General features: G+C 39.8%; 14 protein-coding genes, 1 long non-coding RNA gene and 1 pseudogene across 35 annotated transcripts; 7 read left to right on the top strand and 9 right to left on the bottom strand.

Annotated features, from left to right (window-relative positions):
- Positions 1-9,182: 9,182 nt before the first annotated feature.
- nsun3 (NOP2/Sun RNA methyltransferase family member 3) lies at positions 9,183-13,922 on the bottom strand. 2 transcript variants are annotated; one of them, XM_020713201.2, is made up of 6 exons: positions 13,495-13,922; positions 12,487-12,590; positions 11,970-12,409; positions 10,837-10,967; positions 10,218-10,339; positions 9,183-10,010 (listed from the first exon to the last, which is right to left on the bottom strand). In XM_020713201.2, exons 1-6 carry the CDS (start codon positions 13,630-13,632, stop codon positions 9,677-9,679), a joined length of 1,269 nt encoding a protein of 422 aa, XP_020568860.1. In that variant the 5' UTR covers positions 13,633-13,922; the 3' UTR covers positions 9,183-9,676. The 2 variants fall into 2 exon arrangements, with proteins under 2 accessions (XP_020568860.1, XP_004067186.1); XM_004067138.4 differs by having other exon boundaries at positions 10,837-10,991; positions 13,495-13,911.
- A 2,133-nt stretch (positions 13,923-16,055) lies between these two features.
- Positions 16,056-19,015, bottom strand: LOC101173375 (ATP synthase F(0) complex subunit C2, mitochondrial). 2 transcript variants are annotated; one of them, XM_004067060.4, is made up of 5 exons: positions 18,910-19,015; positions 18,530-18,622; positions 17,919-17,990; positions 16,751-16,950; positions 16,056-16,395 (listed from the first exon to the last, which is right to left on the bottom strand). In XM_004067060.4, exons 2-5 carry the CDS (start codon positions 18,566-18,568, stop codon positions 16,281-16,283), a joined length of 426 nt encoding a protein of 141 aa, XP_004067108.1. In that variant the 5' UTR covers positions 18,569-18,622; positions 18,910-19,015; the 3' UTR covers positions 16,056-16,280. The 2 variants fall into 2 exon arrangements, with proteins under 2 accessions (XP_004067108.1, XP_023809178.1); XM_023953410.1 differs by lacking the exon at positions 18,910-19,015 and adding an exon at positions 18,687-18,835.
- A 1,080-nt stretch (positions 19,016-20,095) lies between these two features.
- Positions 20,096-22,808, top strand: rrad (RRAD, Ras related glycolysis inhibitor and calcium channel regulator). Its single transcript, XM_004067059.3, has 5 exons — positions 20,096-20,225; positions 20,412-20,802; positions 21,229-21,302; positions 21,426-21,630; positions 21,855-22,808. Exons 2-5 carry the CDS (start codon positions 20,430-20,432, stop codon positions 22,130-22,132), a joined length of 930 nt encoding a protein of 309 aa, XP_004067107.1. The 5' UTR covers positions 20,096-20,225; positions 20,412-20,429; the 3' UTR covers positions 22,133-22,808.
- A 121-nt stretch (positions 22,809-22,929) lies between these two features.
- cdh16 (cadherin 16) lies at positions 22,930-54,448 on the top strand. 2 transcript variants are annotated; one of them, XM_020713206.1, is made up of 18 exons: positions 22,930-23,086; positions 23,519-23,570; positions 23,690-23,788; positions 25,821-25,955; positions 26,210-26,366; positions 26,671-26,829; positions 28,267-28,463; positions 34,154-34,279; positions 35,404-35,554; positions 36,881-37,093; positions 37,893-37,969; positions 40,590-40,781; positions 47,690-47,931; positions 48,007-48,137; positions 48,247-48,486; positions 52,746-52,862; positions 53,155-53,271; positions 53,389-54,448. In XM_020713206.1, the coding sequence occupies exons 2-18, from the start codon at positions 23,526-23,528 to the stop codon at positions 53,481-53,483; spliced, it is 2,493 nt and encodes an 830-aa protein (XP_020568865.1). In that variant the 5' UTR covers positions 22,930-23,086; positions 23,519-23,525; the 3' UTR covers positions 53,484-54,448. The 2 variants fall into 2 exon arrangements, with proteins under 2 accessions (XP_020568865.1, XP_020568864.1); XM_020713205.1 differs by having other exon boundaries at positions 22,930-23,570.
- Positions 54,449-74,344: 19,896 nt separating this feature from the next.
- On the bottom strand, positions 74,345-74,854 carry LOC110017420 (annotated as a pseudogene).
- A 1,201-nt stretch (positions 74,855-76,055) lies between these two features.
- ca7 (carbonic anhydrase 7) lies at positions 76,056-82,055 on the bottom strand. Its single transcript, XM_023953412.1, has 7 exons — positions 81,926-82,055; positions 81,325-81,522; positions 79,757-79,875; positions 79,375-79,470; positions 79,080-79,142; positions 78,839-78,994; positions 76,056-77,006 (listed from the first exon to the last, which is right to left on the bottom strand). The coding sequence occupies exons 1-7, from the start codon at positions 81,960-81,962 to the stop codon at positions 76,887-76,889; spliced, it is 789 nt and encodes a 262-aa protein (XP_023809180.1). The 5' UTR covers positions 81,963-82,055; the 3' UTR covers positions 76,056-76,886.
- Positions 82,056-82,517: 462 nt separating this feature from the next.
- nae1 (NEDD8 activating enzyme E1 subunit 1) lies at positions 82,518-87,834 on the top strand. Its single transcript, XM_023953411.1, has 20 exons — positions 82,518-82,642; positions 82,974-83,077; positions 83,166-83,226; positions 83,917-83,947; positions 84,164-84,235; positions 84,427-84,506; positions 84,612-84,721; positions 84,817-84,926; positions 85,011-85,073; positions 85,192-85,255; positions 85,332-85,423; positions 85,528-85,587; positions 85,676-85,809; positions 85,929-86,004; positions 86,166-86,205; positions 86,359-86,445; positions 86,567-86,659; positions 86,973-87,087; positions 87,177-87,226; positions 87,351-87,834. Exons 1-20 carry the CDS (start codon positions 82,593-82,595, stop codon positions 87,458-87,460), a joined length of 1,602 nt encoding a protein of 533 aa, XP_023809179.1. The 5' UTR covers positions 82,518-82,592; the 3' UTR covers positions 87,461-87,834.
- A 19,328-nt stretch (positions 87,835-107,162) lies between these two features.
- LOC101170081 (fibrous sheath CABYR-binding protein-like) lies at positions 107,163-111,974 on the bottom strand. Its single transcript, XM_004067134.4, has 2 exons — positions 111,810-111,974; positions 107,163-109,389 (listed from the first exon to the last, which is right to left on the bottom strand). The coding sequence occupies exon 2, from the start codon at positions 109,379-109,381 to the stop codon at positions 107,696-107,698; it is 1,686 nt and encodes a 561-aa protein (XP_004067182.1). The 5' UTR covers positions 109,382-109,389; positions 111,810-111,974; the 3' UTR covers positions 107,163-107,695.
- Positions 111,975-115,672: 3,698 nt separating this feature from the next.
- On the top strand, positions 115,673-130,519 carry dync1li2 (dynein cytoplasmic 1 light intermediate chain 2). 3 transcript variants are annotated; one of them, XM_023953413.1, is made up of 13 exons: positions 115,673-116,039; positions 116,760-116,833; positions 117,904-118,020; positions 118,142-118,372; positions 123,335-123,495; positions 125,057-125,150; positions 125,269-125,404; positions 125,490-125,601; positions 125,730-125,789; positions 125,912-125,956; positions 126,035-126,149; positions 126,584-126,712; positions 127,713-130,519. In XM_023953413.1, the coding sequence occupies exons 1-13, from the start codon at positions 115,954-115,956 to the stop codon at positions 127,820-127,822; spliced, it is 1,470 nt and encodes a 489-aa protein (XP_023809181.1). In that variant the 5' UTR covers positions 115,673-115,953; the 3' UTR covers positions 127,823-130,519. The 3 variants fall into 3 exon arrangements, with proteins under 3 accessions (XP_023809181.1, XP_023809182.1, XP_023809183.1); XM_023953414.1 differs by having other exon boundaries at positions 127,718-130,519; XM_023953415.1 differs by lacking the exon at positions 115,673-116,039 and adding an exon at positions 116,137-116,236.
- Positions 130,520-132,068: 1,549 nt separating this feature from the next.
- cmtm4 (CKLF like MARVEL transmembrane domain containing 4) lies at positions 132,069-145,716 on the top strand. Of its 2 annotated transcripts, XM_011490132.3 has the most exons (5): positions 132,069-132,255; positions 132,370-132,814; positions 138,528-138,704; positions 143,022-143,120; positions 143,216-145,716. In XM_011490132.3, the coding sequence occupies exons 2-5, from the start codon at positions 132,629-132,631 to the stop codon at positions 143,378-143,380; spliced, it is 627 nt and encodes a 208-aa protein (XP_011488434.1). In that variant the 5' UTR covers positions 132,069-132,255; positions 132,370-132,628; the 3' UTR covers positions 143,381-145,716. The 2 variants fall into 2 exon arrangements, with proteins under 2 accessions (XP_011488434.1, XP_023809184.1); XM_023953416.1 differs by having other exon boundaries at positions 132,069-132,814.
- Positions 145,717-145,800: 84 nt separating this feature from the next.
- LOC101172145 (CKLF-like MARVEL transmembrane domain-containing protein 3) lies at positions 145,801-153,213 on the bottom strand. Its single transcript, XM_004067056.4, has 5 exons — positions 152,691-153,213; positions 148,651-148,806; positions 148,470-148,565; positions 148,270-148,387; positions 145,801-147,037 (listed from the first exon to the last, which is right to left on the bottom strand). Exons 1-5 carry the CDS (start codon positions 152,805-152,807, stop codon positions 147,009-147,011), a joined length of 516 nt encoding a protein of 171 aa, XP_004067104.1. The 5' UTR covers positions 152,808-153,213; the 3' UTR covers positions 145,801-147,008.
- A 1,702-nt stretch (positions 153,214-154,915) lies between these two features.
- On the bottom strand, positions 154,916-175,684 carry galns (galactosamine (N-acetyl)-6-sulfatase). Its single transcript, XM_004067054.3, has 14 exons — positions 175,131-175,684; positions 174,676-174,799; positions 173,187-173,261; positions 173,007-173,109; positions 171,885-172,028; positions 171,076-171,142; positions 169,953-170,080; positions 169,716-169,855; positions 169,518-169,621; positions 166,110-166,252; positions 164,508-164,610; positions 159,674-159,795; positions 155,665-155,782; positions 154,916-155,402 (listed from the first exon to the last, which is right to left on the bottom strand). The coding sequence occupies exons 1-14, from the start codon at positions 175,248-175,250 to the stop codon at positions 155,316-155,318; spliced, it is 1,578 nt and encodes a 525-aa protein (XP_004067102.1). The 5' UTR covers positions 175,251-175,684; the 3' UTR covers positions 154,916-155,315.
- Positions 175,685-175,713: 29 nt separating this feature from the next.
- On the top strand, positions 175,714-177,767 carry trappc2l (trafficking protein particle complex 2 like). The gene is made up of 5 exons (XM_004067053.4): positions 175,714-175,803; positions 176,060-176,232; positions 176,523-176,610; positions 177,466-177,545; positions 177,614-177,767. The coding sequence occupies exons 1-5, from the start codon at positions 175,771-175,773 to the stop codon at positions 177,657-177,659; spliced, it is 420 nt and encodes a 139-aa protein (XP_004067101.1). The 5' UTR covers positions 175,714-175,770; the 3' UTR covers positions 177,660-177,767.
- On the bottom strand, positions 177,763-181,664 carry pabpn1l (poly(A) binding protein nuclear 1 like, cytoplasmic). 2 transcript variants are annotated; one of them, XM_004067052.3, is made up of 7 exons: positions 181,551-181,664; positions 181,333-181,426; positions 180,415-180,529; positions 179,927-179,994; positions 179,742-179,848; positions 179,563-179,650; positions 177,763-178,378 (listed from the first exon to the last, which is right to left on the bottom strand). In XM_004067052.3, exons 2-7 carry the CDS (start codon positions 181,402-181,404, stop codon positions 178,049-178,051), a joined length of 780 nt encoding a protein of 259 aa, XP_004067100.1. In that variant the 5' UTR covers positions 181,405-181,426; positions 181,551-181,664; the 3' UTR covers positions 177,763-178,048. The 2 variants fall into 2 exon arrangements, with proteins under 2 accessions (XP_004067100.1, XP_011488406.1); XM_011490104.2 differs by having other exon boundaries at positions 181,333-181,630.
- A 2,999-nt stretch (positions 181,665-184,663) lies between these two features.
- On the bottom strand, positions 184,664-225,320 carry cbfa2t3 (CBFA2/RUNX1 translocation partner 3). 14 transcript variants are annotated; one of them, XM_020713270.2, is made up of 12 exons: positions 223,983-225,320; positions 202,239-202,385; positions 199,320-199,561; positions 199,012-199,101; positions 197,601-197,782; positions 194,955-195,238; positions 194,260-194,342; positions 192,983-193,271; positions 192,455-192,523; positions 191,768-191,821; positions 190,315-190,505; positions 184,664-189,801 (listed from the first exon to the last, which is right to left on the bottom strand). In XM_020713270.2, the coding sequence occupies exons 1-12, from the start codon at positions 224,185-224,187 to the stop codon at positions 189,400-189,402; spliced, it is 2,238 nt and encodes a 745-aa protein (XP_020568929.1). In that variant the 5' UTR covers positions 224,188-225,320; the 3' UTR covers positions 184,664-189,399. The 14 variants fall into 14 exon arrangements, with proteins under 14 accessions (XP_020568929.1, XP_020568925.1, XP_011488355.1 ...); XM_020713266.2 differs by having other exon boundaries at positions 194,260-194,345; positions 223,983-225,319; XM_011490053.3 differs by having other exon boundaries at positions 202,230-202,385; positions 223,983-225,318.
- LOC110017447 lies at positions 210,435-213,307 on the top strand. The gene is made up of 2 exons (XR_002292853.1): positions 210,435-211,779; positions 213,113-213,307. It is a non-coding gene; the product is annotated as an uncharacterized LOC110017447 (long non-coding RNA).
- Positions 225,321-286,605: the final 61,285 nt, after the last annotated feature.

The raw sequence follows: 286,605 nt of genomic DNA on the forward strand, positions 1-286,605 counted from the left end.
TTACATAAAAAAAAAAAGATTTAATGCATTTACTACTAAAAAACTGATCATTTCAAGTTAAAAAATCATGCCAGTGGGAGCTACACTTCCTATCATTGGACGACTGATGTAATCCCACATTATTTGCATGTATTTGCATCTAATCTGAGAAGCTTGACAATGAAAAAAGTTGTTTCAAAGTGCTGTGCAAGTTACTTTTGAAGTTCAAACTAATCCTTTACCTTGCAACTTTAGAATTACACAATTGTAGTGCAATACATGACTTCTAGATTCATTTTAATTGACTTTCCATAGATAGATAGATAGATAGATAGATAGATAGATAGATAGATAGATAGATAGATAGATAGATAGATAGATAGATAGATAGATAGATTGATTGATTGATTGATTGATTGATTGATTGATTGATTGATTGATTGATTGATTGATTGATTGATTGATTGATTGATTGATTGATTGATTGATTGATAGATAGATAGATAGATAGATAGATAGATAGATAGATAGATAGATAGATAGATAGATAGATAGATAGATAGATAGATAGATAGATAGATAGATAGATAGATAGATAGATAGATAGATAGATAGATAGATTGATTGATTGATTGATTGATTGATTGATTGATTGATTGATTGATTGATTGATTGATTGATTGATTGATTGATTGATTGATTGATTGATTGATTGATTGATTGATTGATTGATTGATTGATTGATTGATTGATTGATTGATTGATTGATTGATTGATTGATTGATTGATTGATTGATTGATTGATAGATAGATAGATAGATAGATAGATAGATAGATAGATAGATAGATAGATAGATAGATAGATAGATAGATAGATAGATAGATAGATAGATAGATAGATAGATAGATAGATAGATAGATAGATAGATAGATAGATAGATAGATAGATATCAGATGCAGCTCAGGCGGACACAATGGTGGAGTCAGGGAGTGGCAGAATCAGAGTCTTTAATATAAGTTCAGGAGGCCATCCAAAAGAGGACTGAATCAGGAACAAATTGCTCTATGAACTCTGGAGAGATTAAGGCTGGATTGCTCACAGGGAAAGAAAGACAATCTGGCACTGGCTTGAGAAAAGAGCACTGCTTATATAGGGAAGACAATGAGGCACAGGTGGAGCACATTAGGGAGGAAGCAGATCACACAGCAGGAACTGGAAATGAAGACAGAAAAGACAGCCTTCAAAATAAAACAGGAAGTGACAGCCAGAGGGCTAACTAATCCTGACAATAGATAGATAGATAGATAGATAGATAGATAGATAGATAGATAGATAGATAGATAGATAGATAGATAGATAGATAGATAGATAGATAGATAGATAGATAGATAGATAGATAGATAGATAGATAGATAGATAGATAGATAGATAGATAGATAGATAGATAGATAGATAGATAGATAGATAGATAGATAGATAGATAGATAGATAGATAGATAGATAGATGACTTTATTAATCCCACAATGGGGAAATTTCATTTATCTGTGGCAGCAACACGAGATTCAGAAATAATCTATATAATATAACATCAATAAAGGACATCACAAATTACATTTATATTAGATAATTAAAAATATTACTAAAATTATTATGAAAAATTATTATCAAAAATGAGATTCTTATTAAATAAAGAAATAAATATTAAATAAATACAGTTGCAAAAGTGTAAAAAAACATGCGGTCTGCAAAAACATGTAAACTGTAAAAAAACATTACAAATTTTTTCAAAATACAGAAATAACTAATGACGTTCACACCAAAAACAAAAACAAACAACTGTTCAGGAACAAAAAACAATTTAAAATTGAAAAACAACAACTACAACAAAAGTAAATGAATCAATGACTAAACAGAAAAACACCCCTGGGACCGTGGAGTGTCACTTTGACACGGTGTTGTACAATCTGATGGCTGTGGGGAGGAATGACCTGCGGTAGCATTCCTTCTTACACTGAGGGTGCAACAGTCTTGTGCTGAAGGAGCTGGTCAGCGCCTCTACAGTTTTGTGCAGGGGGTGGGAGGGGTTATCCATGATGGATGTCAGCTTAGCTAACATCCTCCTGTCCGCCACCTAATCAATGGACTCAAGTGTGCAGCCCAGGACAGAGCCGGCCCTCCTAACCAGTTTGTTAAGCCTCTTCAAGTCTCTGCCTGCACTGCCCCCCGCCCAGCACACAACTCCATAAAGGACCACTGAGGCCACCACAGTGTCGTAAAAGGTCCTCAGCAGCTGTCTGCACACGCCAAAGGACCTCAGTCTCCTCAGCAGGTGAAGGCGACTCTGGCCCCTCTTGTACAGAGCATCCGTGTTGTTGGACCAGTCCAGTCTGTTGTTCAGGTGAACACCCAGATATTTAAATGTGTCCACGACCTCAATGTCTGAACCCTGGATGTTCACCGGTGACTGTGATGGTGAGGACCTCTTGAAGTCCAGTATCAGCTCCTTTGTCTTGCTGGTGTTAAGCAGCAGGTGGTTAACTTCACACCAGCTAACAAAGTCAGTGATGACCCCCCTGTACTCCTGCTCATCCCCCCCGATACACAGCCCACAATGGCACTGTCATCTGAGAACTTCTGCAGATGACAGTGGTGGGAGTCGTAGATGAAGTCTGATGTGTACAGGGTAAACAGGAATGGGGAGAGCACAGTCCCTTGAGGTGCCCCCGTGCTGCAGACCACCACATCAGACACACAGTCACGCAGCCTCACAAACTGTGGCCTGTCTGTGAGGTAGTTGATGGTCCAAGCAACCAGATGTTGGTCCACACCTGCAACCTCCAGCTTCCTCCTCAGCAGTGATGGCTGAATTGTGTTGAAAGCACTGGAGAAATCAAAAAACATGACTCTCACAGTGCTCCCAGGGGCCTCCAGGTGAGACAGGGCCCGATGCTGCAGGTAGATGATGGCGTCATCCACCCCGATGCCTGGTCAATATGCAAACTGCAGCGGGTCCAGTGCTGAGCTCACCTGAGTGCGGAGATGGCTGAGGATGATCCTCTCCATAGCCTTCATCAGGTGGGAAGTCAAGGCGACAGGTCTGAAGTGGTTCGGTTCCGTAGGACGAGGTACCTTTGGAACCGGAACCAGGCAGGAAGTCCTCCAGAGGACTGGTACCTTCTCCAGTCTGAGGCTCATATTAAATATGAACAGCATCACCACACAGAGCTGGTCTGCACACTCCCTGAGGAGCCTGGAGGTGATGCTGTCAGGGCCTTATACACCTGCAGAAGTAGAACATAACAACATAAAGTGATGAATGCACCCAATAGTATTTTACAATTAGATGACAGCATCATGGTGTGGTAATGACAAACAGCAGTCCATTTTTGGTCTTGTAAAAGCACCAAAGGCACAATTAAAAGACAATTCCTCAGTTTTAGTCTGTTTAGTCTAAAGCAGGTGAGCTCATTATGTCGATCAGGACATGTGGATAGATGGCAGGCCATAAAAGATAAATAAACCAAAAAATAAAAAAACACATTTTTTTAAAATCAGTTAGCGAACAATCATCATCACCATGAAGTAAGTCACACATTCTTTCTGTCGTCGGAAAGTCTCTGGCCTGGCCCTCCTGCACGCTGGGTCCCTGATGGAGGACCACTACAGAGTGTTTATTGAAGCCCAGGCCAACCCGCATGCCTCCTTGATCTGAAGCGAGACGGAGATGCTCCGCCTGAGCCAGCCATCCTGTCATAGCGCCTGCTGCCGGGTCCATGGCGAGGGATCTATAGGGAGCATTTACCGTAGATAGATAGATATAGGGAGAATATGCTGTAGATACATAGATAGACTGACAGACAGACAGACAGACAGACAGACAAACAGAGGTAGTCGACACAAAAATGCAAATGTAAGTGAAAGGGTCTATAAAGGCTAAAAGGAAATTGAAAAATTGAAGAAAAAGTTCCAGAGATTTTTAGCTCCAATAATAAATAGATTGTGTTATTTTTTTATCTTTTAAAGGTGTATGTTTTTGCATCTTCAAATATTGAATTTTATGTGGTCAGTTTGTTATAATGCAGAAATTACTAAGCATGTAATATAATATAAAGCCATCACAAATTAATAAATAATTTGTAATGCTTTCCACTGCTTTGTTTTACAAAAAAATAATATTTTAGAGTGAAATCATGTATAAAGAGTGCCAAAATTAGTCTCAAAGAATAACAATCTGGAAAAAAAATAGTAACACAATCTTTACATTGTACCTATATACGTTTTTTAAGCAATAGAAAAGCAATGAGTTCTTTGAGAGTCTGGAAGAGAGAATCAACACAGTCCCAGGTGAAGTAAATGTAACATTCACATTTCTGTATGTCAGTGCAGATCAAAAACGCAGCTGCTCATTCAACAACATGGAAGACAAGTTAAAGTTATAAACTTCTCAAAGTTTTTTTTTTTTATGTGTTCTTTTTCTTTCTCTGTTGGGAGATTTGAAAATCTGTTGGAATCAAATAGTGTTTTAGCAGTTAGTGGACTTTATTCACCCTAAAATGGCATAAATTCCAGTCTAGGATCATTGATCTGCCTTTTTTTCAATTTAATCTAATTTGAGGAGCGATAAGACAAAGCTTAAGTCTCAGAAGACCTGGTTGTATCCTTTTAAATCCCATTTTGCTGCAGTAGTGTCCAGGGCTTTGGGTTTATATCTCCGGATCAATTCTGTCTTTTCTTCAAAGGATAAATGAATGTCTGGGTCAAAGTAAAGTGTCCTGCCTGCACTCTGTTAAGCCTGCGCTTTGTCTTCAGGTGCAGAAGACTCCTTCCTTCAGGGCTGCACAGAAGTGCAACAACTCATCTCCTTTTGCATAGTATATTAGATGCAATGCTGCTCACAGACCTGATAGGCCTTTTTGTTTTACATCTCTAAAGAAGTTACAGTTGTAAGCATGTTAGCTGAGACATTCTGTGACCTTTTCATCTGGAACACTCATCATTTCTGGTTTATCCATTTTGGGCTAAATGTCCCACAAAGATTTTATGAGTAATAAAACAAAAAAGCTGATTTTTCTTTGAATGAATGGATTTGGTTTTTTGTCATCTTTTTCTTTTATTTGTTCTTTATTCATTTTTCTCAGGAGGTGCCAATCAGATACGCTTTCTTTCCAGGCAAAATAATAAGAAAAACAGCCATTTAAATCCATTAGGATCTTCTAGGAAAAGTCTGTACTGTTTTATGGTTATAAAGAAGTGATTGGCTAAGACATCTAGTCTTGACCAGTTGAAAATTTTATTGTATGTAAGATACTGTCCCGGTCCCCATCCCTAACAGTATATAGGGTTGTGTCAGGAAGTGCATTTGGCGTAAAAATCTCTGCCAATCCAAATGTGCAAATCAATGAAAGACGAATCACTGTGCGACCCCATAGGGGATGTGCCGAAAGGTGAATAACAACGACTTTAAAGTTAGTCCCATTTTGGATAAAATACTTGAATTTTTTTTTACATTGCAAATTATCCTGTTATTATTTGATTACATGTTGAACATAGCAAAGTCCAAAGTAAGCTTTAAAACATAGAAAAGAAGCCCTCACACCCTGTAAAAACAATGAAAAAATGTACAGAACGATGGCATGTGGTTCTGTTTGAAAGTGTGAAGTGGGTACATCTCCTACAAGTGGCAGAAGGAAGTTATCAGTAGGTGTCTTTAGACTGCTGAAGTGGGGGAGAATCTTTAAGTTAAAACCGCAAAGCCGCTGCATCAGGACACAGTGCCAGTAGGCAGTGGGGTTTCACTTTGCACAGTGAGTTGCATACAAAACGATGAACACCGCAGCTGACCCAAAAGTATAAGAAAAGTTAGCTCCAACCTACTCAAACTTAAAAATAGGCCGCAGGAGTTTTAGAATTCTATTCTGGAGATGGATGAAACAAAAGTGTAACTCTTTTGGATCAATGGGATGTCTGTAAAAGAAAGAGTGAAAAGCAAAGTGAAATGATAAGCTGCTTTGTTTCCCCGGCAAGACTGCAGCAAGCAGAGGACGAAAGAGACTATCGGGATTTAAATAAGTGTTTTGTTCAGTCGGTCAATTATTCTGTTATAACAATTCTAACAAAACAATTAATAGTTCTATACATTTTTTTTACATTTGCAAATAAAGTAAACACCAAACGTACAGTAGCTTGCAGTATAAACTGAAAGAGTCTGAAATACAAGAGATAAAGTTATGTTTCCTTAAAAAAAGCAAAGTATAATTCAGTGACTATACATGGAGGTTAAAAAAATAATTTACTGAAAAATTGGTAAAATATCAACTCATCAACAGTTTTCCATTGATTCCTATTAGCCCTCAATACAAAAACAATATTTATTTTTTTTTGTGATCAAATATATTTGGATAAATAAAGCGAAGTGACAGTTCTTTCAATAGTCTCCATGTTCCACAGCACTGTCACTTTGTTTGGAGCTGTCTGGGAAACATTTCCCATGGGAAAACAGAGAAATTGCAGGGTGACGTTACAAACCAGGGCCGGAACAGAGTGGAACTATTTAAGCGCCTCACTTTTGTCTTCTCACCATTTCATATTAATATCATTCATTCTCTGTAACGCTGAAGATGATAGCATAAAGCTGTTTTATCAAGAGGGCCGGGATTGGCTCGCTCCATCCCTTGGCAGTTATAAACAGGCATAAAGCCATGCTTTAAAAGACAGCTTTTACACCACCTTTCCTGCTGTATTTTGAGAAAATTGTGTCAACCTTAGGAGAAATGTTTACTTCCTATTTCAAATCTTATTTCCATGATGTGTTTCATCACTTTGTTAAGCAACTGAGCTGATGAAATACACAAAATACATTGCTAAAAAACTATGGATTAACTCCACCGAGATATGCAACGCAGAGTGACAGAGCATTACCAGAACCTGAAAATGCCTACCGAGCTCAGGATGGATTAGTCTGAGTTGCATTGTGTCTTCTGGCATTTAGGCCCACTCTGTGGTATGCGTTTATGTCCCCCTACTTCCTGTTCAACTGTTCCTCTTTTAATTTCCCCTCCTCCTCTTCCTTTATTGTCAAAGATCAGGGTATTAGTGATTACATCTGGCAGTGCCACAAATTAATTCCTGCCTCTATGGCAAAAAGCTGTTCTCCACCTGATTATGCAAAGCAGGCCTAGATTCGCTCCCTTTGAAGTGAAGGGGAAGCTGCTTAGAAATTCTCCCCTTGAGGAAACACTTCAATATGGAGGAACATCAACAAACCAGAGTTCACTGAGAGGTCAGCAATATAGTTAACCCTAATAAAGCTGCATTTTATTTCCACATCTTGGTACTTTTTAGGATTTTTGGTGTTCTGGTTACATTATGAAGTATTTGTATTAGACTGGAGCCATTTTTTTCGAACCGTTTGAAACCAGAGCAAAAGTAGGGCATTCCACAAAAATAGAAGTACAAGTGCACCAAATGATGCTTGTACCTATACGGCCAAAGTAGCTGGATGAGCAGAAGGCACTTGCAGCTTTCCTATTTCAGCAATCACGGCGCAGATCGTCTTAGGCTGTCTCATGGGTTCCCTGAGAAACAGCAACCTTTTATGATTTTGAAGAAGAGAAGAGTTTCCACGCAAAACGACCTCCGCAACACCTCCCCCTTTTTTTTTCTCCAGCAATGTTCAGACAAGAAAAATGTACGCCTTTCTGTGTATTATCACGAACATTTACTTTAAATACACCTGCACTTCTGACTGGAGCAATCACAGACTTTTATGACAGGCTGCAATATAGCGATGAAACAGAGTCTACCCGGCACATGCCCCACACAATAACAGTCATTCAAGGTAATGAGCCCCTACAAGACATGAAACAGCCATCTCAATCACACCAAACGAGGCAATATGTCATAAAGGGCTACACAGATTTAAGACTATTTTCACTCAGGTTCATACGCACTTGCCAATGAGACAAATATAACAGGATAGTAACCGCTGCAATAAAAATGTTTTCATTACTTATGTTTTTGCTGTTCTGGTATTTAGCTTGTATATGAAGGAGAAATACTTACGATCAATGAGTGTAAACATAAAAATGTATTGCACCTTTCATTTATAAAAAGTTGTATGGTGGGAAGCCACCATCCTGCCCAGGCATAAGTTTAGAAAATAAAGTAATGAAAGTAAAAAAAATAAAAGATTTTTGATTTTTTTTTTTTAATGAAATAGGCTAATTTAAGATAATAATAATAACAATAACAACAAGCTCATCCACATTAAGTGTAAGAAGGTTTTTCCCATGGACCCTCATTTGGAATAATTGACATACTTGGTCTGCAGAAGCAGCCCAGACCGTGAGGTTTTCCTCACTTCGGTTTTGGGCAGTAAAAGCACGCACAAGTCATTTTTATGACCAAAAAAAGACCATGTTACAGTAGAGGGATGGCAGGGGCATCCGTTTTCTTTTATTAGCTCTCCCCAGATTGGCTTGAGCGAGCGAAGCTCAAGAGGATCCATATGGACCCCTCAGGATTCTTGTCGACACTTCAAATTGTGCCCACATGATTTATCATACCTGAAGAAAGGAAAACTAGTGTATGAAAAGTCTAATCACTACAGGAAAACTAATCTAACTCGAATAATTAGCTTTAATTTAAAAAAGAAAAGAAAATGCTTTGATTTTGGCTTCCATTTAGCACTTTCTTAAAAAAAGGAGAGCAAATTTCTTTTTATACATAAGCACAATTCCTTTAGCCAAAAATAGAAGTTTTTAGAAGTTTAGAAACTTTATTTCAAATGTTTGATTATTACACGTTTTGAAGCATACTAACTAGAAGATTGTGTCGTCTTTGTTGTTGTTAGAAAGTCTTTTTCAAAAAACAAATACACATTTTCTCAAATGATGAAAGAAAATGACACTACAGATTCTTTAGCATTGCTCCATCAAACTGATGGACCTAAAACAAAAGCTGAGTGACAATATAACCAAACTGTAGTTTAAAAAGCAGGAAAACGTCTACAAAGTAGTTTTTAATCTATAACATTCCATTTAAAAAAAAGTTCCCAAAATTAGATGCAGAACCAAAAAAAGCAATTTATGCAGAAAATAGTGAACTCTTTTTATCTGGCCTTTTTTCAATATTTAAAACAAACTAAAAACATATTTTTTCTGATTTAAAAAGTAAAAAAAATTAAAATCACAGAGTCACTTGTCTCTTTTTGATAGTTGAGGGTTTTATTTTAAACTGCAAAACATGATCTAAAACTGGCTAAGCACTCATATCCCATAATTTCTATAATGTTTCTCTGGGATCATCACTAAATGAATCCTCCTTTTAACAATAATAATGATTGAGGTTAATAAAAATAATCTGAGCAATTAACTATTTTTGTTCCCTAAAATGTAAATCCTCTCAACTCACCTTCACAGCAACCAGCAGCTATAAAAAAATATTATAAAAAAACACACAGATGTGCAGAAGGTTAGAGCTGCAGCGTTAAAACAGCATCATTTATGATTTCCTGAAAGCTCTACTTGTTGACATGTTTACATTCACATATCAAAAGTGCCGTTTCCGCCCCCTCTGCATATTCCACGCTCTGACACTTTGTGTGCAGAATTATAAACAGTGCTCCATATAGAGGTAATATGCAAGTTTAGCAGCTCAGTTTCACATATTTTTCTTTAAGGAGACAGAAGAAGAGACTATTCTATTCTTCTTATTCGAGACACAAACATCGGCCCCCACATCTTGCCATGTTGAGGAACCACTAGTAAGCCAAGTCTGTGGTGACGAGTGGACACGGTGCTATCCAGTGTTAGTGGAGACTTCTTTAGATGTATATGGTTTTGACCAGGGGGAGGACTAAATGTGAAATAGTTTGATAGGGGAATGGCAATGTCCTCCCAGAGGTCTTCAGTTTCAGCCTGAGGAAAGTCTCTTAGGATCTTCTCAACAACGGCCCAGTTCTCGTAACTTGAGAGTGTGCAGGTTGAATAGACCACGACACCCCCTGGACGCACCGCAGATAGTGCAGACCTATGGGAGCAGGGCAGAAAAAATTAACTCCAGACTTTAGGACAATATTATAACAAAACTACACTTTGTGTAGATACATATAAACTATTTTGGAACAGTTAAATAGACAAAAATATTATTTTTTATTGTATGCTCTACTTTTTCTCACTTACCCTGCCCTCTCTGCATAATACAATACATTTCTCATTCTATACAAACTGTATTTACCGAAGAAGCTGAGCTTGTAACGAAGGCAGCTTTTCTCTGTTCTTCAGTCTCTGCGCCCCCTGCTGGTTGCTGCTGGAATACAACCAGCTCCGGTCATTGGAGCACGGAGCATCCACCAGAACCTGGCACAGGAGGAAAGAAAAATGCAACTGCCAGTTAAAGAGTGTGACGCGCACTTAGTGCAGCATCTTTGAAAACTTTAACACATCAGTTCAGTTTATTAAGCTTCCCAACCGAAGATGCTCAAAGTCACAAAACGCAAAAAAAACACCAACACTGATAAACTACAATTACCTTAACCTTCAATTTTTCTGTTTTTCTTGAAAGTTCAACCAGAGAGTTGACGCTGTATAATTCTCTGGACTAATAATCCTAATAATTAATCTTTTTATTATATACCATTCTTGCCAACATTTTTCCAACAGTCTCAGTTTATTACATTTCTATTTTGAGGTTTCTCCAACTTCTGCAGGGTTTATAAGCCCACACTAAAAGGATAGTTATCCTTATCCACTGGTGCCATGTTCTTTAACCTATCTGACATTTTAGACCCATTCTCTTGCAAGCAGTTGTAAACATAAATAGGCATCAACATAAATGACAGAGGTTTGTTGCCCACCTTGTCATAAAAACCAGCTTCGGTTTGTGCAATTAACCGTCCGTCCCGTCCAGTTACAGTAACTCTGCTGTTAAGGGAAGGAGGCAGGAAAGACTCCAAAGTTTTGGTCAGCCAGTCTCGTCTGTGAGGATCTGGTTCGTTGCAACAGAGAAATGCTGGATCAAAGCAGACATAAGCATAAGTAACACATTACAAAGAGGTTGATGGAGTGCAGGAGATGTTGCAGACAAAAGCCTTTCCTATGGATCCTTTACAGAGTTAAAGTGATAGTTTTATTAGTTGAAATTTACTTTTTTATACAGAAAACAACACTTTCCATATGAAACTTATTTTACACTGAAAAAATCTGCAAAATCATAAAAACAGTCAGCTTTATTTTGAAGTTACGCAATATAACATAAAACTGTTCATTTTTTCTTCAATAGTCAATGATTTAAAAATCAATTATGAATTTTTTTCACATACTTTCACAATAGTTACAACCTACATTATATTAATATTAGAGCCTTTTTTATTGCTGGGGCCACAAATGTTTCCAATGTTCAGGTGTGGAGAAAAAGGATGTATAGAACAGGGGGAACCCACCGTGAATGGTTCCTGAATGCCTCATGAAAGCCTCACTGATGTTTTGTTTTTTTATTCACCTATTGATGCCTTTTTTTGTTTGATTTTTTTAACTGAATAAGGAACTGATTGATGCCAGATTGAACACTGACTCCTTTTTTTGTTCACTTACAGCAGCTGTTATCTTTAGTACATAACAAAATATTTAGAATGATCTAAATCATCTGCCACTTTACCCAAAACCAACTTTTACCCTCTCATTTAAAGATTTCTATTTCTGCCACTGCTACATTCTCTTAAAAGATTTAATTTAAATGTACAAAAGAAAAAGACATAATAGATGTCAATAGATGCATCATGTAAAATATTGGCATAGACCTAGACTGTATGACTTGATACGTTTTTTTTCTTCTGTCAACTCAATTTTTTATTGTTTAAATGACTTCCTTGGATCTTCCTAGATTTTATTTCTACTTATTTTTGCTGTTTTTGCTTCTATGTTGTGCTTTTTACTCATATTGATTTTAACATGTTTAAAATAATTCTAAGAAAATACTTAGTTTGATTACCTGGAGTTGCACTCTGCATTATGGCTATGGCTTTGCCCCCAGGGGCAGAACAAAGATCCAAAACTCTGTCTTCATCTCTGACCTGCAGAGCCAGCACTGGAAGCAGAGAGGCAGCATTGAGGAGGTAGTACTGCTTCAACCGACCAGGCCTGTGAGCCTGAGAAGGGAATCGCAGTGAAAGGGGGTGGATGTAACACTGCAGTGAGGGATGTGACTGAGGGTGATGATGAAGTTCATGAGGAAGGAGGCAGTGAGGTATCAACATCGAGTCTTTTTCTTCTGTGGATGGACTGCTAGCACAAAGTGATGCTGAGCTGTTTGTTTGCGGAAGTAATGCAGAAAAGCCCTGAGACTGAAGCTTCTGTGTTATGTCAGTCAAAACGCTGAAGCGGTTGAGCATGACCCCATACTGCCAAGACCGAGGGTCCAGAAGCGCTGTCCTGCAGGAGAGAAAACAGAAAAATGGAAAAGAGAAATGATAGCAAAACTATAAACAGTAGTTTTAAGGATATGATACCTGGCAGACGTCCACAAGTCTCCGAGTTCCTCACCATATTGTCTGTCAAAGTGATCAAGGACTGCTGGACATGAAGGTCTCTTTCTTTTACATTTCTTTTTTATCTAGAAAAAACAAAGACACGGCTCATATAACCATGGGATAAAATAAAGAAAGGAAAGCAAAAGAAAAGAAACATGCAGAAATGCATTTTTGGAATCCGGACATCTGACAGACTACTAAAGTAATCCCAGAGGAAATTTTAAAAACTTCAATACATGCTAAAAAGAGACCAATTTCATTTAATTCAATGTAGCTTGATGCTAAGTTAGATATAGAAGTTCAATACAGCTAATTGTTGGCAAAGGCGGATAACTAGAAAACTATATGCTCAAATAGAAGATGGTGTCTGCTGTGGAACAGGTGGTTGAAAAAAAGATGACAAAAAACCTAAATGAACAATAGTAATCGGTGATACAAATACTGCATTATTTGCCAACACTGCAAAGATAAATGATGAATTATCAGGATTTTGTTGTTGTTTTCATTATTATATAAATATTGACAACATATTATCATCTGAAGGTTTTAGGTCATTCAAGGGATTTTTACACACGATTAAATTCTTTAAGGCATCTGGAGGCTAAAGAGGATATTTAAGAAAAAGCTGGAATGTTCTGATACCAAAATAATTAACATTACTAAAAGAAAAATGAGCAAAAAAAAAAAAACAAGATAAGCAAAAAACACTGCAGACAATCTCAAATGTATTAATTAATACACCTAAGCATTCACATAGACATTTTATGAAACAAAGAAACTAAATTATAGATTTTATGAGAAAATGCTTTTTTTTGTTTTAAACAGTAACCACTGGTGAGTAATGTTACTTTTAATGTTTAGTTGTTAGTGCGTTTGCCTTACTACACATAGTTTTGTCCAAAACGTTTGTAAATATAACAAGAAAAAAATAAAAACATGTTCCCCAATATCCAAAAGTCAACCTTACTATCATCGTTCTAAGTTCACCTTGTTTTGGGTTTCTGCTTCTCCCTCAGATTGCTGTACAGCAGCAGCATCATGATCAGAACCGGTGTGACACCTAAATGAGCAAAGGCGCCACACAGGTTTTGGCAACAGTGGTGGAAACCGGATTATTTGTCGCATATTTATTAACCAGGGACCGTGTAATAATCCAACACAACTCCCATGTCCATTCTATTATTCACTTTAACTAGGACAAATATTTAATAAATGATCGTCTGTGGCGGTCCGACACTAAAACCTTTCCCCCGGAAAAGGCCACCGTGTATTAGTTCCACTTGGGCCATGATTCCGCATCGGTAAAGAATGAAAACACTCATGCACTTCTGCTAATTCACAATAATACAATGATGTCTTATCATGTCATATGTTATATTTTTGTTTATTGGTAATGTTTATGCATTACTTTAACAATGAATGATAATTTTGAACCTAACTGAGCAGGGGAAGTTCTGGGAACAGTGAACAAAAGAGGGGCAATGGATCATTTCACCTTATTTATTTGTTTGTTTTCCTGCAATTCAAGAGTTGTAAAAAATCCAAATGATGGTAACATTTGTCTGCATGAGCACACAATTTGCAAAAACATTTGTGATATTAGGAAACTCATTGCATATTTGATAATAAAGCAGGTTCATTGAGCCAACTTGTGTAATGTGTAGGATGTTAGCTGTTGGACTGACAGCAGTAGTTTAAGCAGTAGAAAATCCCTGGTTGTTCATGCTTCAACTTTTTTCCAGAGAATAGAAGTTTCTAATTAATTGGTTTCACGTCATCTATTATAAGGGGCTTCTCTCGTTCTTTCTTGAATAAAATAATTCAGTCTGTGGTGTGAATCTCTAAGATACCAGCAGATGTGATATCATTTTTTAGATCAATAAGCAGCATCTGCTTGAGAAAGTTAAACTGCTGCACTGCCTTCTTGATTGTGTTAGAACAAATTACAACAAATACTGTCCGAGTTGACCTTTATTTAATGTTGTTTAGGTGTGTCGAATCACCAGATGCTGTCAAAGCTCTGCTGGGTCAAAGCAGTTAGAGTAGAAAACCTTCTGGTGTGCATTTATGAATGATCATAAAACACAACATGTAGACATTCTCTACATATTCACAAGGGTTCTGATAATGTAACAGTGGTTATTATATAGGTGTGTGGTAGAACTGTGCAGTTAAAACATTGCCAAGTGCTCCCATATCAACTCCTTAAATTAATAGAAGATACAGCCTGACTTTGAGAGTGTGAAAGTAATGGTAGTGAACAGTAATGGCTAGAAATGACTTTTGTCATGCCTCTATTAGACATGAAATGATGCAGACTGATCCAGATTTTCAAAAGCTACACATGCATTTCTTCTATAATAAAAGCTATCAATGCACTTTGCAATTTGTTTCCTTTATCACCTTTTCAACACGTTTACGTTAATGCTGCAATGTTATTTTTACTTATATCTATGATTTTTATTTTTATTTTAATTTTTACATCATTTGTTTCCAACTTTTTACCTTTTGACACCTTTCCAAGATTTCCTTCTCCTGGGAACTTTTCCACTTGAAACACGCCTTTGTGGCAGAGAAGAATTAAATCAATTGTCCTTTGTTATTTATTATTCTATAGTCAATAGATGCTGGGCTGAACTAGAAAGGGGTCTGAAAAGGAAAGAAACCATATTTACATTGCACTTATACATGATCACCTCAGTTATAAGAAAAGAGGGCTTTTTCTTAGTTTTTTTTTTTTTTATTTGTCAGAAGATCCCAAAAATAAAGAAAATATTTTGTTTTCAAAGCCAAGAGTGTGTTACTGTATTTACCATTTTAGGAACGGATTGTGTTTAAAGAAAAGCAGAAGACTACATAAGAAAAATGTCCTGGAGTTCCTCACAATTTTTTTTATTTTCCTTCATAAAATTAGTAATTTGCTTTATTTTTTTAACAAATTGTTGCATTTCCTGTAGTTTTAGTCAAGAATTCTACAAAATGTTGATAATTTCTATTTTAACTGTACATGTCTTGTGTCACTGAGTTAACAGGCATAAAAGCATAAAGCACACTTGACCTCTTTAAATTGACTAGATCATCTTTAGTTTTTGCTCCGACACATTGCAATTTCCCAGGGAAATAGTTTTTTCCCCCTAGTTTTTATTTATGATCATTAATTTATAGTTCTTTGTAGCTTTATAATTGACAAATTATATACATGAATAGATTGCCAAATGTGAAACTAAAGGATTTTCATGAAAATGCATGTGTTAAGCCAAGCTGATGCTTGAACTTGTCATGATTTGATTGGCTGTGTTGCTTGATGCACTTCCTGTGTCTTTTTCTGAGATATAAATGTAGGACTTTCAGATGATTGTGGGATCTGCAGAGATTTGATTGCAATTCTGCAAAACCAAATTAATGTTCTCAAGTCACATGTGACTTCCCAAATCATTTAAGTTTCTTTTTTTTTTTTAAATCAACACAATGCTAATTATCAACTCATAATAAGTAGTTTGTAATATTTGAAATTAGGAAGAAAAAAAAGAAAAACTAAAAAAGAAGTGTACAGATTTAAATGTTTTATTGTGGGACTGGTTGGATGTTAACAAAAATGTTTGATTAAATATACAATACTTCAGAGCCATTTTTCGTTAAAGTTTAGCAGAGATCTTTACACTGCACAAATCCCTTTCTTCAAAGAGACATTGAAAAGAATGAGCAACACCGAGCTGAAATCATCCAGCTGTTCAGCCTGCTAACCACTGCTGACATTGAGCTGCCAAACTGGTTTACATGGCAAAGAGAATAAGAAAAGCAACCATCAGACAGAAGAGACCCATAGCTTCGGACAGAGCAAAGCCTAAGATGGCATAAGAGAAAAGCTGCTGCTTCAGGGAAGGGTTCCTGTTGAGAGAAGAACAAACATTTCTGTGAGAAATCATAGCTCTGATAAAGTTCAGAGAAATGGCAGACACATCAAGCTTTGGAACAAACTCAAATTTTATGTTGAAAATAACAATTATTCATTTTAGACAGGGGGATCAGTCTATCTGGTACAAAAATGCTTTGAGTTACAGAAAGACAAGATTAGATTCCAGAAATCTCCTTTTAACAAAAAGTAATTATTAAAACACTACGGGATTTAGGAAAAAAAACACACACACATGAATAATAAAAAGTTATGTTGCGATGTGGTCAGCTGATGAAAAAAAAAATAATCAAAAGGAAGTAGCCGTCTCCCTAAAAACACAATTTTCACCTGGCATATCCGATGATGAGGCTGCCGAACACCGTTCCGATTCCAGCTCCAGACCCAGCTACTCCCACGGTGGCAGCTCCAGCTCCGATGAATTTAGCGGCTGTGTCAATGTCTCGGCTCACAGCGCTGGTCTGGAAAGCTCGCACCGCCACCTGCTGCTGGGAGGCTGTGATACTCAGGGGTGCCAGCAGTGGAGCAGTCTGAAACACAAAGACAAACCGGATTGGAAACCGGATTGGACCTGCTACTTTCAGGGTTTTAGGGGGCTGGGTTTGAAAATAAAGCAAAGTGATAAGGAGGTGAGAGGAGAATAAAAATTGTCAAAGGAAACATAAAAATAGCCATTCCCCTTGTTGTGAGCTACTTAGGTGTTGCCTTCTAATGTGAAGATTTTTACTGTGACTTTGGAAAAATAACAATTTATTAAAGACCAGTCCAGACAAACAGTTGAATCTTTATGCAAATTGTTATATTTAAAAAAATCCCTCCTGTTAAGCATATGTGACTTTCTATCCTGGGAATGACCTTAATTTCCTTCCTCGTTCCTCTAGAATGTCTGACCCTCCAAAGGAAGTGTGTCTGTGTCTGGCTATTATGAGACCAGTAATATTTCTCCAAAATGAGACTAATTTCAATCACAAAAGTCATTGTCATATTTTAGCAAGGCCTTTGAAGTAATAGATATGTTATAGTGATAATGAGGCGTTCCTTAGAAAATTCAGAGGAATGAGTTTCAAATTTGGATGAATCAAAATGCAAAATGGATTTAAACGTGGAACAATTTTCCTTTGAAGCCATATCTTGTATTTTAAGGGGGGGGGGGCTGCTTTTCTGGAAGATTTGATTTATTCATATATGTTAAAGTTTTGTCCAGTTTAAATCACTTGTTATATGAAAACTATTTTCCATAACTAAACAAATTTGTTTGTAAACTGGAAAAATAACTTGATAATGGCATTTATGGCTCATCGTTGACTGAATAACTTGTTTAGCAAAATGCAATTAATTCACCGTTTTTTCCTCTCAGCCATATGCAATCCTTCCGTACCGTTCGAGTTCAGCATTTGTTTGTCCTACCTGAAAACGCTGAAGACGACTAAAAAACGGTGACATTTTCAGACATTCCTGTGTGGAAAAATGCAAGCAGTTTGTTCAACAAGATGCTCACCTCTGCTCTCCAGGTGTCTGACAGGACTGATGCTGAAACTGGTCTGGAAAGTGCCCGAGATCCAGCACGGACCTGTCAGAAGACAAAGAAGCCCTTCAAATTCCAGTCATACCCTGATCCTTTGCTTCCAACATTCTAATCTGTAAATAAATACTGAATCAAATGTATTAAGCAACACAAATCACAAGAAACGAGTGTGTCCAGTATTTTTTTTTCAACCAAAAAACACACTGACATCATGTGGCTGAAATAATTAATTCAGCTACAGACCAGTTTTTGATCTGAGGGGACTGTGTTACACTATACATATTTCAATATGATGTTGAGTTCAAACAATAAAATGTAAAAAATAATAATATTTCCGGATCCCAGTGAACACCTCGATCTGACTAACTGTCCTTGCGGGAGTCAGTGAGCAGACTTTAGCAGAGGGTCAAGGCGGCTAAGTCTCACTGCTAGCTCACAGTTAGCAACCAGCCGTTGTTGCTGGTTTTTCTGTAAATCCACCTTATGACCGGCTGAACATACGTTATACTCCTTGCTCTGCTGTCGAACACGCACAGATTAAAAGCAGCCGGTTGACATTTGCTCAGTCATTCATTCAAACTTACCAGAGAGGGCGTGGAGACGAACTTAGCACAGGCATACATCACGAAGGAGCTCCTCGGTGGTCAGGTCAGCCGCCGCAGAAAACTTTAAAATAACTGCGTTTAAAAAAAATAATTAAATAAAAAAGAGTGACAACAATGCATCAATAGTGACTGTTACCAGAATAAGAAAGGAGGAAAACCGCCGAGTCGAGTAGTAAGGTCAGTTGCGACAATCACTCAATTTTACCAAACAAGCTAACAGCAAACTAGAAAGAAAAGGAAAAAAAAACTAAAACGTTGGTGTAAGTATGTGTAAAAAGATATAAGGTGATCAATAAAAACTTCACAGCCAAATGTCAAAACAAACGCGTTAGTTTTGAGAAGAAGAGGCTAGCTCTCACCAGGTCTGTTGTAGAGGTCGAACACTCCACAGACATGCGCATGCGCATTGGAAACGCACGGCGAGGATTTCCGGTTTTTTACGTGGAGGCACCTGTGAGGATATTCGCTTCCATTAAACACGATTTTTAAACCTCCTGCGACCGAACAAACTACTGAAGATAGATGTTTAAAACACATAAATCTTTTATTGTTTTCCAAATGAATAAAATAAGAGAAAAAAATGTGTTTTAATGTGTATTTTTTCTATGTGATAAAATCATTTTGCACCTGCTGACAGGAACAGTTTTAGCGTCCTTTCAGCAGTGGGTCAAAGTTCACAAGGTCTAAGTGTAATTCAAGAAAAATCCACAGGAGGGCAGCAACACGTCACGCACTGTCTTTTGCAGCCTGGACTCGTCATACACTGAAAGGGTGAGGGTGTCCTGCTGGAGGTCAGACGCTGCACGAAAATTTATTCGAAACACTGGCCTGCTGGAGCCAAAATTAGAAACACACACGCGCACGGATGCAGGCGGAGGAGGAAACCTGACATGGGCGGGTTTTCTTCTATTACACAGCCCAGACGTTTTAAAGAACGTTAATTCCGAGCATGGATCAGGAAGCCAATAATTCAGAGTAGTATCATGAGGTCAGACGTGTAACCTTAGAAATGGATTGTGTTTGCGCTTCGTTTTGGTAACGGGTGGTGCGCATTGGGATGAATGACAAACAGATGCTGCGTGTGCAGAAACAACAATGATGCGTTAAGCCTCATCAGGCACTTAGATCAAACAAATTGACTGTTAATGTCATTTAAATACGAAATTAATAAGTAGCATAAATGTCATAAAAAGATTAAATAATTCCCAAATTTGTTTAAATAAGGGCTCCATCCTTATTTGAATGAAATTTCAACAAAAAAATATTGTGTTGATGTTGTGCGCCCTCAGACATCTGGCTGTTATTCTTAATTGATCAAATTGTTAAATATTAGAGATTTATGTGGCATCACTGGGCTTTCCCTCCTCGAAGATTCTCGTCCAACCGCCCCCTCAACAGTGCGCTCCATTTGGCGATGCGGAAGGGAGATTCCTCTGCTCTTCCAGTCAAGTCCCCCCTCCCCTCCTCTATGATGTTACAGTTACGCACCACTGCAATAAACGGAGAGCTGACTCTCCGGGGCGAATCCCTGCCGACGTCACTCCGTCTCTTTATAAACAAAGGCTGAGCAGCGAGCCTGATCAGACTAAAGCAAACCTGCTTTTCCCGCTACAACCGTTCTGTACACCAAGGATTACTGGGTTGCCGTCGTTGGATTTATTCGCCAGCATCTACAGTAAGTGTTTTTTATAATGGGATCTCAAACTTGACTGTAACTTTCTGTTTTAAATTTGAGTTTATAGAAGTCAATAAATTATTATGTTAAAGCAATTTGGGTTATTTTCAGTTACTCTGCTAATGAAATGTTTGTATCTTTATGGATGTGATCTGAGACATTAACGCATGGCTCATCTATCCACAGATCGTCTGTTTTAGCACAATGACTCTGAATAAGGGTGACAAATTGCGGAATATGGACAAGAGAAGAGGGAGTGTCCCGTTTCCAGTCAACCTCCCCAACCTGCACAGGAGAAGCATGCCGGTGGACGACCGGGACCTGCGCGCAACGACACCGCAGACGGGACAAACGGACGAATTGTCCAACCTCCTGCGCTGCTCGTCCTACTCCCCCAGCGAGGAGCACAGAGGCAGCTGCGCCTCGGATTCCTCCGACTCTGTCATCTCCACCGGCAGCGAGGCGGAATCCCAAGTGTACAAAGTGGTTCTTCTCGGGGAGCACGGCGTCGGCAAATCCAGTCTGGCGCGCGTTTTTGGAGGAGTTGAGGATGTCGGTCACGACTACGATGAAGCAGGTAGGCTTACACGATGCTGCCGAAAATGAGTCATCAGACCAAACATCCCACACAGACAAATACTCACTTAAGTCTGTGCAATTTTGATGTAGGGAGTCATTTAGTCTGCGCATTTAAGGCGCAAACTTAAGTTATGTTATTCTACAATATTTTATTTCTATGATAATTTATTTTTAAATTCTGTTTTTTGAACATCAAGAACACATTTTTATAAAGAATACAAGTATACAATTTATTGTTTTGTTAAAGAGCAAAACAGCTCACAGACAACAGGAAAAAAAACAACAACAGATTTAAATATAAAACATCTATTATTGGCATCACTAGGTTTTTATCTAAAACATAAATAAAAATGTGCATGCTAATCATGCTTATATTAGTGTCAAATATCCGTTTGTAACACAGTATTTATGTATTCCTCCCCAGGAAACACGTATGACAGATCTCTTGTGGTGGATGAAGAAGAGGCTTCTATTCTGTTGTATGACATCTGGGAGCAGGTGAGAGCCATGCATTATTTACACAGTGACTTACGCATTGATGGATGTTACATTTACTTAAAATGCTTTGGGCCAATCATACATTTGGGATTTGTTCTTAAGTGTTTTCCTTATGTTTTAAAGGATAACAGCCAGTGGCTGAAGGACCAGTGCATGAGGATGGGTGACGCCTACATCATTGTGTACTCAGTGACAGATAAATCAAGCTTTGAGAAGGCATCAGAGCTTCGCATTCAGCTGCGACGCGCCAGGCAGTCAGAAAACATTCCCATAATCCTTGTCGGCAACAAGAGTGACCTTGTGCGTTCCAGAGAAGTTTCTGTGGATGGTAAGTTTGCAAAAAACATGAAAATCTCAAAAATGTATTTAACAAGTTGATCAAGTTCCTGTAGAAACTTTCAATAAACAGAAGCTTTCATAAATTTTACCAAAGCAGCATTTCTTAGTTTAGCTGCCACAAAGCCCAGAGATTAAGGAATTTACCTGTTAAATGATGTTCCTTGTAACTGTACACCTCTTCTAATCTTCTTTTTTCTTCTTGCTGCATTGCAGAGGGAAGCGCATGTGCAGTCGTGTTTGACTGCAAATTTATTGAGACGTCTGCTTCTCTTCACCACAACGTGCAGGATCTATTCGAGGGCATTGTCAGACAGATCCGCTTAAGGAAAGACAGCAAAGAGGAGAACGCACGACGCATGGCCAACTGCAGGCGCAGGGAGAGCATCAGCAAGAAGGCGAAACGGTTTCTGGGGCGCATGGTCGCACGCAAGAACAAGAAAATGGCTTTTAGGCAGAAGTCAAAGTCCTGCCATGACCTCACCGTTCTCTGAGCGACACACGGGACATAAAGACTTGTTTTTTTCATTTCCTTTTGGCCTCTGAAGACCTGATGCTGTGTGTGTTTAAACACTAATCCTAAAGGACTAATAGAGCTGTACAAAATATATTTTTTGTTTTTAGACATTCATTTAAAGTGAATACAAAAGGTGATGATACAGAATGGCTCATGTTTAAAAGTCATATCCTGATGATGGTGATAACCTGCATGAAACTTTGCAAACATGGTATTTGATTTAATAATCTGCCTTAAACATTTTGCAATGACAAGAAGAACCTTTGGTTTGACAAAGTCAAAATCTTATATCCAATGGGTTGCAAAGATTGCCTTGTTTTTGAACAGTCGTGATGTTTTGGTGGACAGGTTTGTGTAAATATGAGAGAAGCTGAAGGCAGCAAACATCTCACCACTCTCTGAGATTACATTACTAGGTTATCTGGAATCATATTTACTTGAAACATGGTGCGCAGGTTCGTACCTTGGCCAAGTTATCAAGAGCGAATCAAAAGTAAATCTCAGTTACTGTTTGTTGTTCAAATACACTGAATACAGGTTGTGAATGTATGAGTAAAGCAATAAGTTATATATTAGTCTTGTGAACCTTGAAATGAACAAAAATGTTTTGTTTACTTTGACTTTGTTTCTAAATAAACTCCAAAATAAAAATGTTCCTTTTCCTATGTCAACATTTCATCAGTAGAGTACAACAGACAGGTAGTTGTTTTTAAAGGGAACTCATGAATATTCGAGTCCACCGATGGAATGGAACCTCACTGGACATTTGTTTTTTAAGGAAGGAAAGAGGGTAGTTAAGGGTAGTTTTTTTTTTAATTATTTAAAGCGAGTTAACCATTAACCCACAAAAAGAGTACAAGAACTCAGTTTTTCCATCCGATTTGAAGTTCTCACAAACCTCTAGCAAGACAGGCAGACGCTTTCAGAAGGGGTAAGAAGAAGCATCTTTGTTTGGGAGCTGCTGTACAATTTGGATCTTTCGGCTGTCAGTATTATTGGTCTTTATTGCCAAAAGTCCATTTTTGTGAGTCAGAGTTTAGCTGTTATAGAGGCTTTGGTTGTGCCGGATGAAGCATTTGACACATTACTGTGATTATTATCATTATTGATGTCATCAAAATTACAGATAAGGTTTTTTTTTATTATTTGTCTCAATTGTAACATAAATATCTGAATCAAATTGATGGAATTGGTCATCTGGGTTCCTGACGGCACAGGAGGGTCAGACTTTGCTTTAAATAGACTTTGCAATGGTCATGCATGGAGAGTGTGAAATCATTGTGTATCAGTTGAATCCAAAAAGAGGGTTAACGAGTAACAGGACAGAATTTGTCTGAAATACTGTGACCATGACAATTTCCAGGGGCCACATGGCTGACAGTGGAGCTGCACCAATGCTCATCACAGCTCTCATTGTAAGATTTTTGTCATTATCATTGTATTTTAATATTTTCATGCTCACATGAGCATATTATTGCCTCTAAAACAATCATGACCAACACTAAAGCACCTTTGGTCTCCCTGGACTTTACAGTTGGCGATGCCGTACACAATTGCACCATGCTCTGGGGCAAATGTAAAAATTGGTGTTCCTGAAAATTATGATGGCATTTTTCCATGGTATCTTGCTAAGGTAAGCTCTTTCCTTTTAATGCAATACATGCATGCCTGTTATATACTTGAGTCTCATTCAGTGATGGTTGTGGAGTTTTATGGATAATAAACACAATTTTTAGAAACCTAAGACAGTGACTATCTTCACAAAATGTCAAAAACATTCATTTGAACTCATATTTGGTCTTTTCTAATAAGTGTTTTGCAAAGTAATTTTTTTCAAATGAAACAAAGTTGCCTTTTTTGAAATATGTGTCCCTCGCTTCATGGTCAAAACATGACGAAATTGCTCTATTGATAGAAAACATAAATGAGACATCAGAAGTGGCCTGCGTCTATTTTTCTTTTTACCTTTTTTCTGCACTCAAGGATAAAGCTGTTCGAACATGCTGTCGTCATCTCTAATCTATAATTGGCATGTTCGCAGCGCCTTTCTGGCATCAGACCCAGCCTCTGCTTTTAGTCCAGCTGGGTGGCAGGTGGGGTGTTGTCATTCATGACGCTATCACATCTCGTAACCTAGTCATATAGTCAGTCTTTTGTCTGACCGAGCGTCAGTAGGATGACATATCAATGGCTGGTTGTGATGATAATAACTCCTATTGGTGCTATAATATGATAGGTATGTCAAATTTGCCTCTGATTTGTTGAAGGTAAAATGTTTTCCATGCATTTCTGTTTGTCAGAGAAGAGCTGCTGTGATTTATCCTCTAGAAATTTCAAAAGGTTAGTTCTGTAAACATGGACACATTTGTAGTATTTTGGAGTTCAATGAGAATGAGCACCGCCGTTGTGGCACTTTCTTTTTCCCTTTGACTGGGCTGTCTGTCCACCCACTCTCTCTCCATCAATTCATTTCTCCCTCCCTGTTATTTGTACCTGCAATGTCCATCTCAGGGAGAATACAAAAACTGTGCAAGCTCACACAGATATCTTGTATATTTGGAGTGATGGAATTACCCGGCAAGCACGTCTAGACCTTAAGGGTGCTGGAATATGAACAGAATCCTGGCATAGTAGGGAAGCAAAGCCAGACCGGAAATACTGAAGCCAAAATACAAATTAGGACCTTTTTTTTTTTTTTTTTTTCTTGGAAGTGAGTCAAATCAAAGCTTTTCATAAACTGCTTTGGACTTTTTACTTTAATGATCACAATCATAGATTAGTGGCAGATTTAATAGCAAATCCTATAGTTTAAAATTTTTTAATTGTCAAATCTCTAAAGGTATTAATGTCATTACAGTATTTAATTCAGATTTTGAAAAACATTTGAAATACATTTAACTAAAATGCTACCTATTCATGTCAAGACATTTATTTACGTTAATCTATGCCTTGTCTTCCACTTGTTGTTGAGATTACGGAGACAGAACAGCCTCAATAAGGATGACCAGACTTCCTACTAATCAGCAACCTCCTCCAGCTTTTCCAGCATGAGACTGTGCCCAAGATATTGAATTCTTGTTGCCAGCTCTTGGAAAAAACAGTCCAAGGAGAATTAGAACTTTTAGAAAACACAATTTCTTAGTTATTGTTTGAGAAGGGGGACCGCCACACCAGTGTACCACTCTAAAAGTACCATGCGTATGAAGCTGTGACGCTACAGACATGTCAGCCAAGACTGTCCTTCAAAATCCATCATGACAAACATCTCATCCACACGTCAGCACTGCTCTTCTGGTCTTAGTATCCAGGGATTTTAAAGTGTTTCTACCAACGCAAGACAGCATTACCATTCAATGTCACTTGCACCATGCGGTGTTGGTGGAACACCACCTTTCTCACCTGATAGAATTTGTATTGAATTATAACTGAATCGATCAACGGAATGATCTAAAAAAGAATTTGAACCTCATTAGGTCAACAATGATGAATAGAAAGTAAAGAGCACTTACAGATAAAATAGAATAATAAATCTTACATTTGTTTTTAGAGCAAGGACATCAACACAAGCTGTATCGGTATAAAACACTGTAATGTTTTACTTCATTGTGTTGCTTTGTTTACAGTTAAAAAAGTGGTCAAATTTTCTGTATTTTTCCCTCATTTAGCTCACTAACCTTCCAAGTAATTACACTGACCTGGTGGTGTCTGGAGATGAGGATGGGATATTTGGAATTGATGGTCAGTTTCTGTATGCCACAAAACCTCTGGACAGAGAGAAACAGCCGTCTTACTCTCTGCAGGTACCACATTCATACACACTCAAGTCAGGGACATTATCAATGCCTAAAAACGAAACGGCATTCAAAAGGCAACACAAAAATCCCAAATTTAAAGGTGCAGGAAATTGTTTTTGTGTAGTACTAGAATCCGAAATGTGCCAGCATTCACTCTTGAATGAGTCTGTAGTTTATTATTTACGACACGACCCAGCCTGAAAGCTCATTCCAGCACACAATTCAAAGGTGTCTGAATAGTGTGTTTGTTTGCTCTGCAGGTGTCCTTTAGACCCTTACCTGTTCTTCAAAACATCCGGACGTCAATGCATCGTCAGAGCTTCACTATTGAAGTGTGTGTCATCGACAAAAATGACAATATGCCCACTTTCAAAAAGGAGACTATGAGAGGCAGCGTGCAACTCGGCCTTCTGAAAGGTGCGAGAACAGGAGTTCAAACTCTCAGCTTCCTTTCACTTACAATTCTCTCTCTTGATACATTAGCAACGTCATCGCACATTTGCAAATGGAGAAAAGTACTAAATCTGCTGCTGAAAATTGAAATAATTCTAATTAATAAGCTGTAATGAGTTGCAAACCAAATCAGAGCAACATAAAGAACAGTCAACAGGAACCTGCAACTGTCCTCTACTTTTTACTATTAGTATAATTTTAGTTTGATATCTATTTATTTAAACTTGTCAGACATATTTCACTTGACTATTTTCTCTGGGACTTTTAGGGATCCCATTCATGCAAGTGGAAGCCATGGATCGTGATGACCGGAGCACTGCTCACGCTGAGCTGCGGTTCAGCCTCATGGAACAAACTCCCAGAATTCCCTCCAGTCAAATGTTCTCCATGGACTCCATCACTGGAGAGGTCTCCCTCACTGAGGAAGGTTAGTGCCAAACAGAGGTCAAAATCCAGAAGATTTCTGTGCCTTTTAGTAAAGAATTGTCTTAAATGTTCTTAGTTTTTCTCAGAGGTCAGATTGGAAGAGAGTCACAAACATTTGGTTTTACTTTTATTCATTCTCTGTTGCTTTTATTGAACTGCAGTCAAAATTATTTACTTGATATAAGCTGATGGATCTAAACCCTTTTCAACATCAGCTCTTCCCAAACCAGCATCAGCTATCCTTAGAGTTTAGAAAAATTAAAACAAAAAAACTTTCTTTCTATGTCTATTATGCAACATGTGACAGTGAAAGATATTTCTTTGGTCTATTTGAAAAAACATAAAACATCAAATTACAGTACCCTGAAACTTTGAACAAACTTCAACTTTGTTGTAAACTTACATTACTGCTGAGTGAAAACATGTAGTTAAAATGTGGTCAATAACAACAAAAAATATATACTTTTTAATTGTAATTTTTTAACATATCAAAAAATCTGTTCCCCATGTAGTACCATCAAGTATTGCCAAGGCTACCTGTGCCCCTATAAACCATTGACAAGGTTTTTGAACTCTTATAAGAATTACTTCAACATAAACGTCTGCTGGCTTATCAAAGAGGAAAAAGGAGAAAGTAAATTGTGACACAGAGACATATTTCATACTCTAACAATACATTTCTGTGTGCTGCTGCTATTCCTGTTGCTCTGGTATTCCCCTTTTTTCCTTCAGTTTGACAGATGCTGGAAAATGTTCGCACTTCCTGGGTTCTGTCGGCCCACACTACATCAGATTCCCTCACAGTCATGGCTACGATTTTTTACCTCGAGCTAGACTGTTGTTGTCATTTCATGTGAGGAAAACATTGTGTATGTGCAAAAAGAGGAGGCACTTCAGCATGTTTGGTGTCACATTAATCAGAGAAAGAATAAAGGATTTGATTTTTATCTTATTGATTTATTTCATGCATTAAAAAAATTGAATACTGCAATAAAAAACGTACAAAACAATGTATCGAACCCACTTTAGACATCAATTTATACAATAAACAGATGTTAAAAGATGATGCCATCTTGTTGACTGTGTGCTTACTCCTAATCATAGACTTTTTTGCAGTAATGCAAAATGTACACACACATTTTACATTAGATTAATAAAATATAATGATTATCTATTACAGTGAGTGGGAAGGAAGAAGTAAATTTTATATATTCTCTAATTTCTCTAATATATTCTCTAATTTTATATATTCTCATCCCTATTGAGTTATTTCTTTTACATACTGTATACAGTATACCTTTGAATTGTTGACACAATCTGGTTCTTGTCAGATGTGCCGCATGTTCCATTTGTGTCCACAGGAATTATTTGGTGTTCACATGTCTGTTTGTTTCTTACCTGTTTGGATATAGTTACTTTCTGATCAACTGTTTCCCAGGATCCTCCACTCTGGATCCAGAGATGTGTGGTCGTTACAAGCTCCAAGTGATGGTGAAGGACATGGCTGGGAAGGCAAATGCTTTCTTCACCACTGGCACCGTTACTGTAGAGGTGACAGGAAACACCTGGGCTTCGCCCGACCCTGTGCGACTTCAGGAGAATCTGCCTGGCCCGTACCCGATTCCCATATCCCAGGTGAGACAGCAGATCCAGATCTGCTGAGAAAAAGCTTATTGCATTTGCAAGACTAGCCAGTTTACTTTGTGATTCCTGTCGTAAAACACTGAAAAAATGGTGCAATTTCCTTAACAAACTCATATCTTTGATATTTTCTGATAGCAAAAAAGAACACCATCTGTTGTGTGGTGTGAATGAAGTGGCATCCTTTTACTAGTGTCTGTTTTAAGCTCCTCTTAGCACCTTCTAACGGACCAAGTACTAAATTATGGATGCTTTTTAAAAGCTGCATATCCGTTTAGACTTTCTCCTCACTGAATCCTTGTAACTCATCCACTCCCCCTAGTAAATAGAATGTCTCAGTTTTAACATGTCAAATTTCATGTTAGTCTCTGGATTATTGTACATATTTTAGCTTCTAAAGTCCCACTCTGATCATCTTTTTATCTTTGTAAAAGCATTCCCAGTGGTCTTTTCATTAGGTTGGTGCCGTTTAGCCAAAAGAAAAAACCCTGTCATTTTCCAGGACATAATTTCTGCAGAGCTGTAGTAGTTCAATAAAATTTGCCTCCAAGTGGTGGGCGGGGTCGTTGAAGCAGGGCAACCCCGCCCCCCTTCCCCTCCCTTTGCTGAGAGAGGTATCTGTTTCCCCATTCTCCCATTAGCTTACTGCTCCTTACACCCCCAACTGAACATTACCGGTGCAACAAAAATGGTGAGCAATATTGGAGCTATCCAGCCGTACAGTTTTGAGCCAGATGCCAGTTCAGACGAGGAAAACAAAGACGTACATGGTCATCTACAAGCGGATGCATCAGAACGGAGTGAACGTAGCTTACATCACAGCTAAAAGCTTTTTCAAATGGCCTTTTTTTGTCTGCTCCTGATTCACAACGACTTGAATAAAGAAGAACTCAGAATTACAATAATTTTCTTAATATATGTCCTCTATCATCAGAAAAATGCCACATCAGCATGTTAAAACACCAAAGACACTATTTTCATCTGAGTGGGTTAACCACGATGGCTTGCTGATATACAGGAGTTTTTAGCCAGCTGTTCTGCTTTACTTCAAAATCAAGACTGTGTCATTTCCTATTTATCATGAAGCAAGATCTTTCCCTGGCTGACCTTGAAGCAAAAAACATTAAATTAGAATAAAACGTCAGAAGCTATGAAAAAGCATAAATCTGATTTTTTGATCTACCGGTTATTGAATCACAACAGTATTTCAAATAAATGATTGGATGATTACACTTGGGCTTTGCCTTCAAAAGCACATAAGTTATCAGCGCTGAAGATACCACACAAGTTTTATTGACAACTTTTAGAATTGGGAACATTTTTACACTTACACATTTTCAATGGCTTATTTAAATTGTTTTAATTTGAATTTGTACTTGTTTAAACCTGTTTATCAAAGCTGAGCTGTGTTCAAGTCAGACGAAAAGGTTCCCTACGGATTACTTCAATCTATGTGTAAAAGGTTTAAGGTTAGCAGCGTTTTTTTGTAAATCTTTGCTCCCATCTCACTTTTTTCTTGAGACACCATTAGTCATACAAGCTGCTTGTCTATAAATAACTTTGTTTTATAAGACATGAAAAAAAAATCCTGCTTACGGCAGTAGTTATAATTGTTAAAGATATAAATCCTGAAATTGAATCATGTGTGAATAGAAATTAAAAAAAATCTTTCATTCAGTGCTAAAAATAGTGCAAACAAAAAAAATAAAAAGGGGCTGTGAGGATGATTCAGTCACTGAATCAAATGCATTGTACAAATTCTCATGGTCGCTTTGGCCACAAGGTACAACACACAGCCTCCCCCTCCTCTTGTTTTCTCCAACCTCCCCCACACTCGGCCTCCGCCTCTTATCTCACAAACGTCCTCTACCACCCACTGAAAATGTGTGCTTTTGCTGTGAAGCACACATAGAATATCGCCTGCGTTCTTTTCAAATCTACAAAATACAATTACTGTTATTTGTAAGGTTATAATGATACAATATGATATGAAACTGTTTTGTTTTGAACAAATGCTTTAAAGGAAAAAGCAGGACAAGATTTAAAAAATAATGTAAAAATTTTTTTAAAAAAATGTCTGAAAGGAGAAGGAAAAGCTTTGTGCCCCCCACGCCCTTGACCAAACTTATTACCGCTCCCAGTGCACCCACTACCTGTTACATCCCTGTTCCCTCTCTAATACACTTTCAGTTTGTCCAGATTTTGTATTCTTGAATTACTTCTTCCTTTTTTAGAGCATTTCTTGCCAACTGACCTAATTTACGCTCATGTAGACCACCAGAAAATACTTTAAAAATGACAAATCCTTTTGTGCAAAAATTTAACCTCTCAATGAACAGACTTGGAAGAAAAAACTTCTCTTCAATTCTGCTGCTCATCTACCTAAAAGCTTTTTCTTGGTTACATTTTTCAGACATCAAGACTCTAAATCCCAGGGAAAAAAAGCCAAATTCAGTTGGCATCACACTTACTTGGGGGAAGCCTCATTTCACCCACGTAGAGTTAAGTGATGATGTTCTCAGTGGGTGACTAACTGCTGTTATTACACACAGAAGACAGTCAGGCTCAAACGCCCACTCTGTGCATCCCACCTCCCATGCTGTACATCAGAAATGGCACAGTTGTCTCCACACATCTACTCAGCTGTGACAGATGCTGCATTTTGCACGGCAACACTAACCAACGAGCGGCAGAAGCTGAAATCAGTCTGCTGCTTGGCATACTTTTTTGCACTTCTGTCACCATGTTTCTCTCCAAACACGAAACTGTTATCAACCGAGTCCAGATAAATATCCCATCAGTTTGCTCGACTCTGTACAGGAGGCCGTCTCCAACAAGTGTTGATGAATGAGTGAATGCTGCAACAAATTGCAGCTTTTCACACTTCACATCTTCATAATGCGACATTACAAATTATTCTTGGGACAGCATACTTCAGCTACTCTTAGTCACCAGGTGGGATTTTACATTGTTACAGGGGAAACCACACATATTGTCTTTGTAATGGCACTAACCCAAAAACTATGATGTAAAGAGTTACATTTGCTTGGACGTTAGGTTTTGTTCAAGGATACTATTTTCTCATTCCTTGATTACATTTAAAGATCCACTCCAGTGAAAACTGTGTTTTGGGAGTTTTTAACATGTTGATGTGGCATTTTTCTGTTGATGGAGGGCACATATAAAGAAATTATTGAGTATTAACATTTTTGTTAATTAGGCACAGACAATAAATGCAGTTGTAAAAAGCTTGTAAAGGTAGGTGCCACAGATGGCGGGCCACAAGCTCCATGCTCCGCTCCATTCCGATGCATCCACTTGCAAACAAATAGATCCATGAATATCTTCATTTTCCTCAACTAAGCTGGCATCTGGCTCAAAACTGCATCATTCTTGTTGTACCGATAATGTTAGCTTAGGGTTGTGAGGGTCTGTAAGCTAGTGGGATGATGTGATGATGGGGAATGGGCGCAGGATTACTCCCTGTCAACAGTTCCGCACAACAAAGGCACATTGGTGAAGAACTACTGGTGCTCTGCAAATCCATGTCGAAGAAAACAGCAGGTTTTGTCATTTTTCCTGAAAACATTATCATGATTACATGATTAAAAGATCACTAGGAACACTTTTACAACAGATCAAATGATGATCACAGTGGGAATTTAATACAATTAAATTTATACCCTGCATATGTGATACAAGCAAACGAGTTTGCATCGATCATTTTTTTTTTTTCATTTCAGTGATCAGGAAGGGAATTGGGTATAAAATTTCTCAGAAATTTCCATATAATTCACTCTGCTGTTGTCATGAACAGGAGTCAAAAGAAACAAACAACAAAACACTGTTTGACTCTTGTGCAGGATTAGCTAGACTAAACAAGTTGTAAGAGCTTGGAGTTCACAATGGAAACTTTGTGATGAGTTTGTCTTGACTGCAAATCCTTGATAACGATGAAACACAGAAAATCTAAAAGGGTGACGAGGGAATACAAGCAAAAGAAAACAACGATGGAAAGAGTGGAAACGTTGGGGAAGCAATGTATGAGAAAAGCAAACTTTAACACATTTTAGGAGACAGAAAGACATTTTATGAACCTCTGTTGTCATACAAGCCCCCAGTTCAGCTTGTCCTGGTACACAGTGAACAAAAATGTGGACGACTTCCAGGACATCATCCCCAAGAGATAAAAAACAACGGCCACAATGCTAATGTAGACCACATCATTCAGTGCTGATGACACTGCTGACTGCTATATGCATGAAACCACTATGGATGGAGGAACATTCTAAAGACAAATAATTTCATAGAGCCAACTTTTTCTATTGTAATTGAAGGCTAAATAACCAGAACAGTGACAAAAAATGTATCCTTACAAACTTCTCATGGAAGTTCAAAACATTAGTGTAGTCTGGTGTTGACAAAGATTAAAATAGAGTTTAGTTTAATAAAGAACTTAATTACACAGCGCTTTTTCCCCCCAAGACAATGTAAAACATTAAAACTCAAAACACATTTTCTGGAAAGGGCCTGTGTAGAAGCACTGTGTTAAATCACTGTACTGCTCGCTTTTGTTGGCTTGGCCAAAAGTCAGGCTAAGAATTTTTTTTTTTACCAGATGAAGCATATTAAGAAAAAAAATACAAACAAAGCAATGACTGACAGAATTTAAGCTGCATGCCGAAAGGTTTTTATGTGACAGAACATTTTTAAAAGATGGTTTATGAAACCATTTAAGGTTTCCAAACAAATCTGTACCAAGAAAATGACACTAATATCATATTTCTAACCATACGTATTCAAAATGTTTTGGCTCTGTCACTTAAAACCAAACCACTCAAACTTTTATGTCCCACTTTTGTCGCTGATTACTCTCACCAAAGTTTAACTTAAACCAAAAAAAGAACTACCTGCTCAAGTGAATGTGGTGTTATGTTAGCTTTATTTTAGAGAGCAGCATTTCTGCTTTAAAATTCTGTCTTCAAATTGTGTTGATTCTGTAATTCAAATTTTGATTTTTTATATTGTTAACAAGATCACGCACAGACACAGTTTGTAGCTGAAGTTAAAACTACAATAAGGTGAAACAGAATGCCCCACAAAGGCCATCCCTGAAAAAGAGAAGGCAGGGTTTTTTATGGATTTTTCCGACTTGATTAGAAAAAAAAGGTGAATGAACAACAAGCTCTAATATCAGGAAAGCACAGGAAACTTGATGAGCTGTACCTTTGCATTGGACGTGCTGCGGTGGAGACTGGAACATTGTCAACACATGCCTGAGGGGAGCTTCAGCTGTGTTACAGCTGAACTCCTGTCCTTGTTGGGTGCCGCTTGATGGCTTTTAGGGTCTTTTCAGACAATATGCAGCATTCTGGCAAAGGGTTGTAAAGCAGAGTGGAAAATCCCCTTAAGCCTGCATTGTTAGTTTTGGCTGCCGGTTCTGTTCTCCATCATTGTCACTGACTTTAGCTGGCTCCTTATCACATAAACAGCTTAGCATTGCAGTTGGGTTACCAATTCTCTTCAATGCAAAGGGTCAGTCTATGATCAACTGCTAATTAATTACTGCTAATTTTCTTTCAGGTACAGGCAAAAAAAAAAAACTTTAGATTGTCAGTTTTTCTTCTCTTGCTAAACCTAGTTAATGACAGACCAAACACATTAAAGTCTTATTGCTGAATCAGGTGAAGTGGAGCGGAAGCCAGGCCGAGTACAGTCTGGAGGGGGAGTTTCCAGAGATGCTCTTCACCATCAGCAGAGAAGGAGTCATTTATCTCAATGCTCCTTTGGACAGAGAGACCCAAGACCAGGTGTGTACTGTAACTGCAATCCAAACATTCACATCAGCTCACAATAAATCCTAAACTGGAAGAGTCGGCTCCATGGAGATGTGCAAGAATGCTTGAAAAACAACCACTTTAAACACATTAATCCAACCTTGTTCCGATAAGTTTCAGATAAGTTGATAATTTTCAGTTTTTTAATCACTTTTTGAAACCAGGTTACATTAAGCCCTGTCTTCTCACATGGCATTATCTCTAATATCTCTAATATATAAAACATTACTGTAACACAGCACAGATATTGTAAAGTGAAAGGGGTTAAGAGCTCACTCAGCAGAGATGATTGTGTGTTTTGGGATTAAATATGAAAGCCTGTTTTTTTTTTTCTTTGCATTGTGCTCCTTTTACACAATTTAAGCTCTCAAAAGCTTTAAATGGTTCTGGGAGTGGGACATCAAGTGGCCAAAAGAGTAACACTCACAGACAGCTTAATCTGAATCCCTGCAGTATAAAAACACACACTCAACACTTTCATTCCTTGTCACCAAAGACATGTTTTTAATGTAAAATGTTTAGTCAACCTGATGTCTTCAGGTTTAAGTTTAGTCTGTTTTTGACAGGAGGAGAGCTGCGCCCCAGAACACTTTGATACACTAACATAAATTAGGAGGTTTTTTTTTTTTAAATTACTGGACAAAAAGGGGAAATGCATTTTAAAAATGTTTTTGTGACAGACAATGCTAAATAATGTAGATAGACACAATTTATTTTTAAAGATAAATCAGAATAAAGAGCAAAAATCAGAAAAAGACCACAAGAAGTGCTTGCACAGTCTAAAAAGCAATAGTTGGTTTTTAACAGTGTGTCATCTGTTTTTTGACACTTGCCAACAGTATTTTTGTAAGCTGTGGGTTTTCCTCAACCAAACATAAAAGAATAAATGCTCATTCATTCAATAACCCTGCTCTTTTACTAGCTGCCGGAAAAAAACAACTGAACTTCACAGGATTCTACACTCACTACAATATCATTAATAATTTTGTAGAGCTGATGTGAGAGCACTAAAATGTCAGACTAGTTGTCCATGTCTTTATTTTATATTTAAACTTAAAACCAAAATATTGTTATAAGTTCTTCTTTAAATCCCTCAGTTTCTCATCAGTATTGTGGTTGAGCGTCCTGATGGCAGAGAGATCGCCAAACCTGTGGAGTTGAGAGTAATGGTGGGTGACGCCAACGATAACAGACCCACCTTCCCGCAGGCGCAGTACCATGCCGTGGTCAAGGAACTAGCTGCTCGAGGTAACTGACACCCTACAACTCATTCTAAACTCAAAAAGTCAAATTGGTAGTATGTCGTTTTTGTCTTTTTTTTAAATGTGGTGGATCATAATGCATAACCTAAGAAAACACTTTAAATAAACAAAAGTTTACTTATGTAAAACATTCATTCCCAGACACTTTAAATAAAACGATAAACAAAAAGAATTTAAAGTCTATTTGAGCTCCAAGGTGGCGCAGTGGCTAGGGCTCTTGCCTCACAGCAAGAAGGGCCTGGAACAGATCACCAATGGGGGTCCTTTCAGTGTGGAGTTTGCATGTTCTCTGCATGTATTCTTCCCACCATTCAAAAACATGCTTCATAGGTTAATTGGTCACTCTAAATTGTCCCTTGGTGTGTGTATGGTTGTGTGATTGTGGCCCTGGGGCAGACTAGCAGCCTTTCCCAAGTGTCCCCTGCCCTCACCTAGGAGTGGCCTGGTTAGGCTCTGGCAGCCCCTGACCCCGGAAGGGACAAAAACAGGTTTAGAAAAAGAAACCTACCTACAAGTTGAAAACTGCATTCTTTTTCTTTTACACAGTTTCCTCTTTCAAATAAGATGGGTATCCAATAAATACAGTGTATGTAATATGTAATGTGTACTATATGTAATATCATTTATATAAAAAATAATTAAAATAATTATTAAAATGGCAACACACAACAGATTCAGTTTTAAAAATGAGACTACAATTTTAAAAGAATCTGAATGAGGACGAGGCTGAAAGTGCAGCTACAATCACTGAGGGTGCCAGATGCCTTTTGTGAAAGCATTTTGGGATTTTTGCCAGGATGCGGGGAAAGCACCTCCATCCTCCCCTTGCTCATAAAAGGCACACGGTCTGTTGTGCATACAAGGTCTCTGCATAAAAGCCTTTGTGTTGATGCTTTTAGAACAGATTGTTTTCTGGGAAATGAACTATGGGGTACAATCTGTTAAATGGAATCATTGAGTGAGGATTAAATGAGAAGACCACTGCTATCCTCCTTTCCCTGCTCTCTTAGCATGCAGAGAGTGTAAATTTTGATGCAGGGGGAAAAAACTTTTAAGGTCAAAGGATGCAGGAAAAAGGCCAAAAAAAGGCCAACTGTGATTTCTTCTATATGCGATTCTGAATGTGTGTGTGTGTGTGTGTGGGGGGGGGGGATCCTTGTTTTAAAAAGAGCAAAACAATCACTCTTAGATAATTTAAATTATTTGTCCTTTTTTCTACTTTTTGTGACTACATGTCCAAAAACAAAAAAATATATATATATTTTTCCATTCTTCTTTTAGCATTGCTTTTTCTTTGCGCTTTCTTCTTCAGGAACAGAAATCCTGACAGTGCAGGCAGCTGATAATGACGATCCCAAGACAGATAATGTGAGGATCTTCTACCGTTTAGTCGGGCAAATTCCAGAGAGTCCGCGCGCACTTTTCCGAGTGGATCGGGACTCAGGAGTCATCTCTGTGCAGGCAGACAGCATGGAGGGCACAGCACCACAGTACACCCTTACTATCACTGCTGAGGATGCTAAAGGTGAATATAATGCATTTTTTTTCTAAGGACTAAAGTTAGGGATAATGTCAAACAAAGGAAAGTGGACCAAGATATAATTGAGTTTACAAGTCAGTTCATAATCAAATGTAGTTTTTTTTAATGTTCTATATAATAACACAAGTGAAGAATTTAAATTGGTATTGTTTTTTTGTCCTTGTTTTAGTATTTTAAAAGGTTTATAGAGCAGGTATTTCAATTTCCAATTAGCAACACCCTAAATATATTCCAAAAGAAAAATAAAATCCCAAATTTTCAAAAACAATTTTATCTAGGGATTTTTTTTAGATTTTTCTGGGTGAAGATGGACTTGATTATTCACTGTGACAACCTCCAAAATGAGCAGCTGAAAGGCAAAGGAGAAGATTTTTGCTATTTATGTAACACGCAAACAGATTATAAGATAATTACTGATATTAGCTTTTCCCCTTAGTTTGTTTTGCTATTTCATACAAATATGTAAACGACGCTGAAAGGTGAAAACAGATCAGGAATAAAGACACTGGCAAAGACACAGTTTAGGACATTAAAAATCACTGTGACAGAGAAATTTAATTAGCTGTGAGTGTTTGTGCGTCAGTGGCTTTATTGATTTGTTTGGGGTCGAACGGGTGTATAAATGCCAGCCTCTGGGGTGAGAGATGATGTGATCTGCATGACTCATGGACTTTTGGTGTGATGGAAGCAAGACAAGGTACTTGCTGTTCCTTCACCATATTTTATTTGCGAGTAGGGCTGACCCTGACTCACTAACAGAAGCTGTGATGATGCCCCCTGGCAGGTCTTAACAGTTCGTGCACTGTGGTTGTGACAGTACAGGATGAGAACAACAACCCACCAGCCTTTGCCCAGCATGAGGTAAGACAGCACACGCTTAAACCTAGTCACACGTGCAGGGACCACAGCCATGGTGGACTGCCACAAACTATTTTAAATAAAGTGAAAAAGCTGGATAAACATCATGTTAGCTGCATTTGCAGAAAAAAATCTGAAAAGGGTAAAGTTGGTGAAAGCAGCTATTCAGCATTTTCTCATTTAAATCTTTATCAATTTATAGGAATCATTTTTATAATAATAAAAGATGACATAGATAATAAAAATCTTTTGGTGATCCTGATTTTAATTTCTTTCTTCTGTTCAATCTCCATTTACACATCAAAATACCTCACACCTGCTTTATCCATAGTAATCAACTGAGAAAAGTTATCCAAAATTAAGCAGCTGTGTCGCTCTCTTTGACAGACATGCTGATCAAACTCTGATACTACATTCACATCGTGCACATTTGACCGTGCACTAAACGTGCATTCTTGGATGTGCATTCAGCCTATGGCGTTCACACTGGACTGTTGCTACTCTATACTTTCACATGTTTGTCACCTACAGTTGGAAGAGGCTTGGTGTGAAATGTCAAAGCACTGCAAATCTTGCTCCTTTTTTTTCCTCTCACTTCACCATTCCGATATATGAAAAAAACTTGGTGTCATATAATTCCGGCCGGGTACAAACTGCAATTATTAATTTCCTCTATGATCATTTTTCAAACAGCTGGCACTTCCGTAAATTGTTGGGGACACCATCCGTACGTCTCGACCAAATCCGAGTGCTTGATTGGTCAAAGTTCAACCTGGTTTAACTTTCAAAGTTCAATGGCTGGGCATTTTTAGGTAAAGTTCAAAAATGGTTGTTGAAACTTGCGTGAATGCAAGAGTTTTTAACCCGTAAGCCCTAAACATGGATTTACAGTGACTTTTTATTGAAAGTGGTCGCTTGAACACACGTTACCAAGGGTAGTGTGAACATAGCTTAGGTACGTTCACATATTCCATGCGCTGTGACCTCAGTGACCCAGAGTTTTTCAGCAAAGTCAGCAGGTGGCTGTGCGACAACATTTGTAATCAGGAGGCGGCAGTCGGGATGGCTGCGGGAGGTTTTAAGAAAAAGTTAAATTTTACAATGACCGGACAACTTTTTTCTAGAAGGTGACATAGGCCAGTGACGGCCCAGGGATTTTGAGGTTGCCCTGTGACCGTCCAATGAAAGGTAGAATGACCTGCTTTTTATTTACCCTCTGGCTACCGGGCAGCCTGCGGCCAGTGGCACTTGATATGGACGTTCGCCGCCCAGAGACATTTACACATCGTCCAATCAGAGCTGCTGACGCCCGGCGATCTGGCTGCCACCGCTTTGTGTCAGACTGTCGCCCGATTTCGTACTGGCATCATCCCCACCTTACTGACTGACGCCTGATGACCGCCGCTTACATTCATGTCCACGCCAATGATTTTTCTTAAAAATCAGGTGGCGGCACGGAATCTTAAAGATCCTGCCGATGCCTCCCCATCGCTGGTGGCAGTTGTATTTGTGACCACAGCCTTAAGTAAAAAACAGGTAGCCACAGACAGTCCCCTCACTTTCACCCCCTTCTAAAAGAGAGAAGACAGTAAAGCCCTGACGTCTGGGAGTTACACAGGACAGCTGTCCTGCTATGAATACCAGGAAGAAGGTTTCAGATTTTCTGTGAGGCTAAAGTCACATGGACGCCTGGCACAAATGCAGGAACATTTTCTTTTAAGTCAGACTACATACTGGCCATAAATGTTCAAGTTCAAAAGAATGCAAAGAAACATCAGCCTCTTTTAATTTTGCAATCTCAAAGCTCAGAAGAGAAGGCTCCCGAACCAGTGCTGATCCAAAAACTTGATTAAACCAGGCTACGAATCTAAAAATACACATAAAACTTTGTGATTTCTTTGAAGTTACATCTGGCGGGATATTTTATCCCTTTCCTCCCATCGCCTGCTGGTCTGGATACTCCATTTGAAGCTGTTAAAACAAATAAACACTTTTCAGATAATGGTTGCCACAGCCGCACACATACAAACACAGAGGTGGAAAATGCTCTTGAGCAGGTCACGCCTGAGGAGAGCAGCTTTTTCCATGGCAATGTAAAAGCAGTGCTGTTGGGGCTGCTGTGGGAGGTGAGTGGTGACAGGACTGGGCTGAGCAACACTGCAGATGGGGCAACCAGATCACAGACATGGCCGCTTCACCAGAGGACATGTGTGAGTGGCAGATTAAACGGCTGTCTAAACACACACAGGCTGGTGAATAAAGGTCAAATCGCACTAGGAGGGTAAGTGGGGGGAAACATATTCTCACTTGTAGTCACATTTTATCGCCACAAAAAATTGGACAGCCACTCATGCGTAACTTTCAGTGACAACCTCCAAATTGCCACCATAAAAGACTGTTGAAAACTCTCACATGACCAAAAGCTGATATGACTTCTTTTAAAGTGTCAAACTAAAATTACTTTTCAAAATCATGCTCTTAATCTTGTTAATCTGACATAAATTTAGCAATTTATATTGAAGGCCTAATTGGTTCATATTTTGTTAGTCAACCACTCTAAAACAGTTGCTAAATGGGAGATGTTCTGTCTTGTAATAATCTGTCTCTGCTTCCCGTCTGTTAGTATGGACCCTTTCATGTTCCTGAAGATGCTCCATTGGCTACCACGGTAACGTCTGTATTAGCGAGGGATGCAGATGTACGAGGGGGAGACAGCTGGCAGGTGGACTACTGTCTGGAGTCCGGAAACGAGGAGGAGGTCTTTATGTTGGTGACGGACAAGCAGACCAATGAAGTGTCGCTGGTGCTTTCCAAGGTAACGACCTTTAATGTCAATGACTCTTCAATTACAACCATTATTTTCGGGTCCAAGTATAACCTAGGAGACAGAAATATTCTCTTTTTTATCCTAAATGTGTTCAAACATCTTGAATTCAGAAGTGCAGAGGATAATGTCACAGAAACCTTTGTTGTCTTTCACGTGTCCTTGGTGTGTGGGATCATTCAGGGGTTGATCCTGAAATAGTTGTCCAATAAAAGTGTGTCAGCTCAGTGTGCGGCTTTTCATCTCATAGTGTGTGTGTTTGTGCACTGTTGAGGGATTGAAGGTAAAGAGCATTTTTTAATATGTCAATATGTTTGTCTGACATTATGAAAAAATAGACCTCTAATGACAATGAACTGCTTTAGCAAAATAATCTCTGTCCCCATGGTGCATTACCCTTGGCCTGCATGCTATAATCTAACAGGGAACCTTATAGGAATGAGTGTGTGTCTGTGTGTGATTGCACTCTAATGGTCTGCTTTGTGGAAGTGGGCCAGGCAGGAGGTGGTCTATTATTTTTAACCTCTCTGCAGGAGAATGAATGTGATTGTCATGTGAGTTGTAAATGTTTGAGATAAACAAGATATCCAGAAGCTGATAGGCTCTTGTTTTTTTTTGCTTGATTGCTATTTTTAAATATATATATTTCTAATTCCTCTCATTTTGTGCAATTTTGATTAGCTGTAATTAAAGCCTCATCAAGTGACCTTGCAAGATTTCCGCAATAAAAATGGGGGTTGCAGGGGACAATGCAGAACAAAATCTTTCAGAAGGATTCAAATGCACTTGTACAAATCCCTTACTCTGTCGAGTTAAAGCGTGAAAATCAGTGCAACAAAGCAATCACATTTAATTATTAGGAAGTGTTCACTGTTCATAGAGCAACTCATTAATTAGGGTGAATGTCACTTGGACTAGAAATTGTCAAGAGATAAAATCAGAATGAACAAGGACATTTGATGTTTTATAGCTACAACAGAACAACACTGAAGTCTATCTGTGGTTATATTTTTGATATATTCAAACAAGATGAAAGACGCAGAGTTAAACTACTTGACATTTCTTTCACCTTTTTTTTTGTTAATTAGTGTGTTTGACCACTGCTACTTCATGTGGACTTAAGTTTTGGGGCAAATCTAGAGTTTGGAGACACTGCATTCAAAGACAATTGCTTTAAAAAAGATTAATAGCCATAAGAACATTCACTCTCCGCTGAAGGCTTTCCACAATATTCTCAGAGATTTTCTGTGGGAAAAATCTCCCTTTTCAATCTGTGGTGTTTATGAGGCGAGGCACTGGGAAGGACTGGCTCCAGACCTCTGACCCACTTAATCCCAAAGGTGTTTGAGATCACGCCCCCATTCAGCCCATTTAAGTTCTTTCATACAGTTGTCTTTGTGAAGCTTGTTTTGAATGCCTAGTCACAGTCAGACAAGAACACATCGGACTTTCCCCAAAATGTCTCCCCGGAGTTGGATGTGTAGCCTTGTCCTAAATGTTTCAAAGACCCACTCTGCAGAAAAAGTGTTTTTGGTGTTTTTATGGAGAGCATATATAAAGAAAATAAAGCTAAACATTTATTTTCTAAACAATTCTCTTTTCCAATCTTGGTAAATCAAGAGCAGACAAAAAAAGTCTGTTTGAAAAAGAATTGTAGTTGTTATGTCACAAATACAATAGGCAGCACACAAGCTCCATTCCACTGCATCACTTGCAGATAAATAGATCCAAGAACATCTTCATTTTCCTCGTCCGAGCTGGCATCTGGCTCTGGATAGCTCCAATATTGCTCAACATTTTTGTTGCTCTGATAATGTTAGGTTGGGGTTGTGAGGAGATTTAATATAGCAGAAGAAAGTGTAAACAGAGTGATTTTTAAGATCAAACAGGGTGATGGGAGGAGGAGCGAGGTTTCTCTGGGTGAAATTCTAATAAACTCCTGCCACTCTGCAGAAACTATTTAGAACCACGCAGGTTGTTTTTTTTTTTTTTACTTTGGCTAAAAACAGCGTAATCATAATTAAAAGACCAATGGAAATGCTTTAACAATGGATAAAATATAATTGGAGTTGGACTCTCTCACATTTTCTCCTTTCTGAAAGACAAAATCCTAAAAAAACAGACCCACAACATAGTTCCTTCTTCAGACCTTGCATTACAGGAGATTGCAGTGAAACAGGGAACCCTTTTTGCGGATAAAGCCATAGCTGACGGAACGTGTTTTCTCTGCTCTACAGTGAGGAAACTGCATGCTTTAAATCACATAAAACCTGTTAATATGGGGCCAGCAGCTGTTGCTGAACTATGTTCCATGCCATAAAACAAAGAAATTTTCATGCTGACAACACTGTTGTATGGGTGTTTTGAAATTCTTCACTTAGAAAGTATTGATGGCTTTTAGGTGTTGTGCACCTCAGCAGAAATTGTCATCTTCCTGTAACTCTGTAAGATATTCTGCTTTTTAGATGACACCTCCCAAAGATATCATTACATTTGACCGAGGACTATTTTTCATGAGGTTTCATAAACATTTTATAATCTATACTAGCATTCTAATAATATAAATGCACAAAACTGCCAATTGTATTTCGATTTGCAAAAAAAAAAAAAGAAATCTGCACAGACCCCGTGCTTTGGACCATTCTGCAAGGACTGACAAGTATAAAATGCAAAATAATCCAAAACTATTTAGTTCTTTATCCTAATAGTGGGACATTTTTGACAGGGCAATTGAGTCATTTCATTCTTATTGTTGATCTGTGTTGAACTAGCTGCTCACCATTTGTGTTTCAGTTTTTTTGTGCGTGCATGTGCAGAGACAGTTGAAGTACACAAAGTTAAAAGTCATTACCAGTCACAGCCTCACCTATTAGAGCGAAACAGAGCTGTTGGAGAGAAAAAAGCAGCTAGATGTTGTCACAGAGCAGCCTCTTAAAATGAATAATGAGAGCCACGTGCATCATGTGCAGTATAACATTACCTTGACTTTCTGCTGTGCCCTTTGATTGCATTACAGTGGACTCAAGACTAGCGTGGAGCAGAAACAATTTAAAGAAGACTCCTTCTATTCCAGAGTTTTCAAACAAATCTTAGAATGATCGTCAATCCATATTTTTAACAAATGAGTTAGCAAAACACGAGACAGAGCTGATAGCTGTCACTTTTACTGACAAATACATAGAAATCCTTTGAGCCTTTTTTTCATTGTGGATATTTTCTGAGCCATCTGTAGAGTGCTTCCCCATTTTTCTAACCTGATGGGCCTGACGCAGCTGGCACATTTGTAATATCAGCAGCTGCAGCCTGAAATCTGTAGCTGCAAGCATCTTGACAAGCATCCCTCAAAACCAGTGATGCAGAAGCACAGATGGTGTAAAACCTGTGTCTCAAAATCACTGTGATGTTGTACTTTCTCCAGATGGATTAATCTCAGACAGCCAAACAGACCATACAAATGTGATACGCTTTTTTTGTTGTTCTGCCTTTTTAAAAAAAAGGAGAAAAGTGAAAATGTATCATCACATGTATGATTACTATCAAACAGCTGTAGAATAACACAGGATTTTAAAGGCAAAGATTTAAAGTGAATATTGTGTAGAGCCATAAAAATGATATTTCAGGAACAGCTGTGATTGTGCCACAATTATTTTCTGATAACTTTAAAAATGATCAGCAAAACGGATGAATCACTGGCAAAATTTATCTGAATGTTTATTCAGATGATCAGGATTGATTCAATTTTTATGAAAAAGCTTGATCCCACCACAACTGAGCTGGCTCACTGCTCAGTATTTCAACAAAAATGATTTCACTTTTTGTCACTGTATGATCCTGAGTGAGTACCTTAAACTACACGTGACAGAAAGGGGGGCTTTTGATAGTGTGTAAAGAGAACTAAAATATTTAATAGTACATTTTTAAAATCCTAGCGTTAAAGGGTTTCTTGCTGGGAAATTAAAAAAATGCTAACATATTGAAATGAAAGAAAATGATCTTTTGCACAGTTCTGACTGCTGTTTTTTTGTTGTCTCCACCCTGTATTCTCCTTGTCAGTCTTGACTACCATTCACTTTTTCTTCTTTGCCTATCAGCCGCTCCCATTTGGGGTTGCCGCGACAAAACACCCACCTTCATCTGGTGGAGTGCTTCTCAATTATTTTTTGCAAGGTCCCCTTAGGAAAAAGAAAATGTTTCGCACGACAAGCAGATGCAAAGAATACATTGATGGAAAACAAAGACACGTCATCAAAATGTCTACAATAGGTAATGAAGAATGTCTTTATTAGCATGACCTGAGTGATCTAAAGGCACGTGATGATCCTGGTGTTGCGCAACAGAGGCAGCGCTCCGCGTGCGCTGTTCCACCTCGCAACCTGAGCCCACTACCCCTCCCCTTTCCTTAACACACGCAAAATGGCGTATACTTATTTAGCGCTTTCTACCTTCTTACGAAGGCCCAAAGCACTTTACAGTCACAGTCCCATTCACCCATGCACACACACATTCACACACTGATGGCGGCTCCGCTGCCAAACACTGGCGCCAACCTCCCACCAGAGGCAAGGTGGGGTTCAGTGTCTTGCCCAAGGACACTTCGACACATGGGCGTGCAAGGCGGGAATCGAACCTGCAATCTTACGATCATGGGTGCACAAAGAAGCACAAAGCACTGAGCCGCTGTCACCACCGACCCCCGTTAAATTTGCGCCCCGGGCAATTGCTCCACGCAATCGCATCGCCCCACTATTTGAGAAGCACTGATCTAGTGCAAGGGTCAGGAACTCCAAGCCTCAAGGGGCAGTGTGTTTGCATGTTTTCCAGACACCCTTCCTTTACTCACTGCTGAACACCTGGATCAGGTGTTTGTAGAGCCAATTAGAACATGCCAAAGCAGGGTCTGTTGGAAAACAAGAAGGAATCTAACCCTATCCTCTGCATCCTTCTCGCTTACACCAATCACCCTTGTGTCCTCCTTCACAACATGTAAACCTCTTTCTTGGTAGCTCCAACCTCAGCATCCTTTGACCATGATAATCACGGTTCCGCCTCTCAACATCTCCAAACCATCTTATTCTGGTTTCCTTCCATTTATCTCCAAAACATCTAACTAAAGAACGAGCTGTCCCTCAGACATATCCTTTACTGACTTCCATTACCACTGATTTTATAGATGTAAACACCATTTAGGGCACTCAAAGTGAAGATTTCAAGCAAAGGTTTCAGAAATGTCAGGAATGACAGAAGAAACTTTTTTATGCGCATAATTTGTTCAGTCAAAAGTCAACAGTAAAAGCAAATAAAAACTGTTTGAATTGAGATACCTATAAAGACTCCATCTATTTTGTTATACCTCAGATTTGTCATTAAAAATAGTCAGAACTCTGTTAAAACCCTTTTGGTATCAAGTCTTACTTTTGTGTTGCTAATTTTAATTAGCAACACACTAATCCATTGTCAAGGTTTACATTTATTTGTCATTGCAGAAGAAAATTTCAGACTGAGATGTCATTAGTATTGTTTTTTTTATTTTGCTTTAAAAAAAACATAAACCATAAAAGAGAATTTTTTAATTACATTTTAAAGAAGAAAATAAAACACATTTTTACTGCTTTGAACTAACGATTTAGATTTACACCTTGCAGCTCAAACTTAATTTGATCCCTCTGTCATGTGGGTAAGCTTAGCAGCTGCAAACAAACAGCATCATGGAAAATGTTTCATGAGAGACATGGTGGATATTTAACTTTTTTCTTTTGACTGCAGGGTCTGGTTCATATTAGAGATGCTGAATTACAATGTCAGTAGTTCCAGATTTCTAGGAAGCGAGATAGGAGGGGTGGACACATGGGACTGTACTGCATCCTTCTCATGCTGGCAAATGTTACATGCTGTTCTTGACTGTTAAAGAGCTTGCTGTTGAAATCACATAAGGCAGAAAGTTCAGCTCTTTTTTTGTTGTTTTTGATATTGGAGATTAAATTAAGAACTGCATTTGTAAGTTTCTTTTAAAGAATTATTATTTAGTAAAAAGTTTTATTGGGAATTATATATTTTTACTCAGAATTGTATTGAATTCAAATAGTATTTTCATTTTACTTCATATTGATATGCATACACTTGTAAAATCTGCTTTTTTAGGGTTTTTTTCAGGTTAGAAAAGATGGAGTGGATCAGAGAAAAGCAAATATTTTAGTGAGAAAAGTATCTAAAACCCAGTCCGATGAGACATATAAAGAAAATTAAGCTCAAAATTATGTTTCTGAGTATTTCTTTATTCTAAACATTTTTTATTAGGAGAAGACAAGAAAATGCTGTTTGAAAAAAAGCTTAATTGTGACATAGAAAATATGTTTGACGGACCACAAACTCCTTGCTCTTAGCTCTTAGAAATGGGGATGGGAGGAGGGGCGGGATTGCTTTTCGCCAACGGTCATATCTAAACCTCAGACGCAATTTCTAAACTCCTCCCATTCTACAGAAACTATATCCTAGAAAACCACAAGTTATTTTGTTTTGGCTAAAAACGACATAATCAAAATCAAAAAGATCACTGGGAACACTTTGACAATGAATCAAAAGATGATTGGAGTTGGACTTTAAAGACAAATTGGAGTTGAGATCTATTCATAAAATGAAAGAATTTACAAATGACTCAACACCTAAAAATGCCCTAGGAAATGTACAAAGGGAACATTTTATCTGAACTAGTTAAGCATCTTTAATAGCACAAAATAAGGAGAATTAACAAACGTGGTGCAGTTAGAAGGGTGACAGGAATGTGAAGTTGCCTTCATTCCACACCAACCACACACTTCTATGCTTTTATTTTATTTTTTAATGCAAAAATCAAATTTTTTTCCTATAACTGTGGCGTATTCATTTTCTATATCTTTTCATAGGTTCTAGACTTTGAACGTGAGAGCGAGTACATTTTGGTGCTTAGCGCCCAGAATCCCGTTCCTCTGGTCCGTGGCAGATATGGACCAGCATCCACAGCGACAGTCTCAATATATGTTGATGACATAAATGAGGGCCCAATTCTATCTCAAAGTCATTATGAGGTGACTGTCAGAGAGGGGGAGGAACCAGGACGCGTCATTGCCACCATTAGAGGTTACGACCCAGATTCTCATCCAATAAGGTAAACAATTTTAGAGAGAAAAAGGTGGAACTATCAGTTTTTCAATTTTTCAGAGCTACAGATGTGTTCCTGCAGATATTCTCTTCAAGGGGACACCAAGAAATATTTCTCAATAGGGAAGTATTCCGGTGAGCTAAAGACTGTGCAAGCCTTGGACAGAGAGGAAAACAGCACCTACACCATGGAAGTCATTGCTGTGGATGGACGTAAGATGTTTTCCCTTATATTTCGCATGCTATCAAAAATACAAGTCATTATTAATCACTAGCTTAAAGCCAAACTATTCACCTTGTAGAACCTTTGTGCCTATTTTAGGAAACTCTTCTTTGTCTGCCTCCACCCTGGTAACTGTCCACATCCTGGATGTGAATGACAACAGTCCCGTGCTGGTTGGAGACTATTCCTGGAAGTACCTGTGCACGCCGCGGTGGGAGGACCAAGCTTTGGTGCTGGCTTCACGGGACAGTGATGGACCTCAACATGGAGGCCGACTTAATTTCTCTCTCCGCAGTGATGCCACAGTTCGACGTAACTGGAAGCTTACCCCCATCAATGGTAGGGAGAGTGTATAATGGGTAGAATAATCCTTAAAGGTCCTGTGTGACAATAAAAGAGAAACAATTGTTACTGTTACTTGATTTTTGATTTTCACTTAGTTTTCAGTGCTTTTTAGGGAAGTTGACAATGTCTTTAAAATGTTTTTTGCTATTGTTCTTATTTATGATCAACGTTTTTCAGCTATGGAAAGTGTTTTTGGACATCATAGACTTTCTCATAGTTTTTTGCATTTGTGCTTGCAGCGCAGCAACTGTGGCTGACTTTAGCTTAAATAACAGGTTTTAAAGTTCTTTCAACTACCAGGTCAGAATAGTAACTATGTCAATATAATCAGGACGATCAGCTGCTCAAATGTTTCTTAGCTTTGTTGCTGCATGTTGGTCGAGTCTTAACCCTCAAGATATTGGTTTATCAAAAAACACAAAATTACATTATCTAGAGAAATCTAAGAATTCACTACTATTGATGATAATGATAATAAACCAAAGGATTTTTTTCAGCCATCAAAGGCACAGGGCAAAGAAAGGTCTTTTCCAGTGGCAAGATAAGTGTAGTTGTACAATATTTTCCTTACTATAAACTGTGCCTTATAATCCAGAGGCCTTTATATGGATTAACTCTGGCTGTGCATAGTAACAGCGTTTCCATTTTATGCGTAAAACTTTATTTAAATTCTAGAAACTGTTGCAAATTACAGTGCCCAGGGCAGCCACTTCCTACCAAGAAGCGCATTGCCATCCGGTTGTTGGTCACATGACTCATTTATTTCGAAAAAAGTGTTTCCAATGCAGTTTTGGGAAATATGTCAATTTCAGTATGACTGAAAAACCACCTCTTCTAAGCGCCAAAACCTTCTTTTGATAAATGCGAGGGTTTTTTTAAATTGTTGTGTTTCCATTGGGCGAATTTATTATCGCAAATCCAATTGGTGCAATTTTATTGTCAATGGAAATGCAGTTGAGAGGTACACATGTCAAAATGGTAGAGGGTTTTTATGAGTTGCAAACAAGGTTGGGTGTAAATTCGCTAACACAGCTAACATGTAGCTGATAGACAGACTGAAACTTCTTGGTATCAGTTTGTTTTTATACGTGTTGAATACAATGTTGGTAGCTACGTGTATTGTTAATATGTTAACGCTTCTAATGTGGCTAACTGATGGACTTATCTCTGACTCATTTGTCTCACTTAATGTGCCTTATGATTCAGCACACCTTTTATGTGAGATCATTTCCAAAATAGACCATTTATTGATGTTGCCCCTTATACGCTAATCTGGCGTGCTCTACAGTGCAGAAAATACGTAATTACTTTGGTTTTCTTACCTACGTCACATATGTTCCCATTTAGAAAAACATTGAAGGTGTGGTGTCCTGTAATATGCTTACACGGCTCATTTAAACTCTCTTGGCTTATTTTCCTGTTTGAGGTCAGGCAGGGTCATTCTTTTATTCAGGTTGCTCATGGACACAAAGGTAGAACACACATGAGCTGTGCTACACAGCTAACAAAAAGACATGGAGACACTGAAGAATCAAAAATGACTCGGTTGAGACTTAAGGCACAATAGATGTGCTATTTTCAGCTTTTGCTTTTAAGTTTAAGATGAATATCGTGTGTCACCGCCTATAGTCTAGATAAACCTTGAAGCTGCGCTGATGGAAGATAATTTTTCAGAGCAGACAGTTTGTTACCACTCAGCCACAAGGTCAAACAGAGTGACATCACTGATAAATGGATTTTCAGTTTGAGTCAGTGAACACTGAGTCTCCTACATCACGCTGAAAGCACTGAATTACCTTGACTGAAACACACTTCCATTCATAAAATGCAATCAAAATTGGCCTGAGCATGTGGATACACGAAATGACCCAGTCAGTTTTTTTTTCTCCAAATAAAAGGTGCAGTTCAATTTTTTTTTTTTCGACGAGCTGCTAGTTTTGGAATAATTTATTTCATGGCAGTTATTTACAGCAATGAGGTCTTCCATTAAGCCATTCAGACTCCTCATCACTTCTCTTTTTTTTTTCTTTTCCTGTTTATTTTTCACCCCCCTGCTCCTGTGGGTATTGATTGAGCTCTGCTGTAATTATATCTTCTGTGTAATTTCTTTGGCGTCACCACTAGTTTCCTGACAGCTAATGGAAGCTAAAAAAGGGCTAGCCCAGAATGGTTTGCACCTGGTCACAGTCAGATACGGTTGTACAGATAAATGTGTACCGGGATGAATTAGATGAGGAGCTTTATGGGCGTATATATCACAAACACAATCTTCCATGAAAAGGAGTGTGTGTTTGTGCGATCATCATTTATCTCTATCCTTTTGAAGGAATTTGACTGACTTTTGTTCTCAGTATAAAAGTTTTCTTTAAAAATAAGCATGATGTAATTCTAAATGGCTTTTCCTCATCAGAAAGGAGATGATGTGCCTCATCACACATTCAGCATGTCACACATTGATTGACTTTATCCTTTTAACTCACGAGATGTCATCAGCAACACCTAAACAACAAACGCTCTTTGACATACAGTAACTCGTCCATCATTTACACAATCAATAGAATCATCCAGTTCAGCTTTTGATATTGCAAAGCCTCATTTCTTCACTTCACTATCCTCTGGAATTACATTAGTTGCCTAAATGATTGAAGAATTATGGCAGTCAAATAAATGTAAAAACTCGAGCTAAAGCTTCAGTGTTAAAGGGTTAATGCACAAATATATCTTGGGGTAACAACAACAGCAAATAGATCTACCTAAGTATCTTGTAAAAAGCAAAGCAAAGCAAAAACAACAAAAAAAAAAAACATAACTACTTCTATGGAAAGGCTGCAATTCCTGAGTGGAACACAAACATGACTGACAGTAAGGAACGGGCACAGAGTTTAAGACCCCCAGATAAGGGTTCAAACAGCTTGGTTAGAGGCCTCTGCTTGTAGAAGAATGATTTTACATCATCTGTACTGCAGCAATGGTAATGTATTTTTGCTTGTGCATGTTAGGCTCAGGAGTAGGAGGCCGATTATACAAATAATAAATGTAGCACGGCATTTCATGTACCCCTTTTGCAGGAGATTATTGGATTTTGGAGGTAAAAAATCTATGGCGAAGAATACATGTAGCCCTCAAATAATTCATAGCTACTGTATTTTCACGCATCATTTTGAACATCTCAAGTGTGATATGCAGGGGTGTAGTGCTATATGATAAATTATCACAACACATGTGCGCATTTGTACATGAGCCTTTACATGTGCTTCAGCCACGCAGTTTCTTCAGCAGCTCAAAAAGTTTCCTGGTGGAACTGGAGGAGTATTCTAGATCAAACTCAACTTTTTTTTACCATTATTATCTAACTTTCTGGCACAATGTGTGCCAGAGCTGGTAGTTTAGCAGAACTGGGACAGGCCAAAAGAAACAAAAAAAAGACATATTACAGGGCAAAGAATCAGGAGCCATGCCAGGAGACTAGTTGGAAAGCCAGGAGGGCAAGTGGAGCCAACTAGGAGACCAGCCTGAAAACGTAGGGGTCTAAGAATACAAGCAACAGGTTGTCAGGAAGGACTTGCAGCATAGCATGCTTTGGTGGGCAAACCCACCGGTAAAGCAGACATCAGCTCACACGACATGGAGAAACATCAGTCGCTGCAATAGGTGGTGGATTGTGACCACCAAAGATGGCTAACTTAGGCTTTCTGACCTTCTGAACAGAACTTAGACAACCAGCAAATTGTCAACTTTGAGACTTGACACAGTAACAGGTCTCTCAAACACCTCTGACCCACAATCTTGAAGAGAACCAACCTCAACTGACATTTGGGAAAGAGTGTTTGCTTTGGACACCACTTATAATTGGGCTGAAGGCCAAACTAAATGTGACCCTTGAATCAGTCACCACATCATATTGGCAAACACATATTTGTTTAATAAGTAATCATTTATATACACATCTACAAATACAGGCAGTGTGCCCAGCCTGCATGGCTCAGTGTTAAAGCTTGGCCTGTATTCACTGATTCAGGCTGTTTCTTTCTCTCGTGTAGAACATTTTTTATGACAATGTGTTTATGGTTTACGAATGCATTGCATATTTTATTTAAAATGCATGCAAAATTTTGAAGCTAATCAAAGGTAAAAGCACTCAAAGTCTGACACCAATCTTCATGATCACTTTGATCATCTGTCAAAATGAAGAAGACGAGCAATTTGTTTACTGTGCAGCTCTGTTGAAACTAAATCAACACTCTTATCTGTAGATACTCACACCAACCTGTCGTTAAACATCCCATACCTGGCCCCAGAGGTCTATACTGTGCCCTTTACCATCTCTGACAGCAGTTCCCCTCCCAGAAGCACCTTCATTAATCTGCCAGGTAATGTTCATATTTCTGTGAGTACATGGGGGAGGGCAGATTTTTGCTGTCACTCACACCTTGCCTACATAATGCGAAGGAACACTTTACTTCTCCGTGTTGTCTGTAATATAAAACAAATGTCTTTTACTTGCAACTATGCATGCAGTTTTGTCCCATGTTACAACCACAGCATTCAGAATTCAATTGAAATGTTGTTGTTTTTTTTAATTCCAGAATACATTCTGTTTTATTTTTAAATAGTCTCTTGTGTGAATTTGTGTCCTGTATTTCCCACTCTTTATCACTTTAGTAACTGTATGTACCTGCAATGTGAGAGGAAGCTGCAAAATAGCTGCCAAGCCTTTGGAGGGCATGCCAACCATTCAGTCTGCAGTGGGGATTCTGCTTGGCACCTTTGCAGTCATTGGTGAGCTGAGAAGCTAGTACATTATACAGTGTGTTTTCTGCTTTTGTAGTGTTGTATTTGTGTTTTTTTCAGTCCAGTAAGTGTTGTTTTTTGTTTGTTGTTTTTTGGCTTTTTTAGGAACCATCCTCATCATTACATTTGTTAGACTATCTTACCAGAACCCCAAAGAGCCAAATGAAACTAACCAGGAAAGAGCTCTCCTGAAGATTTAAAGCTGATGAGGTTGATCATTTTGTGTTGTTTTTATTATCTGCACCAGTGAAACAATATTGCTTTCAGTTTACAGTGAATGCCTAAATGTATACGTGTCAATCAATTAGTCTAAGTATAAATAAAGAGACATTTAGATGTATAGCACTCACAACTATCTCTGACCTAGCTCAACTCAGATATAAAAATTTATTAAGCTGGGGGTTTCTTTTCTTTTTCTTTTTTGTTTGAAAGTATTAGGTTTGATTGAAGAAAATAAAAAAAAACTTCATAGTCACAGTTTTTGAGAAAAAATACAAAAATTACAACATCAGTTATATTACTTATTGTTAGTTTTAGAATTTAAGTTGAAATTTATTACTTTTTTAATTTACTAAAATGACTGTGGTGGTAAATTATTCTTTGACGATGTCACTAAGGTAACTAAAAGTTCTTTGCAAATTATTATGGGCAGAAAATTCATTTTCCGTTTGCTTTGCCTTTTAACATCAGAGATGTCACCGGCAACACCTAAATAATGCAAGCTCTATGCGTCAAAATGAATCAACTGATTCTGACGCGAAGAAAAACTTTTTTATTTTTGGCATTGCACCGATATGCAACTTTTTTTTCGTTTGGCGCACACACATTTTTGATCCTCCATTTTTGCATGAGCACAGTGTGATGGACTAACATTCATTATTTGCATTTGACTTCTCTTTCCTTCAGTGGTAACTCTTTGAACTCTATTATTCAAATAAAATAAATTCTGTTTGCTTTTGCAGCTCATAGCTGACTCTAGACTATGTTTTATTTAGACAAATTTAGCCGGAAAACCCAACTGGCACAAACAAATGTAAACCATGAATAAGTGAAAGTCTTCTGAATGACTTGGCTATCAGTGTTTACCGACCTAATTGCTTCCTATTAGCAACAGAAAAAGCTTTACAAGTTCAAAGAACAATAAACTTCTTTACAAAACTCTTTACTCAAGTGTGAAAGGTTGTTTGTATGCAAAGAGAAACCTAGCTTCTTTGTTGATGATAATGTTATCATGTTGGTAAGATTGGGGTTTGTATCCATGCAGGTTAAATTACACTAAAATCATAAATTTGTCACATGTTTGCTTGCGTGAAGTGAATTGTTTAAACAAGCAAACCAAACTGTTTGGATCTGACACGGATGCTGACAGACTTCTTCCGAAATCAGTCAGACATAAACAAAACCATAAAACTGAAGTAACAATGTGGATTTCATCTGATCATGACATTTATTTACACAGTAGTATATGAATCAACAATACTGATACATCTTTGGAACCAGGTTCATGTGTTGCATCATCTTCTGTTAAGAGGAAAATGAGTACTTCAGAAAATAATCCAAAAGGTAAAAACTTCATATTTACAAAATAATAGGTCACATTATAATGGATAGCAGCTTTTTTAATATTTTTTTCCCATGTACTGTTTACGTAAAAACTGGGATTTTCACTGGCTGAGCAGTTGTGACAGAATACAAAGCCAGGAGAACTGACATGGAAAATATAAAGATAACTTCATATGAGGATCAGATGCTCAGTCAGCCGGACATTGTCAATGTGCGCTGACTCATGACATACACAGACAATGCCTAAAGGTCTGCACACACACTCACAGCTAATTTATTTTGTGCTATTTATATCTCTAGTTAACTGTTTCTATCAAAGCAAATTCCTAAAAAAAACTGTATACTCGGAAGTGCCCTGAGGGAAATGAGAGAGCAGAGAGGAAGGGATTAGCTATTGACATGAGGTCAAACATCCCATTTGGGAGGTAATAAGCATCCAACTCTAGCTTTGATGTGTTCCAGCAGACCTTCAGAGGACAGCGATGCTTTAGCTAGCTGATTTTGGGTGCAAGGCCGTGGAGGGAATTGGGGGCAAGATTTGCGAACACTTCAGGTAGCTTGGGAAATCAGAGATAAGTCATCACATATGAACGGATGTACAAGAACAGCAGAACGCTGACCAAGTTTCCCCAAGTGGCTGGCTCGTTTTTCATTGCTCATAGTCCAACACAAACAAGTGTTTTTCTTAATCTCTTCTCCCCTTGGACTTAGTTTCCATGCAGCTTTGGCTATTTTTGGTTTGTTTAAGATCCTGTGGTTACAAAAGGACTCCAAACTTGACAGACTTGTTGAGTTTAAGTGATACCTTTTCCAAGAAACTTCCATTCCTGACTTTTTCTTACCTCACTGTGACAGTATTTACTGATGTATTGCTAAATCACTTAAAACATCTTTAAAAAATTTTGAAATGACTTTATAGATCAAAAGTCTTTTTTTTTCTTCTCTCATTTCTGCGTGTCTTTAAGCATCTTTCTGGTGATCTTTCTCTCTTCCGGAGCTGAAGAAGGGACTTCTCCTTCAGCAGACAGATGTCCTTAAACCAAGACTGTATTGGGATACTATCCATAAACTAATTTAATCCAAACTGAATTATTTATCCGATTTGACTTGAATGTATTATGTTTATTCACTACCGCTTGCTTAAAAGCTAAATATTTTTCTCTCGAAATAGTGGGAAAAAGCATAAAAATTCTAACTCCCAGTTTCATGAATAGTGGCAGAATATAAATTAAACCCCCATAAAATATAATTGGTGGATTACAATTTATAAAGTTTGTTAAGATTTTAGATTTTTATCCCTTTTTGCCATTTTTAAAGAAGGGTCAATATTTTGTCTTGCTTTTGAAGATGTATACATCAGAACAAAAAAGACATATGCAAGCCCTTTATAATGTTCAGATGGAAACTGAACAACACCAGAGTTATTCCACGGAAATGAACTCCAGACATGCAGCAGTAATTGTCCTGCAGGGCATGGGAATGAACTTGTGTTGTGAATTCTTTTCAGTATGGCCTCTCAGCAGATTAACTCTGACTAATATAAACTCTCCACAATTAAGGGACAGCTGACTGAGGTCAGGGCCATTTGAGGTTTTCCATTTTTCACACTTAAGTGATTCACTGACAGTGATGATGCACACAGCTTGATAGCATTAAATATTGCCTTATTGCGACTGATGTACACCAGCTGCCAACTATTTCTGTAGCTGCTCTTCAATGCTGTTTTAGAACGTTTTTTCCTTTTGCAAAACTGGATAAACAAAGTAAATATAAGATCACAAGGCTGCACATGGTCCATTCATACTTAGTTTTCAAAGTTCTGTATGCTACTGAAGCACTTCCTTCTGGCAGAGGGAGATCTTCTAAAACAGGGGTGTCAAACTCATTTTGGTTCAGGGGCCACATTCAACCCGTATGTTCCCAATTGGGCTGGAACACTAACATAAAAGCAAAAAATCGCTTTTTTTTTTGTCACCCTAATCACTTATTATTACACATTCATTCACAGAGGCCAATGGATCTAAAATAAAATGCATTTCACTTTATAAGAAATTGGTTTATTTAAGTTTACACAGACTGAATATTTTACATCTGACCCTGAAGCAATACCAATAATAAACTCAGGAGGGACTACGGAAAAAAATGAAACACCTGCCTAAAACGTAAATGTGCAAATCAATGAAAAATTAAACTAAATTAAACTTGCAAACATTTGTGAACATAAGAATTTGGAGTTAACCTCCTTTCTCTCCTGAAACTTCACCCCACCATCAATATCAGAATTCAAATCCGGTGCAAAAACACATTTACAGTTATTCAAGTGTGCAAAACACAATGAAATGTCCAAGAATCTTTTCCTGGTTGGCTGCCTGAATTTTGTGGCAACACCTATCTTTTTCCTGACCATTAAAGGGACACCATCAGTGACCAGACTGACATCACGTGACCAGTTCACCCCAACGTTGTCCAGCACAGTAACTAGAGAGCTGACTATGTCATATGCTGCTGTTGTGTCCATCAACTCAAGAAACTACAGTGTGATGGTCTCTTTAACACCTCTAATAAATATGCACGGCTATATATATCTGTGATGTCAGTGCTTTCATTAACAGCGACCGAAAATACAATAAATGACTGGATTCCTTCATTTGGCACCTATGTCTCCTCAGAGATGTTTTTATGGAATCGTAATCCTTGACAGACTCATGTTGGCAAACGTAAACTGCTTTTTGAGGTACAACACTTCTGCAGCCTTCCTTCAGCATTTTTCATTAAGTTCACCATCCAAAAATGGTTTGGATGTTTGCTCCACCTTGTTTGCAATAAGGTAGCTGTCACTGCTCCATCACTGACGTCACGGCCACAGTAAATGCAGACAGTTATTTTGTTAGTCCAGCTAATAGTTGGTAAATCTTCTCTTTTCTTAACACCAAATGGTGAAACTTTTCTTTGTGGTGAGTCACATGGTGGTGCTGAATGTTATATTCGTTGAGCATTGCGACCTGTTGATGACATACCAAGCTTGCAGGTTTTGCATTCAGCTCTGTGAACAAATAAAACTCTGTCCATTTTTCCTGGAAAGCTCTGCACTCCACTTCAACCTTTTTTTCTTTTTGACAACATTTTGGTCATTAGGGTGTCACTACTGATCATTCTTATAGCAATGTAACAGTGGTGAGGATCTCGGGGAACCAAACTGCATCTTACCCAGACACAAAGCTGTTGGGTTTTGGTTTTGGCACCTGCAGAGATATGCTGTTTCACCTGTTTTGCTTTTCCTTTGCTCCCCCTAGTGGCGGAATTGCGCATTTCGTTTTTTTTCTTTACAAAATCATGACTCGCCACAGGAATGGACTAGAAACGTGCCGAGCCTGGTCGGGCCATATTTACAACACCCCTTGTGGGCCCTCTTTTTTCCCCGGGGTTCCCCCCTCCTGGGCGGGGGCGGCGGGCCCCTGCCTTGCTCCTCCCTGGACCAACCGTGGGCCGGGCGGATGGCTGCCTGGAGTGCGGAGCGGGTCTCCCTTGGGGGGTCCTGGTTCGTACCTGGGGTTGGGGCGGGGGGATGCCTGGAACTCCTGGGTGGTGGTGGGGTGCTCGTCTGGGGCTGTGGGCGTCCTTCTTCGGTGGGGCCCTGCGTTGGGCTCTCCCGGCGCGGCGGGGGGGCTGCTCTCCTGGTTGGGCTGGGGCAGCGCTCTCTTTCCCTCCGTGCCTCCCTGCTCTCTGGCTCTGGGGGCCTTGCGGCGGTCCTGCTGGCCCTGGCCTGGGTGGCGGGCTTGGTCGCCCGGGCGGCGGTTGTTCCCTGCCGGTTCCCGTGTGGCGTTGGGGGGATTCCGGCTGCCGCTGCTGCTGCGGTGGGGGTCTTGGGGTGGGGATGGCTGGACACTCTCCCTCCTTCTTTTCACGTTCCACCATCCATTTTAGAAGAACATAAACACTCACCTGAGCACAGGTGTTAGCTCACCTTTGCACTAACAGTTTGCATGATTGAATGACTGAAATATTTCACACTAGTTGGTTTTAAGGCATAAGTATGCGTGTGTGAACACTATCTGTTTTGTGTACATGTCGACAGGTGGACATTTTTGCAGCTAGCAGGTGTGTTTATAACATTTGAGTGTGTGTGTGGACAGGCTCCGCCCTTTTTGTACTACATTTGAACCTTACCATAATGATTAACAACCAGTAAACTTGTTGCTTTATGCTGCTTCATGGTCTTATCCCCCTTCCCCTCCTATTATCACCCTTCTACCCCCCCCCCCTCTCTCTAACGTCCCTCTCTCTTCTTCCCCTCTTTCCTTTTCCGTCCGGTCCAACACCAAAGATTTTCAAACATGATTGAAATTAATAAAGTTTGGCCTCAATTACAAAAGGGGTTTATTCAGTCATACCTTTGGTTTGTCTGAAGATTAATAACCCCTCTTGTTAAAGTAAAATATGTCCTACACAAGAGGCCCTCAACTCTCATCTGTCTGCCCAGCTGTTGGACAGGACAAGTTAAAAAAAAAAAAAAAGAAACGTGCTTTTTAAAAAAAACATCCTTATGATTTTTACTCTTCGTGACTAGGCCGTATTGAACCATCTGGCGGGCCGGACATGGCCCGCGGGCCTTATGTTTGACACCCCTGTTCTAAACAGAGTCCCCTGACTGTTTGCCCCACACTGAACCCTAACACCATGCTACCAATAAAAACTTTAAAAGATGTTTTTTTTTCCCGTTAATGCAGTTTGGGTCTAAAAATCTTTTCTAAATGTAAAAGTGAAGTGCCAAGGAGCAAAAACAGTAAAGTACCGATTTATATTTTTGAGTTGACAGAAAATGGCCTTTTTCAGAAGATGCATGTGACAGATCAACTGTCACACTTTAAGGAGGGAACTTTATTTTCTCTGGGTGGGTCCAGTGTCTGTGAGTTTAGTGTGACGAATCAGCTTTCACTGTATACTGTGGGTCCAGTCATTACCCTCTAAGTATGTACAATGGAATGTCCATCTTATTTAAAAAATTATAAAAAAGACCTTACAAACAAGTCCATACTTTGTCAGAATTCCCTTTGGGGCTACTTATAGCAGGACATGTGGCCCTTTAAAATTAATTAAATGAACAGCAGAAATTTTGACTGTTTCCAGTCAATCATGATGAACCTGGGATGAGAAAACTGCACTAGTGGTGAATTGTCCTTAAAGAGTCAGGAATAAGTTGTTATCCATGGAGCTGGAGACTGACAGGCAGTTTCGTCTGTTGGGGTGATGGGAAAGCCTATTTTAAAGATTAAACTGTCCGTTCACCAGTAAATCTACAGTGCAGCCTTAAGGTCATAAACAGCTTGGAAAAGCTTTTCTTTGAAGGGCGTCACCCTTGAGATTATGATAAGAAGCTTGTTTATCCACTACATTGAGGAGCAGAGCTGCCAGTTCTCCGCGTGGAAAGAGGAATTATTTAAAATGGTTTGGGAATCCGGTGAGCGTGTCACAGACTCAAGAAATGTTAAAGAGATTATGTCTCTCAAATGATTGAAACTAATCTGAAAGCAGTACTTACAGCCTATATCTACATCTGTCAATTTTTCTGTTTGTCCATACATTCATCCATCCATCTATCAAGCCTATTTTAATCTAGAAAACAAATGTTCTTACTTTAAAACACCAGGACATAGAGAAAAAGATTTGTTGACTGTAAACTACTCATGTTCTGTGGCAGTAAAACAAGTTTGTATTGTTAGCCATCCATCACTGGGTTGACTTGGGTCAACACTATTTATGTCACAAATAGAGCTTTGCATTAGTCAATGTTGGTCTACAGTGTTTGACAGCCAGAAGTACTTTGATTTGTTGTGATGCATCTTTGTGGGTTTCCATAAGACAACAACTTTTCATGGATTATACATTTACAGCCTTTTTTATGTTTACATTTACCCTCAAAATTCATATCCATTCTCACATTAGCTCATTTTTGCAACTTACCTAAACATTAGAAGATCGAAAATTGGAATAAAATTGTTGAGAAATTATTTTCATAGGGACAACTGGTCTTTTCTTCTCAGCATTATGTATGGTACAGTTTCGCAAGAAGATATTTTGTCACTTTAACAGTTTAACATTTACTGATGATCACTTCATCATTGCTTGTAATTAACAGAAATTGATTGCAACTACCATCCTCTCTAATGCTTTCTTTTTATTTCCTCTAGTGTTGTCTGGCTGACTGAAAGCCTGCAAGAATCAAACTAATGGGGTTTTCAGCACTGAAATTAAAGACTAGAAGGCTTTATGTGGAACACACATTCATATTAAATGTTTGGGTTAAAATCCCTAGTGGAGAAAGGGTCATTTTTTTCTGTTATCTGTCATTTATTTAATACAGTAATTTAATGTTCTGACCAGGAAAACAGCTTTAACTGCTTGTCAAAGGAAATGGGTGTTTGACAGCGTATGTGCGTCACTCTTGCTATTTATGGGATGTCAGAAGCTGTAGTCACCCTTGCATTTCATATCATCAAAACAGGAAACTGGAAATGAACAATTTTAGCCAATGAGCAGCAGCAATACACACAAAAGTTAACTTAGCTACTGTACGTCACAGCAGTGGTCTGTAGGTGTTCGTTTGTGCCATTAGGACTTTCTGGCTTAATGATTGCATATATATTTTAACTGCAGGCATTTTCATGAAAACACTGTAAACTGTGATGTATTGTGATGTAAATATATGATGTTCCTGGAATCTACTGGAGCCATTTTCCCTATTGGGGGTCACAGCCTTTAGTGTTCCAATTACCACAGGGACCACTGTTATCTTCACCTTCCACATTTTTCTACAGCTTGTTCTTCCTCCCGCTTGTTGGGATTCCTACAGCAATTTTCTCCCTCTTGTTCAGCGCTGCTATGTCTGTTCTGTAGGCTGGTACCATTTTGTCTGTCTGTACTCAGAAGTCCCACAGAATCTTGATCTTTTCAAGTACCATCAGAGGTGTTTCCCATCTTGACCTTGGGACTTCCACTCCATACTCAGCACAGAGGTTTCTGCACATCAAGCCAACCACTTACTCATAGAGTTCTATGAATGCACTGCCTGCTAGCATCTTACACCATTTTGTGGTGTACTGCAGGGGCGTCACAAAATAAACGAGTTATGCCAGCTCAGGTGTCATCTGTGTTACCAAGATTTGGACCAGCTGTTGAAGAATTTGCTGGTTTTAAATAGAAAACTGGAAGAAGAGATTTGTGGATTAGCAATTCCTATTAAGATTAAACAATTTGAGTTTTTTTTTAAACAATAAATAACTAATTTACATGAGTATATTTGTTAATGTAATTAAAACAGCCATCACAAGAAAAAAAAAGGTGACCACAAGTTTAGTACAAGATCATTAAAACACTCTACCTCACATTCCTTACTTCTTTTTTGTGTTATGTTAATAAATAAGAAGTGACAACTCTCATTCAACATTAAATATGAACAACTAGAGAATGTTGTTCCAACTTTCACAACCACATATTTTTAGCATGGAGAATAAATACTTTTCAGATTCTAAAGACAAAGTTTGCGGCAAAGCCCAAAGAACCTTTCCATCCCATTTTTTTAAGCATACTTGTTTCATAATGTCTCAACCACAAGTGTACATTACAGATTTCTAGACAGGGTCAGTCCTGTAAAACAGCCAATGTCTTAGGTTCCAAGCAATTTTCAAGAGAACTCTTAATGAGGTCTGTTTTCAGCTATTGATTTAAAGATCTATGGAACTTTGAAAGTGGGTCTCCACATTTGCAATAACTGTATTTACATTGGGAATTTTTATATTTCTCTCGGTACAACTGTGTTGGTCACAAGTACCAGTAAAATAAATCCACACTGTGGTGTTGTCTGATGCTAAGTCCAAATTCCTTCACTACTTACTACATAGTACATTATATAGTGTGTTCTCCATTTTGTAGTGCTGTTCAAATCTACAATTCCAAAATCGAGTGCCCTAGAAGTTTCCCAGAAGTCTCTGCGAAAAACCAGTGTGTGTCGATACTCATTACATTTGCGAATATATACCACAATGCATTGTTGAACAATTTTTGCAAAGAAAATTTATTTAAATGTACATTTTTAATAAAATATCAACGATTTCATCTTCAGAACACTGTGGGTTCATAAATGGTGGTCACAAAACGCTCATATCAATGAGATTTTCCACTTTGTTAAATCAATGACATCATATTCCCAGTTTAAAAAAAGAAGTAGTGAGCATGGTGTCCAAATTGCCTTTAAAATCCAGGGCACTAAATAGTCCCGCACTATTTAGTTTTTTTAGTCGTTAGGAATTAGGGTGGGAATTCGGACATACCCTATGAGAAATATGTGACACGTCTAGACTGAAGTGAAAATGATGACCAGGGACAGTCCACAGTTGACTCACACTCTGGCTGTCAAATGAAAAATTGTTCAAACACAATGCATTGTGATCTATATTCGCCAAGCAGCCATCTCCAACCCTGCTCATTCTGAGCTACTGCGCTGCTTGTTTTGCAGCTAACTCCTCTTCAGTAGTTCCTGATTAGCTGGATTGAGTGAGCCCAGTTTCTGATTGACTGAACACATCTGATCCAGGTGACCAGTGATTACTAAAGCAGGGTTAGCTGCAGAACAAGCTGTGCAGTAGCTCACGAGGAACAGGGTTGGAGACCATATAATGCATTATAGTGAGTAGTGTGGGAATTCGGACACGTCTATCTTTAAGAAAAGGTGTCTTTAAGTTGAACGGAACGCAGTTCAATTAAACTTCCAGTTCATTATAATTTTTCTTGACTGTAATGCTCTGTTTTCAGGTTTTGTGTTTTTCCCCTGTCACACCAGGTTCAAGATGCATACTATCCACAGGTGCCTTCAGTGCATGTAAATGTCTGGTTTTGAGTGGGTCTGGGTCTTGGAATTGTAGACTCAGACACACCAACAAAATGGCGAACGCACTAAATAGTGCACTATGTAGTGCACTATGTAGTGATTGAAGGAATTCAGACACAACCAGATTCTCCCCATAGTAGGAGTAGAAGTGTGGACTTCCAACAAGCTCACTCCTGTTTGGTGAGAGTGGTTGCCATAGAAATGTTGGCTTAGAATAACTCAAACCAATCACCGCTCATTGATGATAACTTCTTTCAACATGTTCATATCGTGAAAAAATAGTTGGAGCCCATTTTATATGAGTGACGTCACACTCAGTGCAGTTCTCATTCACTGTCAATGGTCGTACTCCATGGTCGTTCTTGCATCATCTACATTCTGACTGTATATACTGCATTATTTATTATCTTTTTTCATTTATTTTATTTAAAAAAAAACTTTATTTTTATAATTATTAAGTTAATTTGCAACAGAATTGTAAACTTGAAATGAAACAAAATTGTGCTCTGATTGTGAATCTGATGTGGCACAAAAATTGCTTAGGTGTAAGAAAACAGGGAATAAATGTGTTTAACTGGACAAAACAGAAGGTGCACATCTAAGACTGAATAATGAATATGTGGTTTCATTAGAATGCACTCAACAGAACCCAAGGTAACAAAGAAGGTTCTACTAGGAAATAGCTAATGGTATATCTGTAACCAACACCATGGTGGATTCCCTCCCTAACATAGACAGAGAGCATGCAGAACAACCAGCAGCCATCTGCAGTGTGAGCTTTATCAAGCAACCGCTTCTCATAAGTCAGCAGTTAGCAGCATGCCATTCGACTTGCCAAAAACATTTAGAGAACCTTTCCGATCAAAACTAAAATAGAAACCACACAAGCCAAACTTAGAAGCTAATGCTGAGCCACTGCTATCTTGTGCAAGCTCATAGTCTACTTTCATTTCTGCCAGCTGGCTCCCCCAAACCTGCCCGCTGGGGATGATCCTTCAGAATCATTCAACTGTTGAACAACAGAAGAATAAATGTGATCAATTAGTGCATTTGACACTTATTAGAGCATGGAGAAAATATGGAACAAGTTAAGAAGCCCAAAGAACACATTCAGATTCAGAACAATGAACAATAAATAAAAATACTTTTGGAAAGAACCTCATTATAACTGGATAGACTCATGTTTTAGTGTGAAGCTCATGTGTGATACATTATGAGACAACTGATCATTCCAGAGAATGAGAAATAAAGGAGAAACTGATTTTTATTTGTTTAATTGTTAATTTCATCTAATCATACTTTTCCAATATTCTTTAAAATTCATTTGAGTTGTTGTCATCTTTTGGCACAATACGAAGCCCATCCTATTCCAAAATATGCTTATTTGATGGGAAATACTCAAGTGCAGCTCTTGCTACACAGCATTTAGACTGACCTGTTAGTAAGAATTTTCATAAATACAATAAAAAATAGAATAGATTAACTTTTTTGTATCATTCAGATGCTACAATTGTACTTTACAACAAAATGCTTTATTTAGGATGTGTATTAAAAAGTGGTTCCTCGTTTAATTTTAAATAAAAGTACTTAAGGCTTATTTAAAGTTGTGTCTAAAATGTTTGTTAAATACAAAACATTCATTATAATATCTGCCTGATTTGCACAAGTGCATTTCTGCTTTTCAAGACAAAAACGCTAACAGACTTCCAGAACATGACAGCAGATGACATGAAAATGGTCCAATCACTTCTTTCCCCGAGACTCACTCGTCCCACACACACATTGAGCACTGACACATCTTGGCAAAAGCATTTGCATGATTACAATCTTCAAGCCAAACACAGACCGGCACAAAGTGCAATAGGTGATTACTGATAGAAATGATGGCCACCTACTTGCTGTATGGATGGAAATCTAATGAAAAGACAAAAAGACCATTAGAGCAACAGCTGTGACTGTGTAAAAGTGTGAGACGCCCACAAGCAGAAACAGATTCAGACATAAACACAGTCCACCTACACATTCTTTGTCCACTTTGAATGTGGTTTCTGCCATCACTCATGAACTGAAGCTTGAGTGGGAGGAGACCCACTGTCCTTTGTGTGGGCAAACATGCTCTGAACTGTTCTTGATGAAACCCATGAAAAGAAATAGAAGAGATGAGGAAGACAAATGTCTGGGGAGGAGGAGCATACTCACTTTTTCCACTGGGAGTCACGCAGGAACCTCTCCGCTGACTTTTTGCTGGTGTGGATTGCCAAAGCTGGAAAATCAACATCTGCCAACAGAGCAACCGCAGTGTTACTCTAACCTATCCGGTCAGAACAGAGAGTGCTGCATCACCATGGCAGTTTTTTTTTTTTAATTTAGTGACACTGCAAGGTTTTTGACTCTAACAAGTCAAAAACCAAGTTCCAAAAAATTAAGAAAGGTTTTCAGTGCAATGCAAGTAACCCTTGGTACAAAATTTACAGTTTGTCACAATCTGATGTGTTTAGCTCTATTTGCAATGATCCTGAACAGCATTTTGCTTTTCAGAGTGCTAGTTGCCTTTTGGAAGTCCTTAATTAATGGCTCTTGCGCAGGGAATTCCTAATGCTTCAACATGATAGCTAAAGGGCCTTGTAGGTGTCACAGAGAAGGCCAGGGATGAATGTTAATACAGTGTGAATAAAATACATCTGCCAAAGTCAGAGAAAGGTGGCTTGTGTTTGTTATAGAGAGCTACAGCTAATAAAACTTCTATTTTTACAGCTCTCATTTAACAATGGTTCTCACGTGCGACAGTTATAATTGTGCCAGTCATCTTTTAACAATAGTGGACATGCTTATCTGTCATCTGAGCAGAGCTCCATAAACACTAGTAGATGGAAAGAATCTCAGGGCGAGAACCATCAAGCCGTTAACTCAGCAGCTGTTAGGCGGCTTGTTTCTCTAAGGGATCCAGGCTGACCAGCGCTGTGGGCTGACTGATTACTGTTTTCCCTCCATGGTGCTTTCCAGCATTGGACCCAGGGCTCGGCACACATGTGACGGTGACTGGAAAGCTTTGCAAGTGGAACTGTCAACACCAGGACATAAATAAAGTTAAAGATAGGGCGATGTGGCTTCAACTGATGTTTCTGGTCACCCAGAAGCTTTTTATAGAAACACTCTGATTTATAAAAGGCTAACAGGGACTATTTTTGACCTTGTGGACCTGAGGGATATGAGCCCTGGAAACTTGTGTCACTTCTGGATATACGGCTGACCCCTCTGACTTGAATGTGTCAGTGGTGGTTGGCTGTGGGACCTGCAGCAGATAGCTTATGCGGCACGGATCAAACTGAGCAGAGGTCTCTGATGTTTTTGGAGAGCATCCAAAAGGATAGACACAGACATGATCACATGCATCCATCACACTCAAACATGTACAGTTATCAGACTGTTTTTGTTTTTCAGTTGGACTCTGCTATAAACTGCTATAAATCCTTCAATTGTATAAAAAATAAATATTTAGCAAGTTTGACTGAAATCTTTTTTTTAAATGTAATCTAATCTTTATAATAAACAAAAGTTTGGTGCCTTCAGTTAAACAATTAAGCTTTTTTTCCCCTAGATCATACTTCAAAGTTTAAATTTGCATCATAGAGATAATAATTTATGAAATTAAGTTTTTTTTGTATATTGATACAAAAAGTTGCATCATTTTGGTTCACAATGCTATTTATCTAATGCTACAATCCACTCTTCCAACTTCACATTCCACATTAAAAAGTTAAATGATGATAATTTGGAGTCAGAGATTTCAGACGTTAGATTTATTAAACATTTTGAGGATTTTATATTAACTAAGTTTGACATTTATCACATAAAGAAACAAGCGTAAAGATTGTAAGTAACAAAAGTTTACTAAAAAGTGAATATCAAAATGAAAAACTTGAAATATAAATTGTTAAAACTAAAGTAAAACCTTTTATTATTATTAAATGTAATAGCATCAAAATTGAGGGATTTTTTTTTATTTCAGTTCTTATATGATGTTTAAGAAAATAAGCTGTTGTTAGATTTGCCAAATATAAATACATTCATAGAAGAAAACCGCTTCCTCTTTTTGAAGTCATAATTTGAACTGCTTTGTTGCTTTATTCTGAGATTCAGCACACTGTTTTAAAATGTTTGTATTTGGAAATGTTTGAATGTACAGTAGTTCAAGCATTTAAATGCTTGGATGTAGTTAAAAAAATGAATTTTATGTGGAGTGTTTTGCACAATTAGATGCTTTTTTAAGTTTTTAAAGTTAACCTCCTAAGACCTGGCATCCACGTGGACATCCTATTTTGGGCTATATTAACACAGTAGTCAATTGTGCTAAACTGGGGTCCTGTGACTATGTGTGTAGAAGGTTAACTCAAAAAATTAAGAAGAATTAAAGAATGATTGAGTTCTGTTTTTTTGTATTTAAAACTATTACTTTTCCCTAAGCTCGCCGTAGAAAATGCTTGTGTGCAAAACATTAACTTCCAGACCAGTGCTGCAACAAAAAATCAAAACTACTTTTTAAGCATGTAATCGCTTCTGCAAAGAATGGCCATTTTTACTAATTCTATTTACATCCAGTTGTGTGTTATTACCTTTAGGTCTTCATTTTCTCTTGGTTTGTTTTTTTACTTCAAGAAACAGGGGTCCATCCCAATGAAGAAACAGATTACATAGTGACTACAGAATTGTTTATAATTATAAATGTATCAAATCCGATTTGAAACATTCTTGCATCTGTTTATGTCTTTTCTCTCAAATGTATTGCTTATTCAACTACTCTGCATGCAAAGGTTTTCTAAGTTTTGAAATACAAAGAAAAATTTGGAATCATGAATTTTGCTATTTTATCCAAATGATGGCATCAGCATATAAATCTAGCCAATGTTTCCTAAAAAAAAAAAAAAAGCACAATAATCCTGCATTTTTTCACAACTTAAAATATTTTTTTTGTGCCGAAATTAGTTAAAAGTCCCAAATTAATTTCTTTGAGCATTAATGGCTTGGTAACACCAATTTATTGTTCAGTCAAATCTCAAGTGGATTTTCTTAACATTTTGAGCAAACCAATCTTTTATTAATAAGTGCTTATGTTTAAACATGTTAGCTGTACATTTATGACCCCTGAATTTGCTATGAAAATAACTGAAAGCGTCTTTGGGGCTCCCTCTGGTTCTTCACATGTGATCTACAGTAACTATTACACAGTACCTGTACCTGCCACTCTGTTTTCATGGTTACTTGCCATGGTTACCTTCCTCACCTTGCTTCCCAGGATTGGGGTTCCCTCACTCTCTGTCTTCTGCAGCATGAAGGGTAGATAAATGAGAGAGAAAAAAAGGATGTTTTTAAGATGATTTGTTGTCATAAAGTCTGATTAAAGGCTTGAAAAACCAGTGTGTGTGTTGAAGTCCAAATGCATCAAAACAGAAGTAGTTTCATTTAATTTCTCAAACATCTTGTAAAGGTATCAGCACCGAGTAGAGAACCATTAACCGTACAAAGAAATGTTTCACTCTGAAAAGCAACACCTAAAAGATGGTATTGAATTCACAGTAGAACAAAAAAAAACTGCTTTGTCATTAAAGGTGTAACTTAACTTTCTTCAGAAATGGCACCCCTCACAGTTAAATACAAATCTATACTTCTTAGTCTACTGCAATTGTTTAGATGTGTTTACTTAACTAACTAAACACTCCTGACACAGATTTTAAACAGACATGTATGAAATAAATTAGGGCTGACTGAGCTCTGAAGCAGCACTCACTGTGTGGGTTGCTAAGGACGGTCAGTAAAAACAATACATCTGGGGTTGATTCAATGCCCTATAAAGGACTCTCAAGCAAGTTTTTCTCCCCATCAAAACCTGTCCAGCTTCAAACTCGGTGATGCCAGGGGGGTTAGCGTGTCACTGTCGTGCCCCACATACTGAATCTTTGTGCTAAGAATGAGGGTTTATCTGAGAAATGAGGCCAAGCTCAAACAATACCAGATAAAAGGTGCCATATAAGTTGACAGCCAAGTATTGAATTACTGATCATGAGCTGTCACCCAGGACAGCAAAGATCTGTTTGTTTTAATTAACCCAGCAGGACACCAGTGATGGTGCTAAGAAAAGACATCTCATGTTCTCTTTTTTATCATTTATTATGTACTAGGTGGCCAAGGCCACTTCACACAACCTAAATGTTTACAGCATTTATATATTATTAAACCTATCAAGGGTGTGTATATTGCAAGCAATATGTGACAGATATTCTTCAAAGCTGACCCTGAGCCAGGATTAATGTCAAGAACATGAGGGACAGCTGGTGTGAGTATATATATGTGTGTGTTTATCTGATTTGGTCCAGATAACTCCCCCCCACCTAATGAAATGGCACTTGTCACCATGACAGGGAGGGTCTTTCTGCGAAAAAAACAGGTTGGATATTTTTATTGTATGGCTTTACTTTCCAGCAAGGTGATATTGATGGATCACTGGCTCGTGGCAACGTGTGGACAATATGGGGCGGCCAAGCATTTGTTTTGTGGTACATGCTCAGTTTGTATCCATGGTAACCACAGCTGTGTCCTTTCATAGGGAGGTATACAAGCTATCTTTGCCAATTATCAAGAAATGGAAAATGATTTAGGAGTTGAGCATCCTGCTTCCACCTCAGCTGCTAAGAACGGAGGATGTGAATCACACAGCATCCTCAACACAGCAATATTCAATTCTGCAGTTATTCGTACGTTGCACTTCTGCTGAGTAAGAATGTTCTATTTTCTTAAATTTAATTATTGCTTTTTCCTCTGTTGGCTGTACAACAAATTACCTTGTTAGGAGATAATAAGGTTTACCTTCATCCCTGCTGTGGCATCATACGTCTGTCTATGTGTGCTTTTTGGCTCGTACGCTTTGACAACGGTGTTGCATATTGAGTTACATTTAAAAAAAATAAATCAATCAACTAATAATCTTTTTTAAATATTAGGTTATATTAAATCCAGTGAGCATAACAATTGAACATTGTTCATTTTGGGGACAGAGTGGCTCAGCCGATATAACAAAAATGTGGAAGAAAACATTTGGGATTTTTATTTTAATTGACCTGAAGTCCACTGTTATTGTTATCAAAAAAGGTGTTGAAAACATGACAAGCTAAAACCATTAATGTGTATTTGTGGAATTTACACTCATGAATATATTTGTATTCACGAAAAAAATATGCATTAGATGTAGCACATCTAAATTATCTCATAAGCAATTGTTTAGTAGTTTGAGACCAACTCCATCTTACTTGTGAAAGTATTGTCAGTCACTTGTTCCATAAGTATTAACATAGACTGTGGGTCACCTAACATGTGGAAAATGAGGTCGGGTGGAAGTGGTGCATCCTGATTCATCAAGTCTGTTCTGTTATCTGGGTTACACAATAGGTGTAACTCTCTTGTTAAATGTTTCCAGTAGTTATTTTACTGATGGTTTAAGCATATTCTGGTTTCAGTTTTGCAACAGACCAGTGGAGGGCTCCTTTCCTACAAAAAGAAAACCCTTAGAAAAAGATCAATCCAGCTGATCTGTTGAGGGAAAAGCTCCAAGAAGATCCTCAGGAGTTTCCAGATAAGCTTCAGTGATTAGCAAGTCTAAATCACAGTAACATCTGTGAAAAATTCAAACACTGAAATATGCTGAGATGGAGGTGTTTGTTCTTGCTTTAGTTTATATGCTTTAGTGGTTTCAGATCAGCTGTGTTGAAAGGGCGTCCCCAGTGCTGGTTCCAGAGGGACTCTGAAAGTATAAGCAATGCTCCTGAAAGGCCACCAGCTCCCAGGCAGAAATAGGAGCCAGCAGTGCCAACCCAACCCAACTGACTGCTAATAAACCCAAGACAAAGAACACAAGCTTGGCAAGATCAGACGCAAGAACACAAGTAAATTAACTACTGAGAACCTCCATACTGAAAGACCAGCTACATCACAGAGCCTGATGAAAGACTCATCACGGAGACTTACGACAATTGTAGAGGTTACCCTACTACATTGTTAAAAACGTAAAGGAAAACGAAGAACGAAGAAATTCATTGTTAACAAATTGTAACAAAATTGTTAGCCCCCCAAAAAATGTAATTCATTCATTCATTCATTCATTCATTCATCTTCTAAGCCGTTTAGTCCCTTTTGAGGGGCACGGGGCAGTCGGGGACTGTCCCCAACTGTGGGCGAAGGCAGTGGACATCCTGGACAGGCCGCCAGTCTGTTGCAGGGCCACAATCACACACCCATGCAACACTCATATTCACACCTAGGGACAGAAACATTTTCACTTTTTCAAAATTATCTTCCAAACTCTGTTAAACAAAGCAAAGAAATTTTTAACACAGCTTTTGCTAAAATCCTAGCTTCCTTTTGGATGCTTATGTTACTTTACTTTGCATGTAAAAACAAAATTATGAAACAAAAAGAAAAGCTAACACAGTCCAAATTATTAGCCTCCTTAAGAAGTGACCTTTTACCTGTAGGCAATAATAAAGTCAAGTTCAAACTGAGGGTTATCTCCCAATTTAGACACTATAACAATCTAAGTTTAGCTGTCACTTAATAAAGCATCATGGCAAAAATAAAAAGAAACCATTTCATCTACTAAACCCGTTTTGTAGCCAGCATGTTAACGATTTACTAATGTGTTTAAGATCGTTATCTTTTATCATAAGCAAAAGAATACACTGAACGTGTTTTAGATGAAAACTGTCAAACAAGCTTATATGTTAGACAAACTGGCAAACCTTTCTAAACAAACAGCACTAAAGGAATCTGACACACCAGTCTGCTTTGTTCAATATTTTTTTTTGGTTGTGAATTGAATCAGTGTTGAAATAAATCATAATACCCCTAGTAGCTGTAGGTCTTTTGTAAAATGTTTACTGTCATTATTAGGGAAGTCAGCAACATTATGGGTCTTTCTTTAAATTGACACACATAAATCCAGCAGAGCAGTACGTTACCCAAAGGTTCAATTTTGCTGATGGTCGCAGAATCAAGAAGTGCTAATTAGCCCCAGCCTGCACGTTTCTACAAATCCCAATGTAGGGCATCAGAAATGTCTTTGCATTTCAGCTTACCATTTATGAATGAACAATCGCACAGCGTGGTTCGTCTTGTGACCCTTAAGTGGCTGAACAGGCCGATGTGGGAATAGGAAATGAGTGAGTGAATTTAAGAAATGATCTAATGTTGTTGATTTGAGGTGGTACAAACTCAGCTTTGAAAATGAGGCAGCTAGATGTTATTACATTATCATAATTTCCAGATTTAGTCCCCTATAATCTTAGAATTTCAGATTGAAGTACTTTTTTCCACATGACTATGAACAGCTCTATAATTTGTGATGTTTCATTGTCATACCGGTTCATCCTCTTCAAGAATAAACTGAAAATTGCAGAAATCTGATGTTGGCAATGTCTGAATTATTTTTACATCTATTACAGGCAGATTTATCCCTTTAGGACTTTCGGATAAGCCTGGTTAGCATTTATCCTGATTGTAGTTTTTATCTAGAAAATGTTCAGGTTGTGATGGGATGGATGGGGTGCTGATAAAACAATGCTGGATCCGAGCAGCAAACTGGGCTGTTCTCTGAGAGACACGTCTTTTTTTAGACTATAAATCTGTATGCCCATTGTTTGTCCTGCAGGTTTGTATTTCAAAATGTTGCTTCGTCTGGGGAAAAAAATAACTTCAACAAGCAAGAAGATAGTCTGCCGCTAAAAATACATGTGACACAGTCCATTTCTGAGTTCTGACTCTAATATTATGTTACACGGGGCATCGATTGTGGCTCAGGATGATATGCCCGTTCAGGTATTCTCTGCCTCAATAAAGCCCACTGATGCTATTTTGAAAGGGTTATTTAGTCCCATCTTGTGCACTTCACGTTATATATTTCATTCTTTATTTTTTAACCGGTGAGCAAAACCCATTTTTTTACATAAATGTCAGACGGCATTGGAACAACCTTTTGATTCCAGCTTAAAACAACAGAGAGACATGGACAAGGTCAGGCATTATTGACTGAGAAAAGCTGCCACCTTGAGCTGATAACCTGTGTTTCCACGGTAACATGATATCATCTGTAGATCATTATATTTCTTTTCTCAGCTATTTTTCCCTTTATCATCTCACGGGGTTATTTTTAAGTGTCTTTTAATCCACATATCTGAAAAACAAATCAGTTCGTGCAGAGTTCAAACAAACAAAGGTAAATGCTGCCACCCTCAGGATGATCAATTAAGAGCAAGCAGTCTGCACAAGTGATAAAATAAATATTAAAAAGTTATTTGTCGAATTAATTTAGCAGTATTTTAATTGAACTCAAAATTATTTTTTGAAACAAAAATAAGTTTTTCCCCATTTTTAAAGGAGTCATAATATGTTTACCATGAATCAAACTCATAGAAACTAAATAACCCAACATGTAAAGGTCACTTCCCAGCATTACTGATTTTTTAATAATAATAATACTAATCCCACAATATGGAAATTCTTTTCTGCATTTGACCCATCCCCTGGAGGAGCGGTGAGCTGCAGCTGAACTGCGCTCAGGAGGCAGTAGCGTTAAGGGTCTTGCCCAAGGACCCCCACTGGGTGATGGTAATTGCTTGATATAATAATTGCCCCCAATACCATTGTTTATTCCCCACCAGGAATCAAACCCTGCATTCTTGCGTGGCAGCCTTTACCTTACCAACCAAGCTACTGCTGGATCACAGGATCTACTTTGTCTTAGCGGGCTTCTTGGTCTTTTTGGGCAGCAGCACCCCCTGTATGTTGGCAGCACGCCGCCCTGAGCGATGGTGACTCCGCCCAGCAGCTTGTTGAGCTCCTCGTCGTTGCAGACAGTCAGCTGCAGGTGAGGGGGGATGAGCGGTCAGATACTCCAGCACCGGGGCCCCGGCACGCTCCGCATAGTTGCCTTTGCGCAGCAGTCTGTGGACACGACAACTGCAGACCAGCGCGGGAGGAACGGGTCTTCGCCTGGGCTTTACCACCAGTCTTTGTGCCTCCAGACATGTTTTACGTTCTTTTCTGAATCTACAGAGAAAGGAAAAAAATTCTTCTCTGCATTTGACTCCTCTGCTGGGTGGAGTGGTGCAGCTAAACCATGCTCAATCTTGCCCAAGGGCCCCCACTGGGTGATGTTAATTGGTCGCCATTGATATGGTAATTGCCCCATGACCAACCATTGTTCATTCCCCTCTGCGAATTGAACCCTGGTTCCCTGCATGGTAGCCTTTGACCTTACCAACCGAGCTACCCAGCAGCTTGATCTCTACAAAATGTAAAAACAAAATATCCATGCTTAAGAAAGCACATTAAATAAAAATACCACTTCACTAAAATAATTTAGTTGCATCAACCTTTTAACATATATTTTTCTAATTATTTAAATATTTTCCATATCTTCTTTCACTTTTGGCTTCTCCCATCAGGGGTTGCCACAGCGAAACAACCCTCCCACGAGGATGAGTCGCATGGTTATCTTGGCAATGTTTTTATGCCGGATGCCCTTCCTGACGCAACTCAATCCAACCGGGCTTGGGACCGGCACAGAAGCAGAGAAGGAAATAGAGAGCAGCCCGGATGCAAACCCAGGTTTCACGGACGGAAGGCACTGCAAACCAGCACAAGCTAAACTGGCCCCCTTGCATTTTTCTAAATGCACAACAAAAATGTTTTTATGTTTTTTCCCCAGCAGGCACCACATCTTTGGTGTCTCACAATTTAAAGAGTTAAACTATGAACAGGGTTTAAGATCAGGGAACGAACTTTGGTCTAAACATGAACAATGGTAATGCAGAGTAAATATGGCTTTTTCCATATTTAAAACTGTCAGGAATGTTTCTTTTTTTGATTGTTCAATTCAAATTTGCGAATGCAGTAACAGACTCGTTCATCAGTCCTACAATCATCCAGGCTTTAACCTGGCTACTAAATACCCTGATTCTTATTCTTGTTAGCAAAGGAGAATTTAAACATTTGTTTTAATTGTCAAAAGTCAATGCTATTTAAATTAGTAAAACAGTTCAATGACAGAATTTAAAAAAGGGGGGGGAAAAGCATTAAAAGACAAACTCAGCTATATCCAAACAAGTCATTTTCATTTTTCTTTACATATATTTCCATATGCCTGGTTTAATGTATTTTTGTCTCAGTAAATCTTCATGTTTTACTAATATCTTTATGCTATTGGAGTCCATATTTGAAAATTATCAGTTCACCTGAAAATATGTTCTACCATATGTCAAACAACAGATTTGTAGAACAATTAGCTTTAGTTAACATTTTATTCCAATTAACAAAAGATGCAACATATCTAACAGAAGAACATGCAGACCACACATCAGTCCCATATTTATACAATCCAAATTAACAGAAACATTCTTAAATTGTGAATCTTCTAGTGATTTTTTTTTTCACTTCGCCTCCTATTAAAACCCCAATCCATGGAGGTGATCCGTCTTTTAAAAAGTCCCTTAAGTGCAACATCAAGGCCTCTGCCAGGCATGTCTGCGTCTGTACTGCACATAAAACTGAACAAGATGTTCAGGACAAAACCGCCGTTTGCTCTTGTTAAATCCACTATAACAGGAACTCGCTGCAATTGTGAGTTAAAAAAAAGAACAAAAAAAGACACGACAGGAACCCTATCAGGATACAGGTCCTTCAAAATAAGGGATAATAAACCCCTAAAACATCCATTTCCTTTTTTCTGTATACCAGAGAAGGAGATGTAAATGCACCACTAATCTGATTGAAGGGGATCTATGGACTTAAGGACAGGGAACATGTCTTCACCACGATAGATCAACAGCACACAAGTGGCCAGTAAGAAAGCTGTTGATCCTCTGCCAGTATATTCTCTGTTAGTATATCCATGAGAAAAGCAACAAAAAAAGAAGGTTTTTTTAAATCTGTATTTTTAGGTAAATCATTAAAATGGCATTTCTACTCTGACCAATAGAGGGAGTCCTTCTTACTAACATTTACACAGATTTTATTTATTTATTTATTTCCTTTTGTCCAAAGTAAAAAGAAAGAAATTGTTTGCTTTTGTCTAAAAAACAGAATTCAATGCTTTAGGTGCCCTGAGGTCGTATTAATTAGAGGAGCGCACTTTCCTTCCTTTAAGAGGTTGAGGAGGTCTGAAGTTGTTTTCCATGCGTGTTCTCTGATCTTCTTCCTCACCAGTAAAAAGCAGCAACCTGAACTTTCCCAGCTGTGGAGAAAAGCATTCGTAGGAAACAGTTTGAGCTCAAATGCAAAACGAAATTTACATAGTTATTGAATTATATATATATATATATATATATATATTCCTAAAAGAAAACAAAAACACAACACCTATTATAACAATGGAATCTGACTCTTGGCTAATGTTAGTTTATCTGCTGTACATGGATTAATTTCTGCCATACTTAAAATAGCATCTTACATCCCATTTTTATACCCCATTTATAGGAGTACCAGGAAGAAACAAAAGTTTAAAGGATAAAACTATATTTTAGGGGTCACTGGGCAAAGAATAAAGAGCAGAAGATTCTTTACTGCTCAAATCTCAAAAGAGTAAACAAACCTTTTGCATCCTAACTACTGAGGCTCTTGCATTGTATAGTACTAATTTAGACAGCAAATTTGATGTTTTTAACCCTGGAAAACTCAAGTACAATTTTCTTCTGGGCTTTGAAAGTGAATTTAATTATTTTGTTTTTCCTTTGTTTGTTTGTACATTTTCCCTACTAGCAATTAACATCAGCCAAAACATTTAAAATAAAAACAGATAATTAATGATTCCAAAATAGAAAAAAATTATTTAAATAAAAACTTTTTTAAAAACAGCGGCCAAAATTTGACCCAATGAGTTCTCAAGGGTTAAGTCATTCTAACAAAGTTTTTCACAGCTACTTTAGGAACACTGATAGATTATAAAAATGAACAACTTTGGTGTCATTATAACACTGTGATACAGAACAATCATTATGTTGTTTTTATTTTATTTTCTAATATCTTGATAAATGTATTACTGAACGTCAACATTTGATCCTGAAGAAAAAAGTTGGTGTTCTCCTCTTTGCACAGTCTGTTATGAAAACCCAAATAAATCCCTGTTGCATAATGTCTGCTCCCTGCTGAGTAAGCAAGCCAGCGTTTATTGCGTAAAGCTCTGTGCCCATCCTGTCATCAGCCCATCAAGATAATCAGATGGAGCAGATGAACGATTTGTGAATTGGACGCACAGTTGGCCATCCAAATTGCACCTCAGTTCCAGTTTTGCAGCAGACACGGCTTTACAGAAAACTAGACTATAAGAGATCAGCAGAAAGTGAACTTGTAATCCCACTGGCAGACGCACACATCCAGCTTCAAGGGAGGCCAGGAGTGGATGTTCTGTGGACGTCCAGCCAGCCAGCTTAACTTGTGGATATAGTTTTTTTTTTCTTTAAGTTTTGGGAACATTTTCACCGCCAAAGAGGTTATTAAGTTTATCATTAACTAAAATTTGTCCACTATCAACTCTCTTGGTTTGCTGATGCAGTGATGTTGGACAACAAAATATTCCTAAAGCTAAGTAGAGTAAAACCCTCTACACATGCCATTAAATGAGCTGCAGTTCATCTGACTAATTAAAATGTTTTTCTTTATTACTGATTATGCAGTAATTTAAAATGTGTATTTAAAGGTTAAGATTAATAATTAGAGCTATCTTTATAGTGTTAAAGAAGCATGAATAGGGATAGAGAGAGATATATACAAACAGTAAGACAGCAAATAATTCCATAAAATTTACAGTTTTTAGTAGATAAAATCAAAACAAAAAATCACAGATTTCTTGTAATAATGGTGATACAAAAAATAGAAAACACATGTAAGCACTACTCTGACAAATGCATGTATCTGCACCAGAGGCTTTTACCTTTTATGGCTTGCAAACAAGCTAGTTGGACTGTGGTTTATGCTGCGGGAGTGGGTGTGCTGATACACTAATACAAAACTACTGGAGATAAAACAGGTTTAATGTTCAACAGCAGCACTACATTTGACAGATATTACCTGCTTCTCAGACACAGCGATTGGTTCCTTCAGGACAATCCAGATGACACTCTCATGTAGCGGAGGGGTAGTCAGTGATCCCAGATAAGTCCAGTAGTGGAGGCTACTAGGAAGAAGGCACTTTGGATTGAAACCTTTGAATTCTGTCCCACTACCCTGCAGTAAAAACATAAAAAGAACCACTTTTAATTTAAAAAAGAACAGGTCATTAAAAAAAAATGTTTAATTAAAATTCACTCACCTTAAATTTGACCATATACAGAGCATCTGTTATCATATGAAGCCATCTGTGGTCGTCACCTGTCTTACATAACATGTTTATTTTTCAACTACAGTTGTGATTTTAAAACAACACACAAATTCACACAATGTCATAAAACCATTCAAAATATCAGGTCTGATCCAAAAACATAACTCAAATCACCTACATATCTATAATCGTTCAAATGAAAACATTAAATCACTAAAAATGGCCAACATACAATTTATTTCTGTATTTAAAAAAAAAAAAAATTTAGCATGCTTAGACTTTTTACCTCTAAAAAAATTCCGAGAACAGCAAGACCATCGGGAGCTGTTGACGCTTCCCCAAAAGAACAGTATTTGACAGCATTCCAGTGAACTAAATGAAGCTAAAGACAAAACAGTGAAAAGGAAAACAATTGAATTGTATGAATGTTTTTAACATACAGAAAAAAGAGAAGTATATAGAAAGATAATGTATTTTTCATTTTCTTTGTTCAGTTTAACATATTTGGCTGTGAAAATCAAGCCAGAAGCCACACAAGTCAGAAATGCACATAGTAAAATGTAAACCCAATAATTAAAAAAATCCACATGATTTCTGTCATTTTCAACAATGGAAAGCGTCTTCCTGTTTGGCTTTGAGGCCTTGACAACCTGAGGTAGTTCACTGACCTCTGATGCATAACCATAGCCATCGACGGTGTGTTCAGAGCCTTCACATCCCTTTCCACCCCAATGGAAGTGAAACTGTTTCAGCCTATATGGATTGTCAAGAGGGCCTCCCTGGATCACTGCAAGAGAAAAAAATTAATAACTCACATTTCTCCACCACAGGTTTTTGAAAACTTCCCACAAAGGTTTGGTACCCACCATATATAAAGCATGACAGAACGATAGACACCAAGAAGATACAATGTTAAAGATACAAACTTTAATGAAGAAAAGGAAATATTAAGCTGATAGATGCGCCTACCAACACTTAAGGGTCTTGAGAGGTTAGTGACTAAAAAAGTAATTTCAGAAACACTGTAGTTTCTCAGTTCATGCTGCATTCAACTGTCTTTCTGCTAAGTATATGCCACCTAAGAAGCTTCACTAATAGGATTCCCTTTGTCGTCTCCTGCTACTACATGAGAAGCTGTTGTTTTATGTGTTCCTAAAACCTGCCAAACTGCGTTTACTAAAGCATTATAAAGTCTGAATAAGAAACCAAGCTTTTTTTTTTTTTCGTTTTTGTAATAAAGACAATGATTGACTTGAATCAATTGTCACATTCTGTCCAGCATTGTTCCATTTGATCATCTAGACATTTGTTTAATGAAATTGAGAGCATATGTTTGGTCCTCTTGACAAAGTAATTGTTGTAAATGATTGATAAGTGTTTTCTTTTTCTTTACTCAGCAGTTCTGGACACAAACTTGTTCACTAATCAAGTTAGACATCATTTAAGAAAGAGGTCATAGCGTTCAGGGTCTGATTAACTATGGTGCACTTGCACAAAACGCTGTTTTTTAAACACAAATACAATAGTATTGAGGATAAGTTGTGAAAAATACAAAGCAATACTATTGGATCGTCTGACTAACCTTGTGTTTACGGATGAAAGTGTGGAGACACATATACCAATTTTACTGTCACATATTCATGAAAGGTAAAATTACAGTCTTGACATGCATTTCCTCCTTTCTTCTGGTTAAAACAAATACACCTCTGTGTGCACTATAAATCCACACTGGAAGCATTATGATGCTGTCTTCATAATGAATCGTTTCGAGCAGTATTTGCTGGAGCTATAAAAAGTTAAGCTTACTCACAGTTCCAACATTAATGCTCAACTAACTGACAGGTAGCTCAACATAAAAACACCCAGCCATAAAGAAAAATATCATCATAACAGCATCTGAGATCACCTACAGGTTATTTATATCTTTTGTCCAGCAGACAGATACTCATTCCCTTTAGTCATGGCTGCACTTTCCTGCAGCGTAATCACAGGTTGATTTATAACCTTTGATTATGGTCAGCCGTGCATGTGTTGTGCACCCCCCCCCCCCCCCCAAAAAAAACTCCCCCCCCCCCTTTCTTCAGGTAAGGATTATATCTGCACGTGGCAGGATGCGCAAATCACAGCTGAATTATCTCTGCACATTGACCTTTATCAAAGTTGCAGGATGGCCAACCAATGAACAATGTCCAAACAAGGCAATCAGAGCAAATCGATGTTGATGTTCTTTCCTCACCTGAGCGATCATCAGAATCATCAAACTCCACCACTACAGAGTGTCCGTTATTGGAAATGTTGATGGAAGTACAGTGATCATAGTTCAGGACAATGGGGCCCAGACTGCGATCCTGTAAAGCCTGATGAGGGATAATGTCAATAGGAGATTGTCGGCTTCCCTGGGCCACTGGGTAATTTTTATGCCATGCTGAGGGACCTTGAAATGAAAAAGAATAAAACTGTTTTTAAAAGTGCAATGAAAACGCATCCTATTTACTTTTAGCCTTAATATTAACCAAAGGGGGAAAAAACGTATTTACAGATAAACTGAAATTTATTTCAAAATGTACTGATGATAGGTTTCTTTAAAAAAAATGGTTTATAAATAATACATAAAGAACATAAGTTGTGCATAAAAGGAAATATAGCAGAGGACTTAAAGAGGCATTAAGGTATTTATACATTATGTGTCAGAGCAGACTCTGGAAGCTGAATTAACAGCAGCACATCCTTTGGAAGCAAGGCTACTCTTGCATTTAAAGCTATTTCAAATTTTGTTCTTAGTTGAAGTACATCATGATTAAAGATGTTGATAGTGACAGGATGATGCCAAATCTTACCGTCCCCCTCTCCGTATCCCCAGTGGTGTCCTGTCATCGTCTGCTTTCGGCTGACAGTTTGGACCGGGCTTTCCGTGCAGGTCAGTGGCGGAGGACGGACGCAGATAAGCCTAAGCACCTGTGTTGTTGTTGATGGGTTTTAATTTGCGCTCAAAGAAGAAGGACACGCCCCCTCACGCCTACACACTACCAGAAACGCACGCTCATACAAATAAATGGCCAAAAGTATAATTATAAAGGGGAATTTGCCTGATTTTAAACGTATAGAAATACTTTTAAAAAATATACATATTGTTTTTGGTTAATTTATTTTTATTTTCTTTTTTGTTTTGTTTTTTGGTTGATTGCGTGAGGTTGTTCAGAGAAAAACGATTATTTTTCATAGAAAGAAATAATTAATACAATTTATTTTATTAAATAAATTAGACTGTGTTTCCATATTACAAAAACGTATATTATGTCATTATATTGTTTGTGGCAATAGTTTAACAATAGCAGCAACGCAATAACAGAAATTGTGTGGTTTATTTTTATGAGATTTCTTCAAATAAATCTTTTACTAGATCAATTTAAACCCCGTTATTTCGTGTCGAAAGTGCTCTTGAATATTCTCTCGAATCTGCTCTCGCGGAAGTGAACTAGATGCATTAACGTCACTTAAGCTACAATGGCAGCCACCAAGGCTTCTAAGGAACAGAAATACGACAGACAGCTCAGGTACGTGAAAATGTAGCCACAGTTAATATACATTTTTTAATTACCTGGAAATTTAGACAATTTAAAACAAGAGACTGAAAAGACATTTACGAGACTAGTACTACATAGCTAATAGTGCTAGCTGCCATTAGCCTGTATAATTTCAAGACCATCGCTAGCTCGAGGATGAATGTTTTTGTTTGTTTGTTTTTTAGCATGTTTCTGTTTAGTGTGACGCTTTCCACTTAAATCATAACATAGACAGATTGCGTGTATTATGTTAAAACAGCAGCATAACAATCTTCTTTTCGGTCTTTGGGAAACAGTTTGTGACGTAACGTTCTGTTTCCAGACTGTGGGGGGATCACGGCCAAGAAGCTCTGGAGAATGCTCATGTTTGTCTCATCAACGCCACGGCGACTGGAACAGAGATACTCAAGAATCTGGTGTTGCCAGGTACGTGGGAGATGCTGCATGATGGCGACAGTCATCAATCCCATCATCCTACAACTTGTCTGATCCCCAGATCTGCTCTTGTTTCCAGGAATAGGAGCTTTTACCATCGTGGATGGACACACTGTGTCTGGAGAAGATGCTGGAAACAAGTAAGGCTGCTTCAATCTAATAAAAACACAAAATGCAAGGAAACTGTTTTTTTTTTTGGAGCACCCGTTAAAAGACAGCTAAAAGGGTTATGTTGTTGACTGTGCCACAAAATGTGCTATGGAACTGAGGTCAGAAAATGTAGCCTTGAATGAAGCCAACTTTGTGAGTGTGAGTCCTGTTATTGAAGAAGATATGGTTAGCTCTCAGATTGTGGAGATACCATTGGCTGCAGAATATCAAGTATTTCCACGGAGAGAGATCCCTACCCACATCATCATACTGCCTCCACCAAACCTACCTCTCTAACGGTGCAGCGAAGCATCTTTTCAACAATTTGATTTTAAAGTCTAATCACCATTGACAGAATCTGAAATCATCCCATTTACGCAGCAGTAGGATATTTTGACTAGAATTCTGTAATTCTAGTTAAAGCTGTCTCCTCTCCTTTGACCCATGATGTCCATGTCCAAACAGGGTAAAGGTAAAAAACATTGGGAAAGAAGGATAATCAGGATTTTTTTTTTGACAGTTTAATTATTGTAGTTCTCTAGTATTATTTATTGTAAAGAAGCATTCTTCTAACAAAAATTTTCTACTAAACAGAAATTTCTATACTTTTTGTAGAACAATTATGTCCTTGTTAGGTATGAAGATGTGCTGCTAACTCATTTCTTTATCTGCTCTTACAGTTTTTTTTTAAGTAACAACAGCATTGGAAGGGTAAGTATTCTTGCTTTTAATTAAAAAAAAAATATATATATATATATATGTATATATATAAATATGTATATATATATTCGATGTTTTAAAATGTTTTTTGTGCATTTGTCTTTTCCATATCTATATTTAAATCTACGTTTTTGCATGCATATTTATTTCGTTTTGAATAAAAAGAAAAAAGAAAGTAGTCCTGTCATTTGAATGTTTATCCTGCAGAACAGAGCTCAGGCTGCCACTGAACTGCTGCAGGAACTGAACGGTGATGTATCTGGTAACTTTGTGGAGGAGGTTGGTATTTCTTTAGCTGTAACCTGCAGTTACCTTTCAACCCATGGTTAGTGGGAAATTTGGAAGAAATAAGCTGCTGTTATTTACAACTCCTTTTTAAAATCAAATTCGACCTTTATGAAAATAACGCATGAAATGAAGCCGTTTCATCACAAAAATCTGTTGTGTACCATTTGCTTGTTCCTCTTTAGAGTCCAGACAAGCTACTTGACAACGATCCAGAGTTTTTCCACAGATTCACTATAGTCATTGGTGTGCAGTTGCCTGAAAGGTACTGCATCCGTCTACCTATTTGTGCCGTTTTGATTTTACCGTTTGTTTTAGATTTGTCCTCATAATGTGTCTTTTTTTTTTAATTTTGTGTTTTTACTAACAGCACTTGTTTGAGACTCGGCTCAGTTCTGTGGAATGCCTCTGTACCTTTTCTGATCTGTAAAACTTACGGTCTCATAGGCTACATGAGGCTGGTGGTACAGGAGCACACAGGTTAGTGACCTCAGCAGCTTTGCTTGAGTACTTGGTTGGATTGCATGCAGCAAATTCAAAGGTTGTGTACTGATTGATGCCGCTTTTCTGCTTAGTGATTGAATCTCATCCGGACAATGCGTTGGAGGATCTTCGATTGGATCAGCCTTTTGAAGAATTTAAGAACCACACTAATTCCTATGATCTTGACAGCATGGACAAGAAGGTGAGACTTGCATTTCTGTACATTTAAAATATCGCAAACCTAAGAGATAAACCTCTATCCTGTTCTAATCTATATGATCTGCAGGACCACAGTCACACTCCATGGATTATAATTGTTGCTAAATATCTGGAAAAATGGCTCAGTGAGGTATAAAATGCAATTCTGTTTGATAACAAATTTATTCTAAAATATATCACCACTTACCATTATTTAATCTTTGCTTTTGATTACTGTTATTTTCACTTTGTTTTTGTTTATTTTGCAGCACAATGATCAGCTACCTAAAAATTACAAAGAGAAGGAAGCCTTCAGACAAACTATTCGGGAAGGTATCAGCTCTATACCGTAGAAACGTTCAACTCTATCACCTGTATGCATTTTATTTGAAATGTTTTTGTGCTTCAGGGACCAGGAAGACTGACGGTGGTGTTCCAGAGGACGAAGAGAATTTTGAAGAGGCTATTAAAAATGTCAACACGGCATTAAATCTAACCAAGGTGCAAAACAAGACGCTATCCAAACTTTTTATGAATAATTGTTTCTATTTTTTTAGATGTGGGGTCATCCAGCTCATCTTTTATCATTCATCTTGTCTGTGCAGATTCCAAGCTCCATTGAAAACCTCTTCAACAGCGAGCAGTGTAACAGCATCACATCACAGGTGTCGGTTTTTCTCACTAATTCAGTCACATTCATTGATAATCAATAAGTAGTAAAAATGTACTTAAAGAGTAAAATGTCTGGTGTAGTCATCCCCCTTCTGGGTAATGCTCCGAGCTGTGAAGGAGTTTGTCCACGACGAAGGCAAAGGAAGCCTTCCTGTGCGGGGGACCATCCCAGACATGATTGCAGATTCTCAGAAGTTCATCAACCTCCAAAATGTGTAAGTAGGAATGTGGCCGTTTAAAATGGAGAAACTGTTATCATTCACTTAAGATAAAGTAGCTCCTTGTCTTGTCTTTGTGTTCATTTTGTTTTATTTGTATTTTTTTTCCCCTTCAGCTATAGGGAAAAGGCCATGCAGGATGCTGCAGCAGTTTCTAAGCACGTTGAATGTCTACTGCGGTCTGTTGGAAAGGTTTGTGGACCACCCAACCCCCCCCCCCCCCCCCCCCCCTCGAAAGAAGACACACACCCACACCATGGCATTTTCAGATCTTTAAAGGCTTTAAATTATCATTGTGTATTTTAAAAAGAGGAAACTGCAAAAAAATGTTTCCTTTTTTTTTTCCCCTCCAGCCTCCAGAAAGCATCTCTGAGAAGGACATCAAGCTGTTCTGTAAGCTGTTTTCATTTTATTTATTTATTTTACTTTCACTGTCACAGTTCAGCTTAATTGAAAGTTTTGTGTAAACCTCTTAGGCTGTTCAGACGCTCTTGATGTTCCTTGTGATATTATAGGTGTACGTTTTGTTTTGTTTTTGGTCTGTAGGTAAGAATGCATCCTTCCTGCGGGTGGTTCGCTGCAGATCTCTGGCTGAAGAGTATAGTGTGGATTCTGTAAATAAAGACGAAATCGGTCAGTCTTAGATTCGTCTGCTTGTTTAAATTGGATACTTTTTTAGGACTGAGCTCAACATTTGTTCATTGTACTGTGAGCATGAAGCCCTGGTTTGTTAATGTTAGTGTTGTCTTCTCAGCTTCATACATGGACAATCCCGACAGTGAGATGGTCTTCTACCTCATGCTTCGTGCTGTTGATCGCTTCTATCAGCAGCACTCCCGCTACCCAGGTATAACTTCTGTCGCTAAGAGAAAAAAATTATGCTGATTGGGGAAAAAGCTGCTTCATTTAAAGCTCTTTCAGCCTCAAAAAAGAAACTGAAGTATTTGTGTTGATTTTATATCAGGTGTTTGTTTAAAGTCAAATATTTACCACATAAGGGAAAATGTAAGGATTTCATAAACCTAACATGTGGACAATGGCTGCGAGGAGTGACAGGATTTTTTTCTTTTTGTATAATCAGTTTTCCATCTAAAGAAAATACACTTACACTGGCAAAAAAAAAATCATTTATTTAACTTTAAACTCTTTTCCTTTGGCAGGAGTGTATAACTATCAGGTGGAAGAAGACATCAACAAGCTGAAGGTGTGTGTGAACAGCTTGCTGCAGGAGTACAGTCTGAGTGTCAACATCAAAGATGACTACATCCATGAGTTGTAAGTCCTGGCCTGTTCGCTATATTGTTTTATTTTATTGTAAATACGTAAAGAGCATGAAATAATTCTCAGCTGTTTTACTCCTGTAGCTGTCGGTACGGAGCTGCTGAGCCCCACACAGTTTCTGCATTTTTGGGAGGTAAACCCCTCTGCTTTCCTCTGTAACAAAACGATTCCTGATTTTCAGAGATATTTTACGTCTCATTCAACACGCTGCTGATATATCAGAAATATTCCTGACTTCTTGCATTATGTTTTTACAGGATCAGCTGCTCAGGAGGCCATCAAAATCATCAGCCATCAATTTGTGCCCTTCAACAACACTTTTATTTATAACGCCATGTCGCAGACCTCTGCAACATTCCAACTATGATCGCGGTGACAAATGCAGAGCTTCCCCACAGACAAATCTGCAAAAATACTGAACAGATTCGGACTCTAATAAATCCAACTGGTAACTGCTCCTGTGGGTTTTGAAGAAAATCACACATTCTGGAACGGGATATGGAAGAGCAAGGAATGCAGCACCCTCTGGCATTTTCTTCAAGTATTTTCTGTTTTTTAATACCCTACCATGCAAAATATAAAAAAAATAAAAAAACTCCTTTAAAGCTGTGATTGTAACTTAACAAAGCAGCACTTTCTATCCTCCTGATCCCATTGCGTTTTGTTTTGGAGCACCTCGTTTGAAAACGTGTACTGTTGAACCGCAAGGATTAATATAAAAATAAAAGGATGGAACAATCAGCCAGTTTGTGTTTGTTTGTGTATTTTCAGAAAAGGAAAAAAAAATCATGACCACCAACTGTGGCTTTAAATTTATAAGCCAGGTTACAGAGATTTTTGTCTGAAATAAAAGTTTGATGATATGCATGTGAGGCATGTAATGTGACTTACCTCCAAGCAGGATCCATGTGAAACCAAGCAAAGCTGCTTGATTTACCTTAACAGCAGGGGGCTCCATTGCTCAAATCTGACATGTTTTAAGTCACTATTAGACTGCATGTGGTTTTGTATGATCATTAGGGAGCGCTTTACAGGAAATTTTGCAAGCCTTGTTACTTTTTTTTTTGTCGATGGTATTGTTTTTCACTATTTAATTCCTTAAAAATCAATGTAATGATGTAAGCCATGATAAGATGTTCTTTTCTTTACATAAATTGAGTTTAATGGAAAGGTCTCCTGGTTAGTACTTGCTTCCCTCATGCTCTGTGTTCAGACACAGTTTCAATCTGTCTGAGAAGGGCTCAGCAGTCTGCCAGAACACACCCTACTTCCTAAATCAAGAATTTTATCCACTGTCCCTTAAAGATTATCATGTCTCCATCCATCCTCTGCTTCTTAAGATGACAGTGTGCCAGTATAGGGGTTCTCCAGGGACACAGGATGTCTTAATTTTTTCAAGTTGGAGAAAAATCCGACATGATTTAGTCCTAAATACTTAACGTTTCTCCTTTTTTCTGTTTATCAGAGCATCAATTATTAATTTGATTGTTTTATCAGCAGTTAGGTTAGACATGGCTGCATTAACCTCCCACATGAGTTGAAGTCTGATCATTTTAAATGCACTTTTAGTGCCTCCTCAGAGAGTTGAGACTAACTAGTATGTCCTTGTAACCCAACACCTACTCTCTTGTAATGAGTAGTGGCCACTGATAAGAGTTAACAGACATAAACAGACGAGAGAGAGAGAGAGAAAGAGGGGCCCTGGCTGATGCAACAAGCCAGTTACTCAAAATTTTCCATTTCAAATGGGCGTACCTCAAAAAATCAATTGGCAGGAGTTACTTTAAAATTCACAGGTTTAGCACTCATGAAACAGAATGACTTGTCGTTCAGTGAAAAAACTTGGATTTGTCAAACACTAATAGATAAAAATTCAATAATGACCAAATACTGATTCAGAGTTGTTGCTCAACAAAAGAAGAACAAAATAAATGGGCCTCTACAAAATGGCCAAACTTTATATTTTGCTGCACAAGCTTTTGCAAACAAAGCGTGTCTGTATCTGTCAGTGAGACTCCAGCCCCTCCCAACAGGTCTTTGATTTTTTCATCATAAGCAAACGGCTCCAGACATCTCAGGTTTTTGGGTATCATCTCCGGAGGGTTTTGTTCCAGCTCCTTGTACAGATGTTTGAAAGAATTTAGATCGAGGGCTCACAAAAAAAATTAATCCTTAGGTGTTTTGTGATCTTTAGTATTTTACAGTTGAATGACCTGTGACCTGCTACTGAGACCAAGAACTCCAGAAACCAAGTCCTCTTCATGTTTTGCAGTAGGGATGATGTTTTTATTATTAGTACGTATTGAAGAACTTCAATCTAAAGGGACTTTTAAAAAGATATCCAGTTTTTTTTCTCGCTGTAACAACAGACATTCTCCTAAAAGCTTTGTACCTTGTTAAAAGGATTTGTGTGTCACATTTCTACAGTCGTGTCCTTGTTGGTCGTCTACCGTGATGCCTGCTTGAATAGGGACAGATGGTATGATCTGACGCAGATGCTCTTTGACCTTGGAGTTCACCTTTAATGTCTTTGGAGGTTATTCTGGGTTGTTTGGTTACCCTTCATAATATGGTTCTGTATGTACGTTTTCATCTCTGCAATTTCTCCTCCCTCTTTCTATATTCATGGAGGTTGACCACTGCCCTGTAGACTTTGAACTTTTGGATAGTGAAGCTTTGTTGCAATTTCAATGAGGAACATCTACCTCACATCCGGGTAAGCCTGGTTCTTGCATCACTCAGTCTTCACGCTACTTTAAGCCTTCAGGCCACTTTAAGCCTTCATGCCACTTTAAGCCTTCACTCAACCAATAACTAAATTCCCCGCTTTTTTTCTCAGCCAATAAAAATCATATTTCTGGTTTTAAATTCATGGGCATTCCAAAATGTTTATGCTGGACCTCCTCTGCCCCATTCTCCACCTGGACCGATACTTTGTCATGAACTGGCCCCAACCACCATTAGCGTCTAGGCTCTGGGGTTTATCCATATATGGTCCAAGCTTATCCCACCAGAATAAAGACATAATTTAACCAGAGCATAACCGCTAAAAGACTATGGACTATTTCATGCATATTTTTGTATCACAAATGAATCTTTATTAGTCACATTCCTAAGATCTCTCCTTATTGAACTGTCTATAGCACCAAGTGCCATAACTTGAAATTGTTAGAGTGGTCAACATGTTAGGTGCTAACATGCACATATACACAGACAACAAGCCAAATACACATGTGTTGTTTTTCTTTTTGTGTTCAGTTGGAAGAAGGATGGGGTAATTAATGTAAAAATCAATCAGTAAATCAGATGCAGCGCCAGCAGAAATACCACACTACCAGCCATGACTCTCGCCGGAAGCTGCCAGCAATAAAAGCAGAGGACATCAGGCAGAGAGCTGGATGAGTCAGTGTAAGGTAATGGGGGGGAAACTACACAGTCAAGGTGGCAGATTGATGGTCATTATCTTCCCCAAGGACGAGGCTAGAGTGTCCCCTCGTCACACCCTGTGAAAGGATAGAAGCTTGCATTTTTCATTAAAGTCCAAGACTCAACAGAGACACTGGGAGGCACACATGGGTGGAGATTTAGGGTGATGTTTTTCATTTTGAACTATTCGACTGGCTGCTATCCAAGTGGTCCACCTCCTCTTGAGGCCCAAGCTGAATTAAAACAATGTTGAGTGGAGGATTTTTTTGTGTTTGCAGGGAGACTGCAGGAGGCCGGCATACTTGAAACCTCTCAGGGTCTGCTGTGGGCTTTTCGTTCTTACTATAAACAGATGGAGCTGTTACTGCTTTCTAAATCATGTGTAGCCAGTTTTTATGTTATGTCAATTTGACAAATGTTATTTATGTAAATTGTGAGATATTATCTAAATTACTTTGAGCGGGAAAAAAAGCTACTCAGTGCTTCTAGAGACAGTGGTTCATACATGGAGGTTAATGTGAACAACAACGAACAGTAAATCACAGCAAGTTCAGTTTTATTTTTTAGGAAAGTTTGAATTATTGATGCATTTATTACCATTTGTGACATTTTGACTCCAAAAAGAAAGCAGATGTAAATGCCTCTACACACACATGTCCTTTTCAATCAAACCCAGAAACAGTTAACATTAAAAAATTATATGGGTAACAATGTAACCCCTAAAGATATTTTTAAAATATTTTTTCAAAGAAATCTGGGATTCGGATTAGCTTTAATAATAAAAATTTAAAATAACAAGGAAAGAACTTGTCTAAAGCGAATACTTTATATTTTCTTTTTCTTAATTAACAAGAACAAAAACTTTCTTTATGGGATCATCTTGCCTTTTATGGTGACTTTTACTTTTTATTTATTTTAAGCATATAAAGAACATAAATCCATACCCTCACTGATAAAAATCATTCATTCAGTCCTCCAATCCTTTTCAGTTAAGGCGAAAAAGTGTCTAAAAGTAACATGTTTGAAGAGATGATAGACGGAAGCTGTAGCTTATTAAAGCCTGCTCTGTCACAACCATTTGTGAAGACTATTTGTCCTTGTTTACCACTTGGAACATCTTAAAAAACTAGCCCCTATAATAAGTTGTACATATAATCATGCAGCAGATTTTACTGCTTTTTTTCTATTAAAAATATGTTCAGTTTCCTGTCCAGGAATCTGTGGATTGGCAAAGCAGAGGATCAAATCATCAGCTTTCCACTTGGTTCCTTCCAAAGCTGCAAGATGAAAGCAAACAGAACATGTTTTTTTCTGATTTAAAAAAGAAATATGAGGATTGGAGCAGAAATGCTCACCCAAGACTTGACAACTATCAGAAATGATTAACATAAAGCTATAAACCTGGTGAGGTAAAAGCTTTTTATTTTCCATTTAAACACTTTTTGGAATGTGGCTAATTCAATTGTGTAGTGGATGCTCTGATCCCATTGCAGAGTGATGTATGTGCTCTGTGATTTACAGACATTCATTTGCAACATAGCTTTAGACAGTCAAAGCCTTTTGAGGGTGGAGCTGCCCTTGCTGCGTATAATTTGTATTCTTTCCAGATGCATTGTTAATAAATTCATGCAGCACAGCAAGGCGTGGGACACATGCTATCAGATTTTACCGATAAAGAAGAAAAACAGAACTGAACTCATTCTAAGAACAAGGAAATTGTTGTTGACAATCTATTTTCATTTTTTGCAACATAGGGGACCAACTTTGTATAGTATATAATCATTAAATAATCATTAAATCAAGTGTTTTCACTTAATATCAAGTAAATGTGCAGATTGGAGTCGAGAAGAATTGAGTTGAAAACAAAACGCAAATGGCAACTTGCAGTTGAGAAAGCGTGGTACGTCCCATAACAGATTGGTGTCAAGAAGTATGTTTGTGAACTATACATGTTAGAAAAACAAGTTTCACCGCCGTAATCCCATGTTTGCGTGTTAACAGACAGGCAGATGGCCAGATGTTACCAGGTGCTGCAGTTCATAAGAAAAATGAACTTCAACATGACAAACCAAAACAGATGTGAGTGAATGCAAATCTATATACCAAAAGTAAGCAGCACAGGCGGGTTTTGTGTTTTACGATATCAGAAAAGAGACAAAACAGGCTCCAGTCCACATGTGACACAGAGATTGAAAGGATTTCTTTATTTTTCCTCAAAGTTGTCCTCACAATCTTACAAAGTAGCCTAAATCATTGGCCGACATGTCTCGATGCTTTCCTTCCATTTATCAGCTTTAGTTTTAGAGTTCTGTCATGGAGGTTCAATAGGCTTTTTGGAAGAAAAAAAAAGAAAGTAGATCTTTTCATCTCCATTTATCTCCTCTCTGCAGTTGGCCTTTGGTGAGCCTGGATGTAAGCAGATTGAGTCAGGGTCAGAGATCCAATCTCCCCCCGACCAGACCTGTGCATCACATCCTGCTCATAAAAATGCGCCCTCATGCACACACATAAATGAGTGCATACTGTCAAGAGAAAAAAACACAAGACAAAACTCTGACACATGGCATGACAACTGCTACAATACTGTATCATCAGCTTACTCTCTCTCCCAAATGGAGAAAATATCAGAATTTTCTTCAGCTCCACTTCTATGTGAAGCTTTTCAAATAGCTTTGTTGAAAGAGTTCAAACTGTTGTGTGGAGAGGGAGCATGTTTGCTGATTTCAAGCATATCATTTACAGAGAGAGGGGAGCACGAAACCAACCACAGAGTACATTCTACAGGTGCCATTCGTATCTCTGTCATCGCACTTAAAAACATGGCAGCTGGAATTCCATTCTGAAGTTAAACAGTTTCTCTGTGAAGCTGCATCCCTGTGTTGTTTCTCAGATACCGATCTCTCCTGCTAGAGACACAAATACATGCCTCACTTCACTCATCTTGTTCCAGAAAATCCTGTGAGGAAGTTTGGAGGAGCCTGCAAAGATTTTCCACAGATTTAATGCTCACAGCAAGGAACATTCTACAATTTAAAAAAAAAAAACAAAAAAACATTGCATTACCGTTTAACTGGCTCCATTTTTCTTTTATGGTAATCATTATTGAGTAACGCCTCTATTGTGAGGAAGTTAAAAAGAGTTTGTGAATTTTTTTGTGCCACTGGATGTTGTTTCACTTGTGGTTTTGAATTGCAGTTGTTGATTGGTGTGGATTCGTGGTTATCAGGTCATACTATCCTCAGAGTATACATGGAAGGCAAACCGTGCTCCTCTGAGGCAAACGGCCTGCATAGCATATGGGTTACATGTTTGTGAGAGAAAGACAAGAGCGAGGGATGTGTTCCACAGCCCAGTGTTTATGAAGAGGAGTGAATTCCTCAGATAAGTGACATGGCCTCTTGCTGTTGTGAGGAAGGAGCAGCAGTTCTTTTTGGGTGGGCAGCTTTAGAGAAGTAAAAGAAAGCTTGCAAGTGATACGACCACATCACTGTGACGAATGTAAGTGTTCTGGTTTTGCGCACTCAAAGTTAAGATGCCTGTTCTTATGTCCAAATCGACCCACACCCACATTGTGAGTGGAGAAATCCTCTGCATGGGGCCCTACAGTGTCAGACCCAGTTCAGATCACAGCATTGCTCAGATTCCTGCCTGTAATTATACTGGCAGCCCTGATTCAGCTTCCATACTTTTATCCACAATCTGGTAATATGGTGCTGATTATCCTCAAAAGCTCCTCTTTTTACTACATAATCACACACTTGGTACTCACCATAGAGTGGCGGAGAGAGGAAAAAAAGAGACAGATCATCCATCCAGTATACATCAAAAAAGAAAAAGCACTTATACAGGGTAAATATGTTGACTGTCGTCCCAGGTTTGTGTGTGCACATGCATCTACATGAGGGGGCACGTAGGTGTTTGTGAGTTGCATGTGTCAGCAGACCAGCAAAATATCCTGACCACGGGGAATCTGCAGAGACCCATAAACGCAGCAGTCAGAGTGGCTTGGCAGAGCATAGGAGGAGACAGGGGCAGAAAGGAAGGGGTAACTCAAGATTGAAACAAATATGTGGAGCCTAATCCTCTCATTAGACAGCAGGGGGAGTGTGGCGTAATTACGTTCAAGTGGAAAGTAGCGCTGCCATGTAGGGAGTCTGGGGAAGATTTCTGCGGCCTGAAGACTGTTATTACATAATGCAGACACAGACAAGCATTCCAGCCACCATTTATGCAGCCAAAAAGTTCTGTTGAAAATACCAGAGGTAGATTGAATGATAACAAATGCAGGTTTTATGTCTGTTACAAATCTTGTCATCATAGCTGGAAACACTTGTAATCGTTTTGCAACAAACAACCTTAAGTTCCATGCAACCTTTACACTTGCTGTATCCACAGTTTCCTTGCCTTGCCTTTTCACAGATGAGTAACAAAATCAAAAGTTACAATATAAAAACAAAATTCCTTTTTTTATAGGCTTGTGGTTTACACTTTGTAATTTGTTTCCGGCAAAGAAACCATACACCAGCAGATTTCCCTGAAAGCCTTAGCCTGTCTCTGCCCTGATTCAGATGCTCAGCCCCTCCTTTCCCCTTTAACTTTTACAGGCCCGCTGTGAAGAAAAACACAGGATGCCTCATCTTAAAACCGAGTTTTACATTCCTTTTTGCAGATACAGCTGCCCACAGCTTCAAACTCTTTAAGATTGTAGTCTACTATTTGTGTGACCTTACAGAGTGCTTTGTTTAAAGCCAAGTTATTTGTAGATGGATGTATGTAAGCTTATCTTTCTCCCTAACCCCATATTTTCCCAAAGCCGTGCCCTGAAGGTCAGGTAAAAGTCAGTTGCTTGTTGATAGAAGATCAGCTGATGTTATTATTTTAGAAGAAGTTTATTGGAAAAATCTTCCAGGGGGTTGGTTCATTTGAGTCAGACACACACCTGAACACACTACACACACGGTGCTGTTCCTCCTGCCCCTCCATCGAGCATCAGCTGAGTAGAATGTCCTGTTAAACACCGCCAGAATGCTGTTGGTTTCTTTATTCTGAACCACAATAATAGTTTAGAGTAAATCCATCAGCAGGCCTGCTTTGCTGGCCACTTCTCCATCAGAAATGCAAAGCAGTGGCGGATCTGAGTCATTTTGTCAATGGGCCATTCTGCTCGCTCTGGCTGTTCCAGTCACGCTGGTTAGCAGGACAAAATCGCCCTGTGGCAAAGACAGGCAAGAAAAATGGACCACATCACTAAGCTGTGTTTAGTTATCGAAGTACACCACAAATCTCTACATTTTACATAAGAAACCTTACAAGAACCATAAAGAAAAGTGTTAAAAACTACAGAAACCAACTCTCCATGGAGAAATTAACTTCTAAAGCAGCCTTATTTAATTGAACTTATCACTGTAAGTCAGGTATTCAAATATAGGAGCATACATTGTACATGTTTACTGTATTTTCTAAAATGAGAATCGGTTTAATGCTCTAAATATCATGTTTAGAAAAATCAAGGTGGTCAGCAAGCCAATGCTCATTAAACTACTACCTGTTTTGAAGTTTTGTTCTTTTTTATTCTTTTTAAACTGATTTATGTTCAGTTTCACATTAAAGATTAGAGTTCAGTGTCACATTAAAGATTAGAAAGTCTGTATTTTTTCTATGGAATATTTAAAGATCTTCACAAACAAAAGCTTGACAGAAATCTTTAAATTAAGATGATTTGATTTGAACAATTAACTGCAAATGTTGGACTCCAAAGGCAGAAGTGTCAGAAATCTCAACACAACTGGCAAACTCAAAAACTGAGAATAAGCATGACAAAGCTGAAACATGAAACCACAGCTGAGGCGAAACAGAGGATTTGAACATGAGTCACTACAATTATGAACCTAAAGAGAGACTATTACCAAAAAACAGCTTTGATCTTTAATTTAAAATGTAAAAACCAAGTGAAAGAACGAGAATTTTAATTAACAGAGAAAACTAAACCAAAGAGACAGATCGTCTTAATATAAAACCACTCTTTTGGTTGTTTTTTTAATCAATAATGTTCATCTGGCTGAGAATAAACTCTAAGCGTTGTTAAAAGTACTGACGAATGGGTGGTGCATCAATTTATTTTGCAATATATATATAATTTAAACTGTTCAGGACACAGGGTTGGTGACATAGTGAATGGTTTTGTCTTTGTGTCTCCTGCTAAGCAACAGTGGGATCACAGTGCCTCACCATGTGTTTTGTGGGTGCCCTCTGGTCTTTCTGGAGCGTCCTCCCTGCAACCTAAAAGACATTTAAAGATTTCTGCTGAGGTCGAAGCAGTGTGAAGCTGCCAAGGCTGCATTGAGGACATATGGCGTTGGGATGGGCCTGGGGCACTATGGAGGATGAAGGCACATGGAGCTGTATATACTCTATTTGCATGTGTGCCTGTTGGGATGGATCCCTGACAAAGTTAGAGGATTTAATGGGGCAAGCAGTGACTAAAGTAGGCTTCTGGACTTGCCTAGTGATCATCTGCAGAGGAGGGGCCAGTTTGACTGACCCAGCATGACCCACATGGGACATTACAAATGTATTTAAAAACTAGATCTAATAACTAAGCAACAAAATATATATTTATTTTTTCACTGAAAAAGATTGGTGTCCTTTGTGATGGGGTCTAGTAGATCAGCTGGACTTATCTATGCCTTCAACAAGTATAAAATAAGGGACCCATTATTAGATAGGATCATTAATCAAAAGTATAATGGTTTGTTTAGAATAAAAAACACCTAAAAAAGGTGTTAAGCATTAGATACGACACTTGAAAATTAAGCATTAGATATATACATAGCCTAATTTTTTTGGCAAATAATGTTATTCTTTCATCAGACTAAAATTTCTTCAATCCTTTGAATTTTGTTTATGATGCAGAAACCAGCAATCGTAAAGAAGAAGAAAAATGTTGACAGATAAAGTTATTATGATAAAGTTTTAAATTATCATTACTAACAAACAGTCCAAATTCCCTCTTATTTATTGCCACTGGGTGGGCATAGAGAGCTGAGACATTTATCTGTCACAAACATTTAGTGTCTTTCATGGCAAAATGAAATTTGACACGTCAAAGACAAAAGAAACAGAAGAGGCTCAAATAAATGATTCAAAACACCAAACAAAGACTGAGTTGATTTGCATGTATTCAAGCCTTTGTGATTTGTTTTAGAACGTTTTTTGTAATTTAGTTGTAACTATTCTGGAAGTTACAGAAATTGTGTTAATCAATTTTTTTTCTTGACCACTCAAGTATTCAAGTACGTCAAATAAGTCCATCTTTGAGGTCTTGGAGCTCAATGTTCTTTCAAGAGGTTTGTGTCCACGTGTCTGCAGCAGCTAGCCTGTAAGTGACAAATACTCAAAGCTGCTATTTCTAGTTAGCTCTATAAATAGAGGGTTTTAACATCTACCTACTAAAGAACCATTTTTGTATCCAGTACTCACTGTTGTACAAAGTGCTTATAAATATATAGGGTTCAGATCTTTTGCAAACACCAAAAAATCTTGTCTCAGCTCTTTTTGCCTTACCAAGCAACTGTGCATTAAGACCTGCTAAGAAAAAAGAGGGATGGATTACGAATAACTTAAGTGGGGAAAGAATCATGTCAAAACACATTACAGCATAAAACCACAGGAATCTTGAGCCAAAAGCAGAATTCCAACTATTAGCCAGACCCATCTCTTTAACTTGTCTGTGCTTCAAGAATTTATTCCACTGACTGAACTCAGCACAGACTTCAGCATTAATCACTAATGAATATCTGCATCAAGGGATTCTGCTGAAAATGGTGTCAATACATAGCTGTTTGTTAAAGCAGAAAATTTTGCCTGAATGGCTGTCAGACAGATTTAAGCTCACTTTATTTCTTTACTTGTAAAACTCTATTGCCTCTTTCAATGACACACAAACGCACACACACGCACGCACACACACACATTCAAATCAGTTAGGGCACAGATGCTAATGAGAATTTCATATATTTTGAACCTCTGTTAGCTGATCCTGTCAACCCTCTCAGTTCCAGAGGTACTGGTACTCAGTTTTAAATGTTTTCCAAATCTTGAAGTCCTACCGAACCCGAGTCCAATTATTTACTTTGGATACTGGTGTTTTGCCTAGACTGACACATATGCATCATCATTTTGATTTTAACAATGCAGGAAAATAATAAAATATAAAGATGAAATCCCATGCCTGCAAAGGGTTGTCAGCTCATCTTTGGCAAAATCTCCCAAACTCTAGTCAACAACAAACTGAATGGTATCCTCTGCGTTAAGCTGCCAGTTTCCATTTTGACTTTTGAAAATATTGTAATATATTATAATACAACCACAGCAGCTCTGAAAGTTTTAAATGACATTAAACATCTGTTTATAATAAAATGACTGTTTAATGGCACTGCTGATAAATCTTAGCTGAATCAGTGACAAACTGGACCATCTGATCACATTGTTTTTTGGTTTGTTAATAAGTTAACAAGTACAAACAGATGGACAGTTTCTTCCTCCCTAGCTAAAGATATGCCTCAGAGATTGCTGCTTGATAAACTTTCTTTAAACATCAGCAACATCTTTCAGAGTGATTTCACTTTTACGCAGATGACACTGTTTTTTTTTAACAGCGTTTTACAGCTGTGATGGAACAGGGCAGCCCTGTCAGACAGACTGGTTACCTGTTTAGGGTGTACCCCACCTTCACCCAACAGGATGGATGGATCAATGGATGGATGCATGGATGGTTCGATACACCCTGACTTAGGATGGCACAAGACATTTTATGATTCCTCCAAACAAAACAAGACCTAACCCAATCCTTTACTTTCCCAAAATAAAATGAAACCTTTAAAAAAAGACATGTTCGTGTTTTCACTTTTCCAAAGTTGGCTTCAGAGAACACTTGGCACGTTGCTCTATGTGGGAGTGGTTTCCACCTGCTGCCTGATTACTGGGTTGATGTATGACAGGTGTAGAGTATGCCAGCAGAAGGGAACAAAGAAGAATGGGAGGAGCAAAAGACTACAGCCTATGGGTGGTCACTGCGGGGTGCAAAAGTGCAGCTGATCCCCAGCAGGAACAGCGCTCAGAGCAGTGAGGACAGCAGATGCTGTCAGAGGAGGAGTGAAGGTTTTTGAGCACGTCTGCTTTGATTCATCCCTGAGTGATTTGAGTGTTCTTGCATTTGTTGGATTTATTTACAGCTGAAAACAGAGAGAATTCAAGGCTGCAACTTACACCGATTTAGAAAGAGGCCTTATAACTGAGTGAACGCTTCACATGTAGGCTGTTTTGATCTGTAACTTTTATGTGATTCTAAATTCAAACAACTATTGGTTGTTTTTAGTAGTAACCTATTTTTGAATATGGTTTGGTAAAAGCTCCCAGTAAAATATTCAATTTCAATTCAATTTTATTTGTATAGCCCAAAATCACAACAACAGTCGTCTCGATGGGCTTCGAAGTAAAACATGACCTCAAAAGGATCATGAATACAAAGAGTTCAATAGGAAAATACTAAAATGAACTAACAAACTGACTAAGCTATACTTGCATCCCTGCCCTTAGACCCCTATGCTTCTATGAAGTTGTCTTCACAATCGTGAAAAACTAAAATTAAAAATAGAGATAAGATTCATATATAATAATACTTATGTATGATCATATTTACGTAGAATGCATTTCAGTCTTGTAATTCTCTGAAAGAAAAATTCAGCCAGGATACTGGATTTGTCCTAAAAAGAGCCTCGCCAAAGGTACACAGAAAGTCATCTCTCCTCTGGGACATTCCCCTGCTGCCAGTGCGTCTGGCACTCAAGCAATTTAAAATTGGAATTTCATTGCACAAGAGTATTTACGGAAAAACATGAAAAATGGCTAGTAAAATGTCAGGCTCCAATGTCAGAGTTACGGTAAAGAGAACAAATGTAAAATGTCGCTTTTTATTAAAAAAAAAAAGGCAAATACCTTTTACTGGTGACTTTTAGCCTGCAAAGCCTAGAGTCAAGACTTAGTTTTCATCTTTGGACTTTAACATACTGAATTTATTTACTCTGTCAACCACAAACACAAATGTCAACTATGACAAAATATGTCCAAAGTCTTTTTAACAAGTTTACAGAGAGGAAATAACAGAAATGCCTTTTGAATCTGACAAGATTAGGTCACCTAGTATTAATTTCAAAGTTATATAGAATTCATGTATCTTAAATGGTCATTTAATCAAATGAGACCACATAAAAATTGTTTTTTTTTTTTTCAGTTCTGTTATGGTCATGTTCTGTCTTGAAATCTCTCTTTTATTTTTTCAGTCACACCAGTTTCAGCTGTCTTCATTTCAGTTAATTGCCCTACGTGTATTTAAGTGTCTGGTTTTAAATTGACCCTTGTCCGGTCATCTGCTGTGTCATCTTTTTGTTTTGCCATGGGGTTGTTCCTGTTCAAGTTTCTTTATTAAATGTTGGAGTTTCTGCCACCAGGTCAAGTGTCCTGCATTTTGAGTCCTACACCACTAGTTCCTGACAAAAACAGACAAAAAAATATACAAATTAGGAACCATTTCAGACTTGTCAGACTATTTCCCTTGTCTTTCTCACAGTGAAACACTTTGAAAGATTGAACAAGTGAGAAATGTTAAAAGTGGTTGACAGCATAAGTATATATGATTAAAAAATACACACTTTAAGTGTCATAGTTGCACTATGAAAACACATAGTGATTTGTAATATTTTGGCTAGTTCTACTTCCTGAGTACTTACTGTACCAAAGCCTTTCAGTCTTCAGGGGAACATCAGTCTGACAACATCAGTTGGGTGAACCTGGGTCATGAATCTGGGCAATAAATCACAGACTGCCACTAAACGTGCAATATATAACTGGAAAAAATGAAGTTGTTGCAGAGCCAAGATAATGACCCTATCAAAATGCATTGGCTGACCTCAAAAGAGCTGCATTAGGTTGCAACTGCCTAGAAAACAAGTCCAAAACGAAAAATGAGCTAAAATTCAAAATTGCATTGCTGCTGTGTTTTAGAATAGGGTCCTCTATTAAAAATATGATTGAAAATTTCCGTCTGCAGATTAAATTTCTTCCTCAATTCCAGAACTTCAGCCACTTTAGGGATGCCAAAGAAAGATAGGGTAAGGCTAACTTTAACAAAGTAAGGCAGGAGTTTATCAGCATGATTACTTTTACATTTCTGCACACTTTGTCAGGAAGGTGAGTAAAGTAGATGACCTCAACTGATGCTGGGCATGCTGCCCTGCAAAAACTGCTAAGTTGAAGACATACCAATACTTCCAGGACACTGAAAGTCTGGGCAGGTGTGCCAAAAATGAAAGCTGATATGAGCATTGCTGACTCACTTTTTTTGCTCTGCCATTTTTTTAAAGAAAGTTTTTGTTCTTATTGCAAACAAAAGCCTTTTCAGCAGCAGCAGCTCAGTGTTCCCGGATCTAATTGTGCTTGATTATGCTTCGTAAAAGCCTCTAAAGCAGAACTACATCTTCACAGATACAGATTAGATGCATTCTAAAGCTTACATTCACCTCTCCCATCTCCAAACACACACACACAGACACACACAGTGCAGACAATGGGTAGCTATAAAGTGTTCACTCAGTGCAACAGCTGCATCAGCAGAGTGAGACGCAGCAAAAAGCATTCTCTTTGCGTGTGTGCATGGTGAGAAAGTGCGCATGTGTAAGGAGCTGGGAGTGATAGGTTCTCTGAGCAGACAAAGAGGATTCACTTGTACTCTCAGCTTTCATTAGACTAACCCAGTGGATCAATATTGATCCTTGGAACCACCAAGCACTCTATAGGCTCTGGCCTGCACAATGACAGCCTTAGTGCACTGGCCCACATGGAGGAAACTGAGGATGGTGAAGGGATGAATCACAGCCAAAAGAGGACAGAAGGGGAGTCACAAAGAGGCAAACGTATTGGTCAAGAAGAGGCTCTAATGCAGGGGTCTGCAACCTGAGGCTATGGAGCCACATGCGGCTCCACTGAGGCTCTTTGACTTTGAAGAGAATTGCTAACAGTTTGAATAAATAATGAGTTTTGGTTTATTTATATATTTACATCTTTAAATCTTATTGCATCTTTTTTAATTCTGGAGAAAAATTAAACAATAGATGTTTAGATTATTTTTATTCTACACCAATAGAGTCATGTTTAGTTTTGATAGTAAAGGGGAAAAAAGGTGCATCATAATGATAGAAAATGTTTGAGTTTGTTTTCTTACCTGTTAAATTTGTTGCAACAGGAGGATTTTATTTGACACAGTTTGTATTTTATTTTGAAAGTAACTTGCATGTGTGCCCCTATCAAAAGTAAAAGAAATTAAAATAGTCTTACATAGGAACAATTTTACCGTACAGTGTGATATTTCAATTATTGTAAATATTGAAAAGCTATATTTTGTGGCTACATGACCAGAAGCACAAATAAGGTGCTTTTGGGAGTCTTGGCAGCTCTTTGTGGGGTTAAGTTGGTAAGAAACTGGACCAAATTGCTCCTTTAGTGCTAAAGGTTGCAGACGCCTGGTCCAGTGCAAAAATGCTAACAAGGAAGGGAGAGCTCAAAGCAGAAAAATGAAAAGATGATTCACCTTCCTCCTTGTGCCGGCACATTAATAAGGGGGAAATGAATCTGTGAGAAACCATTTCTGCTGATCTTTCAAACTGTCACTAACTTTATCTGCCTCCGAACACTTTAGAGTGAGAAAGAGAGAGGAAGTGTCTTTACTTTGAGGATGTTAAAAGCACTAGAGCTTTGTTCATGAGTGTGTTTGTCTATTTAGGAAGAGAAATGTGAAAAGGAAGGAGTGAGCCATGTTTTAGCCGTGTCGTTGTTACTCCCTGCACATCTGCTCCTTCCCCCTTATCAGCTCTTGCTGTGATTGAGTGTCCAGACTTTTATCCCCCACCCCAGCTGAGCTGACAGAGTGTATAGATCTGACAGCATTGATGTCTGAGAGGTCTCCCCACACTCCTCCATCCCCAGTGACGAGATAAACTAAAAGCCTTTGTGGAAGCACATGAGTCAGTGCTCTTAATGTTTCTGCCTTCAAGCACGCTTTCTAATAAAGTTACATACTTCTTCTACTTTTACATTTTGGTCTCCTTCATCTAAAAACAAAAATGTAGCACCATTCCTGTGGTAAAAAACTATGCACAGCTGAAAATGCACGCTTTAGATGAGAAGCTTTGAATTTGCTGGGTGTCATTTCTGTTGGATGATTACAACTAATTTTTTTTAAATGTCTTAACTCATCAATTATCTTGCTTTTGTGTACTCTTAGATTTAGATTCTGATGAAGCACCCATATTTTGGAATATTAAAAACATATTTAGTCATAAACACATTTTTTAGGCATGATCTGTAAACCTCACTTTTTTATACTAGTTAAAATGTCCTGCTTTAACATCAGATAAATCAAGTTCTATAAGTAAAGTGAAAAGCGTTTAATGTGTTTTATTATGTTATTTTGTGGTGAAGGCCACATGTGCACATCTCAGCTTTAGTTACTGGTTATATTTTTAAAAACTAATATGTAAAGAAAGTTCATTGCAGGCCAGGGTTAAAGATTAAGCCATGTTAAAAGAGTTATCCATAGAACAGGCTAACCAATTTTTGAATGCCTGTATTTTTTTCCACATATCTCTTTAAATATTTTTTTAGCGTAAAACTTCTTCTAAAGCAAATAATTGACATATTAAACCAAGTTTTAGTATGAATTACATAAATTAAACCTGGGCTGGTATAGACGGTAGGTGCATTTAGAGGATGTTAGCTCAGAACTTCTCCTTAATACCTTCACGTATTAAAAGTAAATATTAAGTAACATTTGCAACACACAAGTCGATTTATGAAATGGGGAATATAGGCTTCCTCGTGGTCATCTTTATCCAAAAAGAGGAAGAAAGATTGAACAAACTGTGTAGTATGCTTTCTGGATTTAGTTTGCAAATTATTTTTCTTTCTCATACTCAGAGGTAACGGTCAGAGTGATCAGAAATGTACATGCTAGTCTTCATGCAGGCAAATTAGACTAAGACACAGTTTGAGCTTTGTGCAGCAGTTTGCATATAGAGCACATAGTGTCAGGGTAACCAAGCAGTGCAGCTGGCCTTTCACAAACATCCAACTTTAAGGCACTGTGTAAATCACGATTCAAAGGACAAGGACCTTGTTCTCCCTCACACACAAGCGCACACACACGCATGTGCACACAACCAAATAAAAGTGAAGGAAAGTAAATCAGAGAGATGTTGAAACAAACCCTCAATCTCAAATGATTCTGTCTAGATTGGTTAAATTGTTAAAATAACTGCGTCTAAGTAAGAAGTGTTTGTGTTGGAGAGTTAATCTGCTATTCTTACTGTTTGATGTTTTTATTTTAAAAACCAATTTAAGTGGGTAAATAGGAGAAACCAAAGCCAATTTTAAGCCACTAACCCACAAAATACTTTCATTTAAAACATGTAGCAGCAAAGTCTATGCAAAATGTATTTTTCCTCAACAGAAAAAGTCTAAAAAAAATGAAAGTTAACAGTATTGGCTTAAGAACTGTCCACAACATTCCTCCCATACACTGTGGTGTTTTGAGGGAAACAAGAGAGCTGGTATGCTGGTGGACCCATTACATGGCTGCTTCTAAGGAAGGTTTCCGTTATCGCCCATCAGATCTCTTCCCTGCTCAGACCTATAGTCCAGGGGAGGTTTTTTTTCCAAGAGTGGATTACACTTGTTAATGTTTTCCTGATGCTTTCCTTCTTTCCAAGCATTTCACCTTCATCTGTACTCATAGACTAAAGAAAAAGAAAATAAACCATTAACATCCTTCTGTTAATGTATGTTTTAGCACCTGCTTCACAGAGTTCCTCCACTGTCATCAGCGAGAGCAATGACAAATATAAAGGCAGGTTTATTCCTACAGAGTAAAATCCAGTCAAAACCAGCTCACGTCCATGTCTACAAGTGTCCTTAACCAGAGGAGGGGTCTCTGTCTCTATCCAGCATCAAAGGCTTTGATCCAGCAACTCTTCATCCCAGCCCCCCTCTTCCTTTTCTCTACCTCCTGCATGCATTCCTTCCCCCTCCCCCCTCCTTCAGCTCCTTTTGCCAGAATGGATCTGTTAGGAGGGTGTGCTGGTGTGGCATCCACCCTCAACAATAGCTATCGTAATGCGACAAGAGGCAGGCAGCCATTAGTGTTACCTCGAAACTGAAATTTACCTTAAATTATGTTAATTTACTCAAAGAAAACAATTTGAACATACACAGAATTCTTATCCTTTGTATGGGCTTAAGTCTTATAAAATGATACCTTCCAAGTTTATGTATTCTTTTGAAAAAAATTATTACTAAATTACACTCAATGTCCATTTTATTAAGCACACCTGTCCAATTGCTTGTTAACAAAAATGTCTAATCAACCAATTACATGGCAGCAACTCAATGCATTTAGACATGTAGACATGGTCAAGACGACCTGCTGCCGTTCAAACTGAGCATCAGGATGGGAAAGAAAGGTGACTTTGAACTTGGCATGTTTGTTGGTGCCAGAGTGGCTGGTCTGAGTTTTTCACAAACTGCTAAACTACTGGGATTTTCACCCACAACCATCTATAGGGTTTAAAGAGAATGGTCTGAAAAAGAAAATATACACTGAGTTGCAATTCTGTGGGTGAAAATAACTTGTTGATACCAGAGGTCTGAAGATAATGCCCAGCCTATTTCCAGCTGATAGAAACACAGTAACTCAAATAACCACATATTCCAGCCAAGGTATGCAGAAGACAATCTCTCAACAAACAACATGTCCAACCTTGAGACAGATGGGCTACAGCAGCAGACCACCACACCAGGTGCCACTCCTATCAGCTCAGAACAGGAAACTGAGGGTACAAAACTGGACAATAGGAGAATAGAAAAAAGTTGTCTGGTCTGTTGAGTATCGTTTTCTGCTGCAACATTCAGAGGATAAGGTCAGAATTTGGCTTTAACAACATGAAAACATGGATTCATCTTGCCTTGTATCAACGGTTCAGGCTGGTAATGGTGGTGTAATGATGTGGGGGATATGTTTGTGGCACACTATTGGCAACTTATTACCAACTTTGCACAGTTACAATACCAAAATGTCCATCCCTTTAAGAACAATGTGCACCCATCTTCTGTTGTCCACTTCCAGCAGGTTAAGGCCCCATGTCATGAAGATGGAATCATCTCAGATTGGTTTCTTGAACGTGACAATGAGTTCACTGGACTCAAACGGCCTCCATAGTCACCAGATCTCTTTGGGATGTGGTGGAATGGGAGATTGGCATCATGGATGTGCAGCTGACAAATTTGCAGCAACTGCGTGATACTATCATGTCAATATTGACCAAACTCTCTGAGGAATGTTTCCAATACCTTGTTGAATGAATCTATGCCACCAAGGATTTAGGTAAAGGAGGGTTCAACCTGGTAGTCGCGAGGTGTACCTAATAAATTGGCTGGTGAGTGTAAAAAAATTAATATAAGCCAAAAAATGTGATTTAAAAAAAAGAGAGCAAGTGTCTGAGTAACTGATAGAAATAAGTGAGAATACTTGAACAGAGTATTATTGTGGACTACAGTAATCTCTCTTTATTATCTATTCTCAACAATCACTTTAAAATGAACAGACCTTACAGGTACCATCATTTAAAAAAGGCCAACACATCATGTCATTGTACTTCATGTGATAATAGAAAGGATATACGTAAATCTAGATCCAGTAAAATGCTAATAATGGATGCTTCCAAAGACCATAGTGCATCATTTTTTCAGCCGCACACACACAGATTCATTTATTATTTAATACCATATCTACTGTTCAGTATTTTTTCTTCATGCCGTTGAGTTGCAACCTTTGCGCACAAGTCTTTTCTCTGCACTTCCGTCTCACTGCCATCGCGCCCGTGTGTGTCCCGTCACTCTGGGATACACACCATCTATTGGGTTACTCAATAGAAAGTATCCTTGTCCTGAGTGGCCACAAAAAAGGATTTAGTGGTCACAAAACACTCTAGAAAGCCTTGTTGGATTGATGGCTTTCTTGGATCAACGACAAATTGATTACTTTCACAGTGACATAAGAGAACTTTTCTTCTCAGACTCCCTGGGTGACCTCTGTGCTCAGACTATCCATCATGTCTGATGGAGAAACTTCCTGGGCACCTCCACACAGGGTCACATCCTTTTTCAGCTCAAAATCACTCTGCTCCTTGATCGCCATCTCCTCCTGTTCTTCATTTCCATTTACACATTCCTCTGCTGGAGCGGAAGAGTTTTCTTCAAGCTCTCCGTTGACTCCGTCTGCCACGTCCTCTGTAGCAGACAGGCTCTCTAAATTTCCATTCTCCATCTTGCTTTCCACCTCTGGCTCTGGGCAAGACAAGGCAGGCTCTTCCAACTCAACATTCATGTCACAAGCAGAGACCGGGTCTGAGACAACGATGTCAGGGACAGGCTCTGCTGCTACCACAGACACATTTTCAGAGATCTTCATCTCTGCTTTCACAGACTCGGATATTTCTGCTTCCACAGACTCTGATACGGCTCCAATTGATTCAGGTTCTCCTGGTCCGTTCTCTACTCTGACCTGTTGTTCTGCTTGCTGCAATTCTTCTAGCTCTAGCTCTGAGGTTTGCTCTGGTTGGGGCAGCTCTGTAGACACGGGCTCAGATGGTTGTTTAGGTTCTGTTTCTGGTGCTACTTGTGGCTCTTTTTGTTCTGGCTCTACTGTGGTCTCAGCTGCTGGATCTGCCTCAGGGCTTTGCTCTGGTTTGGTTTCTGACTCAAAGGCTTGTTCTGGCATTAACTCAGCCTCTGGTTCTAGATCAGGCACCATTGTCTCTTTCACTGCTTCTTTTGGCTCAACAGCAGCTTTTGGTTCTGGAACGGATTCTGCAAGTACAAGAGGAACTTCTACATTGGGTTCTTCAGGTGGAGCAGCAGACTCGGGTTCAGCCTTAACCAGTGCATCTTCTTCTGCTTCAGGAGCTGAAGATGCCTGTGCTGCTTCTTCAGCTTTTGGCAACTCTGTTGTTGCTGGATCCTCTACATCATTTTTCTGTGGTACTTCTTTCTCTGCTTCCTTTTCTGTTGGTGAAGGTGGTTCTTCAGCAGGAGCTGGTTCTTCTGCTGCAGCAGCTAATATTTCTATTGTGTCTTTTGATGTTTCTTCATTAACAGTAGCTGCTTCCACTGCTACAGAAACTTCTGCTTCTACAACCGGAGCCGTGTCTGCTGGTTCGCATTTCTGTTCCGGAGCAGCCTCCTCTGCTGTGATGGGAGCTGGTTCTTCTGCACATTCAATGTCATCTGGAGCTTTAACAATCTCTGTCACTGTCTCTTTTTCCTCAACATCAGGAGCTTTTTCTTGTGCAGGTTCCCTTGCATGCAAAACTGGTTCTTCTTCAACTGGAGCAGACTTTTCTGCCACGGGAGCTTTTTCTTCTTCAAGAAGACCTGACACTTCTGGTGCTGGAAGTGCTTCAGCTGCTGGTTTCTCCTCGACAGCAGCTGCCTCCTTACCACCAGAGGCTTCCTCCTCTGGAGGTGGAGATTTGGGTTCTTCTGGGGGTGCGGCAGCTTCGGTTGCTGCGGCTTCAGCTGACACAGCGGGCTCCTCCACTACAGCACCCTCCCCAGCCGTCATGTCTGCAGGTGGAGCTCCATCTTCCACCTTTGCAGACTCTTCCACATTGGGCTCAGATGCAGCGGTCTCATTCTTCTTATCTTTGGGGTCGCTTACATCATATCCTTTTCTTTTCTTGCTCAGTTTGCCTCCCATGGTGTTTCCTAAAAGCAAATTTAAAAAAAATCAATGTCTTGTCCACAGTTGCCATGCACTTTGAGACACAGTTTTAATGAAATGTGGTGCACCTCAAGGTTTCAATTAATTATAAACATATATAAAAAAAGGCAAATAAAAAGCCTAAAGCTACATACACATCAGGCATTTGAAACGTGCTGAACAAGTATTTTTGAAGAAACGTTTAGCCCATGATTTTCACACTGTCCAAGCAAGGAGGGGCTTCTTTTTATTTTTCCATTGTTCCATTGTTTACAAGCAAATGTCAACCACCTACAGTTTGAAGAGGCTTGGTGTAAATGTCGAAGTGGTGAAAACCTCGCAAATCTTGCTCCAGGCTCACAGCTCTATTCCAATAAATGACTTAACCTGGTGTAATATAATTTCGGCCGACCATAAACTGCAATTATTAATTCCTCCTCCATGATCAACTTTCAAACAATTGGGACTTCAGAGAATTAAAAGGTCCATCCATACATCATTACCAAATCTGAGGCCCAAATTGGTCAAAGTTCGACCTTGTTTAACTTTCAAGCACGTTCAATGTCAGCTCATTTTGCGCATTTACGTAGACTTTTCATAGGAAGTAGCCACTTAAACGCACATTGCAGAGGTGTTTGTGGTCGTAGCTGAAGTCCAAAAAGCCATCATCTAAATTAAAAAATATATATGCACATCCCTGCCCCAACTCAACTTTATTTAAGAAATAATAATATGGCATGGTTTAGTTGAGTGTTTACCTAAAATTAAGGCCAGCTTTGACTAAATTCTTTCAATTGTAAAAGTAATTTCTTTCCATCACATTAATTTTCCTGTCTGTATGAGAAGAAGGTGGAAGAAAAGAAGATACCACCTTTAGGAAACTGCTTCCTCTCAAAGAAATTTTAGTAGGAAAACAAATTTGAATCCATGGGAACCTTAAAGAGGTCAGACAGCGCCAGACTCACTGCACTTTCAGGAATGTCTGGCGAGGCTCTGTGCCAAAACGGGACCACAAGTCAGAACATTTATGATGTATGACTTTTCCTTTCTCAGTATGATAAAGAAAATCTGCTTCTCTGCATAAACCTAGATACCATTCAGAGCCTGTGGTCAGATTCCCATTAACATATAAAAACAGCCAAATTGTGCATGTTTGGTCCAGATCTGCTTTTTTTCTTTTTAAAGTGTCAGACACTGCTGTGGGTTTAGCGGAAGCGTATTGTTCAGGGATTGCTACATGAGGCAGCAGCGGCAGTAGAGAACAGGAAGTTTAGTTTGGGATCGTATTTATTTAACTCCAAAGGAGAAAATAAATACAGACAACAAGAAAAAGCCCATCCATACCTGAAATCTTGGTATCAGACAGTCTGCATGCATTTTAATTGCAGAAGCACATTTTAGAGGCTTACTGCAACATGGATTTTGTTTCAACATTAGGACCCAACAGAAACAGGCAGGGCTCTTATGCTTGAGGCAATAGAAGAGCACAGGTTCCAATCCTGGAACTGTCCTTAGTGCTGCAATTAAGCAATCAAGATCATCTACATTGATTTAATTAAGATTTATAAATGTAATATATATATATATATATATATTAATCCTACAGCGTATGATGAAAAGTGCTATGTTGAATAAAAAGGCCTTTCTTCGATCTTTTATGAATCCTGCATTAAAGATATGAGCAAAAAAATATCATTATTTTTACTTTTTAATCACGATGATGGCAATCAGACACATTCATTTTTTTAATGAATACACTGCTCCCAACGCTGATGAAAGACATATGAAAGGGACTCCGGCGGCCTGAGCCCCGCCGGTAACAAAGGATGGGGACTCTCCAGCAGCAGCAGCCCACTAAACGGGCTGGGAGAGGGCAGCAAACAACTTAAAACACACACACATAAGGTATCTAATATGCATCGCCAAGGGCTACTGCAGGCTTCAGCCAAATTAAACTATATCCTACAACCTGCACCAGTCACGAGTGGTGAAAGCTGGAAAGGTCTCCATCCCCCATTTGAACCCACCCACTGTCAGACTCAGCCCTTTTTTTTTTTTTTTTGTTCAAGATCTCCCAAACGTGCCGCTTTCAGACGTACAAATCACGACGATTGCATGATGGGATTTTTTTTTGTTTTTCAAAATTTGATTAAATTTAACTTTGGTTTGTTTAATATTCTCTACGAACTCAATTGTTCTGATTTGAAAAGCACTACCCGAACAAACACAACTCCTTAGCACAAAGAAAGAGGCCAAAATCAACATGTGACTAAAAAGAGGAAACCTTCAGTTAAACTTGCAGCTACAGAAAATGAGAACAGGACAGAGCGAAAGGACCACAGAATCATAAACCTCTCAATAAAGTTATAGAAACCCTAAAACTTGCGAATCATCCGAAAGCAGCAACACGCTTAAAGTGGCTGACCTGAATCCTTACTTGGTAAAAAGAACCGGAATTCCTTCCCAGAGTCTGGCTGGATGGTAAAGCAGGGTTTTGGTGCAGATGAATCCGGCCCTCCTCTCCGTGCTGCGGTGTGGTGCAACTGAGGAGTGCCCCTCGCGATGCTTTGGACATCTGTCACTACGACGATTCAGCCAACCCCACGACTGCTCTGTCTGCAACCCACACCCTCCCAATCTGTAACCCCTCCTCTTCATCACACGCCCTTCTCACTTTATCTCCCTGTTGAACAAATACGATGAGCCAGAGGGTGATTATGCACAGACTTCAACACGTTTTTTCTATTAAAAAAACAAAAACAAGACTTCTGCGGTTTTACAAAGATGAGCACAATTTTATTGATTTTAAATTAACAAGAATATTCCAGAACCTTAATATGATGAGCTCTGATACATTTTCTAAATAAAACTGATATGAGATGTTTGAAACTACAGAACAAGAGCTCGTGGTTGCGTTTCAATACTGCATTTAAGTACTTCATGACTTAAAAATGAACCAGGTGCTACAAAAGAGTCAATGTTCAGTGCTGATGCTACAAAACACATTGAATTGTGGCACCTTTTTGCTATTTGCTTAGCATGTGTTAATGGGACAAGTGACCCTTCCAGATCACCTGGTAGTTCATTCTGCATCCCGATGCAAAACCTTTAAGGTTGAAATGCTTGAAAGTCATCTATGATTATCGAACTCTGACAATATGTATATCAGGAACAACATTCATCTTAGTGTGAAAGAAAAAAAAACATTTTATTTTTAACAGTTATTGTTCATGAGACAAAAAAAGAGGAAGATCTGGATCTGTTAATTTTGCCCTTTTTGCAACTTTTTCAATGATATTTGAAGAACTGCCTTTTGTTTGTAAGAAAGCTGTATAAAAATAGCAGACTGTGTGATTTGCTTTGGTTAACCCACAAGGAACAAACAAGAAAGTGGTTTCAAAGAAATGTAGGTGAAAATGATGACATAATTGGCGCTTTGCAAAAGTGAGCATGATTTTATTTGACTCAACAAACATAAAACATGTAGCTGTATTTCTCCATAACATACACACATTTTGTTTTTTAGATAGATTTGAGTGTTTCTATTGATTATTCTGGTTCACTTGGTTTGCCAGAGTAAACATGAAGCAGTAAAATTGAGGAGATAGCACACTCTGCTGTTACAGTACATTATCACACAACACAGTCAATGGGAAAGAATAACTTGTCAATATTCAATAAATATAATTGATTGTGAATAAGATAATGATGCTTTTTGGGTACAACATGAGAAGCAGGTTTTTCTCCAAGGAGAATAAACTTTAGTGTGACAAAGCATGGAAATTAATCCTGAAGAGGGATTAAGAAAACACCACTAAATCAGCTTTCTTATACTAAAATTAACTCTTTGAGTTCATAAACCAAGAGAAAATATGAGTTAATTAGTTGAAAAAACTTTAAAATAAATTTAAAATACCAACTTTATTCAAGCGTCCTGAATTAGATACTATACAATGTGTTGCTTCCTTCATTTTAATTAAAAACAAAAAAAGCTTTACGGTTGAGCTAGTAAAATAACAAGTAAATGGGACTCATTTTGTTTGCTTTCACTGAAGACGGGCAGGCTAAACAGCGACAAAGGGGCAGAGATGGCTGACTTTCACATGATCCAAAAGCCCTGGAATGCGTTCCCAGGAGTGAAACCACCATCCCAGCCAACCACCACGCTCCACCTAGGCTGGGCTCAAAGATACTGGAGGAGGCCTTGAAAGATCCTACAAAGTAGCCATGCTTTTCTCAAGCTCATCTGTATGCAAATCCATGTCCAGATGGTCAAGCCACACAGAACAGAAACCCACAGAGATGTAAAGAAACAGGTGTTTCCACACACTAGAGGACAAGAGCTCAACACTAGGGTGAGTGTGCAGGAATGCAGAGTTGTTTGCTTGTGCCTGGCTCTCAGTGAGGGTTATTTCCCCTGCACAAGGGAATAATCAGTAGTATTTACAAAACTAGTTTGATTAATAGCCTCATCTACTTGTTGAATGTGGAAAAAAAGAAAAAAAGAGGTTTAGAATTATTCTAAAATGTATTGAACTGAAATAACAGTCCACAACAGCACAAGTGCAGATGGAGCAATCTTTTTTAACCAAACTACTGTAATGTATTTAACATTTCACTGCCAAAATACAGGATCTAACGGATACTGATTCACAATTTAATAAGATTACAAAACATAGTTTGTAAACTTATATTTTAAAAACAATTAATTTTGGTTATGACTTTTTTTGGTAGACTCTTCTTTCTTAAAACTGTAAAAAAAACAAAAAAACAATAATAATAATAATAATAAAGAAAAGAAATATCATTAATACTCAAATGCTGCACTGATGTCCAAATAAAATCTTTGAAACATGGAGTTTGGCCCTAAAACTGTTTTTGGCACCAGTAAACAGCATACTGTCAAACTTTTTATCATGTCAAACCAATCTCAAACAATGAAGGGATTTCATTAATTTCTTATAGAGGTCTGATTTACATCTTTTGTGTTTTAAAAATACAAAAGTTCAACTTACTGATATATTTCACAGCATCATCAATGCTGACATGTTGAAAAGTACATTTTTTAATTAAAAAAAAATCAAAGTACAATCAAAGTTGATTTTATTAAGTATAATTGTCTATCTAGGTACAAGTATTGCAAGTAAACAATAGACTATGTACATGTAGTGTCAAAAAAGTATACAAACCGAATACTTCTTCAGACTAAATTCGAACAATTGAATTTTATAATGTATATACAGTACATAAAAGTACACTGCCTGTCTTTTAGTATAGAGACAAGTATACATGCAGTACACTTAAATAGACTACTTTTTGCCAAGGGCTTTTAGCAAATGATGTAAAAAAAATTAAATAGGGTCATTGCAGACAAAAGAAAAATCCTTATCGAGTTGCAAGTTAATTTAAAACAATTTCGGAAAATATGTATCGATAGAAATAGCTAATTTGGAGAGTTTTATAATAACTAATTAAGGAATTATTAATAAAATTAAAAATATGTTTCTTGCTGTCATGCTTTTTGTTTAGTTTATTTTTTTTTTACAAGGGTTTGAATGAGTAAATAAAAGTACAGAATGCAGAAATAAAACTACATTTGACAAAACATTATAGGTATTATTTAACAATTTTATGTTGGGGAACAGATTTCAAGACATCTTAAAGCTTTTTGAAAAACAATGGATTTAGCATAGCGAGGAGTAGGAATAAGTTTATCAAAAATTTAAACTGCATATTCTTCTGTTGATGGAAGCCAAACAACCAGATGACACCAGATGCTTCTTAAAGCCAAGATATTGATATTGAAAAAACTTTTGGGTCTTGCCCAAGATCCCATGTTTATCAGACTTCTCTATTAGTTACATAATTTTTTGGAATAATTTTGGAAAACAAAAATATAGAAATTAATTGTTTAAGTGTTATAATTATCCTGGGTAAATTCTAAAAACAAAAATGTTGGTTCCTTAATGGGACAAGTGACTCTTCAAATTATCTGGAGGACCTATTATAAAGAACTTTGCTTATTATTATTATTGCTGTTGTGTCTATTCATCTAGTTAATGGATAACCCCCTATTTGTTGATTGTTGTCATGTGCAAATTTATTTTGTTCACAGTTCACTTTTCTTCCTGTGAATTATCAAATTTACATTTATTATTTTAATTTATTTTTCTGTTTTGACTCTAATTAGTTGATCATTCTGTCACAAATGTGAACTTGAATTTTTCAGAATAAAAAAATAACATCAGCTGACATGATGACATCATCTGTTGGGGGCGCAGCCAGGAGTAGGCTGAACTCTCAAAATGAAAGTTTGACTTCGAGTTTGAGCATTAAAACCTTTGTTTAAAAACAAAAAAAATCGTTTTGTATTTGTGTATTTATCGTTATCCTACGACACAAATACGGCTGCGGTCTGTCCATCCGTTTGGTGAACAGAGCAGCAGCAGACGGGTCTCCATGCGGCGTCGCGTTCAGCGAATGTAACGTACTCTCGGCTGGTTGGATGAAGGCGGTGCCAGAGGTGGCCAAGCAGCAGGGCCTTGCCTTTGTGGGTGTAGAAAGAGAAGATGGCTCCCGTTCTGGACAAACACCTCCCCGGTGCAGCCGGTTCGGGCGACAATAACAACGAAGACGAAGAAGGACAAAGCCTCTGGCAAGTTCCGCTGCTCCTTTCACGACTTTATGTCACAGCGGGGCCTCCGTCGGAGAGGCGCAGCCCGCCGCGGTTCTGCTTTGTCACTGCCGGCTGCTCCCAGTCGCACACCGGCCCGGCTAGCAGTAACGTTAGCACTGACTGGAGCGGTCAGCCCGCTAACTGTACTCCGGCTAACAGGCTAACTAGGTTTATAGGTAACTTTTCATTTGTTTTGCGCTACAGCTCTCTTAACGACGTTTAGGGGTTGTCTTGTAATTTTTCGTACTGTCTCTACTCATTTTGGACGCATTAGGCTCCCGGGATTCGTTCACATACAAGCGCTATAGTTGAGAGTTCATGTGTCAGGAGTTGCTAAGTAAGAACAGCTTGGTTAGCTGCCTTATGAGGGGCACAGCAAGCTGTCAAAAAGAAAACGTTGTAATTTAAGTAAGATGTTAATTGAATTGTAAGTTTGAGTAGTAGCGTTTAGTATTGTTTTAGTTTTGGATAGCATAATCGAGCTTTAGCTCGGCGTCTTCTTATTTAGTGCTTGGGGTCAGTCCTGATGGACGGTCGTTTCCTGTTTTCATGTGCATTCGTGGACTCATGATCTCATCTGTGGGCTGCTGTTGCGTGGATTATTGCTTTCAAAATAAAAGCAAAGTGCTGGAAAGTGTCAGCTAGAGCTTCGTGGTTGTTCTGGTGCTAAAAAGTTTTTGTGCGCTTTTTCCTCCATAGGTCCTCAATACTGAGTGAAGTTTCAACCAGATCAAGTTCAAAGTTGCCATCAGGAAAGAACATCCTGGTGTTTGGTGAGTATTTGCTGTTCTGTCTCAGTGAGACCTCACGCTTCTGCGGTGTTTCTGTGGAGCTTTAGGAGAGCAAACCATCTGCAAACGTCATAGTTGTTTGGGATTACAGCCTTTTCCCGTTTCTTTGGTTTTCCTACGTTTGGATTAAATACATTCTGGTGGGGAAAAAAAAGGAAAAACTGGTATCTTCTGGAATTTTCTAGGGTGTGGCCATTTGAATGAATTTTACGTGTTACATTTTGACAAACTGCTCAATAGTTATATGTGAAATCTTATTATTAAAGCTTGCAAATTTAACTGAGGTTCTGCAAGTTTTTAGCTGAGTTTTAAATTTAAGCAAAAATATTACACATTTGATCTTGGGAAATCCCTTTGCCACACCTTTATCTGAACTCATCTCCTATCTCCATGGAAAACAAAATGTTAATCATCGATGTGTTTTTGTTAAATATTTGTCATGATGGAGAAAATATATATAAGTTCAAAATTGCATACCTGATTATTTACTTTATTCAAATGCTCTGAATCAGGACCAGACAAAAATGCAAGTGGAAAAAGCTTGTTGGTCTGACTTAGGACCTATGCAGGCCACAAGCTCCCTACTCTGCTCCATTCTGATGCATTCATTTGCAGACAAATAGATCCATGTACGTCTTAATTTTCCTCGTCTGAGCTGGCATCTGGCTCAAAACTGATCGTCTGGATAGCTCCAATATTGCTTGTCATTTTTGTTGCACCACTAAAGTTAGCTTGGGGTTGTGAGGGACTGTAAGCTAGTGGGAATGTGTTAACAAAGGGATGATGGGAAATGGTGTCAGGTCACTCTGCACCAAAACAGTCCTCACAACTCAGATGAGAATTAAATGAATTACTGCCACTCTGCAGAAACCTTTTCCTAGACAATGACACTGGTTTTTTATTTTGGCTAAAAATGGCATAATCGATTAAAAGATCACTGTGAACACATTTACAATAGATCAAAAGACAATCAAAGTGGGACTTTAAACTTTATTACTGTTAAAATCAAGGTATTGCCTTTAGTAAAAATAATAAATGTGCATTGTCTGCAGGTGAGGATGGATCGGGAAAAACAACACTTATGTCCAAACTCCAAGGAGCTGATCACAACAAGAAGGGCAGAGGACTGGAGTACCTTTACTTAAGTGTCCATGATGAAGACCGTGATGGTATGTTTACGTCATGCCGCTTTAGCGGTCATAGATTAATAACTATACAGTCACACAACAATATTACTTTAGACATTTGTTGTTGTATCTTGCTTCAATCTTTTTCATTTTTGTGATGTAGACCTTACCCGCTGCAATGTGTGGATCCTGGATGGGGACCTGTATCACAAAGGCCTTTTAAAGTTTGCTGTGACAGCTCAGTCGCTACCTGACTGCCTAGCCGTGTTCGTTGTGGACATGTCTCGACCCTGGACCATTATGGAGTCCTTACAGAAGTGGGCCAGTGTGCTCCGTGACCATGTGGACAAGCTAAAGATTCCTCCAGAGGACATGAGAGAAATGGAGCAGAGGAGTGAGTTCTTCATTCTACCACTTTTTTTTGTGATGGAATAACAACAAAATGCTTTGGTTGACATTTCATTTTATACATAAATCATAGACAATTAATATGCTGTGAATCTACTAAGAATTTCTGTTGCCCTTACTCTCAAAATGTAAATGTCCAAAAACTAGTATTTAAATATATTTATATTTAAAGAAAACTATCCACAGTGAATGCAGCAGAGGCATTTCATGGAAGCAGCAGTGTGGATCTTGCATAAGAAGAGTGCGGCTCCTTGCTGACTGCCTGCTAGCAAAGAAGCAGAGCTCGGATAATGTGTAGCATGGAATGCAGACACTTGATAGCATTACACGTTGTCATGGAGGATTTCTAGGTCATCAGCAGACAGGCCCATGATCTTCAGCTGCATCTTCTGGCTGCAGGCGAGCTCTGCAGATCTTTGAGTGTGGTTCACTCAGATGCTGTTCTGTTAATTTTAGTATCTGTCCCCGTCACACTTATGAACTGCTCTTTTGTGTTTAGAAAGAGGGCTGCTTTTCCAACTGCTTGGTTCAGCCTGCAGGGTTTGGGGTGTAGTCTTCAGAGATGGCTTTTTTGCTGCTCTTTAAGGTCGAACTGAACGTATCCCAAGAATGTTCTGGATTTAAACAGGTTTACAATGTGTAGCTTTTACGTAGGACTTGGGTAGAGGTGAGTGATAACAGTTCTTGATCCTCATGAGCCACTAGGAAACTTTCAGCTTTGAGTAAACAGAGTAAGGAGTAATCTCACAGAGCTGCACATCAGAGCACGCAGCTTAATGGTAAATGCAAAATCCCACATATAGTTTACCTCCTTCTGTGTGAAACAATGAATATTATAAAATAATATCTTAAAGTAATTTCTTTAATCAGTAACAGAGTGCCAGAACCTACGTTTGGTTGAATGATTTAATCGTTTGATGTACAGTAAACCCTTGTTTTTCGCGGGGGTTACGTTCCAAAAAGAACCCGTTATAGGCAAATTCCGTAAAGGAGAAACCTTTAATTTTTTTACAATTATACAATTAAATCCTCTATTATACATTGAAAAGAAAGAACAGACCATTTTACAGGCTCAAGCATTTATTCACAAACAAAAGTACTTTAAAAACGTTTTTTTCAACAAATAACTTCTGTACTTTACTGTCAAATAATAATTTTAATCATCAATGTGAACAGAAGGCTTCATATTGCGGAGATTAGCCCCGCCCACCGCGACCCGAGTAATTGGATTAAACGGGAGAAAATTTAAAATGATTATGGAAAAAATACAGTCGTACAAGTAGTACGACTGTATTTTTTGTAGTACAAGTACAGTCGGACAAATAGTGACTCAGGTGTATTTCACTGCTTTTCAGACTGAGCTGCTGCATCCTGACTCCACTCTGCAGTGTTTTCTTCTTTTGAAGCCCTCGGTGCAGCTGTGTTTGTTCGGTAGAAGAACATAGTGATAGGCAGTTGTTGTCGCTCTTTTTTTCTATATGTTTTAGAGAAATTTGAAATTGCAATAGAATTTACACGTACAATTTGGCAAGCTGTTTTACGTACTTGTACATATTAAACTGCAACGTTATTGAGGCACAGGTAGAGAAGAAGTGGAGTGACTTTTTAGCCAATCAGAATGCAGAACACAATGCACAATGCAAATCCGTGAAAAGTAAACCGCGTTATAGCGAGGGATCACTGTACTGGATTGCAGGACGGTGAAAAACGTTTTTGGTTCTTTAAAAAAAAAAAGTTTTTTCTTTAGGAGCATTATTCATTCATTCATTCATTCATTCGTTCGTTCATTCCTCTTCTAAGCCATTTTGTCCCTTTCGGGGTCACGGGGTTGCTGGAGCCTATCCTGGCCACTCATGGGTGAAGGAGGGAGACGACACTGTGGACAGGTCGCCAGTCTGGCCCAGGACCACAAATCAACACCCATGCACTCTCACATTCACATCTATGGACAATTTAGAGTAACCAATTAATCTATGAAGCGTGTTTTTGGATGGTGGGAGGATGCCAGAGTTTATGCTTGCACGGGGTGAACCCACGCTTGCACAGGGTGAACATGCAAACTCCACACAGAAAGGTCCCCCATTGATGTTCCGTTTCAATTCCCCCAGCCAGGATTTGAACTGGGGGCTTTCTTACTGTGAGGCAAAAGCGCTAAGCATTAAGTTTAGCTTATTTGGACGAAGACTGCCTTGTTTTGTTTAAAGCCTGTTTAGTTTTTTGGTAAAACCCCAAATGAAAATTTTAATGTTGTTTTGATCTGGTTTGAAATCTTGAATAATTGAAAACATAGATTTAAATACGTTTTGTTTTAACATTGGCAGCTGTGAAAAAAATAAAAATCCCAAATTCTTCAACTCTAGTATTGATATTTAGGTTTGTATAACCGGCCTTTACAGCACATTAAAAAGGACAGATTTTGTTGTTTGTGTGCATTTACATGTTAACATCTCCCTTTGTATCTATACAAAGTCTAAAATCAGTGTTAACTTGTTCTAGGGAAGTGTTTACATCTCCACAGTTGAACTTTCTATCACTCTTTTTTTATTATTTTGGCCTGTTTTTGTTCAGCATTTTCACATTGACCAGCATTGTCACCTAACCCTCTCCTATTGAGATTACCTGATTACCTGAAGCATGCCACGCAGATAAAGCATCTCTGTGATGTCTGCAGCACAATGGCAAAGCCTGGTCAGATTACATTGAGTTTGAGTTAGACTGAGCGCCTGAAGTGTGTGGGTGTGTGTGAGGGAATGGCTGTTGTCCAGTAAGTCTTGCAAGTGTCTTGCATCATGTTTTCCCCTCCTGCAGTAGCTGCGTCAGAGAAAAGAAAGGAAGTACACTCTGTTTGTCTGAACTCAGTGGACTGGACACAGAGGTTGCTGCAGTTCTATAGCTAAAAGTAGTTTTATTTGGAAAGTTCTTTTGTCAAATTACAGAATCAAACGACAGTACTGCCACTTGACTGCATTTTAAAAGGCAAAGTAATTCAGACACTCTTGTCGCATTCGGGCTTTTATTTTATGGAAAGCAATAAGTACAGACACATTTTTGGCCTCACCTTTGAGGAGCAGATAATCATGGGTCAAAGTTTGCATGGCTGTGCTACTTTATTTCTATTTTTAAATGACTCTCCAGATCAAGTAATCTTGAGTCTGTTATAAATAAAAAAGAAAAATACCAAAGTGTGTGTTCAAGCTGCTAAAACCATCTCTGTAATTCAAGGCTCACTCTGACGGTTCCTTTGCTGTTCCTGCTGGGAACTGGAAAATCATTTTGGAATATTTCTCAATTTTAGAAGAAAAAAAACAGTATGATGACAAAGGGAAATTCTTTTTTATACAATGTGATTAAATATAGTCTTTTAAATTGCATTCAGTGGATCTTTAACAGGAGGGTAAAATGCTGGTGGAAGGAAAACACTACTTGTGTTTATCTTAGGAAGGTAATGTTAGGCTATTAATTAGTCATGTGATCTGCCTCATTAAGATTCCTGCTGTATTTATTTCACTGAAGATACACACACACACTGACATTCAGCAACGAGGGTTTTGAAAGTAGCATTTCCTTATGCTGTCGCTCTTTTCATAACCTCTATGTTAAATATCAGATGACATCAAAGCATATCTGCATTGTTGTTTCATTAGCTGTAATATTGCTAAGCAGTTTACCTGTTTAAAAAAAAAAACAATGTGCAAATAAGAAAAGACTAATATAATTTCAAATTTTTAGCCTCTTTTTTAAAATTTCTTTTGACATTTTATTGTTTGTGGCTGTTGTTTTCTTGGCATTTAATTACCATAATTGTACAATAATGTGCACTTTAAAACCCTTATCAACATGGGTTCTTGGTAATCTTTTATTTTTATTGTGGTTTTCTTTGCTTTTATGCATAATCTAGTTATTACTTATGGGGAAAAAAAGTCCCACTTTTAAACAAAAATGGCTGGACTCGAATAGAGGAGCCGGTCTGGCGCGTGGGCTGTGTCCCAACTTCATTCTCAAGGCGTCTGAGGAAGTTGGCCAGAACTTCCTGCGTGTAATCCCCATCACCCCAGCCGAACAGCAGGAGAGCACAACAACAAGACTGGGATTGGATTCATTGTGCTCTCCACCTTTTTGCCAAAAATGAGCCTTTTTTGTTCTTTTTTATGTAAAAATGTCCTGAAGTGTGCAACATTTACTGGGTTGCATGTATTTCATTTTAGAATGCTTTTTAAATTAGAAACTTAAGACTGTCAGTAGACCCGCTCGGTGTTTGTAGCGCGTTCTTCCCACTTTGTTCCTGTGCAGACTGGACTGTGGTTGTTTATTGTCATCTTGTTGAAAAACTATTGCACATCTGTGGAAAAGATTCTTTACTGTTTGTTTTGCTCAAATAGAACTTTTAGTTTTTGCATTGATTCTGCCTTCAAACAAGCATAAACTAACTGCAGTTCTAACTATTCTGATAAGACATCTTTAGCTGTGTTTCTGGTATTAGTCTGAATGGACTTTTTATGCTCTTGTTTTAAAAAATATACAAATAAATGATAATGTGTTATGTTATTCATTTTTAATATTTTTATATTAGTCACAAATTACCTCTTATGTTTTTGGATGTTGTGCTCCTTATAAACATTAAAAAATAAGATGAACTGGGAGGTCTCAAAACATTTTATATTGAATTTATTCTAAGTTTTAAAACAAACTATGTATGTTGTAGAAATCAAACAGTATTTAATGCTTGCAAAAGGATTTTAAGGTCACGATTGAATTTGGGGGCATAATTTAAGTGAAAAGACACAACTTTGCACAACTTTTCTTTTTTTAAAGCTATGTATTTAGAGATTTTTTACAAGGTACCAATACTATTACAACATGGAGACTTTTAATTTTTATTGCATAGAAATGTGATTCTCTTTTCTTTAATGAAGCCTATAATAAAAAAATGTTTTTTTGTCTCTTTCAGTGGTAAAAGCTTTCCAAGAGTACATAGAACCAGAAGATGGCACCCCGTCCTCCCCACGTAGGGCCACAACATCAGGAGAAGATGAGGCAGTTGTGTTACCACTCGGAGAAAACACACTAACACACAACTTTGGCATTCCAGTGCTAATAGTTTGCACTAAGGTAAAGACTTCACAATTTGTGTTTTTATAGGTTAGCTTTTTTTGTGTGTGTGTGTAAGTTGTTTCAAACATTTCATTAAAAAAACACTGGATTAAAGTCTAGCAGCTCCATTTACCACTTAAACCTGTTGCCGTGGTAACATTAAACCAGAAAAAAGCTCTTTTTGGAAAAGTGCTGAATGCACCTCCTGCTTTGTTGTTGTGCATTTTTCAGATCACACCTTTCAATCCTCCTGCTTTTATTGTAATTTTTTTTTCAGGGCAACTTCTGCAATAAAAAGGCCTTTGAACCATAAAGAGGAATTATATGCAGACTTTATCATCAGGCCCATTACTTTAGCTTCCTCAAACATATTTGTGTTCAGACCTTTCTGACTGGCATTTGTGTTCAATTCCTTTTTCTGTTTTTCTGTTCATAAGAATCTAGTTTTTTTTTCTGAAGAAATCTATTACTTGTTGTCTGTTTTTAGACAGAAACTGACTTTAAACGGCCTTCTTGATGACCTTTGGCATTAAGATCTTCTGATATGGTAACTTGTGAGAGTTGGTTAAAGGCACACCTTAAAGGACACATGAGGCTCGTGAATGATATTAATCAACATTCAAAAGATATTAGGACGATGTCTGTGGTCTTTCACATGATTGATTAACCTTTTTTTCTAGAAGTTTTCTTTGAGAACTTTGAACCAAGGAACATTTTTATTGGCAATTATAAAGAATATTAATAAAAATCAGGCTAACTTCTGGCTTTACATGATGCAGCAAAATATATCTCTGCCAGTTTGAAGTTTTACACATCCTATAATTTGTTGATGATTTATTGACAAAAACAATCAGAATTTTACTCCCGGGAAACTTTCCTATACAATGATCTTCAAACTTTTTTTTTTCTTTTCACCAAACTACAAATGTGTTAAGTTGTAGCTACAAATGTGAAATTCCTAAGTTAGGTTAGAGACACCAAAGAAGGGAAGTGTTTAGTTACTAAATCTCTCTCTTTTTTTTAAGGGCCTATATCATGCAAAATCAGTTTTGAGCTTTTAAGTGTATCAAAAAGTTTATTCCACACGAAAAACAATCCCAAAGTGTTCTCGCATCTCTAAGTATTCCTCGGAAAACCTGCACTCTGGGCAGCAGCCCCTCCCAACCCAAGAAAACAAGCGGGTTCTCACTTTGTGATGTAGACCAGTGAGAGCAGCCCCCTCCTGAAAGAGTTTGTGCTGATGGCTCCTCCCCCAGAATAACACACACACACACTTACTCAGTGGAACTAGCAGTGATGGACTAAATGCTTTCCTATTATCAGCTCAATATGCACATCCATCTTTGCAAAAGTGTGGATCCTACTTCCGGATTTGAAAATTACTAATATGTCATAAAAAATGTGTTCTTTTGTGTGCTAAATGTAATATATTATCATATACATGGATATTGTTTACTATAAAAGGCTTAAGAATAGCATGGTATAGGCTTTTTAAAAAGAAAAGAAACCTTTTAGGTGAATGCTTGTTAACCACTCTGCACATCAGGCATCACCTAAATAACTTTTGTCATTCTTTCAGTGTGATGCAGTCAGTGTTCTAGAGAAGGAGCATGACTTCAGAGACGAGCACTTTGATTTCATCCAGTCCCACATCAGGCGATTCTCCTTACAGTGTATCCTTCCAATGTTATGGATCAGTAATGTTTAAAATCTTGTTTTTCTTTTTTTCATTGTGTCTTTATTGGCTCTTTGCTCAATCTATGAGGTTACTCCCTTAACTATATGAAACAGACGGAGCTGGCCTGATCTATACCTCAGTAAAAGAGGAGAAGAACCTGGATCTGCTTTACAAATATATTTTACATAAGTTGTATGACTTTCAGTTTGTCACTCCTGCGTTAGTGGTGGAGAAAGATGCAGTGTTCATGTAAGCTGAACTAAACGTATTCTCTTTTAAGAAGAGACTACATTTTTCCACACAAAGCCTGGTTGACACATTTATCTTTTTTTAGTCCATCAGGATGGGATAATGAGAAGAAAATTGGGATTTTGCATGAAAACTTCACAACAGTTAGACCAGAAGATCCATTTGAAGATTTTATTACAAAACCTCCAGTACGAAAGGTATGACGAATATGAAAACGAAGACAGTGTTGATTGTTTTTGTATAATAATGGAACTATCATCAATGTATCAGATTATTATAAATATTAGAGAGTATTTTACATCACGCAATGTTTTTTTTTCTTCAGCTGGTTCACGACAAGGAGATTTGTGCAGAAGAAGAGCAGGTATTCCTCATGAAGCAACAGGTAAGTGTGCAGGGATGGAAGGAATAGGATGAATTTGACAAATAGGTTTTGTATTTCTAATTTCTAATTGAAAGGCTCTTGCTGGAAATGATTCAATCTATCTGTTCTGCTGTGTTTTGCAGTCTTTGCTAGCAAAGCAGCCAGCTACACCAACAAGAGGAGCAACAGTAAGTCTCAGAAGGGCCATGAGACCTAACAACATTTATTTACGTATTTATTTCATGAACACGTGTGTTTTCCTTTAGGAGTCTCCAGGACGGCCGGCTTCAGTGTCCCCCAGGCCTGCCGGTCGTGGCCAACCCACTGTAAGCAGCAGCTCGCCATTATCTACTGTCAAGAAGCCTGACCCTAACATGAAAGGTGAGAAAAGCGATTTTATTTTATTTGAGAATATATCACTGTTTTTGATGCGTAACATGGATGTTTAGACCCCATCAAAACTGCTTTGATTCCAAACTTTACCTAATTTAGTTCCATTTATTGAGAGAAAAGAAGTTCAAATTAAAAGCTAATAGCTGCTAGTTGTCAGTTTTCCTTTAGTTTATACCAAACTGGAGACTATTTTAACCAAACACTCTGCAGCAGGAGTGTTTGGTTTCTAAACAAAGTTACCTCGACATACATCCCTGGTATATTCCTGTTCTCAGAGCTGGTGATTTTTGAAACATATCCTCGGTTATTTTTTTTACTTTCCTCAAAGAATATTTTAGAAATTGTTCTTTTTTTTTTTTTTAGAGCATTGTATTGGGTTGTTCTTACAACACTTTACCAACTCATAAGTGTTTCTGTTTTAGCGGGGGCTGCAAACGAAGGAGTGCTGGCCAATTTCTTCAATAGCCTGTTGAGTAAAAAGACGGGATCACCCGGTAGCCCAGGAAGTGGAGCAGTTGGCGCTGGAGTGCAAGGGTCTGCCAAGAAAACAGGTATAGTCCTCCATACATGCATCTACTACACACACGTGTGATTCTTATCTCATTTTATGTTTATTATATCAGAGAGGTCTTTTGAATGCAGTCATATTTCTAACTTTAACAGAAAATCTATAAAAAATAAAGATTAATATGAGATTTTAATAAATGAAATGGTGATGATTAAAAAAACATTGGTCAGCTAATGGAAAAAAAAATGAACTCAAATATGGGAGGAGAAGCAAGAACATTAGCAATAAATAAATTATCATCATGCAACTAATTATATGTCCCATTTTAGTGAAAACTGCCTTTGGGCACATTAAAAACAAAGCCTTTATGTGAATATATCTCAAATTTCCTGAACAGAATTTCTGTTCCAAGAATCTCTTTTTTTCCACTTAAGCATTTGCATCTTTTTGAAGTGCGTTTAAAATGTTAAAGAAAAAAAAAAAAGAGAAACGATCCGTTTTGCTGCCACGTCTTCTCAGTGACAGCAGGGATTGCTGAAGTGATCACATGCATACATGCAAACGCTCCTGCCGTGTGGCATTTTATCTCCTCCACCCGTGTTAAGCCTGTTAAAGGTGGATATGGCAAGGTGTCTGTTTTGACTGAACTCCTGACCTCTGAGGAAGCTTCTGACGGGCCTGAATGCACTGACACAACCCGCTGAGGTGCCTGCATGGAAACCAATGTTGTGCAACGTCATATCTCACTGCGTGCTAAACTAATTCCTTTGCTCCAAATCACCTTTACTGCTATCCACGTTGAAGGTTGACATCCTAAACTTTGCCTTTTCTCATCCTAACTGAGGGAAAACTGCATGACTACATGTTAGACTGATTTTCGCATGCGTGCTAACTGCGGCTGCAAGTCACCAACCATCAGCATGAGAACACATCACCATCCAGCCATCATCAGCTTGCCGGCCAAAACCAACAAGTCTGAACACGCAGAAGCTACAGGAGATTACTTTTGGCCTTTTTTTTTTTCTCCTCTGTTTTTCCTCAAGGGCAGAAGCCGGGTTTGACTGATGTCCAGGCAGAATTGGACCGAATGACTCGCAAACAAGACTCCATGGTTCCAGCTAACAACATACCACCGACGGAGAACGAAGCGTGAAGGCAACAAAACCAGCTTCATTGTGTACTGCTTTATTACCCTTGGAAAAATCGATGTACATGTGAGCATAAAAATGAAAAAAAAAAAAAGACCACTTTCCCCAACGCCTGTACCAGTCAGCGCACACCAAATACGTTTCAGATGCTACAGAAAGTCTCAGAAAGATTGGAAGATCGTGATATGAGAGGTGGAGATATTAATGAGATTATAACTACTGAGGGCTTGGCCTTATGCTCTCCTCTCCTGCTGAAAATGTAATGGGGGGGGGGGGGGGGGATGTGTGGACCCTCCCTGGCGGCCCGTCTGATTCGTTGGGCTGCAGGCCCCAGTTTTTTCGGGGGGGGGGTACATCTCATGGTTTTCAAGAGTGCTATGATACTGGTCCTGTGGCGCCTGGTTATGCCTGTCTCGTGGAAGGAATTGGTTTGACATTGGAAGGTGTTTAAACTCTAAATACTGAGAAGAGGAAAATCAAATACTCGCACACACATGTAGTATGTCAAAAAACAAATGATTCTGGTGTATTTATGCAATGCTCCTCTTTATTTTATTTTCAGCGCCGTATGTTGGTTTAAGGATTATTGGTTCAGTGCTAAAAAAAAACAATACTGACATCATGATGCTAATGATGTGACAGCATATCAGTTGACTCACCCTGTTCATCTCAAAGGATTCTGTAAATATAGAAGAAGAAAAAAATTCAGGTTCAGGTTTACTCTTTTTTTTTTTTTTTTTTTTTTTTGTACAAAGTGCATTTCTGTCCAAAAATAGCATGTCTGACTGGACAAAGACTGATTGGAATTCTTAGAACCTGCATTGAGTTAGCTTTTTTTAGCGACAGGTTTGGGGGACGGGTTGGGCATCTTTCCTACTGTAACTCCTAAGTGCCTCGCAAGGTTAGCTGTTGGTGTCATAGCAGAGGTTCTGGTCCACAATGGAGGGAATGCACTGTAGCTCCACCGCTTGAAGTTTTCCTCCCATTTTTGTTGATGTACAACAAGCCCTGTGGTCTGCTAACTTTTTCCAATTCTGTGAGCTTAAGTTTAATGCATTGAATTCCTAATGTAAATTATTACAGTTGTTAAAGTCCCACCTGATGGATCTGAATATGTTCCTCCATCTACTGCGGTTGATGCTACTTATTTTCAGCTAAAATACATGCAGCTGCTTGACGGAAAAAAACAAACAGAATCTGTATCCTTCAGTGTTTGACAGCACTTACCTCTTCATCCTTTGTTTTCACTCTGTACTTTTCATGTAAGTTAAAACATTCCCAGTTTCTAAATGACAGTAGTTGTAGAAACATCCCTGATTTAAAAAAAAAAAAAAAGAAGAAAAAAAGGGTTAAACTTTTTTTGTTCAGTGTCCATTAAAATTGACAGCCATCACATTCAATGTACAGTAAAGGCCATCTTGCCTTCACAGGAATACTCCTAATTTGTGTCTTTGAAGGGTTGCTTGATTGTCTTTTATTTCTGGTCTTTTTTTTTTTGTAAAAGCTGTATCATATCAAAAGAATCTGTTTTTTTTTTCTGACACGATAATGAAAAAAGAAGTGCACACTAACATTCTTAACTATATGCAAGGTCCTATTGAAGGCCATGTATGGTGTAGACTGTAGCTTTGACAGAATTATGGCAGTTGGGAAGATTTTAGCTGTTAAAAAAAATAATGGCCAAAAGGACACAGTTGGAATTGGATTAAAAAACCAAAGATTGCTCCTGTAGTTCCTGCTACACACGTTCCTATTCTGTAATGTTCCATCAAATTAAGGTCTAACTCTTTTTAACACCATGTCAACGTATAAACATACCTTTATCCCGTCTACCATGCTCAGTTTTTTTTTGCATCACATTTATGTAAGTCGGTGATCGGAAGTGGGACTTAAACATTTTTTTTTCAAACTTTTACTCTACGAATACAGTTTGTTTTCACAGTGTTGTGTTAATAAAACATCACTCAATTCCCCTTCATTTGCTTTACTAAATCATCTATTCAAATTAATTTCTAATCATTTGTAGCTAAGGATAAAGCACAATTAATAGCCAGTGATGCCATGTTTTGAAATGAGCACCTCTTGCCTTGAAAACACATTGCTTATCTGTTTTGCCTTACCTTTTTAAGTTAAGAACAGATATAAAAGGATGATTAACAACAAAACTTCGATCTTCATCTTGTGATTACCCCTCTACTTTTTTTTTTTTTTGATTTGCCAAATGTCACTGTAAACGAAGGACCTGTGACCGGTGTTTCTGATGCGTGCCCGTACTTGCATTTGGCATTTCGCTGCATCGATGGAAGCGCTCCGGCTCCTCCTCGTGTCTTTTACACTTGCTCTTTGCAAGGATTTGTTGTTACTCTCAAGATTGAATAATGAACAGTTGTTACCTTTTGGTACTCACCTGTCAATCGCAAAGAATTGCCTTTTCACCTCCTTAAAAAGAATTGCCTTCAACCACTCGGCAGTGTTCGCCTCCACAAGACTTTCAGCTTCAGCTTCTAGCCCTTTTGTACTGAAAATATCAAGACGATTGAAGGACATGACTTGCTGCATTTGGGTGTTCTGGATGAAAAAGTTTGTATGTCTAACTCATTTCTGTAGCCTCCAAGTCGCCATATTGTTTTTAGCTTAAAATGCCTTCAATGATACGGAAATGTTTATCAGACCCACGGCTTAAATAAAACCAAGGATCGAGACGTGTGTTTTCTTTTTGTCTGCACTCATTTCACTACTTTTAGCAACTGCATTGCTTTTGACATCAATAAAACATCCAAATAATCCTCAACTGTCTATGCAAAAGGTGTCTTGTGTTTTTGCAGTTAAGCTTTAGATTTCTGAGTTTTAAGCATGTGTTTGCGCATGTTTCTAAATCCTCCATGCTAAAACATGGTAGAGATGGAGCTACACTTTGTGTAAAGAATATTTTCTTCAAAGCTGTCATAAGATTAGTAGCTGGAACACTTCGGTAGAAACTCAGCGATGTGAACACTAAATATTTGAAAAACCACAAAGGCATCACTTTATCAACAGATACTTAAACACCCACTCCAAAGAAAATCGAGTTTTGGACGTTTTAACATGTTTTTCCTGTTTTCATGATGACAAATAAAAAAAATTAAGGTTGAAATAGCATTTCTGATTATTTCTTTATTCAAACCATTGTGAATCAGGAGCAGGTGAACAAATGCCGTCGGAAAAAACTTGTAGGTGTGACTTAAAAGCTACAGTCGGCTGCCTCAAGCCGGATCTGCTCCATTCCTGTTCAATTTGCAGACAAATAGATCCATGTGCATCTTTGTTTCTTTGTCTGAGCAGGCATCTGGTGTAAATCTGTACAGCTGTACCCGCAATGTTAGATTGGGGTTGTGAGGGGCTATAAGCTTCCGGGAGAGAGTGTAAACAAAGGGATTGTGGCAAATGAGGGCAGACTTACTGTGTCAACAGACCCAGCCACATCTGTGAATTTCTGAAGTCCTTTCTTTATTTTGGCTAAAAACTGCATAATTATAATTAAAAGACCTTTAAGAACACTTTTACAATAGATCAAAAGATGATGGGAGTGGGACTTTAACATGTTCTTGTTGCATTTTCATGAGGATATAGGACATTTAGGCCTTTAAAGAAAAACCAGGCTCAAAATTGCATTCCTGAATATTAAAATTTTCAAATTAAGAAAAATGCCATTTGAAAAAGAGCTTATTTGTGACGTAGAAAATACGCTGGGCGGACCACAAGCTTCCTGCTCCAGTGCAACAGGTCAGGAAAGGGGGTTGTTCCTCGCCAATGGTCCCTCACAACTCAGGTGACACTTTGTCTTAGAAAACGACACAGGTTTTTGATTAAGTCTAAAACTGCATAATATACTTTTAAATAGCTTAAAAGGTCGGAGTAGACTTTTAATGGGTGAAAACATCATTTCTTGGTGCTTCAGACTCCTGGAGCACCTTTAACTGACCTCTCCTGCAGTACCATCATTCCTCGATAGAGGGCAGTCAATGGACATGAAGAAAAATGAATTGGTTACACTTCGAAATTAAGTTGCATTTTATAAATGACACCACTTTGCTTTTTTGCCCCAGAAATTTTCAAGAGTATTTGATGTAGAGAATCTGTGTTTAGTTTATTCCTTACAAGAATCTTTTAAAAAATGGTCAAAAAAATGTTGAGCTCGGTCCTAAAATAAGCCTCGTCTCGCGTAATCCCTAAAGGACAGCAGCAAATTGTTCGGATTTGACGAGTGTGAAAGGAAGAGTCGCAAAGTGAGACACCGAGTTCGATTCTGCTGTTATCGTTCAGATTGTGTCGGGTTTGGAGACTGTTTGGCAGTTTATAAAAAAAAGGCGCAGAGGCTACTAAAGAATGTGCAGTCTCCAGAGGGGCGGGGCCAAACCTGCTTTGCGACCGGAGCAGGGAGGAAAAGCGGCTTCTGAGCGTAAGTTTTCTACAGTACGCAATACCTGGATGCTTCTGCTTTAATAGAAGTAGAATTTTTTTTGCCTGTAAAGTAATCCCCGCTGGTTTTTTTTTTTTTTTTTTTTTTTTGAAGAAGCGGGACATCGCTTGGGGATACCGGGATTCGAACAGGCGACCAGCAGGAGGAGGCAGCGGGTGACATAAGCAGAGAGACCAGGCGAACAGCTCTGCGCGTCATGCTCGGCAGCATCTAGCGCCGCTGCTGAAACCCGGCACAGCCCTGTCGTTCTCCGTCCGCTAGCTGCAGCCTGCATGGAACAGAGTGTGCTCTTCTAGCCGAGGTTCCAGCAGCTTATCCCGAAAAAACCCCCCCAACAACAACAACAACCACCATGAGGACTACCGAGGAGACGGAGGGCTTTGACGGCGAGGCCTCCAACACCTCCATGATCTCCGGGGCCAGCAGCCCCTATCAGCCCACCACCGAGCCCGTCCACGCGCTGAACGTCCTGGGGGGACTGAGATGCGACCTGGAGTACCTCCGGTCATACTTTGGCATCCTGAAAGCTGTGGAAGTGGTGAGTTTCTAACACACTCGAGCAGCCCTGAAACATGAATAACCCAGTGTCTGTGGACTCATCTACTTAGAACAACCAGGACTACTAACATGTTCTTAATTAAATAAACATGACTATAAATCACATAAAATAAACCAAAGTATGAAGTAAAGTGAACAAAAATATACTTTTTTGTCACTTTAAATGATTATTAATGAATATGAAAGTTTTTCACTCCAAGCATTTTATTATCCTGTTCCCTAATCTTAAATTATTATTTAATTTGCGAGCTAATGTTTATTTATGCTTTAAAAAGCGAATAAAATCTTTAAATAAAGATGTTTGTATCCAACCACAGAGCAGCAAAGCGTGAGTAACGAGAGGAAGAAATGGTACCATGCCAGAAGAGGAATTAATATATCAAATACGTACAATTTGGAGTAATTTCCTCTTTTAGTTTGATTCAATAAAAGGATAAAAAGCATGTCCCCCCAAACACTGATGTGTGGCAGCAGCCGGAAACTGTTCAGTAATTACCTCCTCCAGTGTTTATGAATAACAGTAGCTTCCCAAAGCGCCAGAGTTTTGCTGCTACAACACAGTTGAACTCCAAAGAGAAGGATAGAATTCAACAGCTTGGTTGACATGACCAGTCTGAGCTCGTGCACACTTACCTGTCATGTTTGCACGTGTGCACGTGTGAAGAAGGACCACCTCACCTAAGAGTTTGGAGGAGATCCTAATGTTTTGTCTTCAATCAGGGGTAAATCCACCATAGCAGAGCATTTCATTTTCTAAAGTTTAAGTGGAACAACCCAGACTTTTACAGCGCTTGTTTGCAAATACGTCTAAAAACATGGTTGCTTATTTATTACGTTTTGATAACATTCCAACATTTGGATTTGTTGCATCTTTAGTAGATTGGAAATATGTGACGGCCATGATAGGCTGTTGTTTGTCCTCCCAATGGTGTGCTTTGGCCTTTTAGGGATTTTCCAGTTCAGATAGTCTCTTCTCTGACGAGAGGATGACCCAGGCCTGCATTCATTATCTCAGAGGAGGAATCCAAGGCTTCCTGCCAGGCTTCAGTGGAGTCTAATTTGCTGCTCTGTCCTTGTTTCACTAAGTGGCAGCCAAGGATGTAGAATGACCCTGTAGCACTTTTTATAGCAGAGCAGACCTGTGTGTTTGTGCTGGGTTAAAGTATCTAATACACTGAAAAATCAACACCATCTGGAATCATCAATGCGCCATGGAGATCTTGTGGCAGTCCTTTGATAGATAATCCATTTAGACAGCGCAGACAAAGTAACATTCCTCCATAGCGATAGTCTTTTTCCTGAAACCTCTTTTTAAAATATTTATTAAATAATTCTGCCTTATTAGATCTACATTTATTGAGAAAAGTTTGATATTGTGCTGTTTAAGGCTTCGAGCGTCCATTTTTTTAAAGAGATACCTGCTTCAACTGCTACTGCTCTCCTGGATCAGGTGTGTTCTGTCGATGAAGAACTGTAAAAGCAGAGTAGGCTGGAAGAGAAGCCAGACAACAAGGCTTTGTGAAATGGACTGCATGAAAAATGGAATCTTCTATCATTTGCATCATGTTTGTTTTGGTTTTACTTCTTTAGGTTTTGTTTGCCAATTCAATCCTTAAACTTTCTTTGCAAAAATACTTCAATTCCACCCTGACATTTATGTTTTGATCACCACAAACAACACTATTCACATTATATGAACATAATATGTTGTTGAAATTAAACAGTTTTGTAATTATCGCTTTTTTCCCCTCTAGGTGTTTATTATAAATGTACATAAATGTATTTATGTAAGTGTTTTTTATCCAGTGCAGTCGCAGCTTTTAAATAAGAGCACCGTTATGCCTTTTTACTGTACAAAACCTTTTTTTTTAAAAGAGGGAATCCTATTTTTTTACTTCTTTTTTTTAGATATCTTTGGTATCAGGTATCAAATAAGTTGTAATAAAGCCTAAAACACAATAAAAACAAATAATCAATTATACATTTTTGAAAGTTATTTCCATCTTGTTAATTAAAGTCAGTCTTCTTGGGTTTTACCTCTATTTATTATTAAGTCTTTTAATTGCTTTCAATTTTGTTGACATTGATATATCAGGAGCAGAAAGCTTTTTCTTTCGGAAGATTTTCAGCCAACTCATGCTTATTTTCTTGTAAAAAATGTTTTTAAGGACTATGACTGAATTATCTAAAATCAACCACAAAAAAATGTTTTTGTTTTCATTTTTTCAAGATCTTGTGGGTTAAGAGATACCACATCAAGCAGAGTTTGACTCAAACCGTGTTATTTATTTTTTCAATACCTCCATTTGTGATTTTTTTACATTAGATTAATAATTTGGCATGGGCCGAATGCTGAGTAACCCCCAGCAGGGCTGTAACCTGAGCTAGGTGTGTCTTTTGTCTGTGGATCCGTCTCCATCCTTGTCCTGACTGGGTCAACAAACCGATAACCGCTCGGTGCCCTCCTCGCAGTAAAAGAAATTCGACACCTCCCAGCACCTTTGGAGACACCAAACTCCTTGTTTCCACTTTTCGTAGGAGTTTTGTTTGGGATGTTTTAAGAAAACCACAACCCACCTTGTTACTGAGTAACAAACAAACCATAAAGCAAACAGAGATAATGTGCCGTTGTATTTCTGTAGTAACACAAATCCCACATAGGTGCTGTAACGCCAGGCGCCTTTTTCTCCTCTCTTAATTCTCCACCCATAACAGATGGTGTAGTGAGGGGATCAGAGCACAACACACATTTAGAGGTAACTAATAGTCTCTTTAATCCCAAAGATTTGGGTGTGCCTGGATGTAGGGCATGGAAGTGAGAGTTGGTGATCACAGCTGTGCTTGCACAGTGAGAATGGATAGTAGGGTCAAAGTTCACACAGAACAGCTTCCTGTACTTTTTGCCCAGCATGGTGCTTCCCGACTTCCTTCTCTGTGACTGCTGAGCACCTGCTGCACAGAGAGCTGTGGAGGCAAAACGCTACACTCCAGAGACATGACATCATTCGCTTAAGCGGCCCCCGACTCCTCTTTGGGTGTAGCCCTGATTGTGTTGCTGTCACACAGCTTCCTAAGTGAGGTCTGGCTAGTGGTGGTAGGGAGATGTCCTTTTAAAGACCCAATTGTGTTTTTGGTGCATTTTTCTGATGATGGAGAACATACAGTACCGACCAAAAGTTTGGACACACCTTCTCATTCAAATGAATGGGAAGGTGTGTCCAAACTTTTGGTCTGTACTGTATATAAAGAAAATTAAGCTCAAAATTGTATTTCTGAGTATTTCCTATTTCCAATCAAATCAGGAGAAGTTGCAAAAATGTAACAGTGTCGCAGGTGCCACAATCAGTAAGCCACAAGCTCCCTGCTCCGCTCCATTCTGATACATCCACTTGCAGACAAATAGATCAATGTACGTCTTTCTTTTCCTCCTCTGAGCTGGCATCTGGCTCAAATCTGAAGAGCTGCATAGCTCCAATATTGCTGACCATTTTTGTTGCACCAGTGATGTTAGTTTAGATTGCAAGTTATTAAAGCTATAAATTGGCCAATCAGATGCCTCAATAGAAGCATGTGGAACTGCATTGAATCTTCAAAACTTTTGGCTGACAGATTCACTTGAACCCGCCTTCAAGTGGTAGAGGTGTGTAACTCAAACAAGCTCACTTCTAATTGGCAACACTGGGTAACATAAATGTTGACTCAGACCGACTCGGACCAATCCCTGCTTACAGTCATCAGCTGGTTCCAGAATGGTGGTGTCCATATTGGGAAAAAGATGGCTTCTGAATTGACCTCATTTTGTAGGAACTGGGAGTGTAAGCCCTTTTCTGTGGGCAATGTCACACTCACTCGATACAAGCCCCCTTGACAGTAAATGGTCCAACAGTTGTTGTTTTTTTTTTTTTTTTATTGCTGCTGAACGGATCCATGCAGTACAATTTGATTCCTTAGTTTTGGTGCTTCTCAGTCACACTCTTTCATTTTTATAACCAAACGTCTTCATGCACAGCTGCCATGTTCTCATTTCGTGTCTTTCTGTCAACAACAATAAAGAACAAAACGATAGAACACAGTAATTTGGTTTCTTTGTTTTGCTTTGAATTTTTGCCATTTTTACTGCCTGGATTTGAATGATGGGCGAAAAGATGGAGGTTGGTTATAGAGTTCCTATAGCTGGTAGGAAAAATAGGCTTTGAAATGAACTTCAAACGAGTATTTCTGTTAGCTGAATCGTATACCTTCTCCATTCCTACTTATTTTAATATCTTCATCTTAGATGTACTGAATGTGGTGTTCCTACTTGAGGTCATGTTAAAGACCCACTTTGATGAAACTGGTGTTTTCAACATGTTCATGTGGCATTTTTCTCATGATGGAGGACATGTATAGAGAAAATTAAGCTCAAACTTGCATTTCTGAGTATTTCTTTATTCAATTTGTTGTGAATCAGGAGCAGACAAAAAAAGGGCATTGGGACTTTTGTTGGGACATTGGTGACATAGAAAATATGCTGAGTGAGCCACAAGCTTCCTGCCCTGAAGGGCTGTAAGCTAGTGGGGGAGCACATAAACAGATAGCCCAGTTATGGATGACGGGAAGGGGGGTATTCCACAACAACGGTCCCGCCCACAATTCAGAGGAGACTTTCTAATAAAAATACTGCCGCTATATGTCCTAGAAAACGGCACAGTTTTTTTTAATTTTTTTTGGCAAAAACACCATAATCATATTTAAAAGACCACTGGAAAAGCTTTGAAAATAGATCAAAAGATGGTCAGAGTGTGTCTTTAACATTCGACATTAACATCACTGATGAGGAGTTTTTGAAGATTATCATCAGCCGTGTTCAGCTTTGCTTTACAGAAGTCACAGGATCTCATCGCTTAGCTTTGGTCAGCTGCTTTATTTTCTGAGTGACACAGAAGAGAAGTGTGTTTCACCAAGACCTCAAACCGACAGATAGCCGACTGTCGTCAGAAAGTTAAAGGTGTCATGGGTCTTGACATTTGGACGTGGATGATCGCTAGTGTCTGGTTTTTATTTCCACACTCTGATTTTGAGAGCTCAGCAAAAAGCAGCGACAGACAAATGCAGCTCAGCAGGATTCTTGTACTCTATATGACACATTTGTATTACATTTAACTACATTCACAGAGACTGCATGGTGCCTTTTGGTTTCCTTGACCTTCGCAGCTCATCTGAACTATAATACCTACGTGTGCTTGAGGTCCGTATGATCCTGCAGCGACATTCAGATGGTTCTTGCTGTGTCTCTTGGTTTCCAGATGAGAGCAGAAAACCTAAAAAGCTGAATTCTTCTCATTTTGTGGTTGGGGTGATGGATGCTGGCTGAAGGCTGGCGTCTTCACAGTCTGCCAAGAGCAGGACTCATGAGATGAGCTGTTGGCCCCCAGTTTATTCCTACCATCACCTTTCAATCTGTAGAGTTTGCAGACCTGCTAACAAACAGATGAAGACTTTAAAAAAATCGTTAATCAGCAGCAACACGAAGGGTTCCGTGTCTGGGTACTGTTTTGTTCATGGTGACCTAGTTTTCCAGCCCACTCTTATGATTCACTAATAAGCTGTATTTTATGCATTATCTTTACACATCGCAGGGCCAGTACACTGCATATGTCCTTTTTTGTCTTTGGACAATGTTTTTCTCAATTTTTTGCTTTTTCTGTCTCCAGGTCCTGTCTGTCATTGGTTTCATCTGCATAGAAACCGTCATGATGTGTGCTCCATGTGGAGGGGTCTACTTTTTTGAGTTTGTCAGCTGCAGTGCGTCCGTGGTGACGGGAATTCTCCTCCTGATTTTCTGCCTCAACATCCACACCAAAGTCCCACACATCAACTGGAACCTGACGGTTTGTACAGTTTTGCATGAATAGGCAAGTTGTAGAAGCTCCACTGTGACTATCGGTTGACTTGAAGGACAGGAAAGAATTCAATTTACAGCCAAACATTCATATCAGGTGTATTTTAAAAGCATGTCAGAGGACAGGTTCCACTTGTAAGATGCTGCACTCTGCATTTTGTCAAGTCCAAAGATGTAGAAAAAGAAAATGACCAACAGATTGGTTTGGATATTGATAAACGTCATGGCTTTTCTCTTAGGAATGTCACCAACTAGGTAGCAATTTAAAAAAAAAGTTAGAATATTGTTTCTTGTCCTAATTACTTAAAAAAACAAAATACTGGTTAGCAGAGGAGTACCGGTAATTTTTGATAGGAGGTTGCTGAACTTAGATAGCACTGTTACATTGAATTTAAAACATCTGTAAACTTTGAATTTTTAGTAAAAAACAAGCACTATTGTTTTCCTTTTTTTCCATTTAATTGGTTATAAGCTTGAAATCTTTAAGTGATAATCTTTACCCTATGATTGATTTTGAGTCAATGAAAAGTGTTAAATAAGGATTTATTTAACTGTGATTTAATCAAATTTGTCCTTGTTAATGTGAGTTCTTCCAAAATGAGCTGATTTCTTACATCTGCTGACTGCATTTTTTCTTTTTCATTTTTTACATTTCTTTTTAAAATACAGTGTCTCCAGCTATACTTTAAAACTAAAGTCGCACAGCTCATAGTGCTTTTTGTAGTGGATTTTCAACTCGATCCATCCCCAGATGTCAGGTTGCTTCATAGTTTCTTGGTAAAGTTTTGTTGTACTTCAAACTCAAAAAAAAAAGCTGGTCTATGGCTTTTCCGTTTGGCTGCATAGCAATGTCTCAAAGAGACCAGAGCCAATTAAAGACTGCTGATTTAGGAACTTTTACTGGATACCTCTGCTTTTGATCTAAAATCCTCCTGTTCCTTCTTTTCTTTACGATCATTTTCTTCTCAAGCTCACTGACCTGGAGATCTGGTTATCTTTCATTAAAAAATGATTTCTAGTTTAGGAATATATAATAAAGCTGGCAGTCTTAGATAAATAAAGGCTTTTATATTGAGAGAAAAAATATTTTGATAATATTGCATTTTTTTATGATAGAACCCCCCTGTCTGCTGCTGCATTTGAAGACGATTGAGGAAGTTATGGTTTCCTCTTCCAACTATTGATGCTCATAAATCTTTGATGGTTGGCAGCTGTTCGTGAAGTTCAAAGACGCTCCTCTCTTGTTTGGGCCCCTGGAAACTTTACTGCTTGTCCTCATGTCGGTGTTAACCAACAGTTAACTTTCCTGCCGGCCTGCTCTGTTTCCAGCTGAAAGCTGTGGGCTGACACTGGCACAACTTCTATGTGGAGCGAGCTACTCTGTAATTTGGCTGACTCTCACAAGCAACTTTTTAACTTTTTAACTTTTTATTTTTTTAAATCAAACTCTTTGCTATACGATCCTGCAGCCTCCAGGTTCCTCTGTGTGATGACATTGGCAGCATAGAGCAGGAAACAAGCACCTTCGTTTCACTTTAATCTCTTCCTTAAGGAAATGATATAAACCCTCCTGGTAGGAAGTATTTCAAGTTTAATTCGATGTTTTGAAAATGAAACGCTCTGCAAAATATTTACAATATTTAGCCAGTCCACAGGGTAAAGACCCCATCGTGCCAGAGAGGTTTTTCCATAGAAGTCTGCTTCTATGTGGATGATGTGTGTTTGTTTTGGCTAGATGAGCCCTTTTGTGTTTTTACGTTTGTTTTCACTGACGGTGCTCTGCAAGTCAGTGAAGAGTATTGCGGTACTTGGGTCAGGCGATGCTATCGTCCTTAGCACATGCTTGAAAAGTTCTAAAGCTAACCTGGCTAATGTCCACATTTTCTAAAAAAACTCTCCTTCATCCTAATGGCTCTGAGCCAGAAGTCTTTTTGTGGTTCATGTCCGTATATCTCCACGTTTAGCTGTTTTTCTTTCAGTGGTTTTGCCTCTGTTGTAGTTTTTCTGCTGAATATGCAAGCAGCTGACTTGTGTATGTGTGTTGTTTTTAATTTTTTTTTGTTAACTTAAGTCGCTTTCCAGACCACTGTTCTCTTTTCACATTCACTTTACACATAATTGGACTCCCATAAAAGCCCCTTCTGGTTTGGACTGCTGGAACTTGCCACCCATGTAGAGAAGTTTATGCTGGCTCTGAAGTCGGTGTTAAATCAGAAGTCAGTTTTAAATGTAAAAAAATATATGAAATAAATAAAATTTACAGAAAAATGTTACGTTTCCCGATCAAAATCTAAGGCTTTCTGATATTTGCTGCCACTCCTTGGAGAAAACATTTTCTTTAATGGTTCTGTAGTAGACTTTAGTTTCCATGGCTACCTGCATTTAGACGTTCAAACCAAAGTACAGCCTGACATTTTTTAACAGACATAGGGGGAAAGAAATCACAACAAAGCTGAAAAGCAAAGGTCATGGCTGGTATGGTTGCTATAAACTGTGTTCTTACAGGACACTAGAAAGGTCACCCTGACACAAGAGGGTGGCTCCAAGTACCAGTGAGCCTTGTGTGTCCATGTATCTGATGAATAAAGCTGTTAAGCTGTTCCTAATCTTCATCTGAAGCTGTTCATTGAGAACTCTTGAGAAAAATGGGGCTAATAGGCCTTCATTTCTGCAGCTGATGCATCGTGATGTGTTTCAGCGTTGCAGCTTAAACTGTCACAAAGTTACCAGCAAATTTGAAAAACAAAAACGGTTAATGCAAATGTTTTACAATATAGACCAAAAACTCAAAGAGAAGAGGAGTTTTCTGTTGGATTATGCCTGAACACCGAAGCTTCACTTGTCATTCTGTGTTTTATTTGAAGCTTTATGCTGCCTGGTTAAAAAGTGATTTATGAAAGAGTCTGAAGGTTGACTCAGCGAACTGTAAAACTGATCTAAGTGGATTCTGCAGTCACAAAGTGAAAAAAAAAACACCACATTAGCAGGTGAATGTCAACAGGGCTGCTTCCTGTCAGGCAGGTTTGTCAGGATGAGTGGAAGCATTTGACGTTGGTAGGCGTGTGTCCTCAGCATGTGTGTGTGTGGGGTGATCAAAGTTTACCATCATCTGTATCTGTGACCACAGTGTGATATGAGTCCATATAGATTACTCATTAAACATCAAAACATTAGCAGAGGCTTTCTGCTCTCCTGCTTTTTGCATGCATGCACCCGTGCATTCACTGGGAGAGCTTTGTGTGTCATATTAGAGAACACGCCAGCCATGATTGCAGTCATGCCTCTGATCACGAGGATGGTCCGAGTGACCCTCTATGACTGCCGGAGCTGCTGCTTTGCTCCCCCCTCTTGTTCTGACCTCACAGTAATGGGGCTGGAGTGTCGCCTGAGTCTCCATTGTAGTTTCAACTGCCCCTCTTTAAAGACCCTCTCCAATGAAAATGATGTTTTTGGTGTTCCTGTAGCCTTCTTTCTGATGATGAAGGACATATATAAAGAACACTAAGCTCACAATTTCATTTCTAACTTTTCTTTCTTCAAATGCTTGTAAATCAGGAGCAGATAAAAAAAAAAGATGTTGGGAAAAAGAGTTTATTTGTGCCGTAGAAAATGCGCTGGGTGGGCCACAAGCCCCCAGCTACGAGTTTTCAGCAATGGAGAGGGGAATTGGGGGCGGGGTTGCTCCGGGCAAACAGCCTCACCACGTTTCAGAGATGAATTTATAAATAACTACTGCGGCTCTGCAGAAACTATGTTCTAGAAAATGACACATTAATTATTAAAAGACCACTGGGAACATTTTTACAAAAGTTTAAAAGATTATCAGAGTGACACTTTAAAAATAAAAAAAGGAAAATAGACACTCATTAACTCTTTTAGTTTTAATATTTTTATTTTAGTGTGTGACCTGCAACAGATTTGCAACTTGTTCAGGGTGTACCACACCTTGGGCCAACAGCAGGCAACCCCGCGACCCTGAAAGGGTTTCAAGGGGTTAAAGATGAGTGGATCTACAATTCAGACTACAGTGGAGCTGATTCTGGAACTTAATATACTACTTTGTCGTGCAATTTGTTAAAAAGATGTTCTAAAAGATTCTGAAAAGGGAGAAACGTGTTATTCCATTTTTAAACTGTCAAATCAAAAGTTACATTCAAATAAATTGATGATTTTTCGTTTTGTTTTTCCCAGATAAACTTTAACGGAATGACTTGCTTGTTAGTGTTTAAAGTTCATACATTTAATGGTCATTTCTTAAATGAAACAGCTTTGTCGTGACCTCTGTGTTTAATGTGTTTTTCTGCAGGACCTGGGGAACACGGCAGTCAGCACGCTGTTTTTTTCTCTGTCATCTCTGGTGCTGGCCTTCATCAACTCAAAAACTGGCTCTGAAATAGCAGCAGTGGTGAGGCCTCAGAACCCAAACCCTTTTTTAAACCAGTTTGATTTCATCAAAAATTGTGTTCAGATTTAGACGTTGTTGCTGTGCTTCCTGCGCAGGTCTTTGGCTTCCTGGTGACAGGTGTGTATGGATTAAACACCTTCCTGGCAGTACGGAGGTATCGCCGGGGCAACGGCAGTCAGGGGGCAGCTCAGGCCAACGACTACATCCGAGCTCGCACGGCGTCTCGCGGAGAAATGGAGGCGCGGTCTGAGATCGCATGAGAGCCGACTGGCGAACAGCTTCAGAGGGAGATGCGTTCTGAGAGGCTGACTGTGATGGACAAGGGTTTAGTGATTCTGACTTTTAATCACATTTTAAAACTCAAGTGACAGCCTGTTAGAGTTGAAGGTGGGCTTATCAAACTCGGTCTGAAGCAGCGGAAAAGAGCTGTGAGAAAAAACAAAAGAAAAACTGCAGCGTCGGCCCCTTTCTCTGGAGTCTGTGCTGACTCGCTGGAAGGATTTCTGTCACTGTGAATGTAGCCCAGCATTGAAGGAAAGTCAGCTGTTGTACAGTTTTGTCATGACGTGACTGTGAAGTCTTAGAAATGTGATCCCTGATCACTGGACCAGCAACATGCAGTAACCTGGAGTGCAAGAAAGGTAACTACACCTCAGCTCCTGCACTCTTTGACCGCCCTACTTGTGAAAATGATCTTCTTAATTTAAGCTTTGTTTTTAGGCATTTTACCCACTAACATCTAACTAATTATTTCTGCCGTCAATATTACAACTTAGAAAAGCTTCTTTTTTTTTTTTTAAAGAAGAGGCTACAGCGCCTTCTACTGGCAACAGATGTAAGTATGAGATTAAAATCAGCAGTAAGCATGAACTGCTTTATGTGGAAAACCATTTTCAGGGTTTACCATCTGTTTAAAAACAACTCTAATTTCCATTTTCTTGCCGTTGTATCATTCACATCAGTCCAGACTTAATGTTAAAGCTTTGTTAACTCATAGGTTCCCTGACACTAAAAACAAAATTTGAATAGTTTGTGCACAAAATGTGATACAAAATACAATTATATGGATTTTCTCTTAGACTCTGTTACAGGGAATATCCTCAGGTTTCCTGCAGGGGCTTTAAATCTTTTGGAATTTGACACAGACCCCTCCTTAGAGTAAGTTTGTTAAAAGATGCTCCTTGACCACACCTAAGTTTACCTGTTAAGTTTATCTTAAACACAATGGAGTTGACCCCTCCAGAGCGGCCAACACAGCCCAAACTTGCTGTTTCACATAAAATCAGTGAACTTTAAATCATATTATTTTGTGGAATTCTGGAAAAAGCAGAATGTTTAGCTGAGAAACTCAGCTAGAATGTTTCATTAAAATCTCCCAGAAACTGATTCAAATATTTGAATACTTCTTTAAATGTTTGCATCTATTCCCCTTTGCACAAATTTGAGTCTGTAGATCAGACTTTCACTCATTTCTGACTAAAATGAAGTGAAACATAAATACCTTTTTTTTTAATATAATAGCTGAGATCAATTGCTCTCGGTCTGGAAAACTGCCTCTCAGGTCCTCCCATCTGTGATTCCTTGAAAACATTTGAGGTTGAAACCACATGGTGCCTCCATCTGAATGCTGTATTTCATATTGCCTTCCTGATTTTCAGTCATGACAGGAATGTTGCAGAACACTGAATGAGGGCTGGGGGGGGTGGAGAGCGTAGGAAAAGAAACTCGGTACAGTTTGTGTTCACTCTGTTTGTTAGAACAGATCTGTTTGCATATGTACATATGCAATTTGACTGCAGATGTCATGTATTTAAAAAAAAGAAGTGCATTGCAGCTGCTATTAAATCTGAAACAGACTTTAAAGCGGATTCTTCCCTTCTGAAATGTTTTTTCTTAAGGCTCAGTAGACTTGTAGCAAATAAGAAAATTGATCTTATTGTTGTATATGAAGAAAGAAATTTCATCCCAGATGTTTTGCATTGTTTAAATGTGTAAAACCTTCACTACAGTTGCCAGCAAAGGTAAAATAACTAATAATTGCAGGGTCTTAATTGCCTCTAGAGCTCCCTCTGCTGGTGGTTAGAGTACTTTATTTGACCTCAGGCAGCCAGAAAGATTCAGTTATATATTTATGAATAAGACCATACCATATCTTTGAATTTTTGTAAAAATAATAATAAATGATCTGCAGCCTAATGGGTAGCTTTGCATTGCTTGAGTAATCAGGCGTTTCTTGGATTTGACTTAACTTCCACGTTTCTTTGCTGTCCTCTCGGCCGAATGACCAAACTAGCTGTATAAAAAGACAATCATCTGTATTTATGTTGGTGACCAAATAAAATACTCTTGCTTTTGAGTGGTTTTTAAGACACTTTTTCAGAAAGAAATTCATACAAGTGCATATTTTCTTTTAGGTTGATAAATTTGTCATATTTTTGTAAAAGATTTTAAAGCTGAATTTGTGTTTACGTTACCATAAATATGAATTCATGGAGGAAAATTAAAGGTTAACTTCTAATTTCCTGATTCTCCACCTCTCTTTTTTTTTTAAGTTTGAGTGCTTTTTTGTGGTAATTATTAAACCAGTCTGACACATACAGCTGTGCTTTATTGTGTTTTTGCATAAAAATACTCAGAACATCTGCTCAATGCTAAAATGAGGATTTTAAAAACGATGATATTTGAGAAATAAAATGTTTTTATTCAAACATTTTCGCACAAAAAGTAAAGGGCACAAACAATGGTTCAAAGGCTTGTACACAGAACAGAAGTGTTGAATTTCACAGATAAATTCAGGTTTCTCATTCATGTTTAAAAAAACGCATCAATTTTCACTGAGAGGTAATCTTACATTAGTCCTGCTATTCTACATCAATGTGGCTCTGGATCCTGTTTTCATGCATTTTAAATAAAAGTGATTAAAACTAGCTTTGAAAAGAATATTTTCTGTAAGGGGAACTAATCAAAAGCACGGACAATTCCAATGTTTTTATCTAATATTTTCTGTTATAGTAGCATTCAAATACTGCATTTAAACGAGGAATTAGAAAAATCACAAAGTACTGACAGGATCTGACATAAACTACCACTTCTAAAAAAATAACAATCTTTCCGATGACTCAAAAAAAAATGGTTTTAAGGAATCATTGGAAACTTTCCATAAAACTTTCAGATTTTAAAATACATTAGGTTGGAATTCATAAAATGTTGCTGGTACATTATAAGTCCTTTCAAAAATGTCTAGTTTCAAAACTAGAGGTTGTGACCAGCCAACCAACATGTCCTAAACACATTAAACATAACAGGAACATTAATGGTAACCCATCGGGGTTTTCCCATTTCAGATTTTAATGTGATGTTACTCAAATATATTTAACTGTTGGTTTAGAGTTCCTAAATAAGTAAAATGTCTAAAATAATTTAGTGTTCTGCTTCAATTTACCTACAACAAGGTTTAAGGAGCCTTCACAGCATGACAAAAATATTAGAAAGTTAGTCAAATAAAACTTCCATTAACCAAAACACAAATACGATACAACAGAGAATCAACTTGGGCTTGAAAAAGTTTGGAAATCACAAGAAAAAATGTAACAAAGTCAAGGTAATATTTTCAGAAAATGGTTTTCATTATGGTTTAATCCCATGTTGAACATGAATTTTGTCAATGTTGTGTGAAACAAAACAAACACAGTTTTTTTCATATTTTTGTAGAGCCGACGTCTACAGCATGGAACTGAGAAACGGCTGATGCCACCCTAAATTTAGTCATATTCTCCATTAATGTGGAGTTCTGAAATAATGAAACACCTGCAGATCTTGACAGCTCTGCAGTCATCACTGTAGTCAGGTTTCAATAAAACATGTCGTCTGGTGAAGGTCTCTGAGGTTTCAGTCCGAGTCGGAGTCTGAGAAATTGTCTGGGGGAAAAAAACAAAACATGTTCAGGTGAGGGTCTTTATTTACCTTTAAGGTACAGCGCGAGACTCAAAGGCATACATGAGCTTTCTTCTTTAAAGACATCATCATGATGGTTGCAGAAAAACACACTTGGGTGTCATATAGGTATGTTTTGTCACAACCATTCTGCTGTATCAAAGGAGGATGAGGATGCTGTCCGGTTAAATGTAAAACATTCCTGGTTTTACTGTGTTTCTTTATGTGCTTGTTCTTTTTTGCATTTTTAGCTTACGATTAAACTATCTATATAAACAGGTTAGTCCTAATCTAGTGCAAGAATCCCTACTTGAACACAGATTTGAGATTTTAATAGGATTGGATAGTGATTTAGAGTTATAACGTTTTAATTATTAAATAGGGTTTCCAAATTTCTTTTAAAAATCAACAACAACTGAATTTCCAGCAGAAAACTCACTCATTTTACATTAGTAGAAAAAAGAAAACCTGCCAGCCGGGACTGCATGAATCCCTCTATTAATTAAAATAGTCAACCTTTTTGAAAGCTCGAGTTTCTTTCCTTCAATTAAAGAGAGCAACCCAAAAAAATCAGACTTGAGGTAAAAAAAAGGGTTGGAAGTGTGATGGTAAGGATGTGGAGGGCTCCCCCAATAAAAATCCCAAAGGAGAATACTAGCCATCAGAACGTGACCATAAACCATAAACATGAATCTGTGTCCTCCATAATCTAAACTACAAAGGTACAGGGTATCATATAAGTGGAATGACCAAACCTGATCGTTGGTGGAGACTCACTTTAAGTCTGTTCTACAGCTCAGGATTTTTGGGCATAATTTTAAAGTTAAACTTGAATAATTTTTGGTTACTGCAGTATATCTGTCAAAATGATTAAATCTTGGTACATATGTAAAAAACATACATTTCAAAGCCAGTTATTTATGTTGAAAAATGCACCTGTCTTACCATTGATCAAGGATTGACAACATTGAGTTACAAGCCATTTAGTGGCTTCTTTATGAACGGACCTAACTTTTGTTTTTAAACAAGCTTCATTTTAGAAGTCAAACAGAAGCCCCTTGGGTTTTCTTAGATCCTTTTGTGTGCAGTTTTTGTGTAACATGCTACCCTGTGTAACTAAACAAAACACACTTTTTATGGTTTCTATTCTTGGTTTCACAATCATGTCAAATCTTTTGAAATGTATTTAGCAGCAATCTTTCCCATGTGTCGGTACCTTCACGTGCTGGTGGTTCCTCACTGGATTCGCCTCCTTGTTTCAGGAAACTGGCCAACTCATTAAAAATGAAATAAAAATCTAAAGCAAAAACAATAGTGGCAACAAACCCAAAGACCTGTGGAGAGGAGGGAGCTTGATGAGATTTCAGGAGAAAAACTTCCAAAAGAGATCATCCAGATCAGAGTAGATAATGTTACCCCAGCAGCTTTAGAGGAGCCATCATCATATTTGGACACCGCCATAATAGAGATGATGAAATAGATTATGGAGGCAGTTACGCATCTCACAAAATCCTTTGAGAGAAAGACAGACAACTTAAAGGAAAGTCCATGTTTATGCTCTTTAAGACTGAGTTTTGCACAGTGTGGAGATGCTCACCATAAGTGGCCAGCAGTAGCCTTTAAACCTCTCGTTGAATTTTGTAGAGTAAGCAAACAACAAGAAGATAGCGCCCAGGAACTCCAGCAGGGGGACGGTCACAAACGCTGCTGCCGCAGAGGCCGCAAAACACAAAAACGATATGAAGGAAAGACCCTGAAAAAAAAAACAACACCCAAAATTAGAGCACAAAATCAGTAAATGACTTTGTCAGTAAAGAGTTGAGACACCAGCTTGAGTTGAATTTCATTCAGGCAGATCCAACTGATAAAAAAAGTTATGATCTCAGATCTGCACTTTCTGAATCACCTAAAAGCTACCCACTTCCTGTAGACAGACACAGCTGCTGGAGCTCATCTATATTCACACAGACTGGTACACCAGTCCCTCACAAGCATCTCTAAATTTAAACAAAAGCAAAATAATGTCACTGTTCAACCATGAAAGAGGAAGTTTTACAAGCAGCTAACTGCTCTGTGGAAAAACGGAGCCCGTCTGACCTTTGGTGTGTTCCATTAGGAGCAAATGAAAGCAAGTCCAGACACTGTTCTCCCACACGACCCCGGCCATCTTGTCTTTGTGTTCAGTTATCCTGAGGGGGTAACTCCCCAAACTACTGTAACTTCCCAAAATCTTCAGTCATTAAATATATCCTTCTAGCAGGAAGTCTTTGAGAACAGAAGGGCAGAGACACGCCATACTTTAAATTATATCTATTATTGTTTTGTTTTACAGCTAAAAGTAAATTAATAATCGAACAGGGTTTTAATAAGCTATGTTACATGCAGAGTTATGCACTGAGCTTCTTTTTTAGGAATAAACAAGGTAAAACTTTAAAAATCTGCACTTTTTTTAAGGATCTGCTCAGTCAGAGTTTGAAAATCCTTTAAATAAAACAAAACTGTTTTTCCACCTTAAATCTCATGTTCTTTGTCTTGGCTAATGACACACATGCTGCTATTTTTTATGTCGACCACTTTGGCTGAAAATAAACTACTTCTTCAGCAGGGGGTCTGGCTGACTAATACTACAAAGAATGGCAGAGCTGGTCTGTTTTTTTCTTTGACCTCACAACTGTCAGATAAGTGACTGTGGTTAGAATAACACAGAGCTTCTAATGTCAATAGCCACAAAGGAAACAGCAAGATTAAACCCACATAAGATGCAACACAGTGTTGTATTTTAAACAACAGTGGATGGAAAATCATTCTTTAAAATTAACTTTTAATATAGTTAAATATACAAAATTGTATATACCGGTAGTTTCATGTACACAAATTGAAGATCAAACTCACGATCTACCACATTTTTTAAATGACTTTGCAGGGGTTAATCCACCATCAATTTTAGAGTTGGTACTGCACTGCAGTGGATGTCGTTTATTTTTTAAACAGAAGCATTAATACAAACTTGACCAATCAGGGTTACGGATTGGGTATTGACGAATGGATGACGTTCCTTTCAATTCACCAAGTGCCAAAAGTTTGAACATTGATCATGAAGGAGAAATTAAAATCTGCAGTTTATGGCCAGACGGAAATATGTGACACCAAATCTTTCGTACATCGGAATGGAGCTGTGAAAGACAAAGCCTTTGCCATTTTTGCACCACATTTTGCACCATGCTTCATCCAACTGTAGGTGTCGAACATACGCAAGTAAACAGTTAAACAAGAAGGAAAAAAGCCCCTCCCTGTTTGTTCAGTGTGAACACCATGGGCTAAACGCCTGTCAAATGCCTGGGGTGTCCATAGGTTTACACTGACTGTAGTCTAAAGACATACACAATAACTATACTTATTATAGAAAGTCTTGATTTAGAATTCCAATCAGTTTGACCTGTTGTAGACATGGTGAGGTGTCACAATAAGATAAACTTATCTTACAAGAATATTATTTATGAATATGTCATTTCTTTCAGACGTGAGCTCCTCCCTGTGAAAGCACTGGTAAAAAGAGAACCCATCACACCTCTCACTACCCTTTCCCTATTGGTCATCAAGTTCTTAGTGAATGAATCCGGTTCTGCTCTCTTTTCCAAGTTGCACAGAACTGCAGACTTAGACCAGTCTGTCACATGTACAATTACAGCAAATCAGCAGAAAGTCCCAGTGAGAGCCTCAGGCTGCAGTGGCTGTGGACATGATCAGTGTCACATGGTCTGCTCTCCGTGCATGAAGACCCTGCAAGAGTTGCTGACCCTCAACCCCACCCCAAGCACTAAAACACCCCCACCCACCTTCTTCAGCAACGTCAATCAGTTTGATTGAAACCATAAAACAGAAGTTGATTTACTTGAAATTCCTTAAAAATGTTAAAGTTGAAATGTCGTTTAAAAACGGTTTCGTTAAATCCTGAACTAGTTCCGTTAAGTCTAATCATATCTGAAGGCAGTGGCGGTTCTACCCTGAATTACTCCCCGGGCGAGACCCTCCTCTGGCGCCCCCCCCAATAGAGTCACTTTGTCCATTTATTGTAACTGAAAATACAGTTAGGAAATATTTAATAAACACAAATAATCTGAAATAAATATTATAAACTACAAATCACACAAATAATACACTAGAATAAATGTAACTGCAGCACTAAGAACAGAAAACACTAACTAAAACCTAACCTTTGTGGCCTTCCTGATGCAAGCTTGTCAATAACGTCATCATATGAAATCTGCTCCCCCCCTGAATGATTGATACTAACAACAGCAGGTTAGTGAGTTGCTCCTGAGACATTGGTGATCTCAGGTATGACTTGATCAACTGGAGTTTTGAAAAGCTAACAGCAGCAGCAGCAGCAGCAGCAGCAGCAGCAGCAGCAGCAGCAGCAGCAGCAGCAGCAGCAGCAGCAGCAGCAGCAGCAGCAGCAGCAGCAGCAGCAGCATGCTACCATCACAGCTTATTTAACATTATGAACTAATATACAACAATAAAACACAACAAAAACTTTGTGTTACAGCAGAGCAGACAGACACACGAATCATAACTAATGTAACAAGTTAAGGCAGAGCAAACATTTAAGAATAAATATCTTAAAAATGACGTTATTTGCAATATTTGGGCCTACTTCAGTTTTGGTCATGATAGACCAAACAAGAGATTTTTCCTCTGCAACGTTGTTGTTGTTGTAGGGCAGGTAGCATTCGAATTTAGAAAACGTGCATCTAGTTATGCGATATTACCCTTTTCTTTGTCTCTTTTCTCCTCTTCTTCTCTTTTCTTTCTAAATTGGGCACCAGCTTTGACCTTTTTTCTCCATATTTCAGATGTTTTTGCATTTAGCATAAATGTCCTGACATAGGTATCAAGTCTGTCGACTAAACCAACTGTCATCTAAGTGAAGAATTTTTTTTGTTTTCCCATTTTTTATTTGGGCATTTCACACAAAAATAACCAAAAAAGCATGATTTTTTTATACCTTTTTTATACCCGCAGCCCCCCCCCCCCCCCCCCCCCCCGTTCGTCATACATTTCCAGAAGGAGCGCGTGCAGCTGCACCCAGGGGCGCCAATTCGCTACATGGCGGCGCAATTTTTATTTTTATTTTTTCATCAAGCACTGAGCCGCGGCCCGCGACCGTTGCCCCCCTGGAAGAAGATCCAGCCAGGTTTGCGCATGCGTTTTGCGCTCCGTGCTCACCTCTCAGCCTGCATCCTTCACCCCGCGCCCCCTCCCTTCTCCTTCTCACACACATTTGCGTCTACTTCTCAAAGACAGGAGAGAGCGCAGCTGCGGGGCGGGGGCGCCGCCAGGTTTCAGGCTGTTACAAACTCTGTGATATAAGTAAACCAATAGTGATGCATAAAGTATTTTACAAGAGCTGAGCCGCTGGCGCCGCCCCTCCGTCATTTTTCCGCCCCGGGCGATCGCCCGTATGGCCCGTGCCTAAAACCGCTACTGTCTGAAGGCAACAAAACACTTATTCTTCCATCTCCATTGAATGTGACATGTCCAAACTTTGCGCAAGGCTTCAGACTTTCCGTCCATGAACTGGACCAGCTTCATCCATCAGTGTCTGCTTGCAGGATCGCGTTGTTACTTTCTTACCACTTCAGCGATCAGCAGCATTCCTTTCCTGGAGGTGGCGAACTCTTTGCTGGGGAGAACAGAGAGCAGGACGGGCTGGCGCGCCCCGCTCGAGTCCGGATCCTCGATGTCCCCCATTGTTGAAAGATCCACTTCCCCTCAAACCCCCGACGCGCAAAAACGACCTGATCGAGTGCAAAGCAAGCCACCATAAAGCGGAAAAAGACAAAAAAAGAGAGAGTGGAGGCGCGATCTGGGCTCAGAGGTGGAAACGGAAACACTGACAGCGCGGAAACGAGCTCCAAAAAGGCGCAACATCTGCCTGGTGCAGATGTGAAATGTGATCCACCACACAAGTCACAGGAAAAATCCGCCTCCTCCTATCACACACTTTAGTTGAGATAAAAAAAAGTATATTCCTAAAAAGTAGCTTTAGAATTAATTATTAAAAAAAATCAAAAGCTTTTTGTTGACTCTTTTTGCGCACTTTTTTGTCTCTGAATCTCACTTCCTTGGTTGAAGCTGTCGCATCAGTCAAACACAATCAGCATCCAGTCTGGGTCTTGGTGAGAACTTCAGTCTAAAATTAAGCTGCATTTGATTGGAACGTTGAGAATTTGAGTTAGGGAAGTGGAAACAACGCAAAACCACAGGAGAGTTGGAAAAACAATGCGTTTTTGATGCGCACTTCTGTGCAATAAAACAGATGCATCAGATGATAAAAATAAAACCTCCAACGAGTGTGTCTGCCTGTCAAAGGTCAAAGCCATCAGACCAAAACAGTGGCTGCAAAACGCCCTGAGCAGGCAAACTTATGTTTCAAAATAGTTTTAAGAAGAGGAAGCAAAAGTGCCATCTTCCTCTAACTGCACATTTCCAAATTCAACATTTACGGGTGTGCTGTGAGTCACAACAAGAGAGCAAAAGAGGAAAGTTAGCCTCTTGAGTTTCAGCAGGTAACAACAGAAGAGAAGTGATCTTTGTGTCCACTTGTGCGAACCCTGCAACAAAAAAATGCCACAAAGGACTCAGGAGCTCAGTGAATTACAGCATGGAACTGTCAGGATGCCATGTGCTGCAAATCCACATCCAGCTCCTAAATATTCCACAGTCTACTGTCAGCTGACAGAACACTGTCAGCTGCATCCAAGCCACAAATCACCAAGTGCAATGCAAAGCGTCGGATGCAGTGGTGAAAAGCAGGATGGCACTGGACTCTAGAGCAGTGGAGACACCTTCTCTGGAGTGATGAATCACACTTTTCCATCTGAAAATCTGATGGGTGAGTTTGGGTTAGGAGAATGGTACACGTTGGATTGTGCAAAGTGTGAAATTTGGTGGAGGAGGAATCATGGTGTGGGGCTGTTTTTCAGGACTTGGACTTAACCCCTTAGTTCCAGTGAAAGGAACTCTGAATGCTTCAGGGTACCAAAACTTTTTGGACAATTCCATGCTCCCAACCTTGTGGGAACAGTTTGGAGCAGACCCCTTCCTCTTCCAACATGACTGTGCACCAGAGTACAAAGCAAGGTCCATAAAGACATGGATGACAGAGTGGAGGACCTTGACAGGCCTGCACAGAGTCCTGACCTGAACCCTGATAGAACACCTTTGGGATGAATTAGAGCGGAGACTGAAAGCCAGGCCTGCTCCACCAACATCAGTGTGTGACCTCACCAATGCGCTTTTGGAAGAACGGTCAAAAATTCTTATAAACACACTCCTCAAGCTTGTGGACTGCCTTCCCAGAAGAGTTGAAGCTGTAATAGCTGCAAAAGGTGGGCCGACATCTTATTGAACTCTACGGGTTAGGAATGGGATGGCACTTCAGTTCACATGGGAGTCAAGGCAGGTGAGCAAATCCTTTTGATGATATAGTGTAATTAGGGAAAACTGAGGTGGACAAACCTAAAAAATCACAGGTATTTGTTACTTTCCTCTCTAAGTTCAAAGAAATGGGATGGTTGAAACCCACCACTGATATTTTAAACTGATGGGTTCATGTTGGATTAGACTCAACCAGCTATGACTGATGGTTCTAAATCCTATAACTACTTAAAGACCCCTCCGATGTCAAGGTGGACACCCTTCCACAAGGCCACTATGTTTAGCTCATTGACGTTTCAAAACATTTCAAACAATTCTTTAAAGTCCAAAATCTTGACTTGTTTACAACACTTTTTCTTATTATGCAGCAGCTTTTATTTTTTAAGAAAGAATATGCAAAAATAAAACACAAAACAAAAATGAAGGTGTTAATGCAGCTTTGATTTTATGAATTCATTTTATTAAAAAATAAAAAATCTTTAGGGAAAAAAGTAAAAAGTAAATGAAAAATGCCGGAGCCTATCCCGGCCACTTGTGAGGGAAGGCAGGGGACACCCTGGACAGTTCACCAGTCTGTCGCAGGGTAAATGAAAAATCTTTTTACAAAGTTTGAACCTAATCGAATATTCAGAATAAAAGGGCCAATTTTTCCCTTTTTCCCAATTTTATGAAGTGTAGACTGAAAAGAGAGGTTGCTCTGCAAATAACAAAAATGCAAAATTAAATGCAAATTAACATGTAATTACTTTAATGTGAACTAATTTCTCCTCTTTTTGTCATCAAGTTTTCCTTTTAAGATCTTCGTTCTCTGCTTTTGCCCTAGTGAGGCCAGTCACACTTCCAGGGTTCAGACTTAGGAACTTTCAAACACTTTCCTAACTTCTCACAGCCAGCAGGCGCCCAATTCTACAAAACAGAAAAGAGAAAGACAGAAGAAAATTAAGTACATATTTCATCTGAGTATGATTTTTTTACTGACCACTAGGTGGCAGTATTATCACATGATTAAATACAGAGAAAGGCAGTTGCCTGTTTTGAAATCTGTAAAAAAAAAGCATCCTGAAAGCACTTTAAAAACTGCAATCTTTTTAAAAATTCTGACAAAAATTGAGAATGATAGGATATTTGTTTGAAAATAAAAATTTTCCAACAGTAATGTGAAACTCACCATCACTGCCATGTCACACATGTTAAGCTGGGGCATTCCAGGGACCAAAGTTTCCTTGTGCTTCTGCACCACAATAGAGATCCAGTTTGAAGCATCCTGGTACTCCTTACTCAAAACACTGCAAAGACATGCAAAATACATTATTTGAGTTATAGGATTGGTAATTTATCAATCTGTTCAATAAAATAACAAAGATTCTAGTTTTTACAAAACAACTGGAGCGCTGGAGTCTAAATAGAGACAGTAAATTCCAAGTTAAAAAATTAACTGTACAAAATTGTTCAGTACTTATATACTTTATTTTGTTTTCACAATAACATAAAAATTGTTTTATTAAACTCGTACTTTAGTATTTGCACCTCTAACTTAAAGAGCCAATCCAATGAAAATGGTGTTTTTTTTTAACATGTTCTTGTGGCACTTTTCTGATGAAGGACAGATGTAAAGAAAATTAGGTTAAAATTTGCACTTTTGAGTATTTCTTATTCAAATCACTGTGAATCAGGAGCAGACGAAAAAGTGTTGTTGGAATAAGCTTGTAGTTTTGACATAAAAAACACATGCGAACCACAAACTTTTGGTCCGCTCCTTTCTGATGCATCCGCTTGCAGACAAATAGATCCATGTACGTCTTTGTTTTCCTCGTCTGAGCTGGGATCTGACTTAAAACTGTACGGCTAAATAGCTCCAATATTTTATTCCACTTTTTTTGCGCCACTTAAGTTAGCCTGGGGTTTTGACGGTCTGTAAGCTAGCGGGAGAGCATGTAAATAGATCGGTGATGGGCAAGGGGGCGGGTTTACCCCACCCCAAGGTTTCACCCACATCATAGAGGCGAATTCCTAATGAACTCCTGCCGCTCTGCAGAAACTATGTCCTAGAAAACAACAAAAACGGCATAATAGTTATTAAAGGACCAATGGAAACGCTTTAGATCAAAATATGATGGGTGTGGGACTTGAAATACATGGAAATACAGTTTTAATATTTTTCTTTTTGGTTTATTTCTTAGGTAAGTTGGACACAACAAAAGTCCATATTGAATATATATCGAGCTAATGCAGAAGCCTGACTCTGCATGATGTATGCCGTCTCTAACAGCACAGAAACACAAACAGGTTGTCCACTCTGGCCAAATCTATTGCAGCAAACTCAGCAGGGGTGAACTGTAACCCCCATCACATCCCCCGTCTCTCAATTACTGCTGTTGGACAGCAGTGAGCCCGAGCACCTCTGTGCATTATTATATTCAGAGTGTAAAACACAGGGGCCCTGAAGGCTTTCAAAGGAACGCTGCTCTCAATAGGACCTGTAGGGTTAATGGGCGGCGTGCAAGTGTGTAAGTGTGTGTGTATTGTGGGGAAGTGAGCGTCTGGTGGCGTGACACAGGGATAGACAAATATCAGCAGTGCAATTACACCCCTGATACATTTGCCAGCAGCACCTGTGCCAGTCTTCCATCCATCCCTCCACTGCAAAGCCAACCCTTTGATTGGCCCCTGGGGAACATGTGCATGTGTGTGAGGTGAAGTGTCAATTAGAGTAATAACCCCAGGCCCTGTCCAGCTCACACCTACCCTCCCTCTTAGATCTCCCACAGGGCAGCAAGGCTTCCTCCATCAGCCAACACCTGCTCCTTTCCTCCATTCTCACTCTTTACTTCCCCTACAATTATATGACTGGTGGTGTGCTGCCTGCAATTAGTCTCTCCCCTCATGTGCCACAATTGTCATAATTCATTGGGATCCATTTTAATAGGCAACAATACAGCTGGTTAAAAGTCGAACTCTCCGATTAACTCAACTCCTGCAAATTCTGCTTCTTGCCTGATCTCGATCAGCATTGGGGGTGTTTTATTCTCCGCCGGGGCTCATTTTGTGATGAAGCAGCTTAATAAAAGAAAGGTGCAGAGATTTATCGGACTGTTGCAGGAGTGGAATTTCTGCACACCAGTGTGTGCAAGTGAAGCGCGCCCTGAGAAAGTTGCCAAAAGTTTTGCCGTTGTTTTGTCTATGCACTGGAAACCGAACAGTGCACACCTCTAAATCAAAAACTAATAATATCATTTGTTTATGCCCTCCCTGCATCCGGCAAATGAAAAGCTCACAGTCAGCACGGCTCATTATCATAATTATAACCCTTAGCTTACGTGCGAAGAGGCAAAATCTGGAATAATAAGCAGGCCTTATGCAAATGGAGTCTTTTGATTTATAATGTATGGCACCCAAGGGGGATGAGGGCATTGCTCAGGTGTGTCACCGCTCTGATTACTGATTCATAACACTATTGCTGGAACACAAACACACACACACACACAGATTTTCAAACAGCCACACAGTAAGCAGAAGGTGGGGGAACTGAGGAGACAATCAAATACATCTGTCCTGCCCACCCCTCCCCTTCCCCAGCTTCTCCACCCTGGTGGAAATTGAGCACTCCGGTGAGGACTATTGATTGGAGATACAAGAGCTTGGTGGCAGGCAGCAGATGAGGCCAGACTGTGTTAGGCTGCCTGCAGTGTCAAAGCTGGGCCTGCGCTGTCAATGAGCAGCGGCTCTGGGGACACGAGCCGGGGTGGCTGGCGAGAAAGCAAGACGTGTTAATCTCGGTGCATTAGCTCTCAGCAATCTGCAGCCGTCTCACCGCGTTAGGCCAGGTCAGTGTCCGTCTTCCATTCAGCACTGACGGAGAAAAGCTATGAGTGTCCCATGCTCTGATGAAAACGTGGAATGTTAAAATCATTACTGCACAGAGAGTTAACTAAGAGAAACTTAGGGCACCGAGCTCCTCTGGACGACTGCGCTCAACTGTGGGTTGGTGCTGCTTGTGTGTGTTCTTTGTTGTATCGCGGCACGCGACAGTATTGAAGGTATGTGTTCAGGCAGGCCCTACATCATCTTAAATGGCTCTTTAGGTGTTGACAGGTATTAATGATGGCCGGGCAGCCAGTCCAGCTGGTGGATCTAAGAGCACGGGGACACACGTGAACGCACAGGCATGAAGGGGGTGGGGTGGGGGGCAGAGCGACATCAGTTTTGAGGAGACGAGACCTGAATAAAAGTTGGAGAGGATAAGGGAGTATACCAAAGTTGGTCGGTGCATTATAAGTGAAGGGGGACGGTCGAGATGTAAAGGACGGTAACCTTGGAAACAAAGACAAGAAGGCATCTCTCCACAAGTAAAAAAAAAATGGCTACATAGTGATTCATTCTTCTGATTTTTTTTTCTTCCTCATCCTTTTTTTTTTTTTTATGAGTGAACACTAAGGCAAAAGAAAAACAACATGAATGATTTATCAACCAATCTCACTTCAGAAAAGAGTTTGAGCCGAAAGCAAAGATGGAGATAAGGCTGCAGCAAAGAATGTGAAAGACACAGAAGCAGAAAGGAAAGGTCAGTGGAGGAGGTTTTCTGCCAGGAGGGAGCCAGAAAGCACACAAAAAAAGAATAGTTTCATCAAAGCGTTCAGGGATTATCTTAATGCATTACTCAGGGACCCCTACAGTGCTGTTTTTTTTTTAGATTGCTTTAATATTCTGTATTTAAAGTGCACAGGGAGGCACAATGCATGTCTGCACCCTTGTTTAGTAACAGGTTTACTTTATTCTTGGCTGTCAGTGTGTCCTCCAGCGTCGATACCCTCAGAGTGATTCTTAACTCTCGTTGCGTCGGAGGCAGACGCCAAATACATTAAACAGCAGCCGCTCTCAAATTTAGACCTGGACAATTTATCCTGCAATTTTAACCCGCAAGCGGCCCGCTTGAGGGTGAAGGTCCAAGAAAGCGATCATTAAAGAGCTGTTTTCAGTCACAAAAAGCCAGGTGTAATCATGCACTCACTGAGTGGATCAATCCTTCAGCGTCTTTTTCATAGCCGCATCGATTCATTCATTTTGTACTGCTCCAGAGCTTTTTATTTATTTATTTTTAATCTATCTGAGACACTTCGTTCTCTTTACTTGCTGATTCTTATCTCCGAAAATGGGGCTGAACTTTCCAGGAAACTGACCTCAGAGGGTACTTTTCTCCAGGGTCCCGCCCCAAGTGGAAAATGATTGGCTGTTGAGTGTGCTCTTTTTGTTCATGGGTGGTCACACCGGCGACCTCCTGCCCAGGACAAAAGTTTACACCCTAAAAGAACAGCAAGAAAGCAAATGTTAAAGAAATACAAAATAGGATACAGCATTCATCCATCCATCTTGAGAACCTGCTTCATCCCTTTTGAGGTTACGGGGGCTCCTGAAGCCACCCCTGCAGGGTCACATTCTCACAAATACATGCACAGCTGAGGGCAATTTAGAGACACCAGTTGCACCTATGAAGCATATCCTTGGACTGTGGGAGGAAGCCCGAGTGCCAGGCGAAAACCCACGCATGCACAGGGAGAACATGCAAACTCCGCACAGGAAGGTCCCAGCCGGGATTCGAACGAGGGCCTTCTCTGTGTTAGGCAGCCTGCTTTTCTTCATAGCTTTCTATTTCAAGAGTAGTTTGGGCAAACTTAGCTCACACTAGGACACCAATTAGAAACTGTAAATCAGTTTATGATGAGCCAGCGTGCTTGAAGGTCAATTACAATCAAAATAGAAATAATTTCATACCTGTCATGCTGCTCACTTGAGCAGATCTGCTTACAAATGCAAGAGGTAAAACTTAAAAGAAAGAAAAGAAATACTCTGCAGTTCAAGCATAGTTTATACGGCAATAAAAGAGATGTGTCATCGTATTAAATGTTTGATTTATAATTATACTTTAAAACACAGACCACAAACCTGGCAGCGATTTCAAAGCCTTTTGTGGTCAGACAGATTTAAAAAGCAGCTTTTTGCAGCAAAGTTAAGAGAGTAAACGGGAAGAAATCTGACACGATTTTGTCACTTTGTTTTCCAGACTTCAGCTAAAATGCACACAAACAATGACTGTGCAGCTTAAGGAAAGTACACTCAAATCTGAGTGTTCTGCTTCCAGCCACCTGCTGCTGGGAGCTAAATACCCATTGTCACATGGTGCACACGCATATTGTCCTCCAATCTGTTTTGCTCAATCTGCTGCACCGGGAAGCGTTTGGAATCATTCAGACTTTTGCTGCCTCCTTTTCATCTTTCTGCTCCCGCTCTGCGACTCCTCTCTCAGGAGGCTGGCAGTGATCGCAGTCTGATTGAGTCACACACACACACACACACACCCACACACACTCTAGAAGGGGCTCCCCTCTCCTTGTACACAAACACACTTTTTGATGAGCAAAACTAATTTTGGAAAAGCATTCATCTGTAAGGGAGTGGGGCCGCCCCCCCTCTGAGATCACTCATCAGAGCACCTGAAAATACATATAGAGAGGACAGAAAAGCAGAGAGACGAGATTTATTTACCCCCCGTACAGCGAGGCTTCCACTGATCCAGGACTTGTCCTGTCTTTTGAAGCCAACAGCTTAGAAATGCAGACACAGAGAGAGATGGAGAAAGTCTTTGGCTCAGAGAAAGCCCGCTGCGCACATCAACTCCCATACTTGTCCCCAAGATACTGCAGCCACAGCTTCATATCTCGCATGACATTAACAGTATGGATACAGAGAAGCTGCTTTCAGACTGGAGCACAAGTTGTGACAAGATAAGATGTAGGAAACATGGGAAAAACGCTCTCCTTAGGGCCCGATTTTTAAGGAGGAAATCCATAATTATGAGGGATCGTTTTGTGTATCTAAGAATCCAAAATAGCAACGTTTTTTAACTGAAACAACTGTGACATAAATTACAATTTTCTACCAGCACACGCTAAGAGAGAACAGACCATATAGCTCTTTCTTTGGCTCTCTCTGTTCAATTAAAATCACAGACTTCCTCAGATTTATCTTGCAGACACCATCCTCTAACCTGCAAGAATACACTGCCAAGCCGTATATACAAGATGAATTAGTTCCAACTCAGTGAACAGTGAAATGGAGCTGAAACAGTAAAAGTAGGTTTCCTGCAAAATATGAGAGGGGTGGGGGTGGAGGGGTAACAGTTGATAGAAATTCTTTAAATAAAAGCAGATATATTTTCATAGAACGCTTGTTTACTTCATGGTCACCACTGGCTTCTAAAGGAGACAAGAAGTCCTTTACTTTAAAAATAAGAATTCTCAAAAGAAGAAGAAAAGTAAAGAGATGGAACATCATTGCTTGATTTTTGTGTGTGGATGTTTTTTAAGTAAAATTGAGTTTTCAGTAAATTATTATTACTAATATTAGTTTTAAATTACTTTAGTGAGCATTGTGAGGTTTTTCTTTCATTAACAGGAAGGACAAAATTTTATTCCCATATGTGTGACCCAGACTAAAATTCTGCTTGATACAGATACTTTCCCCTCATGACCCTGAGCAGTAATAAAGAGGGTTTAGTAAATGGCTACACAGCTACGTCCACAATGTCTTTTTTTTAAACAATAAAAAGAAGTTTTGCTGTCTGGAACTAACTCGCTTCAGATGAAATCTCACACAGAAACACTACGGAGATGCACATCATCTTTTCCTTCTTCAACTAAAATCAGAGTCAACCTGTCAAAACAGAAATCCGGCCTGACAAGAGTGCGTTCCTAAATGTCTATTTAGCTGTACGGCACATGAGGAGTAGTGTGAATGACTGAGGACTTTTGAAATAAATGCTGATAGTAACACAAACATGAAATTATTACAGCCTAGACGTCCAAAACAGCCCAAACTGTGTCCACGATTTAAAGGACAGTTTAAGTATTTGTCATGAAATGCCTTATATTCTTCTTGTTTGACCTACTATTATGCATAACACTTCTCATACCTCGGCTATAATCTCACATCTTTCCTATATTATGACACCTGTTTTATTCATATAGATATTATACAGACTCTTTCCAAAAATCTGAATATCATAGAAAAATGTGTATGTTTCCATAATTTCAGCTCAAAAAAATTAAAATGTCATTAAATTGACATTTGAGGCCAAATGTTTAATTGATTTCAAGTATTTATATCTTTATTTTTTCCATTAATTGGGTTTCACCCGCATAAAACTCACAAAACAGGATTTCAGAAAAGTAGAAAACTGTGGAGAAATCCCCATGTTCTTCTCAGTTTTCGCAAAAAGATAAAGACAAAAAACTATGATCACATAAAAATCAATCAAAAAAAATGTTTTTTTCCAAAATAATACTTCAATAGTGTGGGCACGGAATAAGTCCTGCTGGACGGTGAAATCTGCATCTCCATCAAGGAATAATTAAGTCTCTAGAACGTTCTGCTAGACTGTTGCAGTAATTTTGGATTGAGGTAAGCAGAGTTTACCAACACAGCAACTACAGCGCTGGACATGGCAGCCAAAATCGTGACAGCAGCTTGGGTTCTGCTTCTCACCAGTCTTCCTCCAATTTCAAATGAAAGGCACACTTTACTTTCATCACAAAACAGGACCTTGGACCACAGACCAACAGTCCAATATTCCTTCTCCTCGACCAAATTTAGACGTTTCCTCTGTTGACCCACACTCAAAAGCAGTGGGAACCCCAATTTATGTAAAATACATGTAAAAATGAACAAATAAATCATTAAAAAAATTAAACAGCAGACCACAAATCTATATTTTAAGTCACTTTAATTTTTTGAATGAAAATATGGAAACAAATACACTTTTTAATGATATTGACTTTTTTTAGAAAGGGTATGTAGTTGCTGTATATAGTAGTCAGATTTTGGCATGTTGTTTCAACAGGGATCTTAAAATAAACTCATACTAAGAAGGAATCTGCACAACAATGTATATGAAGTATGAAAAAGCTAATAAAGATCATTTTAGACAAACGTTTGTGCTATTTTTTATATAAGTGATGAACATGCCCAGGATAAAACACTATGTCAAAGCGGTTTGAGCTGAAGAACGATGAATAAGAACTTCAACATTTGCTTCATATATGGAACTAGTGAATATCAAATATCCTGTGTATTTTATTACTCAGAAGTTAAAATGTTTCTTAGTGGCTTGAAATTTTGAGCAAAATCAAGCATCTGTGCATGAGAGCAACACACACTCAAGGACAGTTTAAGGACCATGATGCCACCAAGAACACTGGACATTTAACTTTCCATTGTAGAGAATCAACAGCGTACACTGTTTGCACCTATTTGTGGAGAAACAAATGTCTATGCTCCTGTTCTCCCTCATGCTCTCTCCCATGTTCACACACACATACACACACACCAATCGATAGGCAACTCAGAAGCAATCAGACGCCATTATTTGTGAAGTTCCACTTCAGTTCACATGAGTTGATAAAGGAGGCTGCTATTGATTCAGCGGTCCTGAAGGAGAGAGTAATTTAAGCGACCGATGGGGCATAAAACAAACTGGATCACAAGAAAAACACATAGCCATGCAGGGCGGACAGAGAGATGGAGTTTTGTGGGCAGAGGGGAGAAAAGAGACGAAAATTGAAGCACAAACTCTCTTGCCTCTCAGGTGTCAGCTCTCCCGTTTCTCCTGATGCATTTAATCCATACCGAGTTGATTTAATTACAGAATAGCTTAGCTCCATGATGCTAAAAAGAACAAGCAGGGGATGACGATATGTAAATGGAGGAGAAAATTTCCACCGGAGCTTGAACAAACAAGTCAACTGTTTGATGAATGATGCAGGTTCGCTCTTGTGGGGGTTCTTCATTAATATTCATTACACTCTGATGTACACAGCAGTCAACTGATGAGCCATTTTGAAGATAACACCAACAACAGCCAAAGTGTTTGTGTGCTTGAATGAGATTAGGAAAGACAAAAGAGTACAACGTGGCAGTGCCAGCCTGGGACAGGCTTGTAGGGTCAAACGGGAATCTTACCTGTTTGAACTCCTCCCATGAATTGCTCCAGGTCCAGTAATGTGCCTTGTATTGTCCAAGCCTCACAGCCATCAGCTCATTCCCGCGGTAAAAGAAGATTGGCCTGTTGTGAACAGATAGGGTGAAAACATGCTCTTTTTTTTTATTAGAATCATCAGAAATGTCAATACTTTATTAAAGCAGAAAATAGCACTGAAAAACATTTCTTGTGCTTGTGGGATTTCACATATAGTTAGTTATTTAAAGAAGGTATCTTAGGTTTCAGCATGATCCACAATTACCAAGACACCTCGAAACTCAATTCCCCTTCTGGACAAGTAACAATGTTATGTGAAAAAGTTTTTTACTCTCATTACTGTCAGAGTCGGGAAAGAAAAAGAACAAGAGGTTACAATTTCCTGAAAATGTGTTTTCATTCTTCCACTACAACACTTCATTTTGTCAACCCCTCTAATTAGGAGTTGATATGTGGTGTTCTCAAATGAAATGTGTTTATTTTTTCAATTAATTGTCAGCTTTGAGTCAGAAGGTTGCAAAACTTTGCCATCAAAACAGACACAAAGGTGCTGGTGTCCATTTGCAAAGTCCTTTTAAACATATTTTTCAATTATTCTTTTAATTTAACTTGTTTCTATCCTGTTCAGTTTTAACTAAATTTGTTTCATGCATTTGACAGAATGTCTCTGTACACTTGACCCTCAGAGGAGTCCTCTGTGTGGCCAGCAGGGGGACTCCTAGGGAACCCCAAAATTGAAAAGTGAAACCGCATGGTTGTACAAGACCGTCTCAGAAGGGAGACCCCGACTTTCAAGGGGACCAGAATTCACATGATTGGTCTGCACCAGCATTCAGGTCAGCTTTCATTTGCAGAAAAAGTAGACGTTTGGAACCAGCAATCCCTGGTGCAAATCAAACCTGCCAGTGTGAATGTTCCCTTAACGCACAAGGACCACACAGAGGACCAAAGAGCAGAAGGGAACCAATGGGAGGAAGCCATATAGAGCTCTCGTCTCACATCGAGAAGGCCCTGGTTCGAATACTGGCCTGGACATTTCTGTGTGGAGCGTGTTTTCCTTGCATGCATGGGTTTTCTCCGGGCACTCCAGTTTCCTCCCACAGTCCAAAAGCATGCTTCATAGGTTAATCTGGGTGTCTAATTTGTCCCTAGGTGTGAATGTGAAGATGCAAAAGTTGAAAGTTGTAGTGACTAGGTTGAGATGTTTCTCAGTATATGAAAGTTTTCTTTTCTATTCTGGTAGGCAGTAGTGCTCCTAAAATAAGGTAGGTGATATTTAAAGGTTTGCTTTCAGTCCTGGTAAACTTTAAAAAACCTAACCGAACTGCAAAACTTGTAGCATACTGCATCCAGTTGAATTGAAAACTTTCCTGGTGCAAAAGCCATCTGAAAAGGCAGCCCAGTTTCTTCCTGCTCTAACTCATGTTCAAAGGGTTCCATTAGGTGCAGAAATCATTTCATCGGTTCATCTTCAGCTCCACCTTATTGCCTAAAGTGGTAATGATCACTGAAGTAGCACTCCAACCACCAAGATCCAACTTCAGTCTGGATGTTCAAGCATGAATGTGGGTAAAAACTGCCTTCACCTGCTTTGGAGAGTATGGGAGTGGTTGAACAGGACAGGCGTCAGGTCCAGTCCATCCAGAACTCGGTCACCAGGAGGACCGATGCCGGCGAGAGCCAGGCTGGTGGTAAACAGATCCATGACATTGGCAGGCTGGAAACTCACCTGCATGATAGTAGAGGCTTTAAGAGTACAACCACAAATAACAAAAATATCTGCTATTTCATGCAATGCATGCAATTTTGAAGAGATAAGGAGCCATGACAACTTTACAAAAACCTCCCACTCTGTATTAAACTCTATATGAAAGGTGAATAGATGCATTTAGTCCCTCTAATCGCTGTATGCAGGTTTACTATCAAAACCGCAAAATGTCTTTCCGTCTTAAATGTGATTTTTTTTTTTTTTTTGTAAGGGGGGTTGACAGAAAACAGGAAAGGATGTAGGGAAAGGACACGGACCGGGCAAGCAGACTGCTGAAGCTGGAGCTGGAGCGAGCCGGTGTTTTATCTCCTTCTCCCAGTTGCAGTGAAAAGCTTTATTTTATTTATAAACTTTGAACTATTTTCAGATAAAATGCCATTTTTTCGCTGTCATCCTTGATCTTCAGTTCCATTCTCTCCTGAGCGAGCCTTAGAGGGAGACGGCACGCTCACAATCAGATAGCGCTATCAGGCCTCTGCAGCTGCACCGCCATGTGCCGCTGTGCTCCTATCGGCAGCCCCCACGCACGCGGACGTGCACGCACTCCAGAGTATGGAAATAAATTCCCCCCTTTCCTTCTGTATCCAAAGAAGTAGCCGCAGTAAAAAAAAAAAAAAGAAAAGCTCTGCAATGCATTCCATGATCTATCTGCACATCAATACCCCCTCTCTTTCACACATTCACTTCATTCCACTTTTTTAAGCTGCACTTAAACTGACACACCGACCAATAAAGAAGATCAGACGACAACCAAAAAAAGAGAAGCTGTTCTGACATTTAGTTGGCAATAACCGCCGCAAGAAAAAGCCTAAACTTTCAAACTCTAACCAGCCAGACAGACAACTTTATCTCATGATGTCCTTCCAGTATTAGCTCCATAACAGGTCTGCAGCTTGCACTGAACCTCGCCTTTCATCACCCTTTGTTCCTTCCTCTTTTTTTTTTTTGTCCAACTCATCACTCTTTGTAAAAGCTGCATTCTCACTGTCTCGTTTCTCTCTGTGTTGCAATGCTGGTTATCAGAGATGTTTCTATCCCCATTTCTTTTCACTCTGCCCGTGTGTTCGCCGCTGATAAACCAACAAAAGGGATTGTGATGCTCCACAATGTGGTGAGCCTGACAGACCACCCAACTCCCCATCCAACAGCAACCACAGCTCATCATCATCCTCATCAACCCGCTCCCCTCCAAACACTGAATCTGACCAGCCATGCACCTTCATTCCAGCACATGCCCATTTTTCCTCTTAAAGTCCCACTCCAATCGTCTTTGTAAGAGTGTTCCCAGTGGTCTTTTAATTAAGATTATGCCTTTTTTCCCCTCCAAAATCGTATAAACTGTGTCATTTTCTAGGACATAGTTTCTGCAGAGCAGCAGGAGTTCAGTGGAAATTCACCTCTCAGTTTCCCATCATCCCTATATATATTTACAGTCTCTCGCTAGCTTACAGCCCCTCACAACCCCAGCCTAACATTACTGGTGCAACAAAAATGGTGACCAATATTGGAGCCATCCAGCCGTACAGTTTTAAACCAGATGCCAGCTCAGACGAGGAAAACAAAGATGTACATGGATCTAGTTGCCTGCAAGTGAATGCATCAGAATAGAACAGAGTAGGGAGCTTGTGGCATGCGACTGAAGGTTCTATGTCACACCTACAAGCTTTTTTGTCTGCTCCTGATTCACAACGATTTGAATAAAACAATACTCAGAAATGCAATTTTGAGGTTCATTTTGGCCTCCATCATGAGAAAAATGCCACAAGAACATCTTAAAAAAAACACAATTTTCCTCAGAGTGAGTCTTTAAATATCAGTTTATTGATATTTAAATCCAAACAAGCCTGATAACTTCTTTTTGTTTTGTGCTTAACTAATAAACATTATTATAATACCACAACGGTGAACAAAATATGTTGAAATTCAAATTTTGTTTTACATCAAAAACCTTAAAAAGATTATGAGCTTCCCAAAGCACAGATCAACAAACACCAGAGGGGTTAAAAAAAAGGGCAAAGTTGTGTCTCAACCTCTTAAAAAAACATGTAAATCTATAAATTCGGTGCAGGAGCTCCAACAAAGCAGGTTTGTCACCATGAATGGCCCAGCAGAGCTTCACCAAAACACTTCAGACAGATTTCCCAAAGCTAAGTAACAAGTGTGCCTAAATTTGTCCTTTATGGTGGTCTGCATTGGTAGAAGTAACTAGAAGGTTATCTGTCAGGCTAGCCAGTAATCATGCAGCCGTGCACACGAACACAGAGCACATTAGTCAGTCGTGACATGGCACAGGTGCTGCAAAGCCCTGCCAGCACAGCAGCATTCCTCACAGTGTGCCAGTACCTGTGTCTTTAGCACTGCGCTCCTCTCTTTCTGCTCTGTACAACAGCCACCTTTTTCAAGTCTTTCCTTGCTTCCTTCCCTTAAAAAAAAAAAAAAAAAACACCCCCACCATCGCCCCCACTCCTTCCCCTTACCCATTCCTTTATCCTGAGCGCCTGGCATATTCAGATACTGAAGTCCTCATTACAGCTCAATCCAACCTCAGCAAACACACAAACAGATTAGCTGCTTAAGACGCTCCCAATCCCCCTCTCCCTCACTACTCTGCTGCGCTATCAGGCCCCAGCACAACCCTGTGAGATGAGCCAGGGGCAAGGCTTACTGCAAACTGCAGCCTCCGCTTGCTCCTCCACAAAATCCCTTTGCGTCACAGCCCCGTGTCACAGCTGGCCCTAATACAATTAAAAGTCATTTGCTGAACGCACAGGCTTATGGGATCGCGGAGTGTGTGTGGGGGGTTAAACTGGGGAATGGGATGGAAAATAAGAGACTTGGGGCATTAATTCAAGGCAAAAATATTTGAGGAAAGACTTGCGGGGGGCGGGGGGTTGGCCACACGCTTCGTGGCCGAAATCACAGTTCAGATTCTGGAGTTCAATTGCATTTTTTTTTTAGAAAGCTGCTTGTCGTTAAGGGATCCCACTGAGGTGATACACGATCAAACAAAAAAGATTATGTGAAATAATTATGCCTTTACTGAAAGTGTGAATCAAAGTTCTCTGACCAATTTTCCTTTTTCAAAGAGAACTACAGAACTATAACTGTAACAGAACTACAAAGAGCTCTGGATGCTTGGTTAAACCTCGTCTGCATGCTGCTGAACCACTATCTTGTATTGTCTAGGGTTCACTTGCTAAAAGCTTTCAAACACAGTCGGCCGTACAGTGCCTCCTTTGATGCGTCCAGGCCACCAGGCAATGGCAGGTTCTCTCATGCCCCCCTCAAAGGTGGTTTCCTTCCCACAGAGGAATGGCCCGTTGCTTCCACCTGATGATCCAGACAGAAAAACATCTTTCTACTCATCGAACGATACACTGCCTCAATGAAGAGAAAAAGAAAGAAAAAAAACAATTGTTCCTGCCTTCATTTGGGCCAGACATCAGAGCTGCCCCGTTGTCTGAGGTGAAGAAGACAAAAGTGTTGTTGTCGATGCCTAGACGTTGCAGCTTCGTCAAGATCCGACCAACGCTGTAGTCCAGCTCCATTACTGCATCTCCATAGCTGTAATTCAAAGTTCATGAACCAACATAAACGCATAAAGTTGTGGTTTAAACTTCTAAACAGCGTGTCCATAAAGGGTCAATAACGGAACATTTACCGGCCTCGCTGGCTCTTCCCTAAGAAGGGCTTGGAGGCATAAACGGGGGAGTGAGTAGCATCAGCTGCCCAGTAGAGGAAGAAGGGCCGCTTGGCTTCAGCTTGACGACTTATGAAGTCTAGACCCGCCTACAGAGATGGAAGAGACTTTTACCCCAATGTCCTTCACTTTTTTTTTTCTGTGTTAGCCTTCAAGATACAGGGAGATTTAAAAAAGTAAGGCAAATATAATTACACAGTCTCATTATATCATTTTGATATAATTTGGGTTGACTATATGATTAACAAAGATTTGTGCCGTCTGATCACTAAATCACTTCATGAATTGAAACATTTCTTTTGGATCATGGTTCCAACAAAGTGCAAAACTAAAAGCAATGTTGCCTTGAGGACTTTTAAAACAAAGTAAAGCTTGACATGCACACCTAAACGCCCTGAGATGTGACACTTTTCAAGGAGGCAGTGTGTCTCAGAATACTGCTTACATCTTGTTAACAAGTTCTTCAAAGGAGCTGACGCCTGCAAAATGTGATTAAGTGTCATCTTGTAACAAGGTACAAAATCCACTTCAGCAGGTAGACGTACATAATGACAAACACCTTGTTTTTTTGTTTGGAGAGCATTTAAAACAGGACCTTTACTCAAGAGCAGTGAATAAAAACCCTTTTTTTTAAATACACCGTCTGTTAATGACTTTTTTTTTATTCAAGTACATCATATTCAATGCAAGGATTACAGACCCTTGCAAGACTATAGAAAAGCTTAGGAGGCTTAAAACGTTTTACCTGTATAAAATGCTTCATCGGAGCTTCTTTCAACTGTTTTAATGTCAATGAGGCCTTGATTGTTATTGGTTAGATTCTGGGATCATAGAGCTTGAAATAATATATAAATATATATGTATATATATATATACAAAAGAAATTTGAAAAAATATGAAACTCCCTTTGGGAATATGTGCCAATAAAATGAGTGCTACAGATTTTTTAAGATTTTTTTTTTGTTTCCCCTCCCTGGAATAGCCTCAATACCCCTCTTTGAAAGCCATCACCCCCTTATCAATATAATATTGTAGCTTTGTAACTGAGTAAGTACTGGAAGTAGTATTTTTACAGTTTACTCACCTCCAAATACATCTGTGTGAGGTTTGACTCCCCGGTCTTTTTATCTATCTTAAATTCCTCAAAGTATCTGAAAAACAAGAACTGACATGATTTCATGCACCATCTCCACCAGTGAGCTATCATCGATTCAAATAGCCTTTACAACACGACACGAAGTCTTCTGTTCTTCCATCTGCACAAAAGATCATTTTCCTGACCATGCAGTTTCATCAGGAGTTTCAATCTTCTCCTACACTGACTGTAAAACAAGATTATCAAGAGAATGGAAGTAAATTTCCAGCTTGTTGACTGTGTTTGCAGGATTTTTCTGTGAGAGAGGGACTCTCTGTGAAGACGAGCAGAGGGAACTGTTATAAGGTGCTGCTGAAGCGTGACGTGAAGAAGCAGTGACAGAAATCCCGTTCCTATGCTTCACTTCCTCCAGGTGTCCTTGCGCACAGACAACGCAACCTGCCGTCTCTTGAGGGCGTGTGTGTGTTTGTGTGCGTATTCGTGCATATGTGTGCATGTCTGTCAAGGGCCCAGGTATGCAGTGCTGATTAAACCCACGGCTAAGCGAAAAACATGCCCGGCTGCCAGTTCCAATGACCCTGAATACACATATGGCTGTTTAGGGGAAAACAAATGGGCGGAAAATGGAATACACAAGCACAGCTGGTACAGGGAAGTATAGGGGGGAGTGATGTGAAGGGATGCGTCTCATCCAGATGAACAACCAGAGAAATGGCTAACCTATTAATGGGTAACAATCTTTTTATTTATTTTTTTATTTGAAACTTTACTCTGCTTCTGCGTGTGTGTCCTGTTACCTCCCAAGCATCTCAGAGTTGTTGTAGACAGGGATGTTGGGTCTGACGGTGTTGTTATAGGGACCAAAGTGGCAGTTTGGTGCACCAAACCATTCATCAAAACCGTTCTCCAGAGGAAGATACTGTGGTCTGTGGCCTAGATGCCTGAAGTGACAAAAAGGTTAGTACCATGAATATCTCTGAATCCACATTTTTTATCAAAACCCTTTCTCTTAGGACCGTTTCTTTTGGCTCAGTCTTCTTATCTTATCGTGTTTGACATTAAATTCTGTTTTAAAGTTGTGTTTTTCAGTCACATCATAAGTACATTGCGTTTAAAAAAAAGGACACTGATCAGAAATGAATGACTGAAGAACTGCTTTTGCAATCATTACAAAAAAACGACAATTTCCTTTGAAAATGGAGATTCAGGTTTTAGCTGCACTCTTTTCTGGAACTTTCTGTCTGTGGGTAAAATATTGGCAAATCTATACAGAGAATGGAGGTGGCTCGCACGAATTATCAAAGTTGTAGATCGCTCGGTGAACCCGTAGAGTGAAAAGTACATTTTTTTCTAAGGGTATGCTGCTGGTGCCAGGTCACATCAACCACTTATACAAAATGTATAAAGAGCAAGTAAGGCTGAAGTAGGTAGACAGGCATGTTGTGCAGATTTCTCTTTTTTTTTCCAACCCCACCCAAATCCTGCACACTGCGTAAGGAGCCTGTCAGTGCTGTTAAGGTGAAAAATGTAGGCTCCTATTGTCCGCCTTGGACGCAGCCTGGCTATTAGAAATAAGGAAATTAGGCAGGCGGAGTGTAGCATCTCACGTGCACTTACAAATGACATGTACACCCCGTGCTTGCAGCATTTGTGCGTGGCGAGTAAGGAACCAGTAGGCTTATACCTTATTATCGACTGGAGTGGAGTAACTTACATTATTCTAACAAATACTTTACAATACACTTAAGACATCCGCGATAATCGTACCTTCTATTTTCCTGACCTCCCTTAAGGTGATCGCAGATGACAATGAAACTCTACACGGGTAAGCAAATCTTTGATAAATATTCTAAATATCCCCACATCTGACCATTAATGTCTGAGAACTTGGAGGAAAGTCAAATGGTAAAAGAGCTTACCATTTGCCAACTATTTTGTTGACATAACCCTTCTCCTTTAGCAACTGAGGTAACAAAATCTCATCCTTGGAGATTCCTCCCACTATCTCCTGTGGTGTGTAAGCTGCAAAAACATGGACAAGTGGACAAGCTTTGTTAAAAGACAAAGCTCTAAAGAGAGAAAATATCTTAAAACTTTACCATTTCTGGCATGACCGTTAGTTGTGTAGAACCCATTCCTGATAGGAAGCCTTCCAGTGAGAAGTGCAGCTCTGGCTGTGGACAGAATTATAGAAAAGTTTGGGGAATTGGTGTTTACTTAAATGTCTTATACATAAAAATAAAGAAAGTAACCAATGGTTCCTTCTACCAACCTAAATATGATGAATATTTCACCTTTAATGTGTTCAAAATGATTACTGTGAAGGATTTTAATAACAGTTATTCAGCTAAGTAACATGTATCTTTCTAAAATATTTTTATTTTTTGTTACTGATCAGTTTATCTGAATTTTTAAAGCACTTCTGCAAAAATGTGAAAATGACTGAAACATTGATCCATTTTCTTAACCCGCTACATCCCTGCTGGGGTCACGGTGTTGCCGGAGCCTGTCCCAGCTACTGTTGGGCAAAGGCAGGGTACATTCGCTGGACAGGTCGCCAGTCTGTCGCAGGGAACAAAAATACTCCCACACATGCACACCTAGGGACCCTAGAGTAACCAGTTAACCTATGAAGCATGTGTTTGGACTGTGGGGGGGAAGCTGGAGAGCCTGAAGAAAACCCACGCATGCACAGAGAGAGCATGCAGACTACACACCGTGCAGCCCCATCCCTGAGACACTAACACATTCAAACATGGCCGATTATGGCCACGGTGGCATTGACTGTATATGAAAACTGGACACGGTGGTGTCCATGTTGCAAAAAATGGCCATGAATTGACCTAATTTCATTGCAGCCGGAAGTAAGCCATTTTCTATGGGTGACGTCCCACTGACTGTAGATTAGTATTTGGATCTGAAGAGTTTGGGTCCAAATATTTTTGTATCATGGTCATGGCTTCAATGCTTGACTCCAATAAACACAACAGATGTACACCTAGTAGATTCTCAGGGGAATTTTGTACACTCGTGGTTTCCAGCCTTACATGTGAAGTGAACTATGTAACTTGGCTCACTTGGTGTAGTTTGAGTTGAATGTGTAACAGGAACTGTTTATATATATCATTAAGGAAGTTTTGTGGCCACTTCCAAGGCTGGGAATGCAGTTTGCCTCAAATCAGACCCATTTTGTAGGATTCCAACTCTCAAATGAATCTTTTAAAGAAATTCAATTTTGACAAACATTGTGTTACCAATGTACAAGGTTGTATACCACCATTTAATGTTGTATGAATGTGTAAACTTTGTCTTTCTTATTTAAGGAATCCATAAAGATCCACAGCAACTGATTTAGACATAGACTTGATTAACTTCATCATTCCTACTGATTGATGATAACGTTTGTTGTAATACCTGCAGGACTTTGTCATTAGATGCCGTTTAAGTTTTGTTTTTTTAGGTAAATTAATTTTTTCAAGCTGCAGTGCATAGCTATATACTTATTAACCTTGGACATCTGCCGTACAATGTTAATAAATAAACACACATCTGCCCGTGCAGGTTTTACAACATTTTTTGCTGACTCACATGGTGAACAAAGTGGGTTGGCAGTGTAGAAGTCTGGAAAGAGAATTCCCTGAGCAGCCATGGCATCCAGATTGGGGGTCTCCTTGGAAGGCTGGCCAAACACCCCCAAATCCCCCCAGCCCATCTGAGGAGCAGAAAAAGAAAGCAACTTATTTATGGAAAGAGGAATCAACAGCAACTACTTATCAACTTAAAGTAACAGAGAATAAAGGAGGCTCTCTGACTGATCTCTCAGCCATAACATCACACTTATTTACATTGTAATCCTACACAACAGGATGGGAATAATGTCACATTGCAGCTCAAACTTGATTTAAGAAAAACAGAATAAAACATTTAAAAAGAAATCCCCATGAAGATGGAATATAAAGATATTCAAGAACACTCCAAAACACTAACTTTCAGATGTTTTGTGCACATTCATATTTAATTGTAAAAATGATTAATTAACTTACGTCATCCATGAGCATGATGATAATATTTGGAGATGAGGTATTTGGTGTGTTTTCCGACAAAAAGCAACATATTGTTGCACTCAAAACACTAAGAAAAGGAACAGACGCAACTCGCCGCATTGCCGATATTGTTGTGCCGAAGTCAGAAGATAAGTTCTTGTGTTGTCATGTAAGCTTCAAGGAAAAGGTTTTCTCAAGCATTTTTTCAAACGCCTGCATTCACTCTTATGTAGATACCATAACATTTGACTAGTTTCGTAAGATATTAATAAGAATATTTAGTAATTGTAGCGTAATTTTAGCAAGTTTGCATTTAGGTTTCTTTGAATCTGAAATAAAACGCTTCCTTGTTTAACGCTGCATTCACTGAGTACAGGTTTTGTTACTGATTGAATAAATCAAGCAATTATGCATAACGTATAAAAATAAAATCATGCTAACTTTCCTTTTTTTATAAATGTATCTTGATATTTTGAGTAAAAGAAACGAATAACAATAATAATAACAACAACAATAATACACCTTCAAATAAACTCACACACCTACGTTTCCTTGTGATAGTCATTTTTCCGATAGTTTTGAATGCAACGTGTAGTGTCACATGACTGCGGCTGACAAGTGAGAGAAGGATACATTCAACATGGCGGTGTGCATAGCAGTGATAGCTAAAGAGGTAACGTTTGATTAAATTAATTGGTGGGACAGCTTCTAACTAACGATAACCTATGTTTTTTTGTTTGCGTAGTGATATGTGGTAACAGTGTGAGCTGTGACATTGACCTAAAACACTCACATATTGTGTCAACCGATATAACTAAATCAGTTAGGCTAAAACAGCCAGAGTTGTAATGTAAAAGGCAGAGAAGTTAATCATGCTCCACTTTCTTTATATTATTTGATCACACCCTCCTGTCTGTGTCTTTTCTCAGAACTACCCGCTGTACATCCGCAGCGTGGCGACTCAAAACGAGCTGAAGTTTCACTACACAGTGCACACTTCTCTGGATGTGGTGGAGGAGAAGATCTCCTCTGTTGGGAAAGCCCTGGGAGACCAAAGGGAACTGTACCTCGGTCTCCTCTACCCAACCGAGGACTATAAAGTGTATCCTTTGGGTTTTTTTTGTTTTTATTAGAAAATGTGTGGGAAGACCGGAATTTATCATTGATTGATCTGTTGGATTGTTTTCCAACAAATACGTGAAAACCTCTGTTGTTAAGCTATAAACTAATGCATATGCTGTGTATGACATTTGAATCGTTTAGCATTAGTATTACAAAGATAAAGTGTCTGAAGTTGTTGGATGTGTCACTAAAATCAAATAGGTCTGTCAATAGCTAAGGAAAAGTCTTTAAATGTGTCATTTGTTGACCCTTGACTGGAAAAATAACTAGGTATGGGTATGTGACCAACTCCAAGGTCAAGTTTGTTATTGTTGTGGACTCATCGAATACATCTTTGCGGGACAATGAAATCAGAAGTGTAAGTTATGCTATTAAATTCAAGACCCATTCTGATGAAAATTGTGTTTTTTGTTTTTAACATGTTCTCGTGGCATTCCTCTCTTAATGGAGGACACGTGTAAAGAAATTTAAGCTTAAAGTGGCATTTCTGAGTATTTCTTTATTCAAATTGTTGTAAATCAGGAGCAGACAAAAAAATGCTGTTTGAAAAAGAACTTAATTGTGATATAGAAGCTACTTTCGCATGCCACAAGCTCCATTCCGATACATCTACTTGCAGACTAATAGATCCATGTATGGTTTCCTTTTCCTCGTCTGGCATCCGGCTGGATAGCTCCAATATTGCTTGCCAACTTTGTTGCACGCGTAATGTTAGGTTGGGGTTTTGAGGGGGTGTAAGGTAGCAGCAGAGCGCCTGAACAGATGATGGGAAGATGGCGGCTTTACTCCACGTCGACGGTCCCGCCCAGAACTCGGTGAACTCGAAAGAAGCTATTTTCTAGAAAGCAACATGTTTGTTTTTCCGCCTAAAAACGGCATGTTTTTAATTAAAAGACCATGGGTCTTTTAAAGAGATCAAACGATGTTCGGAGTGGGAATTTAAGCCTTATGCCGGCTCTTCTGGTCTTTGGTGTCACTGGCTAAACTATTTCCAATGTTTTTTATGCACCAAATATTTTTCAGGAATTTACATTGATTCATATTTCAATTTTTAGTCAACTTTAAGTATTTATTTTCACTTCTGATCATTTAGAGTGCCATTCGTCTGCCCTTTTATTTTCAGGGAAAGGGGACATTTTGAAAACATGTTTAATTACTGCTGGCTGGTCGATTTTCTTTCAGCATCTTGTTTAAATGCAAGTTTCTCTTTCAGATGTTCAGGAAGTTGCACAACTCTTTTACAGATGTTATGTGCAACCCATTTTATAATCCTGGGGATCCCATTCAGTCCAAGTGAGTTTTTTTTCTAATGAAAGGCATTGTACTGCATTTCACACACTTACTTCCATTCTCTTACACAGAGCCTTCAACGGAGTCGTTTCTGGAATGATGGTTCAAACCGGCTGACTTCTCCTTCTCAGCATTCACTGTACATATGGCCTTCTATTGTGTTTAAATGTTGTAATGTAAAATTGGGATTAAACAGTTTATAATGACAACCTGCATAACCTTTAACCGGTGGATTGCTTAATTGTTTTTATTTATTCACATAGTAAAGAAGTTGCACATTTCACTGGATTTTAACATTTCAGGCACACACAAGACACTCCCATCAATTTGTAAAAAAACAAAAACAGATGCAGCTAAATCAAGAGTTCAAGGCTTGTCCCATGCGTTCACATCAGCATAACTTTAAAACTCAGCAGTTGGACCTTCAGTTTGATTTCAAAGGAGAGAAAAGCCTTTGCTGCCTAAAAATCCCACCCATCCAACATGGCAGGAAGCTGCAGAGAGATCTAGCGCTGCTGTGGGTAGTGCTGTCCGTTAGATCCTGAACCCACCTCCTCTGAGGGTGGCGTGATGAGGAGGAGACATGGGTAGCGCTTTGATGTCTGTTCGTTGTAGTCAGTGTGACCCCACTGTCTCTTCCCCACAGATGCTCCCTGGTAATAGGGATGGGGGGGTTGGTGCTGTGGCCTTGTTGACTGGTACCGAAATCTGCCTCGAAAGCCATTTTGATATCTAGGAGGACGGTGGCCGCTTCCTCTTCCTCGGCTGTGACTCCCTCTATGTCCTCCTCTGTCAGTGGTGCTAATGCCTGGCATATTGGTTCTTTTAGGCAACACCTGTAAACCAAGAGATGCCAGTTACTCTTCAGGCATCCGTTACCAATATATCATTCACAACTCTGGAATGTTGAACCAAAAAAAAAAAAAAAAAGGCTAAATTTAAATGAAATAAGATATAACCAAGATAATGTTTAGACCTTTTAGATTATTCTGCGTTTGCAGCTAACTACTCGGCCCATTCACTATGTTACACCACTGTCCATTTATAAATGTTTGCAGCATGTTAAGAGGGAGTAACCAAATCATGATCAACAGCAAGCAGAGCAGTGAAAGCACAGAGCAAGAATGTCTGCCATGACTACCTTTAAGTTATAGTAGTTTTTTGGTACTATTGACACATTGGAGTGGACATGAACCACAGACATTCATTTGGTCAAACTTTGGGATTGCAGAAAACTTGAGTGCAAATAGGAGAATAAGATTGCAGAGCCTGTTACTAAAAAGTGAGTTAAAGAGAAGATGTGTCAGTGTTTTCACATTAGCCAAAAGATACTCTAGTCTATATACTAGTTATTTAAAACTCAAATATTTTCCTGCATTTGCTCTTAACGACAATTTTTATCTTTATCTGGAATTGACTGATTTTTTGTCAATTCTTGGAGAAATCCTATTCAAATAAATGGGAATTTTTTTTAATGTTTGAAAACAATTTTGTTTTTTGCTGTAGATCACGCAAAAAGAAAGCCACACAAGGACTTAATACCGTTTGATAAAAAAAAAAGAAACTTTAAACTGGAGATATGTTTCATTTATTTGATTAAAACTCATTCCTTGGTAGATGAAAGTACTTTTTAAACATTAAAATTCAACTGACCCTCCAAGCTGAGCGATTAAACGACTTTGAAAAGTTGTAAAAGAACCCCAGTTAAGGTAACGGAGTTCATGCCAGCTTGTAAACCAGCAGACCTCTTTTCAATCCACATAAAAATATGGAGCAGCTTTGATTCTGGTCACGTGCATTAGCTCAGATAAAATAATTATCAGAGAGGCTTACGAAAAGTATCATAAACTTTCATACTTAATGCTGTATGTGTGCAGATGCAATATAGCAATGAAAACCAGACAGTCACACCAAGTGTGGTGCAATTTAAAAACAAATCCAGCTCCAGAAAAAGCAATAAGTTGTATTTCACAATAAGATAAGACAGATGTGGTATACATTAGCATAAGGTAGACAGTACCTTAAGGACTCTTCCTCTGAACATCGTTTCATGCAGACCAACAGCACTTTGTGCAGCGCTTCGATCGGAGAATTCAATGTAGGCGAAGCTGTTTTAGACAAAAAAAAAAACAAAATATGAATTAACCATCGATGCCCATTGTTGTATAGATTAGTCAAACGTGCAAATGAACCACACACCCTTTAGGATGACCAGAGAACCTGTCACACAGAATCGTTACTCTGTTGACAGGACCGCAACCATTAAAATGGATCTCCAGCTCGTCTGCAGTGGCTCCATAGTCCACCTAGGATATGTTCAGAGGAGTGTCAGGACACTGATAAAACAATATGCCAAATGCAATGCAAAGAGGTGCAAGCCTTACATTCCCCACATAGACTGATCTGTTGTCTGCATCCATCCTCTCTTCAGGAGTCATGTTGTAGAAAGGCCCTGGAATGGAAACATAAACTGATTATATTAGAGAAGTGTGCCATTATTGCCAGAAATTACCCTTGATAAAATAAAATATGGAATCATATTTTGAAACTTTAAGATGAGGTGGATTTTTTTCTGAAATGGCTTTATGGGCGGTATAGTTGTCAAGACCAACAAACTGACAGAGGGTAAGAGGGCATCTGATTTTTACAGCTTTGTCTAACTGGACAGTGATGAAAACTGATCTGACAGTAATGAAATGTAACAGAGTTTAGCCAGGCAGGCAGAATTAAATTCCCTGACCTGAATTAAGATTAAGATCAACTTTATCAAATTCAGCACATGGCACAAAACATAGCAAATGTATAAAGATATGTGTTTATCTGTGCAGACATGTGTCCAAAACCAACGAGTAGAGAAGAGAAGACATCTCACCAGGTTGAGGACTGCTCAGCATCTCCTCTGCATCACATCTTTCCTCCTCTTTCAGTCTCTCCGTCTGTTCTTCCATCTCCAACTCCTGAACCCTGGCTTTGATGGCCATCAGTTCCTGAGACACAAAAAGAGAAAAGGACACAGAACCCATTGTGATTAACATGATGATAGCCTGAAACTTAAAACCAGAAGTGACTGTTGTAAAAATATAAAAAAGTAAATAAATATTAAGTGCCGATATTACCCAGGCTGGGCTTCTCCTTTGGGTTTAAAACATTTTACACTCATTAGCTGCATTTCTTTAGACAATATGGCTCTTACAATTATTTTTTTTAAGTTGTAATCGTAAATATGCTCAATAAAGCAGACCCAAGGCTCATTCATCTGTAATGTTTCCATTGCACTACCCCAACAGACTTAAAACTGAGATTCTGTTAGCATTTTTTCCACAATTACTGCATCATTATATTTGAATCATTCACACTAAAAGAGACAGTAGATTCAAATTAGAACTTGTATTGGACTTCAAGAGTTCCGTTAGCATACTATTTGGTGTACAGGTACAATATAGTTCAGTTACTCCTGACATAACTTCAGCCTTTTGTTGTGGACAAACGATTACCCATCATTCCTCACGGCTTTATGTGTTCACGTCTCTCGTCGATAGAATCCAAAGAGAAGGACATTGGAAAGCATTTGGGGATTTTCTTTTTCCGTCTTTTTAAATATTAACTTGTTGTTTTGGAAAAGGGATGGCCTCTTTTAACATTAAACCAGCACCGAGAAATGCTAAAGGCTATTACAAGAAAACGACTCGACCGCTAATGATGTTTGCTAGCTAAAAGATTTTCTGGATCACGTTGTTGAAGCATGTCGACTTAACATGATGAAATTATGTAAAAACCAGTGACGACTCACCGGATCTTCGTTGATATGCCCACTCATGGCCTCGCCCTCAAGATAGCGGTACTCCATATCATGTTCAGCCATGCCCCCGGCCCAGGATCTGCATCTGCCACACGAACAGCAGCTCACCCAAACCGCCACGAAAGAATATCTCTCACCGGAAGCAAACGGACGACGTTAAGCAAACGGACACCTCTTCACTGCACAAGAAGTAAGCTAATAGATATCACCTGTGAATGAGAGAGATGACACGCCAGACCGATCTGCGCTTGAAGGGGAGGGACTGTTTTCAGGGCCGTATCAATGGCTCTGACTGCAGGGGGCCCAGTAGCCTCCTTCATCTGCACACACAAAAGGGGGGAAAAATGTAGAAATCATCTGATAATGTGTGTGTACAAACAGAATATTTATTTTATTTGAGAGCTTGGTATTGACCACAAAAACATCACTTTGGTTTTATCTAGGTGCAAAGATCTTCTTCCACTAGAGAAGGGAACAGGGAGCAGCCTGGAGTCGAACCTGGGTTTCACGGACGGAAGGCGCCGCAAACCAGCACGAGCTAAACTGGCTCCCCTCTAGGTGCAAAGATAATTTGTTGTAATCCATCCATGACTTTATTTTGTTTCACCACATTGATACATTCTCTATAATTGTCTGTAGAAAAGAATATATTTGTGTCAGAAGCAGATAATATGAGTTTAATTTGTTGAGTTTAACTTAATTTAATTTGAATGTCATTTTTGATGTCCTTTTTGCTGTCATTTCTGAATGTCCTTCCTGCTGCCCCTGTTGGTACCATAACCATCCAGCCTGCAACAACGTTAGGGGTCCTTCGGGGTCCTGGGACTAGTGCTGACGTCACATTATGTGATTGGCTGTCCGTTGGTCCGATGACGTGTCAGATAGTGATTGATCTGGACAAATTACGATATTACCATAGAAGAAGATATTATGCGGTCCGTCGTAAACAAACAGAGCTCAGACACAGAGCGAGATTATCTTCTAAACGTGCTTTTATTATTATGAATATTATTAGGTGCATTGCAGCCGAATGGACTGCGGTTCGAACCCTTCTCTGGACCGCACACTATAACAAAGCACCTTCCCTGCCTGCGAACACGAAGCTACGAGACTCCAGCTGCTCTGCTCAGAGACACGGTTCGTTTGTGTGGAGCAGCAGGTTCATTCTAACAGCCACAGGTCTTTTTACAAAGTGGGTTGTGGCAAAATCTCTCAATAAACATTACAAAGAATAATGTCAGACACAATCTATGAAGGCAAATAACTTTAGGTTACAAAAGGAAACGTGAAATGAAAATATGTAGAGCCCGAGCAGATCTCCACACTACGTAGTTTGTCCAAGTGGGGTTACCGTAGTGTTATCCTCAGTTGAAAGGACCCCGAACAGTTATTGCAGGCCAAATGGTTATGGTACCTACACAGCAGATAAGTGAATTTCCCCATCATGGGAAAAATAAAGTTATCTAATCTAAAAAAAAAAAAAAATCAAAGCTCTTTTAATTACAATACAGGAGTATTACATTGTGTAATGTGCAACTAATGATTACTTAAAGGTCAATTGATTGCAATATAAACATTACAGATGATGGCATATTTATTGGTCTTAATCAGCAAGAACTGTGTCTGCAAATGTGATAAGCACAATTGTGATGTGTACTGCAAAATCTTCCCTTGCTTATGCACTACACTATTCTACGATTTGACAAAAAATAGCGTTAGCAAAAATGAAGTAATTAATGTGGTTAACTTCGTTTTGATAGCTTTAATAAAATGTTATTAATCTTGAGAATGACAGTGGTCTTCATCAAGACTAGGCCTTGGTAGTTTAGCTGATTGCATTCCCCAGCTGATTCGCTTTTCAATATTTGCGGTTTCACATATTTGCAGATTTCCTTTTTCTGTCACATGTCTCCTTTGGTTCATCACAAAATCTCAACTCAAGGCGTTTGTATGATACTTTTGCGTCCAGAGGAGGGGAGCGGAGATGAAGAGCACGCGGCCGTCGGCTTCCTTGCCGGCTGCTAATGAATATCTCACAGTTATTTCCACGGGTTCGTGAATCGCTATAACCGAATTTTGTGCCCCTGCATGGAGAAATGGCATCAGCTGACTCAGAAGCGGCCGGAAAACTGATACGCTGAGGTAGACATTTGCTGAGAAAATTACCACCCGAATGAATGAATGATGGGTGAAACCAGCCTTTTCTAGAAGAAGATACCCTCTCACTGTTATATGATAAAGAAGGAAGTACGGGCTCCTGGTCTTAAGGCACAGAGTGATTTTTTCAGTGACACCTAGATAGGAAAATCCAGTGTCCTTTAACTAATAACTGTAGGAATTTCGAAGAGGAGATACCGAATAAACCCATGTAGATTTCTCCCTGGGCTGTATGGGTGTGTTCCTGGTGCATACCCTGTTTTTCCTCCTCCTGCATAGGTGCAGGTACTAGGAAATCAGGTGATGGATATAAAAGATCCACCTTTGGAGCTCTTCAGAAGAATTAATTCTCTGGTTTTCCTGCCACGGCCAGATCCTCTGCTCTCAGGTCCTCAGCTATTTCTCTACAGGGAAAATATACACTTCATTCCCAGACACCCGATGCAACACCACATCTTCATGCTTTGTTATTTGAGTGGTTTGAACTTATTAAAAGTACTTTGAGTACTTTAACCCCTGTTGTAAAAGTAAAATATGTAAAAACACAAGAGGCCTTCAGCTCTCATCTGTCTGCCCAGCTGTTGGACAGGACAAGTAAAAAAAAAAAAAAAAAAAGTACTTTGAGTGCTAAAACCGGTTTCGCCTCCCCTCTTATTTGTTGTGGTCTAGAGCCAATCGTAACACTCCCCGAAAAGAAAGTCTTTCCTACTATATATCCACCTTTATCAGATGCATTTTGTAGTTTTGTTTTATAGGTATGAGTTTTAAAAGTGACAGGAAGTTTCAAATGACCTCAAAATAATAGTAGATATTGGACTATCACACAGACTAGGATCTTGTAATGATTGTGTTGTCAGTTTGTTTAAACCTAATATCTTCCAGGTATACGATTTTTGTGAGTATGCAAACGGTGTCACTGAACAATCTTTAAAATCTTAAAATAAATCTGTAGAACTAAACATGATGAAAAGTCTAAAACCTATACCTGTACATTTAATCCTCTGAAATAACAAACGTTTTTGTTGTTTAATGCTATTGTGTCTGCAAAAACACCACTTCAGATCACTTACATAAACTATCTTTGTGCCTGAGGCATTCACTTCTTATACTAAAGAGCCTTTTGGAGAACACCCCTGCTCTGTAAAGAAGTAATGAGAGCAGTAAATACATCATTTCATGTTTTAATTACACAGTTACATTGCTCAACACAGACAATAACCTGAATTAGAATGTTTTACAGCTTCACACATCCAACAGAGCAAACAGTTAAAGATCAGTATTAGCAACAGGGAGAAAAGCATGCAAGAAATAAATACAAATCAGAATTTCATTCTTCTGGCACAGTTTACTTCATCTAAAAATAGCAACAGGACTGTTGGAAGAGGGACATGAAACAAACTAGGAAAGACTTTCATAGTGCCAACCTTTCCTGTTGAAACATTGTATTTCTGTAATAATGTATTGCACAATACAGTATAGAATCTGCCCCTACACCTATTAAACCATAAACTTTTTTTTTATCTTTTAGTTTAAAGGTAAAAACAAGACCATCCTGAGGCATGGCTTATGGGAAAACGAGTGCTGTATCCACTGCTTGCCTACTGAGTTTTCTCGTCATCGCAGCCTGTTTAACAGGAAAGAAGTGACCCCATAGCATCAGATGAGCTTCCAAACATTATCAAGTGGTAATTAAAAAGAGACAAATGTCTGTCTGTGAATATTTGTCTTCTCTGAATGTGTGTTTTGCCCATGTCCAGTACACTTTCAAATACAAATCGGTTGATGTAAAGGTTTTGGAGACCCTTCGAAAGTCTTTCAACACCAGAGCCCTTATGCGTTTGCCATCTAGAATATCTCAAAAAAAAAAAAAATGACACCACAGCAAAAACTGAAAACAGATCATCCATCGTTTTGTATCCTGCCACCCAACAATTACAAGACGGAACATCTGAATATAGGACAGTTTGCTCTTTCCTCTGCAGCTCCAGCTTTTGGTAGGTCGGTGGCCTAGAACAAGCAACTTAAAAATCTGCACTGCTGGGATGTATCATAAAACCTCGAACAGAAGACAAACCGAAAGAAGAGGAAAACATCTTTTGGTTGCATTTTGGTCGTTTAGAAATGTACAAATGGGTTTGGCTTTGTTTAGTTTATCTTAGGGCTTACTCACAGACAAGGAGGTACACACACAAAGTACTCCAGCTGAATGGAACTGTCATTGCAGTGTTGTTTTGATGTCAGTGCCATTGACAAACATGGTGCTTTACTGCACAAAGCTTCTGCTACATGCTGTGAATCAATATGCCACCATTGTCCGGATGATTATTTTTTTTCATTAAAGCTCCAAAGGTTTCAAGTAATTTGTTGAGACATAAATAAAAAGTTTTTATTTTTATTTTTTTACAAAAACACAAAAATACTCCACCCACACACGAGCACACACTCACAGTGCATTCATTGTATCTCTGCGAGGCTTTGTTACTGTAAGAACATGCTGTAAGCAGGCTTTTTAAAAAGGAGACACTTCTGTTTTGTACACAGAAGCACTCATAATGTAGTCAACAAGCACTTTAATTGCTTAAGTAAGAATTCTACACAGGTGAAACTCAATGGGTCCACTGAGCATGCTCTCTACGCCCGGACTCGTCAGAGTGTGGACGTCAGAAACTTTGGTTAACTGGTGTAGCAGAGCTCTAACCTTATTACTTGCAGTTTTACACACCATTTTGTAGTCCACAATGGTGAGTTAGGAGTACTTTGGTCTGTGCTTTTATTGGTTTCAGACAACAAATGGCATGCTGTAGCTGAGGCTGCGTTCAGTAAATTTGGTAGGACTCTTGTGTGCTTAAGAATACATTCCAGCATTATCTGTTTAGCTAGTTATCTTAGTATTAAGATGTGAACATAAATAATGACAATTTCTTTCGAGGATTCATGAGTCTTAGTGTGTGTCCTTGTCTGCTCTCAGCCCAGCTTTTCAGTGTCCAGGTAAGCATCTCCTGGGGGTTAGCTGTATGCTCACAGGAGGTAGCGAGTGCCAAGGTGGGAGAGGGTGCTGAGGGGTGGTCTGCAGCCGTAGTGAAGGAAAATTAGATACTAGTGGGGACGGAGCCCATAAAAGGCTGAGGTCAACACTATAATAAGGTAACTATAACACATACACATAGATACTACACACAGATGCAGGGGTACCTTACAGTTTTTCTTACCTTTCTTAGCTTAGCTGAATTAGAGGACTCTTGACAGTCCAGAAAAAAAGAAACCCACATTTGTTTTTTATAAAGCTTTTGTTTGTTCTGTTTCATTTTTTTCCAAGTGCTAATGAGACCAGCCATGCGTATAACAGTAATATGATGTTGGTGAAGCATATGGAGAAATCTTATGGAGAAAAAAAAGGGAAAACAGCAAATGGGGTTCTGCTTTTTCGGAAATAACGTTTTGTCCTAGATCTGAATCTTATAATAAAAAGTAATCTTTAGAAATAAGTGGGGGGAAAAAAGAGTCTTTCTAGAGAGTGGGTGGAAAAATATCAGCTTTTGCTGTTAGCTTAACACTGGAACATCCCTTCATTCTACAGTAATGGCTTGCCCTGCACCATAGGGAGAAGATAACCAAACACACAGACTGATGGGAATTAAGAGACAGGATCACAATGGTCACTAATATGGAGCGTGATCTGAAAAAGTCCTTGAAAAAAACTGGCCAAGTTTGTGTGTTTTAAATTTGATGTGAATGAATTAAAGTTTCAATTAAATGGATTTAAAACTGAGGCACAATTTTTAACCCTGTTTTACTAATGACTATATTAGAACTTGCTGTCAGTGGTAGACTAAAATAAAGAACTGCAGAATGGAGCTGTTGAGCTCTAATAGTCTCCTTCACTCTGAATTAAATGACACTAAATGAATTGAGAATGTGCTTAACTTTCATGAGTGAAAAAATTTAGAAAACGTACGTTTGAGGACGTCTGGACATTAAAGGTTTTTGTTATTTGGCAAACACATTTTTGGACCTTTTTTAAAATACTATGTACATTCACATTAAGTTACCGATGTTACTTTAAATATATCTATATGTATCTATATTATATGACACCCTACGGGCAGTTGCTGAGGTTCCATTCAGTAGCTGAATTTTCTTCATATTGCACCTCCGTCCTCTCACTGTCTTACAATGCGAGCAATACAAAATATTCTACAAGAGGGGTTTCATCTCGTCAATATAGATACAGGAAGTCAAACGAAGTACAATGCAGGGCTTCCTTTCACAAATGTAAGCGTCTTTGCTCTGTTTTCACTGCTCAGCCCAAACCTAAAGGAGGACAATTAAAGAGAACAGACCCAAAATAAAGTCCGTCTTATAGGATATACACTAGGCCAGTACATGTGGACATCAGATACAAGAGACATTATTGAAAAAACAAAAAAAGGAACAATATCTACAAGCAGGTTTAAACCTCCTCTTGAGACTGCTTTGTGGCTCTGTCCAAGGTCGGCTGCGGTTGGTGCAGACTGGAGTTGGGAAAGAGTGAAGAACAGAGGTGTCAGGTAAGGGGAGGTAGAAAGAGAGGACAAGGTTCACGCTATCCTCGACTAGGCTCTTTAAGCTGTTCATTGGGCTTTGGAAAAGGAAGGAGTGAATGTAAAGGTAAGAACAATTCCTTTAAAATTCCCCTTTAAAAAAAAATCTCCCACAAACACCCCTTCCCATGTGTCTTCTTAATGATACGCAATCAAGGGTTTCCAGCTTGTGTTGAAGATTTTGGCAGTTCAGTTGCCGTGTATTTGTTAGTTCCTTCCTTTGAAGTGGAGTCGATTTGCTTCTTCTCCTTGTGTCCTCTCTGTTCACAAAAGTACCACATTGTGGCAAGGTTCTGTCATTTTTTGTGAAGTTTTTCTTGCAGATTCACAGCATTGTTCATATTTACTAATCTAGACCATCGCTGAGGAGTCAGTGTAGTTTCCTGCGGGCAGCGGAAGGCAGCTGCAGCTCAAAGCGGATCACAGTTGTGATTTTTAAATCGTCAGACTCTGGGTCTTGCTCTGCTGCTCCTCTGCAGCCTGGTGCTCTCAGGGCCGGCGTATCTGCTGAAGAGGTGATGTTGCTTTGTGTTTGGTTATGAGTGCTTCTCTTTATCGCTTGTTTACTCACTTTGGCAGTGTAATATAAGGGTTTGGATCACGTTACTTTTCATCTTTGAATTCATTTGGGTTCATAATGGTGCAGAGAGGTGAGTCCGGTGTAGATTTTTCTTGGCTCGCTAGCAAGGTAGTTAGCAGTTTAAATTTTTCTTCATCAACATCACTACTGGTCTTTATTCAGAATATTTGGACTTTTCTTTGTTTTTCCCTTTAAAGCCAGAAAGAAACCTTTAGTAAGTACTAAGCTGTGTTTCTGAGGAATAAATCACATGACAAATTCTCCCCCCCTTACCTCAAAAACCATCCGTGCTCCCTGCCTATCTGCATCGAGAAACTGAACAAATGCTACAGCAGTGAAATGCCTGGACTGCTTGTGCACATTCCAGGGCTGGTCTTCCTTCATTGATGCTAAATTAAAGGGAAATCCTGTTCAAGTGCTATGCTACCAAACAATCCTAAATCAATGCATGGACTTATGGGAGCCCTAACCTGGTGTCCTTATGTAGCTACCGGGCATGTTCACTGCATTCCTCATGCTTTAAACTATGTTAAACTCCTGACTGGACTGTTTTTATCTGTGGCTGTAACTGTAAAACAGGCTGAAACACTTAAGGTGGGAAAACCAGTGTACTCTCAGAACTTTTTCCAAACAATTTTAGTTACGAGTGAAATCAAAAGAAACTGCAGTAAGGGGGGAGGAGAGGGAGCAGCGTGTGAGGAAGATTCCTCAGTTTGGTTTTGGATGGAGTAGAATCAGGTGTCAGCGAGAGGTGGCATCCAGTAGGGCAGGGGTAGCTGGAGTTGTAGATCGAGAGACACTGCTGGAGCTGCTCTCCTTGGGGCTGGCAGAGACACTGCCACTGCCACTGCCAGTCCCTCCTGCGATACTGCTCTGGCCTGCCAGGGACAAGGGCCCTGGAGGAGTGCTCTCAGAGTGTGTTGGAGGGGCACTGGAGGATGCTGATGAGGCAGAGGCGGAAGAGGATGGGGTTCCCAGAGGCACAGCACTGCCCCCTGGCAGTCCCTGTAGGCCTTGACCACAGACGTGGTGGTGCTTTTCCCAGTCTTTGTGTTGGCAAAAGGAGCCGCAGTAGCGAGCTGTGTTGCAGCCACTGCATGTCTCGCTGGCCTTCCTCCCGCAGTTCCAGCAGCTCTGGTGAGACAGTAATGCCAAAGTGGGTTTATAAAATTAAGTCTTCTCTGTATCCCAGGAAATGAGTTTTCCCTTTCTGACATAAATAATGAAAATTGGTATTCAAGCGTATGTCCAATTCATTTGGTTAAATTTTGTATACAAGTGTTGGTTTGTGTTTCAGCAAGTGGTGGTCAACTGCTGTGTAATGGCTTTAGCTTGGCAGGCTGCTCAGGCTGTCTGCATCTTTCTGTTTTTATTTACACAGAGCAATAGGGCCTGGGCTGTAAAAAAAACCTAATACTTGCTTCCATATTGCTGACTAAATCAGCTAAGAACATGCAAATTAGTATGTCATTTACTTTGTAAAGCTGCTCAGTTTGAAGAAATCCAAATGCTAAATGCTAAGGTAAAATAATGCATACACATAGATGCTGAGAAAAGACAAGATTGTTCAAATTTTTAATTTTCCTCATAAATATATAAATCAATGAAAAGGCCCAAGGAAAAACTCTGAGATACCTTCAAAGATGTGATACTCACTTCACTTGAGTCTTCCTGCTGATTGATGACGGTCAGGGCATCCTCAGAGGCTTGCCTCTTGGCTTCGGCTAGCGCCCTCTCCATTTTGGAGCGCTCAGCAGAAATCATCTCATGAGCCTTCCTCTCAGCGTCTGACACAGCCTTCTGCAGCTCTGACATGGCCTGTCGCTTCACTTCATTTACTGCCTCCTCTGTCAGAAAAAGAGAAAAGGACAAGGTGGAGAAAACATCAGTTCTCATGGCTTGTTACCATCTTCTGTTACCTTTAACCCAAACTTGTCAGACTTTCAACTTATTACATTTCAGTGATTGAAATCTTCCTCCAAGTTATCATTGGCATCACTATTCCACCAACTGGTGTTTTTTTCATTTGGTTTAAAATAATAATTCAAATGACTTTTTTTTTACTTTGGGACCTTTTGTCCTTTGTGGTTTTCTTTCAGCTTGATCCATTTAACCACCTTTAGATATTAGTTTCAAAGTGCAATACATGATGTCTCAGTGAACTCCAGTCATCTGAGGAACAGGCTGTAAATACATGCGCAATTGATCAAGCTCGAGACACAGAAGCATTTTTGTGCCATCGAGGTCCAAAGGCATGAACGTCCATAAATAATGAACAAGTGAGGATTGCCAGGTGTGTGAGAATGACCAGGCAAAAGCTGATAACGTCTTCTCATGCATTTGTTTGAAAGGGGAACTCAAAGATATCCCTTTTCTTCATCACTGCAGATATTTCGAACTACGATGCACAAAGACAGACGGTGGGGGAGCTGTATCCTTGCTCTTGTCGGTAAATGCACATTAATGTTTTCTCATTTACGCTTTGTGGATTTTATATGCACAGGTTGCATTTGATCAATAATATGCAAAAATGTTTTAAACAGTTTGCTTTCTTTCGGTGGCTTAAACACAGTCATACTTCTAAAGGCCTTTCATCATTCTCTCTTCTCGTTTTTACCTTTTGCCTTCGTTTCTACTTCCTTTTTTCCCTTCCAGTGCCTTTTCCTCTTTCTTCTATTCCTTTTAAACACTATCTCCATTATTCTAAGTTTCTCAATTATCTGGCCTAATGCATGCAGCACCTAGATTAGTTTGCAAATTTAATTAATTCTTATCAAGGAGACCGCATAGCAGATGCTGTGGCAATTAGCACTTAATGGAAAACACGGGGGCAGCGATATTAATGTTTTAATTCCACAGGGATTTGGCAAGTCTCTCAGACGTGTTATTTCTGTCAGCTTCTTCACTTCAGATCCCCGTTCTCTAAAGAACCGCAGGCTCTCAACCTGAACCAGACCAGAGAATATGTGTCTGGTTTTAATTAAAAGCGAGGTGCGGCAGCTACACGATGTAGACTACCCTGGCTACTGACATAGAGGTGACAGATACACGCATTTTTATGCACACAAGCACTAGAGATTAGATGTCGAGAGTGAGATATGTTACTCACCCTGCTTGGTATGGAGGTGCTTTAGAGCTGGGGATAGTGGGATGCTTGTAGTACCTGTATGAAAAACAACTGCAATTAAAAGAGCCTTTCCTGCTGGTGAAAATGCAGCACAGCATTTTGCCGACAGCAGCAGCATCTTTCCCCCTCAGGGTATTGGAGTATGAGTGCAACATAATAGTGCTGGGACTGAGGTGGAACAAGGGCTGAGCCATACAATTCCCGAGATGGGCTCTATGCATCCATGCAGTAAAGAAGAAGGCCCATGTAATGCTTATCTTTGGCTACAAATATAGTCAAAACAATATTTAAAGTTGTTTTTTTGTCCCTGATATCGTTTTTGACACTTTAGTTGAAAGGGATCAAATCTAAAGAAATTTGGAGATCAGTGAGGACCAGTGAAGCTCCGCCCCCATGCTGCGCTGCTGTGGCCCAAAGTAGGCTTGGTGACTGCATTTTCACTGCAGCCTTAACTGCAGTGGCTTTTCATAGAGGTAACAAATGGAAGGCATTTGGCTCCAAACGACACAAACCCCTAACTCTCTAGGCCTAATTTATTTACAACTCCAGGGGGCCTCAGTTTTCTCTGTAGGCACGGCGGAGGTCATGAAAGATCACAATGCTTGTTGTGTTGGTCTGCGTGGGGTCAGCCATGACGGCAACAGAGGGAAGAAAATGCTCCACCCTTACCAGCTTTCCTCCAGATTTCTTCAGGAAGATATCCTGAGGGAGGCCTGTGTAAGAAGTCTCTGTGGGACTCTGAAATAGACATGCAGAAACTAATTCAGTAATACAGGCATGACAGCAAACTCTAAAACTTTCTATTTACACATTTGTCCAATGCTTGTTCCCAATTTCTTTTTTGACATCAATACAAATGTGTGGCAACACCAGGAAACAAACTGTCAAGCAGGTTTCCAGTCATTTGATAAAAAGACAGGGTACATCCAATTTAAAAATAAATAGGAATACTATTTATGAGCATGCTCTAAGCATAAGGATGCAATCAGCTGGTTAAAAAAAAACAAGATGTTGCAACCAGGTCTGTATTGCCTCACAGCATGAGTGCAATTTTCCAAATGTGTTGGAAAATATCACCATCTGACTGACTTTTGTGTCTAATTTGATGCATTTTAGCAGATTCAGCTATTGCAAATGAGCCCTACCTTGCTGTGAGTGTTTTGCGTTGCCAAACATGCCCTGCGTGTGTTGGTCTACCTGTCTGTCTGCCTGTCTGCCTTTCAGCAGCCGAGGAAGTTCCTATAGGCAGTGATTCGCTGCTGCTAGCTGTGTTGGAGGAGGAGTTGTGGTGAGGAGTAGGAGGAGGAAGAGTAGAAGGAGGTGGAAGGCATTGTTGTCCGTTGCTCGCACCTTTTTTCATCTCCTCCACGTCGCTGTAGCGGCGAATCCAGTGATTCATCTCCTCTCTGTCTGCCTCCTGGCAGCGCCGTAGCACCGTCAGGGAACGCCGTGTCTTTTCTACCATGTCCATGATGCAGTTGAGGAGCTGAAAAAAAATAAACATACCAAGTTTACCCAAAGTGATGAGAACAGTAAAATAAAAGTTTGCTTAACAATTTACATACATCCACAATGTGCACAATAATGGAAACATCCTTACAGTTCAAAGAGTTTTGAATTAAAAGAGTTCCAACCAAAAAAATCAAGTCATCAAGCATGTTTTTTTACAACATACCACCATTCTCCAATTTTATGCCACTGTGTTCCTACATCAGTCTACCTCTTCATGGATTGTGTGCCTGTCAGTGAATTTTAATGTCTAGGAGTGTCACAACAATGATAATGAAACAGCTGGGCTGTTGATGAACAGGCTGAGTAAATTTCTTCCACCCCTCTGCTCTGTTCCCTGCCAATTCAACACATTTCCTGCTTTTCCTCATCTCTTTTTAGCGCCCCCTCAAAAATCAAACAAGGTCTGCTAGTTGTAGGTTTGGTCTAGTTAACTAGATACATATTCTCATCCAACGCACACATCTCTGCCTCCTTTTTCTCTGGTTCTCCAGAACTGCGTCCCTCCCCCTTCCAGTCAGCTATATTTATTTCAGCAAAGTGTTTCAAATTTGGCAAAGGTCCAAGCCTGGCCGGTTCCCTCCATGACTGCAGCTCTTGTCTCAGCTGCTGAGCCCAGCTGGAGCTGCTCTCTGCGGGGTCCTGAGCTCCATCTGGGGCCCCGTCGCCGTCCCCGTCTAACGCTTTACATGCAAGTATGGATCTGTGCAAAGTAAAGATGATTTTCTCTGGACTGAGTTGATGTAGGTGGAAGAAATCCTGAAAGGTGTGTAGCTCTTGTTGGCTCAGCCCTTTGTCACAGACCCTACTGGTCAGCTGTGCGTCAACTGGTAACTTAGCCGGAACAGAAGCTGCTCTGTCGGTCAGCAGTTCCTATTGACCTTGCTCTTTTTGTTTGGGCTTTCTGGGAAATGATTGATGCAAAAATATGAGCATACGAAACCATAACAGTCACGCAATCATACGTTATCAAGGTGTTTCCATTCTTCTGCCCACTCCCGGTCTGTAAGACGGTGGTCGATCACCTCTTCTTGACGGGCTCCGTGTACTGCTGCCAATGAAAAACAGACAAGATGTCATGTCCAGCCCTTATGCTGAGCATTTTATAGCATATTATGTAAAATAAAAAAAGGCCATTGTTATGTTTTATGCAGTTTTATGCAAATGTTTCTAATTGCTGTTGCATCAGTATGAAATACTCTGAATGATACATGGCCTACATACTCTATTTGCATGAACTTCTTAATTTCTTCTTCCAAAGTGGCAACAACCAATTGAGTTGTTGCATGTGCATGTAACCAAAAAACTCAATCATCCAATTTACCAAGCAAGGTTACATTTATTTTAGTGCAAGTGAATGTATAGATATGCAACTCTCTCATGTTTAAGCAATGATACAATGTCTTTTTCCTTTTGGAAAAGCAGATGGAAGGCATACATGGTGGCCACAGTTGGCCACTAAGCACGTATGGCTATGGTCTTTATATAGACACATGGCCACATGGATAATCACATTGGACTGACAACTGGCCTTTGTTCACCACATACACCCTACTTATATTTACACAAGCTCACTCAGTCCTGACCATATAAGTGTGCAACATGTGACTTCTGATCAATAAATGTATCCAACCAGACGCGTGCTTTGCAGCTGCTGTACCTGTCGGTCGGTGCCTGTCTCGACTGTCGCGGTGATCTGTATGTCTGTAAGCGTCTCTGTACTGGTGAGCCAGAGCCATGTCCTCCAAGCGATAGTGCTGGGGTCCCACCTGGGGGTTGGGTGGGTGGGGTAGGCCATTGGGAGGGTGTGTGGGGAGACCGTTAGGGGGCGGGTGAGCGGGGAGACCGGTGCTGGGGCTGAAACGATGGCTGGGGCTGATGGTGCAGGGTCTCTTAGCCAGGTGCTCGGGGTGCAGTCCATCCCTCTCTGAGCTATCTTTGGTCCTGAAGAGAGAGACATGGTGGTAAGCTAAAACATGGCAGAATGTGGAAAAAAGGTTTGCGGCTATTAAACAATAGAGACTGAAGTTAATTAACATTTTTGTTGGTTACCATGACACCGTTTGGTGAGGAAATGACTTTATAGTAACATAAAACCAATGACAACAATAAAAGCACTAAAATCTATCACTTTTTTGTGACAAAGGCAGACTTTTGATTTTGAATTTAACAAGTTTGAATGCAAGTTTTGAATGCAAGTTAAAGTCCCACTTCAACGATCTTTTTATCTATTGTTCCCAACAGTCTTTAATGATGATTATGCTATTTTAGGCAAGGACTGGTGACATGATGACTGCTACTCACATCCTTCTGTTTACACTCCCTCCTGCTAACTTACAGCCCCACATATACCCTAGCTTAACATTACAGGTGCAACGAAAATGACGAGCAATAGAAAAGCAATTACAGTTTTGAACCAGATTCCAGCTCAGAGAAGGAAGATAAGATTATACATGGATCTATTTGTCTGTAAGTGGATGCATTAAAGGGGAGTGGAGCAGGGAGCTTGTGGCCTGCTTCTGTGTTACACATAAAAGCTTTTTCCAACAGTATTTTTCATCATCTCCCAATTCACAAGGATTTGAATAAAGAAATACTCAGAAGTGCAGTTTTAATATTAAAAAATCCACAAGTACATATTAAAAACACTGTTTTCAATGGAGTGGGTCTTTAATGACATGCGCTTTGCAAACCTGTCACCACTTTATCAAAACTGCAGATTCAACTATTAGATCTTTTTTAATTAACTCTTACTAGCATGCTAGTTCCTAGCCTCCCATTATACATAAAAAAATGTGTCAAATTTTTAGTTTAATCTCAACTAACATCATTTTAACAAAACAAAAGTTACATTTTTTTCTCCTAATCGAATCCCAGTCCTCAAAGTGTATTGTGAATGCTGATAGCCCATAGTGCAGGAAAACATCCCTTTCAAGATCAAATTTTTCTTTAAATGTTGTTAAAATCTCTATTTTTAAATGAAAAATGTTGCAGCTTCATATTATCTCTTATGTTAAACTTCCCTATTTTTGAGTCCCAAGCAAGAAATACAAACATGTTTTTAAAGTTCCATAGCGATCCATATGGCATATGCTAACACACACACCTCCACACACACTTTTGAATGATTGCTGCTTGTTGTGCAGATACAGTAAAGCGCTGCTCCTCTAAATCTCCTGCACAGCTGCACACCATATGTATCAAACAAAACCAAGTCCAACTGAACACCCTGCATCTCAAGCTCTTAATCTGAATATCCGTCTGCCTACTCTTAGATTGCAAGTATTTCTCCCTCCCACCCTGCTACCAAGCTTAGGGGGCAGTGGGGGCTCAAGGCTGTCTATTTGACAGATGTTTAGTTGCGCTCATTTGTGTCTGTGCGGTTTGAGCGAGTGTGTGTGCGTGTTTGTTAAAGGGTTGTGTTTTCCACGCCATCTGGACGGTTTAAATGGGAGTGTTGATATTAATCTTTTTAGCTGTATGGCAATAGCCAGGCATTCAGATGGAAAACACTCTTTATCATCACGGGGATCAAAAGGAAATAAATGCAATGCTGCTGCCACATGTAGATGGGCGTGCGCTTGTGTGTGCTCACTTTATTTGTGCATCCTTGTGCATGTCAGCGCGCTTTGTACACACTTCTGATTGTGGAAGGCAACAAATCATGGGAACAGCTGGCACAATATTGGTTGTACTCCCCTCCCCTAACCGAGTCTGACATGTTGCTTATAAGCCAGAGGCCAGGAGGCTGAGGTGTGCGGATTACAGTGGGATTGCGTGTACGACTTCAACCACTGGTCCTGCGTACATCCAAACCAAAACACCACCCACCACATTGCACCCCCGTGTCAGGATGTGCTCTGTGTTCTGGACATCACAATACCATCTGGAAAAACTGAATACAGATAGCTGTGGGGGGGGGGGGGCAGCAGGTCAAGGAGAGGGGCGAATAAGTGATGACATATGAAGAAAAATGAAAAAGTGCAATAGAATGGAAGTAGGTATGTGGAAGAGGAGTATAACTGGTTTTAGTTGATGACTTCTTATAAAGTTGACTTTTTTCTTTGCATCTACTTTCATTTTGGCTCTAACTCTTTTTAATACATTTGTTTCTCTTCTCCCATGGACAGTCTGGCATAAGGGCAATCTGGCTCTCACCCTCCCTCCATAAGATTTACAGCCTCCCGTGGGTGCCCAGCTTTCTGAAGAACTCTGACAATGCACTGGTGTGAGTCTGTGCCAAACCCTGCCAGTGCATTGGTCCTCTGATGTCTGTGTTTACTTGTGTTAAATGGAGACAAGCTACCTGTCAGGAGTCCTTCTCTTGCCGTGCTCGTTCATCTCCAGCATGATCTCGGATGAGTCGAGGGGTGAGCTGGCGTTGGCGTCAAGGAGGAGCTGTTCGTGTTGAGCCAGATACTGAGCTGGAGTCTGTTTGGCCAACCTTGCACAGTGGAGCAATTCTCTCTGCAGCAGGGGCAGGTTTGCCTTGAGTGATCAAAAAAGGAAAGACACAGATCTCTGCTTAGTAAAGACATACGTTGCTGCAGCAAAGATACATTTTCATTGTACTGATGTTAACTCTGGGAGAAGAGTCAAGTAGACAAGAAGAGCACTAAAAACTCACAGTGGAACATTAGATGGATGGGGTGAGAGTGAAATAATGCCAGATTAGGCTAAGGGGAAAGGGGGGGGGGTGATAGATGAATAGACAGGACGAGATAAGGCAGGTCCCCTGACACATTCCTCTCCCATGTCTCACTCTCTTTGGGGTGCGCTTTCATGTGCACTGGATCTGCATGTGTGGCTGTGGGTGAACGTGTGTGTAACAGTGCTGTCAAGAAGCTCTCTCAGACCTGTCAAGTTGATAGAACACAGATACTACTGCAGTGTCCCAGATGTGGAGGATCACCACACCACTAGGAGGTCCGACACACGCTTTTATTTACACGCAGACCCTTCAACTGTCTGCATTAAATATGCTTGCCGACAGGGATGGTTTCCTTTTAAGGGCATATAAAACATCCCATGTAAATATTTGCAAATGAAAGAAAGGCTTCCCCCAGTGCTCTCCAGCCCTTTATCTCTGAAGACAATCTCCTTTTTCATGAGGACGATGTTCTAACTAACTCACGCTTTTTTCTTCTTTTAGGTGGAGTACTATTTTGCACATTATAAAATACTTCAACAAAAATTGTGTTTTTTTACATGTTCTTGTGTTGTTTTTCTCATGATGGAGGACATATATCGCAAAAATCAAGCTTCAAATCTAGTTTTTTTTTTTTACTTATTCCTGTATTCAAATTGTTGTCTCAGAAGCAAATGAAAATATGCAGTTGGAAAAAGCTAGCTGTGATGTAGATGCCACAATCAGCTCCACCCACAAACAACTCAGAGGCAAATTTCTGATGAACTCCTGTTGTTCTGAAGAAACTATGTCCTAAAATCCATGGACAATATTGAACAATATTTTACTCTATAATGTTTTAATGAAAGTTAAATAGTTTCTTACACTAAATGTACACATATTCAAATAAAATGTTTAAGAAAATATTTAAATTAGACTTCAGAGCAGACTTTTTTTGACCTTCATGAATACTTTGTAAACCAAAAATGTATGCGTTTACAGAAATGATTGGAAGCTGATCATTTTTAAAGAAAAAGAAAGTATTTGCCAATATATTTGTTTTAGATGCAACCTGTCAAAACTCACTCACCTTTAGAAAAGGAATGACGAAAGGCCTCAGGGGGAAGTTGGTGGCCTCATGAAGTTTGGAATGAAACTCCTCAATGGTGAGGGTGGAGTTCTGAGAGTGCAACAGAGAAAGCAAGTGAACACATTTTAAAGACCTTTTTCACAGAAACCACTGAAGTTAGAAAAGTTTATACATATATACCCTATACAGCACATTTTAGTCATAGATTTTTATTATAATAGGGTTTGAACCTGACTGTGAGCTTGCAACCAATATTGTGTATGGGAAAAAGGTAAAAAGCTAATTTTGAAACAGTAATTACAACATACCACCAGTCCTAACACGAGGCTGCGCACTCTTTCTCCAATCTCAGGTGATATGTCGTTGCCAAACTGCTGCAATGTCGTCAGGAAGCGCTTCAGTTTACAAAGCTGTCGAGCTCCACAAGCTGGCGGGAGCTGCTGGTTGGAGAGCGATGCCGTTGAAGACATGGCTGGCCCATTACTGAAGCCGTTAGGGGTGGATGGAGCACCATTCAGCGACGTCGGCGAGTGGCTGCTTCCGTTCAGCACTGCAGAAAGAACAGGCAGAAGCATGGCTGTGAATTGGGTCAGGAGCTCTGGGGTGTCATGTGGTGACAGATCTTGGGACAAGAAGAGGGCCTTTATAGCTTGCTGACAGAGGACGATGCTCTTAAGATGATAAAGAAGGAAAGCAGACAAGACTTAGAATTCGATACCGTGTCAGCTGGGAGTGGGGTGATGCAACTGTCTGCTAGTTTCTGTGAGCTACAAGTGTGTTTGCGGGAACTTCAGCTGTCTCACAAATGCTACCACTTGACCCCCTCAAGCCCTTCCATCTCTGCCTGTATCAGTCTATTCCCCCCTACTCCTCACCAACTCACTAGGACACAACTATAAGAGGAACTTGTTAAAGAGGAGCCAAAAATATTCCTTTGGCCTGTGTTACTTTTATTCCAGTAGCAGGTGTGTAGCTAAATCTGGCCCTGCACATGGCCACCAGCTGAAAGTAGATTTGCAGCTCTAAGGATCAGTAAAGACACACAGTTTTATATACAAACACACACAAAGCAAAGATACACACATGTATATACAAAAAATAATAATAATACAGAGCCAGACACACCTGCTCGCCTTCACAATTTCTTACTCATACACGGAACTTTGTGTATACATAAGGCGGACATAGACAAAAAATGGTCATATCAACACCATATCCTGCATCTGTGAAACCTTTGATGCAATGATTTTTTATTAAAAGTGACCTTTTCTGATAAACAGATTACGTACATAAAAAATATTATTTCTAGGTTTGTATGACCTCAATATTGAGGATAGTTAAGGATTTGCTTCACCTGGTTTTCACCTGGTTTTTAATGGAGAAAAGACAGCTGACCGGCCTGCTAGTTTGCTCATCAATCTACTTCACATCAGGTGGGATTTTTGGCTCAGTCACATGCACTGCCAAAACAAGCCTGCTAGAAATAAGTAAAAAACGTTTAAAATATTAAAAAAATTGCCAAACAAAAAAAATTGCCAAATGAGTAAGAAAAAGGGTCTTACCAAGAAGTCTTATTTTAAGAAAAAAATCTAGTCACTAAGACATATTTTGTTAAACTAAGATTACTTTACCATAGAAAAACTTTCTCACTAAGATTTTCTGGCAAGACAGAAAATAAGACATTTATTGTAAACATGGGTCTTTTTACTTTCTTAAGATCTCGTTTTTGCAGTGTGTGGACTGACTCTGCCATCCTGGTTGTCTATGCTCGTGTTCTGATTTTAGTGAGAGGGAGCGCTGCACGGAGAGAGCTACAATGCCGAGCACCCACCACGACAGGTGAAACAACATGGGCTGTCATTACTATATAGGGAAGAATGTCATGTACAAACTGCAACAGCATTCGGCTTGATGCTCCTTGTAACCAGCGCCGCCTGACCAGCTAATAAACAACACACACGCATGCACAATGCCACAGACACACTCACACATGCTACCCAGGACACTTGTTCCACCAGCAAGGGCATTGTTGACACAAAAAGACATGCACAAGTCTGTAGAGAGACACACCTGACATGTACAAGTGACCAAAACACTTGTTCATGATGCGAGGAATAGACATATATTTGGAATTCCCCAACCTTTGTGCAGACATACAAAGTGACAATTGTGTTCAAAGGAATAGTTCCCCATATGGTTTTAGGATGCTGCACAAATCTATATCTTAACTAAGTAACTTACAGGTTTGGTCTGGATCATCTTCTAAAGTGTAAGACCTTAGTGACAACTAAGCAACTAATAAAAAATACAAGTTTTAGGACAAACAATGCATAATAAAAATAATACTTTTTCAGTGAAGACATAAAAGCGATCAGAACTCTGGTTGTCTCTGAATTTGTTCAGTACTCTCGATTTAGTGCATTGTAAAGTGTTTTCGCTATTTTGTAGTGCTGTCTGAATCTACAATTCCAAAATCCAGTGCCATAGAAATTTCTCAGAAATATCTGCAAAAAACCAGCGGGCATTGATGCTCATGAGATGGGCAAATATTGAGCACAATGCATTGCGTTTGAACAATGCAGAAATGCGTTCTCATTCATTTTTCATAAAAAACTATGAAAGTCATCATCAGAACACAGTGGATTCATAAATAGTCTTTGTACCATGTTCATATTTATCAGGTTTTTGGACATCTAACCTCTGTCTTGTGCCAGATAATTTCCTCTAGCTTTTAGCAGCTTCGATGCACCATCAAGTGTTGACATTTAGTTGTCTCTAAAATCACAAAATTTTGGCATGGAAAATCCTTCATGCTCCACAACAACCACAACCTGAAATCATCCTGACAGGTACCTTAACATCTAGTAACCAGGTTATTGCATTAGATCCATTATTAGCCTCATGCTGTCCAAAACAAATCCATGTTCGCACCTTCTAATCAGCTTTGTGTTTGTAGTGCTGTTGACTGTGCCTTCCACAGTTTCTGCTGTCATATTAGAGGCTCTCTGTGAAATTACATTTTAGCTGGGTTTTTTTGTAACTACTGGAGCACACAAATCTATCAAGAAACCTAAGTGTGTTAAAGAGTTCTGAATTACAGACACAAACAATAAATAAGCTAATTATGCTAGTAATTTTGGATATTTATTGTTAATAGAAAAGTCCAGTTTCAATTATTAATTTCCTTTTTTTTTAAAAGCAAAAAAGAAGAACATTACTTGATTTACTGGTGGTCGGAGTGAAAGAGGCATTGCGACTTGTTGCTTGGCTTACAGCCGGGGGTGGAGGCGGCATGGTGGGTGGGGTGGACCTGGGCTGGGTTTTCACATCCGCAGGTGAATCTGGCATTGTTCCAGCCTTCTGCACTCTGCTACCTGCATTATAAGAAGGAAAAACCACAGAGAAAAACCACGACAGTTACCATGATAAAGCTCCAGCTCTGGTTAAAAAAAAACACACTTTTAAAAGAAGTTCAGATGAAGAGCGCTGACATTTTCACCTGAGCGCCATCGATTGTTTCCTTTAAGCAAAAGCCCCATGTACAGAACTAAAACAAATCAATGCAGGCAGTGGAAACAAATCCAAGCTTGTATTGTGTTTCTTGTTGGAGATTCATGGGCCTGGGAGACATACGCGAACACCTGCTCTCTCGTTCAGCTGCTGGTGACTGAGATCCCTCTCTACTTTTTCCCGGTCGCTCTCTCCTTCACACATACACAATCCATGTAGCAATGACATCCCAATCAGTGTCCCCACCCACATGTAACCTCCAACCCCGAGACACACATCCACGGGCACACACACCTCCCCGCCTGTCCCTTCTCGTTGCCGAGCTCAGACAGCCGGCTTGACAGCCTGTGACAAGTGCAGCTGGATCTGCTGCTGTCCATCACTGCAGACTGGCTTTCAGCAGAGCTCTGTGTTGTCCTGCTATACCAGAGGCTGCACTGTCCTCTGCCAGACACCCTGCCAGGACCAAAGAAGGCAAGGCTAAGCTCTGTCACATGAAGGCAATAGATGGTGCAACGAAGGACATGGGGAAAGCATAACAGAGTGACATGCCAATCAACAAGGTCTGTCACCTCAAATTGTGTGAGTTTAAGACCAGTAAATGTGAATATTTTGTAGAAATCTGCATGCAGGCATCATGCTCTATTTATTGATCTATCAATAGAGTCATTGTATTCGTCTGCCCGTACAGCTGCTGGAACCAGATCTTTCAACGAGGCTCTGATGAAGAATGGTGAAGAAATATTACATCTTGTACTATTTGCGTAAATGTCCTAGTTCCTAATATATTAGACAAATAGAATTTAATAAGAAAGGGAGACACTGATGGAGCTGCCTTAGACAGGGGAAAGGTAAATTTAAACACAAAGTGAATTAAAGAAGTATTTTAAATTCCTAAAGTAAGAACTTATTAAAAAATAATTACTTAAATTATTTTTATTAATTCTCCATTGTCATTTAACTGCAGTAAGTTGTATGGTTATAATAAGAGTGTTTCATGTACGCATGTTTCAAACTAAGATAAAAAATAAAGTCTTTAATGTCTCTAAACTAAGTAAAGTGCTGTTAAAATAACTTTTATTTGATCAGATCATGCTAGCGTTCTTTTGTTTTCATATTCAAACCATGGGAAAAATAAATAATCAGAAGTGGGTAAAGTATCATTATCATTATAAAGGAGAAGTCAAAAGCTGTTATGCAATTAATTACTTAAGAATTAAAATGTAACAAGTGAACCATTTCTCAAGTTCAAAGCACTACTAAAAAATGTTTAAAAAAAATTAAAATCAGCATTTTTATACTCTAATATATTAAAAATTATTCAAGATTATGAAGGACAATTGGGATCGAATTATTTCAGTAAGTGATCTGGCAACACAAGAAAATATTCATGTTCCTTTATAATATACATTCTTCAATGACTGACATAAAAAGGAACATCTTAATGTTTGCCCCTTTTTTGACAGCAACAGGGCTTTAACTGCTGTTTAGAAAATTTGGCACAAATGTTAGAAGCAAAAGAAGTAACAAAAAATTAAAGTGAAAGTATAGAGAAGTAAAATTACTTTTTGGAGTAACATTTTTACAAAAAAAATATCTATGAATAAATAGAATTTATTGAAATCCACCTCTACTATGATAATATCTTTTTGAAAATAGAGGTTCACAAATTCTCTCTTGACCAGAAAAAAAAAGAATCAGAGAAAACCTAGCTGGACTATAAGTGTTTACAGAATTACTCCATCATAATAACTTAAACTGATGTAGTAATAATATTTGGTAAAAGAGAAAAAAAATCCCAATGCTTACTCTTGCAGCAAATTTTCAGAGCATTGGCCTTTATGTGTTCATTCAAGTCCTGTACATAGCTGCATTGTAAACATAATGCAGTCAACACCTATTACAGCAAATCAGTGTCACTTAATTTGTCTTTTGCTTTCATGTTTTGCCCTGTGTCATTTGGCCCCGGTGCTTGGTGTAAGCCTATTTCAGAAAGCTCATGCAGAAGCGTTCAACAGCTGGTGTCTGTATTTAAAGAGCGCCACACTGGAGTGTGCTGTGCGAGGGCTACTGACACAGTGATCCACAAGAACACAAGGGCCACTCTGCTCTTTGGCTTATGCCAGACACTCTGATCATAAACACACAAGTTGGTGGCGGACGGACGGGGGGGGGGGGCTTATGGTTCAAAATAACTGTTCTCGTCTGCTTAAAAATGAATGCATCTGAATTAATGAGCTTATACATTTTAGCCTCCATACTGGAATTTGCTTATTGTAATGTCTTCAGGTTATCAACATCCAATTTTAAAATCAAGCATACTGTTGTGGAACTGTCTCCAGACACTGATGCTCAAAGAGCTTGACTTCAGAGTTGAAAATCTGAGGAGGGAGAGAACAGAAGGATACGGGGAGCATCCTGTCTGTCTGCTCCCACCATGGGATTACGGACAGCTGTTTAATCTGGCCAGCTACAGACGGGGCACACACAGACACACCGTGCTCTGGAATTTACTTTTAATACATTAGGAAGCCCGCTAGCACTGCATCCTCATCTGTGACCATCTGTGCTCCTATTGTTCTTTGTGTTGAAGGACAAAACATTTCAAGCAGGAGAATAAAAAAAAGGACTTCAATCACCTGCAAAGCTTGATCTGTTCTCCAGATTCAGGTCTGGATCACGCTGCTGTTCTGCTCCATATTTATATCTTCAGCAAAAACCAATAAAATTAAAAGGAAATCTGCTCAGTTGTGCCGCTGCCTGTTCTAAATAAGATCTAAGATTGTGTGGATAATAAAACAGGTTGACACAATCACCACTTACTTTGCCAGAGCCTATACCTGTTTGTTGTTGTTTTTTTGGAGTCTGCAAACAGCTGAACGTCTGTTTGCTTGACGTAATGAGGACTAAAAGATTGCTCGCCCAAGAAAAAGTCTGCAGCGTGCCTTCTAAAATTTTTCCCTGTCTTCTGCTCTCCCTTTATGCCATGATGAAACCAGATGAAAACACAAATCCCAGCAAGACACAACCACATATAGTATGCAGCACAACTGCACAGCCCCTTGGTTTGTCAAACTTTTGGTTTGATGTCTTGTTAAATCTTACAAGACCTTCACCTTCATAAGAGCTCTCTTAAAGACCCACTCCAAGGAAAATTGTGTTTTTTTGTGTTTTTAACATGTTCTTGTAGCATTTTTCTCATAATGGAGGACATATACCAAGGCAAGCTTAAAATTGCATTTCTGAGTATTTCTTATTCAAATTGATGTGATTTAGGAGCAGACAAAATTAAATTTGAAAAATATTTTAGCTGCGATTTAGGTGCTACAGTCGGCAAGCCACAAGCTCCCTGCTTCGCTCCATTGCAATGCATGCACTTGCAGACAAATAGATCCATGTATGTTTTTGATTTCCTCGTCTGAGCTGGAATCTGGCACAAAACTGTGCAACTGGACAGCTCCAATATTGCTCGCCATTTGTGCTGCACAGCTTTTGTTAGGTTGGGGTTGTAAAGGTTTGTAAGCTTAGCAGGAGAGAGTGCGGATGATGGGAAGTGTTAGCAGAGGCGAATTTCTAATAAACTACTGCCACTCTGCAAAAACTATGTCCTGCAAAATGACAGGTTCTTTTTATTCGGGCCAAAAACAGCATTATAATCATTATTAAAAGACCACTGGGAACACTTTTACAATAGATCAAAAGATGATCGGAGTGGGACGTGATGCAAAAATATTGATAACTGCTATTCCGTTCTGTTTGTGTGTCTTTGGTCCATTTTACCAGTGTATGTGGCATTATGTCAACTGAGAGTACCCTGCGTCTGTGTGCATGTGTACTTCCACTGGAAATACAGCTGCAGCTTATTAGCTCTGGCTAACCACTGCAAAACAGTCCCCTTAAATCCCCCCAGTCTATTCAATCTTTCATAGTCCGCAGAGACTGTCGTCAGTGACCACATAGGCCTAAAACTCTCCCTCTGTCTCTTGCAGCCTCCCTCCCTCCCTCTCCACTGTAATTCCCCCAGTCTCCAGGAATGCTGTTGTTTTTAATTTCTCCCAGCTGCTCTGGCTGGCTGCCCAGCCGCCTGCCTTTCCACATCTGTTCCCCATCCAGCCGCTGTGGAGTCCACACAAACAGAGCCTGAGCCTCTGGCCTTCCACGCCCCCACCCTACTAGGCCTTTATATCAAAACATTCAGGATTCTGACCCTGTGCCCTGGACATAAGGAATACAGCATCAGGTATTTGTGCACTGCTTGTTCAAAGGAAATAGTTGGCAAAAATCAACACTCAAAAAGAGACGTATGCTCCATATCTATCTTTAGTGAATGCTCTTATTTTGGAAGCTTCCTTGCTGTCACTTTGAGCTTGTTTTTCTGCATAGGTAAAGGAGGAATGTACGTGCGTGTTTGCGCATCTGCACATGTATGTGTGTCAGCACAGAGGCTGCAGAAAGATCCCAGACTCCTCTTCATCTTGAGCTGATTTAGAGTTCAGAGGCTTTAAAGCCTTCTTTAATGACAGGGTGGGATGGAGGCCGGTAGTGTACACACATGCATACACGTTTGTACTCACACTCCCATCTGAATCTTTTTCTAACTTCAAGTCTCTAGAAAATCCATTTAAAGACATGCAGAAAAGTTAGACGTAATCAAAATGTCTGAAGCAGATGCATTCACAGATGCGTTTGTAGCCTGGATGTGCTCATACTGTGGCCAGAAGCTCACACATTGTCCCCCATGTTACTTGGAAATCTGTGTGTAGTTCACATGCAGCGCCGGCTGACCAAACATGTTTAATGAAAAGCAAATGGGAGAATGAGAGGACATGGGGCGGGGGGTCATTGGTTCTTCCTAATAAGCCATAAAAATAACTTTTTTATCTCTTTGACCCCATTACTAGAAAAACATATCTGACAAGTAACCAGTTTTTATTTAAACTGGCACAAAAAGCAAGAAAGATATGAAAATAAGTGAGAGTGAGGATGAATGCTTCTCTTTCAGCTTCTCCCATCAGGGGCCGCCACAGCGAACAAGTCGCATGGTAAACTTGGCAATGTTTTACGCCGGATGCCCTTCCTGAAGCAACCTTCTCAAAGCAACCGGGCTTGGGACTGGCACAGAAGTAGAGAAGGGAACAGGGAGCAGCCCGGATTCGAACCTGGGTTTCACCGACGGAAGGCGCCGCAAACCAGCACGAGCTAAACCGGCTCCTGAGAGTGAGGATGAATCAAAGGAAATTTATTCAGGGCCAAAAGGTGCTCAGATTAGATGACTTATATTCCTGTCTTTCAGAGCTGCAGGGACCCTGTCGCGCTGAGCTTATATCTATGAGAGCTGTTGATGTAATTGTATTGAAGTTCTAGCGACCATCTGTTCTCCTCTGGGAGGGCTCGGCTCTTCATGTTGGGAGTGAAGTGGTTATATGCAGCATATCACTACTGCCGACGTGCTTGCAAATGAAAAAAAAAACTTCCTTTTCAGATTTTCCCAACGGCTGCTAATAAATTCCAGATGCTAGACTTTAGCTGTTTCGGCCTCTCCACCGCCTCCTGCTCTCCTCCATCTCCTGTCTTTCTTTATCTCATGTCGTATTCCCTCTTTTTCCTCTTTTGTACTTCTAGATTGTTGACCACTCATTTCACTCGTTTCATGCTCCCTCATCTCCTACCTGAGGATCCATCTCTCCTGGCTTGCTGTCCACCCACAAAACCCAGAGTCATTCCTAAATAAAGGAAGGTATTTGTGACATTTGGTCAAGGCAGGCTGTGCCAAGAACAACTCTCTGGCTAGTAAGACACATCTGGAGTGTGTTAGACTTGCGCTGGTCACTGGTACCGACATGAGCTCTCCCAGCAAACATCACACTGAGCAATCATCCAAAGCTCTGCAGAGCAAGATGCATCCAAAATGACAAACAAACGTGTTTGTTGTTTTCAAATCATATTGAAAACCGTAATTCTCAGCAGATAAAAACAACAGCTGTATGTCCAAATTCTCTGTTGTACTTGTTAGTTTGCTGTTTACATTTTCCCAGCAGTCACAGCACAGTCTTTGAACGTACTGTAGTGCAATGACATGACTGCTCACATGTTTTCTGCACAAGAACTACATTTTAGTGTTTTTTTGTGTGTGTGTGGTTTAACATCCATGTGTGTGTGTGTGTGGGCATGTGTGTGTGTGGCTCCGGGGTCCCAGTGTGAGAAGAACTGAACACCTGAACATCAATAACTGTCATGTGGGCCACCTGGGACCCCACAGCCAGCTTGCACCATGGGCACACAGCCATCACCAGCACAGCTGCCACTGGGAGGGGAGGGGGGACGAGGGTAAAGACAGAGAGAGAGAGCTGAGACAGGGGGGAGGAAGTAAGAGACATGAAACACACAGACATGAGGAAGTGAGTGTGTGTGCATGTGCATCTGGACTGAATAGATGGACAGGCAGACATTTACATGGAGGTTCTGCTCCAGATGAAAACTCTCCCTTTGTTTCCTCTCATTTACATCTTCTTTCCCTAGTCCTGCCAGCTGTGTGTCTAATTTTGCCAGCTGAAAGCTCAGCCTCAGGCAGTCATGAACCAACATATGAGCTGACTTTTCATTGTCTTTCCTCTTTCTGATGAGTCCAGAAACCAGGCTGGCTGCATCAGTTATGATGCTGCGTTCACACCGCCCTCGGCAATACGCTTTCAAGCGACCACTTTTAATGAAAAGTCTATGTAAACGAACGTTTAAAGCTCGATCTCGTGTTTGTGCGTCACTAAGCACATTTCTACCACCATTTTTGGGCTCTACGTACAAAACGGATGTCCACTGAACGCCCTGAACGTTAAACCAGGTGGAAATTTGACCAAACGGGGCCTCATATTTGATAGATGACGTCCCTTATAATTCACGGATCATGACGGAGAAATTAATAATTGTGGTTTGTGCCTGGCTTGAATTCTATGACACCAAGTCTTTCATTTCTAGGAATAGAGCTGTGAAAGAAAAAGACAGTAGCAAGATTCACCAGATTTGTACCGCTACAACATTTCACACCAAGCCTCTTCCAACTGTAGGTGGCGGACATGCGCTAATAAACAGTTGTAAAAGAACAAGAAGAAGCCCCTCCCTGGTTGTGCAGTGTGGACACCATGGGCTAAACACAAGTTCAGGACTGCAAGTCAAACGTCTGATGTGAACATAGCATGAAAGAAACTGACAATATTTAAAACTCTGGTCTAAAAACAGCGTTCCAGAAACACTGAGGCCCAAAATCTTTCCATAAAATAAACAACTGAAGTGGGAGTGGTCCTGCAAAAATGTCTGGTTTTGAGTCCAAATGTAGTACCGTAATTTTCGGACTAGATTGAGCAGACCTGATTATAAGCAGCACTCATTACATTCTTAAAGGATAAAACATTTTGTACATACATAAGCCGCACCTGCCTATAAGCCACATGTGCCCACATTGAAACATGTGTTGTAGAATGAGGATGTGAATGCGCTGAAACCATGCGCCGCGTGTGTAAGTAAGAGGGGAGAGCTCGTGCAGCGCAAGAGGGAGCGCTCTCACTCACTATTGCGCTGCTCCAAGCAATATGGTAGTAACAGCACTAACAGGGCAGGTTAAAAAAGAGCAGCAGTAACTTATAGACGTGCCTCTGCGCGGCACGCGCCTCCTGTGCACTGAAACCATGGAAGTCTTCCTCCTTAGTGTCAGATTGGAATAGCGTCAGATATTCTTCACCACACACTCTCTCAATGTCTCTTTCGTTGTCACTGTCAGCGTCACTCTCATCCTGAGGCAAATTCACTCCTGATCTTGCGCTGTCCTCTCCGTCACGCAGCAGACCGGCTTTTCCAAACCCATTGGTGATTGTGAATTTTTTCACACTGCTTTTAACGATTGCTTTGAACTTCCTGCATTTTCCATGATGAGGGTCTGTTCGTGCTATTCATTCACAAAGCAGGAATTTAGATTAAACTTGCGTCTTCCTCGACACATTTACCGTATTCCCCCTGTATCACTTTTACCGTTTATACTCGAGCGCCCTTAGCACTCGTTAGATAAAATGCATAAAGGGAAAAATATGCATAAATTAGCTGCATCATTGAATAAGCTGCAGGGTTGAAAGCTCGTGACAAAAGTAGCGGCTTATAATCCGGAAATAATGGTACTTGCAGAATTACTACATTGACTAGCATCAAGACACTGTCCTGGAATCACAATTTTAACTAAAAAGCTAGGTTTAATTTTTACCTTTAACAATAATTTTATGCTAAACCTGAAGTTGCACTGTAATCCAGTATTTACCTTCTGAATGACTGTGGATGTGTATTCAAGTAACTTCTTGCGTTAACATTTCTTTGGATTTTTTATTCAAAAGACAAAAACAAGTCACAAATGCCTATCTTGTCTCCAAGCATATTTGCAATGCGTGCATCTACTTTAATAAGCTCCCCCATCCAAACACCTGCAGCTTCAACCAACGCCTATTAGCTCATCATGCTTTTAATTACTCTGTTAATTGCATACAGGCGGCATGAAGGGCAGCCTGGGAATAGGGCAAGGAGGGCCTCGTGAGAACTCCGTCTGATAAACCTGACAAACAAGAAAGGAGGATTTTCCTCCAACAGCAGCAGAGGAGAAGGAAAACAGGGGATGGCTCCAAACACAACTGCTCTGTGTGGATTCACCTTTTACTCTGGTCAGCTAGACCCAGCAGCCGAGGCTGAGACATGAATGACGAGAAAGACTGGGGAAACAGGAGACATAGAAGAAGCTGTTCGTCTGTGAATGACTGCACCACATCTGGATTAGCTCATATTGGTCAGGGACGAATTGGGGGGTTGGAGTGGGCCGTGCTGGAGGGGACGGCTGAGAGAAGCAAGCGTGGGAATATCTCACTGTTAAGTTTAGGGCATGCAGGCTTATTGTGTTTGTGGGAGAGTTAGGCTGAAGTCTCCACAGAGTGACCTGTCTGTCACAGAGCTCTGCCATAACACAAACATCCTCTAAGCTGTACAAGCTGGACACGCACACATGCATGCAGATACAGAGCAGCTGATGTGAGAATCAGCTTGAGAAACTCTGTTTGGCTTTTTTGAGCTATGTGACATTTAACTTTCACTCTTAGCGTGCTTCTTTATTGATCTAGCTGCTGTGTGGCTCTTGCCTTGCAGCAGATGTCCTCCCACCATGTCTTCCAGGAGCAGTGTTTGAGGAGGTGTCTCCAGGAAACGGTGGCCGGCAGCTCGCTTCCTGTGTGACAGGTGCGCGATGGAAGCCCGACAGCTGCTGTCCTGTCCCTCTCTGTGTTCCTCTCTCCTGTTTCTCCTTCTTTCTAGCCAGCTGCAGCAGCTCTGTTTGTTCTTACATCACCGCTGCTGCCTGGTGATTTATTGAGGACAAAAGGCTTCGTTTTGACCCTGGCAATATGCGCATAAACACAAGCACGGAGGCACAGATTGCATCGCAGGCTTGATATCGACATGTGCGATGGTGAAAACGAGTTTGAGAACGGCTTTGTGAGCTGGTAAAATCTGACACTGAGCTGTCACTTGGAGCTGGGATGGGAAAACAAACAGCAGATTAGCCATTTATGCAGTGTGATGTCTTGTATCCCGTTTCATTCTGTGTTAAGTGTCTGCCCTGTCACTGCGGAGCTGTCAGCACTGACAAAACTGTCTGTAGCCTGAACTGCTCCCTAGCCTGCCATTGCTCTCATACCTCTTCATTTGGCTCACAGGCACAGTAACAAAGCTGCTGACATTAGCCAGGCACGGGAAGGGTATTGTGTATTATCCTTCGAGACCCCATAGTTTGCACACACACACACACCAAGAAATAGAATGTGCTCGAGACAGGGAGCCTTCATGTGACAGGTTACAGAGAAGCTTTGACAGCTTCTCCATTTAGCCTGCAGCCAGCACATGCTGGAAGCTACAGAAACAAATACCAGCTACTCCTCTGGGCCATTTGCCGACTCCAGGACGCCACCACAAAAACAGAGCTGGTCAATGAAGCAACTGAGTGACGGCTGGGCCAATAACCCCCTGATTATGTTTGCTAATTAGTAACTTGGAATGATCTGGACTCACGTTGTCACAGTTAGGAATTGCTCTTCAGTGACAATATTTCATTTTTGTTATGTTTGTATTCAAAATGCTCTTACTGCCTTGTGCTCTGGACTACATAAGTATGTTAAAATGCGCTTTTACTTTCCCAAGGTTTGAGTGCGGTTTAGGAGGAACTTGTGGCTTTCATTCTGACTGTTCAGGCCACTTCCATTTATGATTCTGAGGTATAAATATGTCGGTGAAGGTTTTCCTTGATTCACGTGGCGCTGTCATGAACTTGAGTCACAGAATCTGCACTTAAAATCTTCTTCCTTGAAATATTGTGGTGAAAACTTTCAAGGAAGGAGATTTTAAATCTGTGGTATAAACAGAAGACAGGTCACTAAACTAATGTTGACAACTCTCTTAAAAGTTATTCCAGTTAAAGATTCATGAGAATCTGTGAAGTCTCACCTTTTTTTTCATTAACAATATGTATATCTGAGTGTTATATGTGTGTGCGTTGTTTTGCATGTGTTTGTTTCAGAGGGGAGGGGGTGGCAAGAGAGACCGACAGGCAGAGGAAGGAAGGCTGGAGCCAAGATTAAGGTCTCCACAACTAACTGGTAACACAACGGTACTCAGTGGTTCAGCTTCCCATTCGGAGAGACGGAACCATCTGTGTGGCACGGGATCTGTTTCCAGAAGATAACGACACCTTTAATTTAGCAGAAAAAAAAAACTGTAAGGAGACAAAGAGAGCAAATGTGAAAGAGACGCGCCTTCCTTCCCATTCTCCGAATGCGCGCTCCTCCCTTGCAGCACTTCCCTATCCAGAGAGGACCTCTTTGGAAGGGGTCTGTGCTCCTTTACAGTTTGTTTACTTCTTATCCTGATAAAGGCCTCAGTGTGGAACACAGGGGAAGGGGAGGGATCCTTTATATCAAGTACCGGTGGTGATATGAACTTCCCATTCTCTCCGTTGGTCAGTCCTCTCAGTTTGATAAGAAGCCGCCACACAGCTAGGTTATATTGGCCCAGCTGTTTCCTCTGTTTGACTCTGATCTGAGCCTGTTTCCTACCGTCGTGTAGACGGGATGGGAGGTGAGAAGGTGCAGAGAGGACAAAGGGGTCAGAGGTCAGTGGGCAACAGAGGAAGTAAAAGGTGAGCTGAGAGAGCAGGAGGTGTATTTGGCACAAGCCAAGGAAGGGAGGAGGGGGGACGATGTTTTACCCTCAGCTGTCAGCAGTTTAGATGCTGCAACATTTGTTTGCTCCTATTCACATCTGACAGTTTCTGTGATCTGGAAATTAGCAACCTCTTTGAAAAAGGCATTACTGAAAGTGACATGTACTTGTAGATAGATTTATGCATGATAAGCAATAAGCTGTCAAATGCTCTGCATTTTTTAGCCTAATACAAGTCTGCTCAGAATATAAAAATTGTGATAAATTCAAACAAAAATGCTAAGCATTTGTGTCCACTTAGTTTCACTTCTCACAGTCTGAGTGGGTGCATGGAAATGGGGCTGAGACACTGAGGAAAAAAGAGTTTCCAAAGCACAGTTGAGATTTTTCTTGGCTCCCACTCTTTGCTCTGGTCCCACGGTGTGGCGACAGCAGACCAGCCATCGCTGAGAGTGTTTCCCATTCCATCAGATGTTGGTAAGCTGCCTGCTCCTCCACTCTGGTCTCTGACATTACCCCGTCTCCCCGGGGAGGCTGTCACAGTAATATCAAACACATGTGAAACAGACCAGGTCAAAATAAGAGCAGCGCACACACCCATAAAAAGTGGGAAAGGGCTGGAGGTAACCAGAACTTTCTCAGGAGCCAGGATAGCAGTGATCCAAACAGTTGACATCGCTTTCTGCCTTCAAAACTGGAAGATATGCACACCAAATTTATCTGTAGAAAGTTCCTTATCTTCTACAACTATAAACGCAAACAGAAGTAATTTGCCAACGCAGTCGTTCATCTTTAAAACATGAGGTTCTCCTCTCACACGTAGAGAAATTGCAAACAGATCTAACTGAATAGGCCATAAAATGCAACACCAGACCTGTATGTTTTAGCCAAACAAAGAAAAACAAGCGCACGCTCACGAATGCCACATATCTAGTTTGTGAAGGTCCCAGGTGTTTGTGTTGTGCTGACCACCTGACCGAGTCGCGGTGCGCTCGCTGCTCCCGCCCACCCCGGGCCATCTGTTCCCCTCATTAATTAGAAGACAGTCAGGTTCACCTGTGGTGCACGCATTTATATCAGTACAGTCACCACACACAAAGCCCGCCGAGCAGTCCCACATAGTGGCACGGTAAACAACAAGCAGGTAATGCAGCATCAAGTCACAGGATGGAGGAAACTCTCAGTCTGCTTGCCCTTCTGGCACTGAAGGATGAGGATGTTCAACAGCAATGTTGGTGGTCAAACGCACGAGGAGGTGATTGTCAACACTGCCTCGTGTGGGTACTAAATGGTGGCACAACAGTTGTGAGGAGCACATTTCATCATGTTTCTGCACATGAAGCAGAAGACATCCAAAAGGGTGCACCTGTGGTAGATGGAAACGAACAAACACTGCACACCGGGGTCATAATGAATGGCCTGCCTTTTAAGAGCGCTACTTAGTGATGAAGTGGGTACATCTGCTTCAGCAGCCGGAAGGATCCGCTGATTGGCTGCAAGGAGGGAAGACGAGATGCTCGCCTTGGTGGTGTTGAAGGAATATAATGTGCGGTGAGGCAGGGTGTCTGCACTGCGGTTTCACCTCTGCAACCTCCCATCCATTCTTCAAGACTATTATCAGCTGTTCAATTATTCAGATGATATTTACCAGGGCCAATTATGCAGGGCTGTGTCCTGCAGAGAAAATGGCTGGAGTGTTTTACTGTTGCACTCGAAGAGTTCATCGCTGAGGCTGTTCAAGTGGGAGGGAGTGAAAACCTCTAGTTATTTCCTCTTGAAGGTGTAATAAATCACTGGTTCTATTTGAGCTTTCCAATTGATTATTTTTCTGTGGATAACATTCTAGTCTCCCACAGTAAAGCACACGCCCTGCACTCACCAGAAAAGCATGATCGTCACTTTTTTTGAGTTTATTTCGCAAAAATAAATATAAAAAAATAGACAATGATGAAGCTTTGTCACACAAAAAGGTGACGAGCCAGTTTTTTGAGGCAGTTCAGGTCAGGGTAAATGGAAGGCATTTATCTCTTCACACCAGTCACTTTCATGTGGCATAGATGGACGGTAAAATCACCAGAGATTTGCTATCCTCACTTTGTCTTTGATGTGCAGCACAGTCAGGCAGGACAAACAACTCATGACCTCACCTCTGTCTTCCTCTTTTAGCTCACTAAAACATGTACAATAAAAAAAACACATATCTATCTGAGTTGGCCCCTAAGAAACAGAAAAACCAAGTTGTTTTCATCTTCCTAAATTTAAAAGCATTCTTAATATTTACTCTAGCAAGTCTCTTTGTGCAATATACTTCAAAAGTTTCCTTTTAAACAGAAGACTTTTCTTTTTTTACAGTTTTTTAGAAAACAGCAGCTTTAACCAACTCTCAGCCACTAAATCAAACCTGCCGCCATTCAGGGAAGTTGCTTGTTCCAGCATCTCTGCAGGTTTTTACTTACTTTGTCAAGGTCGAGGTCGAGCTGAGGTAATGGCAAAGGTGGTAATCCACACCAAATAGTTTCTAAGGAGGTTTTTAAATAGTCTCAATCCGCATCCATGGGGGGTGAAAATTAAAGCCTTCAGAACCCTTTTTCTCTCTAGCTCTGAAATGCTGTGAGGGGAAAAAAACGACAGTCTTTACACATATGGAAATGTTTAGCTTCCTTTGGGGGTTCAGATGGGGTCCAGGTTTAATAAATTAGGGTGTGAGGTATCTTGCTTCTCAGTTAGAGGGGTAAAAAAGAGAAAATTTAAAAAAATAAAATAAACAAAGCCAAATCTTATTCCTTAATCAAACTGGTGTCTTTGGTTGATTTTGTTTTGAATATTATTATTTTTTGTCTAATCAGTGTCTTCTGCTGTCTCTGTGTCACATTCAGAACTTGTCCCAGTCATTTAAATCCGCTGTACGGAACAATTCTTCCCCCTCCAGACAGAAGAAACAATAGACAGCAGTTTGACCTGCAGCAAATGACGTCCTTTGTGTTCTCCTTTTAAGGAAATAAAACAATTGATCAGCCTCTGATTTATATCTGGAAGTCCTTCCCCAAGTTGGGATGCGGATCTTCTGCGTCCAGGGGGTGTTCCAGCGTGCGCGTCCCAGGGTGTTTCACCTGGGACACCTTCAGAACCGCTGTCACAGTCAAGCCAAAGTCCGTGGCGTCAGGAGAAAGTTGTCATATCCAAATAGGAGAGCAGACCTCGCCTCTGTTTTTAGTTTTTCCTCCTCGCTGCGTTTTCCTGCGAAAAGCACATCCGCGCGCGAGGCGCTCGCCGCTTGTCCGCCTCCGACGCGCCGCTCCTCCGTCAAGCGGCGCTTAGACGCTCGTGTTGAGAAACATTCACGTCCTCAGGAAAAACGTAAAAAAATACTTGTACGTTTTAGAATGGCTTCTTTTAACGTCAGTTCACAATAGAAATGTTTTTAAGTGGGGCAATTGGGGGACTTGTTTTTGTCTTCAGTGATGAGCGGAGCAGGCGAGCCACTGTGCGCAGTAACCGTGGCGCTCTCCTCCTCCTCCTCTCTCCGTGTCCTCGCTGTAGCCTTCTGTCTGCGTTTAAACACCATCTGGAGCTCCCGACTCCACACTACCTCCCTCTCTCTGTCTGTGTCTCTCTATGTCTCTTTCTCTGTCTCTCTCGAGTACCATGAGAGCGTGCTGCTATTGCATAGAAATCCTTGCTAAAGTGACACAGATCTAACCTTATTTATTTATTTTACAAATTTAACTTTAGGATAAATTTGATGCACACTCAAAGTGCAATTTCGAATGTCAGTTAAATCTTTTTGGATGTTTTAATATAGTGCAAAATCTATAAATAAATAAATGAATAAATAAATGAATGAATAAATATGCTTGCATTAAGTCTGACTAGTGTTCGGCAATTTTAAAGGTGGTGACTGCTGCATCATTTTTAATCCCGGGACTCCGCTGTGTTGCAGTACCACATCTGGCCCGTGAGAGCCGCTGTTTCCTCACATCAGCACCACACGGCCGCAACAAGGGCAACAGCAAGCTGCAGACTTTATTAGCGTTGTTTAACACTTTCACAACAGCTTTCTGGGAGCTGCATAATGCAAAAGAATGTGTCAGTCGGCTTGTGAACGTCCGCCAGGAATTATTACGAAGCCTGTGAAAATTTACAGTTTGCTCAGTGTTCAGGTGCCATAAACAGCCTTGGACTGATGTTAGGGTGGACAGATGGAAGACAGGACTTGTGTAGTAAATAGTGCTACCATCAGAGCAAATACTGTCTACTTGTTAATACCACGCATATGTTTTTTATTTTTATTTAAACACTGAAATCACTCATAATTTTTGTTATAGTTTTTGTGTGATAATTTCTACTGTTTAATTTTTTATAGGTGTCTATAATATTTTGCCATCCAGGGAAAGCAGATTTTAATGGCAATTTATGAAACAAATTTCGAATTGGATTTGTAAGACAACGTGTGTATTTATAACCTAACCAAAAATCTGTGACTATTGCAGGGAAAATAACGATATATTGAAGTGCTTTCCCAATCAACAGTCCAAAATTGAAGAGAAGTTTGGATTTTGATTGAGAAAAATCACGAAAATGAGAAAACTATTTTAAAAGTATATCATTTGGTTATTTTTTTATAATAAAGAAAAGGTAAATGCATTTTCCAAGCTAAAAAGAGAAGTTTTTTGGTATCGACACCCCCCAGGTTGACACAAGAATAGACAGAAGAAAGGACAGATAAAGTCCATCTGCCCTCTATATAGTGAGAATTCTCCACCTGTCCTCTTCAGTCTGCTTGCCCCTCCACCCCACCCATCTACCCTCTTTCTGTGTGCGTGCATGCACACAGGCACACACACACACACACACACACACAAACTCTAAGCAGGAAAAGAAGACAAAACTGACCTCACCTGTGTCTACAAATTCAACAGAACCTGCTTGTAAAGTACACACAGACAGAAACCACACTCTGGTCTCTCTGATATATCCTTACTTAAAAACAAACACAGCTTTCACACTAAAGCAGTAAGTGCGTTTCTGTACCAGCCAATGTATAAAGTGACATCCTAAGAATGACATTGGTTAGACCAAAACATCTCACACAAAGATAATACACTTATGTAAAGGTACTAGATGGATTTGTTAAGCTACTGTACGTTCACACCGGCCATGTGACGTGCACATTTAAACGCACTTTTAGCCCACACATTTTCTTTGTTAGCTGAAAGTTGTTGCAAAATCTTCAAGTGGTTCAAATGTGGCAAATCTTGCTCCAGGCTTTTTCTTTCACAGCTCTATTCTAAAATAAAAAATGAAAGACTTGGTGTTACATATTTCCGGCCGAGTACAAATTGCATTGACTAATTTCTCCTCAATAATCAGTTCTCAAACTGTTGGCACTTCCATTAATTAAAAGGGATGTCATCTTGCAAAGAACATTGAATGGCTGTTTTTTAGAAATTTACCCGAAAATAGTCATAAAAATGTACATAGCTGCGCGTAAATGTGAGAGTTTTGAACACAGAAGTCCAAAATGCACATTTACACACGTTTCCATTGACTTTTCATCGGAAGTGGTAGCTTCAATTGGCATTGCCGAAGGGGGTGTAAAGCTGAAGAGTCAAAGTAAGGAGTTCACTTGCAAAAGTGCACTTTTTCAACATGCAACATTTCGGATGAATGACTTTGACTCTGAACTAAGATTATGCAATACTCATTACCAGACTTAAGCCAGTACACTATATTAGGACACCCAAGACTGTAGGAGACCCCCCAAATCCTGTCTTTTTTCCCACTTTATGCAGAAAATCCCTATTTTATCCACATGCAATAACCTGTTTTTGTGCTTTTGAATGTGTCTCCTCAGCCTGCCTGTGTATAGCTTGTTTTTTCATTGTGCAGAATACTTAGAGAGGTGTGTATGTGTGGCCTTGACTGACAGAAGGCTGCTGATGAGGGTTGCATCCAAAGAAAGGATCCCTGTCAAGGTGACAGCACCAAGATTGACAAGATGTTATTCTCCACGGGAACAGTGTCAGTCAACCTGTCAGCCTGCCTGTACGACAGCCTCTCACTCCACTTAATTTGGCCTTTTGTTGAACGGTCACCAGGTTAGTTACGACGCTTCATGGGGTAGACCTGATAAACTGCACAAAGAAGGTACGCCAACGCTCACCGTCACCTTCATGAACTCTCTGCGCCACAACGCTGCGATTGGAAACATCTTTGAAGGCAGTAATGACAAAGACACCTTTGTCTCACCTTCCTTTTTTACTCTATCTCTGCGTCACCAGACACCCCATCCACCGCTCTGGATTCTTATTATGTTGAGCGAATCTTCTGCAAGCTGGAGCACTCGCTGAGACACAAAAACAGAGTTCATCCATTGTGCTGCCGTGCTGAATATGTAGACTAAAAGCATGAGGGAAAGAGAGAAGTTTGCAACATTTCCTCTGCTCACACATTGTAAATCCCTTCCTATAGTGGCAGTCACAGGCTAGTGTGTTGAAAGGAGATAAGGCCTTCAGCTGGCTGAAACGAACGCTAGACCAATTGTATTCGCGCGCTTTTTTCTCCTCCACTATCCCTTTCTAAACACATCACACTCCTACGAAGCTGCTATTACTATCACCATTGTTTAGTCCAGAAGCTTCTCTCACACCAATGAAAGTTAACAAAGAAAAAGAAAATACCTCTTTGTGTCACATGAAAAAATAATGTTTGCTTCTGAGTCACATGCCTCTAAATATGAGTTCAGGAATTTTAGATCACTTTTTGTGTGTGTGTGTGTGTGTGTGTGCATATTAAAAGGATGTTTATGTCTCACCTTTTGTCATCAGCATCTTTAACCCAAGTATGTTTCTAAACTGCTTTATTATTACCACAGCGGGGGCAGAAGGAGAGTTTCTCAGCACTATGGCACGGTGTAACGGATCATTGACCCACCCACTCAAGCACACGCGCTCAAATGCTGCTTTTACAAATTGCAGCCATGGACCCTGTGACATTTTGTCTGAAATCGAGCAGTAAAGTGGCAGCTTTCTGAGACATGATTGGAATTCAAAATGCATGCTTCCCGATACAGTAATGTCCTTGGAGATTCCTCAACTATTGTCACAAGAAGAAAGAGGTCATTTAGTTGTTTAGCATTGCAGGCTACAGTTTTTTCATCCTGTATTTAAAAAAGGACATAACTGTCTTGAATATATGAGACACTAAAGGGTCTTTTCATTTCTGAGCCAAAAGAAACAATTACCTCTTGAAGCATCTTTTATTCATGGACTGCTAGGACAAAAATCCCAAAGCAGAGAGTAGAAAATATTGGTAATAAGGTTAAACAGCAAAAGATTTACCCAAATCCTTTAGTCTGGGATATGAATCCAGCTAAACTGCGCTTGCAGAAGAATGTCATTTACAAACATTAAGGTGTACAGATGGAAAACAATAAAAGTCCATGTGGCTAACAGCTTTGAGCACATTTGAGATGCAGCAATGCAAACTGACCAAGGAGGAAGTCACACCTGATTAAATCAAGTGTTGACTCAAGAACAGGATATGCTGGCCGAGCCGCAGAGGGAGACGTTCACAGAATGCAGGTGAGAGTGGAAGGCGCATTCACATGAGACAAGAGTGTGTAAGTGTGCCATGCAGGCAGTTGGGGGAGCTGGCACTGATAGGGAGTTGAGGGGGATGAGACTCTGTATCGAGTTGTGAACATCTGTTCCTCATAGAAACCACAAAGCTGGGGCTGAGGAAATAAAGAGGATAACTGCTCTCTCTGTCTCACACAAACGCACCTCTTCACCATCTTGTCACTCCAAAAAGAGGCAGCCTAAAGTTTTCTCGGCGCTTATTGATTTGCACTTCATCTTCTCTTGCAATGCTTCACATTTATCTGCTCTGGTGTTTGCATGATGTTGTCATTGAGCAGGAAAGCTGTGAGAAAGAATGACTTTCTAATGTGATTTGAAACTTTTCACACTTTGGTTTTCAAAATTTGCCTCTAAGGAGAGTGATGAGGCACAACAGCCAAATAAACCCATAAGAAATTAACAAAAAAAAGAGACAGAACTAAAGTCGACGTGAATTTTGCCATGAAATTGATCCTTGAAGATGCCACACGCCTCATTTAAGCAGCTTATTGTTAACCTGCACTGCAAAAGCCGACACAATACAACTAAGTCCAAAATTCTTAAAGTTTGAAACACATTCTTTAAATGTGAAAGGAAATCTGCCAGTGGGTTAAGAAAAACTGTCTTATGATTTAAATAAATTTCTGAGAAAGATTTTAATAAACAAAGATTCTTTTCCAATTGAATAATGTTCTCAATAAGAATATTTTTAATCTGAAACAAAAAAAACAATAAGACAGTTTTTCTTGAAAAAATTTTACTTTCTTAAGATTCCGTTTTTTCAGTGTGGGAGTATTTGTGGAGGGTCATGTCGGAGGATTTTTATTCCTTTAGGGTTCTTCCAATTCATGTGTGTCATCGACCCGCCAGATCATTATGTCAGTTGTCAGGAACATTTGGGTTTCTGGTCAAATCAAACTAGAAAGAATCATGTGCTGTTTTTTTGTCAGCATCAAATTGATTTTCTGCAATTTAAAGATAGTGAATTGTTCTTGTTTTTGTCTGAAATTTAAATGACAATGTACGTCTTTGGAGACCCTAATTATACCATCAAGTTTGAGAAACTGGCAAAAGTCTGCCTCTATAGGTGTTATTTATGGTGGTATGCCCCTTTATGCCAGATAAAAGCGTAAAGAATATCCCATTCATTTCTGTTGAGGATTAGGATTGGCACAAAATTATAAAGTCTATGATATAGCAGACGTGAGCCAAGGCTTTGTTAGGGATCCTCTGCACCTTTTCCGTCAAAGTCCCTTGATTTAGTTCGTGCTGCTTTTCTTCCTCTCTCCATCTCTCCCGCTGCTTTAGTGGCTCTATCTGGGCCTGCTGTGAGAGTGTGCTGGTGCTGGGTGGCAGTTCCTTATTGTGGAGTGTCTGTGTGATTGTGTGTGTGTGTGTGCATGTGTGTGAGTCGGCGTGCTGCATGTGGCTGATAAGACCCAAGGAGAAGAGCCAGCGTGCCGACATATTCTTGCCACTGCGGTTATCGCCCGTCGCAGCTGTGCCTGAGCTCTGCGACATCTGCTCCCTCACAGGAAGCCTATGTTGCGGCTCACAACACCTCACACACATACACTCATGGTTGCACGCACAAACACATGCAGCATTAACATACTGCTGGACTGTACCCCCCTACATATATGTATGTTAGTGTTTTGATGGTAGGTCAGTTTCTTGAGACAAAAGGCTTTGTTTACAGTTACAAAAATTACATTTTGATTTGGTGAATGCACGAGTGTGATGACTCAGAGAACCAGCAGCTGAATTCTGCTGGGTTTTTATCACAGAATTACAGGGGGGACGCTTATGACTAAGCCTAATTATAGAGGCCTTATCACAGCAACGTTCACAAAGCTCATTACTGCCAAGAGACGGTATGTGCTGCAGGTAATTCACTACGCTGGGTATTAGTCCTTGGACTGGCTTATGGTTCCTACATATTAACAGTCTATAAAATGAGTCCTTTAAAGCCTGATTGTCAATGCATCTCCCTGAATGAAGCCTTTCAGTTGGGTTTCCATTTTTACTTTTGTGCTTTGAGTCCTCTTTTGAATCAGTACTATTTCATCCTCTTGGCCCTGGGTGCCTCTGAAATACCCCTCATCTGGCTGCAGAAAGCTCACTTCTGGGTTGTACCGTGTCAGTCACCCTTATTGACCTGCAAGTGAAGGCACTGAAGCTAAACCCCGGCACTGCAGCTCCATAGGGAACCCTAGAGGAAGACCCTGCCCCCTCCTTCCATTAGTGACATCTTAATTTTTACCTGACAGCCGCCACGTGAAAAGGTGACAACAAGGGATGCCACATTTTATGATAACGTTAGAATGGAGCAATTGTTGTGTTGCACAAATTCATTCGCTGCAGGAAAGGATGGAGCTTTCTGAAATAATTCTGACCTTGAATCTTCTCTCTTCAATCATCAAATACCTGCTCCACATTCGAGATTAAAGAAGCCCCATGATGCCCTCATAGCATGCGGTACTGAGTCAACACAAACTGATTATGTGTCAATCACCTCTACTTAATGAACAGACCTGACATCTGCAAGACCCTCCATCACTCATCACAGTTAACGCTGCCAAAAGACTACATAAAATGACGCACTCCTACCTTCACTGCATCTGTAGTGGCTGCTGGCTGTCAGCTGAAGATCCAGGCTCCTTGGCTGGACTCTGTGAGGAGCTGGTTTCTCCCTTAGCTCCCGGTGGCTGATCAGCGTGACCGTGGGAACACGCGCAGCAAGCAATGGGGCATAGGATGACCCGGCTGTCAGGTCAGCCCTTTTGTGGTGTTCCAAATGGACCTCAGCAGACATGTCTGGCCTTTCTGGAGACTTTTGAACAAGTAGTCAATTGATGTGAACACAAAACTTACTTAAGTCTCACCTTTGGCCCAAATTTGTGGGACGTTTTCTCTCTGCTTGTTCTCTTTCAACAAATTTCAAGAGTGTCCACCTGATTTTTTTCCATAATGTTATACTATAAATAGTTTCTGATGCTCCAGGAGATGGTTATTTGAGCTATTGACCTGCCAGAAGGAATAAGTTGATGTTGTGTCTCAAAAAATGAGGAGAGACAGAAAAATTCCTATTTCCAGGTTGTTGCAGGTCTCAGCTGTGTTATTCCTTGGAAATCCTGGATTTTTCTTTTTTCCACACTTGTTTGGTTGATGTTTCCGTCCTCTCTCTTTTCTAAAGTATGACCGAGACAGTCAGCAGCACGTATGAGTGAGTGTCAGCAGCAGGTCAGCTTGTCTTGTGGCCGTGTCTGAGGGGTTGTGCTCGCAGCTGAACCCTCCTCCTGCCCTGCCTGCCTCTGCGGCTCAAAAGAGAAGTGTGTATTTGGTGCTTGGATGTTACAGTTTATGTGTGTAGGTTTTTTTTTCTCTGGTGCTGCAGGGCTTCAGCCTCTGGGGAGACCAGGGAGCAATTCTGTCTCAGTTGATAGCAGCAGATGACAGCAGTGAGTAGGACCTGGGCCTCCATGTGGGCTTCCTCTGTCAGGAACCAGCTGTGTCGACCAGCAACCACTCCTTCCCCTCTGCGTGCTCCGTTTGACTTACATCTCTTTTCTTCTGTGCACCTTGCCTGGTAGTTACAAAGGAACATCCTGTTGTCCCTAATCAAAGCATCCTATTTGGGGACATATGGACTGGTAAGCTCAGAGGAATTTTGACTGGAGAAATGCTTAAACAAAGTTATCACATATTCCTGAGTAGGGACAGGGGGATGCTGGAGCCCACCCACCAACACAGTAAGGCAAAGGTGGGGTACACCCTAAACAGTTTGCTGGTACATCGGAGTGCACAAACAAGATGTTTTCCAAAGAAGTCACAGCATCAACCGTCAGTTGTGGTCTTAAAATTTTATATTAGGGCTATCGGTTTTTGTTCTTCAAGTCCCATCCCCTAAATTGAAAAAAAAGATTAACTTCTTTATTTTTTTGGCCATTTTATGTAGACATGTTAGCAAATTTGTTTTTAAATTCTAACTAGTTGAAATGTAAGATCACTGACAAATTATTTATGTTATTAAAACTACTGTAGTTTTCGGACTAAAAGTTGCTACAGAGTTTAAGTCGCAGCAGCAAAATAATGCACAGTAAAAAAGAAAAAATCATAAATGAGTTGCAATTTTGGTGAAATTTATTCAACAAAATGTAAGACCAAGAACTGTCATTTCATCTTAAAAAAAGGAAAATCATAATAAAAGAAAAGATAAGAGTAATAGACTAAATATATGCACACTTCACCACAGTAACAAATTGATGCTTATTTAGCTTAATGAATTATGAGGGAATCTGGTGTATAAGCTCAACATATGAACAATCATTCAGATAACCATAGAATAAAGAACATGCTAAAAAGTCAACTAAACTCTTTATAATACTTCAAATTACTAAATTCGTTGAATATTTCATCCTCTGTTATTTTGGAACAATTTCGCCGAACCCCGGTATTAGACTGAGCGGCGCCTCTTCTTCTGCGTTGCTGTTAGTAACAAAAACTGTCACACACAGACCTACAGTGCCGTCTAGTAGTTGTTGTTATTTAATTTTGATAAATCATGCAAAAGCCGCATCCCGGCACTGACTTGTACTCCACATAATACAGTACTTCAAACTACATGTTTAAATGGATTATATTAAAACACCTAAAGTTCATATGCTTGTTTCGTCCATGCTCTGTCCGAAACTGTAACCAAGTGTATGCTTCATGGCAACAGCAATCCCCTTGATCAACACAGTAAAGCGGCTTGCACTCTGTTCTAAGCGTCAAACACTTGATATCCCAATTCCCAATCAACTAGAACAACTGCACATGTCTGTAGACGACCTAAAGACCTGCTATCAGTATTTACAGGACTCCTGCAGAGCTATGGGTCCAAAGAAAAATGATTAAGGAACAGCAACACAGTGTTCGGCAGGTGGTTTTACTGTTGTTGGGTGATTCATGCAACCTATGTATTCCCTACTCAAGGTTTGAACATACCATACATACTTTTGTAACAGTTCTACTGGAAATATTGACAAAGAGAAGTATAAGACATTAAAAAGATATAACGATACATACAAATTGAAGTGTCATAGAAGATGGTTGCTGGATACTGCAGTTTACCAGACAAAAAAAAAAAAAAAGAATTTGGAGATCTCTTTAAAATTCTGACATCACTGACTTGCTTCTTGTACATATTTCTCTGACCCCAACCCACCAAATACTTATCACCTGTTTAGAGACCAAAGCCTCAAAATCCTCCAAAATGCAATTGCATCTTGTGGCTTTTAGAAAAAGTTAGCAGGTGGTTTAAAAAAGAGAATGCATAACCTTTTTGTCACATGTTTAAATCAACAAGATGCTAACAGTGACTGCATTGTGGCACGGTTATGAGTACTCTCACTTCTCAGCAAATAGCCCTGGTTTGCATCCAGACTGGGACCTTCCTGTGTGGAGTTTGCATGTTTTCTCTATGCATGCATGAGTTTTCTCCAAGCACTCTGGCTTCCTCCCATGATCCAAAAATCTGTGTCAATCGGTTCACTGGTGACTCTAAATCACTCCAGAGTTGTGGTTGTATTTGTATGTTTCTGTGTGGCCCCGCGATGGCGAACTGTCTAGGGCACATGTGTCAAACTCAAGGCCCGGGGGCCAAATGTGGCCCTCCATGTCTTTTTATGTGGCCCGCGAGAGCATAAAAGTTTTGAATTTCTTGAAACAAAAAATAAAAAATGGTGTGTATTTATTCATATCTAGGGGGAATCAGACTTGAAATATCCGATTGGGCAACTATACATTAGGACTTAAACACTGTCCATATAACATAACCTGACAGAAAGAAATGTAAAAGGATTTAAGCTAAAGTAACAAGCAAACATATGTTTTCTATGCAACTGGAATTGTCACTTTAAAAAGTTATAATAAATAAATAATGAGTTATTTAACGTTAAGGAGTAGTTGCATTTATTTTTTTCATTACATTTAGTTACATGTATAAGTTATGTCTGGCCCTTTGAGGACAACCACTATGCTGATGTCACCCTCAGTGAAAATGAGTTTGACACCCCTGGTGTAGGGTGTACCCCACCTTCACCCTGAAATCGCTGGAAAATACACAAGTAACCCTGCTCTGGACTAAGCAGGAATTGTAGACGGATGGATGTATGGATGCTTAATTTGACTTAATTGCTGTTTTTTTTCATTTCTTTTAAAATTACAACTTAATCCCCTCATTTAAAACCATAATTCATACCAGAATAGCGACTTAACTTGGGTTTCTTGACCAGGCTTGTACACAGAACCTGCGGACAAACGTTACCGGGTTCTTGGGAGAAAAATCCCTGACTCACACAGAAATTATGCTGTAATTGCACAAAAGAAGTTAGCTTAATTCATTTTTTGATGAAACTTGAACTTGAAATTGCAACTAAAGAAATGCAATTTTCTGTTTGTCCGATAAATTTGTCTTTATCCTTGCAGTGTTTTTTTGGTTTCTGTACTAAGAAATCCACAAAGGGTGTCTTGTTACTCCATAGACATAGACACTCAACACAAAAGCACAAAATGGCCATGGTGTAACAGCAAGTCTCTCAGCACTGATCATGCACAACCTAGTTAAAAAAAAATACAAAGAGACATTTCTGATGGTGCAAGTACAGTGCTGTTGAGAGAAGTGAGAAGGGATATGAGTACACAGATGTGCCAAGAGTCTGGCTGAAACCAGCACACAGATGGTCATCAGCAGAGAGGAAGTGAGACAACCTTCTGTGGCTTTTTCAGTTTTTAGGTGTGGGGGACAAGAGACAGAGAAGTGATTTTTCTATAAACCCAGAGTGTGTGCGAAATGTGCAATTTAGGTGTTTTTAGTGTCTATTTTAATCTGTTGAACCACTGGAATTTCCCACTTTTATAATGCTTCATGCACAGGGTTTTGTGATAAAGTTAGCACATTATCAGCGTGAAAAAGAGCGAATTGAAAGTCCAAATAACAATTTAAATAGCAGATGAATTCCCTGTGCAGCTGATTAAATAAAATCTACTTTTGGGAAATGGCAGCAAAAGTGTAATAGTCAGCAAAATGAAAACAGATGCTCGTTGCAGGATATGAAGTGCTGTGAGAACATATGAGGTGAAAAAGGAAGGGAAGCAGAGAGCAGATCTTCACAGAAAAAACTGAATTTGTGTTGAAGTCCAGGGTTTTACTTTTTATTATATTCATGATCAAGCTTATTTACATACCGTATTTTCCGCACAATAGGGCCCATTGCGCATTATAATCCAGTCTGCCTTATATATTGATTATTTCTAGTTGTGCTAAAGCAAAAAGGCCCAATATAGACATGGGCAAGGATGGCATGACTTCCCCCCAAAATGTGACAAAAATCCACAAATGAAAAGAACTAAACATAAAACAAACAGAAAAATCTAAAACTGAAATAAAAGACAAAAAAAACGTGAGGATGAACAGACAGACAGATGGACACATAGAATCTCAGACGTAAAAAGCAACAAATGCAGCCTCAGCATGGCCCAAAGCCATGTCCTGCATGTGCTCATCCCAATATTAGGGGTTGGACATCGGGGGAATACCCCCCCCCCCCCCCCCCCCGATATTCTACCTGCACCCCAATGTGGGGCTGGCTAGATCTGGGCCTGCAAAGCCATTTTGAGAGGTACATCGCATGTTATAGTGAATACGCTAGCACAGTTAATGTTGTAGTAGTGTCTGATTGTGCTTCTTTATGTGTGTCATCACGTTTGGAAGTTAGTGTAGTCACAGTAATGTTCTCTTTAGAGGTATCAGTCTGACTATGTCCGAATTTCTTCCCTAATCCCAAACCACTAAAAAACTGTTTAGTGCGGGACTGTGTGTAAGGATTCTGTGGTTTTGTTCTTGGTCATGTTTTTAGTTTTCTTTGTCAGTCACTCCACCTTCAGCTTCATGATCCACAGCTGTCTTCAGTTCAGTTAATTGCCCTCAGCCTATTTAAGTGTCTTGGTTTCTGTTCTTCCTTGTCAGGTCATCTGCTCTGTTTTGTCACAGTTTTGTTTCCCCTCATAGTTTTGTCATGTTTCAGTTTGCTAATAAAATGTTTTATTTCCTGTCACCAATCCTGGTCTCCTGCATTTTGGGTCCTCCACCACGAGTTCCTGACACTATGTAGTGCCCTGGATTTTAAAAGCAATTCGGACAACTTGCTCATTACTTGTTTTTCCCTTTTAAACAGCGAATATGACATCACCAATTTCATGAAGTGAAACTCTAATCAATACGAGCACATTACAGCATCTAATATACACAGTAAATAAAGCAAAGGACACAACCTCTGTTTTTGCAGGTATTGTGAACATGCAAAGTTGGCTAACATGCAGCGTGTTACAGATAAATTCTGGTATTACAGTAATACCAGAATTTATCTGCAACACGCTGCCGTTACTAGAATCTGGACTGACTGACAGGCTTATATCTCTGACTTTTGTCCCATTTAATTGCACCTTATGGTTCAGCGCGCCTTGTATATGACGTAATTTTAAAATAGACTATCCATTGATGGTGCGCCCTGTAGAGCAACTACCCCTGGCTGCAGCCTGCAGAATGGGGCATCGTAGTGCATTCTGCAGGCTGCAGCCAGGGCTTACTCCTGTAGAGCGGAAAATACGGTATATGTGAGGGTCCTTTGATGTACACGTTCTTGTCTTTTGCTCTTGCATCCCAACGTCCTTCTATGACACACCAATGAACACACCAGTGCAGAGTTTTATGTGTTACCTTTTATGGAAGCCCACGCTTCCCCAAGAACCCATCCCCAGATGTTCCTAGGTATAAAATGAGTTTTCAGGCAGAGAGAGATAATGATTCCCCCCATAATCACCAGAGGCCAGCTCTGGTTCTGGCAGGTGCTATCACAGTAGCAACCCAGTGGTGCCTTCTCCCTCCAGATAAGGTCAGGAGGATGATGGGAGGTAGGATGGTTGGAGGGAGGAGCAGAGAGGGAGGAGAGCATGGGGAGCAAAAGTAGGCAAAAAAAATATGAGAGTTACAGGAGAGCAGCTAGCCTCTCCTTATCAACCCCCAGCGGCTGCTGCTACTTGCTCCCAGATGCGACGGGCCAGAGCAGTTGTGTCAGAGAGATCCCTCTATCAGCAACACACAGGCACCCTTCACCAAATACAAACCCAGCAGGAGGACACAGCAGGACTTCATTACCACTTTAAACCTCCAGTCAGCATGCAGGAAAGAAGCTAAATAATCTGCAACTTTGGTTGGTGCTTCAGAAATCCTGAGAAAATCCAAACCTGTCAGTCTTATTTTCTAGTCTCTTTGGTTAACAAAAGCAGCCTTCTATGACCAACTATATTTTTCTTCCATTATAAATGTAAACACATCAGCATTATGGTTCAGTGCAATGCAACTTTTCACCTTGCAGAGTAAAAGTAGAGCATGAGAAAGTCAGCAGTTGGGACGGCTGGCATCTGTGGGAGAGAAGCTGCCATATGGTGAAGTTTCTTGCCCGCCTGTGAGACACCTGGCCACTACTAAGAGTCTGAACTTTTCAACTCTACAGCCAATTGAGGGGCATTTTGCGCCAACATACTGCAGCATGGTGCAACATTTACACATTTTCTAAAGGCATTCTACAATTTGAAACATTGAATCTCAATCCCAGCTGACAAGTTAGCTGTTACACAGAAACTGAGAATTATTGTTTTGCAAATTTGTGAGTGTTTAGGGATGGTGCTTCCAAAAATTACAACTAGTGTTTTATTTTTTACAACTATAGCAACAGTAATTTCTTTTTTTTTCACACTCCACATAATGGAGAAAGTTACTGAGAATGTTTTTAAGGCCAAAAGAAAGAAGAAAGCACACCCACAGCATTTCACAAACATCCCCAGCAGACAAATAATTCAGTAAAGCATGTTCACCTTTTTTTTTTCTTCCTCTGAGGTGTTTTAGAATACACACCTGTTTGGCACAGACAGCGTCAGACAAACCTACAGATCTTAACAGAACTCTATAAGTTAAACCGTCCCCATCTGTCACAGCGGAGCTCCGCACAGATGCACAACGAGCGCCTCCTCTTTCTTATCCTTCACACAGCAGCCTTGGCACTTGTTCAAGAACTGTCAAAGCACACCTGCTAAATTAAGCCGCGCATCATACTCACAGAAACAGACACAAGCTCAGGATTACACGTTGTGTATGCACATGTTGGAGACACAAATCTGTGAAGACACACATGGACTCAGTGGTGTAACTGGTGACATTGTTTTTGATAACTAGGAACCTCGTGTTTGGCTGCGGCGCTCCATAGTATGCACGCCGTGTTTATTCTTTAGGTTCAATAAAAAGAACTGACAGAGCAAGAAAATACAAACTATATTCCAATGAGGTTAATGTGACACGAGTCGGGTTAAGTGTGCCTCGGCCAAAACAAAGTCCTGTGATTGTTTTGCCTTGAACCAGAGCATGTTGATATCAACCTCTCTTGACCCTCAAAAACCTGGCCTCTTCCCCTTGCTCGTGGCTCATGGCATGCACAGCCGCTGAGCTGCTCTAAATAGGAGCCACTGTGAATTGGAGACAGATGGAAACGAAGGTTCCCTACAGAGTGGTTCCCCTGCAGCTGTGCCGTGTGCAGGGTGCCAGGAAGTGATGACAGCTCAGAAAGGGAGGACCCAGAGAAATAGAAAGTGACCCCGTCTTCGTCTCGTTTCCCTCTTCTGCACACACATGCACACACATTTAGAGGTGGGGCAAAGATTCAAAGATGACACTCTTAGCTCTAGTAGCCTACTAGCCTCCAGGAATGTGAAAGTGGTGATTTAAGTGAGGAGACAAGAAACAGACAGCTGTAATGCAACACATTTCCACTTCTCTATGGAAACCAAACAGACACACCCGGTGGCTATTAGCTTATCGGATCAGCAACAAAAGATAGTGAAATGGAAAAGGAAGTGAGGTGTATTGGGTAAAGTGTTGGTTTCCCCTAGCAACTGAAGCTCTATTGAACCATCAATAAGCTACTTTAACTTCTCAGTAGTTCGTAAGTCACTTCATTTGACTGGAGCATTTCAAGAAATACTTCGAATGCTGACAGCTAGATCTGCTGGCTGATCCAGCTGATGAGCGTAAAATGCTAGACAGCAGCCAATTAGCACATCAGACTTAAACACCTGGGACAAGAGAAAGCTGGTGATGTAATTTGGAGAGGTTCTGTCAAAGCAGGGCTAAAGTAAGGACTTATTTATAATGATGTCACGTTTAGGTTTTCATCGTAAGTTGTTTATTTTTATTTGGCTTCAGATTAAAACCAACAAGATTACGTTATTTTTTAACAGATTGATTTTCAGGCTACTGAAACAGCTTTAAAAATGTTTCTTTGGATGAAAGAGGATTAGGGGGAGTAAAGGTGTATAAAAAATAAAAAAAGAATTCAACCAAACAGCTTGAACCTATGTGGCATCCTTTAAACTATCCTTCATTGTTCTTGTGGTATTCAGCCATTTATTGTCCAAGTGGACAAGTGAATCCATTTGTGCTGTCCTTATTTTGGTCATACCTGGGTGCCAACAGAAACTATAGGTAGGATTGGAGCTTTACTGCATTCAAAGGAATAACTTAGAAAAAAAACAATTCCTCTAAAGAAAATGGTTTCACCTAAGATAAGAAAACTCATCCCTGCAACAGACTGGCGAGCTGTTTAGGGTGTACCCCATCTTTGCCCACCAGTAGCCGGGTTAGGTCAGTCCGTGCTTCCAGATCATGAAGATCCTAGAAACCTGCGTTATAAAAATGATTTCCGAAGAGCTGTACTCAAAGTTCCCACTCCAGGCTTCAGCAACAGTATGGTCCTGCAATAAGACAAATTGAAAGGACAAGAGCCTATAATAAAGATGAAAAGCAAGCAAGAAATACATCAGTTTATTATGTATGGTATGGATGGTAGACTATTATAAAGAATATAAAAAAGATTGCTGGATCTTTCAATGTTACACCCCCTGTCTTACTAAAAAATATGTAGGCAACAAACGAAATCACTGCAAAAACCAGGTTTTACCAGGCATGGTTTAAGATCCAACACAAAAAAATACGGTTAATGTTAAGTGACTCTCGGTTGTTTTCAAACTTTTGAAGTGTGCCTATAGTTTTAAACAAAAAATATTTTGACTTGATTTGGTTGTCATTTAAAATCTAAGGTATATTTACCGTTTATTTTTTTTTTTCAGGCTAACGTAACCAAGAACCCATGGTGACACCAGTGTAAAGGAAGAACATCTGAAGTGGACCATGGTCTGTGGTAAATCTATATCTCACATAATTTTCTTTTCAGGAAAAATGGATCTGAGGATTTATGGATTAAAACAATTTCTTCTTCTTACAAAACAGCACGTTTGTAATGCAACTTTTATTACTGGGTTGTTTTTCAAGCTATTGTACATGTTTTTTAAAACAGCAAGTCTGAAACACAATACAGTGAAGTTTATAAGAAGACAAATTTTGAACAAGCAACATTTTAATTTTCGCATTTGTTAATAGCTTTTTTTAGAAACTCTTTACTGGAGGAATTTTCCTAAACTTAGAATTTAGCAGCCATAGGTGGCATAAAACATAAATTCATGACGTCTTCAGTCTAAAGCAGAAATGGTTCCCTTTTACAGGCATAGAATTTCAGATACTACAACTCTTTGTCTTGAGAACGGCATCACACGGTACAAAAGATTAGAATTCTCTGATTGCCATTCTGTTTTCAGGGTCATGTATATTTCATGAGTGCAGCTTCTTGTAAAAGGTCATTGAGCAATTTTCAAATGAATATGGGGCAGCTTTTAATTACACGTACAGTATTTGTGTAAATTATCAACATGATACCTGAGGCTATGCCAAATATTGAATTTTATGTTGCTTTGTGATAAGATTAGGGTCCATCTTAACAGCAAGGTCTTAGTTCAACAAAAATCTACAGTTAAGTTACTTGCTACATGACATGATGTGGGGTGCTGCTTCTCAAGGAGTAAAGCCGGAGGTAAACTATTAAAAGGAGATAACTGCAGTAAAAACAAACACAGGAGCAACCCCTTTTTACTTGCGCCAGGTGCCAGTCCTGCAACTGTGATGGGAAATAGACCGTATGAAAACTGAACTTTTGAAAGCTCCTTTTCTATTAGTAAAAAAAAACAAGTAGAATGTTAATACTTTTTATTGTGGTTGTTAGATTTTTTCACATCTTATTTTAAATTAAAAAAAATTGTTGGGATATTGAACAGCCATGACACAAAAAATTAAAATCGCAATTAGATGTTTTGTTTTTTCTTTATTGCACAACTTTAGTGTAATGCAGATTTTACATTTCTGGGCTAAAAGTTACAACAAAACTCAGCCAAACAATTTTTACAAAAGCCCAATCCTATAAAGCCACAGACACACAGATATGTGACGGGCGTTCATGAACACACCACGCAGTCATTCTTCAAAATTAATTTGGGCCGCGGCTTTCACACTGGGTGAGCAGGGTGTCAGGAAGTGGTGGTGGAGGACCCAAAATGCAGGAGACCAGGCATGATGACAGAAAATACAACATTTAATAAACAAACTGGAAAAGAAAAAACCATGGAGCAACAAGAACAATTACCGGTAAACCAACTAAACCACAGAATCCTTACACAGGGACAGTCTTCTTTTTCTTTTTATTGTTTTTCTTTTTCTTTTTCAGTTTACTAGCGCATATCCACCACCTGGCTGGAAGAGGCTTGGTGCAAAATTTTAAAGCAGTCTTGCAAATCTTGCTGCAGGATTTTTCTTTCACAGCTCTATGAAATCCTGGGCGCGCACAAACCACAATTATTAATTTTTCCTGCATGATGAATTTTTAAACAGCTGGTACTTCTATGAATTAAAGGGACGCCATCCATACGTCCCTAAACCCAAGTACCTGACTGATCAAAGTTCAACCCTGTTTTTTACTTTTAACATGCTTTCAATGGCCATGCGTTTTGTGCATACAGCCCAAAAACTATCATGTAAACTTGCGTAGCTACACGTGAACGCAAGAGTTTTGAACACGGAACCCTAAAACGTGCATACATACTCATTTAGACTTTTCACTGGAAGTGGCCACTGTAACATGCATTGCCAAAGACAGTGTGAATGTAGCTTCACTGTGCATTAGTGGCCTCATAAAAATGCTGCCCTATAAATTCATTGTGTTAGTAGCTGGTGCTGTTACTTGGTGCTATTATGTCACTTTACACTGACAAAAAAGTATAGATCGAAAAATACATAGAGATCTTTGCGTGTCAGGGTGCCCTTCCTCATTAGAGTCATATTTTACACAGAGACAGGAGTTCAGGGAATAATGTTCTTTGATCTGCTTTACATAAAACAATCCAATTTAGCACAGCCTGTGCAAAAAAATCAATTGCATTCGCTGTAATTGGACGGACACTCCAAAACAGAACAGCAGTCGATATTCAAAATGAAAAATTAAGCCAAAGACCATGTTAAGTGTATTGATCTGAAGCAAGAGGCAGAGGAATCTAGATATAGCCACACAAGAATTTGAGCCATTGAGCACCATAATGCTGGCATCTGAAGTGGACAAGCTCCAGTGAGCATAGAACAACAGTTCTAATTAAAGTTTCCTCATCTGTAAAAAGACTTGGGTCCAGAAGTTGCAACCACTTTTTTACATGTTTTGATTGGTTGCAATTGCGCAGAAACACAATGACATCAAGATCAAATTATGGCCACTTTTTGTGCTTGTAGTGCTTTTAAGAAAACAAGGGTTTTGTAGGGATAATCATAAAGTAATCTATCAAATTCTAAAATAAAACAATTATACCTATTTCTAAAAGACCTTCACGTTTAATCTCTCTTGTTTGAAACTGTATTTACAATTTTAAGTGCAACCAATGAACTGCTTCAGAACCTCACCAGTGCAAGAAAAGCTCTTCCTTCTTATGTGAAATTGGTTTTAGATCACCTCCTGTGTACTATGGTGCATGACTAAAACATTTTTCTTTGAATTCTTGTTTTTTCAACTTTTTCAAGCATGCACTCATCACCAGATCCCTCATTACTGTTTTCATGTTTGCAAAACCAGCTAAAAAAGTGGCCCTTTTCAATGCTGTTGTCAGTCCTTCATTTATAAAGCTCAAAAAAGTTATAATAATTAAGATATTTGTTTTGTTTGTTAGAAAGAATAGTATTGTGCACATTCTAAACATGCTCCATTTTTATCCAAACACAACATCTGGCAGAAAGTCTCCATAACATGCTACATGGTAGCGTGACAGCAGGAGGCCTTCAGAGGAAACAGCAGCACATGTGTACCCCCAAAACACTGATCTTCATGGGGAACAGAAAGTCTTGTTCTGGAATTTCCACCTGGTGAGGAAACTTCCAGCTGTATATAGATCATGCCTTTTGTCATGAGCATGCAGGCTCACAGGTAAAATGTAAAGCTGCAAAGTTATACTGTAGCTCTGTATGTACCGGTATGTGCTACCTTTTTTAGTCAAGAGTGCTAATATTAGCTCCATGTCTCACTCCTCTTCCTCCATTCGCTGCCCTTTGTCACCTCTGCTGCATAACAAGAGAGTTATGCCATCCGTGTCCCCCACACCTTGGCTTGAAAAGCTGTAAAGCTGGCAGATGGATAGACACACAGATGTGTTCTAATCACCAGACAGATGGACTGACCAACCATCAAAAGAATGGCAGATGTTCGGATGGTTAGATGACAAAATTAAAATTCACTTATTGGTTGTGGAGGACACAAAACATGAAAAATAAACATGTCCTGTAATATCCCTGGAGGTTACACAACATGGGTTTTAGGGTTTGTTGCTGTCAGTACTGCATTAAAAATTAATATTCTACTTTGACAGTTCTCATTTTTGTTTTTGAAACTATCAACATGTTTATTTTTATTTCATTTTTTTATGACTGCAGCCCTGCATTCTCTGATAGGAGAATAAGAAGGACATTCTTACCCAGAGAAGCTAGGCTAACAGTATTGTTTAAATAAAGATGCTTGTGGGCATAGATATTGCCATTTTAACACACCACTACACTTTTAAACTCCACAACGTCACATTAGATAGTTTTTTAAATTGTCAGTTTGTTGCAATGAGATGGTTGACAGTTTCTTTTCCAGTGACCTGGTTTCAGCAGCGTAAAAATTTTATGGTTCACAAAATTTACAATGTTGCTTTTGTTTAAAATGATAACAATTTTTAAATCTGAGTAGTTTATTTTTTTACTGCCTTCACCTCGATTAGCTGTTGATTTAGCATCCCCTTTAAAAGAAAATATCTTCTTTTAACGTCCAGGATAGGAACAGTCAGTTTCTGGTAAAATAGCACCTATTCAGAAGAAAGAAGAAAAAACTTTTTATCTCGTATGAGCAGAAAAGAGGAAGGGTCTTAAAGAAAGTTTTAAAATACAAAAATTGGATGGACTAAAATCAAGCCACAGCAAAAGAATTAAAAAAGAATCATTTAAAAAAAAAAGGAAAAGCTCAAAGTACGCTGTGCTAGGACCATATTGTTTTCGCAATTGGAAGTTTTGTTTAAAAGTCACATTTTGGTGACTTTTCATACTCGAAAAGTCACCAAAATGTGCACACACCTAGGATAAATTTAAAATGAATCTTCCACAAAGTCTACCCCCCCCCCCCCCCCCCCCGAAGATGATGACATCACCGTGAGCGATCCCGTAATGGGCCGAAAATCGCGCATTTGGCCAAAAAACACACGTGTTGGGGACATTTCAGGAAAGTTTTGAAGTCATAATGGAACGGCCACACGACCTACGGCTTGGCGGCCATTTTGTGGTGAACCTCATTGGTGCTAAGCATCTCTGGGAACTCCTTCAAGACTGTTGGAAGACCATTTCAGGCGACTCTTGAAGCTTATCAAGAGAATGCCAAGAGTGTCCAAAGCAGTAATCAAAGCAAAAGGTAGCTACTATGAAGAACCTACAATATGACATATTTTCCGTTGTTTCACACTTTTGTTATGTATATAATTCCACATGTGTTAATTCATTGTTTTGATACCTTCAGTGTGAATCTACAATTTTCATAGTCATGAAAATAAAGAAAACTCTTTGTATGGGGGAAGATCCTGTGGGACTTCCAGATCCAGACTGAAGGGTGAGCTAACCAGGCTTTGTAGTGATGGATAAAGAACAGAGGAAGGCTGTTGTGATGGATGTGGCAGTGCCAAGCTATGGGAACATCAGGAAGAGGGAACATGAAAAACTGGAGAAATACCAGGGACTCAGAGAACAACTGGAGAAAGCCTGGAAAGTGAAGGTGACAGTGGTTCCTGTGGTAATTGGAGCACTCGGGGCAGTAACCCCCAAGCTGGAGGAGAGGCTACAACAGATACCTGGAAAGACCACTCAGTCCAGAAAAGCGCAGTGTTCCGAAGGTGAGGACCAAAACGTATGGTGAGGCTTCGTTCTGCCATTATGGTCCTCGCCTGTGGAACGGCCTGCCGGAGAACCTCAGGGCCGCAGAGACTGTAGAGGTTTTTAAGAAGAGGCTCAAAACCCACCTTTTTAATTTAGCTTTTAGTTGCTTTTAACTGCTAATTTATTCTATTAATTTTATTATAGGCTATTTTATGTATTTAATTTCATTTTATTCATCTTATTCTCAGTTTTGTGTTTTTGAATAAATCTTATGTCTTTAATTTTAGTATCTTATCATGATTTTAGCCCCAGTGTTTCTTGTGGGGATCTTTTCAGCCAGGGCTTGCCAGCTTGTCCGGTGGTTGTTGCTGCAGTTGTCGCCCTTGCTGGGGCAGCTGGGGTCTAATTTTGCAGCTTCACGGCTATGAAGTGGACCCCAGCGTTGTCCCGGTCTGGGTGGGCACTGTGCCGATGCTCCCATGGCCGAGCTGGCTCCTGGTATGAAGAGATTCCCAAATGCCGTTTCCTCACAGCAGAGTCAAGCCTTACTTGTTTGTTTGTTTTTTGCTTATTTATTTATTTATTTATTTATTTATTTATTTATTTATTTATTTATTTATTCAAACTTGCATAGTCAATAGTCATTGTCATGGGTCATATGTTTTAATGGAGGGGAGTGGGAAGGGAAGGGTGAAGGGTGGGTTGGGTATTTACTGTAGTGTTGTGTGTTTTCTGTTTTTAATGTTAAAGCGCTTCGAGCTGCACAAAATGCATGAAAAGCGCTATTTTATAAATAAAGTTTGATTTGATTTGATTTACAAATAAAGTATGATCTGCACCTTTGAGCAAAAAGTCACTAAAATTTGCACACGCAATGAATGAGCATCTTGAGCAATGTTTTTCTGAGTCAGTTGATGAATCTGATTGCAGTGCTAACACTTTTAGCCACATTAGCATTACTAACATAGTTAGCATTATTAGCATCTTACGAAATGTGTTTTTCTGAGACAGTTAATGATGCTGATAGCAATGCTAGCACTTTTAGCCACATGCAGTCACATGCAGCTCAGACACCCTCACAGAAAGAGATGGGGGAGTTAGATGTGTGTGGTAAGAGTGGCGGTGGCGCCTAGAAGGGTGGTAGTGGTGTGTAGAGGGGGTCGGCGAACGTGAAGCAGGTCTGCCTGCGGGCCATACAAATTCAAATATGTTTTTTAATTATTTCAATTAGTTTAGGTCAGAATTATGCACTTCCTAACCATCACATCATTACAATAAGCAACAGTAAAATTGAGGACAGAATTTTTCTTTTGGTATAGCTTGAATTTATACTCAAAGAACAGGTACGTGCCAAAGCCAAATTTATTTTTTTATCATTATAACATTTTTGCTGATTTACTAAAATCATGGTTGGCTTTTTTTGATACCCTGACAAAAATATGAACTAAAAAGATTTGCGTTGAATAGGTATCAGTCAGGAACTAGGGTTTATCTAAACTTTGCAGACCAACTCGTCCTACAACATACATAGCAAGATTTCAATAGGCTCAGTTTTACTTTCAGTCAACAACCATCCATCCATCCATCCATCCATCCATCCATCCATCCATCCATCCATCCATCCATCCATCCATCCATCCATCCATCCATCCATCCATCCATCCATCCATCCATCCATCCATCAATCCATCCATCCATTTTCCTAACCCGCTGTATCTCTTTTGGGGTTACGGAGTTGCCAGAGCTTAACCTGGCTACTGTTTGGTGAAGAAGGGATACCCTGGACAAGTCACACACAAGTCCACACAATCAAAAACAAACTCACAGTCACACCTATTTTAGAGTTATCAGTCAACCAATGAAGTGAATTTTTGGACTATGGGAGGAACCAGGAATATCCAGAAATAACCCATGCATGCACATGGAGAAGATGCAAACTCCACACAGAAAGGTCCTGGCTAGGATTTGCTAGACCTCCAACAAGTCACATATTGTTTAATAAATATTGTCAACAAGCACGTGTGGGTATAAAGTAAAAGACTGTAAAAAAAAAAAAAAAACGCTTTTGCAGGTCTTTGCACTGAATTCCACTTTACCATTTTACCTCAATATGAGTGTTTCTGGAAAAATATGTATGTGCAACAGGATGCAGCAAAAATTGTTTAAAAAAAGTTAGCTTGCACTTGTCCAGCTCTTCAAATTAGTTTAACATTGTTTATAAATCACTTTTAAAACACCTGTTTCCTAAAAGATTCTACAAAAGGTATAGAGCATGACAGTAGAAAAACATAAAAATGTTTATTACATGGTTTGACAGAAGATCCGTTCATTATGACGTTATGGTGCTCATTAAGATAAAACTTTGTTTAAATTTGTTGAATCAATTGCAAGTGATGTTTTAAGCTGCAACAGTATTTTTGTGCATAAAGTGAAAATGAACAATAACTTACCCATTGACATGTGTTTCAACTTTTGCAGTTCTTTCAATTTGTTGATCTGATCAAGCTTTATATCACGGTTATGGCCAGAATCTAAGACCAGAGCAAAAGGTAAACTGTAAGGAGACAAGTAATAAAAAGGGCAAGATAGGCAATGCCTAAAAGAAAAACTGAAAGAGAAAAAGATGAGAGAAAGCAAAGTGCCCTGTCAAGGGGAAAGGAGGAGAAGGCAGTGGGTAAATAGTCAGTGGCTCTAATAGGAATATCAAGCTAGTGAAAGGTAAACAGGCTTCTCCTAGCAGATACAAAGGGAATGTGGCGGCTTTGAGAGAGCTGGAGTGCCGGCACGCCGCTGTGGCACCCTGATAACGGCCCCAGGCCTGCCTGCATCCCAGAGATAACGCTGAGCACTGGCATGTGTCGCCCCTGATCCCAATTTCACAGTCAATATTCATCCAGCCAGACAAACAAGCAACATTTAAGATAAAAAATAAATATAAAGTCCTTCTGCTATTACCTCCTGTTTATTAATCTCCACACAGAGCCAGCTGCCTTTTAAATAGTGGTAAACACACCACCCTCACTACCAGATCCCCTCCCTCCAATCAGACCTCCTCTTTGCTCCTTATGGGCACTCTTTCCTCTTTTGCCAGTCCTCTCTCCCTCATCTTATTCCCGTCTTTCTGCACATCTGCGGATTTGCAAGGCTCGATTTATTCTTTTGAGATTTCCTCTGCCATATATTTGTGCTTTTGAGCTTGTGTGTAAATTGTTGTTGTTGTTTTTTTTTTTGGGTTTTATGTTAAAACTTTGAAGATCTCATGGTGTACTGGTCAGAAAACTTTAAATAAAGGATTGAAATAATTGCAGAGACTGAAAGTAATCGGAATTCTGCAGCCGTCTAGTCATCTGCACTCTGATTACCATCTGCAACAATCACAGAGAAGAGCAAACCAAGAGTCAATCATAGCTGCATGGCCCACAGCTTCTTTTTTATTTCTTCTAGTGAACTAAGCACAGAGACCTTTGTTGAATTAGCTTCATTCATTAAGTGACTCAGAGCAATGAGAAAAGGCAACAGAGCAGTGAAAAACAGCCTTACCAAGCCAGTACTGACGCACCTGTTAGTCACAGTACTGCGTCTGGGCACTGTAGTTTTTACTGTTAGAGCCACAGACATTACATTCAATCAGTCCCATTATTTGCTGGCAGCTGGACTCTAATCACTCTTACCAGTGCTCTTTAGTGCTCCCTGACCTCCAGTCCTCAGCTCTCCCATCATCCTCCTGCCCATTACACCTGGCCTGCCTCATCGCTGCTCACTCACTCATCTCCTCCTCCCATCCACGTGATCTTCTCTTGCCCTTCCTTTCTCCCCACGGTACAGACCTGTCCATCCCTGACCAGCTGGCCATATCCCTTTAAATCTGGCCTGGGCTGAGCCGCTGTCTCCGGGAGATTACTGCACACTTCCTAGGCTCCACAGATGGGATAGACAGGCTGCCAGCTGGCACAGGGACACCCACTATCCCCTCTGGAAACTGGCCAGCAGGCCTGGCTCTGTGCTTCACACATGCTCATTCACTCTGGCCAGGATTCTGACTCCCTGCTCTAGATTTATCCATGTCATTTACTGACTCTTTCTGCCACAGACTTTCACCCTTTTTTCCCTGCAGCAATGCAAACAACCACATCCAGTGGTGTGTATGCAGCATGGTAAAACCACACCTACATTAGGCAAAAGAGGAGGTTTTCCTTTGAATATTTAAACACTTGCTTCCTTTTTCTATGTAACAGGTGTATCATCAAAAAAGAAAAAACATTTCTGCCCCAGGCACCCTGTCCAGAGCTGAACGTGACAAATTATTGAAAAAAATAAACACTTTTTTCAGACTGGTGGCTTTTCTGTTGGTCTTTTCTCCATAGCAATCATTTTATGTTTGGGTGATGAGCAGGTCTAAGTAATTTTCAGAAGAATCGGAATAAGTAAACTTTTGGATTTCTTAGGCAACAGAGATTTTTTTGTTAACCACACCCACATTCCTAAAATGGTCAAATCGTATTTCGTTTTGTTCAACTTGAGTGAGAGTTTCATGTATTACATTTTCACAATAATCCATAAAAAAATAAAAAAATGTGTGAGTAACAGGGGTACAGCACGTTTGTGAGCTTGCCACACTAATGCCATTCAAAATCTACAACTCTTATTTCTAACACTTTTTTCAAAGTAGCTTCCCGAGATCTTTGAAGAGTTATGAGGCAAAGGATCAAAATCCCCAGAAGTAGTTTAAATTTGTAGAAGGTACTAAAGGTGATTTTATTTGAAAATTCTAGATTGTTCCCCATGTTAAATGTCAATTAAATGTTGTTTGTGGTTGTAAACCTAACCTGGTGGTGTGTGTGTGAATTTTTGTGAAAATCGTCAGTTATAGTGAGAAAATGTGTGTGGGGGGGGGGGGGGGGGGGGATTGTCACAAAATTGCTTTCAAGCTGTAGGTCCTGTGTTCATCCCATAACAATTTCCTGATGTGTGCTTTTCTTCATTTTTTTAGCAAATCCTAAAAAAGTGTCATCTTAAAGTTTGTGACGATTTAAAATCATGAAAAATATTAAGAGTCTCTCTTTTTCCAAACTTAAAATGTAGCAGCAGCTTTACATGTCTGCTTATTTGCTTGTATTTTTCTTTGTCATCTAAAATTTCATCTCTAACTTTAAAAGTATGTATTTCCTTGAATGCATCCCTGCATTGCCTTCTGTTTTACCTGCACCACACCTGCTCTGGGTTCTGTTGATAGGTTACCTCTACACACCTGCTTCCCATCAGTTATTCCTGTCTCGGTGCATTCACGCCCCAGTTTTCAGTTCTCATTTGTCAGATCCTCATCAGTATTAGCCTCCCTGTTTTCAGTCTGATCATTGTTCCCTTTTTTTCCTCTACATTTGTATTCCTGATTTGGACTCCCAGTATCTGTAATTAAAGTTTATTTTGGTCCTTCACCTGCCTGCCTGCTGCTTTGAAAGCTTGTGTTTGGATCCTCCATTATCCATTTGACATGAAAATAAATCCTTTTTTTTATTACCTGGGTTAGTTTGACCTTATCTACACATAAGAAATGACTAAAACCTATCTTCAGGTCCTTTGAGGGGTGTGCATACATACATTTTTGCTATCTCTTCTGCTTATTCTATTTTTTTACCCAAAGATGTTGCTTTGTCCCAACAAATCCTGTAACTTTGTACCACAGACTCCATTCGCTTAACATCCTTTTGCTGATGTGTAGAGATTCCCCTTATCAAAGTGCCTTTCATTTGTGGAGTAGAAACACCCAGAGAGAAAAATGCAGGCAGACACACAGTTTTCCCTTGCTTCTCCTCTTAATGCCTCACACACTTGTGCACATAAACTACATGAACATTGACTCTCATTATAGAGAGCAATGAAAGGACAAAAACCAAGGCTTATTGAAAGGTGTCACATGTGCAGATGTGATAAGGGTGCCGGACAGAGATAACCGAGCCCCCCTTCATCACTATGTAACAACCGGGAGACTGAGTTAAAACAGAGCACACAAATGCACCGGCACATTCAGATGTGTTTAATGTTCCAGGAGAGGACAAGTTCATTATCGCTGTGTGTGGTGGCTTGATAAGACCTAAATCTCCTGAAATAGCAACACTACTGAGCGAGAGCCTGTCAGTGCAAAATTACAAAAAATAAGTAAATTAATGAAGTTGTATATATGTAAAATGAACAAAAACGGCTTTATCCCTAAAGTAAACATCATTTAGCAAATATGTCTGGTTTTTTCATGAGTTATTCTTCGCATGTATTTTTGGTAACAAATACGTGCATATCTGAGTTTTAAAAACATCACTTACCATTGTTTTTTTCAAGTATCATCTTTTCCGTTCCCATTGGGTTAGAGGAAGGGGAAAACACAATTTATCCTGGAATAAGTTCACACAAATTTTGACAGTGTTTTTTTTCTCATTTCGCAAGTTCCCTTAGGATTTTTTTGTGTGACTGCATGTAGCAAAAAGGCTTTAGCTGGGAGAAAACATGTAAAAACTTTCCTCCCCATCCTTCTGCCGCACCACCTGCTGAGCATTGCGATGATTACAGTGTGAGATTGCTGTGCCAGATTACTGTGACCCCAAGGATCCCTGCAGAAGGATACAAACACACACGGACAGATACTCATACATGCTCCATGCACACAAGAACACCTGGCATCTCATTTTACTGCACGTGGTTGAAGTCGTAACTGAGAGCGGTGACCAAACAATCATTTCCTGGTGGGTGCCGTTATAAATATTAATATCGGCTTTGTGAGTGAGCAGAAAAAGGAAAAAAAAGCAAGTGGTATTTTTGTTGAAGAAATACATGTGATGCAACAAGGTTAAAATTAGGTGGAAAAACAATGTTGTGGGATGTGTCTGACAAACTTACGCATGATGTTTGTTTATATGTATTTTTTTGTATTGAAATGTGCTGCCTCTTGGCCAGGACTCCCTTGGAAAAGATGTTTTTAATCTCAATGGGACTTCCTGGTTAAAAAAAGGTTTAGTAAAATAATAAAACATTTTTTATTAATTCTAGGGATAATGATAAGCTATTTCTGCTATAACCATTACTGTGGTTACAATGTTTCTGAAAGCTATTAAACAGGTATCTCTGTTTTTTTACAATTTTTAAATGAATGCTTAGTTTTCTCTATGTTTCTGTCCTTCCTGTCCTGCTGATAGTCTTTGGCGGTTAGGCTCTGGACCGGTGACATCGTGCGTGCTCTAGAAAGAATCGAACCACAGATGAATAAACCCTAGAGCCTGAAGGCTGATGGTGGTTAAGGACCCGACCATGGCAAAGCATCAGTCCTAGTTGGAGGACAGGGTGGAGTCGGCCCAGCAAACCGCTTCTACTGTGCTAAGGTTCAAATGTAGACTAAAAACATTCCTGTTTAGCCGTGTATATAACTAAAGGGTCCTTATCGACACCTCTTTTCATTTTCTTTTCTCTTTCCTTTCTTTTAAAGTAATTTTTATAATGATTACGTATGTTTTTGATCTATGCACTGTTATGTATTGTGATTTTAATTTATTTTCCTGTTTTGTGAAGCACTCTGAATTACTTTCTGTTCGAATTGTGCTATACAAATAATTGCCTCAGAATGCGAAGAGAAAACTATTCATGAACTTAACTCCCTTAAGACCGGAGATGTGATACCCAAACAACACGCGCTCTTTGACATTGTAACCCCCTTGTCTGTTTACGTGATCAAAGTGAAACAGCTGATTCTGACAGAAGCTTTTCTTTGCAACAGAATCAGATCGCGTAATCACTTCACTGCTGTTCAGTGTTGCAGATCATTGCAAGGCTGCTTTTCTCTTTTTTTAAATCTGCTGGAGATACATTAATTGAGTACATGGTTGACTAGCCACTGTAGTCGAAAGAATACACACACTGGAGCCAAAGCTCCGGTGTAAAAGGGTTAAAGGTCAAAATAGGATTGTGATTGGCTGAGAAGATGTGTGGAGTGACATAACAACCATGCAGCGCACCTGAAGTGAGGAAGATCTTCCTTGTTAAAATTGTGCCAAAGTTTCACTTCCTGTCAAGAAAGTGACATTCAGTGCATTAGACAGAAACAATCAGGAACAATGACAATCAGGAAATCTAGCCACAGGGGTTGCAAGCCAGTAACTTCTGTGCCGGTCCCAAGCCCGGATAAATAGAGAGGGTTGCGTCAGGAAGGGCATCCGGCGTAAAAATTGCCAAAATAACCATGCGAATCATCCACAACACTTTAGACATACCGGATCGGTCGAGGCCCGGGTTAACAACGACCGCCACCGATGCTGTTAACCTACAGGGTGTCGGTGGAAATTTGACTACTGTTGGTGGAAGAAAGAGGGGAGGCAGAAGGGTCCGTTGCCAGAGAGAGAAGGGAAAAGGCAGGAACATAGGTTTGAGAACAGGGACTCTTAACGTTTGCACAATGACAGGGAAAGGCAGAGAGCTGGCAGACATGATGGAGAGAAGGAAGGTAGATGTACTGTGTGTGCAGGAGACAAGGTGGAAGGGCAGCAAGGCACGTAGTATTGGAGGAGGATACAAACTTTTCTATCATGGTGTTGATAGGAAGAGAAACGGGGTAGGTGTGATTCTGAAGGGGGAGTTTGTAAACAGTGTTCTAGAGGTGAAAAGAGTCTCAGACAGGATGATGAGCCTAAAGTTAGAAATTGAAGGGGTGATGGTGAATGTAGTCAGTGGGTATGCGCCACAGGTTGGCTGTGAGTTAGAAGTGAAGGAGAGATTCTGGAGTGAGTTGGATGAGGTCATAGAGAGTTTTCCCAGAGGAGAGAGAGTTGTTATTGGAGCAGACTTTAATGGGCATGTTGGTGAGGGCAACAGAGGTGATGAGGAGGTGATGGGCAGGTTTGGTGTGAAGGAAAGGAATCTGGAGGGACAGATGGTGGTGGACTTTGCGAAGAGGATGGAAATGGCTGTAGTCAACACTTACTTCCAGAAGAGAGAGGAACATAGAGTGACATACAGAAGTGGAGGTAGGAGTACTCAGGTGGACTACATCCTATGTAGACGAGGTCATTTGAGAGAGGTTAATGACTGCAAAGTGGTGGTAGGAGAGAGTGTAGCCAGACAGCACCGCATGGTGGTGTGTAAGATGACTCTGGAGGTCAGGAAGAAGAAGAGAGGGAAAACAGAAAAGAAGACCAAGTGGTGGAAGCTACAGAATGAAGAAACTTGTGAGGAATTTAGGCAGAAGTTGAGGCAGGTCCTGGGTGGTCAGGATGAGCTTCCAGAGGACTGGGAAACTACAGCAGAGATTATCAGGGAAACAGGTAGGAAGGTGCTAGGTGTGTCATCTGGAAAGAGGAAAGACGGTAAAGAGACTTGGTGGTGGAATGAGGAAGTACAGGAATGCGTCCAGAGGAAGAGGTTGGCTAAAAGGAAGTGGGATGTAGAAAGGACTGAGGAAGGTAGACAGGAGTACAAGGAAGCGCAGCGTAGAGTGAAGAGAGAGGTGGCAAAGGCCAAACAGAAAGCTTACGATGAGCTTTATGACAGGTTAGGCACAAAGGAAGGAGAGAAGGACTTGTACAGGCTAGCCAGACAGAGAGACAGAGATGGGAAGGACGTGCAACAGATAAGGGTGATTAAGGACAGAGATGGAAAGGTGCTAACAACCCAAGAGAGTGTACAGAAAAGATGGAAGGAGTATTTTGAGGAGCTGATGAACGAGGAAAATGACAGGGAAAGAAGGGAGGAAGATGTGGTTGTTGTGGAGCAGGAAGTAGCAGAGATTGGAAAGGATGAGGTTAGGAAGGCTCTGAAAAGGATGAAGAGCGGAAAGGCCGTTGGTCCTGATGACGTACCTGTGGAGGTATGGAAGTGCCTAGGAGAGACAGCAGTGGAATTTCTAACGAGGTTGTTCAATAGGATTCTAGAGAGTGAGAAGATGCCTGAGGAATGGAGGAGAAGCGTTCTGGTCCCGATCTTTAAAAACAAGGGTGACATGCAGAACTGCAGCAACTATAGAGGAATAAAGTTGATGAGCCACACAATGAAGCTGTGGGAAAGAGTAGTGGAAGCCAGGCTTAGGAAGAAGGTGGAGATCTGTGAGCAGCAGTATGGTTTCATGCCCCGTAAGAGCACCACTGATGCCATTTTTGCTTTGAGAATGTTGATGGAAAAGTACAGAGAAGGTCAGAAGGAGCTGCATTGTGTGTTCGTAGATTTAGAGAAGGCGTATGACAGGGTGCCGAGGGAGGAGCTGTGGTACTGTATGAGGTCGTCTGGAGTGGCAGAGAAGTATGTCAGAGTAGTTCAGGACATGTATGAGAGAAGTATGACGGTGGTGAGATGTGCTGTAGGTCAGACAGAGGAGTTCAAGGTGGAGGTGGGACTACACCAAGGATCAGCTTTGAGTCCTTTTTTGTTTGCTATGCTGATGGACAGGCTGACAGACGAGGTAAGACAGGAATCTCCCTGGACAATGATGTTTGCGGATGACATTGTAATTTGCAGTGAGAGTAGAGAGCAGGTGGAGGAACAGCTAGAGAGGTGGAGGTTTGCTCTGGAAAGAAGAGGTATGAAGGTCAGTCGTAGTAAGACAGAATACATGTGTCTGAACGAGAGGGATCAAGGTAGAAGCGTTAGGTTACAGGGGGCTGAGGTGAAGAAGGTGCAGGAGTTTAAGTACTTGGGGTCAACAGTTCAGTGTGATGGGGATTGTGGAAAAGAGGTGAAGAGGCGAGTGCAGGCAGGTTGGAGCGGTTGGAGGAAAGTGTCAGGAGTGTTGTGTGACAGAAGAGTGCCAGCAAGACTCAAAGGAAAGGTGTACAAGACAGTGGTGAGACCAGCTCTGCTCTATGGGTTAGAGACGGTAGCAGTGAGACAGAGACAAGAGGCTGAGATGGAGGTAGCAGAGATGAAGATGTTGAGGTTCTCCTTAGGAGTGACCAGGTTAGACAGGATAAGGAACGAGTACATCAGAGGGACGGCTCATGTTGCCTGTGTTAGCGACAAAGTCAGAGAAGCCAGACTGAGATGGTTTGGACATGTTCAGAGGAGGGATAGTGGATATATTGGTAGAAGGATGTTGGAGATGGAGCTGCCTGGCCGGAGGGCAAGAGGACGGCCAAAGAGGAGATACATGGATGTCTTAACAGAGGACATGAAGTTGGCTAACGTTAGGGTAGAAGATGTTCATGATAGAGTGAGGTGGAAAAGGATGATTCGCTGTGGCGACCCCTGATGGGAAAAGCCGAAAGAGAAAGAAGAAGAAGACAGAAACAATCAGGAAATAACCAAATTACTTTTTGTTGAGAAAATTGTTAAAGCTATGTTGCCACAGAAAGTCATAAGAGTGGAAGAAGTTTGCATTATTGCTTTGCGCGACAAATTTCTGCAAATTTGAATCACCTATGTAATTCCTTACTAAATACTAGTAACAAACAATCAGATTATGGTTACTTGTGCGTGCAAATCCATTAAATCATGTTTACACTGAAGTTGTTCTAAGGACATGCATTGCAGTTCTAACTTCTCTCAAAAAAAATAAACCAACAAAACAAAGCCTGAAACAACGTCTTTCATTCACAAGTATTTTTGAAATGAGTTGATTTCTGTAATTTAAAAATATATATTTTTTAGAAATGTTGTTTAATATAGAAATAGGTGGCGTGATGCTGTAGTATCGCGAGACCCAGCGAGACGAGTGTGGTGAGTCGACTTGGCGGCGCGTAAGCATTTGAACAAACATTTTCGATCTTGTTTCATTTTTCCGCCATATTAAAACATTTCCTGCTAACTAACATAACCTGTTAAGAGTATTAAGCTTCTGTCAGCCTGGAGGACCTGGAGAATTTCATCGACGAGTGTTTTAATACCTGCAACATGGTGAAGCCCAGAACCGCCACCACCACCCCCTCCGCCAAGCGTGAACGGCCTGAGGACTCTCCCGGGGCTGTGTCCTCTCCAGGCAGCGGAATGAGCGATATCCTGGATTCGATTGACAAAAAGCTCTCCAGCTTTGATGGCCGCCTCAATCTGCTGGAGATCCTCCATAGAGAATTTCAAGGTCTGCGGGAGTCTCTGGAATTCAGCCAGCAGCAGGTGCGGGAGCTCGCAGCAGAGAACCAGGCCCTCAGAGAGACCGTGAAGACCCTGAGCAGTGACACCGCCCGTCTCTCCGAGGAGAACCGATCCATCAAGGAAACCCTCCTGGATCTTCAGTCGAGGAGCATGAGGGACAATCTAGTGGTCGCGGGGGTTCCAGAGGAGGTAGGAGAAGACCCCGAGGCCACCGTCAGATCCTTTTTACAGGTCCACCTGAAGCTCCCCAAGGAGGAGGTGCAGAAGATCTCCTTCCACAGGGTTCACCGCCTCGGAGGAAGAAGGTCCGACCACCAGCGCCCGCGTCCTATTGTGGCTAAATTCGAACATTTCAAACAGAAGGAGTTGGTGAAGGGCCGCGGACGGGAACTGAGAGGCACGCATTACAGCGTTAATGACCAGTTCCCGGCAGAAATCCTCCGCAGAAGGAAGATCCTGTTCCCACTGAGGAGGAAGCATCTTGCTGCTGGTTCGAGAGCGATTGTGGCCGTTGACAAACTTTACGTGGACGGCCGGCTGTTCCGGGACCCGGAGATCACCCCCTGGCTGTGCTGAAGGCTTTCAGATCCGCGCTGAGAACATCTGCGCTGCCCAGAAGAAACCCGCTAAACTTACTTCAATGAATGGAAAACCGGATCATCAATAATCCACACCTCGATCGCAGGAAAACAGTCTTTTTTTTTTTCTTCGTCACCTCAGTCCCACTGATGTTTCTATTGTTGTTTTGTTGTTGTTTTCGTTTTCCCTTCTATCTCTTTTTTTCTTTCCTTTACTCTCCCCCCCCCCTCTCCCCCCTCATTATATGTAAATCACCTGGAAGCAACTCATCCTCGGTAAGTATTTATTTATGCACGGAACGGGCGCGCGCACACACAAGCGCACACAGGGGCGTGCACATGCGATCCCGCACACACACGCCGACATACTGCAATCACCTCACACAGGCTCTCATAGGACGCACGCGACACGCAGCTCACATAGCCAGAAAACGTTCACGCGCACAGCGCTTCTCAATGCGGGCACGCGCACACGGACTGGCACACAAGCACTACTTAGCTTTACACCTTTTCAGTCAGAGCAGTTATGAACAGTCTTAACATCGTTAGCTGGAATGTGCGTGGACTTGGCTCTGAGCCAAAGAGATTGAAAGTGTTAAATCACCTGGATGGTCTAAAAGCAGATATAGCTCTACTGCAGGAGACCCATTTATCAGATTCTTTGAATCACCTTATGTGCTGCTTACAATTTCCAGTTATATACTCTGCCAGTTACAACTCCAAACAAAGAGGAGTTGCTGTTTTAATTAATAAAAATCTTAATTTTACTCATAAGGATACAGTTACTGACCCAGAAGGCAGATTTGTAATCATTAATATATCCATTCAGAATAAGGACTATTGTATAGTGAGTATTTATGGTCCCAATGTTGACGACTCTTCCTTCTTTCACAGATTCTTCACCTCACTCTCAGTTCACTCTGACTCCACAATCATTATAGGAGGAGACTTCAACCTTGTTTTGGACCCTGAACTTGACAGACTCAGCACAGCAGCAAACCAGCGTACATGGCGGTCTGCAAGTATTCTAAAGCAGTACATGAATGATCTGGGTCTCTGCGACGCGTGGCGCTCATGTCACCCAAGCACTAAAGGGTTCACCTTTTTTTCTCCAGTTCACTATTCACACTCCCGTTTAGACTATTTATTAATCAGTAACTCTCTTTTAAAAAATATTCAAAGCTCCAATATCCATCCAATTATTATCAGTGATCATGCACCAGTCTCTGTAAACATTTCTAGGGAAAAATCCACACCCTCTGGTACAACCTGGAGGTTTAATACGTCTCTGTTAAAGGACCAGGAATTTCTTGAATTCTTTAAAAAAGAGTGGGCAACCTTCTTAGACTTCAACAATACTCCAGACATCCCACCGTGCGTTCTTTGGGAAACAGCAAAGGCAGTCATGAGAGGGAAAATCATTTCTTATTCAACGCACAAAAAACGCAAAGAGAAAGCAGATTTATTAGAATTAGAAAATAAAATCAAAACCCTGGAGACTGCTTATGCTGCTTCTGCACAGGAACACATTCTGGGAGATCTGAAAAATTTAAAGCTGCAGTTAAATGACATCATTAATAAACAAACACAATTTCAAATACAAAGGCTACGACTTGAAAGATTTGAAAACTCTAATAAATCTGGCAAATTTCTGGCTAATCAGCTTAAAATTAACAGAGAAAAATCATCAATCACCTCTATTATGGACCAAACGGGAAATGTCACCCATGACCCGGTCAAAATTAATAACGAATTTGAAAACTTTTATAAAAACCTGTACACACCGCAGATCAATCCGTCAGAGCAAAGTATTGACTCATTTCTTAATAATGTAAACCTACCCAGGCTAAATGAGGATCAAATCACAAACTTAGATTCTCCGCTCTCGCCGTCTGAACTTCATGAAGCTCTGTTACTAATGCCTAATGGTAAAGCACCAGGGCCTGACGGCTTTCCTGCTGAGTTTTATAAAGAATTCTGGGAACAACTGGCACCAACATTTTATAAAACTGTCACATCTATTAATGAGAGCCAATCAATGCCACATAACATGAACTCAGCCAACATAATTCTTCTTCTAAAACCAGACAAAGATCCCACTAGTCCTTCAAGCTATCGCCCCATTTCTTTAATCAATGCAGATGTAAAAATTATCTGCAAAGCACTAGCACAGAGAATAGAAAAAATCACTCCTCACATAATCCACTTCGACCAGACTGGATTCATCAAAGGCAGACACTCGGATGATAATGTCCGTAGACTAGTTAATATAATAGACTTTGCCACCATTAAAAACCAGGAAATGACGGTACTATCGCTGGATGCTGAAAAAGCCTTTGACAGAGTTAATTGGAAGTTCCTTATTGCTGCCCTCCATAAGTTTGGTTTTGGAGAAGCATTCATCAATTGGATCAAAATATTATATCACAACCCCAATGCATCAGTTAGAACTAATAAACAGACTTCAAACAGGTTTTTTCTTGGAAGAGGAACCAGACAGGGCTGCCCACTCTCTCCTTCTCTTTTTGCTATATTCATTGAGCCTTTAGCTGCAGCAATAAGACAGAATGAGAGCATTATAGGAATAAAAACCAAACACAGCCATCATAAAATTAGTCTTTATGCGGATGACATATTACTGTTTTTAAGGAATTTACATTCTGTAAATGAAACAGCAATGATCATAAATGAATTCTCCTCCATATCAGACTATTCCATTAATTGGAATAAGTCTGTTTTATTACCACTCAACAGGAATATGGAACAAAGACTCACAATTCCAGTTAAAACAGGAAATATCAAATATCTGGGTATCTACTTTTCCCCCAAACTATCAGAACTGGTGCAGCTAAACCACACCCCATTACTGAAAAGCATACAGGACGATCTAACACGCTGGACCAACCTGCCTCTGTCCCTTATGGGCAAGGTAGCCACGGTTAAAATGAAAATCTTACCCAAAGTTAATTATCTCTTCTCAATGATTCCCACACAACCGCCATTAAAATGGTTCAAAACATTAGACTCATCCATATCAAGCTTTCTATGGAACAACAAACCTGCAAGAATTAGTCTAAAAACTTTAAAATCTGCAAAAAGCTGTGGAGGATTAGAACTACCTAATTTCCACAAATACTTTCTTGCAAATAGATTACAATATATCTTAAAATGGTTAAAAAATAATCCAGAAACCAACTCATGGTTAGACTTGGAACAGGTGTTATGTGGAAAGATCAACCTGTCACAGCTACCATTTATTAGCCAAATAGTTAAAAAACAGGATTGTTTCAAAAGCATTAATATAAATGCCACCTTAACAGCCTGGTGGGAATTTCTCAAAATATCAAAATCATCAATTCAACCGTGCAAAATGACACCCATCTGGAACAACCCGGACATCCTTATTAACAAAAAAATGATTCACTTCCCAGCTTGGCAAGCAGGGGGCATAAAACAACTAGAGCACGTAATTATTGATAGAAGATTCATAACCCCCCAGGAACTTCAAGACAAACATGGAATAAATAACTTCTTGGAATATCAGCAACTTAAATCAAGTATTACTAAAAAGTATAAAATTAAAGACGACGATTTAAAGCTACCAGATGTAGTTACCACTCTGATTAATTTTTCAATGAATAGAACTCTCTCCAAAATATACAAACTTTTATGCAATTTAGATAACAATATTGCCCTTCCAACAAAAAAATGGGATGCAGATTTGAGCATCAGCACAGATGAAAGCTTCTGGTCAGAACTTTGTCTAAACACCTTTAAACTGACAAAAAGTTCAAATCTACAGCTAATCCATCTCAAAACTCTTCACAGAATTTACTACACTGGACAGAGGATGTTCAAGATGGGTCTCAGTAACTCAGACATTTGCGAGCACTGTGATAATAATCTACCCGACAGCTACATGCATGCACTGTGGTTCTGCACTCCTGTCAGGGCTCTCTGGCAGCAGGTATGTGCCGATTTATCAGTCTGGCTTAAGGTTTCAATCACTGCCTCACCGTCACTTTGTGTGCTTGGTGACATGAGTGCCATCGATATAGAAGAAGGATTAGCATCTATCATTTTCATAACTCTTTGTATTGCCAAAAAAACTATTTTAATAAATTGGAAAAACAAGAAAAATATAAACATAAGTCAACACAGAAATCTGCTGTTTGATCATATCAGCTTGGAAAAAATGTCAGCCCAAAGCTCAAGTAACTTTGAAAGAATTCAGTCTCTCTGGTCTCCTGTGGTTGACTCCATGACTTAGGGGGTGGAGGGCTTGGTCGTCGCTGCTCCTTGCCCTTTCTGCCGTGGTTTGGGGTGGGGGTCGGGGCTTCCGGTGCCTGGCGGGGGCGGTGGGGGGCTCCGTTGGTCGGGGGGTCGGGTCCGGTGCCTGGGTGGGGCGGGCTGGGGCGCTGCGTGGTCCTCTGGGCTTGGGTGTGGGGGTGCGTGGTGGGGGGGTGGGGTGGTGGTCTGGCTTGGCTTGGGGGGGTGGTCCCTTTGCCTGTGCTGGGGGGGTTGGCGGGGGGCCCTGCTCGGGTGGGGGGGGCCCAGCGGCGCCGGATGGGCTGCCCATCTGCACCTGGGGCTGGGATCGGCCCTTCCCTGGCTCTGGGACGGGACGGGACAACCCTCTCGGGGCCCCCGGTCGCTCTGGGTATCACCCGCTTCGGCTGCGGGGTCTGGGGTGGGGTGGGGTGGGGGGCTTGTCGGCCCTGTCCTGTGGGGGGGCGTTCTGGGGGGGAGGGGGGGCCCATTATTAGTACGGGTCGGGGGGGCTAGCGGGTCGGGGTCTCCGCTGAGGCAATCAGTGGTTGCCTCGGCCGGTTGGCCTCCTCGGTCCCGTCGAGGCCTGACCAGAGCTCTTCTAGGGCCGGCGTCTGGGGGTGGGGGCCTGGGCTTGCTCCGGGGGGGGGCGACGCTTTCTGGCTCCTCTCTCTCTGTGTGGGGTGGGTGGTGCCGGGCCTGGGGTGTCGGCGCCTCCGGGGGTGGGCCCCTGGGCTGGGTGGCCCTGGCCCCTTTGCTGGGGGTGGGCTGGGGGACGGCTGTTTGACCACCGGGGGACAGTCTACCAGCTGTCCCCAACTTACCCCCTTCCTTATATAACCTCATATTAGGGTGAGGGGGTGGGGGGTTTAGCCTGCGATGCGCCTTGGGGGGGGGCTACTTGGGAGTGGCCCCCCTCCTATGGTTGCCGTATGGAGTGGGCCCCCCCTCTTTCGGTTTTATTTGCACCTTAGACACGTAGGGTCCTTGGTAGGGGGGGTGCTTGGACATCACTGCAAGCAAGCAGCAGATGTCCTCCTGGCACCCTACCCGCCAATTTTAACCGCACCTTAGACATTTAGGGCCCCTTGGTGTGGAGGGTGAGGGGACATCACTGTGAGTAATCAGGAGATGTCCCCTTAGTGCCCTACTCGCCAATTTTAACTGCACCCCCCTTAGTACACACACCCCTCCCCCTTCAATATATACATTCAAACATAAACACACACACATGCACACAAACACCCTCTCAAACACCCATACACGCACACACATTTTACAAGGAAGGTGGGACCTGGGTCCATCTGTCCCCTACCCCGTCCCTGGTGGGGGGTGCGGGCCTCTTGGCGATGGCGGCCGTGTCCCTTGGGTGCCGGCTCCCTGGGCCCGGCGGTGCTCTCTCCGCGCGGTGGGGGGGTTCATATTACACCTGAGCCGGGGGTGTTCGTGTCCCTGGGGGGTGGGTCCTGGTCCTTGCCCCTGGGCGCTGGGCCCCGCCAAACTTCCAACATGGCCGAGCCTGGTCGGGCCATATTTATAACATCCCTTAAGGGCCGCCCTTTTTTCCCCGGGGTTCCCCCCTCCTGGGCGGGGGCGGCGGGCCCCTGCCTTGCTCCTACCTGGACCAACCGTGGGCCGGGTGGGTGGCTGCCTGGAGTGCGGAGCGGGTCTCCCTTGGGGGGTCCTGGCTCGTACCTGGGGTCGGGGCGGGGGGATGCCCGGAACTCCTGGGTGGTGGTGGGGTGCTCGTCTGGGGCTGTGGGCGTCCCTCTCCGGTGGGGCCCTGCGTTGGGCTCTTCCGGCGCGGCGGGGGGCTGCTTTCCTGGCTGGGCTGGGGCGGCGCTCTCTTTCCCTCTGCGCCTCCCTGCTCTCTGGCTCTGGGGGCCTCGCGGCGGTCCTGCTGGCCCTGGCCTGGGTGGCGGTCTTGGTCGCCCGGGGGGCGGTTGTTCCCTGCCTGTTCCCGTGTGGCGCTGGGGGAATTCCGGCTGCCGCTGCTGCTGCGGCGGGGGTATGGGTGTGGGGGTGGCTGGGCGCTCCTCCTCCTTCTTTTCACATTCCACCATCCATTTTAGAAGAACATAAACACTCACCTGAGCACAGGTGTTAGCTCACCTTTGCACTAATAGTTTGCATGATTGAATGAATGAAAGATTTCACACTAGTTGGTTTAAAGGCATAGGTATGCGTTCGTGAACACTATCTGTTTTGTGTGCATGTTGACATGTGGACATTTCTGCGGCTAGCAGGTGTGTTGATAATATTTGAGTGTGTGTGAACAGGCCCCGCCCTTTTTGTACTACATTTGAACCGTACCGTAACGATAAACAACCAGTAAACCTGTCTGCTCTATGCTGCTTCATGGTCTTACCCCCCTTCCCCTCCTATTATCACCCTCCTACCCCCCCCTCTCTCTAACGTCCCTCTCTCTTGTTCCCCTCTTTCCTTTTCCGTCCGGTCCAACACCAAAGATTTTCAAACATGATTGAAATTAATAAAGTTTGGCCTCAATTACAAAAGGGGTTTATTCAGACATACCTTTGGTTTGTCTGAAGATGAATAACCCCTCTTGTTAGAATAAAATATGTCCAACACAAGAGGCCCTCAGCTCTCATCTGTTTGCCTAGCTGTTGGACAGGACAAGTTAAAAAAAAAAAAAAAAAAAAAAAAAATAATATAGAAATAGGTCATTAACAAATGAATCATTGTGATAATGGTGATGGTTACATGCAATGGCGCATAAGTGAAGGGGAAAGTTTGAATAAGAAAAATGGGAATCTGAACACCAAACTAGCTGTCTATGCGAACCGGTTTGCGGTTTTGTTTGCTTAAATCCTATCCATTTAATATTCATACAATAATAGGGGCTATGCTTTCTGCTGACATAGTGGTTGTGCCCTCACAGCACTGTTGACAAAACGGCAGCAGATCTCCACCAACAGAAGCAGGGTCAAGAGGTGATGGCACGGATAGCTGAGGCTCGCATGGACCTATGTGGAGGCGTATCTTACACACATGTGCTGCATGCTTATTTCTTTTATTTATTCACTTATTTTCAGGTTTTAGAAACTTTGCTTTTTGCAGGTTTCTATCTGCAATCTATATGGATATATCAATAAAAGAGAAAAATGAACTTTTCCTTTCTCTTTTTTCTTCATAAACTCCCCTTGTTTTTTTCCCTTCAGCCTCACCTCCTTTCCTCTGCTGCCATGTTTGTGAGAGTGAGGGCTTTGGAGGGTGGCACTCTTATGGCGTGAAGCCAGATGGCAGCCACAAGGCAGGCGATGTGGCGCAGAGCAACGTGGGGTGCACGAGCACGTCCACGTCCACACACAATCGCTCACTCACACTGTCTCTCCTTAATGAACTGCCATGAATTATTCATCACACACAAGCACACGCACATATCTCTCACAGGACACATACACAGCTCCTGTCAGCAACAGAAGGCCCTGCGACTTCTCTCTATTTTATTATCATTTCTCTAGGCATTTTCCTTGGTTGTAAAGGAATACCAGGTGGTGCTCGACCCCTCAGACTCTCAACTCCTCCTCCTCCTTCCTCCCTCCCATTTCCTCCTCATTGCACCTTGTCCCCGACTCTGTCGCTCTGTCTTCGTGTACCAGTCATTTATTTTCAGCGTCTCCTTCTCCCCCGTCTTTAAAAGCTGCTTTGCCTCGCTTCTCTTCTCATGAGTGGGGTGTTTCTTAGGGAAAACAAGAGGAAGGCAAACTCGGCTTGGAGGATAGGACGTACTGCAAATAATTGACATAGTAAAATACCCAACAGAAATGAGCCCACTCTGGTGTTTGTTCTTCCCTCCATGGCAAATACACTGTAATGCATTCGCACTGTTGTCTTTGCATAAAAACAAACCTGCATTCGTGTTCCAACAACTTCTAAAGATGGTAAACCATCAACGTAAATGTGCATGTTGTTTATGATGATGTTTCATAGCAAGGGTTTTCGCAGTGCAGGGCCGACCTCCCTGGGGAGCGCAGTGAATGGGGGCGATGAAAGATTATATTAGTTATAAAAGGAATAACTTAAGCACTTGTGGTTGGGGAGCTTAGAGACATTAGTTCTGGAGGAGCGTGATGGCTCAAGACAGAAACTAATGTGACAAAAGATGATTTATATATGCGGTGACGTCAAAGCACTTGATGAAAGAACATCATCATATAGATGTCTACAAATTAAACAAAAGAGTAAAAAAAATCTAGTGTACACATTGTTTCATGACTAACATTTTAAAATAACTTAAGCTTCTCAGCAGTAGTGTAAATATAAAAATGTAAAGGATTTGTCACTGATGCCAAAGTAATTGATAATTTTCAGAAATTTATTCTCATATATGTTAACCCAACTAATAAGATTTCTTTTTCATAGCTGGAAATAAAGTTGATGGGGTAATAGACTTCAAAAACTTGTACTAAAACAATCTCATTTCTTCAAATAACTTAATTTTGCATTTTTTCTATATATGTATAAAGGTATCCAGGTAGAACCTTCTTGTCCTCACTGACATTGATGCTGAAGGTCTTTAGCGGACGTGGGAGCTGCTGTGAACATGTCTGTGTCTCTGAAAGCTGAAAAAAATAATCAAAGTTTTGTTTCTCATCAGGGCAAAAAAAATGAAATAAAAAATAAGTGCTTGAGAAAATGGTAACAAAGCTGAAGGACATTATGTGTAGAGCGGTGTAAAGTGATAAAGCGACACATGGCAGATGCTTTCAAAAAAGTTGTTCTTGCTGTCTGAGAGGTTCAAGGTGTAAAGGGGAGATGTGAAGCAGAAGAGATGTATTTTCTGGAACTGAGGGAGGAGCAGAGGTGTCATGGGAGCATAAGGATGTAGAAGCCTGATAAGGTGCTTGACATGTGGGTGAGAAGAGAGAGGCAAAGAGCTGCAGAGTGACAGAAGGAAAGGGACAGACTGAGCTGCTGTGGTAAAGGTCACCAGTCTCCCCTGTGAGGTTGAGTGGTATTTGAACCTCACTTCTGTGGTTACAATGTACATTCACGGTTCCTGTGTGTGGGTGTGTATTTATTTGTGTGTGCATCCATGCTTGTTGCTGGAGGATCAGTGCTAGGTTTAATTTTTAATAACAAAGAGTTAGCATCTTTTGGATCCTTGGCTGTGCCAAGGATCAGTTGGGAAACCACAAAAAAACACACACAAACACAATTCACACTGAGCACCTTTGGGGACCTGAGGGCTTCGTGCATAAGAAAGAAAGGATGGGAATCACAAAGACAAAGTGACAGAGGGCTGAAAAGGGCAAGAGATTGAGCAGAAAAACATTTTCTGTACAGAGCGCTGTAACCTTTTCTTTAAATAGATTATTGTAAATGAAAAATAAATGATTCCAAGCTTAGGTCATGGTGCCACCAGTTAAACATCACATTCTCAAAATTCAAATCTTTTAGCCTTTCCTGTGGGATCACCTTTTAGACCAAAAGGACAGTGGCGAACATTTATGGTCTACACTCATTTTAAAGACTAAAACATCCTTCAACAAAAGTTATGTCCAAATTCCCTCCCTACTCCCAAAATACTACAAAAAAATATAGAGAGCAGGACTATCTATTGCCTTGAAATTTTAAAAGCAATTCATGCACACTACTTTATTTTCATTCATTAATCTTCTCCTGTTTTGTCCCTTTCGGGGTCACGGGGCTGCCGGAGCCTATCCCGGCCACTTGTGGGCGAAGGCAGGGGACACCCTGGACAGGTCGCTAGTCTGTCACAGACTACTTTTTTTAAATGGCATATGATAACATATAATGTTAGTTTACCTGAAGTAAAAACCTAATAAATATAAACATTTTACAAAAACTATTTATGAATCCATTGTGTTCTGATGATGAAAACTTAGATGGTTTATAAAAATATAAATTAAAAACCTTTTTTTCACATAAAAAATTGTTCAGACGCAATGCATTGTGTTTTTTAATATTCATCAGTCCAGAGCGCCTTGATGCACACTGGATTTTTGCAGAGACTTACAGGAAACTTTTATGGCGCTGGATTTTGGAATTGTTGGTTTGGGCTCCCTGACAAAATGGCGAATGAACTATATAATGCACTTTGTAGTGAGTATTGAGGGAATTCAGACAGAGCCCAAGTGTCACTGCAATCATATTCTGTTGGTTGAGTAACATCAAGATCTTGGTAGTTTAAGGTGTAAAGATCGAATTGGTGCATTAGTTTCTAACAATAAGAAAACAACGGACTACATCAAACCTTTCACATCTTCTGCGGTTTTGAGAGGTACCAAGGAATGCTTTCAACCCAGAGAATGAATAAAAAAACTTATAGTTAATGTTTATTATGATAGTGGATTAATGGGTGAGCTTGTGTCCTTCAGAATCCCGTAAAAAAGAAAATAAATCTTTGGTATCAATTTGCACTTTAATTTTGACATCTGACTTCCTGATCAAGATCATGAAATGAAACCATAACCCAATTATAGACAATAGGAAGCACCATTGTTCCTTGTGCTGCATTTCTGTGAAAGTAAGTGTGACTAATTTTGAAAGACATGGCAAAAGTAGCAGGTGTGTGTGCATGAATGCATGTGCCTTTATCTAAAACCGCGACACAGTGTGAAAGCAGTGGGAGGCCGATGGAAGATGTTTAAAAACAATGTGATGAAGATGAAGCTAGACAATAATCATCATCAACATGCATCCCTTTTACACAGAAATTTGCTAAGGCTTTGGCTTTTATTTTTTAGATCCTTTTAATGTCCTTAGTTTGATTTGTTATACAGAAATCAATGAGACAACAGTGATCTGATAGATCCCACCATAATTACCTTGTAAATTCTCTGGTCTTCCACAACTGTATACATTTGAAGTATTATTAAATCTATAGTCTATAGAAAGCAGTTGGGAATCAATTATGACTGTTTTTTTCCTTCTGATTTTTGCACTTTTTACTTCAGAATTCAGTTATTAATTATGTAAACACAAGATTTCAAAGCTCACAGCAGGGGGGAGTGTTCTGTTGTGTTATGGTAATAGTGTGGAATATAAAGCTCCTTTCACATTGAGCTCTTTGCTCCAAACTAGAATCCCTCTTGGTTTTGTATCTGCGCGAACGTTGGTCTCATTCAATTGCAAGTGAATTGAGCTGTTGTTCAGCGATGACGCTGAAGGATTCAGATGGACAGAATTTTTTAAAAACTAATATTTTTTATTTCATGTAAAAACATTCTGACACATTGTTGCATTTCTTACTTTTCAGCAAAAAAAAAAAAATCCTTTTAGAGGCAGTATTCACAAAATCGATTTGGTAGCCAGCAACATACAAAGTGAAACATTGATTTTAAGAAACAGTGGCACACATTAAATGCTCTTTTGCACTCTGTTGCACGTCTGTGACCAGCTTTACCCAACCGCTTTCAGGCATTTTTGTGTGGATAAAAATGTTTTACATGTGGCTTATTCTGTCCTTCTGCAGGAAGATTGGTTTAAGCTGACATTGACAGCCCTTGTTTGAGAGCTTTAAGGGGTTACCCCCCCCCCCACCCTTGTCTGTTCTAAATGGCTATGTAATTGTAGGGCTGCTTGTCGTGGGCTTCCTGCTGTGGTGAGACGAGAGCTCGACTGCTTCAATTTTGACCTTTTGATCCTGCCTCTCTTTCTGTCTTTTTCCACTCTCCTTCTCTGAGTTCTTCTATTGCCTCATCATTTCTGCCCCCTTCACTCTCTCATTGTGCTTGTACATCTCACACACAAACACAGTGAAACGTACCCACTGACCGCGCAGGCACACTGCTGCCTGTGGTAAGTAATCAAATGTTCGGCCCAGTAGGGGGATGGACCCATGCAGGGCTGTGGCGGGTGGCAGGTTTGTTAGCGTGACGGAGTTTGGGGGATTAGCAGGTGCTATTTTAAAGACTTAACAGTGTCATGAGATAAAACAGAGGCAGATGCAACTTGAAGACTGAAACCACTTTGTCCTGAATGCTACTTTTACACTGCCCTAGGCCTCACCCTTTCAAGCAGCCACTTCCAATGAAAGGTCTATGTAAACACACATATTTGTGCTTTTTGAGCTTTTGCTTTAAAAATTCTTGTATTGACGCATCGCTACGCATGTTTTTAAGTAAATTTTTAGCCTTTTGTAAAAAGCGCTGAACCATTAAACACGTATTGCATGTTAAACAGGTATAACTTTGACCAATCAGGGACTGGGCTTTGGTGACGTATGAGTAGCTTACTATTTAACTAACAAAAATGCCAACTGTTTGAAAAGTGATCATGAAGAAGAAATTATTAATTGTGGTTTGTGCCCAACCGGAATTATATGATGCCCAGTCTTTCATGTATCGGAATAGAGCTGTGAACGAAGATTTGCACCACATTTTGCACCTAGCCTATTCCAACTGTAGGTACATGTGCTGGTATTGGGTAGCGACTGTCCAATGTCAACACCGTTTGCTTACAGTGCATTCAAGAACCGACGTTCAGCACGTTCTTGTACGAGCATCATATGCCCAGTCTTTTAATAATTGTATAGGGCTTAGCAAAACAATATAAATTTGTTCAGACATTCTATGTAATTTTGAATCGCAAACCTGTCCTCTAACCCAGAAAGGTTTGTGCTTAAAATCTTGTTGCACCTTTTAGTAGCACCTCATTACTTCGTGAACCCTGTCATCATTGTAAGAAAAATACTATACAGTGTTTTAATAACGCTTTTGCCCCATCTGTTCGTAAATTCTTCTGAGCTGAACAAGAAAATTGCGCTTCTGTCCAAAGTTCAGAGGGGTTTAGAAGAAAGTGCTATTAAAATTCATGTGTGCAGCTTAGCTTCACAGCAGCTGTTGACACAATTATGGATGAAAAAAAGTGTGAAATTAATTTTGAATTTAATGTAAATTGCAGTGATTGGCAGAGTTGCGCTAATCGCCATTCATCGCCAAAGAAAATATGCCTCGAGCTCATGAGAGAAAAAGAGCAGCTCAAATAAACAGGGCACTTGAAAATGGACAGACACAGCCGTGCACGAGGATAAAACACACAATCACAAATCTTTCAGCAAATGAAGCTTCATCAAACATTCTGATAGAGACAATGAGGATGAAACAAGGAACATTTGTTTCAAGCCAATCATCTTAGACAATGAATATTAACTGATTTTCAGTTATCACCTCATAAACAAATGATTCATCATTTCTAAAAGAAGCATAAAATTCTAAAAAGAGTATCGGGGAAAGGATTCAAAAGACTAAAACAAAAAAGAACTCAAGAAAATAAGAGAAACAAAAATGTACCACTGAGGTTTTAGGTGACAGATTCAAAGCAAAAGTCTATGGTTATAATTGAACTTCATTGCAGATAAGAACCTGACCTGAAAATGATCTATTTAAAAGAAATCTAAGGTCATAAATTTGTTTTGAAAAGTTTTTTTTGTTATTCTAAAAATGCATATTTACGTCTCAGTACTCCAGGAATCTCTCTCCTCCTTGAAAAAAAAAGTAATAAAGAAATACATTCAATATGTGTATTTTTAAAATGTCTCATTCCTTTGGATGAGCTTTTCTAACTTCTTGTCAGTTTCTCAACTTAAAAAAAGTGTTTCTAATTTTTTTTAGAACATCTGCAGGCATTTATTTATTTGAACATCTGCCACCAAAGCAGGTAAAAATGACCACCCCTCACCAATTCAGCCTGTTGAGCACCTATAAGTCACATAAGAAAACATCATCCTGTGTAGAGGATACACTTAAAAAGCAGTTTGTGCAACTTCTTGAACAACTGTTGATTCATTTTGCAAACCAAAAAAGGGAACAAGATTCATGAAATTGTTGCTGATTTGAAGAATATGAAAGAGTGGAATTAATCAAGGTAGAAAAAAAGAGATTTAAAATCACAAATTCCATTTCTTTCTTTCTTCTGCTAGAATAAAAACCCTTCCTTTTCCACTCTTGCAATTTTAATGAATAGAATGTCAAATAAATATAGCAGGTTGTTGACAATACATAAGTGAGATAGGTGGGTTTTGAAAAAGGAATGCTGTTTTTCCTTGAACTGTAACTAATTTAAATATTCTCATATGTTCTTGTAGTGTGCTCTGCACGTCATTCTACAGATATAGTCTCAAACACGTTTTCACTTTAATTATATCAACTAAATTTGCAAGCATTACATCTATTAAAAAGAAATCTAAGTGAAAAAAAATGAAGTGAAAAAGGGTTACATGGACACAGCAGCAATATATAAGATTTGTTTTGTCAATAATTTTAAGGACAAATCTGAGGACGATGGTGGTCTTATTTTAGCAATCAGTTTGGAAATGAATCAGAGTGAATTAAACAATAAGAGGCTCATGTTTGTGATTAGTTTTTATACATGCTGTGTTTTATTTACAACATTCCTCCTCATAAAGACATGTTAACCCTGCTCTCCATTAGTCTCTGACAAGAAAACCTGTCCTCTTTATGAATAAACACAAACATTCTTTATCGAACATTTGCTTCGATGGTATGCTGGATTCATGCCACTCTGCATGTCAACTCAGCTTCTGCAGCACACCCACCTCCACCCAAATTAAAACAAGGAGGGCTAAAAGATATTTTCCAATTCAGCAGATGTGAGTCATTTCATCTTGTGATTCAAATGAGTTTGGTGTTTTGTGTGAACAGATGTCCGTTCCCCACCTCTTTTATCAACATTAGCTGATTGGGTTTTAGCATGCAGCTTGCCTTGCCTGTGCCTCACAGGTACTAACACACTAATCTGCCTCTGCACAGCTGTGCAGAGCAATGAAGATGGGAGGAGAGGAAGGGGGAAAAGGCTGAAAAACCGAGCGCGGAATGGAAACAGAGATGAGCTGGGAGGGATGAGGAAAAAGATGAAACAGATAGATAGATGGAGGAACGGAGTGTGACAGGGGAAGCTAAGGGGTTGAATAGAGATGAGGATGATTGTGAAATGAAAAGACTTGAGGGGAGAAGTGAATGAAAGAGAGGCAAACAAAGAAGAAGAATAGAGAAGTTAAGCAAAACAAACAATGAAGATAATTGTGGACTCCCAATCTTTAAAGTCCCACCCCGGCCATCTTTTTGATCTCTTATAAAAGCTTTCCTAGTGGTCTTTAATTTTTGATTATGCAGTTTACATGAAAAATCTATAAACCTGTGTTGTTTTCTGGGACATAGTTTCTGCAGTGCGCCAGTTGTTCATCAGAAACTCGCCTCGGAGTTGTGGGCGAAGTAAACCCACCCCTATTTACTGTCATCCCTCTAGCTTACAGTCCCTCACACCCCCAACCTAACAATACTGTACAAAAATGGCGAGCAATATTGGAGCTATCCAGTGGTATAGTTTTGAGCCAGATGCCAGCTCAGACGATCAAGAAGTACATTCATCTTTTTGTCTACAAGTAAATGCATCAGAATGGTGGGGAGCAGGGAGCTTGTAGCTTCTACGTCACTATCACAATCTTTTTCAAACAACATTTTTTCATCTGCTCCTGATTTGAATAAAGAAATACTCAGGAACACATTTTTAAGCCTGATTTTCTGTATATGTATATTATCCATCATGGGAAAATGTTAAAAACACCAAAAACACAAATTCCATTGGAGTGAGTCTTTGAGACAAGAATGTGCACTTATGTATGTGAGAAGGAGTGTGCGTCTGTGCACACCAAGTGACTCTCAGATAATCCCTCAGCGGCTTCCTTGCTTGTAGCAGTTCACACAGAGAGCACCTGCAGCACAGCAAGGGTCACACTGTGGCGACACTCTATTCTAATGGTGTGCGCTTGCAGGTGTGTGTGGCTACATCATCATAATACAGCTTTGTGCGCCTCTCTGTCTCTCGGCTATCTCAAACTCCACTCTGCTCTACTACCCCTGTGAACTGGGATGCTAGATACGTGTGGTGGGTGTGTGTGTGTGTGTGTGTGGGGGATTACAATACCACTGTTTTCTGTGTGTGGCATTACAATAAGGCGCAGACCTCTGTTGCGTTTGTTTACCCAGCCATCGCGCCACAACAACGGGACTCTTTCTGTCCGCACACCTGTTCAGCTGCACTGACATCAGCAGCACTCAGCGCACAAAGACCACCTCTGCACTCCAAGAGGGAGGGGGAGCCGGGCCTTCAGGAGGAGCATCCACTGAGGTGAGAATGAGTGGTGGAAGCCTGGATGTGAGTCAGATGCAGAAGACAGGTGGGAAGGTGTGAAAACAGAGAAGAGACTGGGGTGGCTGGTGGTGACCACAAGACTGCTGGCTTGGGGCTCAGTCCCCTGCTTCCTTCTTACCCTCCCTGGGAGTTGATCGGGTGCACTCAGCTTGTGAGCTCATTAAAAAGCACCCATTATCCCAACATTTGCACGCATCACATGCAAAACTAATTTACTTGTAAGAAATTAAAAGTTCATTTTAATTGAGCTCGCACTGCAGTATGCAAATGAGGGGTACATAATGTACACTGATGTGGAGCAGACACAACACTGAAAATGAACTTAACCCTTTCACAACTATATTTGTGAACTGATAGATGTAAATAGGAAACATTAGAGACATTAAATTACATTAAAATAATAAAAAAATATATATTTAAGAATCACAATAAAAACGCAGTTGATTCTTTGTTCAAAAGACAAGGAATGTCAATTCCTGCCTTTACAGAGATTGGAAAGAGTGTAAACAATTCTATTAGCCAACAAAGTCAGGATGTTTCACATGCAAACTCTCAAAACAGAGGTCAGAAGAGAAATGCCTCAGTCACACCTCCCTTAGGGATGGATACAGGCTGTTTGGGGGTAAAACATGGGCAAATCTGCACAGAGTACACAGGTGGCCTGCAGGAGATTTTAGGATCGTGGACCACTCGGTAAGCCCGTAAGGCAAACATTGTTCATGCATATTTTTTTTTTCTGTGGACGTGCTGTAGGCTTCAGGTTGTAGTGAACAATTAAGATACACGTAAAGGTAAGCAAGGGTGAAGTAGATGAGACGTAATGACACCATACAACAGAATCCCCTGTACTTTATGAGTTCCAACTTACCCCTTACAAATACTTCATAATACATTTACCACAGCCGACAATAGTATTCTCCATTTTCATAATTTCCTTTACAGGCCTGGACAATCCAAAACCACCAGCATCCATACGGGTCAACCTCAGTACGGGTTCATGTGACTAAGGCATAAGATAAAGACTGTGTGGTTGACCTCAACATTTCATTTCTTCACTAGATGTTTGCTTTTCCTCTCCATCAGCTTGACCAGAACCCAGTTTTCTGACCTCCCTGCTCAAGTCTGTCAATAATCAATAAAGTGTTAATAAACTGACAGAGACACCTGGACGGTTCCATGAGTGGAAGGGAAGGGTTCAAAGTGAAGAGTGTGTAAATTGCTGTGCACACTGATAGGCACAAGTCAACCAGTTTAGTGAGATAATAGATCAAAACAAAAAACACCAACTTTTAATGGCTCTGTAATTTGGGGCTGATATATTTTTCTGTTACATCTAAAACAGAGCTTCCTTTTTAAAGAAGCAAAATGAAATAGTTTCGTCTTCTTTCTTCTGCCACCCTCTTTAGGTGTTTTGAAAAGACTTTTCTCTGACTTGAATGATGTTCTCCTGAAAAGATATGGATGTTTTCCAGTTATATTACAGTTCGGAAAGGAATACTGAGGAAGCTGGAACACGAGAAACTCCTGTTCTCCTGTCGATGATCTTTAATTTCTGTACAGTTTTTATTTTATGTGATCTTAATGTCATGGGTGAAATTTTAAAATTCTGTCCTGATAAAAGGAGTGGTGCACGACCCATATTATAATCAGAAGGAAAGAGCAGACATTTAAAGCTGGAGCTGATTTAAGTGATCTTTTTAAAAACATGCAGACAGAGAAATCCTAATTAAACTAATATGTATATTTTCCCACACTGAATAATATTCTGGATCTTACACGGCACACAGCTGGTATATTGTGAACATATTTTTTTTTTATCATGATTGCTTTCTAAATAAAAATAAATGTAGCTTTTTCTTTTTTTTATGTGCTGACTCATCACTAACTTTTCCCTCCTCTGCTTCACCGGGCACAGATAGTTGGCACAGAGGGTCATCTACGGAGCCGCGCGGAAGGTGGGCGCATCGTTAGCTGGCTTATGCGTGCCCTTAATGAGCAAAGTGTTGATTTGGCGCTGATCCTAATAGGATCAAAGCTGTCATTTGGCTCCCCTGATGGCTGACAGTAGGCCAGGCCTGGCACACAACCAAGAAGGAGGAGACACAGCGTCGCTGTCACAGCTACATAATAACAGAGCTGACGCTCATTTTCTTTTACTGTCGAGTCTGTCCATCTTTTCTGTCTATTAATGATGCATGTTCACACGTGGAAAAGTAAAATAGAGCTAATGGAGCTCCAGATCACAATGGGAGTCAGTAATCACAAAAGCTCTTCGTTTGTTCATTTCTCTTTAGATGTTGCCACAGCAATAGTGTCAAGGCCATTCCTTCTTGCGAACCCAAATCCCCCACAGTGAGGGGCAAAAGGAGACATGTTTATTGAATGTAGCTGGATGATGCTGAAATGCACTAAGGGGTGTCTCAGCTGGCCTCAACTCATTGAGAGGAATGATTTATTGTGCAGGAGTAACTGGGGTTTATTTTGGCTTGAGAGTGCTGCATGCCCTAAGGCTTGGAGATGGATTCGCTTACACACATGCCTGCATTGTCATTTAAACATGCATAGAGAGCTAAGAACTACTTGAAGGCAGATGTAGTCACATTTGCATACTTAGCATACAAGACAAAATAAATTTTAGACTCCCAAACACAGGTTTTATGAAGAAAGCATGAGGAAGTAGACAAAGAGAAAATCCTGATAAACGAAACCCCTCCCTCTGCTTCCAAATTAAAATGCTAATGTTTTTTTCTTTTTTTTTTTTGTTATCATTACTTGCCTCATCCTCTTCATCCCACATGCCATCCCCCACTCTTTCGCCCTCAAACCTTACCCCCACCCCCTCGTCTCCGCCATCCTTTTGTCTCAAAATTAGTGAAGCAGAGTGCTCGGGCGGCTAATTATGTATTCAAATGAAAGAGGCTCGTTAATGTTGCACTGGGGAGAGGCAAGATGATTGGGAGAGGGTGATGGAATTGAAATGAGTGCCGGGGTGTCGCTCGCACACTCGGGTGGCGGCGGCTGTGGCAATGGTGGAAGAGGCGGTGGTGCATCTGGAACCAGCCGAGCGCATCCCAGCAGATGTCACCTCCCGGGGGGTGATTGGAAGGCATGGGGGGCGGGGGAGCAAGTGGGTTAGGGAATAAGGTAGCAAGACAACTGGGGAGGGGGTAAAGAGAGGGGGAGTGTGGTCAGACAGGAGAAGTACACTTTACAATGACAGGATGGGTGGGGAGGAGGGAGGGAGGAGGTTTTGTGTGGGGGGGTACAGGGCATGGCTTTGTTTCTGCAGAGGACACACAAAGAAGAAAGATGTGATGGTTAATTTAGCTCAGCAGCAACAAAGAGATGAAAAAAATCCAAAATGAACTAATGAGCATGCTGTTGATCTAGCTGTCACTCTGCATGTTGCTGTGCTTTATGGCCTGCTGCTGCACATCGGTGTGGGGGGAGGACAACCACCATATTAATGATCACAAATCGAGTGTACACCTGCATACAGAAGGAAAAAGTTTCCAACCATGTTTGCATTTGGTTTGGAGATGTGGATGCAGATTAGGGGTGTAGCGATTCATTTTAACAACAGTTTGTGGTTTGTGATCGCTGACACGGCTCGTAGTTTATTTTGGTTCATTTTTAACGATGCGATTCACTAAACCAAAATGAAGGACGTCTTTGGTCAAAACGTCAACCAGTGTGACTCAGAGATAAATACCTGGTACTGAACAGTGCAGGTGTAAATTAAATATGTGTACAAACAAACAAGTAAACAAGAATTAATGGTAAATCCATTCACATTTTAGTTTCTTAAAGTTCAGCCCACTGTTGTTCTTCCATGTCAGAATAACCCAGAGTGAACTGTCCACCACACTGGATGGTCACATGTCTGCTAAATTCAGAGTGTTTCCACACACCGGACTGGAATGATGGCTTGATCATTTTTTGCTGACATCACCTGTGTGTTGTCCGCTATGATGACACTTGGTTGTTTTATGTTATAGTAAAATAAAACTACACTGCCTCATTCCATCCAAATGGTATTTTCCAAGATCACTGAAATCAAGTTATTTCATTTTGAATTTGATGATTTAAAAATGGTTAAGGTCGATTCAATTATTTACTTGCCTCAGACGGATCGATCTGGTTGGAATGCAGGAATATAATTCAATTAATCAATTAAGTCGAACAATCGTTACACCCCTAATGCAGATTGTCGGTGCAAAACATATCATCCTCACATAAAGGCTGCTTGCTTTCATTCCTGGCTTCTGGAGCTTAGGTAAGTGTGGTTCTTTCAGTTGTGAGGAAAATACTCAGGCTGAGGCAGGGAGAGGTGTTCTTCCAGCTTGAACCAACCATCTGCTCTGGTTGTCCTTCATCTGACTTACCTCTCATCCATATTGGCCCGTACAAACACACACACATTCGACACATTCGACCTGTAAATTGCACACACATGGAAGGAGTTCACTGTACTGTATTCATGAGGGCTGTTCTGCCAGCTCAGTACCCTCAGGCTCCTGGCCCTGTGGCCTGCAGCTATCATTATAAGAGCCCACACTCTCATTATTGATCCCCTGACTGATAATCAAATGCAAGCTTTGTCCCCAAGGGGCACCACTGGGACCAGTGGCCCCTGAACACACTGCACCTCTGGGGTGTTCCCACAACAACACTTCTGTATCTATCTATCTATCTATCTATCTATCTATCTATCTATCTATCTATCTATCTATCTATCTATCTATCTATCTATCTATCTATCTATCTATCTATCTATCTATCTATCTATCTATCTATCTATCTATCTATCTATCTATCTATCTATCTATCTATCTATCTATCTATCTATCTATCTATCTATCTATCTATCTATCTATCTATCTATCTATCTATCTATCTATCTATCTATCTATCTTTTTATCTCTGACGGAGATGCATGGTGTTTCTAATTTGGCATGCAGACATTAATTCCAGCACAGCTGCTGCCTCCTCCTCCTCCTCCTCCTCATCCTCCCATCTCCCCCCCACACACACCACATCCCCACACCTCCAACCCCACGTCTTCTCCTCCCTCACTCTCTCCCTTAAGGCTTCTCTCTAATGTGCTGCTTCAGAGAGGCGCGGCAAATTAACACCATTTGTTCTGCGGAGCATGCCTTTTTCTCAACACTACAAGCATATCTTATGAGGTTTGTTTAAATGTAAGAGGGAGCAGAAAAGAGGAGTCTGCATGTAGGCAACTCTGTTGTTTTACACCGCCAACCCCCTTATTCTTTATAAATCCACAGCAGAAACAGCAACAAAGTCAATCTAAAGGTGCTTTGTTTTTTTCAAAAAAAAAGATAGAAAAAAATGTTGTAACTTTTTTTATTGTTTTTTTTGTTTTAGCCTTTAGTTATTTGCCTCCACTCAGCATCCCTGGCAGTGTTCAAACCGTACAAACTGTCTCTGTCACAACAGCAAACATCTGTGTTTATGCTGAAACCATGTCGCTTTTATTCAAAATCCACTATTAGCATGCTTGCCGCACGCTCAAAACAAATGTTTTAACCAACCTTAAAGACCCCATTAGAAACAAATCCCTGTTTTGTCAGAAAAATACTTGCTGAAATGGTGGGCCATATGTGTGAGAGGAGAAACGCTAGAGAAATGTGGGGGAGGAAAGGTGCGGAGAGGCAGGAACATCTGGAAACTCCCAGAAAGGTTGTTTCTGTATTCTCAGTCTGGGCTGACAGGAATATTGAATATGGCAGACCTACCTTTGCATTTGCACACAAAGAAGCACAGCCACATGCACAAATGTGCTCAGACAAACACAGCCCTCCAGACTTCCTCCTGCCCCACTGCCTCCTGCGTAGACCCAGCACGGCTCTGTCTCTCTGTGGGCACAGCTCCTTTTGAACCATGAGCTGATTTCTTCCTCCCCCCACTTCTAGCTCCCTTCATACACCTGTTCTTCCTCTTTTTATTCACCTTTATTTTATCTCTGCATCTTCACTCTCCTCTGCTTCCTCGCCCATCGTCCTCCTGCTCCTCATTACTCTCAAGATAACAACCTTATTAAGAGCTCTAGCTGACCTATCCTCCTGATAAAGGCATCCCATTGAGGGTCCCTGCTTTCTTCCCTGTGCTATTATGTGAGGATTACTCTAATCTGGACCAGCAGAAGCTGTAAACATTGAGTGATGAGTGAAAATTCTGCGTGGGAGAAAATGTTTGACACACATACATCTCAGACAACCCAAACCAAGGGAAGAAGAAGGACAGTCAGTTTCACAGCAAAATGTTTAAAAATTAATCCATTAGGGAATCTGATGGGTTTTAAATTGCATTAGCTACTAATAAGTTGATTGTATGAAAGCAGTTTGATTAACTGGAGTAGAAATAGTGCCGGATGTGGGCCAGAGAGTAGTCAGCTGTGCCTCAGCTGGGAGAGAGCTGAATAACCTCTTTTCCACAGGTGCATGCTGGGAGGGGATCAGTTTCCCAAGCTAAAACAACATGTTCTGCATCAAGAGAGTTAATTTCCCCATCACAAGCCCTCTGTTGTTAAAAGTTCAGCGAGGACGGGGAAGTTGAAGGGGTAGTCGGAGGGGGGGTGCAGCCGTAGATGTGTGCTGAGAGGCAGACAGGCAAGATTTTTCTTGAGTTGGTAAGAAAAAAGAGGCAGATGAAGAAGAGGGGAAAAGAGAGTGGGAGAGGAGGGATGAAGTGCTGCTGCACTTGGAAAACTGCCGCCACATCTGCTCGTCCATGATGTCTGCGCTGCAGCCGTCAGCTGTCATTTTGGACCGCAGTCAAGTGGAGCAGAGGTACCGCCTGGCAGCCTGCCTTTCTGCCTCCCATTTCAATCCAGAGAGCTGGCCTGTCTTTCAACTACTGTAAAATGTGCCTACCCCCCCCACCCACTCCTTTCGCCTTTCTCTCACTTTCTGCTTGTGACCTTGACTTTCTTTAAAAGAATTGTTTTGTTTTTGTGTCTTTTAGAAAGAAGCAGAGTGTATCCGGGCTTCTCAGGGTCTCCCTTGCTATGAATTTTGTTTTCCATTTTTTGCACAGTAAAGCGAATTATAAATGCCACTTGAGCATATATTGATAAACACTGGCATTCAAACAAAAAGCCGATCCATCATGGAAAATGTGCCACTAACAGCCCAACAGGATGCATTACTGTAGAGCATTTATCCTAATTATCACCACCAAACAAAGAATTTGAGAGTCCCAATGCATTAGGTGGGGTTGTAAATAATGGCGCTGGATTTTAAGCACCACCATTAGGTTTCACAGAAAAATATGAGTTATTCAGTGCTTTCCTTGTGCCCCACCCATCTGCAAAACAAAAGTGATGCCAAGCGTGCGATTGCACGGGAGCGAAGCAGATCAGACTAAATGAAGCTAAAAAGGGAGGATCGGGAAACGTCGACACATTGCGTAGTTACAAAGGCAAATATTGGGGTTTAAAAACACACAAACAGGGAAAGAATAAAGGAAAACAACATAATGCTCTCACAATTGTGCGCTGGACAGCGAGGCAAAAGGTTGATGAAGTAAATAAAAAAGGTAAATAAATAAATAAATAAACAATCCCCTGTCTGTGTGGTGCTCGGCTGTGCGGTGGTGCCTGGTTGCCCATGAATATTCCATGAGGCAGAGAGTGGGGAAGTGTGCTGCCTGGAACATCTGGTCCGGTCTGCAGGGACCCTCGTGGCGAGAAAGCTGCAACTTCAGGAGGAAAGCACTGGAAGGAGGACCAAAATGCCAATAAAAAAAAAAGAAGAGGGAAAAAAAAAGTCAGTAATCAGCAAACTCTTACATCATATGGTTGATTTGTTTTGCTAATTAGTTTTTAAGACCAACTGTCCCAACTTTGTACAATGCAACCGAGATCAAACTGTTTGACGCAAAAATCACATCTTTGTGGCTCCATCTCCAACTGTAGTTTTTCCCAATATGGATTTTACACTGCATTTTCATATGAAAACCACATCCCAAACTAATGATTTAGGACTCAAATGGACAAGAATAGAAGAACACTGAATGGGATATAGATGTGCAGTACAGACCAAAATCTTTGACACACCTTCCTATTCAAATGAATGGGAAGATGTGTATAGAAAAAAATCACGATTATAAAGTGAAACACCTTTTATTCATGGCTTTATATTACATGTAAAAGAATGATAAAGAAGTTAAACAGTTGCTAAATGCTATTGAAAACCATAGAGAGAGAGTTCAATGTCAGCTTTACTGTAAAAACAATTTCTTTGATATTACTTAAAAAGCATAAGGGAACATTTTCCAAGAGATTTATAAATTATAAGAATAAAAATAAACAAACAAAGTTAGAACCCTAAGGATAAAGCTTTTTATGACCAAAGATAAATCTCCATTAATTCATGACTTAAAAAATAATAATAATAAAATACGTTTTTCTAGATTTCCTTTTGGACTGATGATTGGTTTTATTTAGAATAAGGCTTTATAAAATAAGATGATTGGAAACACTTTAACAGCATCAAAAAGGCAATAACAAATTTTTACTAAACATTATGCCACAAGCAGTTTGGTAGTTCTGACCAATTTCTTTTAAATAATACATTCTTGGTGGAAGTAGATCGGTACTCTTTGTTTAAGCAGGGAAATGATATCAGTAATGTTGGCTCGGGCATTTAAACCATACCCAGTGAGAATAATGGATCCACAGTAAAGAACATTTCCTCTACATCTGAGCAACTGTCTGAGCTTGAGACCAGGCAGGACAGATCCATGCTTTAATATAGTTTACAACTCATCCTAAACACGTGAATGTTCCGGATAAAACTCAACAGCCAACGTGGTCTTCTGCTGCATCACTGCTCATCAGCTCCAAGGTTCAACTTTTTCTACATGCAGGGATGGTTATTTTCATTTTAAATCACTTTCAATCAGTCCACCCTTTTTTCTGATCCCTAACTTGATTTCTGTCCACAAATCTTCATCTGTAATTCCACAAGATGGTTGTGAGATAAAATTGCAGTTGTTCTACAGTTTTTCTGTATTACTTAAGACTGCAATTCTGACTCCAACCTCCATGATATGATCAAAGACCTTTCTCTTTTTCTTTAGCTTGGTTTTCACTCCACCAAGTCATCAAGTCTGATGACGATTGAATGATTATTTATCCATGACAGCAATTGAAAGGGTAAAATAATGTGTATACTATTGACTTTATTATACGAGAGCTGTACTGAGTGACCCCTCCCCACTTCATTCCAAATAAGAAGTGGCAGCTGGTTACAAAAAGCCAGAATCCCATAGACTTCTATTGAGAAATAAACAGCTGTTACTCATTCTAAGAATTCTAAGAATACTAATTCTAAGAATAACCATTCTTGCTCTGCCACTTTTTAAACCAGTCAGATGCCTCAATAAGAGTATGTAGTCTCACATTGGACGGTGTAACCCTTGTGTTATCCTAGGCACTTTAACGTTGGGAGTTGGGTCATCTAGACCCACTAGACAGTGCGCTTTTTTCTTCAATGATTTGTGATCTTCACTGGTGTCCATGGATTGCATGAAATCTTTCCACCTTTATCCACCTTTGTCATGGTAGGGAGAACACGTCAAAGTAAGGGTGGGGTCATCTAAGATAGCACAAGGGTTAAAGCTTTTGATTGACAGATTCTCCAAGCCTGCTTTCAACTGGTAGTGGTAGGGATGTGGATTTCCAACAAGCTCTCTCCTTCCTGGTTGATGAAAGTGGTTTCTATCCTCCTGAGAACCGAGGAAAAAAACTGTCTTACAATTTCTGTTTTTATGTGATTTCCTATCTATTTGGCCCAAAAAAACACCTTACAATTTAAAGTTTTTTTAAAAACATTTTTTATTTTAATTTCACAACATGTCCATTGGAAAGGACAACAGGACGATATTTCTGTGAAAATAGGACTAAATTTGGAAAATAAAAAAAAAGGATCAAATTAAATCATTAGAGTGATATTCACCCAAAAAACATTGAATTTTATTCTAAATCAGTAAAATTCGACATCAATCTTTTGTTACTTGTTGGACCATCTGCTACAGAGGAAGATCGACCAGTAAATTGAGAGCTTTGCTTTTTGGCTCAGCTCTCTCTTCACCACAACGGACCGGTACAGCAACCGCATAACTACCGACGTCGCTCTGATCTTCCTGTCAATCTCACGCTCTGGTCTTCCCTCACTCATGTACAAGACCCCAAGATATTTAAACTCCTCCACCTGGGGTAGGGACACTCCAGCCACCTAGAGAGGGCAAACTATCTTTCTCCGGTTAAGAACCATGGCCTCAGATTTAGCGGTGCTGACCCTCATCCCAGCCGCTTCACACTCGGCCGCAAACCGCCCCAATGCACGCTGGAGGTCTCAGCTCGATGAAGACAACAGGACAACATCATCTGCAAAGAGCAGAGATCAAATCCTGTGATCCCCAAACCAGAACCCTTCCTGCCCCTGGCTGCACCTCGAAATTCTGTCCATAAAAACTATGAACAGAACCGGTGATAAAGGGCAGCCCTGCTGTAGTCCAACATACACCAGGAACAGGTCCAACTTACTGCCGGCTATGCAAACCAAGCCCTTGCTCCGGTCATGCAGAGACATGACAGCCCTAAGTAAGGCTCCCCGGACCCCATACTCCCAGAGCCCCCTCCACCGGATACCACGGGGGACGCAGTCGAACATCTTCGCCAAATCCAAAAAACACATATGGACTGGATGAGCGAACTTCCACAAACCCTCCAGCACCCTCAAGAGGGTGTAGAAATGCTCTGCTGTTCCACGACCATAACGGAAACCACACTGTTGTTCCTGGATCTGAGGTTCGACTCTCGGACTGTCTTCTCCAGTACCCTGGCATAGACTTTCCCAGGAAGGCTGAGGTGATTCCCTGGTAGTTGAAAAACAATTAGAACAATGTTGTTACACTGTACTGTGGAAAGTACGGGATTGGACTCCAGTACTCAAAAACTTTAGGGTCATTTTGATAGGCAGGGAGCCCTGGTAGCACAGGTGTAAACTTGTTGTGATGGTTGTTTAAAAAACACACAAAAAATCAAGTTAATAAAAAAACAACAGCCATTTTTTTCCATTTAAACATAGTACAAATACTACAATGTTTCAACATGGTCATAAAATGTAAGACATTAGCCTGAAAATAAATAAAGCAAACAAGTTAGTCCTCAGAGCACGATGACTTTGCTGCTCCTTCTCTGACTCATCAGTTTCTCCTGAATCATCATCTTCTTCAACTACATCATCATATCACAGACTGAGTCTCATCCTCCTCATCATCCGAAAGCTCCAAATCTGAATCTCCCTAAACCATCTGATGTATAATACTCTCTGTTTCACTTTTTGCCCCTAATGTGCAGCCATTAAATACATAAAAATGGTCCTGGTATCCACAGTTGACATTCTTTAAATACCTGCCGTTTTAAAACAGAAACTTTTAAAACATGAAACTGTTTTCAGATCTAAAAACATTGTTCCTAGAATCTTTATGACCAAGAATATATATATAACTATCAAGGTTAAAAAAAGGAATGGATACATATATTTGACTTATCTTTCATCTTTCCATAAAATGAGGTTGCTGGTATGGCAGCCATCTTGGTAGAGGAAAAACTTAAAGTTCCCAGCATGCAAACTCATCACATGACACATCACTTGAAAGCCCAGGATGTCCTCTACAGAGTAGAGCAGGATTTGGAAAGGTTTCTCTTAATTCCTTAGAAATATACTGGTAAAAAAAATGTCCATTATAAAATTATTATATAATATAAATATTATATTTGTAAAAAATAATAAAGAACATAAATGAGTGGGCCGGGTCTTGACTTCATTTCGTTGGAGCTGGAGGAAAGTCAATTTCTTTTTTCTATAAATGATATCACACTCGTTGACTAGTTTGGAGAATTCAGTGTCATTCCACATTATGACAATCTGAAGGCTATTGATGGCTAATTTAAGACCTTCTTGGTTTAATCTAATATAGCAGGCATACAAGAAAAATATAAATGACACACGTGCTTTTTAAGCACTAATGAAGTTTAACATTTGGTGTCACATTATCACATTTTTATCACACTCAGCTTACATTTTTTTCTTTTAAAGCGAATAAACCAAAATTGGTCAAAATTAAGTTCAAAAAAGAAAACAAAAGTTGGGTCCAATCTAGAGTTGTTTGGCTCCTCAGCAATTCAGCTTCTGCTACTAAATAAAGTTGTACTTTATAGATATGCAGATTTTTTACAGGTAGAGAGGTTTGAAAAGGTTATGTGTCCGTTTGTTACATTACAGATTTGGAGAAAAAAAGCTAAAAAACAACTGAATTAGTCCATAAGTTGTTACATGCATTTGCATTTATAAGAAAAAGGTTTCTGAAGTAACTTTTATTCAAGGGAAAAAGGGAATTGATAAATAATGACTGTCTTTCAGTGGAGGGAGAATACTCAGAATGTTGTAATTAAGTTCTTTACAACATGTCAAGGCTCTCTGTTTTAAAAAGAATCTGACATTCCTATTTAAGAGCATGAACAGTGGTTCATTTTTTCAATTCAGAAGGTCCAAGGTTATTTTGACCCCTTTCGCAGAAAATGTCTGCGAACTAATAATTGCCTTTTAAGAATGAAAAATCGGCATGTTTGAATAAAAACGCTGCCACTGTTGCTCTACTCTTGACCTTTCTGATACAGCAATTGCACGATTGCAATCCCTTTTGCTGTCAGATTTTGTAAATTTGTTTTTATACCAAAAAAAGTTTTTTCTTTAGGTTTTATAAGTTTCTTAATTTTGCCGAAACGCAGCAATATTGCCAGGTCATTCTATGCTCTGACTGTTGGTATTTCACACCTGATAATATCTGCTCTTGTTTTCACTCTCAACAATTTTCTTTTCTTTTGTACCGCGAACACCACTCAGCAATATAGATGTAAAAATATATACATATATATGAAAGAAAAATGACTGTAGTCTAACTGTAATTTCTGCAGATAAAAACAGTTTTATTTTAATTCACTAAGTGCACAAACTTGAAGACAAACAAAGTGATCACAATATTTTTATTTTCCCCCCAACTATTGTGAAAATCTTCATAAAGTTTCAAGCAAATAATGCAGGTTGTTGTGCTTTTATGATGCTTCATAGACCAGAGTAAGGTCAACAAATTGAGAGTGTGTGCTCCCTAATTTTCATTCTGTGGAGGTAGGCCACAGAAGCAGCTGGTGCCTGGAGCTGGGAGGGCTGGGGGATGAGGGTCAAGATACCCTGTTCTGGACACAGGATCATGGAGATCTCATTATTAAGTGAAGCCAACTCTGTGATGATTGGCCCTCAAGACCAAGCACCTGAGCTCATGGGTGACTCTTTAACAGTGATGCTGATGCTTCCTTTCTCTTTCTTAGAATACTTCATCAATACATCCCAGGAAGCGTGGTAGTTTTTACAGGTAGGACCTAATCAGTCGTCTAACAAATATTGCAAACAATCAGCGTTCATCAGATAAATAAAAAGGAGATCCTCATAAGATTGAATATCCACAAATGGATTATGCATTACATTGTTAAAAATTAAGCCTTTTGACTATTTTCTCTCAGAATCAAATATCAGAATCAGAATCGAATTGTAATTTTTCTCAAAATTATAAGTATTATTTGCACTTTTAATAGTAGTTTGCTTACAACTGTCTCCAGCTGTTGGTTTTTAGATTTGTACGTTTTTCACAATTTTCACACAAATTCCTACTTAAAAACACGTTAAACACGAGCCCAAAACATCAAGGCTGTGGAATTTTTCTGTTTCAGATTTTTGGTGGGCTGCACGTTGTTGTTAGTGCTTTTGGCTCACAGCGAGACTCCGGCTCGAATTCTGACTTAAACCTCGCTGTGTGGAGTTTACATGTTCTCATCCATGTGTGGATAACTGATAAGTCTAAATTGTCACTAGGTGTGAATGTGTGTGTGGTTTTGCGACAGACTGGTGACCTATCCTGGATGTACCTCACCTCTGCCCAACAGTAGCTGGGAGAGGCTCCAGCAACCAACTCCTTGACCCCAAAAGCGATTCAGACGTATAAAAAAATGGATGGATGGGTGGATGGATGAATTTTTTTTGGTTGCATCAGCATAACTTAAGGGAACAGAAAACCAGCAAACGTTTCAACACATGTTCAAACGTCTCCTACAAATGCTGTTTGTAATTTTGTGCAAACAGGGTTGCACCTTACTGTGCTACAACAGCTGGCCATTAACACAAAAAGTAAAAGAAATTGGGGAGAACTTTGTGACAATTTCCACTAGCAAACACACTTAATTAGTGATACATAAATTTTACAGAAAAAACCCCACTGCAAACACATACTGTGAAAATAAAATTCCACAAGGACCACATGACAATTGCACCTCAGAGATGTCACATGGATTGTTTTTGTCTCCAATCAGTCACAACTTAGTTTTATGTGTCACCAGCTGCTTGACAAATTTTTCTCACCCTGCAGGCACTTTCTGACTGAAGAAGTGTATTTTCATTCTGAAACGTCTTTAGGTTCGCTTTACTTTAAACTGCACAGGAAGCTATTACTGTATTTCTATTTTTAGTCATTTGATTGAAAGAAGCTGTTTCACAATTAGCATGTGCAGAGGACCGATGTCTGAGCAGCACAGGAGGAAGTGGAGGAATCCTATAGACCGGTACGCACTGATGGATTGTCTGTTTGACCATAATATCTGTACAGAGAAACCACATGAGCACACCTCATCCATCACACACTACCACACACACACACATCAGCACTAAGCATCTCTTCAACTCACATATTTCCTTTTCCACCTGAGACCATCAGTTTGTATAACCCCCCCCCCCCCCCCCACACACACACACACACACAACACACATACACTTACTTCTGACCCCTCACTCACAAAGGACATGACCTTTCAGTCTTGTGTTGTCTCCCACACCAATGTCTGCATCTCTCTACCCTCTCTGACTATGCCAGAATGTCCTAAAATGGAAATGAAAAAGATCTATTAAAAAATGCAATACGATTTTTTTTTTTGCATCAGTCCTAATTACTACACCTTTTAACAACAAAACTGGGTCTTTGGATCCCCTAAAATCTGGGATACCAATACATTATTAATTAAATATACTTGGATTTCTCATTTCAGAAAGAGTTTTATGTTTTTGTGTTACAGTTTAGCAAAAAAAACTGCATTTTAACTTGCAAAATGCTTTATTTTATTATAAATATTTTTGTTTCAGTTCATTTTGAGATCTGTTTTTTCAAGTTATAACTTGAGAAATATTGTTTAGCTTTGTTGTGGGAAAAAAACGTACAATCTTAAACATAAAAAAAGGTTATCCAAGACATAAGGATTTCCACAGTAGCATTTTTGCATTGACTAATGTCAAAGTAATTGCAGCATTTCTTAGATAGATATCTACGGTGGCCCAGAAGGGTCACAACACAACACATTAACTTTACACACAACACATTAACTTTACACACAACACATTAACTTTACACACAACACATTAACTCACAACACAACACATTAACTCACAACACAACACAATAACTCACAACACAACACATTAACTCACAACACAACACATTTACTCACAACACAACACATTAACTCACAACACATTAACTCACAACACAACACAATGACTCACAACACAACACAATGACTCACAACACAACACATTAACTCACAACACAACACATCAACTCACAACGGAAGTAAAGCTGCAATGGAAGTGCTTTTATTCTGAAATTTCCACTGGGCTGAGTGGCTAACTGCCTAAAAGAAAGTAACGTCACAGTGAGCTGTTTTGTATGTTGCAATTGTTCAATTAAAAAAAAAAAAAAAAAAAACTATTACATCGACATTTTCTTTTTGGTTGTTTGTTTTGATAAAACATGAAGAACAAATAAAAATTGAGCAAAAAAAAAAAAAAAATAATTTTCTACAAGAGAAGCTAGCAGCAGCGTTGCCAGATTGGGCGGTTTTGGGTGTAAATTTGCGGTCAAAAATGCATAATTTGGGCAGTTATAAGGTCGGTTCAGCGGGTTTTTTCCCACTCATGAATATATAATAGCGGCCTACGTTAGGCCGTGTGGCTTTTGGAGTTCTACTGAAGCTCCGTGAACGGCAGAGCTTAATGGACCGGGCTCCGTCATCTAACCCAGTGTTTTTCAACCAGTGTGCCGCGGCACACTAGTGTGCCGTGGGAGATGGTCAAGTGTGCCGTGGAAAATTGTCCTCATTAACTGATCTAAAAACATTAACCATCTCCAGGAAATCAGCTCTTTGTTCATCCAAACAGGTCCTGATAAAACACTGAGTAGTTAGGAATATAAACGATCATAAAATACTTTTTTCGTTGTGTTTATTTGATTCTATTAAAGACATTTTGATAAGAATGACGGTAACGCGAAATAGCTGCAGCTATAACTGTGTAAGGAAAAGTCCCGCAGCTTTAACTGTCTCCACGACTCCACCAATCATTCTTGAAGGCTTAATCACATGTCATCAGTCTGACCAATCAGAAGTGGTTAAAGTCTCCACTTCCTTGTTCCAATTTAGCTCATAACTCAGTCAGTTCCGACAAAAACACCAGCTAAAGCTCGTCTTTAGCGATGTAACTTTCCACAGAATCCGGTATCAGACCGTGGAACAAGTGAACAAAACCATGAAGCTCAGAGACGCGAGTCTTTCTGCCGTTTTCTGGCAGTTTTCACACTACATCTCCCATGATGCATTGGCTTAAAGGGACAGCGTCTTGAAAACACAACGAACATACAGTTTGTATGTAACTTAACTTTTATTACATCTTTTAGAAAAAACATCTGCAACTTCCTGCTTTTTCTGCCATAATTATCACAAAAATGCACGTCAGATTGCCGGGGGGGGGGCTGTAGATCAAAACAGACTATGAACAAAACAAAACAGCTCACTGTGACGTTACTTTCTTTTAGGCAGTTAGCCACTCAGCCCAGTGGAAATTTCAGAATAAAAGCACTTCCATTGCAGCTTTACTTCCGTTGTGAGTTGATGTGTTGTGTTGTGAGTTAATGTGTTGTGAGTTAATGTGTTGTGTTGTGAGTTAATGTGTTGTGTTGTGAGTCATTGTGTTGTGTTGTGAGTTATTGTGTTGTGTTGTGAGTTATTGTGTTGTGTTGTGAGTTATTGTGTTGTGTTGTGAGTTAATGTGTTGTGTTGTGAGTTAATGTGTTGTGTTGTGAGTTAATGTGTTGTGTAAAGTTAATGTGTTGTGTGTAAAGTTAATGTGTTGTGTGTAAAGTTAATGTGTTGTGTGTAAAGTTAATGTGTTGTGTTGTGACCCTTCTGGGCCACCGTAGATATCCAAACATAACACCACCCATTCAAGCACCAGCCTGCTGCAACTATGTGCGCCGCTATCTTCATGTTTCTATAGAAACCAAGCCTGGTCAGAAAACAGTTTTATGTATCCAGTCTATTCTATGAAACAATTTCAAATGTTTATAAAAAAGAAAATACCTGGAGCAACAACATCCTTTTGTATGCAAATCCTTTGCGTAATAGGCTTGCTGTTCAAGGCGGTCAAACTTGAACAGCATCAACTTCTATCTAAACAAGTAGACAAGCATGAGCTGGCGGCTGTAAACAGTCACCTGCTTTTAGCAATGCACTGCTGCATGAAACTGTTCCATCCACAATCACATATATAATGTTGAGTAGTTTTTGTGAAAAAATAGTTTATATAATGGATTTTTTTTGCCACAAGAAGCCTAAAAAAACATTTGCAGGAAAAAATCTATAACAAAAAAATCAAGTACAGGACTCAAGAAAATGAGCTTTCGCTCAGTGACTTGTGTTGTTTCTTTGACACACAAGTGAAATTCTGTATGAACTCACATTTAAGGCTTATTGACACTTTTAGTCACCAACAAAAAGTCAAATGTTACTACAAAGAGTTACAGTGTGTGCATGAAGCTGATGCACATACATAATGCTGTGATAATGCTGTGTCTAAATGTATATATCTAAAGCAAACACCTATTCTTTTTTCAGCATTTGTTATCCAATTCAGGGTTCAGTCAGTCTACTGAAGTTGTTTCAGGTGTCTGTGCAAATTCATAACAAGACAATAGCGACAAAAAATAAAGCTACCAGTAGATGCAAATCATGGTGGCAAAGCAATATTGAATTAAGGTAACAAAACCACAAGCCCCATTTATAACAAGATATTTTCCATGTCAAAATGTTTTGTTTTATAAAAAATGTTATTAATTTCTGCATCCAAAAGTAGCTTCAGACTGGCATAAAATATAGCTGTTCCACAGAATTTTGTCACCTTGATGAAAGTCAAATATGTGCAAAATTCTACCTCCTTTTTTCATTCTTATTGCACACAGTACTACTTTAATACACACAATGCACAAAATACAATGCAGTGCACAACCCCTCGATCAAATCATCAATTTAGGTAGGATGTTGGTCTGTTTTCACAGCAGACTTAAGGAGTAAATTAAAAGCAGTGGCTGACAGGGAACCATATGTTACCCGTCTCTGCAAGAGAAAAAAAACGCAAAGATTAATTGATAATAGCTGGCACTTCCACCACTTCCAACAGTGATATTAGTGTGAACGCGCGTGTGTGTGAAGGCGTCTGTGTAAATGAATGGAGTTCATGTGTGCATGCATTTTGATTGCAAACAGCGTGCTTGTACTGAAAAGCCCAGGAGGGGA

Source organism: Oryzias latipes, chromosome 3 (genome assembly GCF_002234675.1).
Source record: "Oryzias latipes chromosome 3, ASM223467v1".
Taxonomy (NCBI): domain Eukaryota; kingdom Metazoa; phylum Chordata; class Actinopteri; order Beloniformes; family Adrianichthyidae; genus Oryzias; species Oryzias latipes.

What these genes read in the sequence shown, in the direction of transcription:
- nsun3 (XM_004067138.4), bottom strand. Translation starts at nt 13,632, where the DNA reads ATGCGACAAATAATCCGGTTTCCACCACTGTTGCCAAAACCTGTGTGG. An exon ending in AATGCAGAGTGCAACTCCAG is followed by an intron (nt 10,992 to 11,969) that starts GTAATCAAACTA and finishes GCTTTGATCCAG; the next exon opens with CATTTCTCTGTTGCAACGAA. An exon ending in TTACAAGCTCAGCTTCTTCG is followed by an intron (nt 10,011 to 10,217) that starts GTAAATACAGTT and finishes CTGCTCCCATAG; the next exon opens with GTCTGCACTATCTGCGGTGC.
- LOC101173375 (XM_004067060.4), bottom strand. Translation starts at nt 18,568, where the DNA reads ATGTATGCCTGTGCTAAGTTCGTCTCCACGCCCTCTCTG. An exon ending in TCGTCTCCACGCCCTCTCTG is followed by an intron (nt 17,991 to 18,529) that starts GTAAGTTTGAAT and finishes GTCTTCTGACAG; the next exon opens with GTCCGTGCTGGATCTCGGGC. An exon ending in CTCATCATCGGATATGCCAG is followed by an intron (nt 16,396 to 16,750) that starts GTGAAAATTGTG and finishes TTCTCTCAACAG; the next exon opens with GAACCCTTCCCTGAAGCAGC.
- rrad (XM_004067059.3), top strand. Translation starts at nt 20,430, where the DNA reads ATGACTCTGAATAAGGGTGACAAATTGCGGAATATGGACAAGAGAAGA. An exon ending in TGTATGACATCTGGGAGCAG is followed by an intron (nt 21,303 to 21,425) that starts GTGAGAGCCATG and finishes TATGTTTTAAAG; the next exon opens with GATAACAGCCAGTGGCTGAA. An exon ending in CAGAGAAGTTTCTGTGGATG is followed by an intron (nt 21,631 to 21,854) that starts GTAAGTTTGCAA and finishes GCTGCATTGCAG; the next exon opens with AGGGAAGCGCATGTGCAGTC.
- cdh16 (XM_020713205.1), top strand. Translation starts at nt 23,505, where the DNA reads ATGACAATTTCCAGGGGCCACATGGCTGACAGTGGAGCTGCACCAATG. An exon ending in TGTCGCTGGTGCTTTCCAAG is followed by an intron (nt 40,782 to 47,689) that starts GTAACGACCTTT and finishes ATCTTTTCATAG; the next exon opens with GTTCTAGACTTTGAACGTGA. An exon ending in CCAGATTCTCATCCAATAAG is followed by an intron (nt 47,932 to 48,006) that starts GTAAACAATTTT and finishes GTGTTCCTGCAG; the next exon opens with ATATTCTCTTCAAGGGGACA.
- ca7 (XM_023953412.1), bottom strand. Translation starts at nt 81,962, where the DNA reads ATGACAGGACACCACTGGGGATACGGAGAGGGGGACG. An exon ending in GGGATACGGAGAGGGGGACG is followed by an intron (nt 81,523 to 81,925) that starts GTAAGATTTGGC and finishes TTTCATTTCAAG; the next exon opens with GTCCCTCAGCATGGCATAAA. An exon ending in GCTATGGTTATGCATCAGAG is followed by an intron (nt 79,471 to 79,756) that starts GTCAGTGAACTA and finishes TTTTGTCTTTAG; the next exon opens with CTTCATTTAGTTCACTGGAA.
- nae1 (XM_023953411.1), top strand. Translation starts at nt 82,593, where the DNA reads ATGGCAGCCACCAAGGCTTCTAAGGAACAGAAATACGACAGACAGCTC. An exon ending in GTAACAACAGCATTGGAAGG is followed by an intron (nt 83,948 to 84,163) that starts GTAAGTATTCTT and finishes TTTATCCTGCAG; the next exon opens with AACAGAGCTCAGGCTGCCAC. An exon ending in CGGCATTAAATCTAACCAAG is followed by an intron (nt 85,424 to 85,527) that starts GTGCAAAACAAG and finishes TTGTCTGTGCAG; the next exon opens with ATTCCAAGCTCCATTGAAAA.
- LOC101170081 (XM_004067134.4), bottom strand. Translation starts at nt 109,381, where the DNA reads ATGGGAGGCAAACTGAGCAAGAAAAGAAAAGGATATGATGTAAGCGAC.
- dync1li2 (XM_023953413.1), top strand. Translation starts at nt 115,954, where the DNA reads ATGGCTCCCGTTCTGGACAAACACCTCCCCGGTGCAGCCGGTTCGGGC. An exon ending in CCATGATGAAGACCGTGATG is followed by an intron (nt 118,021 to 118,141) that starts GTATGTTTACGT and finishes TTTGTGATGTAG; the next exon opens with ACCTTACCCGCTGCAATGTG. An exon ending in GAGAGAAATGGAGCAGAGGA is followed by an intron (nt 118,373 to 123,334) that starts GTGAGTTCTTCA and finishes TGTCTCTTTCAG; the next exon opens with TGGTAAAAGCTTTCCAAGAG.
- cmtm4 (XM_023953416.1), top strand. Translation starts at nt 132,629, where the DNA reads ATGAGGACTACCGAGGAGACGGAGGGCTTTGACGGCGAGGCCTCCAAC. An exon ending in TCCTGAAAGCTGTGGAAGTG is followed by an intron (nt 132,815 to 138,527) that starts GTGAGTTTCTAA and finishes TTCTGTCTCCAG; the next exon opens with GTCCTGTCTGTCATTGGTTT. An exon ending in GCTCTGAAATAGCAGCAGTG is followed by an intron (nt 143,121 to 143,215) that starts GTGAGGCCTCAG and finishes CTTCCTGCGCAG; the next exon opens with GTCTTTGGCTTCCTGGTGAC.
- LOC101172145 (XM_004067056.4), bottom strand. Translation starts at nt 152,807, where the DNA reads ATGGGGGACATCGAGGATCCGGACTCGAGCGGGGCGCGCCAGCCCGTC. An exon ending in GCTACTGCTGGCCACTTATG is followed by an intron (nt 148,566 to 148,650) that starts GTGAGCATCTCC and finishes TTTCTCTCAAAG; the next exon opens with GATTTTGTGAGATGCGTAAC. An exon ending in GGAACCACCAGCACGTGAAG is followed by an intron (nt 147,038 to 148,269) that starts GTACCGACACAT and finishes TTTTTCCCCCAG; the next exon opens with ACAATTTCTCAGACTCCGAC.
- galns (XM_004067054.3), bottom strand. Translation starts at nt 175,250, where the DNA reads ATGCGGCGAGTTGCGTCTGTTCCTTTTCTTAGTGTTTTGAGTGCAACA. An exon ending in AACTCTGAGATGCTTGGGAG is followed by an intron (nt 171,143 to 171,884) that starts GTAACAGGACAC and finishes CTTGTTTTTCAG; the next exon opens with ATACTTTGAGGAATTTAAGA. An exon ending in GGGAAGAGCCAGCGAGGCCG is followed by an intron (nt 169,856 to 169,952) that starts GTAAATGTTCCG and finishes TTTGAATTACAG; the next exon opens with CTATGGAGATGCAGTAATGG.
- trappc2l (XM_004067053.4), top strand. Translation starts at nt 175,771, where the DNA reads ATGGCGGTGTGCATAGCAGTGATAGCTAAAGAG. An exon ending in TAGCAGTGATAGCTAAAGAG is followed by an intron (nt 175,804 to 176,059) that starts GTAACGTTTGAT and finishes GTCTTTTCTCAG; the next exon opens with AACTACCCGCTGTACATCCG. An exon ending in CCAACCGAGGACTATAAAGT is followed by an intron (nt 176,233 to 176,522) that starts GTATCCTTTGGG and finishes AAAAATAACTAG; the next exon opens with GTATGGGTATGTGACCAACT.
- pabpn1l (XM_004067052.3), bottom strand. Translation starts at nt 181,404, where the DNA reads ATGGCTGAACATGATATGGAGTACCGCTATCTTGAGGGCGAGGCCATG. An exon ending in GCTGAGCAGTCCTCAACCTG is followed by an intron (nt 179,995 to 180,414) that starts GTGAGATGTCTT and finishes TTTCCATTCCAG; the next exon opens with GGCCTTTCTACAACATGACT. An exon ending in GATCAGTCTATGTGGGGAAT is followed by an intron (nt 179,849 to 179,926) that starts GTAAGGCTTGCA and finishes AACATATCCTAG; the next exon opens with GTGGACTATGGAGCCACTGC.
- cbfa2t3 (XM_023953417.1), bottom strand. Translation starts at nt 224,187, where the DNA reads ATGTCTGCTGAGGTCCATTTGGAACACCACAAAAGGGCTGACCTGACA. An exon ending in AATGGAAACACCTTGATAAC is followed by an intron (nt 193,272 to 194,259) that starts GTATGATTGCGT and finishes ATTTTTTTTCAG; the next exon opens with CTCCTCAACTGCATCATGGA. An exon ending in GCAGACAGGCAGACAGACAG is followed by an intron (nt 192,524 to 192,982) that starts GTAGACCAACAC and finishes TGTCTATTTCAG; the next exon opens with AGTCCCACAGAGACTTCTTA.